We start from the raw sequence: 268,097 nt of genomic DNA on the forward strand, positions 1-268,097 counted from the left end.
TTACAATAAGTAGTAAGACTTTTCAAATCGCAATTTGCTCATCGCATTGTTTCAAATTGCGATTTCGATTTGAAATCGATTAATCGTTCCGCCCGAGCTATCGTCGCTTAACGGCGTCTCCTCCAATCGCGACTCGCACCCCCCCCCCCCCCCCCATGGCTGCCTGCTCATCGTTGACCTTGCACGCACCGATTGCAGTCATCCCGTGCCATTGGCGAACACTCGCGCAAAGGAGGAACACCTGATTGATGATGATCAATGATTTACACAAAGGGGGGGGCCGTCCATAAATGACGTCACGCGATTTTGGACGATTTTTGACCCCCCCCCCCCGCAGTCACACGGCGTCACAAAAAGTCAGACCCCCCCCTAAAATATGACGTCACAAAGCTCTGCCCCCCCAAAAAAAAACATATTTCCATAAAAAATAAAACATGCTTCAAATCGCTTTAAACTATTGTCATTGTGGTGCGTATTTAATGTGGCGCTGCACTCTGATGTTGTAGGAGAAAACATTTATTAAAAAAGTCTATTTAATTAAGTAGAACGCGTTGTCTATATTTATTTAAAGTTGCGCATTTTGATGTGCCGTCACATATCTCAAACCCCACCCCTCGTCACACATGTCTGACCCCCCCCGCCTCGGTGCGTGACGTCATTTATGGACAGCCCCAAGACAAAGATCCACCCCTCCCCAGTATAGCCGAAACAAGCTGTTAGGGCGAGCGCTGTTGGCGAGCTTCTATTGAGGCCGCAACGGTGAAACGGGCGGAGGGGTGGGTGGCCAGCACCACGCCCGACCGCCTTTGTCTCCCCAGTGGCGATGTTTACTACACACCGCTACACCAGGCACTCATTCGAGGCAGGGGTCGACCTTAGGGGAGGCCCAGTACGAGTTCGGATGTTCGCCGTGAGCGGGAATCCAACTCGGGTCACCGGGTTCCTAGCGCAGCGTAGCGCTAACCAACGACAATACCGCTCCCACAAAGACAAAGATCCCCCGTATAGCCTGAAACAGACTGTAGGGGCAAGTGCTGTTAGCGAGCACCTATGAAGGCCGGAACGGTACACGAGGGGGTGGGTGGCCAACACCACGCCCGACCGCCTTTGTCTTCCCAGTGGCAATTTTTACACACCTCACCAGGTACTAATTTGAGGCTGAGTCGACCTAGGGGAGGCCCAGGACCGGTTCAGATAATCGTCACTGGGTGTTGACCGTGAGCGTGAATCGAACCCGGGTCGCCAGGTTCGCAGTGCAGCGCGCTAACCGCTACACACACAGACACACACACAGACACGCGCACACGCAGACACACACACACAGACACACACACACACGCAGACACACACAGACACACACACACGCAGACACACACAGACACACACGCGCGCACGTGCGCATCACAATTGCACCCTTATTCATATTCTTAGGTTTTTTCGGTTAAGTCACGTAAGTAAAACATCAAAATAAAAATAAAATAAAAATCACAACGTTTCGGAGGCAACACAAGTCTCCGTCATCAGGTGGGACCGTCACAGCCGAATTAGCTGCATCAAGTGAAGCAATGATTCAAGATGTAATCCCTTATAAGCAAGTTGAAGGGAGGTGGAGAGGGGGGGTTGGAGAGCTTATCAGACTGTGGTAGCCAATGAATGGAAACGTATCGGGGGGGAGGAGGAGCGGTGATCAAAGACTGCACGCAGTGCTCAACACAATGAATGGAAACGTATCGGGATGGAGGAGGAGCGGCGATCAAAGACTGCACGCAGTGCTCAACACAATGAGTGGAAACGTGTCGGGACGGAGGGTGAGCGGCGATCAAAGACTGCACGCAGCGCTCAGCACAATGAATGGAGACGTGTCGGGACGGAGGGTGAGCGGTGATCAAAGACAACACGCAGTGCTCAACACAATGAATGGAAACGTGTCGGGGCGGAGGGTGAGCGGTGATCAAAGACTGCACGTGGGGATGTTAACACTCGGTGAAGTAAATTAATTAAAATAGTGCCTGTCAGATAGGATGGTCCAAAAAAGTGTAATTAAGTCTTTTTTGCGTGGTTAATAACATCTTTCCAATGATTACTGAGTTTGTACCCATCATCACGGTTGAAATTATGTCTGTGTTTGTATATTTGTATGGCTTCGTGTACAAACCTTTGATGGTAGCCAGGAGGTTTGCAGAGAACCTTGGTCTCGGAGAAGACAATTTCATGAGAGCCCGCCGAGTTGTAGCAATGATCGGCAACGGCCGAAGAATCAGTTCTGCCGTGTTTCAGATCTGACTTGTGCTCGCGGACACGATCAGCCACATGACGTTTTGTTTCACCAATGTAGCAATCACCACAAATGCAACTCAATTTGTAGACTCCAGGATACTGTAAGTCAGGAACGACATCCTTCACAGATGGAATCAGATCACGGATTTTATGCACTGTACTGAATCGGACTTGGATCTTATGTTTGTTTAGAATTTTGGAGATCTTTTTGGTCACGCCTGCTATGTATGGTAACGTGATAGTTTTGGTCGGAGTTTCATGTGGCTGTTTCTTCTGTGTGGTGGGAGAAACCGCTTGGCGGATAGTACGGTCAGAGTATCCGTTCATCCTGAGGGCCCGATGTACATGTCTCAATTCACCGGTCAGGTGGTGTTGGTCAGAAATGCCATGGGCTCTGTGGTATAGCGTTTTGATGAGAGAATTCTTTTGAGATGGGTGGTGGTGGGAATCCGGTTTCAAGTAGGAATCTGTGTGGGTGGCTTTCCTGTAGACAGAATGTCCCAAGGATCCGTCAGGTCTCCTCTCAAACAGAATATCCAAAAATGGTAGGTTGCCGTCTTTCTCTACTTCCATAGTGAATCTGATGGATGGGTGTCTAGAATTGATGTGGTCTAAGAAGTGGTTCAGTGCTGGGAGGCCATGTGGCCAGATGACGAAAGTGTCATCAACATACCTCTTCCAAAATGAAGGACGCAGGGTGGATGTCTGGATGGCGTCTGATTCAAACTTTTCCATGAACATGTTGGCTATAACTGGTGACAAGGGGGAGCCCATAGGGGTACCCTCATTCTGTTTATAGAAGGTGCCATTCCAGGTAAAATAGGTGTTGGTGAGGCAATGCCTCACCAGCGCAGGTACATCAGAATTCAATCCATGTTGGACTAAGTCCTCAATTATTGTTAGGGTGTCCGGTACTGGGACTTTGGTAAACAAAGATACTACATCAAAGCTGACGAGGATGTCATCCAGAGATAGTACCATGTCCTTAACCATAGAGACTAATTGTGTTGAGTTGAGTACTGCCGAAGAGGTCTTGCCTGTGAAGGGGAGCAGAGTATCTGATAGAAAACGGGCTAGTTTGTACGTAGGAGAGTTTATAGTCGACACGATGGGTCGTAGCGGGGTGCCTTCCTTATGCATTTTGGGAAGACCATAGAGTCTGGGAGGTCTTGCCGCCGATGGTTTTAGAGAGGGACGTTTGCTTGGTTCGATTAGGGAAGTCGAACTCGTGATGATACTGTTGGTTTTCGTCGTTAGGCTTTTAGTAGGATCGTTTTTAGTTTTGGAGTAACTCCCATCATTAAGAAGGTCCAGGATTTTGTTGTTGTATGAGTCTTTATCCATGATGACCGTGGCATTGCCCTTGTCTGCCGAGAGGATGACTATATCATCTCTCTTTTTTAGGTCCGCGAGTTCGGAGCGTTCGTTTTTGCTGATGTTACTAGTGGGTTTCTTAGCATTCTTAAGAATAGTAGCTATTTCAGCTCTTGCTACATCTGCATGGATGTGTCCTATGCCTCTGAGGGCTACATCAATCTGAGAAATCATATCTTCTACTGGTATGTATTTAGGGGTGACGGCGAAATTTAGTCCTTTGGACAGTACCGTTTTTAGATTGTCAGAAATTGGGATGTTACTCTGATTAATCACGGTCTTGTTAACATCCAGCTTTGCGATGTGTGGCTCTGGTTTCTTCATAGATAGGAGGTTGAATTTAGAAATCAGGTTAGCTTTGCATTTGGCTGACATTGAGTCAGCAGAAGCAGAAGTCATGTTATCGACGTGGTTCCAGTCGGAAGGTGACATTTTTTGTGTTAACATTAAATGTGTTTGTAGGAGAGTCTTGTCTAAATTATCGAGTTCAGATCGGAGTAACCTTATTCTCTCCGAGACAAGTGATAGGCTTGCTTTAAGTAAGATCTGTTTGGAGTTCGATGAGGACACAGCAGCGGATGTGAGTGTGAAAGCGATGGGTATTACCTTGTTGTCTCGGCATCTCTTGAGGAAGGCCAGCGTCTCGAGGAGCTGTGACTTCTTGTCTCGTTGTCTGTTAAAAACTCTAACAGATAGGTGGAATTCCTCCCCGTAGAGGGCATTAATTCTAGATTTGAAGCTTTCGTGACTGCAAAGATTCATATTCTTAGGTTTTTTTCGGTTAAGTCACGTAAGTAAAACATCAAAATAAAAATAAAAAAAAAATAAAAATCACGACGTTTCGGAGGCAACACAAGTTTTACTTACGTGACTTAACCGAAAAAACCTAAGAATATGAATCTTTGCAGTCACAAAAGCTTCAAATCTAGAATTAATTGCACCCTTCCCATCACGGTTGGCCTCGGCTGATGGGCGCAAAGTAGGGCTGAACGATTAATAGATTTTTAGCGCGTCTTTAATTATTTCACTTAACAATTGTTCTATTTTTGATTGTTCTATTTCAATTAAAACATTTTAATAAATACATTGGAAGCAATTCATATATTTTAAGTTATCATCCTTGCATTAGAATATATAGAGCAGTTCATATTTTGATGGTATCATGTGCTAATGCTCCATCACATGTTTTAAAATCTATTACACAGTGCATATTGAACTGAAGCGTGACTTTAAAAAATGTAATAGCAATATCTGTCAGAAAAATCGCAATTAGATATTTTCCCAAAATCGTTCAGCCCGAGCGCAAAGCAGCCGAATTTGGCAAGAAACATCCGTCATCATGATTATAATTTACCACTGTTGCTGAGCGCATGCCAAAGACTCCCAAAAAACGCCAAGCGGCCAGCAACAAATAGTACAATTAAACTTGTTTTAATTACGCAAAATTATATGAACATAGAGACGTTGGGGGGGGGAGGGGGGTAACTCTAAAATCGCGCTGCGGGAAGCATAGGCGAGCTTACACTTGAATTGATTGGAAATGAATGGGTGTAACGTGTGAATTATGTTTGGGGCGAACCCACTATTCTACGCGCCGTTGCTAGTTTTATCTGAAAAGATGCCTGTGTGATGGTTTGCTACGTTGCATTTTCATCCACAGTTGTACACAATCTCAGCACCGTCTACGTATATGTTCTATCCACTGCCGCATCTCTTCTCTCGCTGTCTTATGATGCCAGAGTCCTTCTCTTGCACGGTGAGCGAAATCTCATCGCTCCATCTCCGCAGTGGTCGTCGCCTCGTGCGTTGTTCGTCGCCAGTCTTACTCACTGAGCTCGCTTCTCTTACAGCTGTGTGCTCCGACCAAGCTCGCATATTCTGCTTAACGGTCAATACGATCGTGACTGCAGGGATCCATACTCTTTGGTTCTTTCTGTAAAGTCACGTAAGTATAAAATCAATAAAATCACGACGTTTCGATTGCAACACACGCAATCATCATCAGGTGGGAAAACCACAGCAAGAAAATGTTTTATAACCTATCACGGCATCTCTCTCCCACTTCGGCAAAAACAATTTATTGCTGTGGGCTTCCCACCCGATGATGACTGCGTGTGTTGCAATCGAAAGTCGTGATTTAATATATTTTATTATTAATTTAATACGATGTCTAATTTGCGTTTACTTCCTGCCTCTCGGTGTGATTCCCAGCTTGCATCTCACCACGCATACCCCGCGCACTTTTCATCGTTCGTTCCAATTTTTTCGTCACCGTCCATGATTGCGTCACGAAGGCCGAAGCCCGAAGCAACATTCATGTGTGCTGATTCTCATGTTTGTATTCGTAGTAGTAATGTTTTCATTATCAATTTCAGCTTTCCAAAAGCAATCGATGGAAGCAATTTGATCAGTTTTGTCCCAATCCGCCTTCAATAATTGCCCAAGGTAAACATATTCTGCTGCGTTTCCAGTCCATCCAACAATTATTTTCGCTTGTTTGGCAAATGTGTTGTGCGTGACAATTGCTTACATTTACATTTCTTTTGACAAGTTCTGCAATCATTTGCTGCAGTTAACTTCCATCGATTCTGATCGTGACTTCGTCGTTTGGAAATCTCAAATGGTTCGCGTTGTCCCCATTTATATATGTGCCGTTAAATTTCGATTTAAAGCTTTCGTGACTGCAGGGATTCATCTTCTTGGTTCTTTCGGTAAAGTCACGTAGAAGGGAAATAATAAAATAATAAAAATAAAACATAATTAAATAATTCTCACGACGTTTCGGCCACAACGCAAGCAGCCGTCCTCAGGTGAAGACCAGGTCTGTCGGGGAGACAGCGTCTTCACCTGAGGACGGCTGCTTGCGTTGTGGCCGAAACGTCGTGAGAATTATTTTATTATGTTGTATTGTTATTTTATTATTTCCCTTCTACGTGACTTTACCGAAAAAACCAAGAATATGTGCCGTTGTTATATTTTTTCATTCAATCCAGTTGTATCGAAAACTATCTTCTAACGTTGCTCACCCACCCACATTGCACATAGAGCACGTGATAAAGTGCTTCATAGCTCTTCGGATTCCTCTACTCGAAATAAAGATGCTGATATCTTCTGGCGTGACTGCTCTTCTCATTTCGTTGCTTCCTTACAGCAGGCTCAGTTCGACCGTCGTAGTTGTGTATATATATCTATCAATGTTTTAATTATTTCGACATTTTTTATGAACGCCTTGGATTGTGAGAGCTTGGATGAACGCATCCGTGGTCACCGAATCAAATGCATTTCCGTAGTCTATGAAAGCCATGCACGATGGCATTTCGTAATGGCATTTGATCATCGGCAGAGTTTTACTTCGATGTTTGGGGGGGGGGAGGCAGGGGTCGCTTTGTCCTCTGCATTAGGAATCGCGGATGCATATCATTAATTTATTTTAAATCTTAATTGTAAACTACTGAAAATAAATTAATACATGTGCCCAGTTGCTCACCGCAAACTCCGCCCATGTATTTGATCATTCTCGGATATGATTGATTCTATGTACATATATGATTATTGGTATAACACTCCTTTTATAAATCCGGCCTTCTAATGTAATAGGTTTGTATTAAATATATTAGTATTACTTTTCCAATGCTCTAGAATAATTTATAAATGTGAGATTGGAGGCTAATCATTCGGTAAGCCTTCAAATCAGTCCGCTTCCATTTTAAATATCGCAATGATCTAGACAAATTCGCCATGAAGATATATACATTCGTAATTCACGTGAACACCAATCCAATAAAGACAAATATATGTATGAGTGCGTGACAAGTTCAAATATAAAAAAAAACTAACCCATGCCTTCCAGTAGAGAGATATTAAACGATTCCGTGTGTCAGTGCGCGATGTTCAGTGTTGACAATAAACCACACAAACAAAACCGCATGTTGTAGTCGCGTCCAGAAACAACTACGGCGAGCTTGAGATTCTTGGCGAGATACGTGCAGCTTTGAAATTCGGGGGGAGGGGGGCGGGGAGGAGGAGATCATGGGAACGCAGTGAAAACACGAGAAGGATCGCGGCTGTCATCTGTGGGATTACCGTAAGCTTCTCTTGCCATCCTGCTGCACTCGCCCCTCGAAGAACGGACGAATTTCAGTGGCGTCAAATGCAGTTTTTGCACTCCGTTAAACCCAGCGGTCGGCGGAACGGAAGGCTGCTCCCGTGAGCGGACAATTCTCGTGTCGCCGTGGCTCAGTGCGCTTTGCAATGTCTATAGCGTGCATATCGCTAGCTCCTGCTGCGTTGAATCTTTGCGAAACCTCCCTCCCTTACGACGACTACTGCCACGGGAACCCGGTCCAGTGGCTCAGCGGTTGAGCGAGCCGCTCGCAATAATGGAAGCTGCAAGGTCACATCCTCGTTGGAGAGGTTAACTCGGCTCATCATCTCTCCGGGGTCGGTAAAGTAAGTACCACGATGTGGGGAATTCAACACCAGGCTGGCCTAAAGATAGACTCGCACCCACCATACGAACGTGGAATTTTCATCACTGGCTCAGTGCTGGAGACGGGAGACGAGTGAGCGATGACTCATTTGATAAGTAAATCACTTTTGACTTCACTCCAGATTATCTTACACTTCCAAAAAACGCATTTAAGCATTCGGTTTAATTGTAAAAATAGGTGGTCATAGTAGTAGTACCAGCCTTTATTCAGGAAATAATTGCTGAGTTTCACAATGCGTTTGCAGGAGAACAATGGGATGTTTGACTTCAATCCACGACGAATCAGCGTCCGCTTTAATTGCGGTTAGAACCTGACTCACCCGAAGAACATCCACCACGTTTAAAACAAAACGCACAACAAAAGAGAGCTCCGCACAGATGGATTCAACTCACCGAGCGTGTTTGGAGGCGTCAACGGAATCCAACTCGAGTCGCCGGAGTTGGATTTTGTTTCTTCCTCCGAGCGGCCACAGCGGTGACGTTAACCCCGACGACTGCATCGCAAACCATTCTCGCCCCGAGTGGCGACGTGCCAGCAATTCGTTTCGGTTCAGCAAATGTGCAAAAGCGTAAAATGAGCCTGTTTGTAGTTTAGTTTTTTTTAACATTTTTTTCGCGATTACGATCCTCCAAAAAAGATGGTAGCGGGATAGGCCCGTACGCAACATGGAAAGGAAGGTGCAGTCCCTTACGATCGCTTGCTCGCACAACCGCTGAAAGCAGCAGCCTCCTCCACAGCAGCGGTTCTTCATCACGACTGCAGCCTTGCAACTCTTTGATTCTCAATCGTTACGGAAAAAAATGTTCATGTTAATAAATACGTGGCTTCAATGAAACAATGTAGTTCTACTTACGTACTCGTGCTTAATTTTTTAAAACAATCTGGCCGTGCCTCGCACCCCCAGGTTAAGAAGAACCACTGGCGTAGAGGGCATTCGACATCGTCTTCCACGTTGAGCAAGCGTCTTTGAAGAAGTGGGAGTACCCACGATTCACCCCAGCACACGCACAATGCCAACTGCGGTGTACATCCGCTCCGCGTAAAATGCCGCCCGATGAAGACCGCTTGTGTTGCGATCGAAACACCGTGGGTTTTTTTGCTTTTATTATTTTCAATGTATTTTTATTTTTAAAAAAAAATTATGTTATTATTTTTCTATCTACGTGACTTTACCGAAGGAACCAAGAATATGCATGAAACGTGCTAATTTTTTTCAACTGCCGCACTGGAGAATCAAACCAGCGACTCTCTTAATTTGTAAGTTTTGCATGGTAACCAATGCGCCCCGCGACAGCATCGGCAGCACTGCAGGCGAATGGGCAAATTGACTCTTCCTCGCGCAGAGATGGGGAGGCATCATTGCCTGGAAATACACACGGAGGAGATTTTTGTTTTTTTTTTCCGCCGCAAGAAATAACGGGCAAACAGCCACCAAAATTTTCACACGGCTTTATTTCTGGTTTATGATACACAGACTTGTCCCATAACACCGATTGCACCACATTCATTTGAAAACAGAGGCTGCATTGGAACAACAATAAAATGTGCACTTTACACTTTTTTTTTTATTTTACATTATACGATATAAGCAATTGCAAAAAAAAACATGAACGTAGTGTCTTTTCTTTTGCACCGAGATAACACGTAAATTTTTCTAGTTCCCATTTAAATTATTCATATAGAAGAATCTGATTCTGTACAGGTTTCATCTCTCCTGCCGTGGCTACAATACCGAACTTACTCACCGCGCCTTATACATTAAGACCTGGCCTTTCGCTAGGTTCCGTACTCAGCTCGTTGACTTTGCGCTAAAGTACACGCTCGTGCAGAGTGCCGCTACCAAATGCGACTCACTCGTCCTCGTCGCTTTGAAACGCCTCGACCAATCCCTGCACCGAGTTGATTAAACCAGAGAGGCTGCAGATGAAGCCGACGGCGAAGATGGACACGTCGAAGAAGACCTGGTGCCACTTGAGCTGTCGCCACATGAGGCGCAGGTGGAAGAGGCAGGGCAGCAGGAACGAGAGCGAGGCGCCCGTGAGGCTCCCAGTGAGGCCCATGAGCAGAGCGAAATGGGGGATGTAGATGGCCATGAGCAGCGTGCTGACCACCAGCAAGCACCGCAGGCCGAGGCTCCAGCTCTTGAGTCGACCCTCGATCGCGTAGCAACTTGGGAAGAGCACTTCCCTCGTGTCGGCGAAGAACGACTTCTCGAAGACCTCGACGGCGGCGAAGAAGGGCAACGGGTAGGAGAGGAGAGCCTTGGCGACCAGGAATATGTTGACCACGGCCCTGAAGGTGGCCGGAAGGTTGTCCGTGATCACCTCCTGGGTCGTGTCGGCCCACGTGAGGAAGGCGAGCAGGGCGAACATGGACTTGAGAACGCACGCCACCACGTGCGTCCAGTTCATCATGCAGTGAAACTCCTCTCGCTTCTTCATGTTGCCCTCGAGCGACGGCAGGAAAATCTGCGACGTGTAGCTGAACACGATGATGCCGATGGACACCGGGAACGTCTTGACGTCGATGTAGAACTTGACCTTGTCCCAGGCCCAGTACCTGGCCCTGGTGAGGCAGTAGCCGATGACGAGGAAGTTGATGACGAAGTGCGTGAGCGAGCACAGGAGGCTGAACCTGGAGACGGCCTTGAGGTTGCGCAAGAAGGCGCACGGCAGCAGAACGACGGTGGAGATCACCGACCAGGAGCGCTGCGAGATGGGCACGTTCGGGAAGCTGTTGTACATGAGGTTGCCGCTCACCACCACGTAGAGGACGCACGTCATGAGGAGTTCGATGAGCTGAGCCGCGTTCACCACGACGCCGCCGAGACGCGGGAAGCGCGGGGAGCAGCACGCGTTGGCGATGTCCACGTAGGACGAGCGCACTCGCACCAGCTGCCCGTCCTCGTCCTCCTCGTACAGGCACGCGATGAGGATCTTCCCCGTGTAGCAGCACACCACGGCGGCGAACGTCATGAGGAAGAGGCCCAAGTAGCCCCCGTGCAGGATGGCGTACGGCAGGCCGAGCACGAACATGCCCTGGAGATGCGCACGCGTGAAGCATGATTACAGGGCCGTGCGCGTGTGTGCGTGTGTGCGCTTTGTTGTAATGATAATGCAGACGGTGGATGGGTGGGCGAATTCAAAGCTGACACTCGAGCCAAATGGTAAGGGTGCTTTTATTTCTGCTCATAAGCGTCCCCTCTCCCATTCACTTGTCGCTCAGTGAAGTCAACATTCAATTAACTCGCCCACGCCTGATTTAAGTGAGCGCTGCCCACGCTTGATTCACTGATAATAGGGTTCGACTCGTGTGAATGAGTGGAGCTCTATTATCCACTCTCCTGTAGACGAAATTCACATTTGTGCGTTTGCTGAACGAGTTTCACGATTCGTTTTAATATGAGACTCATCAATTTCACAGTGTATATGTTAACACATGCGCTGCAATTCGTCATCATGTTCCTAATATTACTCATCGAATTGCACATTGATCGTTTACATTTAAATGTACGACTAATGGAAACACGCCATGGTACAACAACGCGATATCTTTACATATCACATGCGTACAACTGGGCTGCATATATTTTATCGTGACGATATTTGCACTATTATATAAACAAGATTGGGCGTTTAAGTACGAAGAATGTGATTTTTTAAAAACATGTACATTTAAATAAAACGGAATGCGAAAATGTAAGTTGGCTCTTTGGCGTAAGAATATACATCTATATATATACACAGTATCTGCTAATGCGATGCGCATTCTCTAAAACACACGTAATGCGCATAAATCTTCTCTTAATTGAAAATAAAGGGGTCATTCAAAGGATGATAATGATGCCTCGTCGATTGATTCTATTCGTTAATAAATAAGGCGAAGGGGCGGCCGGAGAAGGTGCGCTGAAGAGATAAGCGTTATCAGGGGAGCGCACCGACCACCAGGGGAGTGCTCCAACCACCCCCCACCACCCCCGCCAGCTCCCCCAGAGGGCACGGTCCCCCCCCCCCATCTTTCAATTAATTTAGGGCACAAAAGAAGGAACCTCTCGAGGTTACAAGCGCCTCCTCTATATCAATAGCTCCTGGACTCGACACCCGAAGCGCACGGCGTCTCCGCGTGCGTTTTTCGTCTCTCGCGAGCAAGGATTAAACATAAGTGGCACGAGTTGATATATATATAATATAAATACACATAATGGTAGGATGCATGGCATTATTGTTGGCGTAAAAAAAACATGTATTGCTGCTAGATTTGAAGCTTTCGTGACTGCAAGGATTCATATTCTTAGGTTTTTTTGGTAAAGTCACGTAGGTAAAAAATTTAAATTTTACCGAAAAAACCTAAGAATATGTATTGCTGTGTGGGTTACGATCGGATTGCTTAAGGCACACTGAGTTTGTGCAAGAGACGTAGGCAGCGCTATTCGCTTTCCATTTGTTCTTTGTGCTCAGCGATGATAATTAATCACCGTGACTCATTCCGTTTCCTCTTAATGGACCGAGGCTATTTAGATTATTGTTAGTAAGTCATTATGCGGAGATGCTCGATGTACGTCGTCAATTAAACGGTCCGGGCGCCGCCTGCTGTGCAGGAGGGATCGCGGGTTCTAATCCCGACCCTGACGATGCCTGCGCATTTGGAGTTCGCAAGTTCTCTCTGTGGTCGCGTGGATTTTACTCCGGGTCCTCCGGGTTTGCCCCACACATTTAGAAATATGCCTTCAGATAATTGCGTTACTATAAATCCCCGCATATGATGATAAGCCACTTCGTTGTGCTATCCGTGTGGGCAGGTCGCCTCTGAAACGAGAGATAATAGCGGTGGATTTTGCCTGGTGAAAAATGTGACAGTTACGTTTCGATGCATGAAGTGTAAAATGGGAGCTACATTTCAAAACGGTATGACTTGGGGAACGTGCGTCAATATATTTGGAAGGCTTTTTTTTATTAGCTAAAGAGTAGAAGGCTACTGCGCCAGTAAGGGAAGGAAAAATATCGTGAAGGAAATGCGAATTAAAATCAATTTGCAGAGAACAGAGAGAGAGAGTTCAGTTCGAGATTAATAATAATAGGTCGGGTTCGACTCTTAGAGAGGAAGAACGTTTGGGCAAAGTCACGTAGAAGGGAAATAATAAAATAATAAATATAAAACACAATAAAATTATTCTCACGACGTTTCGGCCACAACGCAAGCAGCCGTCCTCAGGTGAAGACCAGGTCTGTCGGGGAGACAGACCGAAACGTCGTGAGAATTATTTTATTATGTTTTATTTTTATTATTTTATTATTTCCCTTCTACGTGACTTTACCGAAAGAACCAAGAAGATGAATCCCTGCAGTCACGAAAGCTTTAAATCGAAATTTAACGTTTGGGCACTGCGGAGAATACGAATTTCAGACAATGAGAGCAGCTTGCAGAGAAGTGGTGACTTCCCATCGACTGAAGCTTCGCTGGGAATGTTGACGGAATGCCTCAGTTACTGCCCACACAATTCCTTAATCCGCGTCTAATTTTGAGCACAACAACCTCTAAGATTCTTCTGAAACCAGACCGTCCTTTTGCAGATTGCAAGCCTCCCGAGAAAGAGGCGTGCCCATTTCTGCCTCTCTTTCTTTCAATCATCAATTCTGGCTCCACGTTTGTGTAATGCGTTTAATGACTAATACTCGCTTTGCGAGCCATGCCAATTGTGTGCGAGTTTTCTCAGTGCTCGTCAGTGTAATAAAAAGCTACGTCCCACCATAAGTCAGTCAAGCTCTCTGTGCCCTCTCTCTGCTCTGAAGAAGTACCATTGCCTAAAACGTTAGGCTAATATAGGTAATCTCACCATTCGAAAAATATAATTTCTAATTAATCTAGGATGACAACAATAATAACAACGCCCTTTTATCCGATAAAAAATAAGACACCGAGTATCGTGACAATCATCGTCACGATTGCCCCGCAATTTGTATCGTTCGGCCAGTTGCATTCGTGAGTGATTTTTGCACCCATCTGGACCTCGCGCTAACCCCCCCACCCCACCTCCCCTCCCCACATCGTGCATCGGTGCCCACCTGGATGGCATTGGTGACGTTCCACCCGGCGTCCCACGATGTGATCTGTGGCTTCCCGTCCTCGGTGTAGCCGAATTCTCCGCAGCCTCCCCCATCGCCACCGCCGCCGCCGCCGCCGCTGTTGCGTTTCACCGGGCGCCCTCCCTGCTGGTACAGCTCGCCCTCTCCAGCGTCACCGCCCGCAGCCGCCTCGCAGCCACCCTCGCCGGCGTCACCCTCGCCGCTGGGACCGGCACCGTCTCCCTTGAGGGTGTCCATCTCCATGAGCCCGTGGCGGTGGTCGTAGTCGAGCACGTCGCACTGGGCGAAGCTCACCCCTTCCTCGTCTGTGGTCGCCTGGAACCCGGCGCGCGCGAAGAGGCCACTGACTTTGGACGTCGACTTCGCCTTCACCTCCGAGGCAACGCCCGACAGCTTGTTCCTGAGCGTGGCCATGGTGTGCGGCGAGGATTTTCAACTTGGACGGGCCTCGGATGAATCGTCTACGGGCTGGCGGTGGAAATTTGTTTTTGGGTTGGCTCCGCTACAGCTGAGCGGCGTGCGATTTGGAAGAGCTGGGCTGCTGCGCTCTGCCCATGCAGGTTGTTATGGCGTGGGGCGTGTGCGTGTGTGTGTGGATTTTGCAGAAACGCAACAAAAACGCGCGTATGAGAGCAACTGTCGCTATGCGTAAATCGTTCGCGTAGAACTATAGGACGGGGCATGCAATCGAGAAATTAGATCTGGCACTCTCTCCTCTCTCTCTCTCCCGTTGTCCCCGCTTTCCGAGTGCCGAGCGCGCGCACGGAGAGCGCTTGGCTCCGCGCAGCAGCAGAATGGGTGGAGGGGGGGGGGAGTCGCTCAACTTTCCGTTATTGGCGGCAGTCTCCTGCCCATGCTCTCGTCACGCACGAGCATTGCGCAGGAAGAGGTGCGAGTTGGATAGAGCGGGGGGTGCGTGGGGTAGAGGGACGGGGTGGGGGGGGGCGCTAGAAGAGGGATGGAGTGGAGGGAGGGGTTGGTGGTGGTGGTGGTGATGATGGGTGTTCAGAAGTGGGCGTGTGACGTATCGTTTGCGCGCAAAATGCGAGCCATTGCCGTGGTTTTATTTATCTCTCTCTCTCTCTCTCTCTTCCCCTCCCGTCTTTACTTCATTTTCGCAAATTGATTGATTGCACCATTTCACGGCTCATCAGAGCGACGTGCTGTGATTCGCAATCGGAGCCCATCATGCCCCTGTCGAGAACGACTCTGCGCCCGGGGGACGCAGAGTGAACGCGTGCTGCGGACGGGCACACAAACGCACACACACGCACACGCACACACACGCGTGCACACACGCACACACGCACACACGCACACGCGCGCACACACACGCGCGCACACACACGCACACACACGCACACACACGCGTGCACACACGCACACACGCACACGCGCGCACACACACGCGCGCACGCACACACGCGCACACACGCGCGCACACACACGCGCGCACACACACGCGTGCACACACGCACACGCACGATGGCTCGTACAAAAGGCCCCATATCCAGGTTACGGGGAGAAGTGCTTCAATATAGGTGCAGTTGGTGACATCATTATGGCTTTCATTTGCGCGTAATTCGCTCATTGTATTTGCAGCTGCGCTCCAATTTCCCCCCGATACCCGCAGTTTAAATTCCATAACAGTTCAATTTGTGAAATGCGTAAAATTGGTCCACTTCAGAAAAATGCCTTGTGGACTCTGATACTATTATTATGATAAGTATACGCTTTTCTATAATTTCATTTAAAATTGCATGATTTGAAATTCTAAACTAGGCGAATGTATAATCCATAGAAACTTCACGATGTATACGGGGGTTTCATGTACAGAATGTGCAAAACAACAATATTTCTTCGAGTTATTGTGCAATTTTAATGTTCACTTTTACGATTTATCAAAGCGATCCGTATCTCTATGAATCGCCTCCAGTGCTGTTGCTGCTGGCCGCAATAAAGTTGTTTAAAAGTCAAACCCGTTTAACAAATAAACGCTGTCTTGGGCATTTTTTTCAATATCCAGTACGGTATATATGATCGTACTATATTAATATGATCGTATATAACCTGCCTTTCTAGGCAAACTTAACGTGGAATTGTTCTTATTGTTCTTATTGTTGTGTATGCGTGACACCAACAGAAACGCGCAATGTAAACGCGTTGTATTGTTATGTTTGTTGTTGCTGTGTGTGACATCAACAGAAACCCGCAATGGAAACGCGTTGTATTGTCATCGTATAACGTAGCAGCTCTGGTCGGTGGGGCGCGGGCATCACCGAGACTCCCACCGAGACACCCACCGAGAGTCCCACCGAGACACCCACCGAGACTCCCACCGAGACTCCCACCGAGACTCCCACCGAGACACCCACCGAAGACTCCCACCGAGACACCCACCGAGACTCCCACCGAGACTCCCACCGAGACTCCCACCGAGACACCCACCGAGACTCCCACCGAGACTCCCACCGAGACACCCACCGAGACTCCCACCGAGACTCCCACCGAGACACCCACCGAGACACCCACCGAGACTCCCACCGAAACTCCCACCAAAGACTCCCACCGAGACTCCCACCGAGACTCCCACCGAGACACCCACCGAAACTCCCACCGAGACTCCCACCGAGACTCCCACCGAGACACCCACCGAAACTCCCACCGAGACTCCCACCGAGACTCCCACCGAGACTCCCACCGAAACTCCCACCAAAGACTCCCACCGAGACTCCCACCGAGACTCCCACCGAGACTCCCACCGAAACTCCCACCGAGACTCCCACCGAGACACTCACCGAGACACCCACCGAAGACTCCCATCGAGACACCCACCAAAGACTCCCACCGAGACACCCACCGAGACACCCACCGAGACACCCACCGAGACTCCCACCGAGACTCCCACGAGAACTCCCACCGAAGACTCCCACCGAGACTCCCACCGAGACTCCCACCGAGACTCCCACCGAGACTCCCACCGAGACTCCCACCGAGACCCCCACCGAGACTCCCACCGAGACTCCCACCGAGACTCCCACCGAGACTCCCACCGAGACTCCCACCGAGACTCCCACCGAGACTCCCACCGAGACTCCCACCGAGACCTCCCACCGAGACTCCCACCGAGACTCCCACCGAGACACCCACCGAGACTCCCACCGAGACACCCACCGAGACTCCCACCGAGACACCCACCGAGACTCCCACCGAGACACCCACCGAGACTCCCACCGAGACTCCCACGAGACTCCCACCGAGACTCCACCGAGACACCCACCGAGACTCCCACCGAGACTCCCCCCGAGACTCCCACCGAGACACCACCGAGACTCCCACCGAGACTCCCACCGAAGACTCCCACCGAGACTCCACCGAGACCCCCACCGAGACTCCCACCAAGACTCCCACCGAGACTCCCACCGAGACTCCCACCGAGACCCCACCGAGAGTCCCACCGAGACTCCCACCGAAACTCCCACCAAAGACTCCCACCGAGACTCCCACCGAGACTCCCACCGAGACAACCTACCGAGACATCCCACCGAGACTCCCACCGAGACACCACCGAGACACCCACCGAAGACTCCCATCGAGACACCCACCAAAGACTCCCACCGAGACACCCACCGAGACACCCACCGAGACACCCACCGAGACTCCCACCGAGACTCCCACCGAGACTCCCACCGAAAATTCCCACCGAGACTCCCACCGAGACTCCCACCGAGACTCCCACCGAGACTCCCACCGAGACACCCACCGAGACTCCCACCGAAGACTCCCACCGAGACTCCCACCGAGACACCCACCGAGACTCCCACCGAAGACTCCCACCGAGACTCCCACCGAGACTCCCACCGAGACTCCCACCGAGACTCCCACCGAGACACCCACCGAGACTCCCACCGAGACTCCCACCGAGACTCCCACCGAGACTCCCACCGAGACACCCACCGAGACTCCCACCGAGACTCCCACCGAGACTCCCACCGAGACTCCCACCGAAAATTCCCACCGAGACTCCCACCGAGACTCCCACCGAGACTCCCACCGAGACTCCCACCGAGACACCCACCGAGACTCCCACCGAGACTCCCACCGAGACTCCCACCGAGACTCCCACCGAGACTCCCACCGAGACTCCACCGAGACACCCACCGAGACTCCCACCGAGACTCCCACCGAGACACCCACCGAGACTCCCACCGAGACTCCCACCGAGACTCCCACCGAGACTCCCACCGAGACACCCACCGAGACTCCCACCGAAGACTCCCACCGAGACTCCCACCGAGACACCCACCGAGACTCCCACCAAAGACTCCCACCGAGACTCCCACCGAGACTCCCACCGAGACACCCACCGAGAGTCCCACCGAGACACCCACCGAGACTCCCACCGAGACTCCCACCGAGACTCCCACCGAGACACCCACCGAGACTCCCACCGAGACACCCACCGAGACACCCACCGAGACTCCCACCGAGACTCCCACCGAGACTCCCTTTTGTTTGCTGTTGCGCCTTGAGTGGGCCTCGCTCGCTCCACGCCTGAAAGCGCCGACTCGCCCTGCGCGTTCTGCGTCACAAGGAGCCACTCAACTCGAATCCATTCATACCCTACTCCTGCGTGGAGGCGAGCGCTCTCCCATTGAGGTAACCATTACTTCCAACCCACCACTTTGCCGTTACTATAGCAGCGATCGTAGCTTTTAATGAGAATTGATAGGAAAAAAAACGATAGCGGGTGAAATGCAAAACAAAAAAATAACCCACTTGTTTCCCATTGGTGGTTCTATTGTTCGTTGATTCATTTCATTCTTATATATATATTCGACCACAATAATGAGTGCCAATACTATTTATTCATATACATTGTGTGCTTTATATATATATGATGTGGTCCTGAGCAAGTGATAAAATGTATATAAATTCATAGCACTGTGGTGAATTTCCAAGTGCAGAGATATTTTTGGTTTGGTTGCGAATTGTTTATTCAATCCAACGAATTGAGAATATTTGAAATTGTGCCTGAAGTGTAATGCGTAACGGGATAGTATACACTGACATTCACATTTGTCTAAATCGTTTTGATAATTCACGATATTTTATTTGTGATATTTTGCGCTTAAATTTATTGTTGTGCAATTATTATTATTATTTGTCTGTTTTAGTGTTTTTGTAACCCGACGTCTCTCTTTAAAAAGACACCACGTGTATCACCTGCATGTTGAAAATAAACCAGGCAACCCAGCCAAATCTATACGTATTTTGACTCAACGTGCATTTTGAATGCATGTTAAGTCAAACTTCAAACAAATACATATTATTATTTAATTCATAACGCCTTTGTTAAACAAATATTAAAATTCACCCATTTTCAAGCCACGAATTCGTATACAGTTTTATCTTACATGTTCAACGCCGTGTTTTCTCGTGCAACTTCAATTGTTGAATTTCAATTGTGTCTCCAATAAGTAGCGACTGTCCAGAGACCACTCAGGATATCGCCGCTGTCAGCATTTGGTGGCGGTGATTTGTTAATTAATCGCGTATTGCAAGTGACGCGTCGAGTCACGCTCCGCTCCCGTGTTCCTCATCTCCTTTTCGCTGCAACGCAACGGACCCTGATTGTGGCTCGTATTCGGCGAGCACCACACGCTACTGCCAAAAACCTCCGGTTGTGCGTCTGGCATTGAGATGGAAAGAGTGCATTGTGCAAGTGACTAATTAACCCTCGATCCTCGTGGTTTGGGCACAGAACGAATACAACTCGAGGTGTGATGCATCACGGCGCTGCACTCCGCTTTTCCCGATGCGATTATCTGACTCGACCACCTCAGTGCAAATGCATAGTTGGTGCTTTACAGCAATGGTTCTCAACGTTTACTGCAGCCTTGCACCCCTTTGGTTCGCAATCGTAAAAAAAGAATTCCTAATGCTAATACATACATAGGCGTGATGAAACAAAGTAGTTGTGCTTACGTGCCCGTGCTTAATTTGTGTTTCGATGATTTACCTTCTAAAAGAATTGGCCATGTCTCGCACCCCTAGAAAGGGCATCTCGCACCCCCAGAACTACACCAACATCAGCCGCACGCGCTGGGATCCATTGTAAAAAGGGCGCCATATAAAAAAAAAACTAAATAATGATTACTATCATTATTTAACACGTAGAATTTCGCGACCAATATTATTCATAATAAACGTTTTTGGGTGAGATCGCGTTATTTATAAATGCGTCGTAACCCTCCACCACCCTGCTGAATGCATTCAGCAGCTTTCTTCCTCTTTCCTCCTGATGACGATCGCTTGTGTTGCGATCGAAACGTCGCAGTTTTTTTGTTATTTTCTTTGAACCTATCGACGTGGCTTTCTCGAAAGACCCAAGGATATGAATTCCTGCAGTCACAAAAGCTTTAAGTCAAGATTCACTATCATTATTATCATCACCGTTATCATCACCATCATCCACTTGATACAGATTTTTTTGCTGTGACAGTTTCACCTGAAGACGGAAGCTTGTGTTGCCTCCGAAACGTCGTGATTTTATTGTTTTAATTAATTTTAATTTCATTTTTTACCTACGTGACTTTACCGAAAGAACTAAGAGTATGAATCCTTGCAGTCACGAAAGCTTAAAATCTAGAATTAATACCCTCTATGGGGAGGAATTTCACCTCTCTGTTAGAATTTTTAACAGACAACGAGACAAGAAATCCACTTGATACAGATTTTTTGCTGTGACAGTTTCACCTGAAGACGGAAGCTTGTGTTGCCTCCGAAACGTCGTGATTTTATTGTTTTAATTAATTTTAATTTCATTTTTTTACCTACGTGACTTTACCGAAAGAACTAAGAGTATGAATCCTTGCAGTCACGAACGCTTCAAATCTAGAATCATCATCATCATCAAGAAGAAGAACAATTTGAGATGTAATTGAGAAACGAACGCGGAGAAGGCAATGGATTTGTCATTAAGGCGCCCGCGAGCAGCGCCGTGCGTAGCGGGCACGCGGCTCCCACCCCCCAACCACCCCAGAGGGCCCCGTCAGTGAGGCTTAACGTGCGCTCACCTATTGTGTTCATTTGTCTGAGCATTCGCGAAACTCGTGCGCGAAACCTTTATTAAAGGGACAAACGCAGCGATCCGTGCTCTTGGTTTTCACGCGTGATCGTCGCGCATCGGAATCGTCGATAAGCGTGCGTCGTGTGCGGTGATGAGGGGGGGTCATTGCCCGAAACGTCGCCTTTTATAAGTTTGCTCTTTAAAGGCAGTGCTGCTGATTAATGTGTTGAGATTTTTTATTTATTTTTGTAATACACTGTGACCCATACGTTTTCGTATTCGAAATAATAAACGCAGTTCCCCCCCGACTAAAATAAACGTGCGTTCGATTGCCCTGCGATGGTCGTCGTGATGTGGGTTGTACATCCCGGAATTAACGGGACACGAGGTGTACTGCAGGCTATACAGTCGACACGATACGACGGTTATAATGGCCTACAATATAACGCGTCTCAAGCAAATCAAGGCCATGTACATGCACTGTTCAGTTACGCTCTCTGTCGCAAATCTATGTATTTAAGGCGTTCCTCACAGAGGATAATTTTTGTCGCCAACAACGTTGCCAACTTTTAAATCCTCATTATGGTTCTAGATTTGAAGCTTTCGTGACTGCAAGGATTCATACTCTTAGTTCTTTCGGTAAAGTCACGTAGGTAAAAAAATGAAATAAAAATTAATACAAATAAAAATCACGACGTTTCGGAGGCAACACAAGTCTCCGTCATCAGGTGGGACCGTCACAGCCAGATTTGCTGCATCACGTGACTTTACCGAAAGAACTAAGAGTATGAATCCTTCTTCTTGGTTCTTTCGGTAAAGTCACGTAGAAGGGAAGTAATAAAATAATAAAAATAAAACATAATAAAATATTTTATTATGTTTATTTTTTGTCGCCAACAACGTTGCCAACTTTTAAATCCTCATTATGGTTCTAGATTTGAAGCTTTCGTGACTGCAAGGATTCATACTCTTAGTTCTTTCGGTAAAGTCACGTAGGTAAAAAAATGAAATAAAAATTAATACAAATAAAAATCACGACGTTTCGGATAAAACATAATAAAATATTTTATTATGTTTTATTTTTATTATTTTATTACTTCCCTTCTACGTGACTTTACCGAAAGAACCAAGAAGATGGATCCCTGCAGTCACGAAAGCTTTAAATCGAAAAGTATGAATCCTCATTATGGCTTGCCGTCGCATTAATATGCATCACGTCGCTTTGGGGCGGTGACTCAGTGGCCTGCGAGCCGTGCTGCGTAATCCCGACATCTGAGTTGGATTTAGGGTGCACGGCTAACGTCAGTGGCGAAATACACCTCAAGCCGTCCTCGCCCCCCTCCTCCCTTCACCGACCCGCACTGACCGGCGTGGTGAAGTATGGTCAAACAGCTCCATGAGCGGCACGTCGTGGATAGGCATCCGTCCAGGAGTGGACTTGCCAGGGGGCTGCGATGCGTTTTAACGCAGCGACTGCATTCCTGCATTGGCGTCGTTTTTTTTTTTAAAGCGCGGTCCTTTGCGTAAATTTCCCGTTCATTTTACTACAGCGCCTCCAGCCCTCGTAAACATGTACGCACGCTGCTTTTAATAATAATAATAACAACAACAAATAATCGTAGGTGGCCCATAACCTGTCAATATATATGAGAGATTATTAAAAAGAAAGTCGACTTCTTTCGTACGCACACGATACGACCTCGATGCAAAAATGTTCACCGAAGATAGTGTTCGTGACCTTGTTTAAAGGTGGGGGGGGGGGGCATACATCAACTCGCAGGCAGGGGAGGGCACTGCACAGCCAATGTCAGACACATTTTAAACACCGCGCGTGCATTCTGCTCTGGCTCTGGGTCCCCTGTGTACACGCAGAATGACTGCGCAGCCCGTGACTGAATTGTGCTACACATTGCAGGATCAGAATATGTATTTATACTGGAAGAATCCGATGAGATATGAAGCTCTATCTAGCTCCACAACGCTACGGTGGTGGTGGGGGAGAGGAGTGGGGGGATAGTGGTGGTGGTGGTGGTGGGGGAGAGGAGTGGGGGGATGGTGGTGGTGGTGGTGGTGGGGGAGAGGAGTGGGGGGATAGTGGTGGTGGTGGGGGAGAGGAGTGGGGGGATGGTGGTGGTGGTGGTGGGGGAGAGGAGTGGGGTGATAGTGGTGGTGGTGGTGGGGGAGAGAAGTGGGGGGATGGTGGTGGTGGTGGGGGAGAGGAGTAGGGGGTGGTGTTGGTGGTGGTGGTGGTGGGGGAGAGGAGTGGGGGGATGGTGGTGGTGGTGGTGGTGGAGGAGAGGAGTGGGGTGATAGTGGTGGTGGTGGAGGAGAGGAGTGGGGTGATAGTGGTGGTGGTGGTGGGGGAGAGAAGTGGGGGGATGGTGGTGGTGGTGGGGGAGAGGAGTAGGGGGTGGTGTTGGTGGTGGTGGTGGTGGGGGAGAGGAGTGGGGGGATGGTGGTGGTGGTGGTGGGAGGAGTGGGAGGATGGTGGTGGTGGTGGGGGAGAAGAGTGGGGGGATGGTGGTGGTGTTGGTGGGGGAGAGGAGTGTGGGGATGGTGGTGGTGGTGGGGAAGAAGAGTGGGGGATGGTGGTGATGGTGGTGGTGGGGATGAGTGGGGGGATGGTGGTGATGTGGAGAGGAGTGGGGGGATGGTGGTGGTGGGGGGGGAGAGGAGTGGGGGGATGGTGGTGGTGGTGGTGGTGGTGGTGGAGGAGAGTAGTGGGGTGATAGTGGTGGTGGGGTTGGTGGGGAAGAGGAGTGGGGGGATAGTGGTGGTGGGGGGGCGAGAGGAGTGGGGTATTAGTGGTGGTGGGGGGGGGAGAGGAATGGGGGGATGGTGGTGGTGGTGGTGGGGGAGAGAAGTGGGGGGATGGTGGTGGTGGTGGGGGAGAGGAGTGGGGGGATGGTGGTGGTGGTGGGGGAGAGGAGTGGGGGGATGGTGGTGATGGTGGTGGTGGGGATGAGTGGGGGGATGGTGGTGGTGGGGAGAGGAGTGGGGGGATGGTGGTGGTGGTGGGGAAGAAGAGTGGGGGGATGGTGGTGATGGTGGTGGTGGGGATGAGTGGGGGGATGGTGGTGATGTGGAGAGGAGTGGGGGGATGGTGGTGGTGGGGGGGGAGAGGAGTGGGGGGATGGTGGTGGTGGTGGTGGTGGTGGAGGAGAGTAGTGGGGTGATAGTGGTGGTGGGGTTGGTGGGGAAGAGGAGTGGGGGGATAGTGGTGGTGGGGGGGCGAGAGGAGTGGGGTATTAGTGGTGGTGGGGGGGGAGAGGAATGGGGGGATGGTGGTGGTGGTGGTGGGGGAGAGAAGTGGGGGGATGGTGGTGGTGGTGGGGGAGAGGAGTGGGGGGATGGTGGTGGTGGTGGGGGAGAGGAGTGGGGGGATGGTGGTGATGGTGGTGGTGGGGATGAGTGGGGGGATGGTGGTGGTGGGGAGAGGAGTGGGGGGATGGTGGTGGTGGTGGGGAAGAAGAGTGGGGGGATGGTGGTGATGGTGGTGGTGGGGATGAGTGGGGGGATGGTGGTGGTGGGGAGAGGAGTGGGGGGATGGTGGTGGTGGTGGGGAAGAAGAGTGGGGGGATGGTGGTGATGGTGGTGGTGGGGATGAGTGGGGGGATGGTGGTGGTGGGGAGAGGAGTGGGGGGATGGTGGTGGTGGTGGGGGGAGGAGTGGGAGGATGGTGGTGGTGGTGGGGGAGAGGAGTGGGGGGATGGTGGTGGTGGTGGGGGAGAAGAGTGGGGGGATAGTGGTGGTGGGGGGGGGAGGAGTGGGGGGATGGTGGTGGGGGAGAGGAGTGGGGGGATGGTGGTGATGGTGGTGTTGGGGAAGAGGAGTGGGGGGGTGGTGATGGTGGTGAGGAAGAGGAGTGGGGGGATGGTGGTGGTGGTAGGAGAGAGGAGTGGGGGGATGGTGGTGGTGGTGGTGACGGGAAGACGTCGTACCCGGCTTTGATGTGCAATCACCGCCGCCCCCCGCGTGTCCGCTAGAATCTGACGACGGCAGAGATAGTGAGAGAGAGAGTGAGAGAGAGTGAGTGAGATAGAGAGTGAATGAGAGAGTGAGTGAGAGAGAGAGTGAGAGAAAGCGAGAGAGATTGCGAGCAGCGAACGACGGATTCGGCGTGAGCAGCCCGCGCTGTGCAAAGAGGCCACGCGTCGACTCGGTCTTAAATGAGTACCTAGTGCGATGTGTAAATATCGCCACTTGGGAGACAAAGGCGGCCGGGCGTGGGGCTGGTCACCCACCCCCTCGTGCGCTGTGCCGGCCTTCATCAGCGCTCGTGTAACAGCACTTGCCCCAACAATCTGTTAAGGCTACACGGGGGATCTTTGTGTGTGTGTATGTATATATTGGCCGATGAAGTGCTTTTACTTTCGCTTGGAATTGCTTATATTGTCCCTTACTTTTGGATTGGCAGAACATTTTTAAGGGCTGTGAGATGCTAATTACGACGAAAAATACGCCTATATTATTTAAAGTTTCATTCATTGTTGAGTGCCGTAAGCGATACACCTCGCTAATTCAGGGGTAGGGTGCCCCGGTATATCCCACGTGCTCACAAAATCCCGTAATTTGCATCCGCTCCAATAGCAGTTCTGCGATGCTATTGAAATATAAATATCGAATATCCGAACGTAAAATGCGATACGAAAAAAGGTAATCAGACTCAAGCCATCAAAACCACACGCCGATGCTGAAATGCACAACGCAATGCTGCAGTGGTTATACTGTTAAGGGCAGCGCTAAACCGGGACTGTCTGGTCCTTGACATGCTTGGAGACGCAGCAGCGAACGAATGAAAAATAACCAAGAATATGAATAAGCGAACGAATCATCATCGCCATTCGCAATGTTTACTTTTTGAGCTTCGGAGAGCAATACTTTATTTTTGTATTCCTGCAAAACGGTAGGGGGTCATCCCTTATGATAAGGCGGAACACGGCATGTATATCCGGCAATGTTACATCCACGCTGGAGTGGCAGCATCCAGTGAATGGCTTTTGAAGAGGCCGCGGTTCACAATCGCACGTTGACATTTATTTTCAGAGACTGGAAACCGTTTAAAAACATTAATTTATTGTCAAACCTTCGGTAAAGTAATTTTAAAAAACATCACCGAAAAGCGGCCCATTCTTAACTTTACATCAATGATTGAACGTCCAAGAACAGTCGTCCGTATACGAGTGTACCTGTATACAATTTACGCGTGTACCGTTGTGTTTTTTTTGCCGTTGTTAAATCACGTAGATAGTGTTTGCTGTGATTAATCGTCGGTAGCTCGTATGAACATCGCGTGGGCAACTCGCGAAGGCAACCGCACGCGGACATCTGCCGTGTCGTGGAGCGACCGTTCCCATTTGCAACGACTTGCAGTCGAGCCCGTGGCGAGCTCGAAAGCATTTGAAGCCGAATGTCGAATCGACGCCGTACGCCTGCCGCAAACCACGCCACAGCAAACCGTGCATTGATCTACAACAGCGCAGCAGCAGCAGCAGATTAAGGTGGCCATTGTATTACTTTTATTAATTTTAATAAAAAAAAATTACCTACGTGACTTTACCGAAAAAACCTAAGAACATGTATAGATATTCCCCACAACGACCTCCTATGTTTACATTCATTGCGAGGTGCTATACCCCGATAAAGCAGCGTGGCGACTGCGACAAATTTGCCGTCAATGCGTCCCGAGCTCGTTAGATCTCGGCAGCGAAGCGGTGCCGTGAGTCTAACTCAGGACTTGGATGGATGCCCGCAATGGCTTGCCAAGTGTTGTGTGCGCTGGGCTCTTGCGAGGTTGTTAGGAGGTGGGAAGTGGTCAGGTCGTCACCCTTCTCACGCGCGGCGAGTTGCTTCCCACACGAAGCCGAACGCTCGTGAATGGAATTGGCCAAATGTTTCAATGTAGGACCCTGCAGGCTTCCCTGTGCAAGCAATTCTACGTTGTTATTATTCTATGTTTTATTCATTAAAGCACAAGTGTTCATTTCACACGCGCTCTTTATGGAACCCCTACAAGGTAAGTAAAGGAATATTCATAGCCCACATGCTTAAACACAACACATTTAACATAAATCGAGTGCGTGTGACAGATGGTTTAAAATTAAAGATCGCCGTGTAAAAATAGCGTTTATATTGGAAAAGTCAATAGGCCATCACCACAATTCCATCCACCTACACCTCGCCATCGCTTCGCCTCCTCCTGCTAGACGTGTACGTGTTACGACGCGTCGATTGCAACGTGCAAATAAACTCCCGTTGTTCTCGTCAACGTCCTCAATGAGTCCGTCGCTGGTGCGTAAATGCCCTCGTCTCAATAGCCCGTCGTAGATAGCTGCGAGATGCTCTTTGACTGCAGCTGTCTCAGCTTGCGCCACCCTTCCAGGCAATCGAAGAGGGCAAGAAGCCCTTTGTCCACCACCGCGGGTAAGGGGTCCGCCAGCGGGTTGTTCCGAATGTGAAGCCCTCTGTCGACTGGGTGGTTGGCGATCCTGGGCAGGCGGACCAGTTGATCCAGGTCTACGGGGACAGTCCGGATCTGGTTGTAGTCCACGTTGAGTGTCTCCAGACGGGTTATCTCGCAGATGGAGGCGGGCAGGGCCTCGAGTCTGTTCCTCTCGGCGCTCAAAGTCTCCAGCCTTTGCAGCTCCCGAACGCTGTCCGGAAGGCTCGCGATGTCGTTTGAAGACACATCGAGGAACGTCAACGCTTTCATGTAGACGACGCAGCGGGGGACACGAGCGAGGGCGTTCACGCTCAGGTTCAGCTTGCGCAACCTCCTGAGCGCCACCAGCTCGTCTGGCAGGGATCTCAGCGAGTTGCTGGAAAGGCTGAGCACCTCAAGACTCTGGCACTTTGCGAGCTCGCGCGGCACCTCCACGAGGCGATTCCTGTTCGCGAACAGCGCCTTGAGCTTCCTCAGCATGCCGATCTCGGCGGGGAAGGCGATCAGATTGTTTCCGTCGAGCCCCAATACCACGAGGTTCTCCAGGCGGCCCGTGGCAGACGGCATCGTCGTCAGTCGGTTGCGCCAGAGGCCGAGTTTTTGCACTTCCCTGAGCTCGAAGAGAGAGGACGGCAACTCCGTGAGGTCCAGCCCCTCCAGGCTGAGAGAGACGAGCCGGTGGACGTATTTGAGCTCCTTTCGTAGGGCCCTTGCGGATAAAGCCGGAGACTTGCCACGCGAATAGCTCAATCCCATTCTCAGCACCGACGCGACGTTTGTCCTACAGATGGCACTTTGCAAGTCCCTGCGAGCGTCAATGGCTTTCACGGATACCTTTGGCAACGTCTCTTCATCGTCCTGGTACGCGTCTTTCTTTCTTTCTCACCTGCTGCCTATGCAATACAAAGCGGTGGGACGATAGGTTAGCGCAATAGGACGTAACTTGTACAACAACACGAACGACTGGTGAAGTAATTTCCGCTGCGCGCGGTTTTCGCGGTTGTTGCTGCACGTTGTCCGACGTTTCGCTCCACGTGCCTCTTCAGGAGCTGAATTAGAGGAGAAGCTCCCAGCGCGTGGAAAGAAACGCCGTGACATCATTCGGAACGACACGCGGCACGACCAGAACCAACCACAAATCTATCTTAGACTCGTCACTTTGGAAGCTTCCAAATGTTGTGTAACTGCACCGTACGCACATGCCACTCGGTTACCGTCACACACGGCGATGTGGAAGCGCGCTCGACGGCGTGGACCGACCGCGGCAGTCAGGGGCAGCAGCAGCAGCGTTCCCGCCGCCTCCTAAACCTTCACGCAAACGCGGCGCCTTCGTGGACCGCTCCCTCTGCACGCGGCTCCTTTTGTTTGTTTGTTTTGTGTTGCGCGCCGAATTGCCGCGGCCGCATTCGCGCGTCGCAGGCCGGTCACGGCCGCATCGCCGTCGCCCCTCGAAGTGCGAACGGAGGCAAAATGCGCGGCGCGGCTGGCCGGAACGCGACCTTCTTAATTCGCGGAAAAAATGCGCGGCCTTAACGTCCGCGGGGGACATTTGGCGACGGCTGTCTCACGATATCCCGGGGGAGAGGTTGAAACAAACAACAAAAAAACATAACCGCCGACCCCCCCCCCCCCCCACTGGCATAGACGCATCACGCCAAGTGGTCGTCGCGGTTTTGCGAAGCTGGCGCTCTTAGAGACGATTACCGTCGAACTTGATCAGCGCTTTCTTGGTTCTTTCGGTAAAGTCACGTAGAATGGAAATAATAAAATAAAACATAATGAAATAAAATATTACATAATAATAAAATAATATAATAATAAAATTATAACATTTTATTATATAATATAATTATATTATATAATAAAATAACAGCATAATTCTCACTATTATTTATTATTTTATTATTTCCATTCTACGTGACTTTACCGAAAGAACCAAGAAGATGAATCCCTGCAGTCACGAAAGCTTTAAATCGAAATTTTATCAGCGCTCGCGCGTGCTTTTGTTCTCTAGGCGTGACTCCAGCTGACTCGGCTGTGGTGATGAGTGTTATTGGGGTAGAGGTGTGTTACTCGAGGTGCTGAAACGGTGCCTCGGGAACTCCACAAGGCTTCTCCTTCTTACTCGTGTGGAAAACTGCAATTGCAATGCGCGCGTCAGACAACGGTCAAAGCACGCAGCTGTTGCGCCGAGTTGTGAAAGGGTTGGCGGGCGGGGTGCTGATGTGTGCTTTAAATAGAGCAGAGAGAGAACAGGGCATGAGGCACCACTGGGTACACGAGGCACCGGGGGATAAGGTTGACACATCGTCGCAGCATGATCCGCATGCTTTGGAATAAGTGCACCGATGTTGGAGGATACACTTGACACGGATGCGAATTCTGAAGCGGCATAAGTGCAGGCGATCGTGACTGACTGATGTCAACAACGGTGATGTTCGTGAAAAGACTAGCGATTATTAAATTCGACGCAACTGTAATGAGCATGCTTGGTTCTTTCGGTAAAGTCACGTAGATAGAAAAAAATAATTGAAAAAAAATTTCAATTAAAAATAAATTATATTAAAAAGTAAAATAAACCACGACGTTTGATTGCAACACAAGCGGAACTTTTTAAATTTTATTTTTATTTTCTATCTACCAAGAATATGAATTCCCGCAGTCACGAACGTTTTAAGTCAACTATAACGAGGTCTACGATTTCTTTACTGGTTAAACATCGAAAATGATGCGATCAATTATGGTACCGCGTGAACAATTCGCCACGGATGTTAATTGGTTTCATTTCCAGGCCAGGGTCATATCAACATTCTACATGGATTTTTTTAAAGCCATGTAGGATTTTCCAGACGTTGTAGGACTTGGGGCTATAAAGTAGCCAGGAGATGGCAGTGCTGAGTGTTACACCTTTGGGTTCCTCCGCACACGAAGCCAACCCCTCATTAACGAATTCACTCATCAATGCAGGACCCTCCTGAGAACGTGCCTTGAGACTCAATGCGGGTTCCCTGAGTAGCACGAATGTATAAAAATAACCATGCGCTGATGCCCATTGCAAGTGAACCAGGTAAAACAAACAAAATGTAAACACATTAACAGACGTGCTTCTAACGCCGTCCATTTGCGATGTGTTACATTAAACAGGTGAGGCGTTAAGCGCAGAACCGGCCCTAGACCTTTGGGGGCCCTAAGCAAAATTGGGTTGGAGGCCCCTTTGATGTATGATTTTTTTCACCCACTAGCTAGCAGTGACTCTAGGGGGCCCTCTGCTGGCCACGGGGCCCTTTGCAATTGCAAGGGTCGCTTAGTGGCTGGGCCGGCTCTGGTTAAGCGTATAGAAAATACCTTTATATTCGTGCAATAGAACACTGATATAAATACGGCAAATCCTTGCTTAACGCGTGTTTACACAACGCGTTTTCGCCTGAACGCAGTTCTTCCATTCGGGAACAATTTTCGCACAACGCAGAACGTGCCCGTTATAACACAGAACGCGCACGTTATAACGCAGAACACGCCCGTTATAACACAAAACACGCCCGTTATAAAACAGAACACGCCCGTTATAACGCAGAACATGTTCGTTATAACGCAGAACACGTCCGTTATAACACAGAACGCGCCCGTTATAACGCAGAACACGCCCGTTATAACACAGAACACGCCCGTTATAACACAGAACACGCCCGTTATAACGCAGAACGCGCCCATTATAACACAGAACGCGCCCGTTATAACGCAGAACGCGCCCGTTATAACGTGGTATCTGATCTGTTGGCGACGAGCTACTCTCTTGAGCGGTGCGGCTGAGCGGTGTAATACAGTGCGCGTATGTTCGCGAACGCAGGCGTTCCTCTTTCAGTCTCCCTATGCGATTCCAACAATGTTCGTATAAGAAGAGCAGGACGGAGTTCTTTTGGTAAGCTGAACTTGATTATGCAAGACAATCACATATCAAAGGACCTGCAGAACATTACCGACTATAACACGTGGATCAGAAACGTTGACAAAGATAACGCAAACTGGGCCAAAAGCTGACAAGTGTGAGAATCCGCGTGGATAGATGCATGCTCAGATTGCAATGAGAGACAGGATGATACAAATACGGATCAGGAACGAACACAAAATATTGCATGCTCAGTTAGCTTCGGTAGGACAATGCCCTGGAAACGATGATGCCCCATGGACGAGACTGGTGAAGGAATGACAGCCAAAGGAGGAAAAGAAAGTGCTCGAGAGGATAACCTCAATTTCCCTGTACGTTGAACGTCTGTTGACATGTGAAGGGGCTGGAAATTCACATTTACTGAAAACAATTTGGTCGCGGTCGATCTGATATTGGTTTTCTTTTCGCGTTATAATCATTAACAGGTGCTCGCTCCATGGACACAAATCACATGCACACGCAGCACAGACAACTATCTCCATATATATAAAAGGCAACGTTGTGATTGTGTGTCTGTTTAAAATGTTTAGCGTAAAGTCACGTAGAAGGGAAATAATAAAATAATAAAAATAAAACATTTTATTACGTTTTATTTTTTGTTATTGTATTATTTCCCTTCTACGTAATTTTACCGAAAAAAACCAAGAAGATGAATCCCTGCAGTCACGAAAGCTTTAATTCGAAAAATGTTTAGCGTACTTCCCGATATGCAACAAACTTGAAATCTGCCATGTGGGTACTTTCCAGACTGTACACATGCAAAAATTATTAAAATACACCTATTTGGGGGTTGGGGAGCTCAATAATGCATTTATTTTTTGCACGGCAATTGAGCTGTGGCGTCAAATCTGTCACGTGACCCGCGCACGTGGAAGCGTAACGCATTGTAGTGTCGTGGTTAGCGCGCTGCGCTACGAACCCGGCGACCCGAGTTCGTTTCCCGCTCACGGCCACCACCGGTAACGATTATTTCAACCGGTCCTGGGCCTCCCCTAGGTCAACTCAGCCTCAAACGAGTAACTGGTGTGCTGGCCACCCACCCCTCGTCTTCCATATAGCCTACACAGCTTATTGGGGAAAGGGCTGTTAGCGATTACTTACGAAGGCCAGAATGGCGTACACAAAGTATAAGTGGAAATGTTTACACACCGCACCGTGCGCTCAATTTAAAAGCCGAGTTGACCTGGGGGAGGCTCAGAAGCGATTCAAATATGTGCCACTATTGTTGCTCGTGAGCGGATAGCCGGGCGCAAACCGCTGCGCCACCGCTCTCTACCCACCGTACGCACACACAGCCCACACGGTTTAACACGGAGGCTTTCGCCGACCAAATATCATCCATAATAGAGGTGAATGTTGTGGCTTGGCTCTCCAACACACCGGTTAGTGCTGTACTAGTGACGAATTGGCCACGTGTTGTTTTACGTGACAACCCTTACTAAGTTGGCCGTGTCGGGTGGTGGCGGGTATTAACGACACATTTATTTATTTACGCGATCTAACCCCACTCCCCCCCCCTCTATTATGGACAACGCACACGCGCGACAGACGCGCACCACGCATTTATTGATCTCGCGCCCAACGCCTGTGACGGGCGTGTGAAAGAGAGGGTCTGGGGGTGGTCACGATCGCTCAAGGGGGTCCACGGGGGTATTTAGGTGGTGGGGGGGTAGGGAGGAGGTCCTCTGGGACCACCACGGCGTGCCGCCTGAGCGCATCGCTGACCGCAAGAGAGCGCTCGCTGCTGCTGCTGCTGCTCGCTGCTGCTGAACCCCCCCCCCCCCCACCGCGTCTCTCCTTGAGCCGGGAACGCGCCTCTCGGGCGCAGAGTGGAGCCGGCGTGCGTCATGGTCACACGCACACCGCGCGGTGAAGAGAGGCTCGGAGCGAAGCGGACGACTGACCGACTCCCTCCCTCCCTAGATTTGAAGCTTTCGTGACTTGCGAGGATTCATATTCGTAGGTTTTTTCGGTAAAGTCACGTAGGTAAAAAAAAAATAATAAAAGTGAAATTAAAAATAAAAATCACGACGTTTCGGAGTGAGCTGTGTATCACTTGATACAGCTGTCGTGCTGTGACTGTTTCCACCTGAAGACGGAAGCTTGTGTTGCCTCCGAAACGTCGTGATTTTTATTTTTTATTTAACTTTTATTAATTTTAAATTTTTACCTACGTGACTTTACCGAAAAAAACTAAGAATACGACTCCCTCCCCTCACCCCACCGCGGCGATTCCACCGGTGGTTCACGAGCAAAATTAAATAACAGATTCTTTGGAAGATGCGGATACCCAATGCACAAGTGGGGTGGGGGAGGGGAGGGGATCAAACATTACCCTCCTGCGTGCGACTGTGGGCTACGGACACCAAACGCCATGGACCACAGAACTTTGCACGGCCCCATGTATACATTTATAAAGGGCGGTGGGTGGGTGAGTTGGTGAGTTGGTGAGTGGGTGGGTGGGTGAGTGAGTGAGTGGGTGAGTGAGTGAGTGAGTGGGTGGGTCGGTGGGTGGGTGAGTAGGTGGGTGAGTGGGTGGGTGGGTGAGTGGGTGGGTGGGTGAGTAGGTGGGTGAGTTGGTGAGTTGGTGAGTGAGTGGGTGGGTGAGTGAGTGAGTGGGTGAGTGAGTGGGTGAGTGGGTGAGTGAGTGAGTGAGTGGGTGAGTGAGTGGGTGGGTGGGTGAGTGAGTGGGTGAGTAAGTGAGTGAGTGGGTGAGTGAGTGGGTAGGTGAGTGGGTGGATGGGTGAGTGAGTGAGTGGGTGAGTGAGTAAGTGGGTGAGTGAGTGGGTGGATGGGTGGGTGGATGAGTGGGTGGATGGGTGAGTGGGTGGATGGGTGAGTGGGAGGATAGGTGAGTGGATGGGTGAGCGGGTGGGTGAGTTGGTAGGTGAGTTGGTGGATGAGTTGGTGGGTGAGTTGGTTGAGTGAGTGGGCGGGTGTAACGGCAATTCACCAACTATCAGATACAGCAATGGAATTATTAAATCACGTAGAACTGGATCTGTAATTGTTGCACAGCATTCACCATGCGAACTCATCATCACAGATTATGTTGTTGTTGTCTTGTGTGTACTGCCACGGCTCTGCTGTGTGTCTCGATTGCTCTACAGCATAATCCATCTTTGTACTGTGCCTCGCTGTCTCGATCCGTCTTGTTTGCAATGTGGGTATTGCACATTTCGGTTTGCATATTGCCTTGTTCGTGTCGTCTCATTTATATTGAAGGAGTATAGTGACACGTAGAGTATCGTATCTGTACGGCACTTTCTTCTGTGGTGTTTGTACTGTGTGTTTAAGATCGGTTTTGTTTGTAACGTGTGTCACTTCTGCGCTGTCTGTCCCCGTGAATGTCCTCGCCTGTGCTGTCTCACCCCCTGCTGTCTCTCCCTCGTGTCATGCCTCTGGGTTGTGCTCACCACTGCGCCACAATCACCCCTACCATCAATCGCAGCCGTGTGTTTATTAGATATTTTGTATTCAAATTCGTAACACGCGCCCTAAGTGCAAAAACAAAGGTCACGACCACTTCCGAGTTGAGATGATTCCCGAGAGAAGGAGCCGTGGTTCGTCGCAGCGCGAGTGGCTCCACCAGGTTTGAGTCTGTGCACCTGCGGCGTCAGGACCCATACGTCACTGTCGTGGAGGAAAGAGGTGGGGGTTGTTGGAGGAGGTGGGGGTTGTTGTAGGAGGTGGGGTTGTTGTAGGAGGTGGGGGTTGTTGTAGGAGGTGGGGGTTGTAGGAGGTGGGGGTTGTTGGAGGAGGTGGGGGTTGTAGGAGGTGGGGGTTGTTGGAGGAGGTGGGGGTTGTAGGAGGTGGGGGTTGTTGTAGGAGGTGGGGGTTGTAGGAGGTGGGGGTTGTTGGAGGAGGTGGGGGTTGTAGGAGGTGGGGGTTGTAGGAGGTGGGGGTTGTTGGAGGAGGTGGGGGTTGTAGGAGGGGGTGCGGGTTGGAGGTGGAGGTTGAAGTAGGTGAGGGGTGTTGAAGGAGTCGAGGTTGTAGGAGGTGGGAGTTCAAGGAGGTGGGGGTTGTAGGAGGTGGGGGTTGTAGGAGGTGGGGGTTGTAGGAGGTGGGGGTTGGAGGAGGTGGGGGTTGTAGGAGGTGGGGGTTGTAGGAGGTGGGGGTTGTAGGAGGTGGGGGTTGGAGGAGGTGGGGGTTGTAGGAGGTGGGGGTTGTAGGAGGTGGGGGTTGTAGGAGGTGGGGGTTGTAGGAGGTGGGGGTTGTAGGAGGTGGGGGTTGTAGGAGGTGGGGGTTGTAGGAGGTGGGGGTTGTAAGAGGTGGGGGTTGTAGGAGGTGGGGGTTGTAGGAGGTGGGGGTTGTAGGAGGTGGGGGTTGTTGGAGGTGGAGGTTGAAGTAGGTGAGGGGTGTTGAAGGAGTCGAGGTTGTGGGAGGGGGTGGGGGTTGGAGGAGGAGGAGGTAGGGGTCGGAGGAGGAGGTGGGGGTCGTAGGAGATGGGGGTCAGAGGAGGTGGAGGAGGTGGGGGTAAGAGGAGGAGGTGGGGGTATGAGGAGGACGAGGTGGGGGTAGGAGGACGAGGTGGGGGTCGGATGAGGAGGTGGGAGTCGGAGGAGGAGCAGGAGGTGATGGGGGTTGGATAAGGTGGGTTAAAAACAGTAGGACTGATGCTACCCTGTAATTTCGGAGTTTGTAGTGAAATAAAAGGTTTGAAGGAAGTAACGCTTTGGTAAACGCCGACTCTCTCAACACACCGGTGTAGTTTCAAACGCCAACGGCATCAAGTGCAGCAGGGCTACTTGTTGAGAGATGTGTTGTAAATCACGATTCATATCGATGATTGCGATTATGCACATGTACGGGGGGTGAGTGAGCGAGGAGCGGTGGCGCAGTGCTACACAGCGCCGGTGGATCAATCGAGTTCGACACCTTGGCCCAAGGGCTCCTATCAGCGGCGACTAATATCTGAACCAAACCTGGGCACGCCGCTCCATTCAACCAACCCGCAACTGACCAGCGGGGTGAAGTATAGTCAAACAAGCACGTGGGAAAGGAGGGGGGGAGGCTGTCATCAGTAGCGGACCGCCAAACGGGCCGCTCACGTCCACGTGTTTGTGTATTGTGCCCAACGTCAAATCCACCGATTTGTCTCTCGTGCGAGACCAACATCGCACCACCCACAACCACCACCACCACCAACCCCACCACCTTTTGTTGTTGTTTGCCATGCACCCTGTGCCCAACGCCAATGGTCAATCCGCGCTGCGGGCGATGTGACGGATGACGGAGTCGCTGGAGGGTGGGAGGGAGTGGAGGGCAAAGGAGGAGGAGAAGAAGGGGGTGGATGGGGGAGGTGGATGGGTGGGTGGGTGAGCGTTTGAAGCGGGGTTTTCGTGCGCTGTGATCCCATTCATTGCGCATTTACTCGCCGCGCCTAGGATGGCGATGATGGTGCTGCGGCTGTTGCTGCTGCTGCTGCTGTGGGCAACACTTGTTGCGTTTTCGGCGAACGCTCAAGCACAGCAGAAAGGTAAGGGCATCCCGCAAGCGTTACACTTGCTCTGCAGCCTCCACCGCCACCACCATAGACAGCAGGCCCTTTCCAGACGTGACGGCCCTACGAAGACAATTTCGGCAGTAGGAGCGCGGCGTTGCTCGCTGATAAAGGCGCTGCCGAGTTTTGTTCGAGCCTTTGCTTTGTTGTCTTTTGAGTCTTTTTTGTTGCTGAAACTAATCGGACACGGTTGTATTTTTACGATAGACGCCACTTTTATGATCGTTTATGACATTGCTATGGTTGAAATTGTGTATAACTACTGATTAGATAGCCGTGTAATCTTGACTTAAAGCTTTCGTGACTGCAGGGATTCATATTCTTGGGTCTTTTGGTAAAGTCAAGTAGATAGGTAGATAGGTTCTTTGAACGTAGATTGTTTTTTTGAACCTATCTACGTGACTTTACCGACTGTACCGAAAGACCCAAGAATATGAACCGTGTACTCGTATTAAAAAAAAATCATGTTTTGTACGATTGTGAAGGAAACTCATTGGACGTGAAGCAAATAAAGTATCGGCTTCTATTTGACAGTCACGACAGAGAGAGGAGCGATATCTGTAACTTTTCTCAGTATATTTTTACAGACGGGTACCAGAAGCCGTTTGTCTTCCCCGTGAGTGGAGCGGCAGGAGTCTTCAAATGTTTATTTTCATTCTCTAATGCTCGCGTTACCGAATGATGTACGATCTGTTTGTTTTAACACCGCACCTCTCTGTACCTGTGAAATGTTTTGGTTTCAGAGGGGAGGGAAATGGGGGTTTTCAGGTATTCGCAGGAGCGCTCCAAATAGACACTTGCTTTAGCTCCCTCGTTTAACCAGCCGCTGCATTTAAAAAAGAAAAGATCGATGGGGAGGAGGAACGGACAGAGCCGGAATATTTCTGGGCTCAAGTTCTTATATTGTTATACGGGCACAATATGATCCTCTGTATTCCCGCAACGGGGCCCCGTACCGGAGTTTAAGTCGCAAACGCGGGGGCACGTTTTGTTGAATCCTCTTAGATGCGTGGTTTGTTTTTTGAAGAGAGTTCTGGTCGATTTCAAAACAACACGCTCCTACCGCGTGTGTCTAATTTTAACCCCTACGCTTTAAGAAGAAACAAAAAAGACTTATCACATCTTTCTTAACGAGACATCCTGTCTCCCCCCCACACACACCACCAACCCTCCCCCACCCATCCCTTCACCAACACGCAATGCTTAGCGTGGTGAAGTTAAGTCAAACACCCCGTTACCGGTAGGCTGTGGTGTGGGCAGCCTTCCTTCATCGATGGATTGGGAACAAGTGGGATTTGGAATATTTAAGTAAGAATTACTTGATGTAGCGGATACCATACGCAATACGTGACATATATTAACGTTTCCAAGATAACATCGTGGCTTTAAAAAAATGTAGTTTTGGTTATCGACACTTTTTGAAATGCACTTTTATGTTACATGGAGCGAGGAGCCCTTCTCTGTTCCTCTGTTAACTTTGGACAAAAGATTCCTCCATCCCCACCCACACCCCCATCCCCACCCACACCCCCATCCCCACCCACACCCCCATCCCCACCCACACCCTCCCCCTCTACAACCCCCACTACCCAGTCAACCAGTACCCACTGTGCCCCCCCCCCCACCACCCCCAAACCGTGGGAAGGCCCCTCCTCTCCCGCCTCCTAATCTCTCTTCTTCTCTAAAGCTACTGAAGGAAACCCTTGGCCCCCGGGGGGCAAACGAGTTTCGTCATTTACATTAACATTTCACCCTATACATACAAAACTTAGAGGCGGCAGCAAGTGGGATGCCTGTAATGAAATCAAATAGTCATTCATGACGGTGAAGCAATACGAGTAGCCTGCATTTTGTGACTTTCATTGGCGTGCGAGAAATGTACGGACTACTTTAAAAAAGTTACGTTTTGTTGATTCTTTTTTTGCTTCGTACTCACCGAAGGGATGCTGATGTGGTGAAATAGTTGGCTCACTGGACCGGCAGTTTAAACAACGGGAACAAGTTTTTCTTACATCCCCTCTGGCCTTCCCCCTCTATTCCCAGCAGTAAACACGAGTAGACCACCTTCAATCGGCTGGTCGCGTCTGGTGGGGTAAAGGGTGGATATCTCCCACGTCGTATGATCGTCGAAGAGGAGGCAAATACACAGGGGCGGATTGAGATTGTGTAGGCCCCTGGGTTACAGTTACTGTGAGGCCCCCAGTAATCTTCTTGGTTCTTTCGGTAAAGTCACGTAGAATGGAAATAATAAAATAATAAAAATAAAACATAATAAAATATTTATTTTAAAAAGGAAAACAAAGTTTAATAAAAATTTATTTTTTACAAGGCTAACAATAAATAAAATTCAGCATTCACAAACGAAATGACTTTTCACTTCATCTCTGGAGGGCTTCCAGCTGGCGGAGGCCCCTGGGCTTGCAGCCCCTAAAGCCCCCCACGCCTTAACCCGGCCCTGCCAATACCCTGTAGAGGGGCGCTTCAGTGCTCCCTCTAGTGGAGGATATTCTCCCGGCAGCGTGAAGTGCCAGGGTATGGGCCAGGGTTTGTGCTTGGTGTAATAGCGCGCACAGGCACTCCTAAAACAACGCGTTCAGTTTCGATTTAAAGCTTTCGTGACTGCAGGGATTCATCTTCTTGGTTCTTTCGGTAAAGTCACGTAAAATTAAAATAATAAAATAATACAAATGAAACAATAAATCTCACGACGTTTCGGCCACAACGCAAGCAGCCGTCCTCAGGTGGAGAACAGGTCTGTCGAGAATTCAGAGTATGACCTGTTCTCAGACCTGAGGACGGCTGCTTGCGTTGTGGCCGAAACGTCGTGAGATTTATTGTTTTATTTTAATTATTTTATTATTTCCATTCTACGTGACTTTACCGAAAACACCAAGAAGATGAACGCGTTCAGTGTTTACAGACCCGGCGAGTGAGCTTGCGAGGAGCATGGGGTGAGAATGTCCTTTTGTTAGGTTCTTGGAAAGCGTTGCTGTGTACATTGTTCTGTGAAACTGGTGGTGAATGTTGATGTTGTTGTTTTCTGGTATTTCATAAAATGCAGTGATTTGTCATTGCGATTGGGGTACGTGGCAAAACGTTTGTAGGAAGATGGTACCCAACGTATTAATTTCGCATTATAAATTACCGGTGGCATAAGTGTGGTGATTACGGCAATCACAAGCGGTTGTACGAGTCACGTTTGTTTGAGCATACTTCACCACGAAGAACGCTCAGAAGAGATTGTGGGTTTGGCCCAGGACTGGTTAAGATTGCTCTCACTACTGCCGTTACCCATAGATGAAAATCAAACTCAGGTTACCATTGCACTAACCAATGCACCACCGCTGCTTCCACACTTTTTGAAACCGACTAAGCTGACATTGAACATAGAGTGGTACTGCTTTTGCTTACGATGCTTTGAGTTTTGCTATCGGCAATTTTGAACATCGTAAACAAAGGCGGTCGAACCATTGTCTCTTTGATGTCAAAAGCCTCTCAGGAGATTAACGTGCGAGCCAGCGCGCCCGTAAATTAAAGTTCATATTTGAGAAGGTGAATTTCTGTGGTTGGAAAAAAAGACAGTTGTGTCCCATTTGGATCTCACCGTTTGCCTCTGCAGCTGTATTTATTGCATTTCATTTTGGCTGTCAAGGGGTATTAAAATGCTTTAACTGCATTACAGTTTATGCACAAACTCCACGCGTCCCTTGCCGTTATTGGTTTTACGGGCACAGGTAGTGACGCCAAACGGGCAATAAAAAATGCTCGCTTTTCCCACACCACCTGACCACACCCTCTGCTTCCCCAAAAGCCATGCAATTATCGAGCGGGTGTTAAGATAAAGTGTCATTGGCTGGTACAAAGGGGAGCCTAATGGATTTTCTTTGAAGTGGCTTTTTTGCCCCGTAACAGCAATGTTTGTAAAGCAAACGTCCCACAAACAAATGCATGCAACAGCTGCTAAATTAACACGCTGATAATGAAACGGCAGTGTTCAGTGTCGCCCAACACTGATTTCCTCTTGACGGTCAAGTGAAGTGTCTCGTGAAAATGCAACGAGACGGCGGATTAAAACTTTGGACAACATTTGGCCGTTTGGAGAGGCGTCACATCGGTTGGCCTACTCCGCTATGGACATTGTGACTGGAGTTCGATCGACTCACGTCTTCGGGGCTAACGTCATTCGGTGAGGCATACGTGGGGGGGGGGGATGCCCTTCATCAACCTGCACTCACCAGCATTGTGAAGTGTGGTCGACAGACGTGGTGAAGGGGAAGCCGTCATCCAGTGCGGATTGACAACGGGCAGCACATAAAATTATAAAAGTTTCAATTGTGCCGTGATAATGGTGGAGAGAAAACAAATAGTAACAAAAAACGTTGACATGTCCTATTGGCATGTCCAATAAGGCTAAGTATGATATATATATCCTAAAGAGTAGTATGTCACTGCAAGCAAATCATAGTTAAAGTTTCTTTTGGCAGGGTGCTGCATGTTTTGTAATAGCGTGTAGTGCGCGATGCACGGCGCAGATAGAGGCCACCCCCCCCCCCCCCCACATCGATGCTCCCACCACCGATGGAGAGAGCAGATTGAGTGTCGGCTTGAGATGCAAGGTGGCCAATCTTCGGCACGATAAGATTTCGGCGGATTTATGTATTTATTTATTTATTTGACGACGCCTCGCCTACCTCTGTCGACGAGCGCGTGGTACAGAGCAAAAGCGTGTTTCGAGCGTCGCATCACGTGGTGGCAGCGTTGGCGATTTCTGTTCAGCTGTGGTGACAGAGGTGGTGGTTACCGTGGAGGTTGAGGCAAGGTGGCTAGCATTGCCCTCATTGGCAGTCCGAGGAGTGAAATCGAATTTAGTCTAAAAATGTAACTCCCCCACCCACCCCCATTGTTAAGGGAATGTAAAGAGACGTTTTGGTTTAATTTCAACGGCAAAACGCAAAATGTGTCATTTTAGCACACTTCTCTCGCTGTTTCAAAACAAACAACTTTCGAGTGATACTCAAAAGGTAACGCGCTCTTGTTTACGCCGCTCACGACACGAACGGCCTGGCTCATTATTTGGAGGAATGCCGCAGCCGATTAAAGCAGATAACGGAGGCATGGAATCTGTGGCAGGGATTCAAACACGCCTCCTCTTTGCGTGTGGTAATTATAATCGTCGTAAATTTAAAGCTTTCGTGACTGCAGGGATTCATCTGTCTCCCCGACAGACCTGGTCTTCACCTGGGGACGGCTGCTTGCGTTGTGGCCGAAACGCCGTGAGAATTATTTTATTATGTTTTATTTTTATTATTTTATTATTTCCCTTCTACGTGACTTTACCGAAAGAACCAAGAAGATATAATCGTCGTGTTCTTTGGGTCTTTCGGTGAAGTCACGTATATGGGTTCAGATTAATAAAAATAAAATAAAAAACAACTACGACGTTTCGATCACAACACAAGCGATCGTCATCAGGAGGAAGAAAAAACAACAACTTGAAAACGCGCACAAATATCCCGAAACGGGACGAGGCGTTGTTCGATTGTGAACCCTTCTCACCCCCCCCCCGCACCTTCGATTAAAAGCCCGGTTGGCTACGTACGGTGCGAAAGAAGTTCAGCATACGTAACTCACAACACAAAGTGACGTCGCATTCACAGTGAGCCGCCCATCGACTTCAACGCCTCCACAAACAAGTCACGTCCTCGTGTCTACTTCACGTGGGTGGCATCGTCTCAGTACCACCCCAGCGAGTATCGTCAGCCTCCCCCCCCACCCGCCATCTCCCCAACCCCCAACCAACGTGACATCATTTACCAACGCCCCCCCCCCCTCGACCCGACTTGTTGAATAGCGGCATGGGCCCCATGTGTGGCAGCGTTTTCGCGTTGTGCCCGTGAGCTTTTCCCGTGTGAAAAGATTCAATAACACTTGTCAACAACAAAAAAACATTTTTTTCTGGCCTGGACTTTTGCAGCTGTTCTAGACTAATTTCAGGGTGCTGATTCTAAATCTGATCTCAGATTTGCTCTATCACATAATTTTTATGCTATCGGCATACCCCATTTTCATTGATTTTACCCGAAATTAACTCTGTCACTTATGATGCAAGTTGTTGCGAGTCAGTGACTGCTTTAGTGTTAAAATATGGTGCTGTATGTTTAGGATAGTGTGTTTATAATATCATTTTATGTAGATATCCGCATTTATTTAATATTTTCTTCTGCAGTTTTTATTGAAAATGCAATATTTGATATCTCAAAAACCTGATGTGATAGACAAAAACTGATGCTAGATTTGGAATCAGCACCCCAAAATTACATTGAAACCCGTTGGAATACCTTGTGCCAGAAAAAGTGTGGTAACCAGTGTTATCGACGTTAAAAATACCTTCGGTTGTCTGAAACATTGGCTCTAACTTATTCGGTTTTGAAAAGCTCAATCATGGTAATAGTCAGGGGTGGGATGGGGAGAGAGGGTTCCAGCATTTAAGGGCAGATAGGAGCATCTTTAAGAGCAGGGTACATCTGGAAATGCATTAACCATTGCAGGATGTGTCTCAAGTCCGTGTTGGTTGCAGACTTTAGTAATCTACAATAAACCATAAGCTTCTTGTTGAAGAAAAAAATCCGTGGTCACATGGGTTTGGAATGTGCATAAAACATTCTCACACACACACACAGACGCGCACTTATCTAATGTAGCGCAGCTACAAAGTTTAAAGTAAACGTACACGCGCATGAATAGACATCAGAGTTTATTTAGACTACGGAATAATTTTTATATCTATTCTCAGTTATCCAGTTATAAAAGTTGTGCTTTGGTATGGTTCACAAAGCCGATATATTGTACCATTTCGATAAATTATTTCCTTACAAGCTAACGGATCGCTTTAATTTTTCTCATTTTAATATAATTTGACATGAGCTGCTACGTTCATTGGTCCGCTGTGTCAACTCCAACGTGCTGTATTCCCACAGTGTGAACGGCACTCGCTGTTTTTTTTAATCCTTTATATTAAGTTCACTTGCTTGCTTGCTTGCGCGCTTACGACCGTGCAAATCTTTCGGTCGTTTTTTAATCCACTTCCCGTGATCCAATCCAGCTGACATTTTGCACACAGACTCGTTGTGCGTGACAATTTATTTTCGTGAAAAAAATTGCCAAAATTTTACACTTTTTAGGATTTTTTTTTTATATTTAATTTCCAATTGCTTAATGGTGGCAGGCAATCATCTGACCCATAGGTGGCAGCCATCTCAAGCCAGAGGACGAGAGGACTCTAGCCGCCACGCATATGAAGGATTTAGAGTGAAAAACTTTGTTTTTACGGGTTTACTTGTTTTGTGTGTTACCTGTGCGGCGCTGTGGCCAACTTCGATGGAAACTTCCCATAACCCGAGCGAGATCCTGTCTTTGTCACTGTCATTATCCTTGTGGTACCCCTCCCCCCAATCCCGTCTCTCTCTACACGACCCCTTCTATCCATGACAGTTCAATGGATATTGGCCAGCGGTGTCTTATTTTGTGATTCAATATTTATTTGGTAACCCAGGCGTGGTGAGCACCGCTGCGGCGAAAATGCAGAGGTCACATCGCCTTCAAATGTGCGAGTTGTTTCTGTAGGGTCGTTAAATGCTAATCAACTCTGTATTGATACTAACGGATAGGAAACCTACCGTAAGAATGTGGACAATTTAAAATAGACTTCGTATAACACAACGATGCGCTTGCTTCCAAGCCTGGCACATTGCCAAGCAATTGACATTGATGCATTTAAACTCTCTGTCCCATCGTGCCCACCTTTGTTTTTGTAATACGCGGCCAACAAACGATGGCACCACTTAGACGTATTATGACAAGCATATGATGGTATATACACTGCGTTTATGCTGGTCGCATATACGGTACAGTAGATCCACTTGCAGTTCTACTCTGTGAGATTTCTGCAGATACGTACAGAGACAAGGGTCCGCCGATTTCCTTCACCAGACCGTTGGGGCAATTGCTTTCAGCGAGCACCCAACCACAAGTTCTGCAAGATATGGGCACTGACAGGCAACTGCTGAAGACCATCATTAGCAGGAAGTGTTACTACCTCGGCCACATTGCCCGAAACGACCACAAATAGCAGCTATTAAAGCAAATTCTGGAAGGAAAATCGACGGGAAAAAACGACCAGGACGGCCAAAAACGACATGGCTCAGTAACATCAAAACATGGCTACAATTAACAACAGCACAAACTCTACACGCCGTGCTAGACCGGGACCAATATCATCGTGAAGTCGCACACGCCGTTAGGCAGCACTAAAGAAGAGAAGAGCACCCATCAAGGCCCACGGGGCCCACGGGATGGGTGTGGCTGCCGTTATCACCGTCCCTTACTTTCGTCGCAGGATTGATTATAATGCAATCGTTTGCTGCAAAAAATGTGGAATTTTAAGACGGCCGACACTTTTTGTTACACCAACTTTACACGTGTGCTGACCTTTGTCAACGCACCGCTGGACGAATGGCTCCCCCCAACACCCCGTGTCAGTCGTGTTGGTTATTTAGACCACAATTCGCCACCCCCAGTCAACGTGGGTTGGCAAAATCGGTGGCCATGATCAGTTTGGATACCGCTTGCCACTGATGTTAGAGCCATGGCCAGGAATCAAACTCGCCTTGTCTTGTGTTCCTCGGGCAGTGTTCCAAACACTGCACCCACCGCTCCTCTCACAACTCATTACACGTGAGCATTAACAGTGAAGTGCAACGGCATGCACTGTTGATCGCTCGTTCATTGCTGCGATGATATCACTGTAACCGGCGTGCTCTCGGCAAACGCTCACTGGAAGAAAGTCCATCGCGGGAATAGTGTTTCACGCGGTACCTTGCGTATCGCGTGTCCCGCCTGCTGTCAAGCATGTCAAATCGGTTAGTGTCACTTTTCATCTCAACGCAAACACCCCCCCTCCCCCCCCCCCAACTAACGACCCCAGCCTCGCAATCCGCCCTCTACACAACTGATCTTGGAATCTTGTTTTTTTCGTCCCCCCACCCCGTATTGTTATGAAACGACGATCTTCAGTAATATGCTAGGGAGCGAAACGCCGACGTTGAGCTCTGCTGGCCCTGACAAGAGGGCCTTCGTGAGAGAGAGAGGTGCTGTCGTTTGGACGTTCCTCCTCCATTGGAGGGCTGCAGACTGCAGTTCGATGCCTTACGGTCCGTAGTTTGGTTCGCACAGCGGCCTTCATCACACGACTGTGGTTCGTCTTGAATTCCCCCATTCGCGCAGGAGATGCGCGCGTAGGCCTGTAGATTCTCTGATGCAGTCGGTGGGTGATAACAGTGTCTTCGAAGAAGAGAGGCAAAGCCGGCGATATTTCTGTTAACTATTGCTCTGCAACCGCATGCATAATGCACATGCATATGTAGTACTAATCACATTCCTGCATTTCCCATAACTATGCTAAATTCCTCTTGATATGCAAATTCCTTTGTCAAGGCGCCCAGCTTATATATATGCTCCAAGCTCGTGTGCTGTTTCATTCAGACTCTGTCGCCTCGACGGACCTGGTCTTCACCTGAGGACGGCTGCTTGCGTTGTGGCCGAAACGTCGTGAGAATAATTTTATTATGTTTTATTTTTATTATTTTATTACTTCCCTTCTACGTGACTTTACCGAAAGAACCAAGAAGATATTGCTCTGCCATAAACTTCAACTTGGCCGAAAATAGGATTTAGCGGTATGGCATGTCCGTGTCATCATAGACGTACACGGATGGCCTTGTTGATTTTGAGACTGATGGAAGCTGATGTTAACTTCTCTGTTGTCGACACGCCCCTGCAAGGCGGCACACACATTTACTCTGTTACATACAGACTAGGCTCGTAGCCATTCACCTACCTGGTCATTTGATTATTTTTGTGTTATTTTTTGCGGTCACGATTTGACTCAAGAGTTTTTGTGTCTAACGTTATGATGAATGCAGAAGCCTCTAATGGCCGTTTGAGCAATGAGCAGCATTTGCATAGAACGTTACATTTTGTTATACAGAATAACTGCTGTGGAGAGGAATGCGTGACATTATGTGAATTTATGCAAGTCAAAACACAAGTTCTATTTATAGCGCTACAAGTCTACAAGTGACCCAGAAAGTTGGTGTACCTCGTAGGAACAGCAACAGTACTAGTTAGACTCCTATATTATTCATCATACCAACGGTTATGAAACATGAGAATACGTTTTACCCTTTCCAAACGTATTTGTTTGCATGTTCACCACAAGTACTCTGTGTGGTTAATGCAGACTTGATTCCTTGCAAAAGGCATCTATTTAGGGTTTGAACATCTTAACACCTCCTGTTTTCTGGTTCTATCGGAAAAGTCACGTAGATATAAAAAGCCACAACAGCAGATCATTTTTCACCTGAAGACGGACGCTTGTGTTGCGACCGAAACGTCGTGTTTTCTTTTATTATTATTTTCTACCCACGTGACTTTACCGAAAGAACCAGATTATGGATTCCTGCAGTCACGAAAGCTTCAGATCAAGACCTCCTGTTTTTATTACCAGAAAGGGTAAACCCGATTCTAATTTTTCATAATTCGATACTGCCAAAAATGTCTCCCGTGATGTAACAGCAGAAGTGCATTTGTTCGCAAAATCTCGTCAATTGTCAGTGTATTCAGTCGGGTGTGTGCATACCAACATCGCGAGCTTTTGAACAGGAGAGCCTGGAGTATTTCTATAATAATGGTGCTTAATGGTTCAGAACGAATGGTCGCGCGTTCGGAGCGGCTGGTGATAGACCCCCCTCCCGGTGGCCTTTAGCTGAAGGTGGCGAGGGCAGGATTAGGGAGAGGACCGCACGCTGTGCCATGTGTACGAAAACGTAACCGAGAAAATGATGTTAAATTTCGATTTAAAGCTTTCGTGACTGCAGGGATTCATCTTCTTGGTTCTTTCGGTAAAGTCACGTAGAATGGAAATAATAAAATAATAAGAATAAAACATAATAAAATAATTCTCACGACGTTTCGGCCACAACGCAAGCAGCCGTCCTCAGGTGAAGAATAGGTCTGTCTTCTCGACAGACCTATTCTTCTCGACAGACCTATTCTTCACCTGAGGACGGCTGCTTGCGTTGTGGCCGAAACGTCGTGAGAATGATTTTATTATGTTATATTTTTATTATTTTATTATTTCCATTCTACGTGACTTTACCGAAAGAACCAAGAAGAAACATGATGTTACTTTATAGCAAGTGAACTTCAGGCAATAATCTCCGAGGAGGAAAAAAAACCACACCGACTGGTCCAAATCTTGTATTCAGAAGTCACGTAACAATCGCTTCTGTTTACTGAAAATAAGGGAAGCATTTATGGACACTAAGCATTTGTTTGACCATTGCAATGCTGTATTTACAGGAGTTCACAAAACATTTGTTAATGATTATCCTTGAGTTATTGGTGCTGATGTTTGCGCAGTCATTTTGACTTTGCAATCTTCCTCGGCGATCTCTGGCTCGAACTTTTTTAACGTTGCAAGTTATTGTCCAGCAAGACACAACCATCCCAAAGACAACAGGACGTGCAGCATATATATTTCACAGAGCATTAGCAGAAGCTGAAATGCAATATTATGAATTCTAGATTTGAAGCTTTTGTGACTGCAATGATTCATATTCTTAGGTTTTTCGGTAAAGTCACGTAGATAAAAAATTAAAATTATAAAAGTAAAATAAAATGAAATAAAAATCACGACGTTTCGGAGGCAACACGGTTCCACCTGAAGACGGAAGCTTGTGTTGCCTCCGAAACGTCGTGATTTTTATTTTATTTTTATTTTACTTTTATAATTTAAAATTTTTACCTACTTGACTTCACCGAAAAAACCTAAGAATATGCAATATTATGAATTGAACAAAATGTGGCATGGGTGTCCAAACAAGTGTGCTCTGTCCTTTACAGTACCTGCTTGTTTCAGAATGCCCACAACATTGTCTTCTTTGCAAATGAATGAAGATGACCAAGCTGATTCAACGTGCGTGTGTCTTTTTAATGCCATCGCCTGTATTTAACGAGGCTTTCGTGGCATCGCGACGAATCGGCTTGACTGCCACGCGATGCGCACTTGGCTGTGTAGCAAGTATTGGGTGGGAAGTGTTATCCACAAGTGTTTTGAATTAGAAGCCACTTGCAAGGGGCCTCGAAAGCCCTTCTGTGATATCTCCTTCCACTAACGCGGGATGATGCACATGCTCTGAGAGCTATAGGTGTCATGACATGACACAATCGTGATAACATTAGTAAAAAGAAAAAAAAACATCATTTAAAGAGGTTTCACGGTAATTGTACCGGGGCCTTAAGAATCCTCATACCGCTTCCTCGGAGAAATCCAGGCACGACCCCCTTCAGCTGATACAGTCTGGGTTGAAACAGCTGCACACCATAATTTTTACGATCGTTCTAAATTGGACTCAAATCGTGGAAAAATGCACTCGGCCTACCTATGTATGTGTTAGTCTAAACACTTACGTGTCCAGACACTTGCAACACAGTCGGGTAATTTAACAAAAATAACTGGGCCTAAATATATCCTAATAAATATTTATGTAATATGCATTTCCAGACTAACAAACAATGACATTGTTTAATTTTATGATTCAAAGAATATAACTTTTTGGTTTCTCCGTATGAAAGTGTGGGGGGGGGGGGGTGCGTTGTGGTTTGTAGGCTGGATTGATTCCACATGTACCATTTTCGGTTTTTGAAGAAATTGCAGCAGTCAAGACATTTACGACATTTTTTTTTAAAGCCTGCAGACACTGAGCGAGCGATGGCTTGTTCTACTGTGACTGTTAGCTAGGGACCACACTCTTGTGGCCTATCTAGATACAGAGGTACTGGTTGTGTGGGTTGGCACAAGCGCTACTGCTTAACCGTTTTTTGGCTCGAATGCCATTAGGAATTACATTGTCCCCATTATTATTAAATCTGATCTTTGCAAGACCGATGGCTGCTTGTGCTTTTTCATGTCAAAATTCTCAACCTTTTCTTTTTAAAGAAAGAGTCATTTTGTGATTCTTTTTTTCGTGGTCGCCTTTATTTTTCAGTCCCTCTGTGGTTGCGTGGGGCTCGTGAGCGATGCCAGGGCACACAACTGTAATTTATTGGAGATGAGGACTGCTGTTCACGATATTTGTTGGGTAACAGCTAATGCAATACCTTAATGGGATTACGTGAAATGTGTAGTGTTTGATTTCACTGCAGCGCACCACTCTACCTGTAAACATTCCTTGCAGTTCTCTTTCAGACCAATTTTGCTGACTGGTCAGATATTCTTCGCTTGCAATGCCCAACCAGCTGAGTAAGTAACAAAAAGTGGTGATTCATATAATGAGAAACCACACAAGGAGAGCTAAGATACTTGAGGTTTGCCGGTTGTTCAATTATGTCTGGCTGTGCTCACGGGAAAAAGTTGCATCCGTCTGATTGTTGTCTGGCAAACCAACCTTTTTCCTGTTACTGGGAACATAGACATTGCTTCACGCAGAACCAGACATGCCCCATGAATCAACGATGGTCTCAGAAGCCCAGGTTAACTGATAGTCCTCTGGACATTGATGTGCTGGATAAAATGGGCTAACATGGATCTCAAAGTAATCAGGAAGTTTCATCGTGGAGAAAGTTAAATAACAAATTAATAACACCTGTGTGGAGAGACATACGGGGAGGAGGCATTATCTATAGTTTGCTCGGAGCATTCTCCACAACGACTCTTGATGATTATTTCGAGTTATTTTTTGTGTTAAACTAGGACCCATTTTTTTTACAGAAAGGATCCTTGCCAATAAACGTTATGGACCTTCACCAGGATTGGTTCAACCATGCCTCGCTCTACTGCTATGGATATCGAAACAAGTCCTTTGTTTTCCTAGGTTTTTTTCGGTAAAGTCACGTACGGTAAAAAATAGCTTCAAATCTAGAAGTCCTTTGTTTGTTGTTTTGAACCAATGTTGCTGGTAAGATGCACTCTGATTAGCACGGTTGATTACATACGGTGCAAAAGAAGTTCAACATGTATACATACTCACAGAGGGATGTGTGGCCAATGCGTTGTGTTAAAACATATACTTTATTTTTTGTGAAGAGACAGTGAAAGGTTTATTAACATAGATTCAGTGGTTACAATACATTATCAAGATTGCATCAAATATGTATTGTATCTACATGGTGTTATATTCCAGTATAACCACAGTGTGTGCAGCATTTTACAGTAGCCACTCAAATCCATCATCATCACATTCCAGAGCCTTTATTCTTAGCAGAATAAAGAACTGACCTAAAAAAATAGTACACAGATCTAAAGTTCACGGCTTTGATCATTTGTCCAACTGTCACGTTTAGCCACAAAATAAATAGAGATGTCTGTTGACTTGGCACGCACCGGAGTACACAGCCACAAAGCGCACACAAGGCACATATGTGCCTTGCAACCTTCATTTGAATATCAGCATTGTGAACTGTGACACCCATGCCTCCCTTCCCCCAGCCCGTTCATCTTCATGGCTGGCCACTGTGGGGGGAGGGAGGTCAGCAGGATGGTTTGAGAATGTGAATTGCTAACGTCTCTGGTTTTCAGAAAACGATAGAACCTTAGCTGCAGCACAGAAGACGAATAACTACATAGCCCTAGCAGTGAAACACGCATTACATGCATTTGTCACGTGTGCCAAAGAGCAACTCTGCACACGCTCCAAATGTGACCCACGTTATGGGGCAGTGTCGTTTATTGAGTGGAGTAAGTTAGGTTTCGTGCCGAGGGGCACATTTGACTGAGACACGTAGAACATTTATTAAAATAGGGAACGGGTGCAGCATTGTGTTCTAAAAATAAACACTTGTTGCTATTTACATGAAGGTATATATTGTAAATTTGTTGCACTTAATTGGTTGATTTAATTTAGCAAATGCATAGTATGAAAACAAATGAGGAGAACAATACATGTCGTCATCATCACCCACCATCAGTTCTCTATTTTAACCAGGTGTGAACAGATTAAGACCATACATATACCGTATATATTTTTTTAGGAAGGCCTGCCTAGGTCACAAAGAAATAACAATCCACATGCAAATTAACCTACATCAGTTAAGAATTGTTCGACAGTCAGCAACATCCAACATAGTACATTTAACAGCAATTATTACGAAAAAAACTGTGAAAGTAAAAAAAAGACGGAGCTTAACTTCTAACGAGAATCATTTCAGCAGTGCTTTATGGGTAATGGTCCAACTAGACGCTGCTTTGAGTGATCGGGCCTCATCAGGCAGACCCACCGGGTGCTGATCAAGACCTCAGGAATGTTAAAAATGCTTACACAGCAGCCCGTTTGTGATTCCTGGTGGCTGCAGTGCAGCTGTACCGTATTGATGAGCTCAAAGGGGAGGAACAACACACACGTCTGCGGTGTGTTCTGCCAGCAATGACATGAGCAAAGCAATTGAAGGCTTGATTTGAAGCTTTCGTGACTGCAGGAATCCATACTCTTTGGTTCTTTCGGTAAAGTCACGTGACTTTGCCGAAAGAACCAAAGGGTAATTGAAGGCTTGCAGCTATGCTGTAGAGCCAAAAGTTTTGTAAAGATTTGCACAGTGACTTTTGCATATATTGTATCTTATAGATCAGTCAGGTATGTGGATTTCCTGAGAAAAATGCCACCACAAATTTACGAGCGCTATGATATATTTACATTTGTGGTTTCTTGTGTTGACATGATGGGTGCAGAATACTGCGTTGACGCACATCTGGATGTACGTTTGCCAGATTTCCCAGAAAAACTTGGGAAATCATGAATTAATTTAACAAGTTTTTTTTTTGGAACCCTTACACATTGAAATACCATGTTATATATCCGTTCAGAGTTCAGTAACAAAAAAAACGTATTTTTCCCCCGTTAGATTTTTCCACGTGATACAAACATTTTATTTAAAGGGTTGATACGTTGTTTTTAAGAGTTTTGTAAAATTAATCTGAGTTGAGGTCAGAATATGCTTGCCTCCTCTGGGGGTACACAACCTGGGACACCATGCATGAGCGCAGACCAGATATATCACTTGTCGTTACCATCGGACGTGGCATAGCTTGAGTGGTTCCAATGTCTGTATGTGGACAATACCAGTGCATTATCTGGAAACCATTTTAAATGAGCGTTGAAGTTATTTCGCATCGTACGTAGCCAACCGTGCTAATCGGAGGTGCGGGGGGAAGGACAACAAGCTAAACACCAAAAGCAGTTATTGAGAAATGAGTTTTCAAGCCATAAAAATACTCCATACAAGGCTTCTTCCAAACATGGCTAAAACCAAAGTGTTGCTACTTTAGGTGGTAACAATTTCTGATTTGGCCCGTGGGACTAACATATAATGGGAATAAGAATAATCCCACAATACTGGAAGAGGGGTGAATTGCAAGTGTTTAATTTTGAGTGGAGTAGTATTATTATTACTGAACTTGACAAAAATAACCCAGGCCTTTTAATGTCCTGACAAGACTTGCAGATTAGCCAGGAGAGCAGCCTATTCATATTCTTAGGTTTTTTTCAGTAAAGTCATGTAGGTAAAAAAATAAAATTAATAAAAGTAAAATAAAAATAAAGTAAAAATCACGACGTTTCGGAGGCAACACAAGCTTCCGAAACGTCGTGATTTTTATTTTATTTTTATTTTACTTTTATTAATTAAAATGTTTTACCTACGTGACTTTACCGAAAAAAACCTAAGAATATGAATCCTTGCAGTCACGAAAGCTTCAGATCTAGAAGGAGAGCAGCCTTCTCGACAAGAGAACAATCCTGGGGAAACCGGTGCAGGGGGCACACATACATGTGGGCATAGACACGTACGTGGAATCCCAGTGCGCACTGGTTATTTGATGGGCTGCATTGTGGCTTGTGCTCGCAGAGCTGGTGATCCGTTGAAGATAAAATGTGTGCAGAGAAAACACGTGTCCCCTGGTCTTCAGGCAAACGTTGCCATGAACTGTTCAGCAAAAAAAAAACACAGGCCCCGTTTTTTTTTTATAAGAACGACTTTCAACTGCGTACAGGTTCAGGCTTGATGTTTTCAAGATCCAGTATTAAGTCCCTGAACTGCCTGACAGACACAGGAGACAGTAGGTATTGACATCTACCTATTTGCGGTCTGAATGGGCACATGCGTTGCTTTTGATAGTGGCAATAATAACCAGGCAGTGAAGTGCGCTATTATTCCACTGATCTTATCATTGGAAATATGAGGCTTTGCTGATTTTTGCAACACTCGGTGTGAGCTGTAACTTTCGCAGTTTTCACTTCGGCACACGCTCGTATCATGCTTGGCGCAGGAGCAATTCACTTTGAACCCTCCGACATGAGTTCGATTCCTGGCTAACACGAGTGGCAAACCATTTTGGACCTCCCCCCCCGCCTTTTCAACAACCAGCACGACCATCATGGTGAAATATAGCCAAGCACAATCCCCTTGCAATTATGTGTCAGTCATGGTTGGGATTGCTTGAAGGCTTCATCCAATGGTGGATTGACAAAAGACTGAGTTGTAATTATTATTTATATTGTTAGAGAAAGCATGTGTGGGCACAGTGATATAATGGTATTTTTATATTACATATTGTGTCCCTCTAACAAATATATCAAATGATATAGGGAACTTGATTTTTTTTACATGATATTTATTTTGCTTGCATTCGTCTTCAGCACAACTTTTGCAACCTTCTCTGTTCAGTAGTTTCAGCCTTCTTTGTTCAGTTCCTCTAACATTTCCTGTCTTTCACTCCCAATGGATGTTGCAGTGAATCGTCAGCAAATTTGAGAGTGATTTTTTTTTTCTGTCTATATATTGCTATGTCCTTTGTTTCTCCAATCCAAATTTCAGACAACAGTTTCTAATGTTCCTGTGAATAACTGGCGTCTAACTCCCATGAAAATATATATGTTGGGACTGCCTTCATTTTATCTCGGTGTAACCGTTGCATTGTTGTAAATGGTTTGTATTATTCATCATCATATTCAAGTTTTATTATGACGTCTGTTTGCCATGACTTGTATAAGGACATCAATTTCCACTGAGTTGAATGCCATTTCGTAGTCTATTAGGGCAATTACCACCGTGCTTTTTTTGCATTCCACTAAACTGATACACACACACACATACGAGTGAACATACACGTGTCTATGTAAATGCACGCACGTGTTTCTGTACACGAGTGTGTGCATGTGCGCGCGTGTGTTTATGTACGTGTAGTGGAACACCACAAAAAAAGCACGGTTGGCTATGCACAGTGCAGAATAAGTTCTACATACATTCACACAATACGGCGAGGCAAAATTGGATTTTTAATTTGTTGGTCATTAGTGACAGCTAAGGGTGGAGATGCACCGGAGAAAACATCGACAGCAGAGATGGATCGAGGAGCTCGGCTCACATACACAGGTGCTAGGTAGGTGAGTTGTTGTTGTTGTCGTTGTTGCATCGCACCGGCGTTAGAGATGGCTGCAGCTTAGGGAGGCCTTCATCCAGCAGTGGATTGATCATGACGGGTGATGATGGTTTGGGTGTATCTAACCATTATATTGTGTGTTCTGCTCGTGGTCGGCATGGATTTTTCTCTGGGTCCTCCAGTTTTTCCCTCCACATTTATAAACATGCGTTTAGGAGTATTTGACCGATATACATTTCCACATTGATAAGCCACTTTGTTGATCTATCATTTGTGGCCAGGTCGCTTCTAAAAAAAATATACATAGCTCAGTGGACCTTATATCGTAAAAAATGTAAAAAAAAAATTTTTAAATATGCCATCAGGTAAATATTTGACCAAATGACTTTTTTTGAGTTGTCTATAGGAGGTAGCAAGTAAATTTTTTTAAGCGTTTTAAGTTGTGGCCTGTTGTATGTGGGACATGAGCTAGCCATGAGTACAAAAGCCAGTCTCCATGGTAACCACACCGCCACTGCAAAAACCTACATTCATCTATTCACCGGTCCCTACATGAGCTATAAATGGACTTCATCAACCGTAAATCCTTGGAGGAAGCTTTCTGCATGGGCCTTATTTTGTGAAAGTTTGTTTTTGTTAAAGTTCTCTCTTCATTTATTTAATTTTTCAAAGCAAAAACAACTCAATGTCGTCTTCAGTGTGCAGCATTATCCTGCCCTCTGCTTATGAACACAGCAAGGTATCATTCCGTCCACGCTGCCGAGTATAAATGTCAACATGTGAATGATTGTATGGCAGCGGTCATGCATGCCATAGCCAGGATCAGTGATTTCCGGCAGAGTGGGTCATAGTTTTAGAGGTGATGTGTTTTTGTGGTTTTTGAGTGTGTATGTATGAGTGTGGGTAGCGGTTGTCCAACGGTTATCGCGCTGCGCTACTAACCTGGTGGCCCAAGTTCGATTCCCGATCATGGTCAACACCAGTGACGATAATCTTTTTCATTTTGTGTTTACTTTGTCCTTCCCGCGCACGTCTGATAAACACGGTTGACTACGTACGGTGCGAAAGAAGTTCCACATGCATACATTTTCTGAAACGGTCCTGGGCCTCCCCTTGGTCGACTCGGCCTCAAATGAGTACTTGATGTGCTGTGTAAACATCGCCACTCTGGATACAAAGGCGGCCAGGTGTGGTTTTAGTAACCCACCCCCTCGTGTACCATGCCAACTTTCATCGGCGCTGCTTGCTAAGAGCACTTGCTCCCAACGTCTGTTGAGGCTACATCGGGGGGTGTTTGTGTAAGTGTGTGTGTGTGAGGACCGCGTGGGTCTTTGAGTGTAGGGGTTAATACATGTGTAACCATAGGATGGGAATTTGAGACGCTGAGGACCACAGGGAATTGACCATTACCAAATTACTGCATGCAGCTGGCCTCGTTTTAGCTTCAATTAAGTTACCCGTTCTGCATCTGGAAGCTGAGGATTGGAGAACAGGTGCAATACCTGGGGATGAGCACAACATCGCAACTTTCTACCACATTATTCTTAAAAATCAACGGCCATATAAACCGAATATATCTATAAGAAGCTGGGGCGCAACTGAACAGTTACCTCTGATCATCATTAAGAGCCTTAATACTGCATACATGATTGCAGATCATCATTTTTCTTTTAGAATTATTGGTACGAACCACAATTCCCATCCACAGCGGTTTAATCTCGCTGGGGCGAGGGTGGGGGAAGGTGGATAATTGTTGCTGATGGTTTTAGAAGTCACATGCCCGTGCACTCTTTAGTGCCATTCCAAGCAGGAGTATAAAGCATGAGCTGCTACCCTTTCATTATCCGAGCCACTGGGTCGTGACGGAATGAGCAGAGAAACTGTACAGGTGCTTGCCTTGCCTGTGATGTCTGAAGCTCCATTGAGGCGGCACACTTTAGGTCGGATGTGAAATGGGCTTAAGTGTGTACGAAAGCTCCGCAGATTTGTACTTTGGATTGAAATCGGTTTCCATTCAGGCTTGTGAACTTCTTTTTGTTAGACGTGTCAGTCGAGGCCTCTCTCTCGGTGGCCGATCGCGTTAATTCCAAAATGAGTTTTGTTTTAAATCACGGCAATGTTTGAGTCTGTTACACCACGCAACTGAGTCTATTACTCCCCATTGGTTCAGAGAGGTCTGAGATGTGAACCGGTATGGTGTGTAAGGGATGAACCTCACTCATTCCATGAAGTGTTAAATACTCTCTTATAGGTAAATGTGTCCGTTCCGCTGAGCAAATGAATGGTATTTTTTTCAACAAATTTGTGTCTCGATATATTTCGGTGATCTATGTGGGCTTTAGAAGACATTTCTATAATTCACCATATACACAATGCATACATTCAACAACAAAAACACACTAATTCAAATACCATTCTGCATTGATCACGCTTTTCAGTGCAGGTTCATGAAAAAAGGGGGGGGGGGTACAGGTGTAGCTCTCGGCACTGATGTTACCCGTGGCTAGGAATCAAGCAGCGATTGGCCAGTTCATAGTGCACTCCTCAAACTACCGTCTAGACGTCGTACAACACAATGAAATCGGTCGACCTAAAAATATTGTTTAAGAGAGTTTTTACATGCTAGTAATGTTTGCAGAACGTTCCCTTGAATGCACCATGAAAATAAGTAAATGTTGCCGTTCATTGCTCGACAAGCTACAGCTGAAAAATATCGGAAGTCCCTAGAACACGGTTTGCAGAAGGAAAGCCCATCTGATAGCAGCCGTGCCGCAGGACAAGTAGCTTATTGGTCACAGGATGATGATCTGAGAGAATGGGTGAGGATTAGGGCCGTCAATTTGCATCGGGGCAACTTGCCAAAGCAGGTGCGTTCCAGGCAGCCGGGGTTTATAGCTTGAAGAGTCTGGAATGTATCCCCCTCCTCTTTGAAAATGCTAATGATTGCACCCCGCCTCAATCCTCCACCGCACAGGTGTCTGATAAAAGAACGGTGGAACACTCGAAGTAATTGCTGATAATCGGCCTCGTACGAGTGCCATATTCAAACGGATTTTTGATATCCAGAAGCGGAATTACAATGGAAAATAAATGTATCCATTCTTCAGAGCTGGGAGAGGTATGTCGACTAGGATTTACATTGCCCTGAAAGGGGAAGTCATATTCGAGATGACTGTATTGACTTAGGATGTCCAGTAAAGTGCGTTATGTTTTAACAGGCCACTGCGCGAAGTTGGCCTCGTTCAACAATGTTCGGTTGCAATGGGATTCAACGGAATACACTCGTCCGGGTCGCGTGACAGGGAGGATGCATCTTCTTGGTTCTTTCGGTAAAGTCACGTAGAAGGGAAGTAATAAATAATAAAAATAAAACATAATAAAACAATTCTCACGACGTTTCGGCCACAACGCAAGCTGTCACCTCGACAGACCTGGTTTTCACCTGAGGACGGCTGCTTGCGTTGTGGCCGAAACGTCGTGAGAATTGTTTTATTATGTTTTATTTTTATTATTTTATTACTTCCCTTCTACGTGACTTTACCGAAAGAACCAAGAATATGAATCCCTGCAGTCACGAAAGCCTTAAAAAGGGAGGATGCATTTAAATATTTACGGTTTCCAGCAGACCAATCGGCAGAGTTAACGGTGACGAGGGACTGTTTTGGAGGTGGTGCACAAGCACTCGCGCAGATGCAATCGTCGTCAGCACCAGCTTGTAACAAAGACGTGTAACTAAATGCCCGTACGTGTTTGTGGTAGTCAATGTTTTTTAATTCAATATGCTCGTACAGTACAGCACTTAAATCCTAGCCATCGCAGCTCTCTCTCTCTCTTTGTTTAAGCGGGTAACCATAAATGCTGTTGCTGAAATAACACAATAACAAAGCAGGCAAACAAAACAAAAGCTGTTGGTTAAATCATGCAGGCAAGTCTTTCACGATGTGCACTGCACCGTTGTGGTAGCTATTGTGTGACGGATTATTTGGCTCCTGAAAAGATCCAGGAATAAAGGAGCTGCATATTGAAATGACGACAGAAGCTTGTGCTGCTATAGTGGCTGTGTATTTCCAATAATTCTGTTGCGATGAGCATGCGTGTTCGAACCTAAGCATGCTCATTGCAACAGCATGCTTAGGTCGGAGAGATCTTTACTGGTGAAGATGATGGCTCCAAGCATTAATGCTGCTCTTTGGCTGGTTTGAATTGACGGAGAAAGAGAATCGTAAACATGATTTACGATTTGCTTTTGTACGCGGACGGAGTATAAAATGTGTGGTCTTGGGTGTCAGCCATAGCCAAGGACTAAGTTGTCATTATTGTTTGGTGGAGAGTAATGATTCTATCAGCTGATGTAAACAACCATTCCACTGCAAAGCACAATCACAGTCAATCAGAGTTGATATGCTACCAATTATCGCATGTGTTTAATTCATATTATTGGTTCTTTCGGTAAAATCACGTTGAAGGGAAATGATAAAATAAATAAAACAACATATTTTTTATTGACTTTACCGAAAGAACCAATAATATGAATCCCTGCAGACAGGAAAGCTTTAAATCGAAAAGTGTTTAATTCAATTTTGCTCAATCTCGTTCATGCATTCGGTTCGCTGTTGAAAACGGATCCGGTTTTTTATCTCGGCACACGAGCGGACCGGGTCTTGGAAGTGGCATTTGCATTTCGTTTTTATTTAATGCTCGTCAAGCAAGTGTTTTGGACACATCTCCGAATGCTTTTACAGATGATCCTTCTCGCTCACGCGAGCGGAGAGGTGTGCGCACGTGCGATACGAGTTCTGGCAGACGCATGTTGCTAGCCCTGGTGTTTTATCACTGTAACGTTGCCGTCAAAACACAACGCTGGTTGTGGCTGTTCCCACACCAGCTCTTAACAACATCTGATAAATTGCAGTTTTTTTTTGGCTTCTATCTCCTCTTCTTTTAAATGACACCAAGAGTGCATAAACAGAATGGCCCCGTCTCTATTTGCCACACGGTTGGATTTATTTATAAACCACCGGGAAAAAATAGATATAGTGAGGCACAGACACTTGAGCAGAATGCATTGTTCTAAGTTACAACATGTTAATGTGCAGCCTTGCAATCGTGCCACTGCTGCCACGAGGGTATAATTTGGCCTACTCTTCCAGGCTGGCCAAACGTCTCGGGAGATGTGTGAGTACCTACACTTTACCCCGCCGCACGCGACACATCAATTGACTGTCAGTGGGATGCGTCAATCGATGCTGCTGGTCAGACAGAGTCGGGGAGGTTGGTATGGAGATTAAAAATGTTGCCCGACTGCAACGCCAGGAAAATGATCTCGTGACCTCTGGATTTGCAAGTCCTGCGTGGATACCGTCACACCATTCTACATCGTACAAAAACAAAGCATGCTCGTCGACAACAACGGCCCTTCATAGCACGCAAAACGAGACGTTAGAGAGAGTTAACAAGGGTTGGAGACTCCAATTAACACACCATTGTACAGCATGGTATGTTTTTTTCTGATAGCTTAATAGACATTCTCATTTTAACGGTATTAATGTACTTATATTTGACATTATATGGCGCAATTGCCACAATTAGTTTACTTGGTTGAACCTGGCTCGCTCCACACCATCTCCTGAGACAAGATCGCAATGCAATCTTCCTTTCCCCGCGAGAAGAAACAACGTAGTGAAAGCACAACTTTGTCTCGAGCACACTTGCCTGCGTCATAACGGGATGCGAACCTCAATTGGCACCAATTCACCGCGCTCATCATGCACGGGCACAACACAGAAAAGCACAACAAAATGGCAATTCAAAGATAACCCTATAGCACACAAGGAATACTATTGGTCTATTCATTGTATGTTTAGATACGCGTGGTTTTAATCATCTGTGGTTAATCAACGTCCAAGGAAAGCCCCGCACCCCCCCTCCCCTTCATATGGAGTCACCAAGCCCTCCCCAATGCTCTCAGCTGCCTCTGGGAACGAAAATAAAGGCCCTTGCTTCCATGTGTTTGGAGTGCAAACATCTCCGTGTGCTCAGCTGGGCCATTTGGATGTGAGTGATTGCATATGAGACAGTGCTGTGGGGTGAGACCTGAGATTTTAAAAGGATAAAGAGGTCCTTTAATGATAATGCCTCAAAACCAAAGGGAGCACGCGTTGCAGAGGATGAACCTGGCGATATGGTATTCGTGCAGTTGCAGTCACTGTTGGAATTTTATTTATTTACAAGGAAAAAATGTTTGAAGCAAATCTTTGGTTTTGACTGAGGACATGTTCCAATAGGAGGTAAATATTGAAAAGTTGTATATGACAACAGGTTTATGAAGGTGAACTGCAGTATTGATGCTACTGGAATGTGCACTTCGTAGTTTAGTTGGAGTGCTCTTGCCGATAACATCTGGGAAACCAGCAGCACTTCATAATTAAGTTTTTTTGGGTTAGATCGCATAAATATAAATGTGTCTAGGAACCCACCACCACCCTACACAGCCAGCTAATAAGGTGTGTCATGTAAACAAAACGTGCTACTTCAGGCCGCCGGTGTGTGGAGAGTAAATTTACAATTTGAGTACGATGTTTCACAATGCTGACTGCTGATGAAACCGGTCCACAGTTTTCCCGCTTCGACAAATGCTGATGGATATAATTTTTTTCGAGAAAGCCATTCGATGGAATACATCAAGATGTTATTTCTACGTGGAGACACAGAACTGAGTTGTGTTATATGCCTTTGCAGCTTTATGATCGCACACAAGCGTGCATTTTTTTTTCAGTGTCCAGCGACTGCCCTATGCACTTTTGTACCCCTGTGAAAAAAAATCTGCAAACACACCCCCCTGTGTTACGTGTTGTGTTATGTAATCCCCATCAAAAAGTTGGGTAGCCAGTTCCAAACACTTCAGTGCGTGTCAAAGATCCAGGTCGAGTTGTAGTCCTGGAATATTTCTCACTGCTCTGTAATGTTCCGGGCTTAAAAAAAAAACCGAAACAAACATTTCGCATTTAAAGCTTTCGTGACTGCAGGGATTTATCTTCTTGGTTCTTTCGGTATAGTCACGTAGAAGAGAAGTAATAAAATAATAAAAATTAAACATAATAAAATAATTCTCACGACGTTTCGGCCACAACGCAAGCAGCCGTCCTCAGGTGAAGACCAGGTCTGTCGGGGAGACAGCGTCGTCACCTGAGGACGGCTGCTTGCGTTGTGGCCGAAACGTCGTGAGAATTATTTTATTATGTTTTATTTTTATTATTTTATTACTTCCCTTCTACGTGACTTTACCGAAAGAACCAAGAAGAAAAACATTTCGCAATTGTAAAAAAAAACAAGTCATGAAGGTGGCGTTCAAGACGGTTTTATCTCCAGACATAATGCCTGGTTAATAACTTATTCTGACCAAGACACCCTCTTGTTTTACCATCTTTATATTTTACAGCATTGTCTTGAAACGTATGATTGGGGGAGAACATTTTCTATGAAAAAAAAACAGCAAAACACAATCTTTCATTCAATGCACAGACAAAAACAACAACACCCAGTGGGGGTATCCACAAGAATAAAAAAAGGAGATTAAATCGGTAACCAGCATTGCCGCTTTTGCCGGCACGAAACAGTGTGCCTCTGATGTTGGGGGAGCGTGGAGTCAACACAAGTTGGGCCCATCGCCAAACAAGATCGTGTCTCCCCCCCCACACACACAATCACTCGTGCTCGGCACGTCGTGTTACACAGACAGGAGGCCCACGCTGCGTGCTCGCTGCGTCCCTCTTTGATGATGCTGGCGTGTTTGGGAAAGCCCCCCAGGGCTCTCAGCTTTCATCTCACCTCTATCACTTTGCGCCACCAAAGTTTAATTTAGCGTCAAGTGTTGTGCCTAGTTTCTTGTTTTTTGCTGTGAAGTATGACTGCGCACGCGTGCTCTCTCTATGCATATTTTTTATTTGTATGTCGGTCTCTAAAGTAAGATTATAAATTGTTGGAATAGTGGGCTGTGTTTTAACGCTAAAACGATGGCCATTGCGTGAACAATGTCGTGTTTTAAACTTGCTACTTGTTGTGTACTATGCATAGTACACACAAGTTACGTCAAAAAGAGGTTTTTTTTACGCGATCTAACTAAAAAAAAACTCTCATGGATGATATTGGCCGCAACAGCCTACGTGTTGAACTCACAAGGTACAATTTCAGCGTTGTCTTTTTGTTGTCATAAATGCCGGCACTCGGCTTAAATGTGTTGGTGGGTCGTTATGGATTTAACCGCTGGATTTCCAAATATAGGCGAGCCTGGCCTGCGTGTAATTGGGTGGCAATTGCATTTGTGCACATGGCAGCGCTGGCTCACTCGGCACGTGTCATTCACTTGCATCTGGGAGCTTGTCAGGTTACCTAATCATGATTCTTATCCTCCTCTCAAAAAATTGTCTTCACTTTGTTCTTTGTCCGCGTTCCATTCCATCCCAGACACTGACTGCGCTTCCATTTTGAAATGAGACCCAACGGAATGGCTACGCTTGCTATAGACTTATCTTCTCCCTACCGCAGAAGCTCAAAGCAGAAGAGAATTTCTCTCGTAATGGGCTGGTCAGCTGGCAATTCAAACTTGTTTTGTGCACTGGTCAGACTGACGGCCATTCTCTGGCTTTTATTCGCAGTGTTTGCCAATGCTGACTGAATGTGACTTGGCGGCTCTGTGTGTAAATTACAGGCCCCTGCTGCCTAGCGACCGGTTCAATGAATAGGGAAGAAGACTTTATCTCAGGAATCCAGAAGACTTGTTGAGAAGGAATAGTGATGGGGCAACGGGATTTAACTTCAGTGGTGAGCATCTTTTCGAGGTAGCAATTTGCCGTACATTAGCAAAGTGGGTTTTGTGCAGACTTAATTATAGCCTGGGGCTGATGAAGACACATTTTAGAAGTGTGTGTTATCGTATTTAATTTATTATTTTATCTTTATACGTGACTTTACCGAAAGAACCAAAGAGTAATTCCTGCAGTCACGAAAGCTCCAAATTAAGATTGTTATCGCAAACACAATCCTGGTGGCGGTTGATGAAGGTTGTTGGATAAGCACAAATATATTCAAGTGTCTGTTTAAAAAAAAAACTAATTTGATCTTATTGACGAGTCACAAAAGGTCAATGAAAAACTTGTTATGGAGTTAATATTCATAATGACAATATTCAGCCTTGGATTAAGGCCATACCACACGATGTCAATCATGGGGGTTGTTTGATGATATTTATTCACGTTGGTCAGTGCGGGTTGATGAGAGGGGTGGGTGGGGATGTGGGTAGTTGGGGGGGGAGCGTGGGTGGGGGAAGTAGAGGGGAATTTCCCCAGAATAGTTCAAATACGACCCACCTATGGTGTTTGCCGTGGTCTGGAATTGAACTCGGATCACTGGCATTATAGTGCAATGTGTCAACTACGTTTCTGCTTCTCAATCCCTGCAATATGAAGACCTTTTGAATCAATGGCATGTGCCAATATGATTTTTCAGGCATTATACATTATCACGATGACATAATGGCACATTAAGATGGTAGGTCTTCATCTGATCATTTGAACGTACTGCTCTTACGCCAGATCCGTCGGTGTGAAGGCAATGGCAAAACGCACACCGACACACTGCCCCTATTCGCCACCACCCTCTCTTCCCTAGCCCGACAAGGACAGCATGCGTACGCACGGGCACACACACACACACACGAGCACACGCAAAGAGAGCGGGCATCACCACTTCATAACGGAGTGTGTATCAAGTATAGGTTGACGCTTGGACCCATGCCCCATCTGATTGCCAAGCAGCACACAGAGGCTGTGCAGTTCTCTCCATCACTGGAGACTTATGGCCCGTAATTAAGTTCTTGGCAGCTGAGAATTAGGAATTCGAAGATCCTCTGATTTTTTGTGCGTGTGTGTTTGGATGAAACACAATGCTTTAAATTGTGGATTTCCATTGTTCTTTCTTTCATGTTATTTTTTGCAGGATTATGAGCACACTTTGTTGGTTAAGACAGAGTTGGCTATAATATAGTGTACTATGGATTGTTTTCTGTTCAATGGACAAACAATACGGACACAGTACTGTGTATTGAAAGCGCAATATGAGCACGTGACTTTGTCTCAATAACCTCATTTGAATGAATCATGCGACCTGCACAATTCTTTTATTCACGGCGCATTCCACAAACTGCTCCGCTACATTATCATTTTCATTATGCTACCACCCAAGTATTTGGCCTTTGCGATGATAACATTGTTCCGCATCTATTTTCCGAACAAAGTAATGCACTCCTATAACATTTACAGTGGCGAGCATTGTACACAACGTGTAAAGTGCCACCGACTCAAAGGCTCGTGTACAAGAGTTACGATGGATGCTGCCCGTGGTGTAACGGGTAACTCGCTGGACTGGCAATTCACGTGCCGACGATTATATCTCTTGGCAGAGCCATTGAAACAATGGGCAAGTTTATGATATCCCCCCACTACTGCTTGTCCAGCCAGCAGTAGGAATGTGTATGCCGCAGTCGATCAGTAGGTTGGTTACGGTGGGTATTCCCACCCTGACCAACTTGCAGTCGTAGGCCAAAGGCCCTCTTCTCGAGAGCTCCCCCGAGTCTCCGGGAGGCCCTTCTGCCAACAGCGTCTAGAGCAAGCAGTTTCAGGGCTGCACCTTTAGCTTTTACAGAGAAGTGAAGCTGTCTAAGTTTTGGTTCATGTGTAGTACTTATTTTCCATGTGTTTGTCACGCGGTACAAAGGTTACGCCAGATTCGTCTCTGCTGGAGGCTAATTTTAAATTGCTCCCTTGCTGGTCTTAGAACCCTCCTTGAGGTATTAAAAAGATAGATGTAGTATTTAAGAATCGCGCGTCTCCTATTACAAACTAAGCATACATGAATTAATCCTGGGAACATTTATTGAGGGGTTGTTTTTACGGATCTAATAATACGTCTCTTCCTGATGTAATTACTTATTTAAATTCATGGTCACAATATAATTCCAATTTTTTTTTACTAGAAGTTCACGTGAAACTGTTATATACAACATTTATATATATATAAGATTCAACAAGGAATAGTCTTAGACCTGCACGTATAATTTAACTTAAAATCGATAACGATCAGTGTTTTTATACGTCCTTATTTTACCCCGATTTTCTATATTTTTGCAACTCACAGTACTTGTAATTATGAGTGATCTGCGCCCCCATTTTTGGCTTTAGCATCACATTCCATGGCAGGTGAATTACTAAAGTGTGCTGATGGTGGGGGATGATATATTCTGAATGGGTTTAGCAAAGTAGAAATGTAAGCAGATCCTGTCATTTGACTACCCTATGAGTGAAAATAACCTCCAGGTTATAATAATTATTGACTCAAATGTTTTTATTCTATTGTTGAAATGTTGTCCGTTATAATTAAAGGCGTGACTGTACTATTTTTGTTTAGCCAATATGGCGATTATATCATTCAAGGAACATTACACTAAGTACTTTCCACGTTAAAATATTTTTTATTACATTTTTACGCATCAAAACTCTTCCCATTCACAGAAACTTGCCAACAATCATCCACATCTCCGTCAAACACTGATCTTAAAACTTAAATAAATTGGTGTGCATGCTTATATGCGTTGAAAATGTACCGGTCGGATTAACTCTTCCAAGACTGGAATACTAAATAATGTGTATGCAATAGAGATGTCATATACGAGTTTAAGAAAAACTTTACAAGCTAAAAACCTTCGTGGGGTATTTTTTTAGGTCCTCGTTTTTCAGTGCCAAAAAGTATAATATTGCTTTTGCTAGGTATGTGTGTAATCACGTTTAAGGAGCTTTATCCATCGCCACTGAAACACGGGAGCATTAACTTTGTGGCGAACGCAGTCATGCACATTCGTTTCATGGTACGGTTGTATCGTACTTACTACAAACTCCCTCACTTAAGCCTGCACAAGTAAAAAGAACCCCCGTCTAGCCTTTGCAGGCTCTTGGAGCAAGTGCTGTCAGTGAGCACCGATCAAGGCTGGGCATGGCAGACGGGGGGCACACGAGGGGGTGGGAGGCCAACACCATGCCCGGCCACCTTTATCTCCCCAGCGCTGACGTTTCCACATCAAGGAGAGGCCCTGGACCGATTAAAATAGTCGCCACTGTTTTTGGTCGTGGATGGGAATCGAACTCAGGTGGGCCGGGTTCTTATGTAATGCTCGCAAACAAAGACAAAGATCCCCCATATAGCCTTAACAGACTGTAGGGGCAAGTGCTGTTAACGAGCACCGTATGAAGGCCGCAATGGTACACGAGGGGGTGGGTGGCCAGCACCACGCCCGACCGCCTTTGTCTCCCTAGTGGTGATGTTTACACACCGCACCAGGTACTCATTTGAGGCTGAGTCGACCTAGGGGAGGCCTAGGACCGGTTCAGATAATCGTCACTGGGTGTTGGACGTGAGCGGGAATCGAACTCGGGTGGCCGGGTTCATAGCGCAGCGTAGCGCTAACCGCTACACCACCGCTCCCCATAATGCTCGCAAACACACACACACATGCAATCGTCTTAAATCCATCACCTCGTTCTGGCAAATGCAAGAGTTAACTTGCTGCTGAATACCTCCGTGGCTTAAGCAAAGTAGCTTGTCGCCAGGGTATAGCTTTCCCAAATGGATTTCTTTCACAGCAAAGAAGAAGAAGAGAGAGAGAGAGAGAAAAAACAGAGACCAAGAAACGCCACTGGCCAAAGTCCATTCAACTCCAGCCCGTGTTGGCTGGGAAATACCTCGGGTAACAGATTAGGGTTCGGTCTTGTGATCATGCGAGGTTCATTTGAACGCAGTGGAAGTGTTGGTTTTGGGGCGAGCGTTTACGCCGTAGCGCACGTTTCACGTTCGATCCTCCAGCGGGCTGTTGGTGCAACGGGAAGGTGTGTGGGTGGGGTGTGTTTAGTCACGCGCGGCCCCTTCACGAACTAACACTTCGCCAGCAGTCCAGCACTCTCTGCACACATTGCCGATTGTTACGGGCCACAAAGAAAGGCTGCCCCCACCCCCCACCCCCCGATCTCGTAAAAAACGTCAACCGAGGGGGGATTCTACCAAAAAAAATGATACCGTCACTTTGTGGACGGGGGGTAAGAATGTTTGCCGGTGCTTTCAAAGCGCTGGCAGCCTTTTCGTGCATTTCGTCGGTGCAATGTTTGTGGAAAGGTGCTAATGCAATCAAGTCACAATGCGCACGCTGCTGCTGCTGCTCCTGTGAACATTAGCAATAGTTTGTGTTCTCTGACAGCGTGCAATGATTCCAGGTAAAGCAGTGTTTGCTGGTTCCAAAGTAGAATTGTTATTTGTTTGTTTTTCAGTGGGTTTCCGTACTTCCCTTTAACACGTAAACAAGAGCAGTCGCCTCCGTGCTCGCGTGTGTAGGGGGGGGGAGCGGTGGTGCAGTAGTTAGCGCACTGCTCAACGAAAGCCGCTCGCGGCCAATATGAGGTGACAATTCTATTATCTGATCCGGTCTCGGGTCTCCCCGAGGTCGACTCGGCCTCAGAAAAATACCCGGCGTGACAACATCACAAGACAAAGGCGGCCGGGCGTGGTGCTGTCCACCCACCCCCTCGTGTGCCATGCTGGCCTTCATAGGTGCTCACTAACAGCACTTTTCCCAAAAAGTCTGTGGGGGTGGACTATTTGCTGTCCATCCAGGTGTGCATAGCTCTTACGTACTGTGCGTGCTACGGTCGGTAAATATGCATGCAGGCGCATTTGCAATGTGTACGTGTACCAGGGGTGCAGTGTTTCCGAACTGTGGCGGGTCGAGTGCTTAATGCATTCGAATTGAATTGATGCTACGTGATCAGCAGGGTGGCAGCGCCATGTTCACGCTTGCGCCTCGCAGCGAGGAGGGCCCTATTCTGCCCCTGATGCGCACGGGTCTCCTCCGAGTTCTCCACTTTCCTCACATCGCTAAGACAACTCGCAATGAAACTGGTGATTGACCAATCATCCTGGCAGAATGTTGCTGGAAAAAAGAGGCTTTTCTGGGCATAGAAGTGGAACGAGAAGCATGCGTGTTCAGTGCAGCCCTGTACGCTTGCGAGGGACTTTGACATTAAAAAAATTAACCCGTAAAAACAAAGTTTTTCACTACAAATCCTTTATATGCGTGTTCAATGGGCCACAACCCAGCCCACATTGGTCTTTGCAACGGGCGGCTAGAGTCCTCTCGTCCTCTGGCTTGAGATGGCTGCCACCTATGGGTCAGATGATTGCCTGTCTCCATTAAGCAATTGGTAATTAAATAAAAAAAATACCTAAAAAGTGGAAAATTTTGGAAAAAAAATTTCACGAAAAGAAATTGTCACGCACAACGAGTCTGTGTGCAAAATGTCAGCTCGATTGGATCACGGGAAGTGGGTTAAAAAACGACCGAAAGATTTGCACGGTCGTAAGCAAGCAAGCAAGCGCGCAAGTGAACTTAATATAAAGGATTTTAAAACTGAAAGAGATAAGCTATTGGCACTCGAGATGTATTGCTACAGAAGGATACTGCATCTAAGTCGCACCCAAAGAGTGATCGACGTTAAAGTAAGAAAGAGGTTTCACCTGCTGGGAGCAGTGATGAGAAATTAACTGGCACCATTTGGACCCACATGTAGGATGAACAAGAGCAGGGAAATTAAAAGTGCGTCCTGAAAAATGGAAGGAGCAGGGAAAGAGAGGAATGACCTCACAGTGAATGTCTTGGCGACAGAAAAGATTGGTGCCAATCTGCTTGAGCATAGGTGGAGAGCAGGTCTTCTCGACAGACCTGCTCTCCACCTGAGGACGGCTGCTTGCGTTGTGGCCGAAACGTCGTTAGAATTATTTTATTATTTCCATTCTACGTGCCTTTACCGAAAGAACCAAGAAGAAGATGAGGATGATGATATTACATAAATAACACTGCAGTATATGTGATGGATGTATGTGCATGCATGTGCATTTTAAGTACATGCAATATCCAATATGAATCCTTACGTAGTTTTTTTTCCATCCCAACCTCCTGGGTAAATACATGCTAAATCGTGCGTATTGATTTCACTAGACACTCAACAGTGAAGTGTGCACTCACAAGTAGCTCAAGCATAGCTAACAATTGTCAATGCAAACTGCCTATTTTCTGGTATATATTAAAAATACGTCAATGATGAAACGTCCACATGTGACTAACTTACAAATGGTTTCATGAACTTCATGTACTTGGTAACATGTGCCAATGTGTGACTGTTTATCTTATTGCTGTTTTACTATAGGCCCATTGATGTACGATCATGCTATTACGTTGTGTGTGGTTAAAAATGTCATCAGCATGACATGGAAAGCATTCGTTGTGGATGTTCTGTTTTGAGTACGTGGTATCATCTATTTTCCGTTGAACAATTTAATTCGTTGAATAGTTAATTATCTTAAACGTTATATAGTGAGGAATAACGTTAATCTTGGCAAATTATTCCATTGAGCTTATATTTCCCTGTTTAGGTGAGATTTGCCATTTCGTTGATTCTGATCTGTGAGTAAGAATGTATGAAGGGATCACTTGACATGTGTGGACGTCCCAATGATGGCCCCATACACAGCCGCAGCTGGGTACAGCGTGGGAACAAGTCCCTGGGGGACCTAATGAATTGCTCACTCATTGTGCCTGACCTTTGAACCTGGAAGGCACCGAGGGACATCATGAATTCGCTGAGAATCGTTTCTCGACTTCTGCAACTGATGCATGGCACCTCCCATTGGCACCTCCCATTGGCTAACCGCGCCAATTGGAGGTGCGGGGGAAGGACGACAAACTAAACACAAAAATGAATTCTAAACAAATGAGTTTTCAATCGAGACTGAAATGTGCATAGCTCCAGAGGCTTCCTCATATCGGAAGGAAGAACGTTCCAGACAGCCACAGAAGCGTATCTGAAAGTTAACGATTCGCTAATTCTTTTTCCGATGGCGAGCCACAAGCCACTGATATTGGTACTCCTGTTTGTTCCTTTCGCATTACGTTATTTATTTTTAGATTAGCTACACGGAGTACAATGAAACGATACGGAAACAATCTGCATTCCTACTTTTTGCAAATGTTAAAATTGCTCGACGCACCTCGCTCCGCAGCAACTCCTAAATTCCACGGTGGCTAATATTCTAACATATGCACCACACCGCACTTGCAAAGAAAGGTGCAAATTGCGTTAATTGTTGTGTGTACGTCATGAATGGCAAGTCTAATTAAATCTCTTTTAATCTCAAATATTATTACATTGTGCTCAGCTACCATTGTTCCATCAATTCCTGGGATCTGGCCTCGTACCCTAACATGTTCCTCGTAATGCTCTGCCAAATATAGACCTCTTCCAATTATTCATCTTTTTAAGAATTGAAGTGAATATCGTACTGAAGTCGAACTTGTATTTATCTTTGTTGCTTTGTCTCTCTTTCTCCACGTTCCCATCTGGCCGTGCGTGCTCTCAGGCCTCTTCCCAGCCATCCTGAACTTGGCCTCCAACGCCAAGATCCATGCCAATGCCACGTGTGGTGAGAACAGCGCCGAGATCTTTTGCAAGCTGGTGGAGCACGTGCCAGGCCGGCCCAACCGCAACTCCCAGTGCCGCGTCTGCAACTTAAACAGCCACATCCCTGACGGTGGGTCCACCAATTGCTCATCGTTAAACACACCAGTCGTGCACGTATGTTGCGTGCATATATGGTGTGCGACGTCCTGTATCTCACGTATACGCCCTGACCAATTGCAGCTTACACCCGGTGGGGTAAAACTGTTATTTTCTATAGATGTTCACTTAGTTTTGCATGTCTTTTATATACAGATTTACGACATACCGGATCCATTTAAATGTAATCTGCTATTGTTTAGTTGTTTTAGTTTATTGTAATCAACATCAGTTTGAAACAGGTAGCCAGGAGATGGTACTACAGAAAATAAGGCTTGAATATGTCTGTGGAGTTTGGAGTGTTACCCCTGGTATATGTGGGTTTTCTCTGGGTTTACTCCCACATGGCAAATAGAGTTTTAGGGTGTAGAGGTTATTTTGATTTGTTAGCTTGGGTATCTTGCAAGGGAGATCAATGGTTCCCCTTGAGAGCAAGAGGCACCAGCAAAGTTCAGCACAGGCACAAGTAAGCTGTTTACTTTAACGATATAAACACACGCACGTAAAAAAGAGGCACCAGAAAAGTTCAGCTCTGCATCTTGGTCTCGTAGGGGAATAAAGAGGGAGAGTGAAGGGACCGAACTAAGCTGTAGATGGGCAGCAGGGGGATTACAGAAGCATCGAGCAGCAACGCCAAACCTCCCAATACAAGACTCGAGATGGATCTCGGCTTTACTGGGAATATACAAAAAGAGATATGTAATTTCATGTTATTACCAGGGCAAAAAATTGCATACGTTATCATGCTCATGCGACCAAAAATTATATTTCATCATAAATTGATCTCAGCCCATGGTGAATTGTATATATAAGTGCCGCTTTAAGTCATATACAGCATGACATGTAAAAAGGGACATTGCCTTCCTCTTCTGTGAAAAGAACAAAGCAGAGCCAGAGAATGCCATGTCCATTGATGTCCCGAACTACACACGTAGTGTTTAACCCTTGCTGCATGGCGCACAGACAGGAACCGCCGCGCTGCATTGTGGTCACAGTTTGTTTCGCGTGTTTTTCTGACCGCAGAGCGCCACCCCATTACAAACGCTAATGACGGCACCAACGGCTGGTGGCAGAGCCCGAGCATACAGAACGGCAGGAAGTTTCACTGGGTCACCATCACGCTCGACCTACAGCAGGTGAGACATCGAGCATTACTGGCACACAGGTGTGGTTTTTTTTCGTTCTTTTCTTCTCTTCTTCCTCCCGATGTGATGTTCGGCTCGTGCTGCTTGTTGTTCGGCGTTGTGTCCGTTCACACGTGGAGCGAGACGCCGGGCGCTGTGCCGGACTTGCCGTGGCACTCCCCAAAACGCAACTGGAGAGAGTTGTGCGAGCACCATGGGTCGGAGCCAGATTACAGTTTGCCAGGCAGTTAGAGGCAGCCAATGAGTGTTGTTGAACTTTTTCATCTGATGTTTAGAATCGGAGTAACAGCATTCAGTGAAACTACTGAGACATATTACCAAATTGGCCATGCACGTGTTTCATGGATTGATTGATTGAATGTATTTGTTTACGTGGGTGAGAAATATTCATCCTTAAGCTATTTTACAAGAATGACTTGTGGAGGACTTTGCTTTGAAGCGCAGCGGAGTTGAGCCTGGTATTGGTACTTGCATTGGCGACTGCCTGTGAACACCAAGTGTTGAAGGTTTGGGCTGTGAGAGGTGGCTCTGAAATGTCAGAAACAGAAATGGATTCTTGAAACTCTCTGCACGTAGCTTTAAGTGGTATCATCTTGCAATGATTGATTTTTTTTTATCCGGGCACCTGCCCAACACTCGTTAATAGAAATGGCCAAGCCTTTGCAAAGGGCAACTCACCTGCGCCAAGTAAATTATATGATTATTGTAAACAAATGGATATATTACTTTTCTCATTTTCCCAGCCTATGTGCAGTATTGTGGTTACCTATTAAATGATTCAGCTCTCGTTTGTTTTACGTATTTGGCCAAGGTATTACTCACAACAATCCTGGTCGCAATTCCACACGGGATGAGTGAAGGGGGACCATCTTAAGATTGTTCTAGGCCATCAGGGACTGGAGCTTCATCTTTAGATATTAATTGCAATTCTTTAGGTTTTGACCGAGTGAACCGTGTGGCTTTTAGAAGATTAATGCAGAGATTGACTTTTCTCCAATGTCACACTTAATGAGAGTCACGCGCGTGCTTTAGCTACCATGAATCCATTAAAGTTCACTTTATTTGTATAATTCACCTTCAGTTTTTTTTTCTTTCCTAAGCAGTATGTGAGCAATAACTGCATACCAAGCTTCACTCCTCCTCCCTCCCCCACTACCATACAATCTCACCGATCAGGGAGTTATCCACCGGCGTAGCGAAGAACTACGGGCCAGTTTCGCATAGATGCAGGAATCATGTGATATTTAGAGGCGATGATAGCACGCAGCATTCCTGCTGTTGTAGATAAAGAATTTCTAACATGGTGGAAACAAATCGGCCAGCAAGTTAGGAGCCACGGGGCTTCACGGATAGGCGGCTCACATTTTTTTTTCTGATACACTTATTTACTCGGGAAGGTCTCGCTGAGTCACGTGACTTTTTGTTCAGGTGTATCCCGCCAAGCGTTGCAGCAGCTATTATTGCGAGCAAGTTATTTGAGGGAAATTGATCAAATTCACCAAAATGCGGACCACGATGCTGGCACACAATTGTTGCACGTATTTTGTTCATGGTTAACTAGCAAGCCACACATTTTGGATGTTGCTGCCCATCCATCTCTCTCCCAGTTATCCAGCCAGCAAAAATGTACGCTGATATAAAGCCCTGTCTCTCTCCACCTGCATCTTGCCTTTTCTGTACTGTATATCACAATTTATCTCGATTTATCGTTTATTCGTTGTATCCGGTACTCAATTCCTCTGCCCCCCTCTCCTCTCTCCACTCCCCCCCATCTATGTCCGTTTCCACCTCTCACCTCTCACCCTCCATCACCCGCCCTCTCCCTTTCCCAGCTCAATCTCTCTTGCCTCCCCCTAATCCTCCCTCCCACTGATTATTAGTATCGCTTTCCCTCTGCTCTCCTCTTTCCATGTTGCTCTCTCTCTCTTTCCTCTCCATTGCAAGCCCTTTGTCTCCCCGTCCCTCTCCTCCTCCTATCTTCCTCACTCCTCCATTTTCCCACCCACGGCGCTCCCTCCGTTGTTTCCGTTTAGTATGGTAGTACGATCGTTTGAGAGTGATAGGTGACAGCAGAATAGAGCGTGCCGCACATTTGTGTGGGATACGCATCCGGGGTGGAGCACGACACACACGAACCCGGCTCGACGCTACGGGATGCGGGTGACATCATCGCGCACGCAACACTTTGAAGCGCGGCACCCAGCCAGACAGGAATCCACCCAGGTCATCCAGCCTGAAAACCTCCTCCTCTTTCTCCCTTCACCCTTCTCCCTTCTCACTTCTCCCTTCACCCTTCTCCCTTCTCACTTCTCCCTTCTCCTTCTGGATTTGATCCGCGCGAACCTTTGGCACGAGCGCGCTAGCGGGCTCGGCCACGTGACGACGACCGGCATTTTGACGTCCGTTACGGACCAATTCCAGTCGGGGTCCCTGGTTCCCGGCACGATCGCCGGCGGGTTGGTGACCGAGCGCCCATCGTTAATCCCCGGGGCTGATTGCAGCAGACGCAGCCTCCAGCCCTCGTGATGGAGCTGTCGACGCTCGTTAGCGTGACGGCCACATGCGCGCGCGGCCATGCGCCCAGGCTCGGGCCGACGAGCAACGCGGGAGTCGTATGATCAGCGTCTCGCGACGGGGACTGTTCCTCACACACGCTCTTTGTTTGTCTACGCTTTTTTTTTATAATCAAGGAATTAACATAGTAAAGGTTGAAATAGTGTTCATACTCTTAGTTCTTTCGGTAAAGTCACGTAGGAAAGAAATTAAATTAATAAAAATAAAACAATAAAAATCACGACGTTTTATTTTTATTAATTTCATTTTTTACCTACGTGACTTTACCGAAAGAACTAAGAGTATAAATCCTTGCAGTCACGAAAGCTTCAAATCTAGAATTGAAATAGTGTGTTGCTTTATAATTTCTCTAGGCCTTTGCGGAGATATACCTTACATATTACTGCATTGTCCATGTATTCTTAGGTAATGAAGTAGTTGATTGAAGGAGATTGAGCAATATTTTTCTTTGTTCCAATTCCAGAGGTACGTTAATCTTTTTCAATTGTCTATTTGGCAAACTGTTATTGTTTCGTATTGGTTTACAATCAAAGAGGATGCTGCCACAGCAGTGCAACGGGTTGCGCACTGGACATGCAATCCAGAGCGTCGCCGGTTCGATTCGACCTCCCGGCGCGGCAGTTTAAACAATGAGCGACTTTAGTAAAGCCTCTGTCCGACTCGGAATTATAAATGGGTGCATCACAGCTAATCGATCGGCAGGTCGTATGCAGTGGGGTCAAGTGTGCACGCGCCCACCTCTTCCAAGACGTTTGACCGGCTTGGAAAAGTAGACAAACATTCCTTCGAGAGCTCCTAGGGGAAGTCCTTCTGCCAGCAAGTAATTGCCGGGCTGCACCTTTACCTTTTAAAATAAAGCACTGTTCTTCACGCAGTTTAAGAAGGGGGGGGGGGGCACTTTCGCCAATTAGACATCGGTGTGAAGCCCCCCACACATTTGAAACAATTTGGCTTGGTGTTTTCACACTTTGTGTATTGTGGGGGGGCCGCGCGTCAGAGGCCGCACTAAAGGCCACCGGGTGGACGCTAGTGGCACGCGGGCCTTGCGATGAAGGAACACTGCAAGGAAAGGCCGAGCTACGTACGGTAGTTCCGAGTGTGATAGAAAAACTAAAATATTCAGTAAATTGTGAAACAAGAGTCGGTTGTGGTTTGTTCATTAGCACTGCAGGAAAACCAAAATGTTGTGCTCTACTTTTCCCATGATAAAGGAGGAACGGTGACCACACACACACACGCACCCCACACACACGCATACGCACCCCACACACACACATGCGCAAATCACACACGCACACCACACACACACCCCACACACACGCACCCCACACACACACATGCGCAACACACACGCACACCACACACACACACCACACACACCACACACCACGCACACCACACACACACACACCACACCCCACGCACACCACACACACACGCACACCACACACACACGCACACCACACACACACGCATCCCACACACACACGCACACCACACACGCACACCACACACACACACACGCACCCCACACACACACACGTACACCACACACGCACCTCCACACACACGCACACCACACACGCACACCACACATACACATGCGCACACCACACCTGTGAACGGCTGAAAAGGAAACATATCAAAGACCTTGAAGGCCCACACCCCCCACATTGACTTTAAACGGGTTAGCAAAACGATGTAGTTTTTGAGAGCATTAAAAAAACATCAAACCTTCATTGTGTAACCGTGTGACCTGATGCTGCACTTGACTGAAGGGAAATTTAGGCTGTCATGATGGTAGGGGCTGAGTGCACAGCCCTTTGTTCCATAGGGTGATTGTGACAGTGGTTCCTAAACATAGTTTTTTTTTAAAAAGCTTTTTGGTACTTATAGCATGAGAATGTCTTCGTAAACATTGGGGCTTTGTTGTAAGTGATTGTAGATCGTGTGGCACCTTCACTATCAGCAGCAGCAGCAATGCGGTATCTTTGTTGCAAAGAAATTAAATCAAAACTTGGAAATATTAAATAATACTGGACTCATTATTGTGATTCCGCCCCCCCCCCCTGACTAGAGATACATTTTTTCATGAGCATTCGCATTTCATCGATTTAAAATTAATATTACATTTTAAGTACAGGACTATTATTACCTGAAATATCAGCGGGTATATATTCGTTGACTCTTAAGGGCAATGTGATTGATGAATGAGTTGATTTTATTGTCAATTATCATTTTAATGTGCGTGTATCACGGCCAACACAGTATCACACGTTATACTTTTTTTATTTTAAACATCATATTTTATATCCTAGAACAGGAACGAAAAGGTGGACGGAGTGATCTAACCCAAGGCCGTAATGATAATATATTTTTGGGGACACACATCCCCCCCAATCTATATTATAATCTCTGCCACTTTTCAAATATGCTCAAAATGTCCCCCCCCCAAATATATTGCTATAAAATAGATTTCTGTTTATATGATTGTGGTTATGGTTGTACTTTATTAATCCCTAATCTCTGCAATTACACACAATGAAACAAGAAAAGGTAAAACAAGAAAAAAACAGAGCAATGTAATACAATACACTATTAGACATTATTATTAAAAAGAAATAAAAAGTCCATCTCATGTGTTAGTGATTTTTTTAAATATTTTAGGCAGGAAATTGCAGGAAATTCGTTTTCAAATTTAGATTTTTTTTTTTCTGGGGGTGAAGATTTGGTCCACCCCCAATGTTGACTGCATGGCTGCGGCCTTGATCTAACCGCAGAAAACAACACGAACGAAGATTTCTGTTTATATGATTGTGGTTATGGTTGTACTTTATTAATCCCTAATCTCTGCAATTACACACAATGAAACAAGAAAAGGTAAAAAAAAGAAAAAAACAGAGCAATGTAATACAATACACTATTAGACATTATTGTAAAAAAGATATAAAAAGTCCATCCTATATGTTAGTTAATTTTTTCAATATTTTAGGCAGGAAATTCGTTTTCAAATTTAGATTTTTTTTCTGGGGCTGAAGATTTGCCCCCCCCCCCCCCCCCTCCAATGTTGACTGCATGGCTACGGCCTTAATCTAACCGCAGAAAACAACACGAACGCCGCACGCGGCGTCCGATTCCCCGTTCTTTAGCGCCGCAAAGCCTCGCGCCAATCGCGCGCCCGGCGAGAACGAGAACAGACGCCGCCGGTGTCGCCACTGCGCAGAGCTTCGGCCAATCGAGTCGCTGCAGCACAGTGCACCCTGGCAAGCTCGCGCACCTCGACCGCCTGCAATCCGTCTTCTTGACGGTGCTTTTTAATTTGCCGTCCGCCCTCTCCAGTCTCGCAGCGGCTGGCGACCGAGACCGCGGATGCATTGTGATGATCCTGCATCCTTACGACACGGCAATAAAAGGCCACTTATATTTCCCCCACATAACCCCCCCACTCCTCCTCCTCCTCCTGGAGTCCATTACCGCATTTCCAATCTCTATCGTCTATCGTAAAGCCTCTCCCACACAACGCACGTCTGCACCCAGACATCGATGCCTCTTCTCATCCCCTCCAAGTCATTGACGCCCACCCCCTCGCCTCCATTCCCATCCCACGGACAGCCCCCCCAACCTCCGTCATTATAAAATCACCACCTATCCGGGCACAGCAGCTGCGATGGTGCTGCGAAACGAGTGAGATGGCAGATCGGTGGGCGTAATGAAGCGTGAAATGGAGTTAATTTGTGCTTGCTGAGCAGCAGCGGCGCGGGGGGGTTACGTGACGTGCACGTGGTCCCATCGGCAAAGTGGTGGCAGCGGTGGCAGCGGATGTTGACGAGGGCACAACAAGAAGGGATGAGTGTGGGATGCGCATTCGATGGGTGGATATTATTTTAAAAAAAGAAAAGCCGGAAAAAAATAACAACGAAAATTTCGATTTAAAGCTTTCGTGACTGCAGGGATTCATCTTTATTGGTTCTTTCGGTAAAGTCACGTAGAAGGGAAAATAATAAAATGAAAAAAATAAAAATTATTTTCAATTTTTATTATATTTAAATTATTTTATTATTTTCCCTTCTACGTGACATTACCGAAAGAACCAAGAAGATTAACAACTAAAATGTGAATGTCTCTCGCAAAAGATTTCAAAATCGGCGAAGGGTCCATCACGCTCGCCTCCTTAGGCAGTGTGACTCTGCTTCGGCTTTTAAATTCATGCGCGCAGGTCCGCGCGGGGGGGTTTTATTTGCTGAAAGGGGGAGGACAAGCAAAACACCCAAATTAGGTATTAAAAATAGAAAGTGAATGGTCCTCAGGCCCTCAGCGGATGGGTGCACATAATTGAATCGCTCACCCATGAAATGAAGCAATAGAGCTTCAGGAGCAGGCTGTCACCATTGCTGATGTCTCCCACCACCGCCCCCCCCAATGATTCCATTGTGCGTGTGTGTGTGTTTATGGCCCCAGCTAATGCCATTGGAAAGTCCGTATGGCAAACTTGTCCCGTGCCTTCCCATAGGTCGACTCGGCCTTAAATGAGTGCATGATGCAGTGTACGATCATCATAATAATGAGCAATAATGCAATTTATAAAGAGCACAATTTTCGTGAATGAACAATTCTGGGGGTGCTGGCTAAACTATCGTTTTGTGCCCTGTACTGGCCTCAATAAGTCCTCGTGAACGGCGACTTGCCACTGATATATATATATAAAAAGCTGTATGGGGGGTCTTTGGTTTTGTGTATGTGCACATTGTGATTCGTGAATTAACCATATTCGATTTGGGTGGTTTCCATGTTTAAATCTTTATACACGAGTCTTGCATTTGTGTGTATCCACGTTACGTGTGTGCGTGAGTGGCCATTCAATGCATTGGTAGTCCCAACAGTCCAAGTGGTAGTCTTGGTAGTACCAGTGGTAGTTCCCAGTTCTGCGAGTAGTAGTCCTGGTGGTCCTACTCAACGAGTAGTCCGCTGATCTGGTAATCCAACTCAAAAATCATGAGTATCACCCAGCTCTGGTGTATATACAGAATACGATCAGAATCTTTATTGAAACTGGAGGAATCCGATGGGTTATGAAGCTGTTTTCCACAGATGTCCTGTATATACGCGTGCATGCATACTTCTCCATATGCCTCAAAATGGCACTGCAGTTAATGGTGGAGGAACTGTAACCGTCGTTGCCCTCCTATTAACGTCTCAGCTCGTTCTATGGCGTGCAAGACCTGCCTCCGTTCGAGCATTGATTTGTATTGTACATACAGTGGATGTTTCAGAAAATGTGTGGCAGTAGTTATTGTGGCAGTAGCAGGCGCCAAGATGGCGAGGTGTTAACTACCTCGCCTGGTATACAGGAGATTGTGTGTTCTATCCCGTCCCTGATGCCTGCGTATTTGGAGTTTGCGTCCGGTTTTTCCCTCCACATTTAGAATCAACATACGTTTAGAGTATATCCACGTGATACGCCACTTCATTGGGCTATTCTGAAAAAGGGCTAAAAACAAGTTTTGCGTGGGCCTTACCTGGTCAAATAAAACTAGCTTAGTTTTTGTTAAGTATGCATGGCTAGGAGATGGGGGAAAATGAAATTAAAATTAATAAAAAATAAAAACAATAAAATCACGACGTTTCGGAGGCAACACAAGCTTCCGTCTTCAGGTGAAACTGTCAAAGCAAAACATCTGTATCACGATACTGTGACAGTTTCACCTGAAGACGGAAGCTTGTGTCGTGATTTTATTGTTTTTATTTTTTATTAATTTAAATTTCATTTTTTACCTACGTGACTTTACCGAAAGAACTAAGAGTATGAATCCTTGCAGTCACGAAAGCTTCAAATCTAGAATTAGGAGATGGGAACTTTGAGTGTCGCGTCACGCTCTGGAATGTTCTGGGGGTTTTCTCTGGCCACTCCCGTTTCCTCCCACATGGAATTGTCCAAACATCCAAATGCAGGATCCTCCTGAAAACAGAGTCTTCAGACTTTGTCAAGCTGTCCGATGTCAGTAATTGGCACTGTACACATTGCTCCAAATCAAAAAGGCTCTGCGAAATTTACGCCTACAGCTTGAAATCTCCACGCGCGCGAATCATTTCGGCACCTTTTTTGACGTTTGTGTGTCACGTCTATCGTTTGCATCGGTGGCTTTAGCCCTCGCTTTCACCCCCCCACCTCCCCCTTGGCGATTTTAGTTTGTTGGCTATCGGTGTTGAAGCTTGAGACGACACATGGAGCTTTCGCTCGGCTCTGCTCCACCCAGTGGCTCTCTTCCTCAGCCACGCACGAAGAGGGGGGAGGCAATGCCTCTAGGCGATGCATTTCGCGAGCGGTCGGCAAACATCACTCCCCACGGGGCTCTTGCGATTGTCGTGCTGCGATTAGCTCGTTTATGGGCGATGCAATAAAACAAACCACACAGCGCAAGTGTCGGTATCCCCATGCCGGCTCGCGGTGGTAAAATGGAAATGGGCCGAAGTGAAATATCAGATCGGAGTGAAGCTTCCTGGGAATTTCCAATTGTTCTCCTTTGTTTGGGCGTGCGAAGGAAACAATGGGTCGGCTCAGCTGTTGTGAGGCTCATCGGGATCGTGAACACGCGTTTAGTTCTAGAAGAGGGGGAGGGGGAAGGGCGGGGTGTCTTCAGAAAAACATGTTCCTGTAAGAAAACAATATAAGCAAGTTACAAGATCGCCTTGCCAGCACGAATATTTGCTTGTCCATCCATCGTACTACTTGGCAAAGAGATGATGAACTCTTCTTGGTTCTTTCGGTAAAGTCACGTAGAATGGAAATAATAAAATAATAAAAATAAAACATAATAAAATAATTCTCACGACGTTTCGGCCACAACGCAAGCAGCCGTCCTCAGGTGAAGAACACGTCTTCTCGACAGACATGTTCTTCACCTGAAGACGGCTGCTTACGTTGTGGCCGAAACGTCGTGAGAATTATTTTATTATTTTTATTATTTTATTACTTCCCTTCTACGTGACTTTACCGAAAGAACCAAGAAGATGAATCCCTGCAGTCACGAAAGCTTTAAATCGAAAGATTATGAACTGTTTGAGAGGATTAGGCTGAGCAGATATCGCAAAACGGTGTTTTCAAACCGCCGTGGGACCTGGGGGAAGACTGACGGATCACGGAGGGCCACCCTGGACGGGAGATGTGTTTTTGTTTCGCGCCGCCCCCTTTAGAAATGCGCTCGTGAAATTCTTGCCGCACAAAAGCGTGGACTGAGTGGACTGAGGGTTTTGTAGCTGTGTGCTTCGTATCCCTTCTTCTTCTTTTCCTTATCCGCGGAACACACGTTTGCCTCGAAAGCTTGTTTTTTCTTCCGTGGCTCTGTTAAGGAAATTAATTGTTCCGGTCGATAGTGCTTTGTGGTCACTCGACCATGCTTTGCACTCTAAGTTGACCCCCACCCTAACCAGGTTTGAACGTAATCAAAACTTTGGAGACCCAAACCACCACGGCGGCCTCTTTTATTTGTCATCAAAAGGTCATCGTATTCATTTTAGAAGCGATCAACGTGGGCGGAATTTGTGTCCCTTGGGTGTGACCAGCGGGAACAACTGACGACCCTGCTAATTAACGGAAGTTGTGAGCTTCAAAGGGAATCGCTGGCCATTCTCTCGTGATACGAGGATCTCGAGGGTGGGATTGATTAATGGGTGGGAAATTGCAAAAGAGAGGGTATTTTAAGATGGGTTTACGGGGGGTGGATGTTGTTTGAGACAGGTACATCCACACGGGTATTGTGCCATCGACAGACCCCCACCTAACTCATCCCCACCAGCATATTCCTTCCTCAGAGGACCAGTCGAAACCAGTCCGAACACAGGGATGTGAATTGTTGTGAGGTCGTTAAGTTTGATGGGAGAGATATACTTGCTTTCTTGTTCCTTTTGAATCGCTACTCTCTGCCCCCCGCCCCCGCCCCTCCATTATCTGCAGCCCCTCCCTGTGCCCTCCAGGTTTCCTGTGGGAGCTTGTTTGCTTGGTAAATAAGGGCATGGACAAACACAGCGAGAGCCACTCTGGGGACTTATCCCATTAGTCCTCCAGAAATGCCGAGGACTTCCCGGATACATTTTCACATCCGATTGAGCAGGAAGTCTTCCCGGTTTTTTTTTTTTGGGGGGGGGGGGGGTCTTCCTTTTCGGCCGCGACTGGATTAGGAGGGATTGTATCTCGCAATGGGGGATGTTGCAACTGTGAGTGACACCTTCTAAATTTGTTTTTTTCTTTCTGGAAGATTTGCTGGTTTATCCAGGATGTTTCTGTATCAAGTGGGCGATACAGTAATTTTGCTGTGACGGTGCCACCTGAAGACGGAAGCTTGTGTTGCCTCCGAAACGTCGTGATTTAATACATTTTTTATACATTTTTACCTACGTGACTTTACCGAGTATGGACCCTTGCAGTCACGAAAACTTAAAATCTAGAATAAATGAGTGAAAGCAATGTAATGAGAATATGAAGAGGGAAAAGTAATGGCGGCGGTTAGTTGTTTAATTCCCACTGTATTTGAAATGTATGAATGCTTCCCTCTTATCCACATGATGCATTTGACACTTTTTAGTACAGCATTTTGAGATGCAGTTGCAATTTAGATGCACTCTACATCCACATTGTATTGTACGCAATTTTCATAAAATACTCTTTACCTCTTTATAATGTTGGTACATGGTCATAACATCACGATCAACGTTCATTAACGACAAGGTGTAAGGAACGTTTGCTATTGGTGTTGTGTGCGACCAAAAAATAGAACCTGGGTCACCAGCATCATTACGCAGCGCACGTCACATACGCCCTGGTTTATCCGGGATGTTTCTGTTGCGCGTCGTCGCTTTAAGATGTTCTCTGTTCATATTTTGTTTGTTGCGGTTGCACCCGACTCAAGAGCCGCATGGCTATATCAAATAAAGGAAATTTGAAAACTTGAAACAAAACAACCACAACCGGCATACTCCACCAAGTACAGTGATGTCACCGCACGGGACATGGGGTGCCACAGCGGCGAGATGTCAACTCCCTCGCCTGGTATGCAGGAGGTCGTGGGTTCGATCCCGACCCTGACGCCTACTGATTATTTGGAGTTTGCGTGTCCTACCCAGAGTGGCGTACATTTTTCTCTGGGTCCTCCGGTTTTTCCCTCCACGTAAAAAAAAATGCGCGTTCAGAGTATTTGGCTACAATACATTTCCACGTGAGATGCCATTTCGTTGAGCTATCATTTGTGGCCAGGTCACTCATATAGCTCAGTGTGTCTTAAATGGTAAAATAAAAATACATAGTTTAGTAGATTAGTTTCACTTGTGCCAATCTAGGTGCACATTTAGGCCACGTGAATTGCTGAAGGCTTGCTGGCAAGAGTTCACGGGGCAGAGACTCAGGTGTTTTAGAATTACTCACAGAGATGACTGTCAGAATCACCACCTGTCCGTCCTTCTTGCTATGCCAACTTACTAATTGTTGTGGGCAGCATATGGTCGAGGGGGGCAGCTGCCCATTGCCAAGTATATATTGGGCATCTGTGAAAAGAGCTTTGTAGCTTATGGGATTCCTCCAGTATAAATACAGATTCTGATTCTGTTTCAGGAGCTTCTTCCACGACCATCCTCCAGAGGCTGATCTTGGCACTGCACGCAAATAGACTTGCCCCCACTGATCACTCTCACTCACACAGGCTCACACTAATAAAAAAAAAGGTACATTTAGTGTTCACACTAATCATAGTGCACGTAGGCACGTATAGTCTGGTAGTAGGAGTCAATGTTGCTATTTGGTGTAACCAAATGAAGTAAATTGTGAGTTATTTTTCAAATTTGACAAATGCAGACTGGCAAATGTGTCCTATTCTTTGAAACATATCATCACGGGACCTTTAACGTCTGCCGTGCAGCAGGTCGCGCGTATTTTACGGGCTTATACACCCGCAGTATTAACCGGAGTGGCCGCCGGTCTCGAACCGACAAACCACTGCAACCAACGGCCAAAAAGCTCCACCGCCCGGCCGCGTCGCCGCCCGCTCCTCACCGCGACAGTGGCCGTGCCCAGGTGTTCCAGGTGGCGTACGTGATCGTGAAGGCGGCCAACTCCCCACGGCCCGGGAACTGGATCCTGGAGCGCTCTCTGGACGGCGCCACTTACCGTCCATGGCAGTACTACTCCGTGAGCGACAGCGAGTGCCTGACCCGCTACGGCATCACGCCCACCGTCGGCAACCCCGTGTACCGGCGGGACGACGAGGTCATCTGCACGTCCTACTACTCCAGGCTGGTGCCCCTTGAGAATGGCGAGGTGAGGTGCGCCCCACTGACCCCCACTGAACCCCACCGACCCCACCATCCCCCACCGACCCCACCGACCGCACTGACCCCCACTGACCCCCTCGACCCCACCGACCCCACCGACCCTCACCGACCCCCACCGACCGCACTGACCCCCACTGACCCCCTCGACCCCACCGACCCCCTCGACCCCCACCGACCCCCACTGACCCCCACCGACCGCACTGACCCCCACTGACCCCCTCGACCCCACCGACCCCCTCGACCCCCACCGACCCCCACTGACCCCCACTGACCGCACTGACCCCCACTGACCCCCTCGACCCCACCGACCCCCTCGACCCCCACCGACCCCCACTGACCCCCACCGACCGCACTGAACCCCACTGACCCCCTCGACCCCACCGACCCCACCGAACCCCACTGACCCCCTCGACCCCCTCGACCCCACCGACCCCCACTAACCCCCTCGACTCCACCGAACCCCACCGACCCCACCGACCGAGCGGTTGGTCGTCGATTCGGCGCTTGGAAACTGTGCCCGGTTTGAACATTGTTGGTACTTGGTAAATGCCATCGTGCTTTTCTGTTGCTATTCTTCGTAGTGGTATTATTAATGTTGCATACTAAGCATGTCATCTTGCATTTTTACATATAAAGTTGTTAATTTACTCATTCTTAAATTGTTTTCCAAATTGGTTGGTTATGTATACCCCGCCCTTCTACAACGTCTTCACTTATCCAATAATATAGATTTGCTTACTCTGCTAGTTTTAACGTTTTGCTTAATTCACGGAAACTTGTGTAAAGACTGACAGACTGATATATAACAGCTGGTTAACACTTCCACAGGTTTCACAAAATTACTGACGAGTGGGTCATGGAGTGGAATGGGAATTGGGAGACCTAAGAGATTTATTGAGCATCTGTTAAACATTTCGGCGAAAGCCACAGACGTGAAAGAGTCTATTAATCGTTTTAATTTTTTTTTTATCTGGCTCGGGGTAAGTTAAATGCGCTGAGCTTAATGCAAAAGGTTAGAGGCTGAGATTCATGAGTTCAGATATTTAGAATGTTTCAGGAAACGCACACGAATTTAAGAGCTGAATCGGCTTTGGTGAAGGTGCAATGAAGGTCAAATTGTTGGAATAGCTAATGGTTAAATCTTACAAATATTTGCAACAAAAATTCCTCTATCATTGAAATATACCACGCTGTGGAGCAAAAGGTTAGATATTTACTCGCTTCCTGTGACCGTTCATCAGGATTGCAGTATAACATTTCTGATCGATTTAAGTGTGCGGATGGGTGATTAAGAATCATAGGTTTAAAACATCGAGGGGTTTGCAGACAGGTTTGGGCTCGGAGAACACTTGCAAGGCAACGGTGGTGGTGGTAATGGGATATGGGAGAGCGGCAAGTAAAATAAGATTAATGAAAACCAAGACGATAATAAAACACGGTAACTTAAAATCCGTCAAGCGTTATTAAAATTGATTACTTTGGATCGAATCTCATTTCACAGGGGTGCATTTTAAAGCGCACCTTCCGAAAGCTTAATGCATCCCTTTATTTGAAGCGAGAACAATGTCTGGCGCTGTTTTATGGTCTTAGAAAAGCAAAGAAGAAAACAGAGGGCCATTCTCTATCCACTGTTGGCGAAAGTGTTCCCATTTTGGCAGCATCGACTCTGAACCTGCATAGTCATCAACCAACTGATTCCTGCAAGTCGTTGTGTCGAGGTGTGTGTAGATATATGTAATCACGTTGCACGATGTATGTACGATAGTGCAGTACAATGTCATATATACGACTACGCTGGGGACTGAGGTATAGGGGGATATGTGAAATGGTGAGATTTGTGAATATCTATACGACACGAGAGTTACACCACCATGCACAAATGGGTCACTCGCCAAAATAAAGCACAGACTGTTTTAAACGTTGGGGAAAGCTTTCATGTACTGTGGAAGTGAGAAAGATGCATGCAAGGTTTTAAGAATGCATTTACTGCGTGCGATAAAAGATCGGATTCGGCAATATCTGCGGAAAATGCCCATTGCACCATGCACGAACGCTGCGCTGGGCGCAGGTGGTTCATTGGCCAGGGTGGATTTGTGACGGTCCGATATGGAACGCTGCACCGCGCACACCGGTCGAATCCCATCGGCTGAATGCGCGTGGAAATGATGACAGATCCACACGTCGCTGATTAACGGGCGGCCGAGCTCGGACGACCCCTCGCCGAAGCTGCTGGACTTCACGTCCGCGCGCTACATCCGCCTGCGGCTCCAGCGGATCCGCACGCTCAACGCCGACCTCATGACCCTGAGCCACCGCGACCCACGGGAGGTCGACCCCATTGTGACGCGACGGGTGAGCGGATGCCACCACGGCACAGAACACGCGCTCGCCGCTTACTCCAGCTTCAATCCTCTGCCTTTTGTGTCGATCCGCTGTTTGATGACGCCTTTCCCCACGGTGTGGCGGTCATGGGCGGGGGAGGTGCTTTGTTTGACCATCCTTCACCACGCTAGTCACTGTTGGTTTTGTAGATAGGGTGGGGGAGGGGACAGGACTGTTTGAGGTAATGCTCGCCAGGAATCAAACTCGGGCAGCCGGGTTCATAGCACAGTCTGCTTACTAACTGCGCCACCGCTCAACGGGAGGATCACTCACTCTTTGATTAACATCGACTCACATGCGCTTAGCAGATAAGGTACAGATTCTGAGGATCAGGGTTAACGGTTCGTCATCGTAAACGGTTGCGAACATCCACTGCTGGACGAAGGCCTCCCCATGTTGTTGCCACCACTTCGTAATTTCATTGCCATAATCCATCTCGCTAAGTGGCTACATTTCATCGTTCCTTCTCCACCGTGATGGGGCACGTTCCCTCCTTTGGCTGCTATTCCGTTACCAGGCTTGTTCATTGGCCATCCCCCCTCCTGGCGATGTGTCCCCTGCCCCCAAGCCCATTTATTTCTGTTGTAACAGTCAACACGCAATCTCTATAATCGCACCTTTGATTGGCATGGTTGGCTACATACGAAGAAGTTCAGTATACATTGTGATTGTTTTCCAGATTCACGTGTTCCTTTTTCTGTCCATTTCAATCCCAGCATGCATCTCTTTCCATCGTTTTTGGCATACTTTCCAGTTTTGATCCGGTTTCATCAGTGTCCATAGTTCCAATCCATGAGTCCTAGAAGGCCATTTGCACTGATTGGACAAATCCTCGTGATGCACATTAGTTTGGTTTTCTTATCAAATCAATGTTTACAAACACTAAAATGTACTCTCACTTGCCTCTTTATTTCATTATTTTAATCAAGTCCACATTAACTTGAGAATAGGTTTTGCCCCTTTTTTCTGCCAATAAAACAGGTGTTGAGATGTTAAAACACCAAACCGAAACCTTTTATAAGGAATCATGTCTGCATTAACCACAATACTTGTGGTCAGAATGCAAACAAAAAACATACTCCAATTTAACTTTTTATATGTATTAACTTCTGAACATATTTTATTTTTTTGATCAATAGAGGATGTCAATAGAGGTATCATCCATGATTAAATAATTGTTATTCTACTGCAGTTTAAACTGCATGCTGGAAATTCTGGTACCATTCTTTATATACTGAAGATGTGTGCCAAAAACATGCAAAGGTTGAGCGATCTTCAGCAGCACAGACCAGGAGCATTTAAAATGTTGTTGACTACTTGAAGACTCCCAGATGATGAGATGTTAACTACCTCGCCTGGTATGCAGGAAGTCGTGGGTTCAATCCCAACCCTGACGCCTGTATATTTGAAGTTTGTGTGTTCTCCCTGTGGTCACGTGGAATTGTCTCCGGGTCCTATGGGTTTTCCCTCCACATTTAGAATCAACGTGTGCTTTAGAGTATTTGGCGGCTATAAATTTCCACGTGATAAGCCACTTCGTTGAGCTCTCATTTGTGACCAGGTCCTTTCTATCTAAAAGAAAGAGCTATATAGCTCAGTGGGCCCTACCTGATAAAATAAAATAAAAAACTTTAAACTGTTTTGTTTCTCCCTCTGTCAAATATCAATACAATGTGTATCTCCAATACGACAGCAGACACGGGGGGAGGTTTAGACTAAGGGAGGACAACTCTTCACGGGGAATGGAACCCAGGAACTTCTGTCTGTGAGGAACATGTGTTGCCAACCTGTAGCCCACCGTGAGTGTACGTTCAACGTGCTGCAGTAACGTAATGAGCGTGGGGGCAGGGGGTGCCTTGCCCTTCCACCCCCCCCCCCCCCCCCATGGCAAAAGCTACGAGTTTGGGCCCCCTGGTCAACCACCATGAGATATCTATTCAACAACAGTGTAAAAGAACAAACTGATTTTTATACTCTTTGGTTCTTTCGGTAAAGTCACGTAGGTATACAATAAAATAAATCACGACGTTTCGGGCGCAACACAAGCGTCCGTCATCAGGTGGGAAAGCACTTATTTTATTTTACACCTACGTGACTTTACCAAAATAACCAAAGGATATGGATTCCTGCAGTCACGAAAGCTTCAAATCAAGATTAAACTGATTTCTGCGAAGACAGAGCGCCCCTGCATTTCAGACGCTGTCTTTCCGACAGCCCTGTTCTTCACCTGAGTCTGTCTTTCCGACAGACCTGTTCTTCACCTGAGTCTGTCTTTCCGACAGCCCTGTTCTTCACCTGAGGACGGCTGCTTGCGTTGTGGCCGAAACGTCGTGATAATTTTATTTTATTATGTTTTATTTTTATTATTTGAGTATTTCTCTTCTACGTGACTTTACCGAAAGAACCAAGAAGATGAGCCCCTGCAGCGTTAAATGTTCGATACCGCGAGCGCAATGATGGCAGGAGAAGGCACGAAATGTAAACATAATAGGCTCGGTGTGACCGTGCGTGACGAGTCAAACACTGGTGCCCCCACCTCACTGTTTGCCGCACTCCCCGACCTCATAATGAAGTCATGCCACTGATGCGCCTCTTGTTTGTGTCTTCTTCCCGCTGACAGTACTACTATTCCATAAAGGACATCTCCGTTGGGGGGATGTGCATCTGCTCTGGGCACGCCAGCACCTGTCCTTGGAACGAGGACACACAGGTCTCGCTTGAAGCAAACACAGATGACATCATAGCGTAGGGGAGTAGGCGCAAAATCGTTCGGTCAGCGGCCAGGTGCAGTCACAAAACAGCCCTTCTATCGGATAGGGTTACCATTGTGCTGTGCGCCCCCGTGTGATTGTTTACTAAGCCATTTCCACGGGGTGTCACTGGGACCCTTTAATCAATTGCACTTCGTTCACAATTGCCCAAACAATTGCCATGCACGTGGTAGGTGGCAATAATCCCTTCAAGTGGTTTTTTTTTTCGATTGCTGAGCGGCTTGCTGGCACAGGATGAGGCATGTTTGCTCAAATTTACGGGCTGGGGTAAGATTGCCTGCTGGCCTGCTCTCTTAATGATAATTGCAGCTTTTAGAACTAGCAGGTGCTAGACGATGTTTTGGCTTCCAGAGCATTGTGTCTGCAATAGCAGGTGCCATTTCATGCTTTATTCTAATGCAAAATAGACGCGTGTACACCCCAGACATTTTTTTCAACCTCACAAGGCATGTAATTTGAAGATAACTTTTGTGTAAAGGAAACATGTTATTATCGCGTGTGCGCTTCTCGCAGACTCGGTTGAACACACTTAATGTCTGGTCGGACAGTAATCACCACCTACCACTTTAAATGTCACAGAGGACATGTGACTGGTCCTGGATAATCATATTGTTTTAACTGCCTTCAGTGTAATCTGCATATTCTGATCATTATTGTGTTGTTGTCACGTACCGAGATAAGGTTTAACTTTAACAGGACACAGTTTTGTCTGCTTATCTACGTTGTTCTTTATATTCTCCACAACGACACTATTTTTAGTTACGTTTTACAAAATGCCGAAATAGGACCCACATCTCAGAGAGGGCTCTTGCCTGTGACATCTGGCAGGTCACCAGCATTGCTTCAATGAATACTGACTGCTGATGAGTCGATGTTTGATAACACTGGTCAACAAAAACAAAAAAAAATTTCTGGCCTGGACTTTTGCAGCTGTTTTAGACTAATTTAAGGGTGCTGATTCCAAATCTGGTCTCAGATTTGCTCTATCACGTCTCATTTTCATGCTATCGGCATACCCCATTTTCATTGATTTTACCAGAAATTAACTCTGTCACTTATGATTGCAAGTTGTTGCGAGTCAGTGACTGCTTTAGTGTTAAAATATGGTGCTGTATTTTTAGGATAGTGTGTTTAGAATATCATTTTATGTAGATATCCACATTTATTTAATATTTTCTGTTACAGTTTTTATTGAAAATACAATATTTGATATCTCAAAAACCTGATATGATAGACAAAAACTGATGCCAGATTTGGAATCAGCACCCCAAAATTACCTTAAAACCGTTGGAATACCTTGCGCCAGAAAAAGTGTGTTGACCAGTGTTATTGGTTTTTTACCCTTTTATCTGGCAACAAAACTTACACCTTTTTTTACACAAAAAAGGTGTCAGTTTTTTTTTACAAAAAAGGTGTCAGTTTTGTTGCCAGATAAAAGGGTAAAAAACCAATTATCATATTTTGCTACTGGCAAAGGAGGTTCCAATGGCGAGTCTCTGTTTGTCAAAATTCGTCCAGAGTTTGCACTCAACGAATGCTGGTGAAATTAATGATCACAGAAGAGCTCGATACAAGAATCGAGGCATTGTTACTCGGCTAATATATTTGTGTAACTTGTGATGAAAACTGTTATTGATTTGCAGTTATAGTATACAGAACCACTGCTTTCAATGTGGCTTTACTACCCTATAGCCCAAATTAGTGATTGTAGAGCAATCACACTCTTCATGGTCTGATATTTGCATTTTGAATATAAGGACAATATACAAATCAACTGTGAGTCGTCAATAAAATTAGAGTCTTAGGCACACAATGCACACATTGACTCGTGTGTAACATTTTATTACACTTCATGAAAATGGCATGCAAGTGATATCGCATTATTAAATAGAGGCTCTTGGAGTAAACCAAATAAGTTGTAAAAAATCAAATAAAATACAAACGACTTTGGAAAGTAACCGCGAGACTATTAATAATCTAAAGTCGTAACGAATCACGAATCTTGAAAAAAAAAATTGAATCGCCGAGGAGCCATAAACCGTCATTACGCGCCTGCTGGCAGACGGCGGCGGTCTGAATTGTTCGTTCGTGCAATGCGTCTATCTGTGTGTCCGTAACTCTGCACAGAAAATGGAGTGTCAGTGCGAGCACAACACGTGTGGGGAGAACTGCCAGCGCTGCTGCCCCGGCTACAACCAGCGGCGCTGGAGGCCCGGCACCATCAACAATGGCAACACCTGCGAAAGTGCGTCCCCCGTGTATCCCTGTGTCCCCGCGTGGTCCTTGTGTCTGTGTGACCCCCTCGTGTTCTTGTGGCCCCCTCGTCCCCGTGGCCAGTGATAGACTGGGACTAAAAATCGGCCCAGGCATTTGTAAACACACCGGCCCCCAAATTCGGGCTATGGACAATTTTGCATTTATTTAAATGGCCTGCGACGTGACATTCACGTGATTTTTGCTGCGTGCTATCTCATTGGCTCATTTGGGCTGGGTCCAAAAAAATTATTGGGACAGTGAGGAAAAATATTTGGAGCTGCCAGATATAGGACTTAATGCCAACTGAGAGCGTAATATCTGGAGCTGCCAGATATAGGACTTAATGCCAACTGAGAGCGTAAATAAGCAATGAAGCGTACACATTAGAGGTAATGAAGAAAAATTGACTTCGATCATAATGGCAATTTCCCCACACAGACCGGCCCACCATCTCTCGAAATGGACCGGCATTTGCTCCGACTGCCCTATGGCCAGTCCATGTCCGTATCCCCTGCTCACGATCGCATTCGGCCGGAGCCACACAGGGCAATCAAACTTCGTGGCCCAAGCTATATAGCCACCCATGTGCAGAGCCTTCCCCTCATGTCCCATGTTGTACCTGGTATGGCCTATCATCTTCTTGGTTCTTTCAGTAAAGTCACGTAGAAGGGAAATAATAAAAGAATAAAAATAAAACATAATAAAATAATTCTCACGACGTTTCGGCCACAACGCAAGCAGCCGTCCTCAGGTGAAGAACAGGTCTGTTGGAAAGACTGTTCTTCAACTGAGGACGGCTGCTTGCGTTGTGGCCGAAACGTCGTGAGAATTATTTTATTGTGTTTTATTTTTATTATTTTATTATTTCCCTTCTACGTGACTTTACCGAAAGAACCAAGAAGATGAATCCCTGCAGTCACGAAAGCTTTAAATCGAAAAATGGTATGGCCTAGATATAAGCGATATGTCGACACGACCAATAGATCTGCCTTGTCTCTTGAGTCCAAGGGAGAAGGTTGGTAGCCATGCTGGGAAGGTGCACTTTAAAAAAGAAAATCTCAATATTTGTTGAAATGTACAAACTTAACAACAGCTGTTAAACTAACCACTGAACGTGTATATTCGAGTTATAATATAGCAGCTATACATTCTCGCCTGCAACCCTCTTCTTGGAAGCGCGTGATTACTGCAGTTATTACAACCACGGGAGTAATCGGGGTGACCGCTAGATTCGAACCGTGCAACAAGCGGTGAACGCGCCACCGCTAGGGCCCGTGTCATCGCTCAGAGGTGGACGGAGGTGGTGGGGGAAGGAGGGGGGGGGTTGGTTTATGAACCCTGCCCATTGTTTTATTTGCCACGCCACAAAATCAAACCGCCGATCTCTGGAGCGCAAGTCCAGTGTGGTAACCATGGCAAAGGAGGTTGTATAATGGTGATAAAATTACTGTCCAAAACCAATTTACTTCGCGATGAATTGTGTTGGTCATGAGGAGTTCTTCTTTGACCATATTTCACCGGGCTAGCTGCTGGTGAAGGGGCAAACCGGAACTCGTTCAGATATCCTTCGCCAGTGATTTTATCAGTGACCGGAAACATTTCATGCGATGTCGCCAGCATTGCTGGATGCAGTGCCCCAGACGATACAGTGGTCAGTGCCGGATGAAGCTAAGTGCGGGGTCTGTAGCACGTGTTATCAAGGGGCCCTAAATAAATAAAAAAACACGTAATTATTAAAACACACGTGTTTTTTTACTTGTATAGTAAAGTAATTGTATTTTTTTATTTTCTATACAGCCGGATAATACGACAAATCGCGAACCTGAAACACCCAGTCGTTCATAAAAGTTGAAGGCAGCATAGTACTATAATAATATAGCAAGTGCAGAATCACTGGAACGGAATTGATAGCTTGAAAGCATTTTGCGCGGGGCCCTTGAAAGTGCGGGGCCCGTAGTTTGCGTAGCTACTTTTGCGACAAGGATAATTCGGCACTGACAGTGGTTGCATTCGTTCATTGAAATTTAATTTCTCCATCAGTCTGCTGCAAATTATATGCTGCAAATTATATGCTGCCAACAAAATATCCACAATCTATTTACGCGAGTCTTCTGCTAAGCAATGAAATACTTTTCGGGGGGGAGGGGGAAGAGGATGTCGGGGTTGTTAACCGATTGTGTGAAAATTCGGGCTCCTGTGACTAAAGTTTGAGATCCACTGGCTTAACGGAGACAATGGCCTTTCTCTTGTTTCCGTGCTTTCCGAGTGTCGTCATGTGCACACTCTCCGGGATTTATCTCGACGAGCTCGTGACCACCCCTAAGCCCACTTCAGGTGTCGCTTCCACAGCCGGCAGGAACCGCGTTGGTTGAGGTAGTGGCTCGCTCCTGGCGGTAGAGAGAGAGAGAGCGCCAGCATCCCCATCGCCGCCCTGGTAGGCGAAACTGATCCCAGAACCAGGCCCCCCTGGCTCATCACCTGATCCGTGATGCACACTTTTAGGGCTGGGCGATTAGTCTCGATGTCACGGGGTGCTACATAACAGCGAAACGCTCGCCCGCTCGCTCGCTCCGGCGCGTCGCACATCTCGCCCGGTAGTTATCCAGTCCCCAGGCGAAGCATGGAAGTACATTAATGATTGTGTAGAGAAGTTCCCACGGACACACTCGGAGACAGAGGTAAGTTAAGGTCTTTCGCCAGGGTTTATTAAAGCTGTTACAATAACACACCAGGGTACACAACTCCCAGGGGCTAGGGGTCCTACTCTGACTCCGGGTCCCAGCCGGCTAGCTCCGGTCTCTCTCTCTCGTGTCGGATCGTGGACTCTGCCGACTCCACCGAGCGGAGAGAGAAGCACCTCTACAGCTACCACCGGCTTCTCCCCAGACTCCCTATTCGATCCCTCTCTCTACCCCTGGTTCCCTCTTCACCCTGCTTACTCTACCCGTTCCCACAGTGACCCGCTTACGTCACGGGGTCTCCCTTAAGTACCCTAGGAGACGTGACGTCATCGCACTGAACGGCACACCTGACGTCACGTTCCCATTTTACTCCTATACATTTGTAATGTGAAGGGCAACAATGATTACCCAATGTTGGGCACTTAGGAGACCAGTGCTGCTGGGAAGCTGCATTCACTGTATGCGCCTAATGATGGCGAGGGAACAAAACAAAGCAATGACGTCCTCGGCCATTGCATGGCAGTAAATCCATTCACTTGACCATCTCACCTGCGTCAAGGAAAGCCTGAGGCAGAACCAGTAGTGCCTGAAAACTGGAGTCACGAACTGCTTCCCCGCCGTGTGTTCGGTTTAATCTTCGTGAAGTTAGAACTTTACGACTTTAGCGGCACAAGTAAGCAATTGTAGGGCTGTACCTATTTACTAGGGCTGAACGATTTGGGGAAAATATCTAATTGCAATTTTTCTGACAGATATTGCGATTGCGATTTGATTTGCGATTACATTTGTTTAAGTCACGCTTCAGTTCAACATTCACTGTGTAATAGATTTAAAACATGTGATGGAGCATTACAACGTGATACCATCAAAATATGAACTGCTCTATATATTCTAATGCAAGGATGATATCCTAAAACATACGAATTGCTTCCAACATGTCTTTATTAAAATGTTTAAATTGAAATAGAACAATCGAACGTAGAACAATTGTTAAGTAAAATAAATAAAGTAATCAGATTACAAAAATAAAACAATTCCAATGGGAAAGCAACAGGACTTTTCAACTCGCAAAAAAGCCGCAGCCTTTGTGCGACTTCCTCATCGCATTGTTTCAATATTGCGATTTCGACTTGAAATCGATGAATCGTTCAGCACGAGGCGTACCGCCACCGAGTAACCAACCACTGTGTTGACAGAGTGCAACTGCCACGGCAAGGCTGAAGACTGCTACTACGACGCAGAGGTTGACCGCGCCAACCGAAGCCTCAGCATCCACGGCCGCTTCTCCGGCGGCGGCGTCTGCATCAACTGCAGCGCCAACACGGCCGGCACCAACTGCGAGACTTGCCGCGACGGCTTCTACCGGCCCACGGGGGTACGCGGGTTACAAAGACAAAAGATCCCCCCGTATAGCCTTAACAGACTGCCGGGGCAAGTGCTGTTAGCGAGCGCCTATGAAGGCCGGCACGGCACACGACGTGGTGGGTGGCCAACACCACGCCCGGCCGCCTTTGTCTCCCCGGTGGCGGTGCTTGCACACACCGCACCAGGTACTCATTTGAGGCTGAGTCGACCTAGGGGAGGCCCAGGATCGGTTCAGATAATCGTCACTGATGTTGGCCGTGAGCACACACGCACACACGCGCGTATACACGCGTCACGGAAAACAGTCACATGCGGTGTTGTTCGTTCACGACCCCGGCCATGTGGATCAGCGGTAGAGTGAGCGGCTCGCACGTCGGAGTGGGGGTTGTGAGTTCACATCCCGCTTGGGGGGGTTGACTCGGGTCAATCGTCCTTTTCCTCGAGTCGATAATCGAGGGCCACTTTTGCGGGGGAAGTTAACCGTAGTTTTGCTCTGTGGATATACATGCCCCCATCATAGGAATGTGGAATTTACACCAGAGCTGTCACCGGATGATGAGCACCGCCTCGATGCTCATTTGAGCACGAGCTCAGTTTGACTTCAGTATTGTTAAGAAACATTATTTATCCGCGTGTCGTCTGTCCGTCACAACTTACTCGAGTTTTTGTTGTTATGCAGAGGTGAGTGAGCGCTCATTCTAATTGGAAGAAACCAGGGACCTTTGCTATGTATAACAGATGGCCTTTAATAGACACGAAAAAAAAGTTAATGAAAACTTTTCACTGCTAATCTTACCCAGGTTTTAAGTGTAACAATGCTTCAGAGCACTCATGCAATGTGATTTGATAATAGTTTAGAAAAATTATTCACACCGACTGTAGGATTAGCTGGCACTACGTTGCAAATACGAAGTGTATTGATTGTAAACATCCCTGTGTTTTAGCATGGCTGACTATACACGGGTTCTCTCTACATTTTAAGTTAAATCTACGTTTATTATGTCCATCCCCTAAGGCAGTAATGCCGGAGAGCTGGGTTTTAAACTCTCCTGGCTTCTAACCTTTGCCCTCAAGCCTTTAACCTCGAAACCCAAAGCCTTACCCCCCCCCCCCCCGTACTCTAATCCTTGCTCCACATGCACTCCTTCCTCGGCCTCTAATCCGAAGCCACAGTAACTATAAATAACCAATGACTTACCTCCATGAAGATAGAATTAGCAGCCATTATATTTTAGATGCAGTGTCTAAAAACGAGAGAAGTAATTCATCGTAGTGTATAAAAACAACAATTTTTTAGAGCTCTTTGTCAATCTAGCTGCTGGAAGAAGGCCTCATTATGCACTGTGCCCACTCAAGGTCGCTTTGTGAGCATACTTCACCATGCTGGTCTGTGATAGGGTGGTGAAGAGTGGGTAATGGGTTGGATATTGCTTGCCACTCACTTTAGGCATGGCCCAACTGTGCTACCGCTTCAGCCATGAACTTAATTCGTATTGGTATATTATTAAGTAGAATATTCAGTTCAACAACCATGTTTGACCGAGCCGTCAACCGATGTTAATCTTAAATGTGCGCTCCATGCTATGACTGCATTAAGGTCACTCGGCATCTACATTGTGACCCGCAGGTCAGTGTGGGCCTGGCGTCAGTTAATGCTGCTTTTGTCTGTGTGTGTGTGTCCAGGTGTTGCCAGACGACCCATACCCCTGCCGCTTGTGCCAGTGTGATCCGCAAGGGTCTCTCAGCCAAGTGTGCATTAAAGATGAAAAGCATGCCGATCCCGAGAGAGGTGGAAGAGAATTTAACAATTAAAAAAACATCACACACACACATACACTCACATGAACCGTTATACAGTGACCAACACACAGACATTTGGAAACACTTCATATATACAGTTTTAACTCGCTTCATGCGGTAGATGTGTTCCAAAAAATATAGTACGAAAGATTAAATTAACGAAACGGCTGTCTGCCGAGTAGCGCACACAGTACCGCACAACGTTGTCCCACGTCTGACCGCATAGCCGCGTATGAGCGAATTCAAACCGCATATCGCGAATTGTGGGTAGAAATAGGTGAGTAACATATGTGCGGAATGGCACAAAGCGAAGCCGCGTAGAGCGAGGGAAACCTGAACTTATCTTGAGGGTCTGTCTGAAGTTACTGACCTGGCTATCACACTGGAATGACCAATGAAGCTAGAGATCTATTAATTTATGTCGCATGAGAAGCCTTCATTTCAGAATTTCTATCAGAATCAGAATCTTTATTTAGACTGGAGGAGTCTAGTCTTCGCTGTCGTGTCACTCAACAAGCGCGATATCCGGTGAAGGTGAAGGCGCCTGACTTCCAATGTTTGTTGTGAGCGTGGCATTTGCAATATTGCACTCATTGCCTTAATTGAATTAAATAATAATTTTAAAACAATCCACGCAAATGCTCAGCAGCACGTTGATATAACTTCATTAGATAATGACCCTGATTGTGCTGGTAATGTCTGTGACCACACCATCCTGCATGCGCTTGATCTCATCAGATATCAGAAACTAAGCAGTGTTGACCCTGGTTGGTACTTGCATGGAAGACCGCCAGGGAATACCAGGATTGGTAAAAACTGTTGGAACTATGAAACCACTTATTTTATTTTACCAGTTAAGGCCCACAGAGCTATACAGCTCTTTTTAAATCCTTTATATTAAGTTCACTTGCTTGCTTGCTTGCACGCTTACGACCGTGCAAATCTTTCGGTCGTTTTTTAACCCACTTCCCGTGATCCAATCCAGCTGACATTTTGCACACAGACTCGTTGTGCGTGACAATTTATTTTCGTGAAAATTTTTTTCAAAAATGTTCCACTTTTTAGGAAAAAAAAAATTTCATATTTAATTTAAAATACCAATGTGATAAAAATGAAACTCTTATTCAAGATAAACAGAAATGAATAATAAAATAAAACCGATGCCACGCATATAAAGGATTTATAGTGAAAAACTTTGTTTTTACGTGTTAATTTTTTTCAGAAGTAACCTAGCCACAAATGATAGCTCGGTGAAGTGGGTTGTTTTTAAAATTTATTGCAGCCAAATACACGGGGAGAGAAAACATGCAAACTCCAAATATACAGCAGGCGTCAGGGTCGCAATCGAACCCACGACCTCCTGTATACCACGCGAGGTAGTTAACATCTCGCCACTATGGCACCCCTTGTAGGCTTGGGCTCTGAGCTGGCCAGGAGAAACATGACAGAAAATGATTTTGAATCTTTGTGAAGTGTTTCTTCTTGGTATACGTGGGGGTTATTTATTTATTTTAACAAATACGATTTTCCTTTCACATGCCACATTCATTGGTGTAATTGGCCAAATACCCTAATACAGGAAAAACATTTTTTAAATAGTCTTGATTTTGCGGTGATTTTTTCCCGGGTGAACACATGATATTATGATTACTTTCATGCCGTATTCGTATCATACCGTATGTTGACCTTCTTTCAGTCTGTACGTAGCCAACCGTGCTGGGAGGGGGGGGAGGACAGCAAGCTAAACACAAGCATTAGCAATGATGCTCAATTGCCAAGCAAGTGTAGAATAAATGCCTTTTTCCTTTTCTCTTTCCCCACCCACACTTGTGCCTCACCTCCCCCCCCCCCTCCCCCCCACGTTAGACCTGTCACCTGGGCAGTGTCTCTGCAGGCCTGGCTTTGCCGGCAAGCGCTGTGAGCGGTGTGCCTTTGCCTATCGCGGATACCCCAACTGCGAGCCCTGCCTCTGCAGCATGGCAGGAAGCACGAATGATGACCCCTGCAGCGAGCCCTGTGTGTGCAAGGTGAGATGATCGTGGATCACAGCCGATGGATGGGATGGAGGCAGAAGCCAACGTCATTCCACGGGCAGAGGTCATCGGTGCCGGTATCAAATGAACTTCATTGGGGGAGGGGGGGGGGGGGGGAAGGCACATAGCAAACATCACCCTCCTACTCGTCGACTGTTATAAATTCGTAAGTCTCTGCTGCATGTACCTTGTCCCACAAAGGGGCAGCTGCCACTGGGGGTGTCCCCTGAACTAGAGTAGCAGTAGCTTATTGGAGATGACATTGCGATATAATGTTTTTTGAGTTGCTGGTGCAATTAAGTGCTCTGTAGATGCAACTCCTTATCTTGGACATACCGAAGATGTCCTATCTAGTTGTATATGTCATGTATATCTAGGAGTGTGTTTTAAGCTGAAGTAAAGGGTCAACCAGCTATCATTGGATGGGCTCCAGCTTCAACATGGAATTCTTTGAGACCCTCTAAAACCCCCCAGTGACAATTGGCAATTTCATGCTTTTCTTGGACGTTTGCTGCTATTCACAAAGTAAACATTCAGGAACGCGTGTGCGTCTCCTGTGTGTGTGTGTGTTTTAACAGCAGGAGTGTAGCGGTTAGCGTGCTGCACTACAAACCCGGCGACCCGAATTTGATTCTCGATCTCATGGCCAATGCCGGTGACGATTATCCGAACCGTTTCTGGGCCCCCCCGAGGTCGGCTTCGCCTTAAATGGTGCGATGTATAAACATCGCCACTTGGTAGACAAAGGCGGCCGGGCATGGCACTGGCCACCCACACCCTCGTGTGCCATGCCGGCCTTCATAGGCGCTCGCTAACAGCACTTGACCCAACAGTCTGTTACGGTTATATTAGCGGTAGTCTTTGTTTTTTATATTCTTAGGTTTTTTCGGTAAAGTCACGTAGGTAAAAAATTAAAATTTTAATTTAATAAAAGTAAAATAAAAATAAAATAAAAATCACGACGTTTCGGAGGCAACACAAGCTTCCGTCTTCAGGTGGAACCGTCACAGCACGATTGCTGTTTCAAGTAACTTGCCTCTGAAACGTCGTGATTTTTATTTTATTTTTATTTTACTTTTATTAATTTGAATTTGAATTTTTTCCTACGTGACTTTACCAAAAAAACCTAAGAATATGAATCCTTGCAGTCACGAAAACTTCAAATCTAGGAGTCTTTGTTATTTGTTTTAACAGCTTTGTTACTTGAATATCCAGCCGGAAACTACGATAATTGTTACGTCATTTCTGGATCAAGCCTCAACTCTCATTGGAATGGTCAAAATGCGCTCACCAGTCGGTTTCGTCGCTGGCCCGTCCCAGGAGCATGTGGAGGGTGAGCACTGCGACCGCTGCAGGGCCGGCTTCTACGACCTGCGGCCAAGAAACCCGCGCGGCTGCTCCGCGTGCTTCTGCTTCGGCCTCTCCAGCTCGTGCCAGAGCCTGCCATGGGGCATCACTCGGGTAAGCACTCGCTCGAGTACGCTGCGATGCAAAGGTGATGATCATAACGGTGGCAACTTCTCCAGCACGAAAACATGGCAGGCCGCCACTACGAGGGCACTGGGTTTGTTTCAATGGATACTCTTAGGGGTGCATTGCACATGGTAGGAGATGTGGCATTCCTATTTAATGTCGGCATTTAGCATCGTTGTTTCTGAAGAGGTCCCTGTGATAAAATTGCCCTGAATGCGCCTGATGCCATCGGATCTCAGAAACGAAGCGGAATTTACCTGGTTAGAAGTTTGGGTGGGCTAGGTGTTGCAGCTGCAGGTCTGTGTGGTAGCCCCGATATGGCAATGCTGAGTGTCACTCCCTTTCGATTTAAAGCTTTCGTGACTGCAGGGATTCATCTTCTTGGTTCTTTCGGTAAAGTCACGTAGAAGGGAAATAATAAAATAATAAAAATAAAACATAATAAAATACAATTCTCACGACGTTTCGGCCACAACGCAAGCAGCCGTCCTCAGGTGAAGAACAGGTCTGTCAGAAAGACAGCGTCTGACGCGTCCACTCGAGCAGTCTGTCGGAAAGACAGCGTCTGACGCGTCTTCCCGACAGACCTGTTCTTCACCTGAGGACGGCTGCTTGCATTGTGGCCGAAACGTCGTGAGAATAATTTTATTATGTTTTATTATTTTGTTACTTCCCTTTTACGTGACTTTACCGAAAGAACCAAGAAGATGTCACTCCCTTGTTGTGTAGGTTCCTGTAAGGGCACTCGTGAATGGTATTGGCCAAACATTCCAGGGTAAAGATCCTCCTGCAAAAGACCCTTGAGACTCGGCTAAGTTTTTCTGCGTAAATAATCGGCATTATCATTGTCATTGGATACTCGCACTTTACCCCACCACAAGGTACTTGCCAATTGACCCACAGCAGTACATCACAATTCCTGAAAGGTCGATAGAGTTTACGGTAAGATAAAGAAACTGTCACTGTTTTAATTACATCGACTGGCAATTCACACCGTGAACCATTGCACATCTTTACGCTTTTAGCCTCGCCACTCGAGCAGCTGTAATTATATTGAGGTCCGCCGAGACGTACAGATCTTAAGAGCGAGCCGAGATGATAACACTTCACGGCAGCTTGTCGGACGGGAAGAAGGTCAATAGCTGTCCCCCACCAAAACAAAGGCTACGCCACAATTCTCTCTCTGTATGGGAAGCACGTCACATGGGACACCATGGTCAGATTCCTCCTCTCCCTCCCTCCCTCCCGACCACTGTGACTACTGGCCACGTGTGCAGGTGGTGGACATGCGCGGCTGGCGCGTCACAGACCGGCAGGGACTGCGCAAGGTGAAAACCTTCCTGGAGGTGGACCAGGTCGCCGTCAGGAACGCGGACGTGCGCCGCACACTGCCGGCATTGTACTACTGGCTGGCCCCCGCTTCCTACCTGGGCAACAAGGTACCGCGGTGTTTGCAGACCCCCCCCACCCACCACCTCCCCCCAACCCCCACCTCTCGCCCCCCCCCACCCACCACCTCCCCCCTACCCCCACCTCTCGCCCCCCCCCCACCCACCACCTTCCCCCTACCCCCACCTCTTGCCCCTCCTCCCGCCCCCCGAATACGCCCCTCCCGTTCCTGTCTGCTGCACCGTGCATTGCGCAGTTCGTTGCAAAGACAAAGGTCCCCCATCGATGTTCTTTGGTTCTTTCGGTAAAGTCACGTAGATGGAAAATAAAAATAAATAAAAAATATTATTTTTTATAATCGCCTGATGACGACCGTGTTGCGATCGAAACGTCGTGAGTTTTTGGTTTCTTATGAATTATTTATTATTATTATTTTATTATTTTCCATCTACGTGACTTTGCCGAAAGAACCAAAGAATATGAATTCCTGCAGTCACGAAAGTTGTAAGTCAAAATTGAATCCCCCATCTCGCCTTGAACTGAGTGTTAAAGCAAGCTGTTAGCGAGCACCTAATGAAGGCAAACACGGCGCACAAGAGGGTGTGGGAGGGAGCCATCGTCACTCACTTCCCAGTGCCACACCAGATAGAGTGCTCGTTAAAAGTTGTATTCAGCTATGTTTTCAACTTTCGGAATAATTCATCTAAACCATTCAACATTCATTTAAAGGGTCCTGTGCATGATTAAGAAATTACAACAACAAACACAGCATAAGCATGCACCTAACGCTTCAAATTAATATTGGTCCTCGGTCAAAAGGTTGATTTAGCCTGTCTGGGCCAATATTAATGTGAAGGGTTTCATGAATGATCACGTTTTGGGTTTTCGTTTCCTATCTTAATTACCCATGCATCTAAACCCTTACTGCTAACATTGGCACCAACGTCCCGAATCAACCTCCGTACTGCCGTGCAGCTCTGGGCTCGCTCTGTACACGGCACTCCGCGTGGGCGAGTGTCCACATGGCGCCTTTGTCCAACACCTCGGCCCGGCACGGATCATTAGTCTGCGGCGGTGGCATTTTGGTTTTCGTTATCACGTAGCGCAAGTGCTGTCTGCGGCTCGGTCATTTTTATTCCCTTCCCCTGCAGCGTTATCTCTCGCGTCCTCGCTCTCGCTCCGTCGCTCGTCACCTCCCTCCTCCCCCACCCCGCTTGGTTTCCCATTCGCCGCACGTTGTCTCGAGTGCGCTAATAAATTAACCCTCGACTTTACTGCTTTTGGAGAAGAACATCGCCTTGTCGCGCGCGTCCCGCCGCGGAATGAATTCCGTCGCGCTTTCGTACGGCGCCGTGAGCAGCGCGAGCGTTGACGGCACGAGAAATTCGGCCTGTGACAAGGCGTGCTCTCTCTAATGCCGCAGAGCAGCTGTGGAGGTAAAAAAAAATACAAAAGAAATCGTACAAAGTCGCCATTGTTTGGCTCGATTTGAATGTCTGTCCAGGTAGTCACAGTCAACAGGGTTAAGAATGACAGTCCGGTAATGGAGTGTCATTGTAATGGTATAGGCTCATCGAATAGCTCATTACAAGGCAAAATAAAAAATGAACCATATTACATTTTATATACAATCAAATCCATATATGTTTAGGTATTCCAACTTTGTTACTATATATTTGTAGAAATGCATAGTTTTGGCTTCACAGAGCCGCACCCTATTTAGAATCGCTCTCGGTACCCGATGGAAATCGCACAAACTTGCCACATTTGATCATTGGCCAAACCTCATGAAGGAAATATCCACATCAAGACATGCGGCGGCTCTGTGGCAGGTAACATGGGAACAATGGCGGCGTGGACAAAGATACAAAGACAAAGATCCCCCAGTATAGCCTTCAAAGACTGTTGGGGCAAGTGCTGTTAGCGAGCACCTATGAAGGCCGGAAGGGCACACGAGGGGGTGGGTGGCCAGCACCACGCCCGGCCGCCTTTGTCTCCCTTGTGGCGATGTTTTTCGACACATCTCACCAGGTACTCAATTGAGGCCGAGTCGACCTATGGGAAGCCCAGGATCGGTTCAGATAATTGCGACTGACGTTGGCTGTGTGAGCGGGAATCAAACTGGGGTCGCCGGGTTCGTAGCGCAATGCTCCATACGCGCAAAGATACAGCCCCTTGTCATTCACCCGATTTTGACCTGACTCATTTCACCATTATGTGCACTTCACGGACACTCGTTTATTTTCCTCGTCTATTTGCTCCTTACTGTCGTATTATATCCCCCCTCCCCCACTTTTTTCCCCCATGGTTCTCAACCATCCCTTGGTGAGCTCTCCAGCTCTTAAATTTCGATTTAAAGCTTTCGTGACTGCAGGGATTCATCTTCTTGGTTCTTTCGGTAAAGTCACGTAGAAGGGAAGTAATAAAATAATAAAAATAAGCTCTTATTCACATTTTTCTTCATCGCGACCGGCAGCTTCAGGGAAATGTGCCCCACTCGCACTTTTCCCTTCCCATTGCTGTCCTCCGCCGGTCCTGTTTACGTTTGTTTGAACGATTTTTTTTAATGTTCCCATTTTTAAATGCTGAATGCAAAAGGTCCAAAACATGTACAGTCTCACGGTCAATACCGTCATCGTATAAACGATAGACATTGGAGTAACCATTTTGCTAATCCACTGGAGCTGCACACTTTTAAATCTGGATTAAAACCTCCTTTCTTTTACAACTGCCCTTTGTGTTTTAGTTTGTTGTCCTTCCCCCGCACCTCCGATTTTAGCATGGTCGACTACGTACGGTGCGAAAAGAAGTTCAACATACTCACTGCGCCTGTTCATTGTTTTAGAATGCGAGACTTTGCGACCTAAACAATAGCCACCTTCTTCAGGTGAAGGCCGTCCTTGACGCTCTGTGTCTCTGTCACGTGCGCACCAGCTGACAGCGTACGCTGGCCACCTGCGCTACAGCGTGTCCTACGACATCCCGGTGGACAGCACGGACTCGGAAATGATCTCGGACGTGGACGTCATCATCGAGGTGAGATCACCCTTGGGATTTGTTGTGCTTCTTTCGGCAAACCTCAAATGTCAACGAGCACAGTGTTTCGTCGTAGGCACGTAAAGGGTTTCATTTTCATTGCGATTGTAATGACTGTGCTGGTTAGAATTGTCAGGATTGATGGTCACGTTTCGGGATCGCTTAAACTAATTTGATTTTTATAAATGAATGTATTCTTAAATGCGCAGTTTCAGGAAGCTATCATAAACCTTCCAATTTTGAATTGATTAATTAATGCATCGTTACATGCCTTTATTTTTTGTTATTTATTTGTGCGATTTGTAAATCTTACATTTTATTGAGATCAACGAGTTCAACTTGTCGACATTTAATGGTGTCTCCTGAGATTTTCTGCCAATTTTCCTTGCTGTTTGTATAGTCTTGGCTTTAGCTTAAGCCACCAGCAAGCCTCGTGGTATAATGCGAAGCGAGGTGCTTTTAACTATTCTTAGGTTTTTTCAGTAAAGTCACGTAGGTAAAACATCAAAATTAATAAAATAAAACAAAAATCACGACGTTTCGGAGGCAACACAAGTCTCCGTCATCAGGTGGGACCGTCACAGCCAGATTAGCTGCATCAAGTGAGGCTTTTAACTTTCTAACGCCCCTCAAGGTAACACGGATTAGGTCTGTCCCTGTGGATGGCCGAGCATAATTAAACGCCATTGTCGACGTCCATCCCATTGTTTGCTGTCGCCTTTCACAGTTCTCCGCTATCCCCTTATTTCACTCTGGGGCGCCGCGGTGGCGAGATGTTAACTCCCTCTCCTGGTATGCAAGAGGTCGGGGGTTCGAACCCGATGCTGACACCCTGTACATTTGGGAGTTTGCCTGTTCTCCACGTGGTCGCGTGGATTTTTCTCTGGATTCTCCAGTTTTTTCCCTCCACATTTTGAATCGACGTCAGGCGTTTTAGAGTATTCTTCTGCTATATGTTTCCACGCGATAAGCCATTTCGTTGAGCTATCGTCTGTGATAACCAGGTCGCTTCTGAAAAATAAACTATATAGCTCAGTGGGCCCTTGCCTGGTAAAGTAAAAAAATAAGTTTCTAGTTTTAGTTGAGTTTCTCTCTCTATTTCTGCTCTTTTTGCTTCTGCCTGTGCAGGGCAATGGCCAAGCCCTCAGCTCGGGTTCGCTGGGTTTGATGCTGCAGCCATTCGAAGAGCAGACCCTGTCCCTCCGCCTGCTGCCAGAGAACTTTTTTGATTTCCGCTCCAATGCTCCCGCGTCACGCGACGCCCTCATGACGGTGCTGGCCAACGTGACTCGCCTACAAATCCGTGCCAGCTACAGCTCGGTTAAGCAGGCTGTGTACCGGTGAGTCAGCCACGTGCCTGGCATTTAAACGTGACACGCGGATTAGATTTGTACGGGCAATACGCACGTATTACGTCTGACGGCGGAGCGGTGGTGTAGAACTTTGAGTTTTTAAAATTTGTTCCATGGATGATCCCGTTTATTAACTTGCCCAGCTATTTTACAAAATGCTCATTATAATTTCTGAGCAATGTTCATGGACTAATTATGAAACTAAGCTGTAGTAGATACAGAATGAAATGTGCTTTAAGAACATGCTTTTGCAGAGTTAAGAGCAACCTAAGAGCTAAGGCTAATTCTCTAATCTGAATAATTTTTAGCCATTTAATACAATCAATTGGCCAATGTACTAAATAAAATACTATTCTTGGAAAAACAGTTGCATTTATTCATGAAGGCACTGTAGTTCATTTGGCAGCTGTATGGGCAGTATACGCCAATATACATTGCATTGAAGCAGTGAAGACCTGCAAATGTAGTTTAAATTCAACCCGCACATTCAATTTCGCCCCTCCTTGGACTGAGCGGTGGTTTTAGAGGCTATGCGCCGCTACGATCTGCATTTAAAACCTAGCAAAAGTGGCCGGAATGTTCTCGTTCTTACTCCGCAGCCGTGCATGAGCCGCCTCTGCCCTTGATCCCTTTGCAGGCTGAGCGCCGTGTCTCTGGACGTGGCCTCGCCGGATGCGGCGGTGGGGAGTCCCGCGGCACTCGACGTTGAGCAGTGCCATTGCCCCCACGGCTATGCTGGGACATCCTGCGAGGTGCTTTTTAAATCCTTTATATTAAGTTAGCTTGCGTGCTTGCGTGCTTGCTTGCTTGCTTACGACCGTGCAAATCTTTCGGTCGTTTTTTAACCCACTTCCCGTGATCCAATCGAGCTGACATTTTCCACACAGACTCGTTGTGCGTGACAATTAATGTTTGTGAATTTTTTTTTCCAAAATGTTACACTTTTTAGGACAAAAAATTATATTTAATTACCAATTGCTTAATGGTGCAATGCAATCATCTGACCCATAAGTGGCAGCCATCTCAAGCCAGAGGACGAGAGGACTCTAGCCGCCACGCATATAAAGGATTTATAGTGAAAAACTTTGTTTTTACGGGTTATACTTGTTTATTCTTTTCTTATCTCGGCCCCTCCATTCTCCTAGCTCGTACCATGTGCTCCGATGCCCCCTCCTCCGTTCTCCTGGCTCGTGCCATGTGCTCCGATGCCCCCTCCTCCGTTCTCCTGGCTTTTCCTTCGTCTTCCGATCCCCCTCTGTTCTCCTGGGTTCTGATGTCTCCCCCCCACCCTCCGGTCTCCTGGCCCGCGTGTTCCCGCGGTTGCAGTCGTGCATGCGGGGACACCGGCGCGTGGACGGGACCCTGCACGGTGGGCGGTGCGAGCCCTGCCGTTGCCACGGACACGCCGACGACTGCGATGACCTCAGCGGCGACTGCATGGTGAGGGCACCGCCGCACGGAGCGAGGAGCAAAGCCACCGCCAGGGTCTCGTGGATGATGTCCAGATGGCCCGCGGCTGAGGGACGCACGCAACATGTTTGAGGCCCACCTTGGTCAAAGTTAAACATTCAAAAGTCATTGCAATTCGACTGTGGTTTCCCATTTTAAACCGTGTGTTTCTTCTCTCAGTACTTTTTTTTGCCGAGTACTACTGCCGGCATATTCGGCTCCTGAATGACTTGTGGACATCTTGGAGCCTTGAACGTTTAGCTTGTTGTCATTCCACCCCGCACCTCCGATGAACATGGTTTTGGCTACGCTACGGTGCGAAAGATGTTCGACATATTTATACAAAGGTGGCCGTAGTACCACGAGGCAAATTTGAAAAAATAAATACTCGTCATGCAGCTTAACCAGGAAAACCACGTTTGATGTATGGCCGCCCATACCCGCTGTATCAAAAGTCAACTCCGCTTAGCTTCCGAGATATAACGAGACCTGGCACATTCCAGGTGATTTGGTAAAAGGCGGCCTTGTACTTTATAGTTCCGAAATTAAACTTTATCTGGGTGTCGACCAGAACACCTCAAATGCTAATCAGAAGGATGACGTGTTGCTCATAATGGTGCTGTTAAATATCTGGTTATCGTATCCACTTAGTACACTTCAAATATTACACGTAACAAAATGTTGGCTGGAACTGCTCTAGCTCATGGTCAAGCTGGCTGTAGTCTTAACTCTGGCCACTACTGCCTTCTGCAGGCCACAAACAAACATGACAGATAGCGGAGCACCGGATTGCGTTTGCTGCTCTCTGGCTATGTTTGGATGTACACATGTATGTGTGCTGAAATATACTGTACCCTTCTTACATTTTATTATTTTAGATTTCATTAAGGGTGTCGTTTATCATCAAATGCAGATTTTTTTTTGGGTCGCAATTTTCAAAATGAATGAATCTAGCTGTTCACATGTCAATTGCAAAAAGTAAAAAAAAATGCTTTAAAGGCTATAAATAAAAACCATGATTGTTTAGTTATTTTGTACATTTTCATTTACTTTGTATCCTAATTCGAATCATTCGCAGTCCATCAATACAATATATTGAACATCCAACTGTAAAATATCCGCCCTGACCAATGAGCAGTTGCAGTGCGTGATGGTGCAACCGTTATTATCAACGTTTGTTCACACATCCCAGCGAGTCGGATGCGTGCCATCGTGGTTTGCTGCTGAGCAATGGTTCGGCACGAATGCTGGGAAGAGTTTGGTAGTTCCCTCTCTTCGTGCCCACAGCTGCCTCTGAGCGGCTGCCGCCACAACACCATGGGGCCGCACTGCGAGCACTGTCGCCCGGGCTTCTACGGCAACGCCACGCGCGGCACGGCAGACGACTGCCTCCCGTGCACGTGCCCCCTGTCCATCGCCTCCAATAAGTACGGCCTCACCGCTTCTCCCTCTGCTCCCTCTCCTCCCTCTTTCCCTCCCTCCCTCTCTCCCACCCTACCCCTCCAGTCCACTCCTCTCCCCCAGCTCCCCCTTCTTCCTCCCTCCCCTCCCCTCCCTCCTTTCCTTCCTCCCTCCCCTCCCTCCCCTCTTTCACTGCCCTCCATCCCCTCCTTCCCTGCCCTCCCTCTCTTTGTTTTACGATCAGAGGAAACAAGAAGATGCTCGGTGTAGTCAGCACTTTGATTCGTTCATCATTTCGTTTTTTTTTGCAATGCTTTGCTTTCCTCTCTCCCTCCCCAGCCCCTCCCTCCCTCCCCATCTTCTCCCTCCCCTCCCCATCCCCTCCATCCCTCCCTCCCCTCCCCTCCATCCACCCCTTCCTCTTCCATACACACCTCTGAATACCAATCGCAATACACCGAAATGTGAAGCGGCTGACCGACCCAGCGTTGCCGTGTTCGCTCACAAAGGGACGCCTGTTATTACAAACGCCAACGCAAAGCGTAATGGAATAAAACGGCGTTTCATTCTTTATTTCTGGGTTTGTGAAAGAGCTTAGTGCGTACAATTCGCTCTGCCATCACCTTCAGAATTGTCTCGAGTGCCCTGTTCAACTGTATGGTCCTCGGCCCACTCAGGCCATGCCTTAGAGGAAAGTGATAACATATACTCCTATCTCTAAATGTGACGAAGGTTCGTTTTTAAAGATTGTTTTTGTTAGGGAGGATGTAGAGTTATGTAACAACATGAACAGAAAAATATATACGTCCGCGTTAACATTAATCGAGGATGTAAGTTCCTATTCCATTGTACAAATGTAAGATTCCCATTTTCTGCAAATTGACCAATAATTCCCAGTTTAAACCCACGAATGTAAATTACAACTAAAACATAAAAGTGAGCGAGCTCGAGAGTAACTTGACAATTCTGCAGGTAACTCATCATCTGCTTTGTAACGAACATTTTCAAATCTGTTCATCATCAGTAAAAACCTGTATTGTGGATTATAAGTAACGTTGAACAAACTACTGTATTTGAAACGTGTTCTTCCTGTTTGATTCAGTTTCAGCCCGACCTGCCACCAGGATCCACGCGGGGTGCTGACCTGTGACCAGTGTTCACCAGGATACATTGGCCTCCGCTGTGAGAGGTGAATCCTTGAGATCTTTTGGCAATGGTTTATTTTATCGGCCTATATGTGTTTTTATGGGCAGCACAGACACAAATAACCAGGCTACGCATCTGCCAAATGACCGGCACGTTCACGCATAATTATAGCGATCCCCAGCTGTGATATAGAGCGGGAGATCTACAGGACAGAGGGAGAGAAAGAGGGATACACTGGACTATTTTTTATTTTACCAGGTAAGGCAAACTGCGCTGTATAGCTCGTTTTCAGAACCGACCTGGCCAGAAATGTCAGCTCAATGAGGTGGCTTATCGCGTGGAAATTTCTAGTAGACATACTCTAAACTCATGTTGATTCTAAATGTGGAGGGAAACACCGCAGCGGGCCCTGAGAAATATCCACGCGACCACGGGAAAAACACGCAAACTCCAAATATACAGCAGGCATCAGAGTCGCGATCGAACCCACGACCTCCTGCATACTAGGCGAGGGAGATACAATCTCGAGGAGAGAGAGAGGAAAAGGAAGGCAGAAAGGAATTAAAGCATGGCAGGCATACATTATGCAATACGGAGGGCGGGAGGGTACGATCTAAAGTGAATCAATGAATAGCAGACCCAAGTATTCTTGAAAGCCATGATTAATCCTGAAACAGAGGCCCCTAGCTGTCCAAGGGTGGATATATCTTACGAAAAATGAACCAGTGTTTAAGTGTGGGTAACTTCCATCGCTTCAAGTGCTTTGTGTGATGTTTTAGTATTTCACCATGACATTTGCATGATTTTTAGAACGCTGCATTGAAGCTCAAAAACTGTTTTTGAAGTGAACGCTAAAGGGGGTTTCACAACAGCTGTTGCAGTGCAAGGGGGGATATATTTTTTTTCCCGAGCAAACTCACATTTCTTCAGCTCGGTGAACCGAAAGCCCTGTGGCTCATTGCCCCGAACACGATGGTGCGGACACACGAGCAGTGTCCTCATCCTAGCGTTGCACAACAACCTTGTTAAAAAAAACATTTTACTCGTGTTTGCCAGCGTCATTAACTGAACGAGCTGGGCCTACTAATAGGGGTTTTCACCTTTTTTATGGCAACAAAACTGACACCTTTTACAAGGGATCATGCTTACATTAACCACAATACTTGCAGTCAAATGCCAACAAAAAACAATACTCTGATAATTTATGCATTGTCTTTGAAACTGATTGGCTGCAAGTATTGTGGTTAATGTAAGCATGATCCCTTGCAAAAGGTGTCAGTTTTGTTGCCAGAAAAAAGGGGGAAAACCCTGTTAGCATATTTTGGTACTGGCAAAAGAGGTCCCATGATGGAGCTGGGCCTATTTTACGAGTGCCGGAAAAAGGGGCCTCACTCCAACGGCTCCGTGGACACCGCAGGGATTGTTTGTGTCCCCTGCGCTGCCCACTGGCAGGCTGTCAGGGGGGGGAGGGTGGGAATGGCAGCAGCGTGACGCTCGCAACCCGTGGCGTTGAGAGAGCGGCATATGGGCATGGCGCCCAGGGGCCAGTTTCCGCTCTTTTTCCCGCGAAGCTGACGGCCGCCGTAATTGTCCGCTGGCCGTGTGATCCGGGTCTGGCAGCGCTTGCCGGGGTCCGTAAGGCCAGCGGCTCGTGAAAATCGCTTGGCCAGCAACAAAATTGTAACCTGAAGGTTTTTTTTTTTTAAGAACAAAACTTAATTACTGCCAACAGATACATTGAGTAACTTGGGTATGGAGGGTGGAGGGGGGGAAAGTACTGTATGTCTAAAAATGTTAACTTATTTGAACAACAAACTTTTAAATCCGCTAGAGGTTCACGCCTCTATCAAACGCTCAAAATTGAAGGTCCTTCTTGGCCTGTTTGGCCACAATTCATTTTTTTGCAACCTGGACGGAAATCTGGAGTACCCACAGATACAATGGGGTAATACTCAAAACACCACACGGATAGTTAAGCAACCTACTTGTCCTGTGCCCCCCCCCACCCCACAACCGCCTTCAAACTAAACGGGAATAATTGAATCTGACACCGTGCCGTGGAAGCACAGGGACCCCCAAAGCACGGGGGGACCCTTGGTGGCGGTCGCCCCGATTCGCCGTACCCCGAGGGATGGCTCCGTCGTCGATCTGTTACAAGTTTCAACTTTATTTTTTGCTCGCCGCATTGCCCATCGGTATCGATGAGCCTGATGCCGCCGCCGCGGCGGCTGCTGCTGTGCTGTCGTCGCTGCTGCCATCCTTTAACGGGGTGGTGGTGTGGGGGGGGTTGCCAGGTGCGCGGACGATTTCTTCGGCGAGCCGGGCTCCCCGGGCGGCTCGTGCCGCCGCTGCGAGTGCAACGGCAACGAGGAGGCGCGGGGAGGTGGCCGCGTGTGCGACGCGCTCACCGGCCAGTGCCTCCGCTGCCGCGAGCGCACCGCCGGCTTCCACTGCGAGCACTGCGCCCACGGATTCTACGGGGACGCCACCGGCACGGGCGGCTGCCAGCGTAAGGGAGGAGTCGAGGCAGGGTTGTGGATGGTACAGCCAGAGCGGCCACCCACACCCGCCCTACGTTACCCCCATAACTAAATTTTTACTTAAAACTTTCGTGACTGCAGGGATTCATATTCTTGGTTCTTTTGGTACAGTCACTTAGATTAAAAAAAACATTTCTTATGATTTCAATTAATTCCTTCTTTTTCATATTTAATTTTTAATTTTAATATTTTATTTTTATTTTCTGTCTACGTGACTTTACCAAAAGAACCAAGACTATAACATAACTAATAGAAGCTTCTTGTCAGCAAGTGAGGACCCAACATTTACCATGTTACATTACATCAAAAAGTTTTTTTAATATCATTTAGCAATGTTATTTCTTGCATGCATTTATGTTTTTAGTACATATCAAACAATTAACTTAATTTATTTGCATACTGTATTTACACAAACACACATGCATGCCATAACCTTTACATTTTCCATATTTTGAAATGGTTGACAAAAATAATCGTCCTCAACTCGAGCGCTGCTTTATGAAATCCGTTCAAAATCGGACGTGGAACGACGCTGAAACTCTTGCGGTTGTGTGGTGCGTGCGACAGCTTGCCAGTGTCACCCCGAAGGAGCCACCTCCCCTCAGTGCGACCGCATCAACGGGCAGTGTCCGTGCCGCCCCAACGTGGTCGGCCGAACGTGCGAGCAGTGCGCGGTGAGAGCTGCGCTTTCGTGTACTCGGCTCTCTTCGCTCATTGGCTCAAGGGGAACGTGCAAGGGGTGGCCGGGAAACTGAGATCCTGGTTCATTTGAATCCAGGCAGACGCCTCTAATTAAACACGATTCTCAATACCTCGTGAATTCATGGTCTCAACCCGGTCACCAAAGACTGCAGGAAGAATTGCATTCAATTTAAGTTTTCTCACATTACCACAATTCCACCTTCGAGAATTTAAATATTGGTCAGTGGGGTGGAAAAGTGCTGCCGCTATTGCTTTTGCCAAATATCACCTAGAAGGGATTTTGGAGGGAGCTCTGTGATATCTGCCCCCGCAGGCCATTGTCTTTCGTGAAGGTTTACACTTCATTGGGAGATCGAAATGGATTTTTTTTAAATGAATGGAAATGATGAGCAATGCTTGATTGACAAGTGCCTTGTACATGTGATAACTTTCCTACTGCACTCATCTTGCTGTGTTTCTCTGGTTTCTCTTGCCACTGCCTTTACCGCCATCTTATGTATCTCCCTGCGCTGCTAGGATCAGTCCCGTGCTGCAAACACCAGCAAGTTTTTTATTTAACGACGAATGTCATTTTTTTATTTAAAGCTTTCGTGACTGCAGGGATTCATCTTCTTGGTTCTTTCGGTAAAGTCACGTAGAAGGGAAATAATACAATAATAAAAATTAAACATAATAAAATAATTCTCACGACGTTTCGGCCACAACGCAAGCAGCCGGCTGCTTATTTTTATTATTTTATTACTTCCCTTCTACGTGACTTTACCGAAAGAACCAAGAAGAAGAAAATGTTATTTTTGTTGTGTCTTTAACCGTTGAAACACGTTTCTGATTCAACGCACTGCAACATTTATGACATCTGTGACCCGATGATATCTGAACCATGGAGGATATTTTAACTAGTCTTGGGCACACACTCTCCCTTTTATCAATCCTCATTGGCTACAAAAGTGAAGTATGGTCAAACAACCTCCTTGACCGTCATAGCATGGGGGGAAGCCTATACTGAGTGGTGGGTTAACAAAAGGGCTGTAATAAATGTAAATTGAGACTTTTCTAAAATTGGGAAATTGATTCATTTTGCAATAAAACTACTTTTTTATATATATAACTATGTTTTTTCAATGTACATCAAGTAGTTAAAATGTACAGTGACTCATGTGCAGAAGGTGAAGGTTAACGCCCCTTGCATTACTGTCAAGATGTATACTATCCTGAAACCATATTTCTAGTAATTCAAATGTTCACATGAAATATGTTGGCAAGCATGCACCAAGTATATTTGGTAACATTTTTGGAAATAAATGTACCTTATTGGTAAAGCAATCGTGGCTTTATAGTTGCACATGTAAAATGTAAAAACAACTAATTGAACACGTTAATGTTAATTGGCTCACGAATCTGTAGCCAGTTGCATGAATCATCTTTTATAGATATTTTTTTCCCTTTAGTTCGCCCACCATAGATTCATACATTGACATTTTTTTCACAAAACATAGTTTATGCAACCAAACACCGACCTCTAGTTTCCAAAGGCCCCCAGCCTGTAACGATGTGGTTTCTTGCCTGAGCCCAATAGGACCCGCCTACACGCACAGGCGTGCTTACCGCTTCTCAACAAAACTCTTTATCTTTACTGACCAGTAATCCCTCGCATGTACACATAAATCGTCATTTGCCCCGCGGGTTTTCGTCGCCGCTTTCAGATCGGTTTCTACGGCCTGAGCTCTGGTGCCGGTTGCTCCCCGTGCCCCTGCCACCCGGTGGGCACGGCAGGCGTCGCCTGCTCTGCCGACGGGAGGTGCCACTGTTGGCCGGGCGTGGAGGGGAGGTCCTGCGACCGCTGCACCTCTGGCCACTATGGATTCAAGGAGGGCGGCTGCACACGTGCGTAGAAGAAGATGCAGGGGGGGCGACGATGTCACTCTCAACTGGGCCTCGTAATCTTTCCATTGGAGGCCTGGGGCAGAATGCCATGTGGTGGAGGTGGGGGGGGGGGCTTATTTGTATGTATGTATGTATGTAGAACTTCTTTTGCACCGTACATAGCCAACCGTGCTAATTGGAGGAGTGGGGGAAGGGCGACAAACTAAACACAAAAAGCAGTTCTAAAGAAATTCGTTTTCAAATCCACTTTATTGATAAAATAACATAAAAAACAAAGGTGCATATGTGGAGGGAGGGAATGTTTTGTTTGCAGCCCAGGGCAAATTGCCCCCTTTTTCCCTCTGCCCTCCGGGAGGCCCTGCCCGAGAGCATCATGCCCTTGCAACAAGGAAACATTGCGACATTACTTGACAGGAGACGATGGCAAGCACCGTCTATTCATTAAGTAGTCATATTTGACTGCCAGATTAGTCAAGCAAGTGACGTTTTTCCATTGGTAATCGTATAATTGACTCTTTCCAAATGTCTAATTAGCCAAGCTGTGTAATTTAGCCCAACCGATAATCAATCCATCAAATTGCTAAAATTAGATGGGTGTTTGTGTGCGGTGGTGACCTGTGTCTGGCAGCGTGCAACTGTTCGCACACCAACCACCATTGCGACCAGGAGACGGGACGCTGCCTGTGCCCCCCAAACACTGAGGGCACGCGGTGCCACCGCTGCATCGACGACCACTGGGGTCTGAACCCGCACGCCGGGTGTCGCGTACGTGAACCAAGCACCTTGCACACGGCGCGCCGCTGCCACCGCTATAGGCCATATCGACATAACGCTGCCTCTTTGGCACACGATGACAAACTCTGTATTTTGCAAGCATTGCATCATTTACAGCATGTGTATTGATTTTTGCCAATGATATTTTTTGTATGCAGCTTTGACTGAAATATAGGGCCCAATTTACACGCAAGAAAATGTTGATCTTCACAAAATTTTTTCTGAAAAATCTTGCCAATTTCTTGATTATCAATAGTGTAGAAAATTACATCGGTGGTGTGCGGTGTATTTTAGCCATATTTTATAGATGTTGATACTGGCCCAGAGAGTTTGGAAGAAGGTAATGTACAGTGTTTAACAATTATACAACCGACTTTTTGATTTATTAAAGTGTCCAAAAATATATATGATCTCAAAATTGCGTAATAGAAAATTCTATCATATTGGGAATTGGGTAACGATTGGGAAGTGAGTAATGTCCTGCATGGTTGCAGCAGTGCAACATAAAACACAGGGTGCTGTGGACAATTTATAATACCACATACAAGCTCGAGTTTTCTACCTGGCTATAAAAACGTTGTGTGACTTTGCTCCACGATTTCACACCCTTTCTCGCGACGTAAAACAAATAACGGGTTGCACGTCCTTGTTTCATTTCCCACTGCCCAACAGGCGTGCAACTGTAGCGCAGCGCATTCCCACGGGGCACGGTGCGACGAAGCGAGCGGGCAGTGCTCCTGCCTCGAGGGGTACGGGGGCCGCACGTGCGGGGAGTGCGCGCAGGGCCGCTGGGGGTACCCAGCGTGCCGGCCCTGCGAGTGCCACCCGGAGGGCACGCGCGACAACACGTGCCCCGTGCCGCCGACCGGCTCGCGGTGCGGCTGCGACGAGCGCACTGGCCAGTGCGCTTGCAAGGTGGGCACCTGGGGCGAGCGAGGGGAGGACTCTTTGAAGATAGATTTGAAGCTTTTTTCGGACTGCAAGGATTCATACTGTTGGGTTTTTTCGGTAAAGTCACGTAGGTAAAAAATTAAATTCAAAGTTAATAAAAGGTAATAACGAAAATAAAATAAAATAATAATTCACGACGTTTCGGAGGCAACACAAGTCTCCGTCATCAGGTGGGACCGTCATAGCTAACTTGATGCAGTAATTTTAGCTGTGATGGTCCCACCTGATGACGGAGACTTGTGTTGCCTCCGAAACGTCGTGATTTATTATTTTATTTTATTTCCATTATTACTTTTATTAACTTTGAATTTAATTTTTTACCTACATGACTTTACCGAAAAAACCTAACAGTATACTCTTTGAAGAGTTCCTCTTGTCCTTCGCCAGGGTTGAATTGTCCCTCACCACCATGGCCCGTGACGGTGTCGAGCTTTCGCAGCGTTTTGCCGCTTGTCGCATGGGTTTGCGTGTATGACGTCGATTTTCCTGAAATGTACGTGAAGGTAATTGATGGGGTGAGGGCAATTTCGCGTGGCATCTGCGTGTTCGTAGGCAAGGCAATTATTTAATTGGTCTCGGTTTAATGGCGTTTGCGTTGAACACAAATTTATGTCTTGATTCAGAAAAAGTCGTGGCGGGGCTTATGTTGAGTGAACTGCAGCTGAAGAACATATTATGTCCTCTTTATTTGCACCAGAAATACAGCAGAGCACAACAATACCGAAATAGTTTTTTTTAAATACGATTTCACAGTCACGTCGTAAAGCGTGATACCGTATCGTCCTGTGTCGTATCGTGAAAAATGATTCCGCGGTAGCGCTGATTGATATCGCCAACCTTGCCGACCGGCAGGAGAACGTCGGTGGGACGAGGTGCGACGCGTGCCTGCCTGGCACGTTTGGGCTGAACCGGGAGGACCCGCGCGGCTGCACAGCCTGCTTCTGTTTCGGCGTCTCCAGCGTATGCCGTGAGCTCCAGGGCTTTGTCAGAATGCAGGTGAGGTCTGCCGGTCCCACGAGTTGCCACTCCGACAGTTTGCCCTCTTTTTGCCATGTATTGGATTTGGTGGACAAGTTGCTTTGCTTATACGGACCACCAAATTTAGTGTCCTCGTAGTTTACATTTCATAGTCGGGACCGTTTTTATTTTATGATTTTTCTCTCAAAACATGTTGTGATTTGAAATGCGGCCCTCCGAAAATGCATTACTCTCGATGTGATTGCACTGGCAGGAAGAGCGTCGAGTTCAAGATGTCATTATCGTGCAATTGGTGTGGTGCACTCTGGGCCATTTCATTGGTTGCACTTCACAAATATGCCCATGAATAAATCATGAGCCATGGACTCTCTGTTTACATACTCGACTGACCCGATGTACAATGAGCCATCAACATCTTTTGAGACCAGATTATATATTCATTTACGAATAAAAACATTTTAAAAAGCATTTTAGTATAGCATTATTTTTATATTCAATTTAAAAGTGTTGCTGTGTTCAGTGGTCAGCTATTTGTTTCATACAAGTAGTCTATTTAAATGGGGCCTCCGTCTATTCACAAAAAACAATGTATTTTTTAAATTGGTTCAACCCCTTCTCTCGGCCCTGAAACACTCTTTTTGAACATTTCACTTTCACTGCATTCACTTTATGACCCAATTCTCCTTTAAAAAAAAACATGTTAATGAACTCCCACCATTGCTTTGGCTACCTAACAGGGCTGGAATGATTTACCCTCCATACCGATTCACTGAATTGTCGTGATTCCGGGAATGCAATTTAAATCAAGATTCTGGTCCTTTTGAATTTATAGTGAGCGATAGTGCCTCTAGTGGCTGCAGGGGTGATGTAAAGTCAAAACAACACATTCTTATGCGTTTCATTCAATGCATGCATCATGAAGGTATCACTCAATGTTATTCGTGCTTCGGTCCACAGCTGCTCCCTGCTTGCACACATATACATGGCGATCCATTTATAGACACCCCATTGTTTCTTATGACCTTCTTGCACTCAACAGTTGACTTATCTATCGATTTGCTCCATATCTTACAGGGAAGAGTGTTAGCCGATTTAAATAAGTGAATTACGATCGGTGGGATACATTTAGAGGCTTTGAAATAAAATAAAATATCATCTCTATCGAGACGATGCAATGTCTGCCGATGTTTTGGCGCAGTACCTCTACCTGGACCACGCTGTGTGTTAAGTTTACTCTTCAGTGACTCCATTCACTTGCGCCAACCTGCCAAATCTAATCCACGTATTGGAATGGTCTCCGTAAGTCCTGACCATGTCCGTCCAATGATCGCCAGGCTGCGGCTGCTTGGAACCCTCTTTTCGATTTAAAGTTTTCGTGACTGCAGGGATTCATCTTCTTTGTTCTTTCGGTAAAGTCACGTAGAATGGAAATAATAAAATAATAAAAATATAACATACTAAAATAATTCTCACGACGTTTCGGCCACAACGCAAGTAGCCGTCCTCAGGTGGAGAACAGGTCTGTCTCCTCGACAAGAAGATGGAACCCTCTTGTTTCCGATATTAGGAAGCCACTGAAGCTTTGCACTTTTAAATCCCGATTGAAAACTAATTTTCCTTAGAAATGAGTTTTCTGCTAAGTTTATCCTTTTCCCGCACCTCCGATTTAGCATGTTTGGCTATGTGGGGTGCGCAAGAGGTTCAACATGCGTGCATACATACAAGTCCGGTGATCAAGGGGGAAGACCTAAGAGCAGTTGGTCGAGTACTGTTAGGGCAGATCTTGGAGCCCGCTTGTCAACTACGCAGCGGCTGCGTGGGATCTAACGGAGGGTAACAAAAAGTGTTGGCGATGAGGTGTGGTGTTGGCATCGGCGGCTTTGGCCAGGGGTGGTGACATTCTGGTCTTGAATTGCCAATGCCGCCGCCTCTCCTAGGTCTTCATGGTGGAGGGACAGCGGTCCATGCCGGTCGTCAACCAGGTTGGGCAGAGAGAGACCGTGTCTGGCGTGCGCTACCAACACCCAGAGATGATCCTGCATGCCGGGGAGGTGCTGAGGACGCTGCACCACGAGCCATTCTATTGGAAACTGCCCTCGCAATTCACTGGGCCCAAGGTGAGTTTGACGATTGCCGCGTGCCCACTGCACGTTGTTGCAGGCTCAACGTTGAGCTGTCCGTGTGAATGTGCATCTAAAATGACCGAAGCAACAGCAAAAAAAGAATACTAAACGTTACATTCGATTCTGCGCTTGATTTTGGACAATATTTCAGCTCTGAGAATTAAGCATCTGCTTGCGCGTCATGCAGCGCACATTTCTCTCGCGTGCAGACCGGGTGGGAAAGTGCTACACTGTGTGGACCAGAGGTCGCCACTTGAAGGGCTGTCAGAGATAGCCCTCTGATATCCCCTTCCATGGGCTCTTCTCTAACACAACACGAAGGAGTCGCACCGCTCTGCGAGAGACCTGAATGGATCCTTCACGACATGATACCTAGAAGCTTGATCGGGAGAGAATTGTTGATTTTTGGGTTTTTTTTTTACATCTCTTGTCCATTTATTTGCAAGTAAGATCGTGGCCTACTTGGTGAAGGGAGCCTGTAAAAGCGTTAAGAAGTTAACGCTACCAGATTGTGCTCGACGGAAAGAACCATGGTGGTGGTGGCAATCTCTCCTGCCCCGCAGCTCACGGCTTACGGGGGCAAGCTGCGCTACACGGTGTACTTCGAGGCCGAAGATGGGAGCGGCCGTTCAGACCGAGAGCCACAGGTGCTGCTCCGTGGCGGGCGCAACAAGGAGCTTCTGATCTATCGCGACATGGCGCCACCGCGCCCTGGACAACGTACGCAGCACCAGATGGACATGACGGAGGTAACCGCGTGCGCTCTGTGTTCGCCCACGAAAAATTTGGCAAGTGGTTGTTGTGTTTCTTTCTAGATTTGAAGCTTTCGTGACTGCAAGGATTCATATTCTTAGGTGTTTTTCGGTAAAGTCACGTAGGTAAAAAATTAAAATTAATAAAAGTAAAATAAAAAGAAAATAATAATCACGACGTTTCGGAGGCAACACAAGCTTCCGTCTTCAGGTGGAACCGTCACAGCACGATAGCTGTATCAAGTGAGAGAAATTCCAAGAACACAGTATTTGTATATATACTGGTTGAGGGTGGGAGGAGCCAAGGTAGGCCCTGAATATTATTTTTGTGAGGTTCGGTGCGGCTGAAGTACGCTGTCATGAAATGAGTCTTTGTTGTGTAGAATAGTTGATTGAGCCTATTATTATGTAGAGGTGGTGCGGCTTAACTCGCTGTCAGGAAATGAGTCTTTGTTGTGTAGAATGTTTTTTTGTTGTTGCTATGCTCGGTTCGAGTAGTAGACATTAAGGGGTCGAATGAATCTTCGATTAATTTATTATTTCACAATCGGCCGTATTATGGAGCTGAGTTCAGACATGATCCCGTACTTGGCGATGCAACACAAAGACGTGAGGAAACGGGATTAGGGGAACATGGAGAACCAGGTGGATAGAGGCAGCAGAATCAGGTGTAGAACAAAAAGTATTGAGATTGAGCGCAGTCGTAATCCTGCCTCAAAGAACAAGAACCATAGCAGAATTATGTTCGCTCCCGTCCACGGTCATAAGCTGACGGAAGGTGGTGAAATGCTGACGACCTTGCCTGCTGTACGGGAGGTCGTGGGTTCGATCCCGACGCTAACGCCTGTATATTTGCAGTTTGCGTGCTCTCCCCGTGGTTGCGTGGATTTTTCTCCGGGCCCTCCGGTTTTTCCCTCCACATTTGAAATCATGCGTTTAGAAGTATCTGACTGCTATAGATTTTTACATGATAAGCCAATTCATTGAGCTGTGGTTTGTGGCCAGGTCGCTTCTGAAAATAGCTACATAGCTCAGTGGGCCTTGCAAGGTAAAAGAAAAAAATGTCCATAGTTTATGAAGATGATCATGATCAAGCTCATCGTACATGTAGTGAATCACGTGTGTAAGAGTAATGATTGTATGATCCATGCGTGCTGCATGCAATGGGTTAATGTAAACTCTGCAGCCACGAGCGGTACGACTAAGCTTCACGGAAATGTTTTTTGTAATATAATTGAAACAACTCATGAAATTTCCAGGGCAATTTATTGTTCAACCCCCTATTGGGGGGTTCACCAACATGATAGTGACATGTGTGTGACAGCTATCACCTCGTAGAGGGGGTGGCTCTTGATGAATGTACCTGCAGTGTTCTACATCATGCTGTTATCTTGATGAATGTACCTGCAGTGTTCTACATCATGCTGTTCTTCTCCACAAAATGGAGGATAGAACAAATTACGGCTTCACTTAAACACGTTTGCATCATTACCTCCCTTTGTGACTGTCCCCACACAGTCGGTCCCATTGTTTTGTACTGCGTCTTGATATAAAGTGGCATTCGGATAATTTCTTAATCAAAATTCTGATTGTAGTCGTATTTTGTAGCTGACGACAAATTCCTAGTTCTCAAAGAACTGTTCATAAACTGCAACCCACTGCATCTGCATTTTTTTTTCGTCTCACAAAAGCTCCGAACGCAGGCGATGCCAAGAATTACAACCATACAAAACATCAAATCCTTTTCAGCGAATACCAAAGCTCCGATGTCATCCGCCGAACTTGCCACACCAACTTGCGTCATCAAAGCCCAAATGGCCTGGGCCACCTTCAAGTCAACCCGCCACTGGAGCTTGAAGTGGAAATCGTAGCGGTGCGCCGCGTTAGATGCACGTCGGCACAAACGGCAGCATTGTTCCCCAGCATCGTGAGGGCCACGCTCACCAAGTGACCCCCTGCACCCCCCCCCCTCTCCACCCCCTGCTCTGTACGACCGCCAGCACGAGTGGCGTTACTTCAACTCCGTCCTCGATCAGCCCGTGAGCCGCGCCGACTTCATGTCCATCCTCGGCGGCATTGGGGACATCTTCATCAAGGCCTCCTATGGCAGCCGCATGACCGAAAGCAGGTGACTTTGATCGACGTGGACACCACCGCCACCATGTGCGTTGGCGTAGCCGCGACATCGTTTTACGCATCGCGACACAGTGTCGCTTGATCGTGGATCTCATGTCGTGCGATGCACACTGCGGTATCGCCACTTCTCGGCGACCCTGTCGCACACGTGGCAACCGTGGGAAGTCAACGTGTCTGAATTGACGTTACAATCACGGCAATTAAGTGCCGTGCATCTTGCTACATTGGCTTGGGCAAGGGACATCCTTACAATGCCTTAGCAGCCATTAAAAAAAGTTGAGAATAGATCAGCAGACACAGTACGTCTCCTCTTCATACATCTGTCTCTACGTAAAAAAATAAAAGTATTTGTTCCACACAATCCATCTGCCACACGGCCTTTTGGGAGTAGATAATTTGTGCATCAGCTGCTATTTGCAACTAGTGCAATAATATTATTTGGTTCTTTCGGTAAAGTCACGTAAGCGGTCGTCATCGTCATCATAAGTGGTCGTCATCTCTCCACCTGATGACGACCGCTTGTGTGTTGCGATGAAAACGTCGCGAGTTTTTAGTTTTTTTATAATTTTGTATTATTTTTGCTTCATTATTTCTATCTACGTGACTTTACCGAAAGAACCAAAGAGTATGGATTCCTGCAGTCACGAGAGCTTTAAATCAAGATTAATATTTCCTGCAGTCACGAAAGTTTTAAGCCAAAATTTAGTGCAATAATGTGCATCTTTCAGTCTTTGGTGGCTCTCCAGCACCACTCAGTGGGTTATCTCAGAACTCCGCTTGTTTAAAAGTTTACTAATGCATGTTAAACTCCATTCGCACCGTACGTAGCCATCCGTGCAAATCCACTGCACCCCTGTTGCAGGGTAGCTGGCATAGCCAGAAATTATGCCCACCCAGCTGTCATTGTTTAGGTGAAAGATTGCCTTTGCATATTTCTCATCATCAACAATCCATGGGCAGATAGCCCGTAGATGTCCCCTGTACATATCGTCATTTGTTTCCACTTTCCACTGTCTCGTGCCAAAATTCTCAAGTAGGTGGACCTCCTTGTGGCACCAATCTCTTTTGTCGCCAAACCATTCTCTGTTAGGTCTGATATATCTACACACACACACATATCTGGATAACCTAGGAGTGTGTGCGAGCTCTGTTGAAGCGCTGTGCTCTGACCGCTTGGGCCGCAGAATCTCGGAGGTGTCGCTAGAAGTGGCGGCCAGGGGGAATGGGTCGAGCCACCTGCAGCCAGCGTGTCAGGTGGAGCAGTGCGAGTGCCCTGCCGGCTACAGCGGCCTCTCCTGTCAGGTCCTGCCCCCCCCCCCCCCCCCCCCGACGCGCGCACACCGCCACTGCCAAATACGCACCCCCAAAACTCGCCCATTGTACACACGCACGGCGCGACACGCCCACAGTCAATTCCTTCAACATAAATTTCGATTTAAAGCTTTCGTGACTGCAGGGATTCATCTTCTTGGTTCTTTCAGTAAAGTCACGTAGAAGAGAAATAATTAAATAATACAAATAAAACATCATACAATAAATTCTCACGACGTTTCGGCCACAACAAAAGCAGCCGTTCTTTACCGAAAGAACCAAGAAAATCCTTCAACATACACCGTTAAAACGCACCTTCCATACACGCCAACGATACACCACCGCAACAGACGCCCACGTCATATACGGCAATAGACACCGACAGTACACACCAATAATTATAATATAAGCTCTTAATAGAGGTTTTTGGGTTTGATCGCGTAAATATATAATGTGTCGTTAAAACCCGCCACCACCCGACACTGAATACTGAGCACAAACTGAGTAATTTGTAAATATTGTGGCTTGGCTCTCCAACACATCAGTGTGCTGTACTAGTGACGAATTGGCCACGTTGTGTTTACGTAACAACCCTTACTACTTGGCTGTGCCGGGTGGTGGCGGGTTTTAACGACACATTTATATATTTACGCGATCTAACCCAAAAACCTCTTATGGATGATATTGGTCACGAAAGCCGACTACGTGTTAAACTGAATATACGCCCTCAACGAGTACCCTCAACATACACCTCTGTACCTTAAACACACACTCTCACAACTCAACGCTCAGCACACACACCCTCACCACCACCCCCTCACCACACACGCTCACCACACATACTCATCGCACCCTCACCCCACACACCCTCAACGACTCCACTTTGCCGGTCTCTAAACAGGGATACACAGACACAAGAGTTCCAATGCAAATTCTGTTTAAATTGTTTGACAGATGAATGAATGTACTGTACTTTTAGAATCCCAAAGGGTGACTAATGCATCCCACAATTGGTGTGGAATCTATTCGTCGAACTTTGCTTGAAGCGCTCTGAAAGAAAAAAAAATGTTCTGACCAATGTGTGTTTATTTAATTGGATAATGCCATATTGAATAAATTCAATATGATACACGGAAACATGACTGCTACTTTGCGCTTAATTAAAAAACGGTTGCTTTCACACTTTTTTTTCTCAGGAATGTGCACGAGGGTTCTTCCGAGATGTTTCAGCCAGACACGCTCCTGGACAGCCGAGACTCGCACTCGGCCCTTGCATTCCATGCCACTGCAACAACCACAGTGCATCATGCGACCCCGAGTCTGGACGGTGTCAGGTAAATTGTTTTTGTTTTGCTTCAATGAGACGCGCATACACTACCTTTCCGCTCTCCCACCGGTCCACACTTTAACTCGGAGTTGCCATTTTGTGAAGTTTGCACACTCAAAGCGGCGTGCTACTCATGGTGTTGCGGTTATCAAGCCAGATTTGCAATTACAAACAATGGTGCAAGTTTCTTAAATGCCACTCAGCGGTCTACATGGGTACGCCACAGTCGATCAACAGGTCACATGGTATAGGTCACGTGTGGTGTGGTATAGTGTTGAGTACTCCCACCTCTTCCAAAATGCCTGGCGCAGCGTGGAAGAGGAGGCCAAATTATTTGTATACAGGAGGCCGTGGGTGAGATCCCGACCGTGACACCTGTATATTTGGAGTTTGCACATTCACCCTGTGGTCGCATAGATTTTTATCCGGGTCCTTTGGTTTTTCCCTCCACATTTAGAATCAAAATGCGTTTAGGGTATTTGTTTGCTATAAATGTCCACATGATGAGCCGTTTTGTTGAGCAATCATGTTGTGTGGCCAGGTCGCTTCTGAAAAAGAGCTACCTAGTAAAATAAAATAAAAAAAATATTTAATCTTGATTTGAAGCTTTCGTGACTGGAGGAATCCATACTCTTTGGTTCTTTCGGTAAAGTCACGTAGGTATAAAATAGAATAGATCACGACGTTTCGGGCGCAACACAAGCGTCCGTCATCCAGTGGACGCTTGTGTTGCGCCCGAAACGTCGTGACTTTACCGAAAGAACCAAAGAGTATTTAATAGTTTACTTACCAGGCGGCCTCTCTGGGAAGCCTCCCTCGAGCAGAGCACCTTCCTCCCGAAGTGGCATGAGCCAGACATTGCATGGCTGCACTTTTACCTTGGCGTTGCGGGACGGCTGTGCACATTTGTCACTCGGTGCTCGTGGTCTTACGACTTGACTGCAAGCGGCTCGCACAAGAATGCCGGCGCACGCTGTTCGAGTGCCACGCACGGTCGCAGTGTTTGTCACGACGGATGTGTGCCACCTTGACGAATGCGTGTCACCAGGGTTGTCGGCACAACACGACGGGACATCACTGCGACCACTGTGCCCCAGGGTATTATGGGAGGGTCAAAGGTCGCCACGACGACTGCACCGCATGCGCCTGCCCGAAAAGTAACCCAAACAAGTAAGGCCTCTTTTCCCACCACTCCTTCAAAGCCTTGGCCAGAGACGCAGGGAGAGGTGGGGGGTGGTGGTACAGTGCAGACTGTAAAAATATACAATGCTATTACTGAGGCTCTTTGAAAACATAAGCCTGGGTTTTGAGAAACAATTCTCAGCGCAGTGACTGTGTGATGGTCGTTGTGTTCTTCCGGCTGTCAAACTTGCAATCATGTACTATTCACAGGAGGGTCATACATATTTCATCGCAGCAACACACCACCAAACTGTCCCCATTTTCCACATTCACCACATGCTATTGTACACGAAAACAACACATTGAAGGGAAGTTAAGGGGCTGCTTAACTCTCTACTGACCCATATTTCTAGTTGCCGACTGTTGATTCCCTCCCTCTGTTCAAGTCCAAGCTCAAGGCTGGTCTTGTTTCCTCTCCCCACGACTCGCTCACTCTGTCTCTCTATACAGTGTCTCCGTTCGCACTTTTTACTCTATTGTCATCGCCCTTCCCTCCCTGTCCTCTGTAGCATTCTACTCCTGACTCCCTCTTATCTTATTTGATGAAAAATATTATGTTCACATTATCTTTACGTGCTGTCAAAATCCACTTGTAATTCAGCTTACAATCATTTTCACACAGCCCTGTGTCACTGAAAGACATTCCTTAAATGTCGATATTCACTGTTACTGCATATGCATTTGTATTGTTAGTGTATGGCACAAACACCACATTTCTGACTCGCAGCATATTGAGTTAATGGAACATATGTGAACATCTATGGAAAAAAATGACAGTTAAACCGTGTACAAATAATTTACTGCACAAACGGCTTTAAACACGGGAAAATGCTTTAAATGAGAAGTTAATGAATGCACAGATACTTAGAACACATTGTCGTGTGCGGAAAGTTAGTATTTGTGAAACATAATGGGCTTGGGTGGTCAATTGGTCAGGGCGGACACGTGTCGGTCGGTCGGATACGCGATGTTGTACTGCACTGTGGGGGCCGAAAGCGAGGGAACGCCGATGGGTTTCTTCTCATCATTCATCGTCGCCGTGTCGCAGCTTCAGCCCGACGTGCACCCAGGTTGGAGTGGACGACTTCCGCTGTGACGCCTGCCGCACCGGCTACACTGGGCAGTACTGCGAGCGGTAAGAACGTTGACTCGTCACCCGGCGTCGTGTGCTTCGTGTCGCTTTTGCGATCGGCGACGCATTGCTGGATTTGTCGAGGGAACCACCGACTGTTAATTCGCGATTGAATGACCGGTGGGCACGGTCCGCGATTTTTCCATTCGTGGCGCTCTTGAAAAGTTTTTAGGATCCAGAAAATAAATTCGGTGTAAAACACAGTGTCGATGTAGACACACGGGTTTTTATTTTCTACTTCAGCGCCAAATTGCTTGATTTAGAAACAGGACATGGCACCAACTTGCCACCTTATTTCCCAGTAAACGCACCCACAGGCACGGAAGCACAGGGAAGGTGCCAGTGCGCGCGCAATGCTTTGACCGACTTGGGCCACCAACAGATTTCCTCTCTTACTTGGTTCTTTCGGTAAAGTCACGTAGAAGGGAAATAATAAAATGATAAAAATAAAACATAATAAAATACAATATGTTGAATTTTTATTATTTTATAATTTCCCTTCTACGTGACTTGACCGAAAGAACCAAGAAGATGAATCCCTGCAGTCACGAAAGCTTTAAATCGAGATTTCCTCTCATTCGCCGTTGTCCCCCCCCCCCACCCCTCCTTGTTCCAGGTGCTCTCCCGGTTACTACGGCAACCCGTCGTTGCCTGGCGAGCCCTGCCGGTCCTGCGGTTGCCACGGCGACGGGTCCCTGGGTGGCGAGTGCCATCACGCGACGGGGCAGTGCGCGTGCCTGCCGGGGGTGATGGGCCGTGCGTGCGACCAGTGCCAGCCCAGACACGTGCTCGTCAACAGGAACTGCCTGTGTACGGTCCTCACCACCAGGGGGCAGCACAACGTGGGACCTTTCTTGGCTTGGCAGTATCAAAATATCACGATAGGTTTTACCCCTTTTCTGGCAATTATAAAAAAAAGTGTTAAGATGTTAAAACACCAAATGGGATCCTTTTTTTTCAAGGAATCCCTTTTTTCAAGGAATCAAAGAAAGCTGTCTCTGGTGTGGACCAATCAGTTTCTTTCTTGGCAGTATCAAAATATCACGATAGGTTTTTACCCCTTTCTGGCAATTATAAAAAGGTGTTAAGATGTTAAAACACCAAACGGGATCCTTTTTTTTCGAGGAATCCCTTTTTCAAGGAATCAAAGAAAGCTGTCTCTGGTGTGGACCAATCAGTTTCTTTCTTGGCAGTATCAAAATATCACGATAGGTTTTTACCCCTTTCTGGCAATTATAAAAAGGTGTTAAGATGTTAAAACACCAAACGGGATCCTTTTTTTTCGAGGAATCCCTTTTTTCAAGGAATCAAAGAAAGCTGTCTCTGGTGTGGACCAATCAGTTTCTTTCTTGGCAGTATCAAAATATCACGATAGGTTTTTACCCCTTTCTGGCAATTATAAAAAGGTGTTAAGATGTTAAAACACCAAACGGGATCCTTTTTTTTCGAGGAATCCCTTTTTTCAAGGAATCAAAGAAAGCTGTCTCTGGTGTGGACCAATCAGTTTCTTTCTTGGCAGTATCAAAATATCACGATAGGTTTTTACCCCTTTCTGGCAATTATAAAAAGGTGTTAAGATGTTAAAACACCAAACGGGATCCTTTTTTTTCGAGGAATCCCTTTTTTCAAGGAATCAAAGAAAGCTGTCTCTGGTGTGGACCAATCAGTTTCTTTCTTGGCAGTATCAAAATATCACGATAGGTTTTTACCCCTTTTTGGCAATTATAAAAAAGGTGTTAAGATGTTAAAACGCCAAACGGCATCCCTTTTTTTTCAAGGAATCCCTTTTTTCAAGGTATCAATGAAAGCTGTCTCTGGTGTGGACCAATCAGTTTCTTTCTTGGCAGTATCAAAATATCACGATAGGTTTTACCCCTTTCTGGCAATTATTAAAAGGTGTTAAGATGTTAAAACACCAAACGGGATCCTTTTTTTCGAGGAATCCCTTTTTTTAAGGAATCAAAGAAAGCTGCCTCTGGTGTGGACCAATCAGTTTTAAAGACAATGCATATATTACACTATGTAACACAATTTTTGTTCCTAGGTAGTAAGTGTTATTTTGTAATATACTGGACTTTGAACACCGCTACCAAGGACAGTATAACGAGAACATGATGGGAGACTACATTTTGGGGCTGATTCGTGAAAGTGATTTACAGTATAATCGTAAATCTCGAAAAACTACTCACTTCTAAATTTTGTGGTCATTTTTGTATTACTTGAATATAAATACATGTTAATTTTGATTCATGTTGTTTTTTTCTGACTTTATGTGAACGAAAAGACACAATCGCCGGTTTTCTCATTGAAAATAGGTAAATTTCAAAATATCACTGTCCTGGTCACAAAAGCAAAGTTTGTGGGGAATAATACCCATTTTCTGTACTTTTGAGGCATAAACAATTGGTAAATAACACTTACTACACAGGAACAAAAAAAATGTTACACAGTGTGATCAGAGCATGTTTTTTTTTGCATGTTCACCACAAGTACGTGTGGTTAATGCAGACAGGATCCGTTGAAAAATGGCTTCTGTTTGGTGTTTTAACACCTTTTCTTTTGCCAGAAAGGGGCAGCACTTTGGCTCCTGAACACCACGGCCAGTGTTAATTGTTTTTTTACCCGTCTATATGGCAACAGATATTTGCCAGGTAGAAGGGTAAAAAACCAATTATATTTTTTACTGGCAAATGAGGTTCCAATGGTGTAAACCACGGCCAGTGTTAATTCAGTCGGCATTTTATTTACGGTTATTTTAGTTCTCGTCCTAGTTTGATTGACGACCACCTGTTGAGTTTGAGTTGAGCCAGAGAGTGTGTGGATTTCATTTGGATGCTCTCTTAGTCGAGTCGACTGAAGTAGTCAAACACTTAGTCTGCCTTGAGTCGGTGAACTTGATGTCATTTCAGCCAATCGGTAAACTCTGTAAATTTGTATATAATTATATATGAGGCCAATTGCTATTTTTGGTTTTCCTGAGTACACTGCGGTCTTAAATACCATAACTAAGTTATCTTAATCGGCATCTTTATTGAGGCTCGCTAATTTAGTCTCATAGTTAGTGATGCATGTGGTGAGCAGTCAAAGCTATCGTCATGCTGCATGATTTTCATGCACCCCCATAGTCATCGTTGATGAAAATAAGAACTTTTGTAAATTCATATTTTCGTCACTAATTTCAGGAACAAAATTAACCCTGTTAACCCTGCACTTACAACTAGAGCCATCGGTGGTAAATCTTTCAGCGATGGATGCCTTATTATTCACGACGCAATGTTAAAATACCTATTCAATTCCAACTCCCAGCTCTTGGCTTATAAGTTTAAATATTAATCTGCAGTCTGAACAAAACTCATTTTGTATTTCTATGGTGGATTGAGTTATAAATTAATAAAGACGAGTCTGCCTCTGCATCAATTTAAAAACTAATTTTCGTTCAATCAACGTATGGGCCCTTGTGGATCCTACTGGGCCTATATCTTGAAACATTTTGATTTATTTGGCGTCGTGAAGCACATATCCACGTATATTTATTAACTTGTAGTTCGAACAGCTCTGCCTGTTACTCAGCAGTGGGACTGTTGACTTCTTTAATGAGTTAAAAATCCAAGTACATTCACGATGGACCATCTGGCACCCATCACACGGGCATGTTTTAAATTGCTGGGAAGCATGCCCTGGCTTGAATACTGCTGGATTTGCTTTTGATTTATTTTATTATTCATGCAGCCTCGAATATTTTGTTTTTCTACCTACGTGACTTTACCAAAAGAACCAAAGAGTTTAGAATCTAACCTATAAAACATGCAGGTGTGGGGTTACAAAGTCGCACGCAATTTCTTCAAATGCCTTTGCAAATGGTATAATGCCTTATTCTTAGATTTTTTCGGTAAAGTCACGTAGGTAAAAATTTTAAATTAATAAAAGTAAAAAAAAAATCACGACGTTTCGGAAGCAACACAAGCCTCCGTCTTCAGGTGGAACCGTCACAGCCACGACAGCTGTATCAAGTAAATGAGAGATCACAAGAAATACCACCCCGTATATATAATGGTTGAGGGAGGAAGGGCCAGGAACGGCACACTTTTTGTTAATATGGTAAGGTGAGGCTTAAGACTAAGAATAGACTGCATAACAAAAGACTGAGCCTTTGTTATGGAGAGGTGCAGTTTGTAACTAACACCTAGCATACATAACAAAAGTGTGAAAAAAGAAAGCAAGTAAAAACAAGTAAAAACTAAAACTGGTAAAACAACAAACTGGCTGTCTATCAATAACCTGTAATAGTTGTACTTTTATTAATAAAAAAAATTTTACCTACGTGACTTTACCGAAAAAACCTAAGAATATGAATCCTTGCAGTCACGAAAGCTTCAAATCTAGAAGTATAATGCCGTGTTTGTAATTTGCGTCGCATTAATTTTGTACATTTGTGTTGCGCGAGTCACTGCTTCTGCATCGCCAACCTTCTCCCTCCAGCCTGTAATGACGACTGCACGGGCTTGCTTCTCAACGACCTGGATGTGCTTGCTGTGAGCGTGATGCATGTCAACCTCACCGGCCTCATCCCTGCTCCGTACTCACGACTCGAAGAGTTCGCGAACATGACCCGAACGCTTGGGGCAAGTGTGGTCGTGATATGTGGTGCCGCTAAATGTACCTCACTTATCCAGTTCACTCTGTTCTGGCAAAGCATCAATATTGCTTGCAACGTTTGAAAGTTTTCAAATGTCTTTTTTTTGTTTGTTATATATGAACGGATGCCATATGGTATAATTAACAATTTATACATCTACTTGCAGGATCAGCTTAAATCACAGAAGCCACCGTCCCAGATGACAGATGCTGCTACTCGGGGAGTGGCTGATGTTATCGGAGAAATCGATGCCTTTGATAGCCGGGTGAGTTTGCTGATGGCGTTTGACCTGTTGGCCGTAAATTTGACTTTTATACATTATTTACCATTAATCTCCAGCAGGCCACTTGGCAAAACCACTTGCAAAGCCCACTCAAAATGTACACTATTATATATACGCTTAATACTGCTCACAGATTGCTCACGTATATCGAGCATTTTTTTTTTCAATATGTAGGATTGGGTGAATAATTATATTACATTTTTTGTGAAAATTAATTACAGTGGCAAGTGATCAAACCTTAAAGCGTTTGCATGTTTCAGATGTTTCAAAATAATGATGTGACATACAGAGGTGAATTTGTCTTTATAGCTATACCTGTACATTGGTTGTATAGATACCCGTGAATGATTGATTGGCTTTAAAGCAGGTAAAAGTTTGTTGAGAATGGGCAGGTGCTTTGAATCGCCCCTGCCATTCTCTCCCCACCCATACCAAATAGGTGTCCCAGATTTGAAGCTTTCGTGACTGCAGGAATCCATACTCTTTAGTTCTTTCGGTAAAGTCACGTAGTTATAAATACAATAAAATAAAACAAATCACGACGTTTCGATCGCAACACAATTTTACTTATAACTACGTGACTTTACCGAAAGAACCAAAGAGTAAGTCAATTGGCAGGTGTGTGGTGGGGTCAAGTGTGGGTTCTTCTACCTCATCCAAGATGTCTGGCCTGCTTCACGGAGGAGGCCAAAATACCATTTAGAGGCGGCTCCCCAGAGCTCTTTATAGCCGAGGCCGTACTGGCAGCAGTAGCGTGAGCAAACAGTAGCAGGGCTGCAACTTTGCCATATCTGCACAGGAGCAAATATCATCGCTCCAGCGATATATATCTAAATTTCGGGGATAAACAAAGCCCCCCTCCCCCCACTGAATCAATGCGCTTGTTCTGCAGGCCACACGGGTGCTGGAGGAGGCGCGTGCGACCGAGCAGCAGCTGCGTGAGACGCAGGAGCGCGCTGGGGCGCTGCTGGCGAGCGTACGCAGCGCCTTGAACGCCGCTCTGGGTAACGCGCAGACGCACACACACACACGCATATATGCACGCAAACACGCAGGCATACCAGGGTCAGCCCACTGCCCGACATCCTACCAGCCTTGTATGCATGTACGTTGGACTTCTTTCACACCGTATGTAGCCGACCATGCTAATCGGAGGTGCGGGGAAAGGACAACAAACTGAACACAAAAATCAGTTCTAAAGAAATCAATTTAACACGTAGGCTTTCGTGACCAATATTCTTCATAACATAGGTTTTTGGGTCAGATCTCGTTATCTATAAATGTGTCGCAACCCTCCACCACCCGACACGGCCAAACAGCAAAAAATGTGTCACGTTTTTCAAGGACAAAATAATTAACTTCTTTAGTGTGCTGAAGAGAGAATCAACAGCACTTGAAAATTTGAGTACGACGTTTCACTGATAATTACAATCAGCTTCATCGGGCAAGAATGGTGAAGCTCACCTGTTGCTCCCGGTCTTAAATAAAGCAGCATCAGGGTGACGTCATCATTTAATTCAATTCAATCTGGTGCAGTGATTCGAGGCATAGAGGGGGAGGGTATTGTAATTATATAGATTGGTAATCATTCAATTGGTATTCATTGGTTTTTTTTGTTCCCTCTAAAGAAATCAGTTTTCAATCTAGATTTAAAAGTAGCTTCCTAATATCGGAAGCAAGAGCGTTCTAGACGGCCACAGAAGCACATTTCAAAAGGGCGCGATGCAGTGACCGTCTTTGTTCGATGGCACAGTAGCAACCGCATCTCCTTAGCAGTGGCAGTGCAGGACATTGGCGATCGCGGCAAAAGCTTCGAACCCCAAGCAGCTCAAGGAGCCCCAAATTCATGAAAAAATAAATGAGATGGACCTGATGTCGGCAAACATTCAGATCCTCAAGAAAGACGTTATAAAAGCAAATTCATCTGCAGATCTTTTCTCTTACATGACTACATTTCAGTCTCTTTTTCTCCATTGAAAACTAATTTCGTGTTTAGTTTGTTGTCCTTCCCCTGCACCTCCGATTAGCACGATTGGCTACGTACGGTGCGAAAGAAGTTCAACACACACACACATTCCTTTCCACCCAAAACCATAAATGGGTACCACAGGGAGTCAATCGGCAGGTCGCTCGTGGTGTGGGTAAAGTTCCTTGCATATTCACTTCTTACAAGACGCCTGGCCAACATGCAAAGAGTAGACCAAATACCCTCGGCTCCTACTATTTGGGGGCCTTTTAGCCAGCGGTGGCCGTGCTCAAACAATTGCAGGGCTGCTACGTCACCTCCATCGCCGGTGCTTTTTTCATTTCCACACATTCCTACCGCAGAGCTGGTGGGGAACGCGAGCCGTCTGCGCGAGCTGGCGGTGGGCGGCGAGGATGGCGGCGGCGGCACGGTGCCGCGGGCGCTCGCCGACATGGAGCGGCTCGTCGCTGAGATCCGCGCCGTCAGCCTGTCCCGGCAGCGCGACGTAGCCAACAAGGAGCTCGGGTCAGCAGGACGGACATTCCCCCCCCACCGCAACCCACCTGCCCCCAACTGCTATGCATAAGACAAAGATCCCCCGTATAGCCTTGACAGACTGTTGGGGCAAGTGGTGTTAGCGAGCACCTACGAAGGCCGGCACGGCACACACGAGGGGGTGGGTGGCCAGCACCACGCCCGGCCGCCTTTGTCTCCCCAGTGACGAAGTTTTTACACATTGCACCGGGTACTCGATTGAGGCTGCGTCGAACTAGGGGAGGCTCAGGACCGATTCAGATAATCGTCACTGGTGTTGGCCGTCAGCGGGTTCATAGCACGGCGTGCTAACCGCTACACTACCACTCCCCCATTAATGCACGCCCTTATGCATGGACACATAAGGACGTGCATTAATTGGGCGTTTACGTGCAATGCGACATCTCTGTGCGCGATTCTTGCTTTCCCAGCATTGTGTTTACGGACCGCGGTCTCAATGGCGGAGCCAGGATTTTCAGGTGGGGGGGGCAACCCCTCCAGCAATGAAAAATAATAGGAGTTGTTAGTAAGTGAGGAGTTGTCCCTTGCTTTTTATTCGACACGTGTGCGACGATGGCACAGCCATCGATCGAGGGTCGAATTCGAACCGTGTGTGTGATCGGCATCGCGCTCGCTGAAGGTGAGTGCCTTCAGGGAAGTCGTGTACTGGATACGCAACTGCGCACAATTCTGAGTCACTTATAACTACTTTGCCGTCACTTACTGCCAATTATGGACTCAGGCTATTGTCCTATCATCTCATAGAGTCCCTGGCACTTAATAATATGCTACACAGTGGCAAGTGGGGGTCACAAAATGCCGATTTATTACTAATAAACCCCAATGATCCGATCGAAATTAGGGATTTCGATCGGATCATTGGGGGGGCACGTGCCACCCCAACCCCCCCACTGTCTCCGCCAGTGGCGGTTTTGAGCTCCCCGTGCCAAACATCTCCTTCACTGCTTTCCGACTGGCAAGTACGTGCCGTTTCCGTTTGGTCCAATGTCTTCTGCCTTTCTCCCTAATATGCTCGTCTCTGCCTCTGCCCACCCCTCTGCCACGTGTGGCTCTTCCCCGCCGTGTGTTTACATCTCGGTTCAAATACGAGGGCCGTTCCCACGTGGCTCACTTCATCACTTCATTGGATGTGTTTGATCCATGTCCAACATTTTTTTTTCGATTGTTGCGGGATACGTTTATAAACAAGGTTCTGTATTTTTTCGCGTGAATATAGAATAAAATTATGCTTTGGAACAATAGTTTCCAACAGGCTGATAGACCCAAATAGTTTATGCATCTGCAGTCCTGTGGTAAAATGCCATGATTATCGGATATCTCGGCTAGATAATGTGACTCTCTTTCAGTAATCTCTCTGCTCGGAGGACAATATTACTAAATTCATGAAAAATCTGAGCAAATATTTGTGCCATTTCAGCTGTCATATTGCAGTGGATCATTGTCGAGTCACGATAGCGCATTCTGCAGCACTTAGCATTGGCAAAAAAAAGTAGATGTTTATAGCTGGCATAATTAAATAACATCTGTGCAAAACACCAACATGTACAGCCCTCCGGTGTGTTTGTTGAGTTTCACAGCGTGTTGTTTTTGCGCGCCGTTCAACATTCTGCGCTGTGGGCTGGTAGCTTCTTCAGGAACTGACCGTCAATTCATTGCCTGAAGAAGCTCCCAACATGCGGAGCGAAACATTGTACATCGTGCAGAATATCACATCACACGGCACAACCTGCAATAGCATTGGAGGTCGAGACGGCACAACCGTGAGAAATTTCGCGTTGACTTTTTTTCTGGTTTTGATGGTGTTCTTCGCGCAGGAAATCCAGAGAGCTGCTAGACAAGGTGAAGCAGGCCTTTGAGCAGCCTCGCCAGGCAAACGAGGGCTTGGCCCAGGACGTGTCGGACCTGCTGTGGGAAGTCTTCAACCGCCTGTCGGACCTGCAGAGGATCCTGAACGAGGCCAAGGAAGCCACCGCCATGGCCAATGAGCTCAACCAGAGCAACAACAAAAGCCTGGTCGAGCTAAAGGTGATCCACCTACCTATGTGTCAATCTCAACAGTGTCCGGTTTAGCAAGCTTGTAATACATGCCATCTGTATTGCCACAGTAATTGAGCATGTGAAGATGCATTGATTCGTCAATTACAATGTATTATTATGGTCACGATACATCATTGAGTCATGCCTGCATTCATATCTAATTTTAATTTGGTATAAATTGTAAGTGACGTTTGGTGGTGGTGGTGTTGTGCGGAGAGCTGTAGTATAGCGGTTAGCACGCTGCACTATGAACCTGGTACCCGCTCATGGCCAACACCCAGTGGCAATTTTCTAAACCAGTCCTGGGCCTCCCCTAGGTCGACTAAGTCTCAAATGAGTACCTGGTGCAGTGTGTAAACATCTCCAGAAGGGATACAAAGGTGATCGGGCATCGTGCTGGCCACCCACTCCCTCGTGTGCCGTCCCGGCCTTTATAGGTGATCGCTAACAGCACCTGCCTCAACAGTCTGCTAATGCTATACGGGAGATCTTCATCTTTTATAGTGGCTAGTGCGTTGCGCTTGAACCCACCTACCTGAGTTTAATTTCTGCCCATGACTATCGCATCAGTTGGGAGTGATATCAGCACTGGTCCTTTCTCTCCACCCCCCCTTCACCACACCTGCACTGACCATTATGGTTATGTACAGTCAAAAAGCCCCATGAGTTATATAGTACAGGGATTCCTTCATCATTTGGTGGACTAAGTGGCTGGATGTTAGTCATGTCTTTGTGTATGTTATATGTAATTGATTTATTAGATTTCTGCAGCCACTAGTTGCCCTACATTCACCACAATCTCAACAAGAAGAAAACATTATTGAAGCAATTTGTTTACAATTCACTAAATCATGACCAGGGTGAATAGTCGTGTGCCCAAAAGTTCTGAACACGTTTTTTTGTACATGATACACGCCTAACTAATACCATGATTATTCTCTCTGCAGGACAAAAGTGCAACGCTTGAAACAAATTTGAATTCGACCAAGGAGATGATTTCCCAGGGGGAGAAGATCCTCGGCAATGTCAAGCAAGCAATTCATGAAATTGATAAGCTGCTTAAGGTAAAATTTTGTTAAAATTACGCCCATTGCACTGCAATTTGAATCCATAAAACACCTACGTACGACCGCATATCAAGGTTCTATTAGCAAGGAAATATAAACACATTATGAGAATGTCAGGAAGATCTGGCATGTTTGCTATACTATGCTTTTTTTAAATCTTGAATTTCATTCCAACATTTGCAATATGATTGTGGACCATGTATAACCGTTCGTACCTTGTATATTTGGGTGCTGCTATGGTGCAAAGGCTGGCGCACATAGGTGGTCTGTTCAACCGGCTCACGTGGCAGCTCAAACAGTGGCACAAGTTTCATAACCCCCCCCTGCCATTCCGCTGTACACCCAGCAGTGTAAATGGGCACACTGCAGTTTTTTTTATTTTGCTGGAGCAGTCTACACCTGATGACGGTTGCTTGTGTTGCTTCCGAAACGTCGTGATTTAATTTGTTAGTTTTCATTTTAATTTATTTTATACGTTTTACCTACGTGACTTTCCCGAAAAAAACAAAGAGTATGGATCCTTGCAGTCACGAAAACTTCAAATCTAGAATTAACACTGCAGTTTGTCGATCCAGCAGCACGTACGTATGTTGAACTTCTTTCGCACCGTACGTAGCCAACCGTGCTCATCGGAGGTGCCGAGGAAGTAAAACAACCAAAAAACAAAAAGCAGGTCTCAAGAAATTAAATGTCAATTCTAGATGTAATAGTTCACAGCTCCAGTGGCTTCCTAATATCGGAAGGAAGAGCGTTCCAGACGGCCGCAAAAGCGCGTCTGAAAGTGCGCGATGCAGTGACCGTCTTTGTTCGATGGCCAGCCAAAAGCCGCTGCGAGGATGACCGGGGTTTGCGTGATGGTTTGTGCTCCTTGATGAGATCAGCAAGGTATCGTGGTTTATTCGTGGCAAGCACTCTGTGTGTACTGAAGGTCATGTGTGGTGTTGGTAATTCCATCTTGTTCCAATTATTCATGGCCAGTGTGGAAGAGTAGACCAAATACCATAGAGAGAGGCTATTCAAGTTCCCCCGTCCACCATCAGTGGCCTAAGAAAGTAGTTTAAAGGCTGCACTTTTAACATTTACAGTGTTTTTATTTCGTTATACGTCTAGCATTTCCTGTAGAACTATGGAACATACTTTAACTTTAAATTTCGATTTAAAGCTTTTGTGACTGCAGGGATTCATATTCTTGGTTCTTTCGGTAAAGTCACGGAGAAGGGAAATAATATAATAATAAAATAAAACATAACTAAATAAAATTCTCACGATGTTTAGGACGCTGTCTTTCCGACAGCTCTGTTTCTTCACCTGAGGACGGCTTCTTGCGTTGTGGCCGAAAAGTCGTGAAATTTTTTTTTCCTTCTACGTGACTTTACCGAAAGAACCAAGAATATACATACTTTAACTGTTGTGTACATCATACTTTATATTGTATATATTTCCTGCGTGACATATTTGTTGAAACGTTGGGGCAAAAATGAGGCCTTCCCTTGATTTTCCAGGTGGCTCCCATTATGAAGATGTAATACTGTACAGCAATTGCGATTTGTCCGGAAACTAGAAAATTATTATTAAGTGAACTGTTTCAGCTGTCTTTGATGTGAGCTCCTATTATTTAGAGTATATTTTGTTTCGCAAAAACATGTTACTGACAACTGTTGTATATGTATACATTTCATTACGAGTTACTCTCACCACAATCTGTCAGTTTATCAATCAAATTAATCACAATATGCTCATAACACACACATTTATTTACATGCATTTGAACAGTTATTGCCAAATTGGGAAGATATTGGAACTCGAAAACACCCATGGACTTCAACAGTATGAGATCATGCGTCTCGCCCTTTGAATTACTCGTCTCCACACATTAACATACAAAGACAAAATGAAGATCCCCGTATAACCTTAACACACTGTTGGAGCAAGTGCTGTTAGCGAGCACCTATGTGTGTTTAACATACACACATGTACTCGCGCACACACACACATGTCGTCATCACTATTTATCAGCCACTGCTGGATGAGGGCCTCCCCAAGCCATCACCAGCTTTAAAGCTTTCGTGACTGCAGAGATTCATCTTCTTGGTTCTTTCGGTAAAGTCACGTAGAAGGGAAGTAATAAAATAATAAGAATGATGAAGACCAAGGTCTGTCTCCCCGACAGACCTGGTCTTCACCTGAGGACGGCTGCTTGCGTTGTGGCCGAAACGTCGTGAGAATTATTTTATTATGTTTTATTTTTTATTATTTTATTATTTCCCTTCTACGTGACTTTACCGAAAGAACCAAGAAGAACCATCACCAGCTGAGTTTTGCAACATAATCTAGCACCTGCAGATGAGTTGATGTCTTCACTCAATTTTTTTTATCAGATATCCTCTGTTCTCTCCATTGGTCTTCTCTCCTTTAGTTGCCACATCCATCATTACCCTCAAAGACTAGCTACCATCCCTTCGCAAAAATTGTTCTACTTAAGCTCACTTACGTTTTTTTTGTATCAGTCCATACGATGCCTCTAACTCGTGCATATTATTTAATCCACGTGTTCCTCATTCTCTCTCTCAATCTATTTCCAAGCACGCATCTCACCCGCACACATATACACAAATGCACATGTATGTATAATGCATTGATATCATGCATAATATTTATATTGCATATTAAACACAAAAAAGACGAAGATCCCCTCTATGGTCTTAACAGACTGTTGGGACAAGTGATGTTAACGAGCACCTATCAAGGCCGGCACGGCTCGTGAGGGGATGGGTGACCAGCACCGTGCCTAGCTACCTTTGTCTCCCAAGTGGCGATGTTTACACACAGCTCCATATACTCTTTTGAGGCTGAGTCTACCTAGAGGGGAGGCCCAGGACCAGTTAAAATATATCCCACTTGTTAGCGGCCGTGGGCTGGAATCGAACCGGGATTGCCGGGTTCGTAGCGCAGTGCGGGTAAAAACATTACTCCACCACTCAAACACGCACACTCGCACGCACGCTGACATTACCCACATTCTGTGTAGAGATAGAACGCCTTTTGGCGTCATCTGGTCCAACACCAATGGAGACTAGGCTCTAAGAAAATCTGTCTCGGGTATGGACCAATCAACTTCAATGACAGTGCATATCATTATCATTATCAAAGTTGTTTCTTTTTGTTTGCATTTTGACTGCTTGTGTTGTGGTTATTGCAAACATGACCCCTTGCATAAAGGTGTCAGTTTTTGTACCAGATGAAAGGGTAAAAACCTACTACTACTAGAGATAGAACTGTTAACGCGCACGCGGTGCATTTCGCACGCCTTCCTGACGCAGCAAGCGGAGCTCGACCAGGAGCGTCTGGACACAGCGGCGCCCAAACTGCGGGACCGCGTGGACGCGACGGTGATGGCGCTGCGCGAGAAGGGGCTCATCGAGCTCGTGTTCCGCGCCGAGAATCACTCGGCCGCCATGCAGGCACTGGCCGCACAGCTTTCCCGGTGAGCCGGGTCACGTGGCCTGCGTTGCTAGGCCTCACCCGCCTTTCGTGGTAGTTAGCGGCTTTTTTGTTTGCTGTCGTCGTAGCCGCGAGACAATATAACGTATTCTTAGGTTTTTTCGGTAAAGTCACGTAGGTAAAAAATTTAAGTTAATAAAAGTAAAAGCCATGTACACGTTTTTTTAATTTTTACCGAAAAAACCTACAAATATGAATCCTTGCAGTCACGAAAGCTTCAAATCTAGAAACAATATAACGTAAATTAATGTCCCGGTCTACGTCGGGGATGGCTTCCTGAAAAGTTGCGACGACGATTATCGAAACGAGGTCCAATCGAAGAGATTTGCAAGGTAAGGTGGAGGCAAAGGCCGAGGCAACGGATAACGAAACAGGGTCGTGGTGTGAATAAAGTGACGATGTATTTGTGAGAAACGATGTAAAAAAAGGGGGAGACGTAAATCGGGGTAGTTGCGCGCCCGCGCCGTGCGGCTTAGAGAATGAAAGATGTCGAACAATTGCTTCTGAGAGCTATTCAAGTGAACCTTATGGCGGTACCCTGCATAATGTCCGCGATGCAGTCATTTTTAGTCTGTTGATGGTCGGCTATGCGGCAATCGACTCATCTCGACGAGCTGTACACGATGTACTACTGTGCGTACGAGCGTTCAGGGTTTCAGCGCAATCGTCGTCGCTGCGTTTCGACAGCGCGGAGTGTGGCACTTATTTCAGATCGATTTGTACCCCCAGTCGCGGAGTCAAGTACACCCCTGGAAAAAATAGTGTCCCAGAAATAAACATTGAATTTGCCTCGGCCATAAAGATCAAGTGACCTTTGTTATAGACACACCGGGGTGGGTGGGTGGGGGGGGAGGTGGCACTTTCTCACATGTTGTGAGACGTGTACATGGCTGGCTGTAAGAGCTGCAGGTCACAGCAACGACTGGCGAGCATCAGTGGGCATAACCATTGGCCATAATGGAGGTGTGTTCTGGATTAGATCGCGTAAATATAAATGTGGTGTTAAAATCCGCCGCCACCCGACACAGCCAATTTCGTAGGGCCCATCGCGTAAACAGAACGTGCCAATTAGTTTTGAGCTCAGCACACCGGTGTGTTGGAGAGTAAACCCACAACATTTAGAATGTCTAGTACGACGTTTCGCTGATAAGTACAACCAGCTTCACCAAGCGACAGCCAGAATTGCGGAGAAATCCTCCTGTTACGGTCTTAAATAAAAGGGTAGGTGTGATGACGTCACTTGTGGGCCAGTCAGGGTGCGAAGACCAGAGGGAGGCGGGTGGGGGGGCGGGGTAATGTAGTTGTATACATTACAATGGATATATTTTAATGGTTGAATTATACACAGTTATCTTCTTGTTTCTTTCGGTAAAGTCACGTAGAAGGAAAGTAATAAAATAATAAAAATAAAACATAATTATTTTATTACTTCCCTTCTACGTGACTTTACCGAAAGAACCAAGAAGATGAATCCCTGCAGTCACGATAGTTTTAAATCGAAATTTATACACAGTTAATCAACATACGTCATTTATGCACATTAATAACCATTTACGTTTCCACTTCACTGGTTTGTGGCTATGAGCGGTGGAACAGCGGTCGGCACATTGCTGCTATGAGCTCAGCCTTTTGAGTAACATTCACCGCTACGGCTGACATCGGTGGCGTGTGATATCTAAACAGGTTCTGGCTCCCAGTTCAGGCAGGCGGTTGAGCTCTACCTCCAGTTTCCTAATTGGCATGTTACGTAAGCAGTGCATTGATTAATCAATGGGAAAGCAGAGCCACATTTAACGAAATGCACCGGTTGGGTGCTCGCTCGGCTGTTGCCCACCTCTTTCACCCCCGTAGGGGCTGCGTGCTTTTTGCTTCGGCTGCGAGACGCCAAGTGGGAGGAGGTCACTGGGCACCCACCCTAACAGGGACCACCCACATTTTGCCACTTCGCCCGTCGTTTTTTTCAACAAGTGTCCAATTATACTCAACGGTCATCGTTCATTCCGAAAAAGAACACGCTCTGGTCATGTCTGACTCCCCCCACCACCCCCGGCATTTGAAGATGTGAAGTGTGGATGGGCGATAACTGTGGCGGCTCTGTAACTCGCGAAAATGTGGTGCACCTGGCCCATGCTAAGCCTTTGCTTTCATCTACCGCCATCGCACTTATTGCAAATTGTGTGACAACCCATTCGCAGAGAAAAAGCTCCGGATAATGCTAGCCATCTCACTTTGGTACTTATTTTGCCAAGATCATTTTGTGTCGTTTTCTCAAAAGTTGCGCACCCTGTAATAACAGAGTTTCGAGTTATTTTAAAGCATTGTAAATTATAATACAGCTTTCATTAGCAATTTTCTGTTGGGATACATTTCTAATACGCGGAGCATCGTTAAAAGGTTGGCACAAATATAATTTTCTGTCTGGTCCTGTGATTCAGGTCCACTGCAGGCTACTCATCCTATAATGAATTGTACTGAGGCTGGGGGGGGGCGTGGAAGAGTAGCCTGATTCCGGAGGACACCTGAAATTACTGTCGAAATTCTAACATTGAAATCCATTCGTGATGGAAACTTTGGTTTTCACATAATACCACCACAAAGTAAAACGTACATACAAATGTATACCTACAGGTTTCCCTCGCTTTATGCAGCTTCGGTTCGTGAGACGTTGCAAATTTTTCTACCCAAAATTCACTCTGCGGAGTGAATTCACTCACACGTGGCTACGCGGTCGGACGTGAGACAAAGTTGTTCGTGTACTGCGTGTGTACTGTGTGTGTACTGTGTGTGTGTGTACTGTGTGTGTACTTTGTGTGTACTGTGTGTACTGTGTGTGTGTACTGCGTGTGTACTGTGTGTGTACTGTGTGTGTGTACTGTGTGTGTACTGCGTGTGTGTACTGCGTGTGTACTGTGTGTGTGTACTGTGTGTGTACTTTGTGTGTACTGTGTGTGTGTACTGTGTGTGTACTGCGTGTGTACTGTGTGTGTGTACTGTGTGTGTACTATGTGTGTACTGTGTGTACTGCGTGTGTGTACTGTGTGTGTACTCTGTGTGTGTACTGTGTGTGTACTGTGTGTACTGTGTGTGTACTGCGTGTGTGTACTGTGTGTGTACTGTGTGTGTATTGTGTGTGTGTACTGTGTGTGTACTGTGTGTGTACTGTGTGTGCACTGTGTGTGTACTGTGTGTGTACTGTGTGTGTGTACTTGTGTGTGTACTGTGTGTGCACTGTGTGTGTGTACTGTGTGTGTACTGTGTGTGTGTACTGTGTGTGCACTGTGTGTGTACTATGTGTGTGTGCTGTGTGTGTACTGTGTGTGTGTACTGTGTGTGTAGTGTGCTATGTGTGTACTGTGTGTGTACTGTGTGTGTGTACTGTGTGTGTGTACTGTGTGTGTACTGTGCGTGTGTACTGTGTGTGTACTATGTGTGTGTACTGCGTGTGTACTGTGTGTGTGTACTATGTGTGTGTACTGTGTGTGTGTACTGTGTGTGTAGTGTGCTGTGTGTGTGTAGTGTGTTGTGTGTGTACTGTGTGTGTACTATGTGTGTGTACTGTGTATGTACTGTGTGTGTGTGCTGTGTGTACTGTGTGTGTACTTTGTGTGTACTGTGTGTGTAGTGTGCTGTGTGTGTACTGTGTGTGTACTGTGTGTGTGTATGTACTGTGTGTGTACTGTGTGCGCTACTCGGAAGGCAGCTGTCTCGTGCGGTTTCGCTTTGTGCGCCCGTTTTTTTGGAACGCATCTACCGCATACGGCGAGGGGAAATCTGTGTATATATAAAAAACGCTAACTTCAATTTGAATAAATAGCGCCACCGAATTTTAGAGTGCGCTGCATTTATTTGGGGCAATTCCAAAGCAATGTGTTTACAGCCTGTGGTTTCCAATCTCAGCACATACTCCCGAGCTTATGGTGATCTCCCGACACTAGAAAGAGCTCATATATATTCCTATTTTCTCCGTGCACTCCCCTTTTTTTTATTTCTTCGCAGCATTCTTGATGAGACAAAGAACCAGACGTTTGATGCGACGGCTGCTCTGAATGCGTACGGGGCGATCGTTCAGGCGGTGGCGGACGCGGAGGAAACTGCTCAACAGGCCGACACTGTGGCCAGCGAGGCGCTTGCTCAGGTGCGGTCATGTCGCAACTCGTCAAACACCCCGTGATTACGGCCGGAGCGGTGTCAGATCGCTCCCGCCGCTCGTTTCTCGCCGCATCTTGCAACGCGGTACGAATGCAATTTTAAAACGTGCGTGCGTTATTGACAGAGGCGGGGTGAGGCCCTTTTCCGACGGTCGTGTTTTGTTCGTTGGTCAGGCCGTGGGTCCCTCTGGCTCCCTGGAGCAGGCTGGGAGGGCGTCCCTGCAGCTGAGCAGTGAGCTGCTCCGAGAGACGAAGGAGCTCAATGACAAGGCCACCGGTAAACCTGCACGTGCTGGACACTCCTGCCCATTGGATGGTTCGTGTTTATTACGTGCTAAAACGCTCAGCCACTAAATTGCAGTGACTTGCTTCACGTAGTTTTTCAAGTTTGTGCTTAAGAATAATAGGTTTCATTTGTTAAAATGTTAGCTTCAACACGGTGATATGCATGTCACCAGCCGTGTAAATGTGTGCACCGCAAGTTAGTTGATCGGCAGGTCGTGTGTGTTGGGCTAATGTGGGGATATTCCCACGTCTTCCAGGACACCTGGCCAGCGTGTAATAGTAGGCCAAATTACCTCTTGAGTTTCTCTCCAGAGTTTCCTTCTAAAGAGGCTGCATCTTCACCTTAAAAGTAATATGCATGTAACAGCGATGTCATCAGTGGTGTAATCGCACTACCGGTCAAGTAGCGCCGTGCTTAGGGCGTGAAGCTCGTAGTTGAAAGGCTGATAATCCAAATGGCGGTTGGATGTTCACGTGCCGCTCCCTCTGTCCGATCGATAAAATGAGAGAAACTTTGTGGAAAGAGAAAACTGGCTGCACTTGGGAATAACTTTACCCCTGCTATACAAATATGGAATTTCCATCACGGGCTAAGGTCTATTTAAAAAAAAGAGATTACCAAATCCCAACCGTCATTTCATCAGGGGCACTGCGTTGCAGAGGTCGCAATCGGGTACCCGATACCCGTACCCCTACCCGATACCCGGCTACCCGTACCCGGCCGGGTACGGGTAGCCATTTGCGACCCTGGTGCGGCCGGGTACGGGTACGGGTAGGCCGTGAGTCACTGGTGAGTACCCGTTTGTCACTCATTTCGGGTAGGGTACCGTTACAGGTAGGGAACGGGTACCCGTACCCGGCCGGGTACGGGTACGGGTACCCCCGGCCGGGTACGGGTACGGGTACCCATTTGCGACCCTAGTGCAGACGGGTACGGGTAAGGAATCAAAACCCGTTTGCGACCTCTGCTGTGTTGATTGCATTCGATGCTGTGATTTTAATCCTCCATTGCCTCTTCTGCGTGTTGTCGTCTGGGCCACCGGTTTAGGCTTTTCTGACCGCCTGGCGGCCATTAAAATGCAGGTGACAAACGGCGAGGACAAGACCAAGGCTCTGGCGCGGCAGCTGGCCTCAGCCCTGGCATCTCTGGCCTCGCTGCCTAATGGTGCGTTTTTCACCAAGACGCGCGTACCCAACACGAACGTGCCCCGTGCCATCTCTTACTACTGCTGTTACTGCTGCGTGAGTGCTCGTCGTTGTGCTCTACAGCTCTCTGGTCTCGCCCTGTCTAGATTATTGAATAGCACCTTTTTCCGAGGCGCTCTACGACGATTACAAAATTGTACACGAGATGAAAGTGGTTGAGATAGAGTGGGGTTGTTGTTGAGAGTGGTGGTGTAGTCATGGTGACAGGTAGGAGAACTGGCAGGAGGGGTTGGGGTAGTGATAGGGGTTTGGGTAGTGATAGGGGTGGGGGTAGGGGTGTCGGGGTCGGGGTGTAGGGGTGGGTGTAGGGGTGGGGGTAGGGGTGTACGGCTGGTCGTAACTGTGGGGCAGGGAGAAGAGAGGAGTACAAGCAGGTTTTGGTCTTAATTAGAGTGAGTAAAGGTGATGTCATCAACACCTGTACATCAGCTAATTCACATTTCTGGCTATCGCTTGATGAAGCTGCTTGTTAATCACCAGCGAAACGTCGTACTCGAATTGTAAACGTCGTGGGTTTACTCCTCCACACACCGGTGTGCTGAACTGGTAACAGATCGCCACGTTTTGTTTACGTGACAAACCTTACTAATTGGCTGTTTCGGGTGGTGGCGGGTTCAACGACACATTCATATATTTACACTGTCAGACTTAAAGCCATCACTTGTGCAATATCCAATCGCCTATCTAGAAGCAATCAGGTCATTCAGAATCAACGTGGGAGCTACAAATGGATCGTCCAGTACACCGCGTAAAAACAAGTGGAGGTGCAAAACGGAGTTCTTATACTGCATTGTGCAAAAGTATATATATATATACAGTGTGTATATGTATTCACAGTTCTAGATATTATGTCCCTTAGACACAAGCCGCGCCATGGAGGAGGTGATGGAGGCTGCCAAGGGCGTGAGCGAGGTGGCTTCGGGGGTTCTGGAGGAGACAATGGACCTCAACAAGAAGATCATGAACGTGTCGGAACACCTTGACAAGGCGGCGGAGAACGAGCGCTCGGCCAACGCTTTCATCGACGACTCGGCGAAGAACAGTACGGACCGCCCACCAAATGACCCCGAAGGGATCTTAAAATATGTAAACTGCGTATGTAATTTCCAATTGCGATGCAAAGAAGACGCAAACAACTCAGGAGGGGAGCGTGTGCGCACAATTGTCCGGCTCGCCAGTTGTGAACCAAAGGGAGCAGGAGAGCGAGAGAGAGGAGGAGACAAATTGGGAAAATGTAAACGGGGGAGAAGAGAGCGAGAAAAAGGATGGACCGGAAGGGATAGAGTAACAATAGAGCGGTCGGATGAGGAACTTTCTTTAGTAATTAAATCGTTGGCATTCAGAAAAAAACGATTTATATCGCGTGTTATCCGACGTTTCATGCTAGGGGCAGTTAGCAGTAGTTGCTGACCCGTGCCCGCTAACTGGACATCTGTAACCCGTTGTATTCTTCCCGTCTAAATAGAGATTCCGTTTCTGAGCAGCCGGCAACTTTATATAACCGAGGGACATTTCGATTTAAAGCTTTCGTGACTGCAGGGATTCATCTTCTTGGTTCTTTCGGTAAAGTCACGTAGAAGGGAAATAATAAAATAATTAAAATTAAAACATAATAAAATTTCGATTTAAAGCTTTCGTGACTGCAGGGATTCATCTTCTTGGTTCTTTCGGTAAAGTCACGTAGAATGTAAATAATAAAATAATAAAAATAGAACATAATAAAATAATTCTCACGACGTTTCGGCCACAACGCAAGCAGCCGTCCTCTGTCTTTCCGACAGACCTGTTCTTCACCTGAGGACGGCTGCTTGCGTTGTGGCCGAAACGTCGTGAGAATTATTCTATTATGTATATTTTTATTATTTTATTATTTCCATTCTACGTGACTTTACCGAAAGAACCAAGAAGATGAACCGAGGGACACTTCCACCGACACGTGGGGCGAAGCGTGGGACATCGTGGCAAACGGTGCGTGGCACCGCCCACGGGCACACGAGGGGCGAAGAGCCGACGATCGTTTCGCCTTCCTCCTCCGCGTTTCGCCGCAGTTGCCGAGGCGAGCGACAAGCTGCGGGACGTGGAGCAGCGGGCGGCGCGCCTCTCCAAGCGCATGGAGCCCTTCGGAGCGCTGCAGGACAACCTCGGGCGGAACATCTCCGTCATCAAGGAGCTCATCAACCAGGCCCGCAAGCAGGCGGCCTCTGTGAGCATCTTGACATGCGGCGCCCCCCCCCCCCCCCCCCCTCCGGGGAAGGGCGCACGAGGCCGTGATTGGCTTGTTAACTTCTTCTCCGTAGACCCTTGGTGGTTTGGGCCAGAGGTCGCAAACGGGTTTTGATTCCGTACCCGTACCCGGCCGTACCAGGGTCACAAATGGGTACCCGGCCAGGTACGGGTATCCGTTCCCTACCCTTACCCGTACCCTACCCCAAATGAGTGATAGACGGTTACTCACCAGTGACTCACGGCCTACCCGTACCCGTACCCGGCCGGGGGAACGGGTAGCCGGGTATCGGGTAGGGTACGGGTATCGAATACCCGATTGCGACCTCTGGTTTGGGCTGTTGGGACGTGAATGAAAGTTTCCTTCACCGATATCCCCTCACGGTGAGCTCTCCGTTTCTCCGAGTTTGTCACTGCGTCGTTAGAACTGTTTCCGTCTCGCCCGGTGTTTGGCATTAAAATGTTCCTATTCATATCTGGAGATATAGGACGGAGTTCCGCTTAGGACAGCGCATGTATTTTCTTTCACCAACATTGTCGCGTAATTAGTTTGCGCAATTTTTTTTCTGATGTTAGGAAGCTTCTGGAGCTGTGCACTTTCAAATCTAGTTTGAAAATGTGTTTCTTAAGAACTGCTTTCTGTGTTTTAGTTTTTTTGTCCTGTTCTCCGCACCTCCGATTAGTTGGCTATGTCCGGTGTGAAATAAGTTCTACGTACATGTTTGACATCCAGTCTACCTTATTGTTTTCATTACTTACATCGTCCCTGTAACTCAGTGTTGAATGACTCTCCTCTCATGTGATCACAGATCAAGGTCTCCGTGCAGTCCAGCACGGGCGACTGCGTGCGGACGTACCGCCCTGAGATCCCACACGGGAAGCTCACGTACAACTCCATGGTGCTACACGTGAAGACCTCGGAGCCAGACAACCTGCTCTTCTACCTGGGAGGCTCCCAGAACGTGTGTAACAAAGACAAAGATCCCCCAGTATAGCCCTTAGCAGACTCTTGGGGCAAGTTCTGTTGGCGAGCACCGAAATGAAGGCCCCGGCACACGAGGGGGTGGGTGGCCAGCAGAACGCCCGGCCGCCAGTGTCTTCCGGGTGGCGATGTTTTTAAACGTCACACTAGTGACTCTAGTAGTAGGTTTTTACCCTTTAAACTGGTACAAAACTGACATCTTTATACAATTTCGATTTAAAGCTTTCGTGACTGCAGGGATTCATCTTCTTGGTTCTTTCGGTAAAGTCACGTAGAAGGGAAGTAATAAAATAATAAAAATAAAACATAATAAAACAATTCTCACGACGTTTCGGCCACAACGCAAGCAGCCGTCCTCAGGTGAAAACCAGGTCCGTCGAGGCGACAGAGTCTGAATGAAACAGCACACGGGCTTGGAGCATATATATATAAGCTGGGCGCATTGACAAAGGAATTTGCATATCAATAGGAATTTAGCATATTTATGGGAAATGCAGGAATGTGATTAGTACTGCATATGCATGTGCATTATGCAGGATTAACAGCATCAAAGGGAGCTGCAGTTACTGCTGCTGCAGCAGTTGCTGCTGCTGCTGCAGTTTCTGCTGCTGCTGCAGTTGCTGCTGCTGCTGCAGTTGCTGCTGCTGCTGCACTTGCTGCTGCTGCTGCACTTGCAGCAGCAGCAGCAACTGCAGCAGCAGCAGAAACTGCAGCAGCAGCAGCAACTGCTGCAGCAGCAGTAACTGCAGCTCCCTTTGATGCTGTTAATCCTGCATAATGCACATGCATATGCAGTACTAATCACATTCCTGCATTTCCCATAAATATGCTAAATTCCTATTGATATGCAAATTCCTTTGTCAATGCGCCCAGCTTATATATATATGCTCCAAGCCCGTGTGCTGTTTCATTCAGACTCTGTCGCCTCGACGGACCTGGTTTTCACCTGAGGACGGCTGCTTGCGTTGTGGCCGAAACGTCGTGAGAATTGTTTTATTATGTTTTATTTTTATTATTTTATTACTTCCCTTCTACGTGACTTTACCGAAAGAACCAAGAAGATCTTTATACAAGGCATCATGTTTGCAATAACCGCAACACAAGCAGTCAAAATGCAAACAAAAAGAAACAACTCTGATAATGGTAATGATATGCACTGTCCTTGAAGTTGATAGGTCCACACCCGAGACAGCTTTCCTTAGAGCCTAGTCTCCATTGGTGTTGGACCAGATGACGCCAAAAGGCGTACAACTCAAAAACAGCGCACTATCAGAGTATTGAGAGCTCGGGGTAAGCTTTACACTATGATACCTCCTTTACTAGTGACTCTGTTGAGGCCGAGTTCACCTCGGAAAGGCCCAGGACCAGTTTTTTTATTTTATTGTCGCTGGTGTTGGCCATAATCGGGAATCGAACTCGTGTCGCCTTGTTCGTAGCGCAGCGCTGCTTAACCGCTGCACCACCACTCGTACACGCACATATTGGTACTTGGCCATACTTCACCACACTGGTCAGTGCGGGTTGGTGAAAGCGGAGACCATAACATGCGGGAGACCCCCATTCCCCCCCCCACCCTTCCCCCTTCTTTCCTCCGCTCCCTCTGCTCCCTTAATTTCTACTTCCCTCACCTTCCCTTCCCATGTAAAAATGCAGATTCCCTGCTCTGTCGGTGGGGCAGTGAGGCCTAATCTCCCCCCCTTCCTCCTAACTCGGGAGCACAGCGTTTGGGACTCAAGTCCACGGAGTTTCTGTACTCCCTTCCCCCCCCCCCCTCTGTACCGGGCTCCTCTTGAAATATAATTAAAACGTGCAAAAAACAGATGCGGGAGAACGGACATGTGCCGCAGAGTAAAACAAACAAAAAACTTCTTGCTTCTTTCGGTAAAGTCACGTAGAAGGGAAATAATAAAATAATAGAAATAAACCAATAAAATAAATTTAATTTTTTTTATTTTATTATGTTTTTTTTCTATAACTTTTTCTTTCGGTAAAGTCACGTAGAAGGGAAATAATAAAATAATAGAAATAAAACATAATAAAATAATTTTTTATTTTTTCATTTTATTATGTTTCATTTCTATTACTTTATTATTTCCCTTCTGCGTGACTTTACCGAAAGAACCAAGAAGATGAATCCCTGCGGTCACGAAAGCTTTAAATCGAAAAAAAACGCTAAAACGTTAAAGACGCTCGGCAAAGCAGCCTAAGGTGGCAAACCGAGCGCGGGAGGTGGGAGCCGCCGAACCGATTGCCGCCCCCTCCTTGTCGCCGGGCAGCCGGACTACATGGCGGTGGAGATGCGGCGAGGCCGGGTGAGCCTCGTGTGGGACGTTGGCTCGGGGCCCGGACGAGTCGAGTACACGGACCTGGCCATCAACGACGGCAACTGGTATCGCATCGAGGCGACCAGGTATGTGACCTGCGTCAGGGAAAGCCTCATGCGCGCGCGCGCTAGAGAGATGTTACACCTCGTGATTATAAGATCGGTTGCTGCATCAGCCTCGCAGAGTCGTTGTTGCTCGTTCCCGTGCACCTTGATTTACCATGCACGTCGGTTCATCCTGAAGGTGCTTGTGCAGTGTCATGCCATGTGTGTATATATAATAAGTGATCATTCACAGCCTCTTGCCAGTCCACTGCTCTATGAAGCCGACGCAACACCCTGTCCGTCATGGGGGGGGTTTGTTTGACCATACTTCACCACTCTGGTCAACGTCGGGGTGGTGAAGGGGGGTCCCAGCACTCGTTCATATGGCACTCACGCACGGATGTCACCTAATGGTTAGGGAATCCAATTCATGTTGGCTGATTAATCGAGCAGTGCGAAGATTACTACACCACCGCTCCTCCCTGCTGTACATCAACATTTCCCTATTTAGCCTTGCACACATGGAGTGCATATTTGGTTTGGTGTCTGCAACACATTACTGAGCAAGCAATTTGGTATTCAGGCAAAGCGTGCTCTATGCCCGAGCACAAGGAAGTAAAAAAAAAAATATGAAAAATACATAGCAATGTCTCCCAGTCACGTGATGATCCCACCGCAGCGATTCCTCAGCGCACATGCTGTTATTTCAGCTACCACTTATCTTATCTGAAAGGAATTTAAATAGCGCCTTAACCAAGGCACTTTACAAACAATTTACAACGGTACAATATATTAATCTAATGGTGGAGATGAGGTGAAATTAATTCGATGAGAGGAAGCAATGGGCAAACCTGTGATGTGGAAATTCGGTGAAATCGAAATTGATGACAGTAAATGTGTTGAACTTCTTTTGCACCGTACATAGCCAACCTTGCTAACTTGAGGTGCGGGGGAAAGGACAATAAACTAAACACAACAAAAACTCTTCTAAAGAAATGAGTGTTCAATCTACATGATTTAAAAGTGCACAGTTCCAGTGGCTTCCTAAAATCAGAAGGGAGAAACGTGCCAGATGATGGCCACCACAGGACCCCATCTGAAAGCGCACGACGCAGTGAAACTTTCACCAGCGGCGGTCTGTATCTGTCCACGCTTTGCAATGCCAGGGCCGACGGCGCGTGGTTTATACATTGGGCTCCATGCGTTCCCAGGTCCCTGAGGGTCGGCGCTCTCTCCATTCGGGCCTTCAAGGGCGACCGAGGCGGAGTGAGCCAGCTGCCCAGCAGCGGGACGTCACCCGAGGGAAATTCGGCCTTCGACGTGGACGAGACCACTCTGCTCTTCATCGGAGGCCTCACTGGAGGGGTCAAGGTGCGGGCGAGACGCGCCTCCTGTGGTCCATCTTGTAAAGCCACTGAACGTTGAGCCGCACCTGCGTCTGGCAGTGTGCTTTATTGCCCCCATTCCGCGTGTTGAGGCGAATATTATAATAATAGGGTTTTCCCCTTTTTCTGGCAACAAAGTGAAACTTTTTACGAGGAAACATGTTTACCTTTAGATTTGAAGCTTTCGTGACTGCAAGGATTCATACTCTTAGGTTTTTTCGGTAAAGTCACGTAGGTAAAAAATACAATTAAATTTAAAAAAAAAAAAATCACGACGTGTCGGAGGCAACACAAGCTTCCGTCTTCAGGTGGAACCGTCACAGCACGATTGCTGTATCAAGTAATTGCTATATCAAGTAATCGTGCTGTGACGGTTTCAGCTGAAGACGGAAAGCTTGTGTTACCTCCGAAACGTCGTGATTTTTTATTTTTATTTTACTTTTATTACTTTTATTTTTTACCTACGTGACTTTACCGAAAAAACTAAGAGTATGTTCACCTTTACCACAATACCTGCAGTCAGAATGCAAACAAAAAACACACTCTGATAACGTATGCATTGTCCTTGAAATTGATTGGTCCACACCAGAGACAGCTTTCCTTAGAGCCTCGTCTCTATCGTGGTTAATGTAAACATGTTTCCTTGTAAAAAGGTTTTGTTCCCGAAAAAAACCTATTATTATATTTTGGTATTGGCAAAGGAGGCCTCATGATGAGGCAAATATTGTCGGCGAGCGGCTCTCAAATCCCTCATGAAAAAAAAATGACGGGGCGGTGTGGCCAGCACCATGTCTGGCCACATTTGTCTCCACAGACGTTGATATTTTGTTACGCACCTCACCAGGTGGTAATTTTAAGGCTGAGGCCACTTAGGGGATGCCCAGCACCGCTTATGATATCACTTACCGCTGGCGTTTGCCGTGTCTGGAAATTGAATCTAGGTCACCGGGTTCATGCCGCACCACGCGAACCACTCCGCATCTGCTCCCCGCACTTCGCACCGACAAATGCACAAAAAAAGACAAAGATCCCCCGTAAAGGCTTGACAGGCTGTTGGGGCAAGTGCTGTTATTGAGCAACTATGAAGGCCTGAGCGCCACGCGAGGGGTGGGTGTCCAGCACCACTCCCGGCTGCCTTCGTCTCCCTTATGGCGATGTTTTTACACACCACACCAGGTAGTCAATTGAGGCTGACCTGACCTAGGAGAGGCCCAAGACCGGTTCAGATAATCATCACTGGTTTTGGCCATGAGCAGGAATTTAATTTGGATCACTGGGTTCGGAGCAAGTGCACACACACAGACAACCACACAGACACATACAACCAAGATGACACTGTAATGATGCTGATACAGTTGTTTCCCCTGCTGCCAGAAGGCCGATTCGGTGAAGGCCACCTCATTCAAGGGCTGCATGGGAGAGGCATTCCTGGATGGCCGCTCGGTCGGCTTGTGGAACTTCCGTGAGATGGAAGGAACTTGTGGTGGCTGTGAGATCAGGTAAGGCTGCCAACGTTCAACAATGAGGGTCGGAGTGTCAGCCAATGAATGGAGTGCGTCTGAGAGACCTTCCACGGCGGAGATGGAATAAAAATGATTACGTTGTAGGATCATGAGGGGTGACAGTGGCTAAGAGAGGTCGTCATCCCGCAGTGAATTGACCATGGCTGATGATTGATGTGACAATTGATGATCGTATTGGCATTCACAGCGTGAGATGTATCTACATTTCGATTTAAAGCTTTCGTGACTGCAGGGATTCATCTTCTTGGTTCTTTCGGTAAAGGCACGTAGAAGGGAAATAATAAAATAATAAAAATAAAACATAATAAAATAAATCTTATGACGTTTCGGCCACAACGCAAGCAGCCGTCCTCAGGTGAAGAACAGGTCTGTCGAGGAGACAGAGTCTGTCTTCACTTGAGTCTGTCTCCTCGACAGACCTGTTCTCCACCTGAAGACGGCTGCTTGCGTTGTGGCCGAAACGTCGTGAGAATTATTTTATTATGTTTTATTTTTATTATTTTATTATTTCCCTTCTACATGACTTTACCGAAAGAACCAAGAAGATGTATCTACATTGTCATTATTGACACGAAACGCATTGCCCCCCGCCGCCACGCTTCACCCATGTAGTTGTCATCATCAACCCAGTCATGGCCATGCTCCCGTCTTATGGTCATGCTTCCCGACTCATGCTGCCTTTGTATCGCAGTCCCCAGGCAGCCGAAACAGAGGTCTCCACACAGTTTGACGGCGAGGGCTTCGTGCCGGTGGACCGGCCAATCCGCTGGAACTCCGAAGTCTCCATCATCACCTTCAAGTTCCGCACCTTCTCCCCCAACGCTCTGCTCATGTACTTGGCCACCGCTGACAAGGCAAGCCGCTGTCCACCATTTGGGGGACCGCTCCCACACACATATTGCCCTCCCTGGATTAATGATGGGCAGCTGATGAGGGTTGAGGGATGGGGCAGATGAATGAAATGTTTGCATCGTTATAAATGACGTGCGTTAGTTGTCACTTTTACACGTGTTAGAAATAGCATTGTGATGTGGTGCGGTAGTCACAAATATGTTTTTGGCTTTATTCTTCATAATCGTTGTTAAGTTACGTGAATGCCCAAATCACCCGTGTTCAATGTTAATGCCATCTCCAGTATCATAATTACCGTTGATTTTCTATGAACAACTCCCGAGAAATTTGTAATTGCTTACAAGTGAGCCTGTTTTAAATTGTAACGCAATTGTCAGTTGAATGCGTAGCAGCAGGCTTTCGCGACCAATATCATCCATAACAGAGGTTTCTTTTTTTGGTTAGATCGCGTAAAAATATAAATGTGTCGTTAAAACCCACCACCACCCGACACAGCCAACTAGTAAGGGTTGTCATGTAAACAGAATGTGCCAATTTGTCACTAGTACAGCACACCGGTGTGTTGGAGAGCCAAGCTACAACATATACAATCTGAGTACAGTGATGTTTTGCCAGTAATTACAACCAGCCTCATCAGGCGACAGCCAGATTTGTGGAGAAGTCCACCTGTTTCGTTCCTTATATAAAGGCGTGTATGTGGTGACCACGCTTCTGCACTCTTGCGCATATTTCTGTAAGGTGATGAGCTGTGACGTAACGCGTGTGAATTAAAAAAAATACTAAAATAATAAACGTTGCTCTCCTGGCACTGCTGTGTGCCACAGAAGGACTTCTTGTCCATCGAGCTGGTGAACGGGCAGGTGCGCGTGTGGTACGACCTGGGCAGTGGACCAGGGAACGTGACCAGCGACAACAAGCACAACGACGGCAACTGGAGGAGCCTCAAGTTCTCGCGCAGCAAACAGATGGGTGCGACCGCGGGTGGCGCTCGCCAAACACGCCCGTCGCTCACGTCTGCGCATCCCGCGTTTTTTGGAAACGCCGATGCGTTTCAAAGAATCGGCGCGCACAAAGCGAAACCGGACGAGGAGACCGCTGCCTGCCGAGTAGCGCACGCACAGTACATCCAGTACACGCTCAACGACGTTGTCCCGCGTCCGAACGCATAGCCGCGCTTTGAGCAAATTCAAACCTCGATTGAAAGCTTTCGTGACTGCAGGGATTCATCTTCTTGGTTCTTTCGGTAAAGTCACGTAGAAGGGAAGTAATAAAATAATAAAATTAAACATAATAAAATAATTCTCATGACGTTTCGGCTACAACGCAAGCAGCCGTCTTCACGTGAAGAATGGCAGTGTTTCATTCTTCAGCTGAAGACGGCTGCTTGCGTTGTAGCCGAAACGTCGTGAGAATTATTTTATTATGTTATATTTTGATTATTTTATTACTTCCCTTCTACTTGACTTTACCGAAAGAACCAAGAAGACGAATTCAAACCGCATAGCGGAGATCATTTTGGGTAGAAATGGGTCGCGCAAAACGAACCCACGTAAAGCGAGGGAAAAAACCTGCATTTTGTGAAATGTGGTGACACGATACTGCCCTTGGCTTTTTGCGGTTGTGCCGTTCCAAACGAAGCTGCCAGCACGTGGAGCGAAAGGTCAGATATCGTGCCGTACAATGCGCGGTACAAACCTGAAAACACATTGGAGAGCTAAACATGATGACTTTATGATAATTGGTTTTTTACCCTTCTATCTGGCAACAAAACTGACACCTTTTTGCAAGGAGTCATGTTTGCATAGACCGCAATACCTGCAGTCATAATACAAACAAAAGAACATAACTCTGATAATGTGCACTGTCCTTGAAGTTGATTGGTCCACACCCGAGACAGCTTTCCTTCGAGCCTAGTCTCATATGGGTTGGACCAGATGACGCCAAAAGGCGCACAACTCAAGGACAATGCACCATCAGAGTATGAGAGCTCGGGGCAAGCATCTGTTGCCAGATAGAAGGGTAAAAAACCCATTATCATATTTTTACTGGCAAATGAGGTCCCCATAGTGATGATGACTTTATGATTCAAAAAGTCGCTATTCAATAACAAATTAATTACTTTATATTGTAGACCAATGTCGCGGCTGCTCGTGTGACGTTAACCCATTGTGTACAACATTAAAAGAAGAAGGAGAAAACACCAATTCTCAAGTACGCAATTTGATGCATGTTTTGCGGGCTTCAGCATCGATATTTCTCCAATCAATTTTGCTCCATATTTCTCTATTAATCAATGCATCGCCAAACCTCTATTATTGGCTCTGGAATTGTGCCAGCACATTTAGTGGTCCATTGATGGATCCTGGAGGTTAGGGGCGGAATAAGCGTATACACATATACATGATTGCCATGCCTTGTGATTTTGTGTTATTTCCTGTTAGTCGGCTAATGCATGTATGTTGAACTTCTTTCGCATCGTATCTAGCCAACTGTGATAATCGCAGGTGTGGGGGAAGAACACTTAGGGGATGTCCAGAACCGGTTATGATATCACTGCTGATGTTTTCCATATCTGGGAATCGTACCAAGGTCACTGGGTTCATGCTGCACTGCGCGAACAACTCCACATCTGCTCCCCACACTTCCCACCCACAAACGCACACCAAGATCCCCCAGTATAGCCTCAACAGACTGTTGGGACGAGTGCCGTTAATGGAGCACCTAATGAAGGCCGGAACGGCTTCAGCTTTGCTGCCAATTGGAAGCTCCGGCGTAGCGTGTGGGTTGGGTCGATGCTCGTGTCGTCTCCTGCCTGCAAGCGTCACGGCGCGAAAGGCCTCTTCTTTGACCACTTGTTGTTTGGTGGGTGCGTGTGTCGAACAGGCACGCTGATCGTTGAGGACGAAGCTCGCAACGTGGTGAACAAGAAGAGCAGGTCGCAGGGCGCTTCGGGAGGTCTCAATCTCTCCTCCATGGATCTCATTTACTTTGGCGGGCTCCCCGAAGGGGTTCTACCCAGGTATGTAAGCAAGGTCCCCCTGTGGCATTAATAGGGCTGTCAAATTTCGGGCCCCGTAATTTCCTTCACAGCGATGGGAGATTGGCAGTGGTGAGCTATTTTTTGCAGCCGCGAACAATACTTTCGGGACACGACTATGCCTCCAAGGTCTTTATATATATTTTAAAAAATTCCATCTTTAGCCTATTTAGCATACCAGGCTTTGTGCCTGCTCTTTATTTTAAAGGTGCACGGGGAGATAAATTTGAGTAGTGACATACATGAAAGGGAAGTGGGAACGTTTATCGCGTGAAAAAATGTCATTGGCAAAGCGAGGGGGGGGATAAAAGGTTTGGCCAATGGGTTTTTAAATGTGTTGCATATATTAAATTTCGATTTAAAGCTTTCGTGACTGCAGGGATTAATCTTCTTGGTTCTTTCGGTAAAGTCACGTAGAAGGGAAGTAATAAAATAATAAAAATATATTACTATATTATATTATTTTATTATGTTTTATTTTTATTATTTTATTACTTCCCTTCTACGTGACTTTACCGAAAGAACCAAGAAGATGCATATATTAAGTTGCAAAAAGCTGCTGTTGCGGCTGCTGCTGCTGCTGCGGCTGCTGCTCCTGCTGCTGCTGCACGGATTTCTCACTGCGACTGACCGCTGCTGTGCTCACAGGGGCGAGGTGAAGAGCCGAACGTTCACCGGATGCATAAAGGGTGTGGAGATCTCACGCAGCTACTTCAACCTGCTCACCTTTAAGAACTCCATTGGGGTTAAAAAGGGCTGCTCACTCGAGGTGACGGAGCCGTCTCTTCACACGTGCATGTTGTGTTGTCTTTTTTTGCTTTTGCGCATTGAGGGAGGGCCCCGTGGCTTACACGGAGAGCTCGTGCCGACAACGTCTGGCCATCCGAAAAGGCCGACTCTGCTGACGCCACCACCTGAGTTTTTCTCGCTTCAACAAAATGCTGCTTCATAATATTGGTCCGGAAAGCCAGTGGGGCTGATGGACTATACATGTTGAACAAGGAGTTCAACATGTGTAGTTGTTGCACGTGCGATCCTCTCGAAATTGCTAATGCGTTGAGAAGAATTTCATGCAATTGTCATTTAGAGTAAACATGATGATTTTTCAAGTTTCTACAGTACCTACAAATATAGAGCATAACTTTGATTTTTAAAAAAATCACATTTAGCATGACTTCACTGCACTGTCCCCGTCATGAGATAAAAAAAAGTCTGTTAAAAAAAACCTCACACATGATGCAGTATGCATCATCTTCCTTTAGAAATTCAACATGTGGAAGATGATAACCACATATCCCACTTGAGGTCCCTTCCAGTGACATCTTCTTATCCACCTTAGGCGGCAGCATTTTCCCACCAAACCCTGCTTTAGAGACGTCAGTCTGCCATGGGGCAGACGAGCCCACATTGTTAATGAAAGAAAATGGAATTGAGCCGAAAAATCAAGTGCAAATTCCAATTTCAATGTCGAGGCGTAGTTTTTTTGCGCGAGGCAATTTGATGACTGGATTGAGATCATAGTTGGGCTATACAAATGTTTAAATTATCGATTACTCTCCCGACTATCAGTTCGATGATTGGACTAATCGGATAAGAAAATATTTTGGGGGTGGAAGTCTCGCCACTGTTCCCACGTGTGACGCTGGACGGGAGGTTTCGATTCCCTTATCTCCCGCCATGTGGCTTGTACGAGGGACCACCGTTTTTAAACGGAGCCCCCCCGAGTAACTGACCACAAAAACAAGAAGTATTTGATTTGGCAATTTGTCAATTGCAACTGACTTAGTCGACTAATCATCCCGGCACTAATCGACGTCACGAAGTCGCCACCCAATTTAGTCACATGACCCAGGATCCCCGTGCCCGCTGACTCTTGAGCCACCTCCAGTCTTATTGTCCATGCTGCTGCTCGCAAAGATGACGACGACGGTGCCAACACTGACGGCTGCTTCTCTGTCACCTGTGTGCAGCACGTTCACATGGTGAGCATAGAGTCGCCCGGGTTCGTGGAGCTGCCGGCAACCACCGCGTCTCTTCCGCCCTCATCCGAGATCTCCTTCTCCTTCTCCTCGACTAACGCTTCGGGTCTTCTGCTTCACGCAGCCGGGGAGCAGTCGCCGAGAGTCGTCCGCAAGCGGAGGCAGAGCGGCGTGGTGAGTCACCCCCCCTCCCCCCCCGTGTCCCTGCGCGTGCTCCGCCCCCTGTCGTCGTGGGCCTGACTTGTCGACAAATATACAGATCCTTGCGGGGATGCTTCCGCACATCGAGCGAATTCAAACTGCGTGGCAGAGAGGAATTCTGTGGTGCGATGGCAAGCAAGCTGGATTTGCAATCGAGAGGTCGTTGGTTCGATTCGACGTCAGGGCTTCGCGACCACGTGTGAGTGAGCACAACCGGAATGACGTCAACTTCGGAGCAGGGAGCAATGAAGTGAGCCTGTGTGCCGGAGCCACGTGAATTGTGTGGCACCGTGAGACTATAAACAGATGGCAACAACAGCGGGGAATAAGATGGCTGATACACCATTGGAACCTCATTTGGCAGTAAAAAATATGATAATTGTTTTTTTACCCTTCTATCTGGCAACAAAACTGACACCTTTTTTTACAAGGAGTCATGTTTGCATAGACCACAATACCTGCAGTCATAATGCAAACAAAACACATAACTCTGATAATGTGCACTGTCCTTGAAGTTGATTTGTCCACACCCGAGACAGCTTTCCTTAGAGCCTAGTCTCACATGGGTTTGACCAGATGACGCCAAAAGGCGCACATTATCAGAGTTATGTTTTTTGCTTGCATTATGGCTGCAGGTATTGTGGTCTATGCAAACATGACTCCTTGTAAAAAAAGGTGTCAGTTTTGTTGCCAGATAGAAGGGTAAAAAAACAATTATCAAGATGGCTGATGTTGACGACGGTTTTCATTTAAATATGTCCATGCATCAGCTTCCACTGCCCATGCCCTGCACACACTCTTTAACAGAAACGCGCAGTCTGCCCGCGTTCAGTTGCTCACTGTGTGCATATCCACGGATAACCACAAGAGGACAGTGTTGGCAGAGAAGCCGGCTAAGTGCGTCTATTCTTTGGGTCTTTCGGTAAAGTCACTTATGAATTCCTGCAGTCACGAAAGTCAAGAAATAAAAATAAAATAAACAAAAAACTACGACGTTTCGATCACAACGCAAGCGATCGTCATCAGGAGGAAAGAGGGGGGGAAAGCCACTGAATGCACACTGTTTTATACTTATCTACGTGACTTTACCGAAAGACCCAAAGAATATGAATTTCTGCAGTCACGAAAGCTTTAAGTCGAGATTTAAGTGCGTCTATCTTCTTGGTTCTTTCGGTAAAGTCACGTAGAATGGAAATAATAAAATAATAAAAATAAAACATAAAATAATTCTCACGACGTTTCCGCCACAATTATGTTTTATTTTTATTATGCTATTATTTCCATTCTATGTGACTTTACCGAGAATATGAAATTTAAATCGAAATCTAAGTGCGTCTAGTTTTGTGATATTTACACAACAGACCTTTCTGACCCCCCGCCCCCCTCCCCCCACTGCGTTTGCAGCCTTACTACGCCGTGTACCTCCTCGACGGGAACCTGGAGGTGCTGTTCAGCACCGGCGATGCCACGCGCAAGATCGTCAAGAAGTCAACGGGCGGTTCCTACAGCGATGGCAGGGAGCACGCGGTGGTTGTCAGCAGGCGGCAGCGGTGAGTGGTACCGGCGCGTGGGACCGGTCGATCGATCGTGGATGAGACGACCGAGTTCAAACTCTTTTTGCGTGACTGTGCAGCAGCGTGGGTAAAGTGATGGATACAAGCGCAACTCTGTACTGTCTCCACATGTAGATGAACGTATTTCTCTCCTAGTTTTTTTGTTCTTTTTCTTATGCCTTTGTAAGTATCCAAGATCACACCTGGGGGCTCCGATAGTTCCATCTGTTTACTGTGGATGTGTTTATCCCGTGTATCCTGATTCTGTTTGTCTCTGTGTTTTTTTTTTACCGTAATGTAGGGTCATTGCCCTGTTGGCTTTTCAGACCAGCAAGCAAACTCCGAACCGGTTTCAATCTTCTGGGGTCTCATCAGCAGACTCAAGCTTGTTAATCAAATGTTGCCGGCTTTAACCGATGCCATTGGCAAGAGCACTCGATCTAAACTATGGGGATGCGTTCACCACAAAGGCAATATTCTATACAAAACTCATTATGCGTTTCCAGGACACCATTGAGTAAAAGCACAGAACACCGTGCTGTTTCCACGTGCAAATAAAAACATTACGATGCGAGTAGCCGTAGTAACATCAAGCGTCAAACGTTGGAAGACGCAGCGTCGGACAGAGAAGTAAAGTGGTGAGACAACTGCAAGCGGATTTTACTGAAGGAAACGGTTATGCCCCGACAGCCCAAACGGACGAGGAGGATTGTAACAGTAGAGGGCAATTGGGAGCAGTGATGCTGCCCAATGCCCGAGGAGCAGAAAGAGAGATCGCCCAGGAAAGGGCAGCATGGAGAAGGTTGGCAAGGCGTAGCAGAGACCCCCACATGAGTGGGACAAACGCGTGGAAGAAGAAGAAGAAGATTGGGCAGCAAGGATGCAGCGGTTCAGCGATTCCCATAGATTGTTGTGCTGGCGATACACGCAGTCATTTGTGTGTCTACAAAGCAGTGCTTTATAATTGATGTAGAGGTTTTGTGCAAGTGTTATGGTTATGCTGATAGAAAACAAACAACTGGAAACAAGCAAAACAAATATGCGAGGATAGATGATGCTTTAGACAGACAGAACATATGAAAAAAATAAGATTATTTGTGTTTTCCTTGAATCCTAACCCCATATCAATGGGTTTACTATGTATGCACAGGTTATGCAACTTACGTGCCAATATTACCTTGACACTCATTAAACAATGACTCAGAACAAACCGGACGTAATTCATGAGATAGAAAATCCAAACCCAGGCGTTATGAAACGGAGTAAAATTGTAATTTATTAGATCTCCGTGAGTTGAAGCATGAGGCCCACATTATTACAACTCATTGAGCTGCTGAGGTGAATCGCTCAATGCCAAAGTGGTATGAGAACCGTTTATTCATTTTAGAACATGTAGCAACACGCAGTTGTCATTCACAATCGTCGGCGTGCCAATACCCAGCCAGAACAAAAACCAACAATTGCCAAAGCTCTGTCATCCTATACTGCGATATTTGGCCAACTCCTACTGCACCCAGATTAATAATAATCTGGGTGTAGTAGGGTGACAATCAATCCCGTGTAGGGACGTAAATGAATCCACTTGCTGTACTGCCATACCTCGGCAAGCCAGGAGATGTCGACCTCTGTGCCCACGGGAATTCCGTGAATTTGCGTGATCCGCCAACCCTCATCATGGGACAAACCTGGAAGCTTGAGCATGGCTGCACCCCACTCACTCCAGTGGAGGCAGTGTTCTTTCGCAGGCAGGCAGCGCTCCGTTTGTTTGTGCAGGCGTTATTGGGTAATGGAAACCGCCTCTAGGTTTTCCACAGGGAATAGGTAAAGGCAAGGGGGAGGGGGAGACTGGGGGTGCGCAAAGGGGTGCACCATTATTTTGCAAAACTCAACGCCGATGCAGTTACATGCCGCAAAGGGCTAGCTTTGCCTGTATTTCTTTTACAGTCTAAGAGTATATATATTAATAATATGGCTTGCGCATAATCATCGTAATTAGGATAATGTTAGAGGGCTGGCTGGGGAAACACTAGCCATAATTTTTTTGTTGTAACTTTCCAAATGTCCCGCGAGTATAATTGCCTCCATTTCCAGCTAATGCTCTCTCAATACCCACCGTAATGCGCTGCATTACGCAACCGAGAGTCGGGTTAAGGTTTTATGGAGTGCGGTGCAGTTGAATAACTGCGAGCCCATCCTCCCCATGGGTAATCAATTTGCACACCCGCAAACACACAAGTGTGCACGCACGCACGCAAGCAGGGGACATGAGCACGCACCGGCTAACCCGAATGTGTTCCGCGTGGGCAGGGTGGTGCGCATGTCGGTGGACGACAGCCCGTCCCGGGACGCAAATCTGGGCAGCGACGGAGAGATCACGGTGGCCAGGTTGTTCGTGGGAGGGACGTCGGCCGGATACAGCCCTCCCAGCAGTGTCCCAGTGCACACATACACGGGCTGTGTGCAGAACATCATCGTCAATGGAGTGTGAGCAACCACCCCGGGACACTCGGCCATGGGCGGGTGGTAGCTTTCACTAAAGCGGGTCATCCATTTCACGTGTTGTACAATTCCTATAATGTTTTGCTTTTGTTTAAAAGCCATGCCCGTGGTGTATAATGGTTAGCATGCTGGACTTGCAATCCAGAGGTCACCGGTTCAATCTCCCAGCAAAGGGGGTGAAACATCGGTATTGTTTTTTAATGCCCCCACCCAGCAACGCATGGGTCCACCCATCAAGCACAGTTAGTTGATCGGCAGGTCACATTGGTGGGGTAAAGTGTGGGTACTCCAACCCCTTCCAAGACGTTTCGCCAGCGTGGAAGATGAGGCCAAATGCCCTCTGATGAGGCTCTCTCTAAGAGCTCCCGCTCATAGGTGGAGGCCCTTCTTGCTGAAGTGGTGTGCGTAAATAATTGAAAAAGCTGCGCGTTTTTAATCCAAATGGCCGCAGTAAACGATATTTGGCTCCTGATGGATTTTAATGATGGGTTTCTTATGTTCACGTTGGTTTTTATTGTCAAGGGTGGGCAATACGCGTAACGTTTAATGTGCACTGTGTTTACGTTCAATCGCCTTGGCATCCATTGTGGTGTGGTTATTCGGAAATACCACTTGCAGTTTACATTATGATTACATTATTTTTCTTCTGAACGTACACTTTTTTGGGGGGCAGTGGTGGGGGGGGGGGCAGTGGGGGGTGGGGGAGGGGTTGCTCATTTACCCTTTAAAAGCTCGAAAAAGTAACACCGCAAATAATCTGACAAACGGCCCGAACGTGCATTGTTATGCATCGCTGTAACAGTGCAGACCTTTCCTGAGAACGTGATTAACTGCGGAGGCGTGGAGCACGAGAAAGGGTTGGTTGGGGGGGGGTGGGGGAGATAAGGTAGGAGTGATGTAGCCTCGTTGCATGGCTACTTAAGCTCCCCGGGGAGGAAAGGCCACGATACTTTTTCTCCCGGTCCAAATGTGCCGCAGCTGCTCGCGACAGCACACAGCCGTGGCCACAGCAGCAGCAGCAGCGGCAGCAGCAGCGGCGCGATCATCGCAGCTCCCGTTTCCTCCCCCCCCCCCTCCCCCCATCTTGGGCGTCATGCAGGCTGCAAGACTTTGCCCACTCTCTAAACTTCGACAACGTGGACATCGGGCGGTGTCGGACATCGGAGCCGCAGTGGAGGGCGACGATGCAGCCCACGGGGAGGAAGGCCGGGGGGGGCTCCGGGCGGGCGGTAGTGGTCCCTGCGCTGAACAGGCCCCAGCCCGGCAGAGGCTTACCCACTCCTCCTCCTCATGCTGCTCCAAACAAGCCCGCCAGCACCACAGCTCAAGTACGCCGAAATCAGTCCATTGGTCGTGCACGCGCCATGCATTCGAAAAGTTTGTCCTGGAGGCCACAAAACAGCCGAGCGCGCTGCGACAAACGGCACTTCAAAATGCGTGAAAGATGAGGATCCGATTGTTTCTTTAAGTCGACGTGGCTATCGGAACTTGGCAAAAAGAGGGAAATTCACAGTCGAGAAGTGTGAGCAACGAGGCAGAAAATAATAGTTTCTGCTTGCAGTGTGGTGGTTGAACAGAGTGTGAATGAGACACCGACAGGGTTTCTGCAGCCCTAGTTGAGCTGTGAGCCACCTCCTGCAGCTACAGGGATGACAAAAATATAGGCAATTGTCTCATTGGAAGCACGCAGACAATGACTGTTGGAAGGTCATGTGACAATTAAGTTCAATCGTTGAGCTCAACAAACAACTCTTGCATGGCGTGAACAGCTTCAAAGATCACACTGAGCTTCGCAGTATTTTTATATGTGCTAATTCCCAAAGTAAAACTCTGAAGTGTTCTAATAAAGCGAAATTAATGGCTGATTACCATGTAAGCAAAGTTAAAAGAAACACTGTTGTTGTTTTATCTTTAATGTGCCCTCATGTAGGCAATTACTAAGTGGAACGTGTTTGTGTTTAGAAATTGAAGTTTATTTGTGCAGCCCTTGGAGCATGCTCCCACTCACTGTGCACGGCATGTGTCTTCAGACTTTGCGTTTCCATTGCCTTGTTATTAAAGTACGACTTAAAATGTTACAAAATTAGTCCTCATTGTGGTTTATATATTAGTCACAACCAAGTTAAATACGTACATCTTCTGAGCACATTAAATCTGCACGAGCCAGCTAGAATATATTATTCTGCTATTTGTGGTATGGGAATGAACAATTAGCATTTCATTATAGTGATGCGTGGAAGTAACATTTTAATTAAAATTACCATCCAAAAAACCAAGCTTTGTTTTGCAACGTTTCATGTTTAATATGAACACTAATTAGAAAGCTAATAACCAAAAATACTTTAACATAAATGCTGATGCAATATGCAATAAATCAAGCACTCCACTGCATCAATAGCATTCGAGAGATAAGTACTATTATGTAAATAGAGTGGAGTGGTAATGCATTAGTGAGCTACACTATGAATATATGAATCCACCTAATCTGAGTTTGCTTCCCAGCCACAGCTAACATCGGTGGCAAATGATATCTGAATTGATAAAGGGCCCCCCTCCCTTCACCAAACCACACTGACCAGTGTGGTGAAGTGCTGCATAGCCCGACATCTCCATGACCGACACAGAATGTGGTTTTCAGCCAGTAATTCATTGAAAAACGGCTGGAAATTATGACTATTATTTTACTGTGAAATAACAAATGAATTTCAAAAATTATACTTTCCATGTGCTATGACGAAGGGTCATTGCGCAAAGAATCGCCTATGCTATATGTTTTTCCCATGTAAGAGGCAGTGTAATTTATGAATGTGAGGTTTTTTGGTTTATTTTGGCTGTGTATCAACACTGCCAATGCAGAATCACCAAATAATGAATTTACTTATTAAACATTGCAATGTGGGATCCAAGTACAGCATCGGAATTGATGAAGGTGTCGCGAGACCCGGCGAGGCTTTTCTGGGTTAATCAGGGTCATTTCTATCGACGCATGGGCGTCTCTTCCAGATGCCGGTGCGGTGCGCTGTCGAAGCTGCGGCTTCTCTCGAAGCCAACAGTCTGCAATTCGGCCTGAAGAAGGACAGCCATGCCGTTCTGACCTTCGACAGGGACACGGTGAAACGCAGGTCAGCCCCTTTGTCTCCGCACAACAGCCCTGTGTGTACAATGGGGTTGTGCTGTTGGTGCACTGCAAAGCCCGAAATCATTACATTCGTGTAACAGCAATTTTTCCTGCCACCTTTAAAAAAACTAAAGTAGCCTTCACAGAAAACCTGCACAACTTTTCTTCGCAGACCATCGAATTTAACGTCGTATTACGATTTTCTTGCACCCACCAGATCATTCTCGGAAATGAGTTGTGACAACGTGCACGCTGATGATTTGCGCATTTTAGTTTTTTGTACAAATGTAGTCTCTCCCTTCCACCGATAGTGGAGGCTGCCGTGGGAAAGGCTTGCTCTGTTTGGGGTGCGCGACGGCGTGTGTGTAGGCTCGCGCTGCAGCTGAGCGTGCGGACACTGGCGAGCGATGGGCTGGTGCTCTACATGGGGAGTGCGAACAACCTCGCAGCGTTGCAGCTGATTGGTGGACGCCCGCAGTTCACCTTTGACTTGGGCAAAGGGGTCATTAAGGTCACGGCGGCACAACTAATCAACGACGGAACTTGGCATACGGTCAGTGCTGCAATAATCTTTTTTCGCGTGTTTTTTTTTGTTAACACACACTTGTAAAATTACCACCGCATTTAGCGTAAAAGAGAAAAATGCACTCATTAATTTCCTTCAGCGAGCGAGTGGTGTGCACCCATTTCAAGTGTTTTGTTTAAATGTTATGAGGGCTTGAGAAGGCACATTGCAAGAGTCTTATATTCTGTTTGAGCTTCAATAATGGAGGTTATTGATCCGTGTGGCTTAGCGTGTAATGTATAAACTGATCGTAGATTATTTTGAAAAAGTAAATAAATTCCCTTTTATCATTTATACAGAAATTTCCACTCAAAAATATATCCTCCCCACAAGATTAATCTTGAAAATGGGATCATTGCATTTTCTCAAAAGTGCTTTAAGGGGATTATTTTTTAAAAAGAAATAAAACTGTTGGTGTGTATGTATATATACACACACAAGTAACTGAGTAATCCTGGACATGTGAGAGAGTCTACGGAGATGGAAAAACATCTTCAAGGGAGCTCTGGGTTGCAAATATCACACTGGACACGTGTGAATAAACAGTAAATAAATGTAGATTGAAAACTCACTTTTTTAGAACTGCTTCTGACGTTCAGTTTGTTGTCCTTCACTCCGCACCTCCAATTAGCACGGTTGGCTACGTACGGTGTGAAATACGTTCAAAATACACATATACATACAAACAAATAAAACTCGCACGTAGGTTTGGAATATCAATCTAAACGGAGACACGGCGGAGCGTGGGCCACGGGTGCAGGTGCCTCCAGCCGCACGATCGATAGCTACACAGGCCACTGACGACGATGATCACGAACGAGGCGATTTTCTGAACCGTGACTCTGCTCTTGCCTGTGTGCCTGTGTGTGCGTGCTTGTTGGTGGTGGAGCGGTGGCGCAGTGGTTAGCGCACTGTGCTACTAACCAGGCGACCCGAGTTATATTCCCACTCATGGTCAACACCAGTGATGGTTAGCTGAACTTGGCTCAGCCTCAAATGAGTACCTGGTGTGATGTGCAAACATTGCCGTGAGGGGGACAAAGGCGGCCGGGCATGGTGCTGGCCACCCACCCCCTCGCGTGCCATGCCGGCCTTAATAGGCGCTCGCTGAACAGCACTTGCCCCGACACTCTGCTGAGGCTACACGGGGCGACCTTTGTCTTTGTGCGTGCAGTTGAGGGTCGAGCGCGGAAAGCGCAAGGTGGATCTGAGTGTGGACACCCGGCAGCGCGCCACCACCAAGCTGCCCAGCGTTAGCTCCAGCCTGGATGTGGAGAAGAGGCTTTACCTGGGCGGGGCCCCTGCTGGCGCACCCGGCATCAAGCGACTGGGCAACGTACGTTTGGCCTTCGGCGCGGGATTGAAGCAGACGTGGTGGTGGGCAGTGAAGCTCGCGGCTTGAAAAGGAAGGAGCCTTCTTCTTTGGCAGGCCATGCGCACGTGCTCCGTGATCAAAACTCCAAAGAGCAAAAGGAATATCCCTTTCAGTACTTTGTCGCATGTGTAAAATTTTACCCGTTGAATATCGCACATTTTGAACAAAGCAAAACAATGTCCTCTAGACCAAAATGTGGGAGATGCACAATCGATACATGTATCATGAGTGCAAGAATATATTGGAATAAATTCGTTATTACATATCTACTTATCACGCAAGTCCAAATCCTGGATTGGGTTGACTCGGCACATTTTATCGACCGCGGATGAATGATGAGTACCATTTTGTGGAAAAGTCAACGGTGGTTGACCTCTAGAGAGACCCCCACCGCAAGGAACAGGAATTTCCACCACTTGCCGAGGAATGTAAACAGCAGATGACCACCACCTTAGTTCTTCATTTAAGCAAGAAATAACTTCTGAGCATAAGAATTTAAATCGATGCATCGACGCATTTTCACATGCCCAAAAAATGTACGAATGACACTCTTTGCACGAACGTTTGTATTGTCTATCAGGTCACACACAGCTTGGCTGGATGCATCAGAGACTTCTCACTCAACGGTGCCAAGCACAGCCTCAGTCCAGCTACGTTTTCGCTGAACCATGTGGAGGGCTGCTATCAAAACGTGGAGCCTGGGTTTTACTTTCAGGGAACGGGATATGCCATGCTAGGTACGTTCGCCGGTGTAAACATTGGCAATGGCGCGTGCGTTTTTCCCTTTCCTTGTGGACCTGTGACATGCTTGCGTGCTGTTGCAGCAGGCAACACAGCTCCCATAAATAAGTCTTCAGTTTAAAATGCTCTAATTTTGGGGGCAAATGAACTCTGTGCGTCTGCCTGTACAAGGATGTGTGTACAGGTGATTCTGTAATAGCCATGGAAATAGCATGAAGAGGGGGGGAAAATAAATCGAAATTTCGTTTAATCTATGAACAGCCGTGTCGTCGATTCGAGATGCATTGCAAGGCTGCCTGTCCAGTGAGAGTGTTGTGGAATGTGTGAGACGAGAGTGGGTCAGTGGGGGAAGAGAGCGGGGCACTCTGCAGTGCGCTAGGTGTGGGGAAAGTGGAGTGAGGAGTGTGGGTAACTCGTGGGGATTAAGTGAAGTTGTTTTTGCAAGTACAGGAGCTGAGACGGCAGTGAGTGAAGTGCTAAGCAGGGGAGGGGCTTGAGCAGCAACGAAGGTATAGGTGCAGCCCTGCAATTGCTTGATCAATCCACTCCTGGCGGAAGGGCCTTAACTAGTGGGGGGGAGCTCTTGAGAGCTTCGCTACAGGGTATTTTTGGCCTACTCTTCCACGCTGGCCAGATATCTTAGAAGGGGCGGGAGTTACCCGCACTTTACGTGACCGACTAATCGATGATTACCGTTGTGTAACCATTACACCGCGGCAGCGTTCGCTGAATAGCGGAGCGTGGGTGAAATAACCAAACCGTGTTGGGTGGGGGTGAAACTACTCCAGAGAGTTTGGGATATTTAATAAAATTTCTAAGTAAAAAAAAAGGTAATTCCATGGAGCTATGCAACAAGAGACAAATATTCTAGATTTGAAGCTTTCGTGACTGCAAGGATTCATATTCTTAGATTTTTTCGGTAAAGTCACGTAGGTAAAAAAATTTAAATTAATAAAAGTAAAATAGAAATAAAATAAAAATCACGACGTTTCGGAGGCAACTCAAGCTTCCGTCTTCAGGTGGAACCGTCACAGCACGATAGCTGTATCTTAATTTTAATTTTTTACCTACGTGACTTTTACCGAAAAAACCTAAGAATAAGAGACAAATAGAACACAAGTATGTCACACAAGTATGCAACAATGAGTGCTAACCTTCGTTTTTGCGCACAGCGGCGGGAGGGTACCGCGTGGGCACGGACCTGGAGATTTCGCTGGAGTTCCGGACGACCCAGCTGGATGGGGTGCTCCTGGCCATCAGTAGCCCACGCATGGATGCCGTCGGCATCGAGCTGGTCGCTGGAAAGGTGAAACCACTTTCTTCCCTGCATTTGCGCGCTCTTCTCGTGTTTCCTTCCTTTTTTATCATTTCGGCGACCCAGGTGACTCTTGCAAATGAGACAATCCCGGTCTCTTTTGAGCTCTCGCCTGGTTAAACAAAATAAATAACGACACACAATTCTCCCGCCCTACATCAACCCTTCGGCATCTGTGCTGAACACCACGGCAGAAGTTGCAGATGATCAATCCTGCCTGTGAGAACTGCCAGGCAATTATTCGCAGAGGTTGTAAACGATGATAAATGCCAATAGGCGGCATTGTCCAAGTGAGACGTGGTTTTCCTAATAGCGTTATCGTTCAGAGGCATGCCATTTAGCGGGTCCTACTTGGGGTGACAAAGCACGTGAAGAATGAGTTTCTTCGCAGCAACAACAAAAAAAGTCGTCCTGACCTAACGACGGACTTACAATTCATCTCTGTTTTACCAATCCTTGAAATAAATGTACCGACAAAAATAATTTCAAGCTTTGACCATCAGCCATTTGTTCATTTACTCCTGAAATAAAGGCATTCCCTGGCCATTTGGTCATTGGGGTTGTTTGACCATACTTCACCATGCTGGTCACTGTGTGTTGGTGGAGGAGGAGGGGGGGTGCACAGGACTAGTGCAGCGATCACCCACAACTGATGTGAGCCATAGCCAGCAGTTGAACTTAGGTCACCAGGTTCATTACACAGGGGGGCAGTGGTGCAATATTCAAGTGCACTGCACTAGCGCACACTGCTATTACTTCTGTAATACATATGGGTGCGTGCATACTTTTATGCTTCTAAATGTTTCGTCTGCCTCTTGGTAGCCGTCACTTTGCAATGAAAAGTGACGGCTTAATTCTCATGAGAGAACAAGTTCTGTCTGTTTCATGCATTGTTTACCACCGCTGTCAGATGTGCACAACTGAGAGTAGAGAGTTCACTCAGTCTAGCATTCACTCACTGCCACAATAGATGTGTTTTACTTATTATTAATATTCGATTCAACCGTATTAGGGCTCTGCACCCACTTGTCTGCTGGCCTAGCTTGATAGGAGGTACGACAGCTTGGATGTTTGCAGTCACGATAATAGAATGTTTTATATTTGATGGATTAACAGTAATGTTAATCCATCAAAATACCCAAAATAATTCATTTAACAGCGCACTGCACGATGAATTTAATGGCCAAAATTAAATTCCCAGTCACATCGATGATGAGTTATATTTGAACCAATCCCGAAATTTCTCCACCGATTTTCCATCCTGCATTGCACAACGTGGTGAAGTATGGTTAAACAACTCCTATGGCCGCCATGGTGTGACGAAGCCTTCATCTGCAGTGGAGCGACAAAGCAGGCTTGAAATTATGATCATTAATACGTAACAGACAAGCATTGTTCTCATGTCCAGACGCGGATTACACTTGTTGAGCTATCATAAGAAAGAATGCGTACATGGGACAAGCATTGGCAGGGGAGGTGCTGGAGGATTTTCACGAGTGTATGCTCTTTTGTTTGTTGACGTATTATTACTGTATATGCAGTGCATTTAATGTGTACACGTGTATATAAACATCACGTAAATAACGGCAGTATGCAGCACATATGCTTTCTTTTGAAATTATTAAACATATCATTTGCAGCCAAACCACTTTTTAGAGTCGAGAAAAATAATTAACAATCCAGTCCAAATTTAATTAGCTCTAAGTCACCGCTGTGTGTGATCAGCCCTGTGGCCTTGTGATGAATGTGCCAGGCTTAGTTCAGTGGATTGGATGTTAGGATTGTGGGGGTGGGGTTGGTGGTTGTTGGTTGTGCTGGCGATGTGGGGTGTGGAGGGCTTCTATTTCAATGCCTGGCATTTATCCAGGCACTTTAAATAATTATCTGCCAAGCATCCGTCCAAATTGGGCCGGCCACCTGCTCTGGCCACTGCCTTGGCAGAATAAGCTTAAACGCTCCAGGCTTTGTTGCTGTTTGGAGAAAAAAAGCGTCGAATGAAGTTAATGTTTTCTCGTGCATCATTTTTTGATAAAGGACACGTAAGATAATTACACGAGGAATGCCTGCCACCTCGTTCGCACACAGTCACACGAGGCGCACATCTGAAATGTGCATTTTGATGATCCTGTCCTCCAGGTGCTATTCCACGCAGACAACGGAGCTGGCCGCTTCTCAGCCGAGCTCTCCCCGCTGGCATCAGCGGAGGCAGGGTCCGGTGGCACCGGTGCCGGCCACTTGTGCGATGGCCACTGGCACCGTTTGGAGGCCAGCAAGCTCAAGAACCGCCTGGTGCTGAAGGTTGATGGAGCCGCAACAGAGGCCGCCAGTCCACACCAATCCAACTCGGCCGACACGAATGACCCCGTCTACGTTGGCGGCTTCCGAGGTACGTGACTCGGAGGGGGGGTGGCACAGGTGGTCCACCGCCATGGGCCCAGATTTTTTTGTTTGTTTTGAGTTTTCTGTTTTCTCTTTTAATAGTTAATGGATCACAGGTGTTGTTATTTCAACTGAGTGCGCACGTTATTTGAAAAAAAATGTTCTGCTTCCACGATAACTACCTGGAAAATACAACGACCTGCAATGTTTAAACGTTTGACAGTTTGTATTGGCTGCTGTGCCTTTTGAATGCCTGACCCCAGGTCAATAGAACCATGAGTGAACGATTTTGTATGGAAGGCAACATTTGCACTCACTGCATGCCACCCACACATCGTAAATGGAAATTAATCTGTAAAGTTTCAGCCCTGAAATGTCTTGCTCATGCCACTGCTGAGACAGCCTCCTCTAGAAAACTGAAGATAGAACCCACTACATTCTAATTTATGCATCCGCACATCCTCGCCTGTGATTCTACACTGTTGCAAAAGCATTGATTGCATACATTTAACGTCAAATGACAGCATACTTTACATGAATTTCGATTGTAAGCTTTCGTGACTGCAGGGATTCATCTTCTTGGTTCTTTCGGTAAAGTCACATAGAATGGAAATAATAAAATAATAAAAATAAAACATTATAAAATCATTCTCACGACGTTTCGGCCACAACGCAAGCAGCCGTCCTCAGGTGAAGAACAGGTCTGTCAGAAAGACAGCATCTGAATGAACACCACCAGGCTTGGCAGCGTATATTTAAACGTCGTGAGAATTATTTTATTATGTTTTATTTTTATTATTTTGTTATACCCATTCTACGTGACTTTACCGAAAGAACCAAGAAGAACATACTTTACATGTTCCGTGTAAACATTTCCAGTTTGTTTGGTTTACTTACATGTGCCTTGATATCTTGTCTAATGCAGAGGGAGTGAAGCAGCATGCACTTACCACCCAAGTGCCTTTCCGGGGCTGCATTCGCAATCTTCGCTTCATGAAGAGCCACCAAATCCAGCCGCAAATTCACCTGGGAGAAGCCTCGGACATGATGGGCGTTCTGCCTCATTCCTGTCCGGCTCAAAGCTAGGCAAGTGGACTGGCTGTGGGGCATGTATGCTAGCCCAGCTATGTGTTTTTTTTTTTTTAACAATCCATTTTATTTAAAAAGAAGTTCAAAATTAAGCTTGATGGTGGTTGTTTCTGGGAAAACTCGTCGAGAAAATGGATTGGATCTATTTTATAACGCCTGAAAAACCAACCGTTTCCTAAATTATCTCACTCAATTTTGATTTTGCTCTTAATTGACACCCACCTCTAATGCATCATGTAGCATAGAATAAAATAAGTTTTGGTGCTCTAAAACAATCCCATAATAAACAAAATAACGTTTTAATTGTTTTATACAAAGAGGGTGCATTTACCCTGCTTACGGGTGATGTATTTACAATTGTACTGGAATATTATGGAATTCTTTTTTCATAGGACAAGAGGTTATTTTTGTTTTGCAATGCAGTAGCATTAATTAATACACATGCACAGTAATGTAGACCCTCACAGCTCGCATAGTTATAGAAAATAATCATCTCCTCGGCCTCATTTGCTCAGCAGCAGTGAAATCTGACAGCCATTCCATACTGCCTCTTGTGTTCTTTTAACCTTTTAATAATACATTGTAAAAAAAAAACATGACAGTATTCACACGTGTGCACAGAACACTGTAGCATCCCCAGAATGCACTGACACTTGTTTTACAGCACCTGCAGCCTCCTATAGCAATTTGCTGTTACACTGCTCGTGGTATTTATTGGTCAACCTTCTTATCAGTATTGGCTGAATTTCACATTCAGACCTGGCGCCTCCAATTGAAATGGTACCATAGTATCCTGCAGCAAAGGCGCGACCTCAATTCAGTGCTCAAAGATTATGTATCTGGATGGAATATGTCATCTGGAGGTGTTACAAGTCTCATCTTTTACATTTCGGGTAGAACAACTTAATCCCACCATACTCAAGCTGCCAATTGGCAGACTATATTACACTGTTATTTTAAGTCAGATAGAGGTTCCTGCACAATGATGTATTGTTTTGGAAATGGACGGTCCAGTGTTCTACGATCACAGAAGCTGCCCCATAGTAGCGCCATAGCTATTATTATTATGAAGTGATGCAGCTAACAGTATCACATGCAATGCCATGGCATTTGCGCTAAAGTTTCTAAACGGTTGTAATGGTACATTATGCAACATTGGAATCAAATTAACTTGTTATAAAATAGGCAATCCTGTAAAAAATATTTAATACATTTAAATAATTAAACCAATTGGAATACAAATATTTTCACCAAAACTCGTGTTCAAATTGCACGTTGCATCTATCGTGTGACCAATTCCAATGTTGTGTTTGGCAGTACGGCTGCCAGCAGTCACAATTTTTTTTTATCAAACTGGAGGCGAAGATGCAGCCCTGCAATCGCTGAAGCTTTCAATTTCAGTTTCATTCATTTATTTGGTATAGCCCTGTGAGCCATTCGGCTCTTGAAGCTACTGCTGATGAAAAGGCCCGTGCTAGGGGGAGCTCTAGAGCCCCTCCTCCAGGGTATTTGGCCTACTCTTCCACACCGACCAGACATCTGGGAAGAGATGGGAGTGCCCACATACTTTAACCCACCTCACAAGATCTGCCGGTCGACTATCTGTAGCGACAACATTGTTGCATTGTTTGTGAACATTGTGAGATGAACGATCAAAATAAGAATACATCACGGATGAACAGCGATTGACAATTTAATGTTTCGTACTTTATCTTCGCGCACACATTAACAAGTGTATGGTGTCTTCTTTTAATACAATGTATAGATGCGTCCATACGTCTTACTATTTTATTGGCTCTGAAACAGGTGACAAATTAGGAAATGTTTGCAAAAAGACAACACCTTGTGTGGATATACGATCACAGCACAATATCTAAGACTTGTGGGTGGACAATACAATAATGGGACATTCAACAGGCCGGTCTGCACGTGGTGTGTATGGTGCTCATATATTGATTTGGTCCATGTGGAGAAGTCTAAACCTACAATGCATATCCTTCACGTGCAAGTTTTGTGTGGGAAGTTTAAACTCTGCACACGTGTGCCATTTTTTATGTTGAGCCAATTTTTTTGAACATATATTCGAGCTACGAGCCATACTGATGGTTTTTTTCAGTGGTTTTAAATTGCCACATTTAAATTGTGCATTACAACTCGAATGTTTTAATGTTATGAGAAAGGTGCTATTTCTTAACTAGTTTTAACAGTGCTTTTAACGTGCAAAATAATCACGACTTGAACGCAATATTCTGTGAAGCCTTCATTTTTAGGTTCATTGTTAAACAGTGTTTTACAAACAAAATGGAACTGTTACACGTCATATCTCCTGTGTGTGTGTGCGTTATGGGGTTTGTTTTTTTACTTTTAGTTACCAAGTTTCATATTTAGTCAATAAACACCATCTTGTCACGAATTCAACGCACAAATGATTTTGTTATGCGCAGACCCGTTGCATATGGCGTATATGCCTTCACCTTTTCACATTACACTTTTATTTTTTATTTTTTTATTTTTTACAAAATGTTCCCCAAATAAAAGATGACTACACACCTACACTCTAAAATGGTTACGTGTTTAAAATAGCTTAACTTACTGCACTGAGACGCGTATCATATAAACTACTGTTACACAACTATTATGCTTTTTCTTTTTCAAAACTGACAAAAGCCAACAACACATTGTCATCTTCTTGGTTCTTTCGGTAAAGTCACGTAGAAGGGAAGTAATAAAATAATAAAACATCATAAAATAATTCTCACGACGTTTCGGCTACAACGCAAGCAGCCGTCTTCAGGTGAAGAATGAGGCTGCTTGCGTTGTAGCCGAAACGTCGTGAGAATTATTTTATTTTATTATGTTTTATTATTTTATTACTTCCCTTCTACGTGACTTTACCGAAAGAACCAAGAAGATGAATCCCTGCAGTCACGAAAGCTTTAAATCGAAACACATTGTCAGTTAGTGGTTGTGTTGCAGCATATACCATCATAATGTAACTCCACTTGCCTGTTCCTGTTGAACCAGACCTCTTGTAATGGTAGTGCACTCTTCAAATTGAAGCCAGCTCCTGGTGGTATTTTTCCAAGAACATTAGCATGGGTCTTAATGCAATGCCCTTGGCACACATAAGACCAAGTCATTCGTTACTATGCGCGGGGGGGGGGAGGCGATGCAGTGCTTGGCACACTGCGCTAAGAACACAAAAAGCAGAGTTCAATTCCCAGCCCTGGCCACCATCAGTGCTGAGCGATATCTGAGCCGATACCCTCCGCCCCCTCTCCCGACCTCCAAAACCCCCTACTACCAATACCGTGGGGGGGCGGGAACTTTCATCCAGCAGTGGACTGCTAAATGAAGTTTTTCCACGCACAGCTGTGCACAACTGCAGAGGAGCACTTATGATCGGCGTATGGATGCGATGTGTTTTTTCCTTCACATGTCGAGTGCTTAATTCCCATCGTATTTCAAGAAAAGGTAGCGTTTGCATGACCGCACCACCTCCCACAATGATTAACGGAACACGATTGCATTGGTACTGAGTGTCAACCCAAACAGCGTTAACTGGCAGTGGTTATCTTCAATAGATTTCCTTTTTTATCAGTTACTTCCACAGCAAAGTCTTTAAAAAATAATCATACTGGTTTGGTACAATACTTAGATGCATATAAAAGAAATCCTTTGGCAAGACATGCACTTCGTAATACGCTCATTGTACTTCTACGCGAGTACAATTCAAAACAGGAAATGTCCATTGTCTTTGTGTATCCTTGATAGCTTGGATATCCGTCTTAGTGTATGTACAGAAGTGGTATCACTGCTCATGATTTGTTTTCGGTTGCATCCTTTGGAGCATTTCTCTTCCGGCCATGTGTAGGGTTGGCACTCCCCATTCGTTCAAAACATCTTTCTTCCAAGTCCCAGTACCTGCAAGCCTTGAAGTGCACTATCCTTATATTTTATATGCAGTCATTTACTTCCAAAACATTCTGCTTGTTCCAACACATGATGAGGTGAAGTGTAACTCCTTCAAACGTGGAACCTGTCAGTGCTGTGCAGGTTCAAATGCTTTGTCACAGAGCAAATGAAATCAACAAATTTAGAGTTAAACTACATTTAAATAATAGTGATTGTCGTAGTAACTTGTAGTGTTCTTCCCTTGCAGTGCTTAAAAAAAAACATTTAAAAAATGCATAAATCACCGTTGATCTTTGTCAATGCTGTTGAAAAACGTACAACTTTACCCCAGCACTTAGCAAAAAACAGGAACATGTTCACGAGTGTCTGTATTTTTTTACTATATACACATCGCGGGCCAATGTTTGCTTCAGCACGGCAAGTTGTGCGTAGCAGCGCCTGCGCCCTCCGTGACCCTCCCCGTGCCTCCTGAGCGATCGCCTGAGGCGCGAGGCCCCCATGAGCAGTCCAAGATAAACGAGCGGCCGCCTGGTCAACAGACGGCATTTGGCGCGGCGGGCAGCCCCCGCGGCTTGATGACCCACTCGGCATGCGGGTTCACACGGTACAGCGCCAGCATGCAGGTCTGGTTGTCCAAACGGCGCTCGCCTGCGTGGCCAGCACAGTTGGAAATGATGACACCGATGGGGAAACGAGGGGGGGGGGGTGGAGAGGATGCCTTTTACTGTAGATCCCACACAGGCTCTGTTGCAGACAGCCCCACGCTTCGCAATTCATTTGAGCACGCACATCAAAACAAACTCTTGCTCTTGACTTGGCGAGTAAAGGTGCAGCCCTGCATTTTCTTTCTCACGCCACCGCTAGCGAAATGGCCTCGGCGAGAGAGAGACCTTAGGGGTCCCCCCTCCAGACGGTATTTGGGCTGCTCTTCCACGCCGGCCAGACGTCAATAGAAGAGATTGGAGCACCCACACTTTTCCCCACCACAGGCAACCTGGCGATCGACTGGTGTACGCATTTATACTGCCCGGTGGACAGGTGAGCGTGCGTCAAGAAACGTGCTCATTATTATCAACTGCAACGCAGGGAGACCAAATTGGCGACCTCCATATCGCAAACCCAATTGTGCTAACCATTACAACACAACAGCGTCGTTGCTATGACTAATTAAGAGTGCAGTTTACGTGTAATGTGAATTATGTGTACATGTTGTGAATGTACACTTCAGTATACATTCTATTATGAGCTTATCTAGTAAACGCATGATATCAAATATGCACGGCATCCATAAAGGTATCCTTAAATAATAAAGAGTTTCAGTGAAACAGCAATTTGAATCGCACAATGTTTCTTATATGCTACATACAAAAAAATAAAACGCGTGCCAAAGAATTGAAAAGTGTGCATGAACAAATCTGGCTGTCACCTGATGTAGCTAGTTGTAATTACTGGCAAAACGTCGTACTCAGGTTGTAAATGTTGTGGCTTGGCTCGCCAACACACCGGTGTGCTAGTGACAAATTGGCATGTGCTGTTTACGTGACAACCCTTTTTCAACGACACATATATTTACGCGATCTAACCCAAAAACCTCTTATGGATGATATTGGTCGCGAAAGCCTACTACGTGTTAAACGTCAAAATCATCTTCTTGGTTCTTTCGGTAAAGTCACGTATAATGGAAATAATTAAATAAAAAAATTCTCACGACGTTTCGGCCACTACGCAAGTAGCCGTCCTTGCGTTGTGGCCGAAACGTCGTGAGAATTTTTATTTTTTATTTCCATTCTACGTGATTTTACCGAAATAACCAAGAAGATGAATCCCTGCAGTCACGAAAGCTCTAAATCGTCAAAATCATGTTACGTCATGGAGGGTGCGATGAGGTTCACCTATGTTTCCACCAACTTCGTACAGACGATGCTCTTCTATGTCCGACTCTTGCCGGGCTCCATTACTGGCACCGTGGGACACGGACACAGACACACACGCCATTATCATTGGTTTATCGCGGGGGGGGGGGAAACCACAAGGTCAGATAAGTTCTTGAAGACTCATTTCGTGAATTATCCTCATTGTGGGAATAGATGAAGTTCAGTTCCTTCTAACAGAAATGTTGTGCTCATATAAATCGATAAAATGGTTGTGAATTTACAATTGGTTTGGAATCTAAACTAAAAAAACATAATTATGATTTATCAATGCGCTAAACAATGTTGTTTTCTGTATAATTGTCGCAGAATACTGCCTACCTTTACGTCTAATAAATAGAGCAGAAAATAGTCCATAATAGAGGTTTTTGGGTTAGATCGCGTAAATATATAAATGTGTCATTAAAACCCAGCACCACCCGACACAGCCAACTAGTAAGGGTTGTCACGTAAACAGAACGTGGCCAATTCGTCACTAGTACAGCACTAACCTGGTGTGTTGGAGAGCCAAGCCACAACATTTACAAACCGAGTACGACACATTTATACATTTACGCGATCTAACCCAAAAACGTCAATTATGGATGATATTGGTCGCGAAAGCCTCCCACGTGTTCAACAGAAAATAGTCTGTTCAGAGTTTGACCAGACAATCGAGCCCGTAATCAAAACTCTTGGCCACCAAGCCTACGTCGTTTGAATTTGCACGGGGAAAAAAAACACGGTAGTTAAAAAAAAAACTGTTTAAGATTTCGCTTCACTTGTACTTAAAATGTAAACTTTGTATAAGTACGTGTTCATCCTTGCGCATGTGTATGGACATGTCGTGAACATATTCAATATTTAAAGAGTCAGCCCACTGTCCACACTCATGCCTGTTGGGCTTTTGAGGTCTAATGGATTCGGCCACATTATAGGTGATTTGGTCACAGTAGGTAGATTTAAGTACATACGTATGCATGTCTCCTGGCCAAACGCAATTTTAGCGGAGCCAGGAGACTGAACCCATGCCTTTGGGGTTCCTCCAGAAACGGCAAAAAGCCACTGCGAGTGGCCACGTGGAACGCGTGTGCCTGCGTAAATGCATACGAGACAAAATAGTTCTCAACTCCCACGCAGCTGACCCCACTGTTTGGCTGTGGTCGCACCTGGCATGTGACAGGTTGCTTTGGAAGCGTTCCACTATGTCACCCGCAGTAATCTGCTCGGTCAGTTGTATCGCCATGGAGACCTTGAGCAACCGCGGTGCCTGAACGCGGATGATGCCCTCGGGCACCTCCGAGTGGATTGTCTGCCGGTGACGATACAAAAGGAGAGACACACACACACGCGAAAAAGGTGAGCGCCGTGCTGTAAACTTAACGAGACCCATTACCTTACCATCGTGGCCGTTTGGTGAGATTTTGTTTTTTCTTTCTGAACACGTTATTATCGTTCTGAGATTACAATGTTAACAACGTGAAAGTGATAATTGTTTTTTACCCTTCTATCTGGCAACAAAACTGACATAGACCACAATACCTGTAGCCATAATGCAAACAAAAAACGTAACTCTGATAATGTATGTAGTGCGCCTTTTGGCGTCATCTGGTCCAACCCATGTGAGACTAGGCTCTAAGGAAAGCTGTCTCGGGTGTGGACCAATCAACTTCAAGGACAGTGCACACATTATCAGAGTCATGTTTTTGTTTGCATTATGGCTGCAGGTATTGTGGTCTATGCAAACATGACTCTTTGTAAAAAAAGGTGTCAGTTTTGTTGCCAGATAGAAGGGTAAAAAACTAATTATCATATTTTTTTACTGGCAAATGAGGTTCCAATGGTGTAAAAGTAAGTGGCTTGTTGTGTTCGCTTCCACGACGTGAATTCTGTTTCCCACATTTGACTTGGAAGATGGAGACACGACAGTATATATGTATGCCGCTCCATCAACACCCCCCAACAGCAAACAACTTGCGCTCGACAACTCAACACTGACGACAACCCAGTGGAGATGAAGATTGGCAGAAGTATGTATGTTGAGCATCTTTCGCACCGTACGTATCCAACCGTGCTAATCAGGTGTGGGGGGAAGGACAACAAACTAAACACAAAAAGCAGTTCTAAAGAAATTCGTTTTCAATCTAGATTTAAAAGTTCATAGCTCCAGTGGCTTCCTAATATCGGAAGGAAGAGCGTTCCAGACGGCCGCAGAAGCGCATCTGAAAGCGCGCGACGCAAGTGACCGTCTTTGTTCGATGGCCAGCCAAAAGCTGCTGCTGCGAGAATGACCGGAGTTCACGTGATGGTTTACACTCCTCAACGACATCAGCAAGGCAGCGTGGCTCATTCGTGACAAGCGCTTTGCGTGCAATGAGCGCAGCCTTAGAATGTTGTCGTTTGGCAACCGGAAGCCAATGTACCTAGGCGAAGCACTGGACGTACACGGTCGGATCTTCTTACCTCTCGAGGTTGACGGTCTTGTGGCTGCCTCTCCTTTTCACTGCTCCCCTTCTTCAGCAGCTTCCTCATGCTCTTCTCCCGCACCGGCTTTCGTTTCTGGGCTTCGTACACATCGCGAATTTGCCGCAACAGGAACGCAGGCACCTGGCGGGCACGGGTGAGAAGATCGTCGACGCCACGGTCAGTGAAAACTTTCATAAGTAGGGGGGGTGGACATCGTTAGTTAATGGCATCGGCCTTTTATGCCTACCCACTCACTGTCCGCATCCTCATCGACATCTTTACGTGTTTTGCCTTCACTGTTCTCTCTGCTTCCATCACTGCTACGACATTATACACCCACCTCTGTCTCGCTGATCTTGCCGTTTCCCTCCTTTGCAGCTTATTTGACATTTTTTTCATCCCTTTACCAAACAACTGATGGATGAAGGCCTCCCTACACTTGACCTTATTGCACCGCGCCGATCAGTGCACATTGGTTAAGGTGTTGCTTAAGTCAGCTTCAAATATTAATCACCAGTTAACTGATCAGGAATCTAACTCGGGTCACCAGGCTCATAGAAAAAAAAATCTAAATCAACTGCGCAAACCATTTATTTTACTCGAGTGGCTCAGGATATGCGCACCGCCCCTGCGCTCATTTGAGCAGGAAATTACTTTTTTGGAGAATTGTGAGATATTCATCTCCCCCCCCCACTCACCCCACCCGACGATATGACCACCGGTGCCTGTTTGTAACTCAGAATAATAATAATAGTACAATTTGTAACGCGCGCAAATTTGCAGACGTAGTGGCCGCAACTCAGAGGCGCGGAGCCAAGCTCAGAGTCGCTCAAAAGCATGATTGTAGAGGTGAGTTAGTAAGTCTCTCTTGAAGGAGGCGATTGAGGTGATGCAGCGAATGTGCAGAGGGATATCATTCCAGACTGTTGGGGCTGCCACCGAGAAGCGGCGCGTAGACATGACCATCCTAGATCTTGGTATCGAGAGGAGGTCGTGAGTCGCGCTGCGTAGGCATCTGCCGTGTGCTGAGCTGCAAGTTGTCAATAGTGAAGAAAGAAGGTGGCCAGCAGCCGAACTCACGGTCCACAGCAGGTCCTGGTGCTTGATGAGGAGCCTCGTGACGCCCACGATGCCGGCGCCGGCCTGCATCACGTGCCGCTGGTCCGAGGGCTGCCCCCCTCTCTGATGCCCCCGCGGCAGGAACAGATTTGGTGCCATCACCATGGCCACGTTGCGCAGGCTCATTCGGTTTTCTCGCTCGTTCTCGCACACTCGCCTCAGGAACTCCAGAAGGGCCTGAAATGGCACACGAGACGGGCGGCGCTCTCAGATTGGTAAAGATGTTTTTTTTTGTTTGTTTTAAGGTAAATGTGCAGCCCTGAAAAGGCTTGCTCGTAACGCTAGAGGGAGCTCTGGAGAGGGCCTTTAGAGACGGTGTTCTTCAATGCAAGACCCGCGGGCCACTGGCGGACCCTGTTGGCCTCTAGTGCGGTCCCCCGACAATACACAACACGTGAAAACACCCCCCGCCCTCCCCCATCATAGTGCTATCAAACCCCGACGGTTTCAAATGTGTGGTGGCTCCTCACACGGATATCTTAACGGCAAAAGTGGGCCCCCCTACTCTGAAAATTAGTGAAGCACTTCTGCACGAGAGTCCTCTATGCTGGTCAGACGTCGTATACTCCTGGATGGTCCAAGGCAGGAGGATCTAAGAAACTTGCCCATTTGTTTGCACTGCTGGATAACTCCAGTGTCCAGTGTGCTAACCAGTGCATCGCAGCAGCATCCACGTCGATGAATGAATTATCTTTATTCTTTAAATTCATACAGGAATGCCTCGACGGGTCTCGGGAAAACTTTTCTCAAGATGTTGCTTAGACCTCCCCCACCGCGCACCCCGTTTCCCCTTCCGATGCTCCCCCTGCTTGCAGTCCCTACTGCGTGAGTGGGGAAGCGAGAGCCCAACCTTCTCTCCCTTCTAGATTTGAAGCTTTCGTGACTGCATTTTTATTGTTTTATTTTTATTAATTTTTATTTCATGTTTTACCTACGTGACTTTACCGAAAGAACTAAGAGTATACTTCTCTCTCTTCCCAGAACCCAGAAGCACCGAGTTCCGAATTCGGTCGATGGAATTTCTGTACTCCCCCCCCCCCTCGCCCGCTCCCTTGTTACGGTTTGTACCTTTTACCGGGCTCAGATAAAAAAAAAATTTAAGGATATTGCTTAGACATTTTATCTGATTTTTTTTTTTAAATACGATTACACTGATGAGGAAACTAAAGTACACTGAGAAACTCCACGCATATACACACTAGGTGCCACAAAAGGTACGTTCACTCAAAATATCTCTGATTCCACAACTCGAAGAATCCTGGCCTTCCCCCCTCTGTGACGGCCAGTGAGGTTATAACGAGCTGGAGCGATGTTATCGTTGGGTTCGACTGTTCAAATATACGTCGCGAAAAACATTGTCTTTAAAATGATGTAATAAAATGTTTTATTTTTTCAGAAACTGAAACATTTTCGATAAAAGTCTGAGCAGCGTGAGCTTTGTCATTGGCACTTCAGCTGTTCCTTACGAAAACAAGCCCAGCATATGCGACTGCTCTGCAGAGTTCCTGCTATTGTGTTACAAGCAGCTTTGTTTTAAATCCCCGCTTGCAAGCTCTGTGCTAAGGCCTCCTGTGCCTGCGTTTTATCATCGACACATTAACGGTAATGCATGTTCTTGGGTTTAAATACCCTCGAGAAAATGTCTTTTAATGCTCCACCTTGGTGCCATTTACTGTAGGCAAGGTGTCCAAACCTTTTGCATCGAGGACTGGATTGACACACGCGCAGAGACCCATGGGCCACGGACAGACAATACAAACGCACATGGGACGGACGTGGGATGTGTTCAAAAGAGCGACGTGAGAAACGTAGGCGATTTTTTTCATGTGATGAGAGGAGAAATGAGACTGGGAAGGCAGAGAAGATTAATAGAAATAGAAGCACCTGAGTACGACACTTAAGCCGGCAACTGCTTGCAGTCCTCAGGTGTGCGTCCCCCACCACCGATCTTCCCCACACACTCCCCCCAAAAAATGTCATGATCGCAGAGCCGACACACATCCCTTTATGGTTCACTTATTTATCTCGCGCAGTTTTTCGTGAAATAATTCACTTCATGAAGAGGATTTCAATGCTGTCGCGGGCCGTTTTTTTATTGCAAATTCGAGTGACACTTGGGTTCGGGGGGGGGGGCCGAATTCACCGAGAAGTTTGGCGGGAGCCACATTTGGCCTGCGGAGGGCTGTAGTTTAGACAGGCCCTGCTTGCAGACCGTATTTGTTCCTTCACAGCGTTCAGAGTGCTTGTTATGCTTAAGACATGAAGCGCGCGACTTTGTTTAGAAAAGTGTACAATTACCGTGGCTTGGAAAGTCGACCCCCGCAAAATATCTTAAAGCGTGCCGTGAGGAGGCTTTGAGGATGTTTTTGATACATGTAAAGGAAGGTTAATTGTGCTGGCTACCGTGTGGCATGGTGGTTTTCCTTGCGAGAGATAGTGCAGTCGGGAATTCTCTTTCCTTCCGGCCGATACTAGAGTTTAAAATAATTGGGCACCCATTTTTCCACTCGCCCCACAATTGCAACGCGGGTGGTCTCCGTGTCACACATTTCAAGTCATCCTGCATCAGTCTGCTATAACTTGCATTCCATTTCTTCAATTATCAAAATGTATAAAGTTAAACGGTGTAGCCCCGCAATTGCTTGCTAACCCACCACAAATCCCCGCTAAGGGGAGCTATAGAGAGCCCCTCTCGAGGGCATTTGTCATACTTTTTCCACACTGGTCAGATGCCTTTGACGAGGTGCCCACATTGTACCCCACCACGCACAACCTGCCGATGGCCTCATTGTGATGCACCCATTCACATTGCTAAGTGGAAATACACAAATGGGGGGGGAGGATTTAAGCCGTATATGTCCATTGTCCGGCAATAACATTTGAACAAATAGATGGCTGTTAAATATTTTGGATTGGCACAACTGCAATGTACATTGCGGGAAGGCCTCGACTTCGCCAGACATGTGAACGTCAATCCGGCGGACGAAACAGCCGAGGAGTTCCCCAGTAACTGTGGCTACCAAGTGTTGCTAATAAGCCTTCACATAAAATAATTTTTCTTTTTTTGGAAACAGGTTAAGCTGCTTTGCCTTGAGCGTATCGCGGTTTGCGTCTGGCAGTAGCAACACCAACAGGTTCAGAGCTTGGAGTTGATGTTTGAGCAGCGTAATGCCTGTTGGTGGTGGGGGGGGATGAGAGAAGAGAGGGAGTGGGAGCTTTGTTACATTCGCTGAAAATCAACGGTGGCATTCTTGGTAAAGCAAGCCGCCAGTCTCAAAGAATCGCACACATCTATGTTAAACATATGTATGGCAATAAAATCAATAATAATTTTCAGCGCTTTGTTAACCCACTGCAGGATGAAGACCTCCCACCCTGTGCCATGTCGGGTCATGTGGGAGGTTTTGACCATACTTCATCTTCTTTGGCAGTTTGGGTGGGTTAGTGAAGGGGAGTGGTGGTGCAGCGGTTAACGTACTGCTCTTTGACCCGGTGACCTGAGTTTTCTCCCCGGCTATGACTTGTATGTGTGTATGTTGATCTTCTTTGGCACCGTACGTTAGCCAACCATGATAATCGGAGGTGTGGGGGTGGGACAACAAACTAAAATGTGAACTGGTCCCAGGCCATCCCATCACCAACCGACACTGTCCGTGATGAAGTATGGTCATATAACCCCACGACTGACACTCTAGTGGGGAGGCCTCGATAAAACAGTGGGTTGATAAACGGCTATAGCAATGTGCACACCGTTTTGAAAGTTAAATGTACGTAAAAACAAAAAAATGTAATTCCACAAATACCTCAAACTATGATATAACAATTTAAAATGCACGTATCGAAATAGAAGCTTAAATTTCCGACGACAAATATTCGCGTAACATTTATTTTAACACTTGCATCCATTCAAAGGATTTAAAATGCTGATGTATGAATGTATATTGAAGTTCTTTCACACTGTACGTAGCCAACCGCACAAATTGGAGGTGCGGGGGGGGGACAATAAACTAAAACGATGACCAATTCCACACCATGCAGGAAAGCAATGTGGTGTTTTCTGAAGAATAATTATCACTGTAACAATTTCGCAACCAACTTCCTACAGCCTTGCGAACCACCGAGAGCCCCGCGACCACGGGGTCGCGAACCACACGGCCTTATAGAATACACTCATCCACTTAAAATAAATATTTCGTTCAGTCGGGTAATGCTTGTGTGTGTGTGCTGGCAGCGGTAGTGGCGGTGAGTGCACTGCGCTATGAACCCGGCAACCCGAGTTCAATTCCCGCCGACGGCGGGAATTGAACTCGGTGAAAATTATCCGAACCGGTTCTGGGCCTTTCCTAGGTCGACTCAGCCTCAAATTAGTCCACTATGGAGACAAAGGCGGGCCGGGCGTGGTTCTGGCCACCAACCCCCATGTGTTGTGCCGGCCTTCATAGGTGCTACTCGCTAACAGCACTTGCCCCAACAGTCTGTTACGGGCTGTCTTTGTCCTCTGTGTGTGTGTGTGTGGGCACGGTGTGCGTGCATCGGACAGGGCAGTGCGGCTCACTCTGCACGCAGGCGAAGGCCGGCTGGTGCTGCTCGGTGAGGAGGGGCGAGGGCAGCTCTCGCACGTACAGCTTGAGCAGGGCGGCCGCGTCATGGGGCCGCAGAGACCCCCAGTCGAGCCGCCCGCTCTCCGGGCTCCACTCCTCGAGCTCGCGCCGCAGCTCCTGTCCCACCCAGCACGGACACGGCACAAGCAAGCAGCGGTCGAGCGATCCATCTCTTTCAACTACACGCAGCACCTACATTTCGATTTAAAGCTTTCGTGACTGCAGGGATTCATCTTCTTGGTTCTTTCGGTAAAGTCACGTAGAAGGAAAATAAGAAAATAATAACGCACAACGCAAGCAGCCGTCCTCACCTGAGGACGGCTGCTTGCGTTGTGGCCGAAACGTCGTGAGAATTATTTTATTTCACCTGAGGACGGCTGCTTGCGTTGTGGCCGAAACGTCAGGTGAGGACGGCTGCTTGCGTTATGGCCGAAACGTCGTGAGAATTATTTTATTTTATTATGTTTTATTTTTATTATTTTCCTTCTACGTGACTTTACCGAAAGAACCAAGAAGATGAGCACCTACATTATTAACCCTTTGTCCCGTTCAGAGACGTCTGCAAAGTCGCGTGGTGGGTCCCGTTCACCGCCGAATCTTGGAAAGCGCAAGCGGTTCAGCACATTTTTTTTTATAGAGGCATTATTTCGAGAGACGACGTACTCACCGCAGAGAACCATAGCGACACAACCACACTCTATGATAGCTGGTGCTAAACTGTACAACAAACCCTCCCGCATGGCCTTGTGGGTGCCTCAGTACCGATAAAGTTATTTTATTTTATTTTATATTCTTTGGGTGTTTCGGTAAAGTCACGTAGATAGGTTCAAAGAAAATAACAAACCTATTTACGTGACTTTACCGAAAGACCCAAAGAATATGAATTCCTGCAGTCACGAAAGCTTTAAGTCACGATTTATTTCATTTGAGTTTTTCTTCCGGAACGGACTCCGAATAAAAACCGATGATGTACACGTACATCATCGGAATGGGAGTGGGTTAAGTCATCGCCTAACGCGTTTTCACGCAACGCGTTTTTGCGCTATAACGCCGTTCTTCTATATGGCAACACTTTTCGTACGAGGCCGAACGCACCCGTTGTTATAACGCCGTTTTTTTAGTGGTCGACTCTGAACGACTTTCTTGAGCCAAGTGCTCTGAACCCTGAACACCCCCCATCAAGCCACTGTGACGAAACATAAACCTTGCAGCTGAAGACCTAAATACTGGTAATATCATTACACAAACATCAGCGTTCTGTGGGAGTCAAAAAGGTTAGGATTTCCCCACTGCACAAGCACGGCGCATCGCTCTTCTCCATGTGACTCGGAGGCAGTCGTGGATATCCTACACTGTTACGGCAGAGGCCTCTATGGGAGTAATGCTCCTACTGTTGTGGAGTGACTCATGCAGCCAGCTGTGGCTGCAGAGTTTGGTAGTACATGTTGTTTACGTCGTTGATTGTGAAAATTCGGTCACAGTTCCTATGACCTGCACTGTTTCATTGCTTTTATGGCTTTATTTTGGTGATTTTCGATACGTTTTTTGGTTTGGCCATGTTTGTTTGTTGTAGTACAGAGTTAGACTGATGGCCTTAATCTAAGTTGTCTTGTGGTTGTTGTTGTTTTACTTGCATCCCACTGGGATTTTTGCACATTTTTGTGTACGGTGCTTTTTCTGCAATATTTTACTTCTTTTCTTGGATTTTCTGTTTGCACTCAGTCACATATTCACTTTAAGATGTTTTTTGTTCATGTTTGTTTGATTGTTGCAGTTGCACCCGATTCAAGAGCCGAATGGCTCACAGGGCTATACCTAATAAATGAACTTGAACTTTAATTAATGTTGTTATTTTTATATATACTTATTAAATTAATCGTCTTGGTTCTTTCGGTAAAGTCACGTAGAAGGGAAGTAATAAAAGAATAAAAATATTATTTTATTTTTATTATTTTATTTTTATTATTTTATTACTTCCCTTCTACGTGACTTTACCGAAAGAACCAAGAAGATGAATCCCTGCAGTCACGAAAGCTTTAAATCGAAACTTATTAAATTATTGAGCACTTTAAATAGTCACAAAAAAGGAAGTCTAAATATATTTCAAAACACCGATGTCAAATATTAATATGCCAGTGAGATAGCAACGGATAAACCAACATATGCAAAAATCAATGATGTGAAAATGATCCGTCAGAGGGCCCAGTTTCACAACGTCGTAAAAACAGAGCCACGTGAGCAAAATGTCTCATTAGAGGCCTCCAACAGGTGAACTTGGTAACCTATAGGGATGGAGGACCAAAGTTTCAGCTCCTTCTTGATATTTAATGGTTGTGCTGTACAGGTCTCCGATAGGTTTTCCAATTGTACTGCGTGATGCTCGACATGATGTCGGACATTTCCCTCCACGTGCTGGAAGTTTGTTCAGGAACTGACCACATATACGCAAGTGAGTGATGAGCTTGTATGCATAAGTGATGAATATATATTCTTGGTTCTTTCGGTAAAGTCACGTAGCTAGAAAAATAATAATAATAAAAATAAAGTGAATAAAATAATTTTCTATCTACGCGACTTTACCAAAAGAACCAAGAATATGAATTCCTGCAGTCACGAAAGTTTAAAGTAAAAATGTATAAGTGATGAAGTTAATAAGTCACATCAGCTGACCTACATCAAACAACATCGGCAGCAGGCAGCAACCCTGTATAATCGAGAGAGAAAGTAAGCTGCTCCATTCTATTTAAACTAACTCAACTCTTTGTATTTTATCTCGACGTAAAGCTTTCATGACTGCAGGAATTCATATTCTACGACGTTTCGATCACACCACATCAGGTGATGGATGACCGTTTCGATCGCAACATAAGCTTGTGTTGCGATCGAACCGTCGTAGTTTTTTGTCATTTTTTTTAACCTCCCTATGTGACTTTACCGAAAGACCCAAATTATATTTGTATTTACCAGGTAAGGCCCACTGAGCCATATAGATATTTTTCAGAAGCGACCTGGCCACAAATGGTAGCTCAACGAAGTGGCTTATCACGTGGACATTTATAGCAGCAAAAACTCCAAACGCATGTTTATAAACGTGGTGGAAAAAAAACGAGAGGACCTGGAGAAAAGTCCACACGACCACGGAGAGAACACGCAAACTCCAAATATACAGGTGTCAGGGTCGGAATCGAACCCACGACGTCCTGTATACCAGGCGAGGTAGCTAACATCTCGCCACTGTGGTGCCCCATGTCGTTCTGGATGACGCTGCCAGCACGCGGAGCGAAACGTCGGGCCTCGTGCCGGACAACATGCGGTACAACCTGAAAGCACATCGCAGAGAGGCTCAGCTCAGCTCAGCTTGGTTGCTTCCATATAACTCGAGAACAGTTTCACCTCTGAGTTACTGCACTCCACGCCAGTCAGGACCCTGTATCTCTTCGGCCTCGTTGTTTGGTGCAAAATGAGTTCCAAGCATGAAATAAATGACGCAAACAAGGCTCTCTATATTCTTTCGTGCCCTGCATTTACACTGAAACATGTATCATAACTGCTGATACGTATAACTACCGTGGGTGCATTCCCATTGCGCGAGATAGTGGTCATAGCAACCAGTAATGCAGGGAAGAGGTGTTTTACGGCATGGATTAGGAAGCAGCGGGTACCTGTGAATCTGCTTGAAGTAGCAATCCTAGGGGCTGAAGAATAACATTCAGCTTGTGTGTTTTGTTGCAGAAATCTCCCATCTTTCCAAATCCTCACTCGTCCGAGCACAATTGTAAAAGTCATTGGTAAACCTTGGCGTCGTGGACAGGCAAAAAGGCGATTCCCAAAAATATGACATCCTTACCCCCGAGAGACGGGTGCTATGGAAGGTGTTAGATTGAGTAATATGTGAAGGGCAGGAGGTAAAGAGACATGCTGGAATTTTCCAAGGGGCTAAAGCAGCTTTCATCAGAGTGCAGTAATGTTGAGAGAGGTACTCTAAAATGATCTGACCTTGACGAAAGAAGGTGTACTGCACAGAGGACAATTCAATCCCACAGACCACTACAATGCCCCACGGGTCAAATTTTCAAATGAATACATTACCATTCAGCCACCTACATTTTCTTTTTAAATCCCATATGAATTATGAGTTCCTATCACCGTGTAGAAATAGCAAATTCAGATTAAGATCTAACTAGACATTTGAAACTTCATTCCTGAAATACCTGGCCACAAACATATTCCAAAAGTATAGTTTATCTGGCTGTTGCCTGATGAAGCTAGTTGTAATTACTGGTGAAACGTCGTACTCACATTGTAAATGTTGTGGCTTTGCTCTCCAACACACCGGTGTGCTGTACTAGCGACGAATTGGCCACGTTCTGTTTACGTGACAAACATTACTCATTGGCCATGTCGGGTGGCGGCGGGTTAAACGACACATATATTTACGCGATCTAATCCAAAAAAAACTGTATTATGGAGTGCACTTAATATTGCTGGCGTGGTGCACACACTGGAACTTTGATTTGAAGGTCGCCAGTTTGATTTGATCTCCCAGCTCAGACAGCATGGAACCATAGGCCAAATACCAAAAGCGATCTTCTTGGTTCTTTCGGTAAAGTCACGTAGAATGTAAATAATAAAATAATAATAATAAAACATAATAACATAATTCTCACGACGTTTCGGCCACAACGCAAGCAGCCAGTCTGTCGGGGCGATGCTGTCATTGTACGTGACTTTACCGAAAGAACCAAGAAGATGAATCCTTGCAGTCACGAAAGCTTTACATCGATACCAACAGCGATTTGAGGAGGTTATTGCAGCGCCGCCACTTTTAACCCCTATCTTTTTACAATTCATTTTAACCGATGTTTTCGTTCATAGTTTAAACTGCACGTCAGTGGCTGGCTTTCGGAACGAATTTAATCCTGCAGAGTTCCTCACCGTTGAATTGACGTTTGAGAGTGATTTTTTGTTGTTGTTGGTATCTTCAAAGGGCTTCTCCTGCCAAACATGTGACGCCAATGGTAGATGCATAATCCATCGTGCTTGGTGTGTGTTCAACTTAAGTCAAAGGCAAAGCAGAGGGCAATGGTATTCACATTCTCACAAGGGTGTCGCCAGTGCATGTGATGGGTGCATAGATGCTGTGCTTACAGTGTGCAAGAACACTGCTAAAGGATGTTTGGGTAAATGTTCCGACGGAGGAATGTGACTCTTGGGCTAATGTTTACACGCCGAGATGATGCTATCACCAGAACCAATTGCATACATAACTGCACATAGTGTGCGTTACCTGCTTGTCAATGGAAATGTTAATGGATTCATTTTGGTGGCTTTGTTGTCGTTGCTGCTGCTGCTACACGCAAATGATACATAGGTTATTATTGGATGAAGTGCAAATTAAATACGGTGGGATATATAAAAAAATGCAACCCTGTAATATGTAGACTGTGATTACTCACCAAGATTTCATTATGACATGGCATATTCAAAACATCGCCGTGCACAGATGAGCAAGGGCGAGTGCTTATCTCCTTTGGCAGACATGAGTTGGTCACGCAGATCCTCCTCTACTCGTTTTGCATTTACATAACACTTCTCCACGCTTGTCAAATTTGGGGAGAGGAGCGTTGGCCCGGACCGATTCGGGTATTCTTGTTATGTTAGCCGTGACCGGGAATTGAACTCGGATGACTAGGTTCATAGCGTGTTGTGTGTCACCACTGTACCATAGCTCCCCCGTGGTATATCCTATGCACATAAAGTAGCTAAGGTTAATAACAGTGACGCATCATCGGAACCTCATTTTCCGGTAAAAAATATTATAATTGTTTTTTTTACCCTTCTATCTGGCAACAAAACTGACACCTTTTTTACAAGGAGTCATGTTTGCATAGACCACAATACCTGCAGTCATAATGCAAACAAAAAACATAACTCTGATAATGTATGCACTGTCCTTGAAGTTGATTGGTCCACACCTGAGACAGCTTTTCTTAGAGCCTAGTCTCACATGGGTTGGACCAGATGACGCCAAAAGGCACAGAGACTAGGCTCTAAGGAAAGCTGTTTCGGGTGTGGACCAATCAACTTCAATGACAGTGCATACATTATCAGAGTTGTGTTTTTTGTTTGCATTATGACTGCAGGTATCGTGGTCTATGCAAACATGACTCCTTGTAAAAAAGGTGTCAGTTTTGTTGCCAGATAGAAGGGTAAAAAAACAATTATGAACAGTGATGCATGTATAAGACTTATGCAGCACATGCAAACGTATACAGTACGTTTGCATGTGCTGCATATCTACACAAGTGCGTGCGCACACACAATGCACACACGTTCATGAGTGGCAAAGCGAAACGGAACTCAACACAGAATCCTTGTTTTGTCAGCAGTTCCCTTGCACTGTGGCATGCGAGCATATGGTTATTGGGATGATTCATTCGTCACAGTTAATGCCGGACAGTAGGCAAGCGGAACAGCGGAACGCACCAAGTGTTTGTCACTCACTGCAATTCTGTTGGCTGGGAGTCATTTTCCCTGCTCCCGAAAGTGGCACGTGCATCGAAGCGGCATGTGTCCTGGGTCACTCACTACCTCTGAGCGCTGGACTCGTGAAAAGTCTTGCGCTCCGCCTCTGTCGTGGACAATGCTGATGTTTTGATTGCAGTCACATTTTTAAATTAACTGCTGTGCACCGATTCATCGTTACTTTTTTTTTCGACGTTGCTATTGGGTGATGTCTTTTTTACATATATTCACAATTGTTGCCAATGTGTGTATGAGAGATGCAGCGCTGCACAATAAGAGTGAGCAAATGTAAAAAATATATATTAATGCCCCCGTACGAGGGGGGTGCAACGATGGCAATGTAGTAATTAATTCGCACAATCACAAATCATGCTGTGAATCATACGTGGAAGAGAATCTATAATTTCAACTCGTATATATACGTTCTATGCAGTTAGTTCACGTAACGCCTGCAGCCACTAGAGGCACAACATTCACCACAATAACAACTTTGTACGTGTAATCTTGTTTTTGATTTATCGATCAAACCGTGACCCCCCCACCCCCCCAAAAATCGTGACAATTCCCTTGCATCACAAGGGCGGCAGACCATTACGGGTATCGTGTGCTCCGGTTCAGCAAATGAATCGCCACAAATGTTCAAGATGCTCAGAAAAAAAATCAGTCTCCGCAAGTCTGAGCTGCCAAATTAATGAAACCCTCCTTGTTGCCTGGCAGCCAGGCTGCATGGCGGTCCAGGATAAATAAAAATTATGATTCTGGCTGGGTGAACCTGGCGTGGGACGTTGACCACAAAATGAATCTTTTCTAGCATCAAAAACGCGAGCTCAAACTGTAACAATTGATACAAATTGCAAGACGAGTGGACCATTACAGACTTGCACCGTACGTAGCCAACCGTGCTAATCGGAGGTGTGCGAAAACCTGCCCTTGCCCGCACTGGTGTGGCACAAGCCAGCACCGAAGACAAACTCTTGAATCACGCAGTTCATGCGAGCGAGGAGAGTCTATGGCACCAGCCCACATTCGTTATTTCCATGCCTCTGGCGTTTACAACACTCGGGATAAACATGCTGATTGTATGGCCGTGCTTCAGTTTGACTTTTCATAACAGTAGGATTTCTCACACACTGTAATCACCATACCAGCAACTGGACTGAGCAAGAGTAGCAATGGCATAGAAGCAAACGGGTAATCACCAACATGCCATCCTGCACCACCAGACAGATGCAATGTGTCAAATGCTAGCGGCAGTTTGTAACTGACCAGATGAAAGAGCACAGCAGCTGCAGTTCCATTTGTTCCATTCAATGTTGCTGCCAATGAAGCTCCATTCGACATTTCAACGAGCACAATGAACTGTACTGCACTGGTTCTTGAACTCGCCTGTGTTGCTCAAGGCCTACCAAGTCGAACCTGATCATCACCATGTGCTTGGCAACCCAGGGTCCAAATTTTCCAAATTCTATATTTGCCCACAAAATTACTCAATTGGCGATTACAGTCAAAAGGCAAAAAAAGCTAACACGCGATTCTTACCTTCTGCGAATGACAATTCAGAGGCAATAACTAAATAAATAAACCAACATCGGCCCATCTCATCTCGAGTTTTTTTTTCCCGTTGCATGCAAGCACATTGTGTGATGTCATTGCCTATAAACCAGAGCATGTCTCAGCGACGAGATTGTCCAATTTGCCTTCACTTTTATAAATCTCCGTTTCCAAGCGACAGCGAGATTTTTCAGCCACATTAAATCAAAATTGCGTTTCACGTGAATTTCAAGAGCGGGCCCCTTCACAAGTGTGCCTTTTTGTATCAATATTTCACAAATGTGTGAATGTTTTAATGGCACACGTTACACTTTCTAATTCTGGCGAAGCAACGTTAGATTATAATCCTTAAGATAAATTACGTTTAAATTCACATGGAAAACAGCAAAGTGGAATTAAAAGTTTATGCAAAACCATGAGCGAATTTTGCTGTGGGGGGGCAACGCCCCAACCAAACTGGACACCTTTATTAAGTTATTTTCAGTAGCTTACAATTAAGATAAAAAAAAATAGATACATTAATTCTATGCACCCGCGATTCCTAATGCGAAGGGCAAAGCGAACCCATGCCCTCCTCAAAATGTCAAACTCCGCCTATGTGTAAAACCAAACGTTAAAAGATAACTAACAATCCTGTATGGTAAAATATAATAAAAATAAAAATATACGTAGGACGGAAGTTTACAGCTTACTGTCAATTCACTGCTGGATGAAGGCCTCTCCAATGCTGTGCCAGTTAGGGGGGGGGGTTGTTTCACCATACTTCACCAAGCCGGTCAGTGTTGGTTAAGGGTATAAACTTAGATGCTTTAATAAATGGGGAGCTTCTCATTTACCCTGGGCCTTGAAACATTTAAGAAGGGTCTTGCAATGGGATTCATACTCTTAGTTATTTCGGTAAAGTCACGTAGGTAAAAAATGAAATACAAATTTTTTATTAATTTTTATTTCATTTTTTACCTACGTGACTTTACCGAAAGAACTAAGAGTATGAATCCTTGCAGTCACGAAAGCTTCAAATCTAGAATTGCAATGGGATGTTTGGCCAATTTCATGAATGAGTGTTTTGCCACGTGTAATGCCAAGTTTAAGTGAGTTTGTTTGCGTGTTGCGTGGACGATCCCGTTCAGCCAGTTTCTCGGCTATTTTACAAAGGGAGATTGCCGTGGTGCGTGAGCTCAGCGGCAATACCATAAACACAGTCAACATTTTTAATCTTCTTGGTTCTTTCGGTAAAGTCACGTAGAAGGAAAATAATAAAATAATAAAAATAAAACATTATCAAATAATTCTCAAGACGTTTCGGCCACAACGCAAGCAGCAGGCAGAGTCTGAAGTGCAGAGTCTGAAGTGCCTTCTCGACAGACCTGTTCTCCACCTGAAGACGGCTGCTTGCGTTGTGGCCGAAACGTCGTGAGAATTATTTTATTATGTTTAATTTTTATTATTTTATTATTTTCCTTCTACAAAAGAACCAAGAAGATAAATCCCTGCAGTCACGAAAGCTTTAAATCGGAACATTTTTAATATTGCATAGAACGCGTACGGACAGGGTCCTTTAGGAACGTTGCACAACTTGCCGTGTGCACGTGAAACCAAAATAGCCAGAGAAAACCCACGCATGCATCCAGAAACATTTCACTCTGTGCGGACAGATTCATGAATCCATTTCTGCGGCACCCCCTCCCCCAACCCCAATCCTAAATCAATTGGTTATGACCTGGAGTCACCCATCCAAGTATCAAGTACAGACCAGACTCACCCCCGTTTAAGCAGGGTTCAACATTGCTTTGACATCCAAGCTCGTGTTGGTGGATCACACAGCGATGGTGCCTGCATTGGCGATCCACTTGCAGGAAAATTGTGATTTGTGTATAAGGCACCTGATTATTGCCCTGGGTAAAATGTGGGTGTTTTTTTTCTTTCCAGATATTCCTGTTTCCTCCCAATGTGCAAATCTACACTGTAAGGAATTGGCTAAACATCACGAAGCAGGAAGACAAAGCCTGGCAACACTCTCCTGGGTAAACAGTATGCGCATATATATATAAATATATATACCAGGCATGCTAAGGCTACGTATTCTACGTAATCCGTGTGAATATCGCATTGTCTCTTGGAGATATTCCAAGTTTTGCGTCCATCCTTGTGTGCTTCTTTGAGCGAGTTTTCACATTTTCAACGTGAATATTAACAGCTGGGAAATTAGCATATCCATTGAAATGTTTTCTCATTCAATCAAAATTTCATTTTCTTTTGGGGGTTTTTCGTTACAGTTTAGTCGTTTTATATATATATACTGTATTGATATCAACTTCCAAAAATGATCTTGTGACGTTCTGGCTATAACGAATTTTAAATGTGTATTTTCCATTAGACAGCGTGCCTAATTGGCTCATGTCAAAAGGGCACAAAGTGAAAGCTGCTCATCATTCATCCTGCAGAACACATCTACGGTGCAGAGTAAACCGCTGTCAAGAAGTCTTGTGATGTTACCCTCCCCCTCCATCACAATAAAAGCTTTCACTGCATCATATCATTATATAGCGTGGCCCATGTGTGAATGTACGCCTCCCAATAAATCTGTGCACCTAACTGCACCACGGCACGCGCTTTATGGTTTCCATCACCGACATATTAATAATATTTTCCCCATCTTTCAGTTGTACATAGATTTTTTGTTATCCTAAGTTATACCCAGCACTAAATCTGTGTTGTTCTAGTCAGAAAAAGAGGACGCTAATTGTTATTTTTTATTGGCAAATGAGGTTCCAATGGAGGATGCCAATTATTTTGACCTCACCCACATCGATTTTTTTACTGTAATGAAAGTAATTGGTAGGAGGTTTCATATTATGTTCAAGTTATTAGAAACAAAAAGTGGGGGGGAAAAACAGAGCGACCTTTCATATACGGCTACTGGAAATTATCGAGCCTGAAAGGGATGAGTGGTTTCACTGTAATGGATGGAGCATGCCTTTGGTGCTTTGGCCTGTGCTAATTTTCCTATAGCGATTGGTATAATTGTAAACAAATAGTGTCTTAGAAAACGGAGCCATGAGCATTAGCAAATTAAGGTTCCCCATGCGTTTCCGTCCCGAGCCTGACCCCCAATGCCAGGATATGCTTTTTGAATACATGCCAAAGTGTGTGCATGTGCGTCTGAGTACGTGCATGCGCGTGTGTGTGCACACGCAGAGCCCGCGTGTGTTTTTTTCCAATGATTACATTCCTTTAAAAGCATCTGATCTCATTGCTGACCCTCTTCGCTGGGCCACTGGGCTGTGTGGAGAGCCCACCAGTGGCACAGGTCTGGATCTTAAATCACTGACACGGCGCTCCCACCCACGAGTGTCATATACCGGAACATTAACAAGGCGAGGGAGGACTCTGCTAATTCATTCACCTGCTGCCCTCTGAAATTGGATTCTGTCGCTTGGTCTCGCACGGCTGGAGTTCGTTATACGTATTGTCGTGCCCGCTTTTCCCCGCCTGCGAAGCTTTGCGGCGAGCGCTTTCGCCAATCCCTGACAGCCCAAATCCTGTAGCTGTTCGTGGATTAAACACCAGACAGAACGATTGGTGCGGTCATATGGCTTCGTCAGTGCCCATTACTCAATACAAAGCCCTTTGGCTGGTGTGTTGCAGTAAAACACACGAAAACAATAAAGTCAAAGTGATTTCCTGTTACAATGAACATTGAGGCATTGCTCATTTTCTATTTACAACCCTGAGACAGCAGTAGAAATTCCACATGCCAATGGCATGGATGAGTTTGTCCATAGGTTAACCACTGTTTATTTCCCTGCAACGTTGTATCTATTTTATCAACACACGAGGAATGATGGGCTGAGTCAATGCCCAACCAACTCTGCCACTGGGTCACTTGGCTGGATTAGGAATGACTCCACACAATTATCAATAAAACCGCCTTATAATTACAAGGTATATAAAAGGTGACATTTTGGCCAATAACCCTTCTTCACATGACATATATGGGCCAAAGAAGTCAAATCAGATAATTTTCCCTTTTTGTTTGAAAAAGTGGCGTCTTTTGAAATAAATGTGGAAACGTGTTTTGGAAAGATAAATGCACAAAAAATTGTATCCTAACTCAGGATGATAAAAAAATGCATAAATCCTTTATTTATTATCAATTGAACATATTTGGTCAAAATAAGCTACTCGTGACAGATTCCATCAAGTTACTAAATGTTATCATTTGAGTTGCTACTCTAAAATAATCACGTAAACCAGAATACACTATTGCAGCAGTTGCAATAAGAGCAAAACATTTTGGAAATATTGAAAATTACTCAACTTATTCAAATACTAAGGAGGCAATTTTGACTGGGGAAGAAAAGTAGCCAAAGGCGGAGCCCTGCAATTACTGGCTCACGCCACCGTTGGCAGAAGGACACTCGCTAAAGCGAGGTCGAGAGAGCACCCTTATGAAGGGTATTTGATCGACTGTTCCACGCTGACCAGATATTTTGGAAGAGGTGACAGTGCCCACAATTTACTCCACAGCAGGTGGCCTGCTGATTTGACTTGCCTGACTGTGGCATTACCCATTTATACTGCTGCTGGCTGGGCATAGGCAGGAGAATTGAAGAAACTTGACCGCGGGCTGCAACTGCTCAGCCAGCGGATCAAATCGAATCGGCAACCTCCTGATTGCGAGACCATTGTGCTAAACGTTGCATTTTTACAGAATGTCCCCTTACCTTAATGCGAGCCGCTGAACCAGGGACCCTCAGTATTCCTTCAGCATTCAGACTTGTTTCTTCCAAGTGGCACAGAAGCTGTACAATATAATCGCAATAATAAAATATTACTCATGTTGCCAGAAGAACAAGAACATTACTATAAACATTGTTCGTACAACATAATTTACACTGTTAAAAGCGCCACTTGTATAAATGTAAAACTACACAAAGACAAAGATAAACTACACACACACAGCGAGGCATGCACTCTTAGTCAGGGGGGTGGAGGAAGGGGGGGGGGGGGTCTGTGTTTAAAATTTCCAGATGGCGGACACCCGCGGAGCCTGCAGACATTGACAAAAAAAAACGTAGACTTGAGGAGCACGGTGGGGTGGGTAATGGGGAAAGGGAGTGGGGTAAGGGGGACTCTTGTACAACCACCACCTTACCTCACTCTTTTGTATTGCATTTCACACAATGGGCCTCGTGCGACGATAAAAGCGCCTCAAGCACAAGTATGTACACCCGTGACCTGCCCTTATGAATAAATACTATGCTTGGGGTTTTTGTTTTGCTGCTGCATGCACATTACAGTATTGGTTCCTATAGGAATTGAGGAATTTTAAATTCCACTATGGTTACATAGCACGCCTGCAGGTTCGGTGCAGTATTTTGTTTCCATGACTTATGGGATAATTAAAAAGAATGTCTGAATTGATGTAATGCCCCATCCAGTTTTGTTTTAGTTTGGCACCGCAAAGAGCACACCGTTGATACATGCTTTGCTTTTATTGAGTAAGTTATCATCGATAATGTTTAGCTATTTTAAAACACGACTAGATTCCAACCAGCTACTTAAAGGAAACAAGTGGATAAGCCATGCACAAAAGAAAAATCATCCCAATCCAAACTTTACAAGATCTGCCAAATGCGCCGTAATGATCTCATGACGAGTCTTATTAATGATGTACAGGATTCTAGGTTAGTGTGGGAGTTTCCATGATCCTGGCGAGACTCTCTCTGTGTTCTAGGTATTTATTTCCCACCTTTCCCTCCCGATTCACGTGCGATTTATATTTCCCCTCATCAGCTGAATGTAAACAATTAACCCGTAAAAACAAAGTTTTTCACTATAAATCCTTTATATGCGTGGCGGCTAGAGTCCTCTCGTCCTCTGGCTTGAGATGGCTGCCACCTATGGGTCAGATGATTGCCTGGCACCATTAAGCAATTGGTAATTAAATATAAAAAAAAATTCCTAAAAAGTGTAAAATTTTGGAACAAAAAATTTCACGACAATACATTGTCACGCACAACGAGTCTGTGTGCAAAATGTCAGCTCGATTGGATCACGGGAAGTGGGTTAAAAAAACGACCGAAAGATTTGCACGGTCGTAAGCGTGCAAGCAAGCAAGCAAGTGAACTTAATATAAAGGATTTAAAAAGTGGGGTGCACCAGACTGCGGCAGCAGTGGTAGGAGTGGGTGCAATTCACTCACTTTTGAAATTAAACAAATTATTTGGTGATAGTGCATTGGCAGCGGTGCACAAATAACAAAACAAATACACTCAACACGTCCGTTAATGACAATGCCTTAGAAGGAAAAATATGTAATGGGTGAAATTTTTTGCCAATGGCTCTTCTTCTGAGCACATCAGAATCTGCATTTATGATGTCCAGTAGTCACCGACGTTCAGTAGCATAGAGCGGCCAGAGACGGAGAAGAGTTGAGAATAATTACATGTTTTAAATGTTTCCAGATAAAGTGTTTTCTTTTTAATTGGCAATATGAATAATTACCTATTTGTATCGTTTTAAAGAGCTAGGCTGACCTTGTGGAGAAAGATGGGTACTCTCGTGCCGGGGAACTTCCTCTGGTCCTGCTCCAGAACCACGGGAAGGGGTACTCCAAAGAGACCGTTTTCTAGAAGAAAAGACATCGCAAAAAAAAACGTCACATTTACACACAAGGCGGTCCTCCGTCTTGTTTTGTGAAATCACTGTTGGGCCCCAAATAAAACGAATTTAATTACCACAATAAACCATATTGTGTACCAGTTCGGTATTCCCAGTTTGGTCTTGTTAAGTTGATCGCTGCCAACAGCAAGTCGACAGGGCATATTGGTTTCATGTAAATTGTATTTATTTGAACAAATTGTCACACGCCAAATTTAATCAAAATGTTTATGGCACTGTACGCTTTTCGTGTTGTCAGCTGCCAAGATGAATACAATTAAGTTTGAAGGCAATCTTTACCCCTTCAAATGTAGACACATTCCCTCTTCACAGTCTCGACAATTCAGTATTTACTTTGACCAGGCTTTCTATCCAGAAATGTTGGTCATGTTTATCCTGTGCCCATCTGACCTTTAACCTTTGTCCTGATGGCCTTGGATCGCTTGAGGTCAATGGTGAGTGCATCGAGGAGGGCCGTGAGCTCGATGAGAGCCAGGAAGCGAATCTTTTTCATATCTTGAGCCGAGAGGTCATCCAGCCGCGTCGTTCCGAGGCACGGATGCTGAGAGCACGGCGCTCCTGCCTGACTCCCCAACCCCCCCCCCCCCCCCACAACAACAGAAAAATAGACAGTTCCACAGACTCAAACATGGCCCAACTCGCCAGAAACAGTGGGCTGTACCACTTGAAACAGGAAGCAGGCTGTGAACTCCACAAAACTGGATTCTTCACCAAAGTGATAGTAAAGTCGGTATGCAGAGGTGAGCTTCCAAATTCATAATGCCTGCAAGCTGTAGCTGGCACACATCCCACATTACCATGATTAGATTGTAGCCACCACCAAAGCTCTTCTGGATTCATATTTTTTTGGGATCTGCTGGTTAAAGTGTTTTTTTGTCAATGTAATGGAAGACACATGCTTGTGTGTGAGTGAGACAGAGAGCAGTACATCGGAAGTGTGCGAGCCAGTGTTATTTGCCACGCAATGCTGAAATGCGTGTTCTGTGAGACATGGAACGGAATTTTAACCGCAACCCCCTGCAGCCTTCAAAGCCGGTGCCATATGTTTCACTGATGTGAGATTAATAGTGTCACCTACACATCCACATCTCGTTCATTAGAACCTTCATTACTCAATCCCCAAACACGAGTGATACATGTAAATGAAATTTTAAAAAAAGATAGTTTGAAATCATTGTAATTAAATAATGTTTTAGGTAAATGCTTTAAATGTCAGAATGTATTTTTTTAATAGGTTTTTTTATTTCTATGTCTTCAACAATGCAGTAATATGTACACAAATAACCAGGATACAAATTACAAACGATGACACAACAAGAGGCGAGTTACAATGGACACAGCGCGCATCTGACTCGACAAGAGACTGAACAATCGAATCGACAATGGCAAATGTCTGCGGTGTCCTTGTTTCGTGCAAAGTACCGAGTGTTGCCGGCCACTTACGGATGTGGCGTTTCCCTCTTCTGCGCTGGTTGACGACTGACAGCCGCTGGCGGCCTGGTCAGAATACGGCACATCTGATTGGAGGTCAGCGACCTCGGCTGCTTCCTGAGCCGACAGAGTGCACGGCTCCGAGGAGAGGTCACCATCTGGGACGGGTCATTAGAGAACATCTCTGCAGGCTCAAGCCGATCTACAGCGTTGTATAATTCAAATCCGACACCATGTCTGTAAACGTTGAGAAAACCCATCGCAACAGGAAAATCCGTGCAGGCTGGAAACAATTTGCTTGAGTGCGAGTCATTAGCATGCACTCTAACAATAACCAGGTCATATAAGAGATGAAGGGGCAGCCCTGCAATTACTTCCTCACACGACTGCTGGCAGAAGGGCATCTTATAGAAGGATTCATCTAGACGGTATTTGGCCTACTCTTCTATGTTGGCAAATTCCCCGTAATTCCGATACCCACTAACCTCCCTCCCCATACCCCAACCTTATTCACCATACCACGTTTAGCTACCCTCATTGTACCACTCATAAGCCTTGTAAAGCGCCTTGAATCAAGGCGCTATATGAACATAAGATCTTGGCAGAGGAGGGAGTACTCACAATTTACCCCACTACACACAACCTGCCGATTGGGTATATAATATAAATCCTCTTCTTGGTTCTTTCGGTAAAGTCACGTAGAAGGGAAATAATAAAATTAAATTTTTTTAACATAATTAAATAATTCTCACGACGTTTCGGCCACAACGTAAGCAGCCATCCTCAGGTGAAGAACAGGTCTGTCAACAGGTCTGTCGGAAAGACGCTGTCTTTCCGACAGACCTGTTCTTCACCTGAGAATGGTTGCTTGCATTGTGGCCGAAACGTCGTAAGAAATATTTTATTATTTTTATTCTTTTATTATTTCCCTTCTACGTGACTGTACCGAAAGAACCAAGAAGACGAATCCCTGCAGTCACGAAAGCTTTAAATCGAAATATAAATCCTGCTCACATACATTCCACGCAATAGAATAAAATCCCTTTGTCAATCCGCTGCTGGATGAAGGCCTCTCAAAGTCACGTCAGTCATGGGTTTACTTTGACCATACTTCACCATGCAGGTCAGTGTGGCTCGGTGGAGGATGGGCCTAGGACTGGTCCAAGGTATCACCTTACACTGATGTTAGGGGTGACCGGAAATTTAACTCAATTTGCTAGGTTTCATCGTACCCATTGCACCAATGCTGCCTCCAGTATCCTAACTAGGCCGTATTAAATCCTTTAAGTAATCTCAAGTTAAGAGTCAAATCAGAGTGATTCCCTGCTCAAATGAAAATTGAGGCAGTGCTCATCTTCTATTTATATCCCTGAGCCATTGGTGGCAATTTCACAAATCTATGGCAGGGCCGGGTCTATCCATTGGGCAACCACTGTTGACTTGCCCACAAAGTGGTACTAATTGTATCGACCCTGGGGGGATGATGGGATGAGTCAACCCCCAACCAAGATTTTTATTGCGAGGCGTTAGCAACTGCTGCTGAGCCATCTAAACATAGGAGATGAGCTGCGTCCCAATGCTCATTTGAGCAAGAAATCACCAAAAAATGTTTTACTTGATATATATTTCTAATGTGATTGTAGGACCGCATTGCGGGAGAGTCAAGAACATCAGTGAGTAGAGTTGTGAGTAGAGTTGCAAGACCCACTTCAATGTTCAAAGAACCCTTCTCTGTATTTTAAATGCTACCCAAACAGCCTTCTGGGTGAAGTAATAATTTACATTTCGTGTAGATTACTCATCTGTGTGAGTGATAGCTGCCCCTACACAAATATTGACATGTGCGGTATGATTAGAGCCACAAAGGCTGTTAAAAAGGTCATATAGCAAAGCCATTAGTTGGTTGACCTTAGACCTTCGAACCAAAGATATGTTTGTGTGAGAATGCATGGAGTTAACCGATTTTTATATTACACCAACAGGTGTATGTAACCGTTATTATCACATTGTCAAGACAACCGACTAACTACTCCGTTTCCACTATAACTAACCTTTCCTTCCCAGGGACTGAATGTTTACTAATTAACCAAGAAAAATTACCCATATAAAACTCCACTGAAATATTCATGAGCTCCAATATTTTTCTACCCAAATTGAATAAATGGTGCAATTTGTTAAACACAGAGGAACCTACATTTTGACTTTAAACTTTCGTGACTGCAAGAATTCATATTCTTGGTTCTTTTGGTAGAGTCAGCTAGATAGAAAATAATAAGAATACAATTAAATTAAATTAATAAAAATGTAAATACATTGAAAATAATAAAAGCGAAAAACCCAGGACGTTTCGATCGCAACACAAGCAGTCTTCATCCGGCCGAGAGAAAAGAGGGGGCAAACCCTCCAAATGCCACTGCTTATAAGGGCTTTCAAAGTGAGCAAAGCTGTGCGGCGTGGTTTTTTGCTTTCATTAATGTAAATTTTATTTTTTTATTTGTATTTATTTAATTTTGTTATTTGTATTTTATATCCAAGCGACTTTACCGAACTTGACGTCAAAACGTACTTTCTTCTCACTTGCCGTTTTTGGTAGCTTGCAACCTGGAGATATGTATATGTGGAATAATTAATTGCCTTCTGCTGAAATAGTGTAATGTTGTGGAGCGAGTTACTTTGTTTCTCTGTGGTCTTGCTGTCTGCTGTAGGAGTACTGTTTGCCGATGGCTGCTCTGTTGACTGGTTGCCCTCGGGTGGCCGAGAAGTTCCATTGTCAAGGCTCTGCTGTTGGGGATCACGCAGGGAGAAGGGTCATCGCGGGAAGGTCATGCGAGTTTAGAGGAAGTGCTGCGTAACATAACACACTTGAAATGACCTGCAAGTGACTGAGGGCAATGGTCGCCACATACTGGCAAACTCGTGCGCGTTTTCAGGCCAGGGTCTGGGCTACCTTGCGCCCACAGGGACAATGTTTTAGACAAATGTTTTGGACAAATGTTTTGGACAAATGTTTTGGACGAAGTGTGATGCTCTCTGAGATGTCCCGGTGTAGAGGACACTACAGTATATGAAAAGCAAAACATTTGTTATTGTCCATGAGAATGTTTTCAACAGCAATATTTCTATACACTCTAAGTACTGTATGTGAGCAGAGGATGACGATGTCATTATTTTGGTTAAAAAGGCTCAATGGGTCTCAAGACTCTTCCCAAAAAGCATTCTGACTCGGGATGTTTGGCCAATACATGTTTTCGGCAAGTACATTGGCAGTGCTGCAGTGCACCTACCAATGCACTTACTGGAGGTGGAAGACAATGAAAGGCAGCTTGAGAGTTGTGTGCGATGCCTGTGATATACACAAGCTTAATCTACTGCCAATCCACGTGCCGATAGATGGCTTTAAATTATTGCATTCATAAAAACGTGCAATTCGTATCATAATTGGGTGTTTACTCCTCATGCAAATTATAAACCAATGGTACATTTAGGACAATGGCATGAACAAAACAAACTGTACAATCAAGGTAGAGAGCAACAAAGGAACAACACAAACAAGCCGATGAAAACGATACTATAATCTAGTTCCGAATCCTATCGCGACAATTCATCGAACTACTGTGAGGGGGAGTCGATAGATCACGACGCATCTACAGATGCCACCGAAGCAAGCAAGCTCCACTGCTTGCTCACTGGCGGTCAGTCGCATCTCTGTCACCATGATTACGAACTTCACACCATGGTTACGAACGTCTCTCCTCGTATTCCTCCAACCACGCGGAGGAACTCAATCTGCCAAACCGACTGCGCTCAAGCACCACACTTTGGCTCAAACCACTTTCCTCCTTTTCCACTTATTTTCTCACACTGCTCAACTTGGTAATAACCCTCCCAAGTTCTCACAGCCTTCCTCTATTCAAACAATACATTTAACCCACAACTATCAACGCCTTTCAATAGCGCCGCTTTGGGCAGCCACTGCTACAAATGAACCGGCCGTGGTGGTGCTGATGATGGGGGGGGGGAGCCACCTCACCTCGGCACAAGCGCTCGCCGGGAAGACGTCTCGCACGTCGCGTGCCGAGGGCCGGTGCCGGCGCCGCCGCACGGTCTGCGTGTACGTGTCGAGGCGGCGCGCCACGGCCGCCGCCTGCGCCCGCGTGAGCGTGGAGTAGAGCGTGCGCCCGTCCGCGTCGCCACCCTCGTTCGCGCACGGCGCTGGTGAGGAAGGCGACGGTGTGGACTGGCCGCTCGTTCGGCAGCTCGGGGCCGGGCTGCCCGAGACTTCGGAGACCAGGACGGTGAGACCCGCGGCGTGGAGCCACTCGGCTTCCAGCTCGCCCTCTACAGTGGGGGGGGAGGGGGGGGAGAGGCGCGCAAAGCGATGTTAACACTGAGACCTCCTTTAGCAGTGGCAAAATATAGTAATAGGTTTTTACCCTTTCAACTGGTACAAAAACTGACACCTTTATACAAGGCATCATGTTTGCAATAACCACAACACAAGCAGTCAAAATGCAAACAAAAAGAAACAACTCTGATGATGATAATGATATGCACTGTCCTTGAAGTTGATTGGTCCACACCCGAGACATCTTTTCTTAGAGCCTAGTCTCGGGTGTGGACCAATCAACTTCAAGGACAGTGCATATCATTATCATCATCAGAGTTGTTTCTTTTTGTTTGCATTTTGACTGCTTGTGTTGTGGTTATTGCAAACAAGATGCCTTGTATAAAGGTGTCAGTTTTTGTACCAGTTGAAAGGGTAAAAACCTATTACTAAAAGCGGCGTTAGTTGAGTGAGCTCCGTTTGGTTTGAGTCAATGTCATGGGCCTAGTCCAAGTTGATGGCGAGCCGTACGATTTAACTTGAGTCTTAGGTCTGTGGATGTCATTTGGTCGCTGAAGCAGTCGAACACTTAGTCTGCTCATAGTTGTTAATCGTTGTCCCGTAGTTGCAATATTGTGATTGGCGACAATGTCGGTTATTTTAGATGCAAACGTATATGTATTGTCCCATAAAAAAATATCTTAGTCCATTTCTTTTACATCCGCACAACAGATGTCAAGATTAATGATACAATGGTAATTCAAAAAATTCCCATAATAAAAAAAAACACTTTCAATTCGTTCTTATAATCATAAGCAGAAGCATAACTAACCTTCTGGCGTCCTCACGATGACAATGGCCTCCTGGTTCTGACACCCCTCAATGTGTTCCACCTCCCTCCAGAAGTCCTCCATGGTAGAATCCTCAGAGTTTGACCCACGGGTGACCCTGGTTGCACGTGCCTGACTGGCCGACCGGGCCATTTTAGGCGAGGAGGAGGAGGACGAGGAGGAAGAGACGACTGGTGGGTGGCCTGCCTCATTTGTCCTGCTGGAAGATCTAGGGGAAGCCTCGGTTGGGGTAGGCGGTGTGTCCGGCAGGGAGGGTGATGTTTGCAGAGATCCCAGAGAGTTCTGCCGTGAAGAATCCTCTGGTGGTCTAACATCTGCCTTGCTCTTCTTCCTGGGTGAGTAGCACAGTTGCAGTGTTAATGTAGCCAGCCTCTTTTTTATTTGCCACAGTCTTAGTCTCATCGACAGCAAACTGTGGAATGTTAGCTAGTTCTAAATATGTGGATCTCATTTAGTCACTCTGTGTCAAGTTGAACAAAGCAGATTTGAAGTTTTCGTGACTGCAAGGATCCATATTCTTTGGTTCTTTTGGTAAAGTCACGTAGATGACGGAAGCTTGTGTTGCCTCCGAAACGTCGTGATTTAATTGAGTTATTTTCATTTTATTATTATTATTATTTTTCATCTACGTGACTTTACCGCAAGAACCAAAGAGTATAGTTTGAATAAAGCAGTCAAAAGTTTAGCACACGTTGAGCTATTAAATCTTGTGTGAGAGGTGCACAATTCACTCCCCCACAGTATATTCAGGTCAGCTGATTAGGGAAATTAGTAATTATTTTATATGAACCTTCATTCAGACTACAGTGGTTAAATTCATCTCAGTCATCATCAGTTACGCGTTGGTGATTGGTACGCTGTTGTCGCCAATGTCACGCTTGATAATTTTCTTCCACTCATAAATATTGTAAAATAAAGTACAATTCATTGGTGAATTTTTTTTGTCGGTCTTGGTAATTAACACAGCTCTCTATTGAAAAACTCTCTCATTGTCTCAATGTATTGTATCATGAAGTAAAAGCAACCAAGCACTGCCATTTCTTTCGTTTTATCATCTAATTTCATCCAGATGTGCCTGGGTGAAGATTTGTAACAAAGAAAAAACAAAAGGCGAGTTATTTATTAGTTTACATTACATCTTAACAAAATACACAGCTCCAAACAGCCACCATCATGAGCGCTCCCTTTTCACGAAAAAATACATTTCTATTTGTGTTGGCGTTTTCAAAAGCAGATACCCGAGTCAAATGTGAGTAACGCTCAAATTATAAAAGACGGTTCAAAAGGACAATTAACGTAGTAAAAAAAAGGGCAACTCGTGATTGTGGAATGCACGGTCGTATAAAATCATAAGACTGGTAGAAACCTCCTAGTTACACCAGCCCACAGGGGATTATTGTGTCCGTCGTGCTGGGTGGGGCTGGGTATGGACGGAGGGGAGGGGCTGGGTGGGGAGGGTGGGAAGGGGCTGGGTGGGGAGGGTGGGGCTGGGTGGGGGGTGGGATGGATGGGGCTGGGTGGGGAGGGGCTGGTCACCTCGTGGTGCCCTTATAAAACTCAACGTTTAACCTACTCACGCCGGCTTGTGCCCGCCCTCACAGTCGAGCATATTTGCAGAATACACCACGCCGCCGTTGACCCTGGCCATTGACCGAGCAACCCAACGTTCCTACCAGCTCCCTCCGCAGGAATGTGTTTACCACTGCTTTTACTTTGACGTCAGTTGGTCTTTGTAACAAGCCATTTAGCGGCACGGCCATCAAGCACGATCTAATGGAAGAACGCACCGTTATGATGCAGACAATGATTTACGATTGTGTGAACATTCTTCCGTCGGTTGCACTCTCGAGGCAAAGTGGATCGTGAAGACACGCAGACAAATCCGAGACATATCCGGACACCCCTTAACGTTGATACTCGACGCAGTTGGGAGTTCGACTATATGGCAACGGGCTAATTAGAAACAGGTCATCTCAACTACATTGGACCTCTTTTTTGCAGCATTGCACTCATGCTTTGTCATTGCAATATTGTTTTTTATGATATATATTGTATTGAAACATTGCAAAATTGGTCATTCGATTATCTAGTGGTTTCAATATCGCATAATTAGGATATTTAGTGGATGATGCAGCGATTGGTGCAATGCACCGTGAGCCGGGGCGACTTGAATTTAGATTCCCAGCTATGCTGTGACATCGGTAGGGGGGGGGGGGACTAAAAGAGGACACGATACGTTCCATTCATTGGCTACCACATTCTGATAAGCTCCCCCCTCCTCTCCTCCCCCTTAACTTGTATTTAAGAGCTTGCATCTTGAATCCCTGCCTCACTTGATGCAGCAAATCTGGCTGTGACGGTCCCACCTGATGACGGAGACTTGTGTTGCTTCCGAAACGTCTTGATTTATAATTATTTATTATTATTTTATTTTATATAAATTTTTATTTTATTTTTTACCTACGTGACTTTACCGAAAGAACTAAGAGTATGAATCCTTGCAGTCACGAAAGCTTCAAATCTAGAATGTGGCATCGGTGTTGAGTGACATCGAACCAGTCACGGGGTACCTCCTTCACAACTCCACACCGAGATGTGGAACTCTGCCGAAGGCTGTCAGGGGGAGCCCAGTTGAATTGAAACTTCGAAGTGACGCCTAAAACCATTCCTATTCAAGCTTAGACCCTTCTCACCTATCCCCCGCATTGCCATTGATGTGAACCACTTTGGGATCTCATGATAAAGCCAACATTTTTATTGTTATTATCACTGACCCATATTTGTTTTTTTTGGGAAGAGACCACATTGCAATTTTACGTCAAACATTCTTCTCATTAACTCTTTACCACGCTGCCTAACTGAAAAACAAATATGGATCGTTGCATTGGCAACAAAAAACCTATGTTATAGGTTCATAATCATTTCTTATTGCAACCATGCCTCCAATGCAGTCCATCTCAATGCACCTTGATTGGCGTGGTGTAGAGAGGCCTTCACCAAGCTGGGGGTCGACAAAAGGCTGTACGATTAGCACGGTTGCCTACGTACAGTGTGAAAGAAGTTCAACATACATTCACATGCTGTACTGCATTTCGGATGTGACCTACTTTACATATTATGTAAATACTGGAGTGTGGAATGGGCGGCACAGTGGTTGTTATCACACTGCGCTATGAACCTAATCATGTGACAAAACTGCTCAATGTAGATGGCGAGGAATCATCATCCCCAGTGAGGAGCTCGCGTCTGGCTCCAATTCCAAATGGCTCACATGGTGGAGCCTAAACAGACAGAGTGGGTTTCAGCAGATGCAACTCTCTCATGAAATCATGGGGCTTCTGTGCAACCAAACAATGTGGTTGTCAGGAGACTCAAACCGTGGATCATCTCCTGAGATGACCTGCAGCACCACAGTGCACTCCTCAAGATTCGGTAATGCCAACACCATGAGCGGTGGTCTGTGCAGAATATTGAGAAAAGACCAGAAAGGTTGGACAGGAGACACAGCAATGAAGAAGACTATTCTTTGGGTCTTTCGGTAAAGTCACGTAGATAGAAAAAATTAGAAAAATATCATGACGTTTCGATCGCAACGCAAGCAATCGTCACCTGATGACCCAAAGAATATGAATTCCTGTAGTCATGAAAGCTTTAAGTCAAGATGAAAAAGAAGCGAATACGATTCCCAGCCGGAGCTCTAACATCATTGGGCAAGTTATATTTTAAATGGTCCGGTGCACCAACTCGTACTTGCTCAGCACGGCGAAGTGTCGCCAAACAATCCGGCATGGCCAGCACAGCAGGAATGGCCTTTATCCAACCGTCAATTGACAAAAGGCAGTAAAATTGTGTAGCTCATTATTAAGCGACATGCAGTTTATAGGGATTAAATTTATGCTTAATGATTCATTTTAACTTTTACGCCGTTGACTGTTTTGTTAAAGCATGCCTAGCAAACAGAGTCGTGCTTGAACTTAAAATACTGTATCCATACAAACAAATATGAAATATTCATTGCAAAGCATCGTTTACACATTATGCAGGCACTTGGTGGCAGATATTGCTGAGCCAATGGGGAGGAGCAGAGGCTCAGTGGTTGATGCAATGCGCTGCAACCCCGACAACATGAGTTTGATTCCTGGAGAGTGATATTAAAACCGGTTATCGATACTGCCGATGTTACCGATCCAAACTGAGCAGCGTGCCCAAATATGCCCCCCTCGGTTACGCGGCATAGAGGGCTGCATCTAATATTGAATTGGCCAAGGAATATTAATTATTTTAATTGAATTTCCTGCTTATACTTCAACCGTGCTTTGAAATACTGTACCCGCAGGAAAACTCCATGTAATAATACAGGATTGGTGGCAACATCCATTCGATTGTACTCCACGGGATACGTTTAGACAAGTGAACGGTGTGCTTTGTGAATGTTTATACATCCTCAAGTGGTAATCTAGCAATGCCCTAAGACGGTGCAGTGATAAAAGGCTTACCCTTCACTCTAGCATTCTATTGCACGTTTGGACGTGAAGTTCTCCTCACTCTGTGAACAAAACAAACGGGTAAACAAAACAAAAGTCGCTCCCACCGCTTTTGCCTTCGGGTGGGATTTAATGTATCCAATGTGGGGCATGAGAATTCACCCATGTGCCCCATTTTTATGGCAATAGAGTTCAAAAGCCCTAGCCTTTGCTTTACATGGCTGTGAGCTTTACAGAACCCCGGCAGTTTGACATCAATGGCATGATGCATGCTTTAGTCTCGGCTAGGATTTCCAGCTTTAGCACATAAAGTGAAGCAATAAACTTAGTATGGCTTGCTTGCAGCCCACCATCTCTCCCCCCCCCACACACACCACCCCCCCAAAGCTCCCCGCCCCCGGCCCCCCTACCCAATTTGTGGTGCTTTCTCACAGCGAAGCAGTCTTTGTGGGTCACGATGCACTCTCCCCTGCATGTTTTTCTGCTTAGCTCTGTGCGGTATAAATCAGGGTGTAATTATTATTTTGTTCTTACTTTCACAAAAAGGGTCGGCCATTTTTGTTTTGTGCTGGTGAGCCTGAATGAGAACAAAGCAAAGTTGTCTTTTTCAGAATTTTGAGTTTACCTGTTGAGAATGTAATTGCAAAGTCGGATGCTCGCAGCTTTGTGCAATGTATTATTACTGCATGGGTCACATGCGTTTGTTATTAAAATATACTCTTGTTTTAGCTTTTAAAAAAAAATGGTCGACAAAACTGTGAAATCCATAAGATCTGGGATCTTACTTAGGAATGGCTTGGAACAATTAGGCAAACCTGTTCGCCAATCTTTCGTGCACGTAGCTAATTGAAGATGGAGTGCTGGATAGGCTACTAATGGCCGTTGTGTTTATAGAGGAAGTTATTTGGGTTTCAAATGCAACATTATCATGCCGCTGACCAAGCAATTTCCTTTTAGAAATCCGTCCCAAGTAATGTCTCCCTGTTTCACCCCAAGTTGCCCACAAGGGCAACTTGTGGGCAACTCGAACACAGCTCTGCTGTCGATCCTGCCACACGTGCTCATTTTACTACTGCATTATTTAACTCACTCTGTTGTATCCACAACTCTGTCTGTTGTCGTATCCTCAAATCTTGTAACTCAATTTTAACCCACCTCGCAATGTCGTATCGACTGTCAACTTGGTATACGTATGTCATACTGATGACGATACTATATTCTATCATTAAAAATAAAAATGTATATTTTAAGCAATCTTTTTTACATCTTATGTTTCGGCTTGAGTCTAATTGTCCACGCTCAACTCACGTTGGCTGTAAATCACCACGGCCCCTTACGTTATGGCAAGCTTCGGGGCCACTTTCTGGAGTTCTGCCATTACTCGTACGGTACATTTCATTAAACGTGTTTTTAACGAAGTATTTTTAAATATTACTTAATTCTACTGCACTATCCAGACGGCTTCAGTTTGAACACATCTCTGCAGGCAATGTGAATTGTGAGCTATCAATACTAGCGCCCCTTAATGTGTAGTTGTTATCAGGATGCGCATTACTCTACCGTACATATTTTGGGCTGTCACTATTTAATATTAACACTTTGAAAACCGCAGGCGGTGACCCAATAATCTGCCGAGAATTCTCTCGAAAAACAAAACTCGCGCTTTGTACAGCGGAACGTTGGCTCAAAGAAGTTTGAGTGAAAGTCCGTACACTGTATTAATGTTACGTGCAGTCGTGGGAAGTCTTAAGCTACCACTTACGAGCTTTATTGGTCAGATATTTGATGACTGGCACTTATAAATATATCTTTGTGAACGTGATCATCTTGTTGGGTGGTGGATAGTTTTCGACAAGAACGTTGGCATAAAATCGCAGTACTACGTGGCCTAACCCAAAAATAAATATGGATCATAGTAGTGGCTGTAAAAAAACCTACGGTTTTAAGTTAGAATATCATAAAGTATGCATTCCCTAGCCATGTGGTTAGCAATGCTGTACACGATGAATTGAGCGTTTTCTCCACCACAATTCATGCTCACGGTAACCAGGCAACACTAATTCGTTTGTTTATGTAAATTGCAAGAAAAAGGGGGAAAAAAAATCACGTTTTTTCATATAAACAGCTCCGTGTATACAGAAATTCACATTTTGCCCTGTTTGGTTGGGACAGTGGCCCGCACTCAACTGGGACAATACGATTAATGGGCTCTCCCCACGCGCCAACGTTACATTGAATAACAACGCAAAAGTTATGGATATTTGAAAGCCCCGGCTAATGGGGAGAAGTGTAATGAGGGCCGTGTGGCTCGCTGAGAGGCACAACGTGGAGGCCTCTGTACACAATGGAGTGGGGGGGCTGACACAGACGTTCCGTATTGACAGGGCACAGTGGTAAGCGGTACAGAAAGAGCAGAGGCTATGCCGGGGGGACGCGGACATGGGCCCAGTTTGACTTAAGAAGCAGTGGCCGAGGGAATGTGTGGGGCAGGGGGGGGTATAAAACAATAGCGCTCTGTCTGACTGCGAATCAGTTAACGCCTCTTGGAAATAAGCAAGAAAACGTCTGCCTGTGCCAAACTCACGAATTCAACTGTGTCCACAGCGGCTGAGGAGTCCAGCTTTATGCTTCAATCCCAGCGGATGGTAGGGCGAGAATTCTAGACGTTCCGTCAAAACGTAAAAGTATATTCCAGGTCAGAATTGTATAAGCAGCATGCTTTCTTAAGGGCAAACCCCTGTGGCCTTTAAAGAGTTTATGTTGGTTAAAATATAGTGATGGCTTCTTGGCAGACATGGCCAGAATCCAAAGAGAAGGAAAAACAAAACGGCAAGTGATGAAGCCTAACAGTTTGGATTTGTGCAATGACAGCCAGCCTATTCGAAGAACAATATACAGTCAGTCAGTCGAGCAAATCTCACAATTTTATCTTCACAAATTAAGCGTGCGCACGAGCTTTCCAGCAGTGTTGTTTATTTGCTAAGTGTTTGTGGGCATGCTAATCAGTCGCAACTCCGTAAGTCATTGTATTATATTGCGGTGGTGAGTGTTTTTCATCATCTCAAATCGCCATTGCTTATTACGTTTGCACTGTAAACCATTTGTACAAATATGTACACAATTAGCAAATTTTAAAAAACGTCCCACTAAAACAACTGCACTACACAGGGCACTTCTGAAACCGTGGCATGCTGTCAAAAATAACGGTGACGTATAGCTTTAAAAAAAAAATCCTATGATCGACACGGCTAGGAGGACGCCTTCATCCAGCAGTGGTTTGACAAAGGGCTATAAATTACTTTACGATTATTAATTACACCTAACGCCACAAGCAATGAACAAAACTGAATATCTGCCCGAGTTGTTGCTGGGATCGTTTAATTCCGAGTGAATTGGAGCAGCCTCGAGCTCCAACATCTGCTGCAAAAGCCCTATGACAGCCAGCGGCAATAGCCACAGCCTCAGTAAAGTAATGTTGACTACATTTCTATTTAAAGCTTTCGTGACTGCAGGGATTCATCTTCTTGGTTCTTTCGGTAAAGTCACGTAGAAGGGAAATAATAAAATAATAAAAATAAAACATAATAAAATAATTCTCACGACGTTTCGGCTACAACGCAAGCAGCCGTCCTCAGGTGAAGAATGAGACACCACCAAGCTTGGAGCGTATATTTAAGCTTGATGGTGTCTCATTCTTCACCTGAGGACGGCTGCTTGCGTTGTAGCCGAAACGTCGTGAGAATTATTTTATTATGTTTTATTTTTATTATTTTATTATTTCCCTTCTACGTGACTTTACCGAAAGAACCAAGAAGATAATGTTGACTAGTCTGACCGTCAGAGACCTGTAATTAAACCTCTTTTGCTTTGTCTATTTTTTTATACGGATCTAGACTACCCCATCCATCCACCCACCCACCCCTGCTTAGTGGAGCCCACTGAATGCTCTTAACTAATTAATGTCGGCAACTGACGCTCTACGTGCGTGCCCAGCCAGACTTGAGAATTCTGCACTGTACACCATCGGATTTCTTTTTTGCGTGGCCTCTTTAGCTCCAGCCTTCTATAGCAGACATTACACATTTTTTTTTCAGTTTTTCAGTTTCATTATATTACACATGTAGGCAACGTGCGTGTGTTTTTTTTTTTCAAAGAGGGTATATGTGTACGCCACCAAATTGCCACACAATGTCCCATGGTCAGAAGCCGGGCAGAGTTGAGGCTGGTTATTTACCTGCTCGTATGTAATCGGATGAATGACCGCTGGGCGTTGTATGCGTGGGGGCTGTTAGGTGGCCAGGATATGCCCACGGTAGGTGTCACGACGGCCCTTTAAATTGTCGGGCTTTCTCCAGGTACTCACATAACCAATCATTAACACAATTTACCAAACATCTCCTCCCCCCGCCCCGATAATGAGTCGTGAGACTCAAGGATAAGCTTTCTTGGCTAAACAATCATCATTATCATTCCGGCGTTATGAACACAACGTAACGCAAGTTGCCTCTGAGAAGTGTGCCTGGTTTCTTTGGTAAAACCGCACGCGTTTCTGTAGCTCCGCTTTTGTCTACATGCCACGCATTCTCGACTGTGCTGCTATACGCGCAGCAGCTGCGGCGTCGTGACAACACTGGTGAGTTATCTCACTGTTTGTGTGTCAAAGCTGGAAAACTCTGCCCGAGCAAAAAGCCATGTGCTGTGTCATAGATGTCACATTGCCCCTGCTCTGTCAGGCTTATTGCCGTCTAAGCTGATTAAAGGCTGTCCAAGCTTTGTTTGTCGTGATAGAGATCAGAGGGAAAGATAGTGGACTTTTTCTGTAGACAAAATGTAACGCTTGGAGATAATGCGTCCAAAGTAATGGACTCATATGGTTGTGGGTTATTTACTTATTCAGTTTTCAATTCGTTCATTCATGTGTTCGTATTTTTTTTAGGCAATATGTTTGTTTAAGAATAAGTTTCTAAATTGCGTACGCTCGAATGAAAACTGTCCGTCTTGTTTTAAATGTGTATGGGGCACTGTGCGGGTGATTGTGATGAGAATTTACTCTGGAATTATACTTTTGGAAGCAGTGTTTGTCCAAGTGTACGATTGCTGAAGCACAAACACAATTCTGATGTAGACCAGATTTTAGAGCGTGGGTCAACATAAGGATGAACTGAGTGTGAAATTAACTCAATTGTTAGCGATCCCACGCACGTAATGAAGAGCCGATGGGGGCATTTTAGGGCCTTTCACAGTTTACGACGAGCAATTCTTTACTTTTTCTTTGCCACTTTTATTGAGCTCTTGTTTGAAAGTCCGCTGGGGGTTTTCGCAATATCCAACTAAAAAAAGAGCATCATAACAATATAGAACTTATACTGTACATGCAGCTTTCAGTGGCAGAGAAAGCAGCTCATTTTCACATTGCTCTGAGTTCAAATCTTGGTTGGGAGGTTGACTCAGCCTGTCACCCATCCCTCTGAGATAAATCAAATGAGATGCAATTTGTGGTAATTCCTATGCATATACTTGCCCCCGCCTCCCTATAGGAATGTGGAATTTCCACCTCTGGCTCTGGGCTGTAAACAGGAGGTGAACGCCGGCTCAATGCTTATTTGAGCAGGAAATCATCTTGATTTTTTGCGAGTTAAAATAAAATGAATTGCACAAAATAATGAAGGTGCAGTGTTTGCCACGAAAACGATGTTTTTACATGCGTTCCTTGGTTTCTGTGCATATCAATGTCCTGTACTCAATCCGAATGGTACTGGGACAATGCATCTCAACTCCACATGGGTACGGCATGTTATATTCCGCTAAGCAATCGAATGAACACAGTTAATAGGAATGCATCTTGAGGCAATAGAAAAGTCACTTTCAGCTCAATCCTGTGTCAAAAAGTTACGACTAACATTTAGTCGATCACCATCGTTTTGCATCTCATTTTATAAACACTCGATGGAAATATGACTGCACATTGTTGATTGAATTTGAATTGTTACCAGACAATAAACAAATGTTTTCGTCAAACATTTTCTTCAATCATTTATATTTTTTTGCCAATACGTGGGAGAGCAGCTATTTTTTTTGTTTGTATTTAAACGGAACGGACCCTCTGTTAATGCATGAAACCTGGACCGCATCCCACACTCGTCCATATGTTCCATGTTACAACCCTAACAAGTGAGCCACACAAAGACACCACACTGAATAGACCATTAAAAACATAAAACGCACAGAGACGCGCACACAAGCGCACATTTACAGCTACATTAGCAACCACATCAGGATCAGAATATGTATTTATACTGGAGGAGGAATCCGATGAGCGATAAAGCTCTTTTTTACAGATGTCCAGTAGGGGCGGGTCAGAACGTTACAAACAACAACGAATAAAAAAAACGATAGGTGTGCAAGTATAGGAAAGGTAAACAAATTGATACCTGGCTTTTAAATGCCAGTTACACTCCAAATGTGACACTTGGAGGAAGGGGGAGGGGAGACGGACCAAAACAAACGAACCAACAAAAAAAGTCAGAATGAAAAAAAGTTACAAACCTGTACAGACGAACAGGCATTCTTGCAACTGGGAAGTAACACGCTCCGGCTGTTGTTGTCGCTGTAACGCCGTTCCCTTCTTGTTCGTAAGGACACAGAGAGAGAGAGAGAGCCCGGCTACAAGAGCGCTTCCACAGGATGCACCATTTCCAGCAGTGCCTCGCACGGCCGAGAGAGAGAGGGAGAAGCCCCCATCCACCACCCTGGGGGAAAGAGGCAAGGGACACACCCCCACCCCCTTCTGTAATCTCTCAGAAGTGGACTCCTCTTGGATAAATCCTCACCGCTCCCTGCAAGTCACCCGCTCGGCACCCTCAACTGACGGAACCGAGCGGCTCTTTGAGAGCGAACGAGGAAGCCCAACGTTGCACCGCAGGCGACGCAACAGAGAGCCTCGTGAAGAGAACGAATGGTGGGGGGGGGGGAAACGCCAATCAGTGGGCTGTGTGTGGATTTGGAGAGAGAGGAGGGGGTAAGGAAGAGGGAGGGAATGTAAAGCGAAGGGGGGTTGGACTGTGGAACTGTGGTGGTGGTGGGAGTGGTGGTGGAAAGGAGTTGGCTGCCGGCAGTTGTTGCGATTTTGGGGAAGCAGAGTTGGCATTGAAGGAAACACAACGCAAGGAATGGGAGGGGGGGAGTCCACGTATCGGGAATGAACGCGAGAAAAATTCAGCAGAGATCTGCTCTCTTAACTGCTTTCCTGTGCTTTGGTACCACACGCCAGACCACCAGCCATGGCTATTGTAAATTGTAATTCGTGTTGTTTTTTTGGAACTGATGTCTGCCTTAGCGGTGCTTTGCAGACGATGTACAAGTGAGAGGAAAAAAACATCATAAAGACGAAACAGGGTTTCACACAGACTCAGGACCGTAGTCAGTTCTGGGTGGCCACGACTCTGACATTTTTAGTATTATTTTTGATCAATTAAAAAGTCAATTGTTTTCGTTTTAGTTCTGTACAGTTGCTGTTTATCATTCCTCGACGTGTGTATGCCTGTTTTTGGTTTATGCCAAGCTTTCTGTAGGATATTATTTCTGAGTTCACTGTAATACAGGATGTCGGTTACAGTAGTAGTAAAAGTTTTGCACCAATGAGCCATTTTATTATTTCGCTCAAAAGTAAAAAAAAAACGTTACCAATACGGGCAATGGAATAATAAAGGAACAGACTCGTCGCTTGCACCTCTGCAAGGTTACCCATGCATTTAAAGACAAATAAACAAGACCCCTGGGCTCTCCCACCCAGCCCCTGCCTCCCGTCCATCAGACTCCTCCTCTGCCCACCCCATCTCACTCTGTCCAGGCCCCCTCCATCCATCTCAGGCTCCCTCCCCCCACCTCTACAACAACCCCCCACCCACCTCACTCTCTTGGGTAACGTTTCCCCTGCCCCATATTGTTTCTCTTAGGAGCCCTCAAAGCTAGGCATGACCTCATTGCCTGGGCCTTTTCTGCCTCACGCAAAATGACATCACTTGACCAAACCGTCCCCTTCTGCCAGTTACCCTCCACTGTGCCCTCTGGCCACTTGGTCACGCAGGCAAAGACGTCTAGGTTTGCTTTAGGGTGCTCACGTAAGAGAGAGAGAGAGAGCCCAAGGTTTTCTTTAACTTTTTTCTTTATAAACCCATCTGTCTGCGTTTTTTCACCCGTGCTAATGAACTGGCCGTTTGTGAAATGTTTTCGCGTGTGCTATGTGCTGTATAGCACAAACGAAAACGAGGGGGTTTAAACCATGATTATTACTTTCAATTTAAAATGGTTTCAGTTGTATGTATAAATGTGCATGCATAGGTGTAGGACGTGTGTTTTTCTAAAGAAGCGTTCTTGTTTAATGTGCTCCTTGCATTATTTATTAAACATGGAAGAGAGCACGGAAAACAACAGTAATGTAGTCGTGAACATCATCTATAGTCTTTACATAGTTATACTGAGTAACAATTTCGTAAAAATAACAAGTTTAGCAAGAACTTATGCTCCAAACAAATATACGTGCATTCTGACGCCAGCCTTATGCCATTATGTTCATGTTTATTTCTAGACAAAGACATCTGTAGGGGTACTGCATAATTTATTCAATGAACCAGTATCCTGGATACTCTGGCGAGAGACCTCTTCCCAGTGAGTTTAAAAAATTACCACAGCCCTCTAAGGAATACTGAGGTTAAAAAGGTGGCATGTTGGTTTGCTGCAACCTTTGACCTTCAATGGCCACTGCCTAGAATGACCAAAAAAATTCTAGATTTGAAGCTTTCGTGACTGCAAGGATTCATGCTCTTAGATTTTTTCGGTAAAGTCACGTAGGTAAAAAATAAAATAAAAAAATATTAAAAGTTATAATATAAATAAAATAAAATATTTATTTTATTCTTTTATTTGTATTATTTGATACAATAAAATATTCTTTTATTTTATTTCTATTTTTATTTTTATTAATTTTAAATTTTTACCTATGTGACTTTACCGAAAAAACCTAAGAGTATGACCAAAAAAAGGTTTTTGTGAATGTCTAATACATCACGCGTAACAATGAATATTATATTTATATTACCTTTAAGTTGTAACTGGCAAGGTTGCCGCGATGCATTTCAGGGTGATGCGTGCGCACTACTTTAGGAACGGCTCTGTAGTTTCGGCACAAGTGTGTGACGGGGTCATAAGCCAGAACCTTCGAGGGTTCAAGTCCCATTGCAGACCAGGGGCAAAGAATAAACAATCATACGCACTGCCGGCAAGCACGCTGCTGTGCAGCTGGCATAATAGACGAGGTACAGTCGTCACTCACTGCGATCAACATTCCCGCAGGACTGGGGTGTGCACTTTATTTGGTCGGGTACAAATTGCACTTCTTTGAAGATGCCGCCTTATTTACTTATGTATATGATGAAAAGAAAACATCTTATGGGAAGGCGAGCTTTTTATTCAGAGCAACTTCGACGTATTAACTTCAAAATCACCAGACAGCCCTCGTACAATTCTGGCTTGTAGTCTTTGAAACCGCAGAGTCAACACAGCAACTTTTGCCTGAAAGTTGGACCTAAAATAGCAGTTGTGTAATTAAGATGGGGAGTTCTAACTTTGGGCAACATTCCAACGAACAGAAAATAAACTGTTGACTGCCTGAATTGTGCTGTTGCCACAATGTATAGTCATTTTGTAGCCAACGAAAGAGAATTAATATATTGAAAATTATTACTTGTTGTGGTATTGACATTATTTATTTTGTCTAAATTAAGTTCATACATTTCTATTTGCGCATAAGTCATGTATATACATATCTCCCTTATTTCTACAAAGACCCCACTCATGATTAAGGTTTTTGGGTTAGATCGAGTAAGGATAAATGTGTCGTAACCCTCCACCAACTGACACAACAAATTAGTAAGGGATTTGTCACACAACCAATTAGTAAGGGATTTGTCACGTAATTACCAGCGAAACGTCGCACTCAAATTGTAAATGTTGTGGATTTACTCTCCAGCACGCCGGTGGGCTGAACTAGTAACTATTTGGCGTTTTGTTTACGTGTACAAGTCCCTTACTAATTGGCTGTGTCGGGTGGTGGAGGGTTACGACACATTTATACTTACGCGATCTTACACAAAAACTTTTAATATGAATAATATTGGTCGCCTACGTGTTAAAAAGCCCCCACTCGTTTCCCCAACCAACACTGGTGAGGTATGATCAAACAATGACCTACACAGTGCAGGGAGGCTTTCATCCTGCAGTGGATTGATAAAGTGCCGCATGTTTTTATTATTCCAGCCAAATTGCATCGAGCCAAGTAGCTCAGCGGTAGAGCCAGCAGCTCACAATTGGACTAAACCAAACCATCAATCCATTATGGTCGATAACATTAGTACCATTTTGTGGGGGAAGTCCTGAGCCAGTGATAGATTATCATCACTGGCTCAGGGCTCACAGCGGATGAGCTCTGCCTCAATGCTAATTTGAGCAAGAAATCAGTTTGACATAAAAACAAAAATCATGTAAAATTTTCAAACGGTTGGCTTTAAACTGTGTACGTTCATTTTGAATGTATCTGGTAGCCCACACGTCTTTTGGACGTTACCATCTGTCCCTTCCCCCTTCCAGCCAGCCAGCGAGAATAAACATTTTTTTCTAATAATAGTATGAAAGGCTGACAAAACTATAACGCGGAATGCTTCCCTCTCTCTCATAAATACTCTTCTAAAAACATTGCTATGTATTGCTATAAGCGCATCAATTCCTCGCGAGTGAATGTGGATTGTGCTTTACTAAGTGTGATGTATTTTTTTTTTACAAAATACTTAACTGTAAACAAAGCCTTATGTTGACCAAGTATTTAATGTTGAAGACCCGTTTTGTGTCACAATACCGCAATTCACTTTAACAAATAGTTAAGCTAAGAGTTGCATATATTATACAAGCGGTATTAAATTACTTTTCAGATAATTTTTTTACCAAAATATAGCAACTTTCAATGAAATGTAAATATATCTCTCTTTTATTTTTTAAACCAACAATGAAACAGCGTCATGGGTAGAAAGACATCGGGCAACGGAAATGTTTTAAACACCACTTCCCACAACCCTCCATCTGACTGCACGCACATACCTCTCTCCCCAATTGAACACTTGCCTGTTGTATTATGTTGAGACTGCACTGGCATCACGTATGGCCATGATACATAACAGTAAGTACAAGCGACACCAAGGCAGATATGCCAAATAAAAAGGTGATCGTTCATTTATTTATAGTAATTAGATTCGATGTGTTTACACTACACAGCAGCGTAGCCTATCAAATGAATTATCCAGACAAACATCATCAATCATTCAATCCAAAATGTATAATGCGCCATATTCATCCAAAAGCTGAGATTTTTTGTATAATGGATAAGAAAAAGGTACGTAGGTAAAAATAAAAAATAAAAATTATATAAATAATAATAGAAATCTAATAATTAATAAAATACCAATTTTTTTTTATTTAAAAAATTTTTCTTATTTATATTAAATACAATAATCATTGTATTTTTATTATTATTTCGATTATTTGTATTATTTATTTTTACCTACGTGACTTTACCGAAAAAACCTAAGAGTATGAATCCTTGCAGTTACGAAAGCTTCAAATCTGTAAGAAAAAGGTAATCTGGGACTTTGCAGTGAGGACTGCCTTGACATGTGGCAATGCATCTTGAGAGTCTTGAAGATCAGAGGATGTCGACTGTACAGGTACATCCATACCATCAGCTACAGTGGCAGAGAAGATTGTTTTTAAATGCGTTCCCCTGACCAATCCTCGTGAGTGGACGTTTTGTGAAACAACCCATCTGGCCCACATACTCTATTCCCTAACAGCTCTGGATCCAGAAGCCATGGCGTCAGCTGGGATGGTGGAAGAGGCAGAGTTGCTGGCAATCGCCAGGCATGAACAGAACACCTGCATTTGCTACGTGCAACACGTGGCTTTATTTTCACAGAAAATCTAACTTGAAATTGACTTCATCCACATAAACTCCAGAATGAAAAGGACATATCTTATTTCAGAAAATGTAATGCTGTGATGGGAGTGATCAGAGGTTGGTGACTTCACCATTGCCAAAGAGAAGACAAAGATATTTTCGGGGGGAAAAAGTCACGTAATGGAAAAAAAGTATAGTTCATCAAGTGGGAGAATTTAGGCTGCAGGATCACATTAAATTAAATATGAATACTGTGTAATTAATCGAATACAATTTATAATGGAATGTGCAGTAATTGTAAAGTTTGAAAAAGGCAAATGGATGTGTTTCACCTGAAACCAAAATATAAAGAGAGATATTTAAAATGATGAAAATGGGAAGCAAAATCTAGAACACGAATTATGTAAAACGGTTAAGAAAATAATAACAGCCATCAGAGAACATAACATAGAAGTGACTGAAGATGTCATAAATAAGAGCATAAAAGCAGCAGAAAGAGGAACATTTATTTTTAAATCAAAATTAGTAGTACTTAAAGAGCGATATGAAACCGTAACACGTGACAGAGAAACAATCATGCGACTAGAGAATTAATAAAAACCTCGAAGACGAATCTCTGGAACAAAAGTACAGGGAGCCCTTTCCAAACACGAATTCACCAACCGCGAGTTTTGAGTATACGCGGATTTAGGGGCCGTCCATAAATGACGTCACGCGATTTTGGACGATTTTTGACCCCCCCCCCCCTCGTTACACGGCGTCACAAACAGTCAGACCCCCCCTAAAAAAAAAGTGCTTCAAATCACTTTAAACTATTGTCATTGTAGTGTGTATTTAATGTGGCGCTGCACTCTGATGTTGTAGGAGAAAACATTTATTTAAAAGTCTATTTAATTAAGTAGAACGTGTTTATATTTAAAGTTACGCATTTTGATGTGACGTCACATTTCTCACCCCCCCCCCCCTCCTCGTCACACATCGTCACAAATGTCTGACCCCCCCCCCCTCCCAGGTGTGTGACGTCATTTATGGACGGCCCCTAAGTAGAACGTGTTGTCTATATTTATTTAAAGTTGCGCATTTTGATGTGACGTCACATTTCTCAACCACCCCCCCTCGTCACACATCGTCACAAATATCTGACCCCCCCCCCCCCCTAGGTGCGTGACGTCATTTATGGACGTCCCCTTACCTCTGTGTACCTCTTTTCCAACCGCAAGCATCTCGGTTTGAGCGATTCGCGAGTCCCGGCCGAGTCGCGAAATCAAAATGGCCGCTCCAGCGTGGCATCCGCCACGAGTTAACTCGCAGACTCACGCGAGACGCGGGGAGGCACCTCTGGGTCTATATTCTTAGGTTTTTTTCGGTAAAGTCACTTAGGTAAAAAATTAAAATTAAAATTAATAAAAGTAAAATAAAATAAAATTTTAAATAAAAATCACGACGTTTCGGAGGCAACACAAGCAAAACAATTTATTTTATTTTACTTTAATTAATTTTAATTTTTTACCTACGTGACTTTACCGACAAACCTAAGAATATGAATCCTTGCAGTCACGAAAGCTTCAAATCTAGAACCTCTGGGTCTAGTTCCACGTTGCTACCTCCGCCCTATAGCCGATAAGCCTGCTGAAGCCTCAAGCCACTTTCGGATACGGACCCAGACGACCCCAAAGAGTGTGGAGATGGAGGAGGAAGAGGGTCCAGCAGTGGCGGCTCCTGCAAAATCTCTCAGGGGGGGGCAAATGTCTGGATGATTGATAAGGATAAGGTCCACCCATGCAATGGATAAATTAACAGCTTAAGCATGTAAAGGCAACTTCACTTCTTTAATATTAATGAAAAATAAAGTGACTCTTACAATACATTTTGTTTGTTTCTATACTCACGATTAATACAATCCACTCAAGTTTCTTTTATTAAAGATTCCACTAGGTGGCGACAAATTATATTGTTGGGTGAAACGTGCTTACGTATGATGACGTAAGCACGTTAGTGCGAGCCCTCCCGGAAGTCATAGAGAATGCATTGCAGCGCCCCCCCGTTCGAAAAAAAACATCTGTGAATGTAAGTCTATGGGGCCACTCGGGGCGATTCTCAGCCGGAGGGAAATCGCCCAAAAAGAGGCGGTACTCCACAGAACGTGACATGATGCTGATTGGACTATATCCAGAGGCTGCAGTGACGGCTAGCGTGACTCTGTGGTTGAATGACATTGGTGGTGCGTCGCCCAATCGCCCTAATGAAGAAACCGCCCCTGGGGTCCAGAGGACACCTCTTCCAGAGGGCTCCTCTTCCCAATAACAATACACCTCCCTACCTATTCAATGTACTGTACTTGTTTAATTAAACATGTCTTAAATGTCACTGAAATTATCTTTTTGTATTGTGCTGCTTATCATTGGCTAAGTTTATTGAATGTACAAAAAAATATTTACATGGGATTTCATAGGTTCACTTTTGACCTCGGTGTCCACCGAAACCCCTATTTTCCTCACTCTTCCTAACCCAACCGGCGATATTTTCAGGGACCTAACCCTCGTGGTTAGCAAGGGATTACCGTATTTCGTAACCGAAAAAGACAAAATTATATCTCAGATGAGCGTCAGTGATGTTCTCGACATTGCAATTGAAAAGGTAAATATTGTCCATATGGATTGCATGTAGAAATCATACAGAAGTAGGTCCAGGTACTGACACCAAAATTAGTAATTGCATTTTTTGTGTAAAAAAAATAATAATTGTGGAATAATTTGCCAATCGGTTATTCAAAATTTCTAGGCCTACAAGCTATGTGAGCAAAATGGACTGAGAAAATATTTTGTCACATACAAACATCCAGATTATATAAATATATTACCGCCAACTCTCACGATTCATGCTTTTGTATTTATTATGTAAAGGATTTTTTTTGCAGTGTAAATTGATGCTTTCATGCAAGCTGCCATATAAATTAGAGATGAGCATGGAATTCCAATAAAAATTTTCATTTGGATATTGGGACATTGAATACCCACTTGTATTTTCATTTCATCTGAACCATTTTTTTTCCCTTTGCGTTTATTTATAAAGCTGCTACATTGCGGTTACAAAAAGATAACACCCAAATGCAAATCACACAAGGAGTCAGACAAGGAAATCTGCTTTCGCCGAGGTTATTCACGACAACATTATAACATAATTAAGAGAAATGGACATGGTTATAAATATAAGTAGGATGATTCGTGTCAAATGTTTGAGAATCGTTTTAATAGCCAATTAAATACATTTTCAGTGAAAGATTGAAGAACGTCGTGCAGAAAACCGCAAGTTGGACTCAAGATGACCTCGGTCAAGCCCAGTAATGAATAAGTTGTGCAAAAAAAAAGATTAATTGTTGGTAGATTAACATGGCTCATTACCACTGCAGAATATGTATACGGAGGGTAATTATTGAAGGTGGATCAGGATCAAAATAAATTCAATGAAGATGTGATCGACAGCATAAAGGAGTATTTTTGGATAGCTAAACTTGATCATAAAAAGTGGCATAACTGACGAAGTGTATTCAATAAACACACACTGCCAATTATACCATATGGTCAAGACAGTTGGTCACTCGCAATAAAAATAGAACAAAAGTTGGAAAACACATTCCTGCGGAGGGAGTTGGTAGGAACGTTGGGTTGCTCGGTCAATTGAAAGGGTCAATGGCGGCGTGGTGTATTCCACAAATATGGCCGACTATGAGGGCGGGCACAAGCCGGCGTGAGTAGGTTAAACGTGAGTTTTATAAGGGCACCACGGGGTGACCCAGCCCCTCCCTACCCAGCCCTACCCCTCCCATCCCCCACCCAGCCCCACCCTCCCCACCCAGCCCCTCCTCACCCAGCCCCTCTCCACCCTCCCCACCCAGCCCCTCCCCACCCTCCCCACCCTCACCTCACCACCCAGCCCCTCCCTGTACGACGAACGGACACAATAATCCCCTGTGGGCTGGTGTAACCAGGAGGTTCCTACCAGTAAAAAAAACGTGTTGATGCTTGTAGAGATGCATGCACACACACTTTGAGAAAGAGGATTGTATCAGGGAAACAAAAACTAAATCAGCAAAATCATATCGACCATTCCGGTAAGTCAACGGCCTTGGGCAGGACACGGGGCGTGAAGAGATGGTGATGGATATGAATAGTGACAGAATGGCAGGCAAATGAGAAAATGTACTTGAGAGGGTTGGCCACTGTGGAGATGGAATGATGAGATCAGTTCGTGCAAAGGAATGGAATACATAGATGTAGCATCGCCTGACTCTAAGGGATGGCAACGACGTGGGCGGGGATTAATCCAGCAATTAGTTGAACATAACCAATAATGCAAGATTGTGGTACAGCATTGTTTGGAAAAAAATTTTACAGGATATATTGGATCTCATTGTATTTTTTTCCCTGTAAAGATAGAACAATAATGAATAAACCAAGACTATATCAGACTCACGCAGAACCCCGAGTGTGGCAAGTGCTTTTCAGAATTGACAAATTTAAATAGTGTGGCTAATATAAAATGCAGCATGTATTTGATAATATAAATAAGTACGATTTTTTACTTTGTTTTCAAATTACTATCATTTCCACAGAACCATCATCGTGTCTCTGCACAATATCGTCACGACAGTGATATTCTGATATAATGCAAGATGCATCAAAAGCCCACACAGTCAAGGCTTATTAAACATCAAAGCATGTACATGTTTATTTTCCTACAGAAGGTTCAAAGGCGTCTGAATTAAAACATTTAGCTATTTTGCACGAACAGTGCTTCACATTTTCTTCATTATTTGAAGAGCACTGGTTACTAAACACTACAAATCAAAATGCTGAGCACTTCTAAAGCACGTAGGAATTGAAATTGATGAGTTTGATCAAAAGCATCCTTAATTACGTTCAACTTCAAAGGAATTAATAAGAATAGCAATTGTAATAAAGCAAACAATTACCGACCTACTTGTATTTAATATGCTATTGTTCTGACTCAGACCTAAAACATGAGAGTATTATTTAAAAGACAATTGCTATTAATCTGAAGGTTGTTAAATGATATACAGGATTTGAATTGACTAAATTAAGTCATTCCTTTTGGCCAGAACTGCTCATCTTATAGATCAGTATGTACTAACACCCGTACATCACAAAACAGATGGGCTTTGACGACCAATATTATGATTACATTTATTTTTGGTTCGATCACCGTAGAGGTATAATGCCACATTTTAAGAACCCAGATTCAAGAGGCGCTTTCACGCGAGAGCTGAGCGTTTGTTAACACCTGGCGATGCAGTTTGTAATCTCCAGTGACATGTCACGCAACATTGTCAACATTTTGCTTTTCAACATTCTGGCTTTGCTGATGAACCAAATCAATTGGCACATTTGCCCGCGTGACAACTTGATTTGATTGGCTCTCTCAGCTGGGTGAGGGTTATAGTTTAAAACCATTGACATAACGACACAATCTAACCCAAAATAAATTAATCATGAATCATGTGACTAATACATGCATGCTGAACCGTACATAGCCACACGTGCTAATCGGAGATGCGGGGGAAGGACAACAAACTAAATGCAAAAAGCACTCATCTCAGGCATTTTACTACATTACTACATTCAAGAGTGTCATAGCTAATCGGAGCCGTGGTACAAGTGGCTTGTGTCTTGCGCTCTGAATCCGGCGACCCGAGTTTGATTTTCGGCCACCGTGGCTAGCACCAGTGGCGAATAATATCTGAAAGTCTCCAACTATAGGGCCTCTCCCTCTTCCTCAACAACCCACACCAGCCAGCGTGGTGAAGTATGCCCAAACAATCACCACGGCCTACAAGGCAGGGTGAGGCCTTCATCACCGAGCAATGAATTGACACTGACACAGGGCAGTAAACAAAGGGCGATTACATATCCTGTCAATATTTTGTCATCACATTTCCATCTAAATTTGCATTGGCACGATTATCACGGTATCAGCAACACGAGTGATGGCATGATAGCCAAGGCAAAGAATGAAAAAAGGATGACAAAGGATAAAATAGGGAATGAAATATGTCACATACAGGAAATCGTGGAATTGTAGCTGCTCAAAAAAGTGAAAGCGTCTCTTATACAGCAGTTGAATGAGAATAATTGACCGTGGCGAAGATGTGATTGTCTTTCTCTTGATTCGTTTCCATACTCGAAAGGCAATAAACTGTAAGCTTAACCCTGCGGTACCTGCTGATAATAAATGACAGCGCATTGCGGTGACGTGATTGAGCTAAGAGAACAACAAAGCAGAAGCAAACTAACTAATGCGAGTAAACATGCCACAAAATTGCAGGGTTTAACTTAATCAATGTCGACTGAAAAGGGCCATCCAGATTTTGCCAAAGTGCTCACAGTGGCAGATGAGTCCAGTATCAACGCGGGGTTATTTTTTTGTTAACGTAGTTCAGCTGAAATCTATCAGCCCAATCCATGGTAGGGTACTCTCAAAAATCCAGGACAGCTCATTTTGCTTCTTATCATTGGCTTTGCGCTGAAACCCGAATCAAATATTCCGGTAAATGGCTGGTAATGTATTTAAACAACACTTACTCGGCTGTATGAACACATTAGAGATACTGTCTATCTACACCAATGGGTCGTGCATTCACCACTGTGGACTGACGTCCACATCTCTAGAAACGCAATTGACAGCATGTGCCTTAAAATGCTATTTGTATAATTACGCCAATAAAATGGGCACTAAAAAGCTGAGTTTTATACATCAAGCTGGACTGTTAATATACACCCAGTGTATTACTCATGTAATGTGAAATTTTATTGAGGAACTGTAGGTTGTTTTGGTGTGGTCTGGGACTGTTCTTGCTGTTGTTTTTCTGCCTTGCCCATGCTTGGAAATTGGTGTACTTATGCAATTTGAACTTATATACTCGATCTATTCTACGTATTTCCTTCTAGTGATTTGCTTACATTCCCATTCCTGTACACTGCTATCGTTTTTTTAAATTGTTTTGTTGTAACTTTTAATCATATTTCTCAGTACAGTGATCCATGGCAAATGTTTTGAGTTAATAAAATGCTGTTGATGATGGCATCTCTAGTAGCCAGATGATAATCAGAACGGCAATCGCCACAAGCTAAGCCTGTTTACGTGTGTTGCATTAGCCCTAATAACACGGTGTTCTGTTTACAGCGCGCTTTGCAACTGTGAGCACCCGGCTCATCATCTAGCAAGCTGAACTGAAAATAGAACTACCCTGTAAAATATTTTTGTCCACATTTGTTTTTAAGCTAAGCCGATTTACGATAGTCACGGCTGCTTAACGAACGTGCGTGCTGATGGCGCGTCCAGCCGAGTAGACATTTGCCTTCACTGTTGTGTATAAATGTGCATGGCAATGTTCATTGCAATATTTTGCCTTTTTGGGGATGTTTCCGTGGCGCAATTGTTGGTGGTAAAGTGAATGTGCCGATGCAGAGGCAGATGATTCACTTGAAATGTGTACACCACCCAGTAGTATAAACAGGTAAAGCTCAGCTCGCGAATTGACAAGTCGTATATAGTGGGGGTTACGTGTGGATACTCTTACCTCTTCCTTGACATCTGGCCAGCAAAGAAGATTGGACCAAATGCCCTCTAAGATGAAACCTTCCTGCCAGCAGTGGTGTCAACACGCAGTTGCATGTGACTTCAAGCTTTCGTGACTGCAGGAATTCATATTCTTTGGGTATTTCGGTAAAGAATACGCAGTTGCACACTTCTTGATTTTGTGTACATGAACACGATTCAAAACTTACTGTGTGTGTGTGCAATATGAATTACATTCACGTGTTTATTTTGCTTTCATCTAAATGTTTAGGGGTGGTTTTTGCCACCAAAAGCTGACCGTTCGCATATTCAACTCTACGCCACTGCACGGATAGCTACAACTTCGGGGGTCAACAGTCCGCACTGTTTTTCAAACTAGCCACTGCCACTCGCCACAATTATGCAAGAGTGATAATATGTTTTCCCCATTTTTTTCTGGCAACAAAACAGGCGTTAAGTTGTTAAAACACCAAACTGAGACCTTTTACACGGAATTCTGACCACAAGCATTGTGCTTAATGCAGACATGATTCCTCGTAAAAAAAGGTTTCAGATTAGTGTTTTAACATCGTAACACCTGTTTTGTAGCCAGAAAAAAGTGGGAAAAACCTATTATCATATGTTGGTACTGGCAAAGGAGTTCCCATGATGTAGGCAAGGAGTGTTTATTATTTTAACGTTCCAGTATCGTTGGGGGAGGCGGACCGGTGTCATCTCGCCTGTCCGGTCCGTTGTATCAGCCGGCGTGGGTGGGGATTGAATGTGAGGATAGGTCAGAGTGACCAGCGGCTGTGGCTGGGATCACCGATATCACCGTTGGTATCCGTAAAGAAAGCATGCACCACATTTCCGTTCCCAGGAACGAGAATACCTCTCACGTGGCCCTCCCATTTATTTTTGTCACACATCGCACAAAACAACGTTCGCTTCTCATGAAAGACGTTGGCTTGCCTCCACACGGGTTCCAATAAGAGACTTGTGTTAGGCTGGTGTGTGTGTGTGCGTGTGTTTTATTTTACTTTGGGAAGGAAACGATGAGTACAAACAAGCATTTAACACCCCCAATTAATGGGAAAACATTTAGATTTCAAATGTTTACGTAAAGAAAAGCAAGAACAGTTGGAAGAAAAAAAAACATACTGTACTGTGTATATGGTACTGCTAATCGAGTAAGATTAGTAACAGGTTAGTTGAGGCATCATCGTGACAGGAAATAACTGCAGACAATTTGCATTGGGAAATACGGCCCTCTGTTGATACGTAAATGAACTGCAGAACATTGACAACAAAACGAATGCGGAGGACACGCAACAGGAATTCTGATTAGCTGTGTTATTAAGTGTAACGCAGACCTTTGCTGGCGTGGGGTTATTACACAGCGTTGAGGGTAAGCAACCCGCCTCCTATTGTGTTGCAAATCTACGACCGTTTGTTTCTTTTATAGCAGAAATCAGCCAGGATACTATCCACCTTCACTTAATGATCGAACTCCGATGCCACAAATCCAAGGCTGAATTTCAGCCAGAGCTGCCCAGAGCAGAGTTCCGGAGAATATTTCTGTTGCACCCAGTAGTTTTGGCTACTCATCAATACATGCCACCTCCTGGTCTACCAGCGTCCAGTGAGAAAATAATCTCTGGAAACACATCTGCCGAGGACGACTGAACTGTAGGCGCTGCCATCTGACCTCAACGGCTCGCACGCTTCCATTAGGGGGCTGGCGCCCATAGGAAAAGCGGTTCGGTTGTGAATTTCCACTGCACTTCAAACCCGTGGCGTGTCACGTGGGGCTGTAGAGCAACTTCCCAGCCGGAACACCCTAAACAAACATGCTCATTAATTACGTCACCTCACTTGATTTATTTGTGTTAGATATTTTACATCTGTTTATCCAGGATAGCCTCACAGAGTGTCGATTCTTTTTTTCAGGAGGGTCCTGCTAAGTTTTTGCGAGTAAGGGCAACAATCGCTATGCCTTTCCCCAATCAAGTGATTCGCGTGTATTTTTTTCTCTCCAAATTTGGGCCACGACATGGCCTACATAGGTCACTCTCTTTTTTTTTGTTAAGCGGTTTTTTAAAATTCCACTGTGAAGCAGACAACATGTGCATTATCTTATTGGTTCTTTCGGTAAAGTCACGTAGAAGGGAAATAATAAAATAATAATAAAACATAATAAAATACAATTCTCACGACGTTTCGGCCACAACGCAAGCAGCCGTCCTCAGGTGAAGAACAGGTCTGTCGGAAAGACAGTGTCTGAATTTATTATGTTTTATTGTTATTATTTTATTATTTCCCTTCTACGTGACTTTACCGAAAGAACCAAGAAGATGAATCCCTGCAGTCAAGAAAGCTTTAAATCGAAACATGTGCAGTATATTTATGGTTAATTCGTCCACAGTATTAACCAGGGTGGCCGCCGGGCTTGAACCGTGAACTTCTTACAACAAACGACAAGCGCGCTACCACTGGGCCGTGCCACCGCCCCAGTGCCATGACCACTGTATTATGAAAGGCATATCACATACCAGATTGTCGATTTGCATTGCAAGCTGCAAGTAAACAAAGTGACCCATCCAATTCTAGACATTACAGAAGTGCTTAGCAACCAGATAATAATAGTTAATGGTACTATCATTGAGTGGCATCGTGGAGCACTTAAAACATTGATCGAGACTATGTGTAATTGGCATCTTCTTCTTCTTCTTACTTCCATTGTGTGTTATGACATACGACACATGCTTGATTATTGGCACTGCAGAAAACCAATACAACAGGGGGGTCCTGCTGAGATTGTATTGTTGGGGGGGGGGGGGGGAGTTTTCATCAATACCAGTTGCCGAAAAATGTAAAGTGTATCTGTAATGTGGCGTTAAACATCCAGCTGGGAAAGAAAAAAGGTCACAATTGAAGACCCTGAACACAATGTACCCTTTGAGACATGGCACAGAAAGTCCTCTTTCCAAAACATCTTCACAATGTTACCATTACCTGAACATCAACAGTGATGTGACCAACCAGTCATTTCCTGATATCAACGCATTTTGCCACTCAAAAGCATTGCCTGGGGGAAAACACCTTTGGAAAAAGGCAAAATTATTTATCCAAACCAATTTTTTTTATTTTCGACCAATCTTGTGTTCAGCTTAAAACCAAAAGATAAGAATGAGATACGCTATGTTTACCACATCTCCCCACATTGAGATGGTCCCATCTGTTCTTATTATATAAAAGAGAGAAATTAACGTCTCTACTCTTGCACTGCCATTTTCAACGAGCACTTTCATCTTATTTTGAAATACACGTTTTTTTTGTTTATTTGCACTGATGTTGCCAGGGTGCAAACAAAAGAGCCGAATCATGTTCTCTCGAACAAGATACGTTGCTGATGCCAGCTCCCGGTCCTTGACACAGCACGAGTATGTGATTAGTCCTTGAATGTAACTATTGCCTCAATCCCAGTCTCCGTATAAGCCAAACAAATATGTACAATTTTAGACGTTTTAGCTGCACAGTATGCTAACGGTGTAGGACGGCTCAGTGAACAAAACATCGAAACTGCGTTAACGCTCATCGTACGGTTCCTGCAGATCCTAAGGGCCTGTACTGACAGCGACAGCATGGAATAGGGCACCCCAAATTCCCAATGAAATAGGTCCGTCTTGATCGCGATATCCAAGTCATCGCCTCTTAACATCGTTGGAACCAGGACTTTAGCCACAGCGATGGTCAGAATACTGCACTGACGTTACAAACTCAGGGTGCACACCGAGCCCCCTGCATTACTTCCTCACTCCCGCTGCTGTCAGAGGGGTCCTCGCTGCAGGGAGCTCTTAAAAGCCTCTCTCGCACTGGCGTATGAGAGGAAGACTTCAACTACAAATGTACAACATTTTTGCGAGAGAAGCTGATGCGTAGTTGACTGTGCACAACTGACTCTCGAAATCCCTATCGTTTACATCAATGACCTTAAATGTACAAATAAGCTATTACATACATGAAAAGTGTCTTATGTTGGTTCTTTCGGTAAAGTCACGTAGAAGGGAAATAATAAAATAATACAAATATAATAATTCTCACGACTTTTTCGGCCACAACGCAAGCAGCCGTCCTCTTCACCTGAGGACGGCTGCTTGCGTTGTGGCCGAAAAGTCGTGAGAATAATTGTATTTTTATTATTTTATTATTTCCCTTCTACGTGACTTTACCGAAAGAACCAAGAAGATGAATCCCTGCAGTCACGAAAGCTTTAAATCGAAATTTAGTGTCTCATCGCTTTATCTAATCACTCTATCTGTCATCACTTTAGCTCATCGCTGTATCTCATCCTCTTCTCTCTCTATATCTGTCTGCAGTCCTGTCGAGTCCAGATGCAATTCACGGAAAGCCAAGATCACGGATAGCAAGTCCGTGAATTGCGAGAGAATTCGGAATACGTTTTGTTTTGCTTGGATGCACTCAGCTCTAAAAGCAAGAAGTGGAGGTTTGATGCGGAGTAGCTATTACTTCACTTGTCGTCCTGCCTGCTGGCGAGTTAGTGATGCTTCTTGGTTCTTTCGGTAAAATCACGTAGAAGGGAAATAATAAAAATAAAACATAATAAAATAATGCTCACATTATTTTACTAATAAAAATAAAACATCGTAAAATAATTCTCACATTATTTTATTATGTTTTATTTGTATTATTTTATTACTTCCATTCTACGTGACTTTAGCGAAAGAACCAAGAAGATGGATCGCTGCAGTCACGAAAGCTTTAAATCGAGAGTTAGTGATGCTTTTGAAAAGCTTGCTGATGCGCAGGCCTGAGATATCAACATTGCAACAATGACATGTGAAACAGATTGCTCTCTTCGGTCCGCAACAAAAGGCTCTGTAAATGATGTGTTTGCAATTTAACACGTGGCAAGCTTTCGCGACCAATATTATTCATAATATAGGTTTCAGGGTCAGATCGCGTTATTTATAAATGTTTCGTAACCCTCCACCACCCGACACGACCAAACAGTAAAAAATGCGTCACGTTTTTCAAAGGACAAAATAATTCACTTCTTTAGCCCACCGGTGTGTTGAAAAGAGAATCAACAGCATTTTAAAATTTGAGTACGACGTTTCGCTGGTAATTACAATCAGCTTCATTCAATTGAATACCAATGAATACCAATTGAATGATTACCAATCTATATTATTACAATACCCTCCCCCTCTTTGCCTCGAATCACTGCACCAGATTGAATTAAATGATGACGTCACCCTGCTGCTGCTCTAATTACCAGCGAAACGTCGTACTACTCAAATTTGTAAATGCTGTTGATTCTCTCTTCAACACACCGGTGGGCTAAAGAAGTGAATTATTTTGTCCTTTGGAAAACGTGACACATTTTTTACTGTTTGGCCGTGTCGGGTGGTGGAGGGTTACGACACATTTATAAATAACGAGATCTGACCCAAAAACCTATATTATGGATGTGTTTGCAATACTGAAATTGCAATGCGCAAGACATTGGCAACTGTCAAACAGAAGCCCATGTTTACGAGTTATGTAGCCTCTACATGCAACCAGATCCCAAGATACTGGACAGAATTAGTGGCCTTATTTACCTGAGCACAGCTATTCTACTCGTACCTTAGTAGTGCATATCTAAATTCCTTTCTGTCCATCTTTGAAAGCGAACGCGTTTTCATCAGACGTAATTTTGCTGAAATCGCATTTCACATATTTTCTTAAATAATGTATCAATCGCTGCACTACATGACACTTTGACTCATTTACGAGACACCAGACCGGGTCAGTCGGCAACCAAAATAACAAGAAGATCCATTTATTTTATTTTTCGAATTCGGTAAAAACTAAAAGAAAAAGCGATGTTTCAACGATGCCACAAAGCAGTCCCTTAAAGCGCCGCACGCCACTCCAGGGCCGCGATGTTTACCAACCCCCGCGCCAGGCGTAAGAGGATGCTTGCTCGTGGTGTAGCTACTAACGGCACTGGACTTGCAATCCAGCGGCAGTCGAAAACTATGGGCACGGTTCCTCAACTCCCTCACCTTTTGTCCACCCGGCGGTCTCAATTGGGCAACGCGGCAGATCGTCGATGGGGATGGTCGTGTGTGGCGAGCTAAAGTGGTGTGAGTCTTCCCACCACCGACGTGATGTCTTGCCGGCGTAGAAGCGTAGCCCAAGCGCGTTCTAGAAGGGGCCCTCGAGAGCTCCCTCTAGTGGAGACGTTTCCACCAGCAGAGGCGTGGATAGGTAATTGCAGGGCTGCACCTTAACCCTTTGCCTGATTTTATAAACATGCGTGGTTTTTGGTATTTGATCACGAGGATGCTTTGGTAATTGTTGTATAATACATTAAATAATAACAAGGTATAGTTTTACAAAGTTTTATTTCCTTTGGCAGTTATTACAGTAGCATATATGACACCTCAATATACAAAATATATCAGCTTGTTAATTGAGTTTATTCCAAAGTCCAGGTATGCTTTTATATTACAGGCTGTTATATTTTATGTGACCTGTTGCAGGATGATTAATAGGTGATATGGTTTTTATTAAAATACAACTTCCACTCCTTCTACATAGGCCCCTACGGCAAAAGTTGCAGATATATTTTATCTATGCAATTCACATTTATTAGGAAAAAAATCACGCCTTGTCAATCCACTGCTGGATAAAGGCTTTCCTGTTCCTATGCCACGCTTTGTTCATAAGGAAAGGTAAAGAGGGAACAACCGCCCTTTGGGCGTCATCTGTTCGAAGATCATATGAGACTAGACTCTAAGAAAAGCTGTCTCTAGTGTGGACCAATCAGTTTCAAAGACAATGCATAAATTATCAGAGTTTTGTTTTTTGTTTGCATTTGACTGCAAGTATTGTGGTTAATGTTAACATGATTCCTTGCAAAAGGTGTCAGTTTTGTTGCCTGAAAAAAGGAGGAAACCCCTATTGGTATATTTTGGTACTGGCAACGGAGGCCTCATGATGTAGAAGCCGCCCTCTTGCTTGTGACATGCCACTGCTGTTAGATGGTCCTCCACTAAAGGACATTTATTTGGCCCGCCATTTCATACCGGCCAGACATCTTGGAAGAGGTGGGAGCCCCCCACGCGTTACCCCACCACATCGACGAACAGTGGTGGTGAACACATTCATACTGCTGGGTGGGACAGAGGTGGGGGAGGCGGGTGATTTATGAAGCTTTCCCATTGCTTCGACTGACACGCCGGGATATAAACCCAAACCGGTGGCTTCAGGATTGCCAGCGTGCTCGTCCTGACAAGGCGACAGCTCCCCCCCCCCTCCCCCCCCCCCCCATTTTTTTTATTTCTTTCTATTTCTATATTTGGAGAATTAAACGAGTGAGAGATATTTTGCAAGAGCCAAGGTTTTATGGTGGGATTTTAAGCCAGCACACTCGTTTTGGCAGCTGTGCTTATTGAAGATCAGCAAGGGATCTGTAATGTCCACAACGTAGGAAGGAGCTGAAGCTCTTGAGCGGACAGATTCTGCAAGTCCATTTCATGGAACATTACAGCCAGCACTCTGCAGCAGAGTTTCACATGTTGTGGTTTCTTTAGCAAAGCATGTTGTTGGCCTGCTTGATGTTGGAGCTGTTTAGAGCGTGCACCCAAAGGTCTCTGTGTTGAAGCTGTGTTCGATTGCTCTGTTTTCATTTCGTCTGTAGAGAGCATCTGGATCCATTATGCTGCAGAGATATTGAGACAAAACCTTCAGAGTGATAGGAACAATCCGTTTTATGAGAAGAGCACACACTGAGGCCAAAAGGGAAAAATGCTAATTCCTCAAAACGAATGTTTTTGTTTAATAAACAAAGACAGCTTACAAACATTGATGCCACAACATATCGTATCTGATTAAGTATTATTTCATTATATGTAATTCCATAGTGTTAAGCTGAGATATTTAGCAGCCTTCATAAATATACTGCATTTGAAATGCACTGCCCTGTTAATATTTCTCCACGCTAGCAGCATTTACAATCACGCATACACAGTTAAATTGGTGCTGCCGTACACTTTTTAAATTAGGAAAATTTAAATGTTTATTCACAAAAAACACCACAATATCTTTGTGAGGGAGATTAAAGAGAACACAACGATTGCCGTTGAAAGGATATTTTAGCAGCACATAGATTATTTTTTTTCCCCTCACTGAGCGTTTGAGTCCGTAGCATATCATAAGGCATGCTCAGCACACCAATTTCTGTTTCAAATATGACAGGAAAATCATAGCTGACACATGACTTGAATACATTGCTGTTTTTCAGAATGTGTGCGCAATGTGGAATCCAAAAGTGAAGTAATGAACTTTTGATATAATCTTGTCAATTACTGCTTTCACCTTTTGTTTAATCTGCTTTGACCTGATCGCCTTTCTTTGCATTTCACTTTGATTAAATCGTAAAAAGCATAACACTTAACAACTGCCATTCACTTTAATCGGAAGATTACGGAGTAGAAATCCTAGTCGAAGGTTAGTTCAACTCATTATCTCTCAAAGGTTGGTTGTCCTGTGGATCAACTCGACTCTGTCAAAGCAACGTGGAATTTCCCCCTCTGGCTCAGCGTTGTAAACGGCAAGTTGAGCGCTGCCTCCAATGCTCAGTGCTCATTTGAGCTGGAAATCACTTTGCCTTTTGATGTTTTAGGTACCCCATTTTACGTGCAGACGCTCCCAATTATACAACAAAGAATTATTTTGATTCAGTTTTTTTTTTCAAAATAAAAAATATATAAATCTACAGACATATTGGTAAATAATATTACACATCACAAAGTGGCCGATGTAATACGATGTGGCTTTTGGAAATCAAACACACGGTGACGTTGCTGAGCAGTATTCTCTAGCCGCTTGTTGTCGCAGATGTTTGTGGCTCTAACAACCCGTCCACCCTGGTTAATACTGCGGGTGTTTTAACCAAAAATAATATTACACGTCACGAAGTGGCCGATGTAATACGATGTGGCTTTTGGAAATCAAACACACGGTGACGTTGCTGAGCAGTATCCCCTAGCCACTTGTTGTCGCAGATGTTTGTGGCTCTAACAACCCGTCCACCCTGGTTAATACTGCGGGTGTTTTAACCAAAAATAATATTACACATCACGAAGTGGCCAATGTAATACGATGTGGCTTTTGGAAATAAAACACACGGTGACGTTGCAGAGCGGTATCTTGTTAGCCGCTTGTTGTCGAAGATGTTTGCGGTTCTAACCCCGCGGCCACCCTGGTTAATGCTGCGAGTGTGTTCACCACAAATGCACGCTGCCTGCTTCACAGTCGACACTGAAGATCCCGTGACGATATTTGACAATGCGTGCATGCATCACAGTCCGGATTGCGCACGTTTTCAAATATGCCCGCAAGTTACTTAATTGAGTGAAGCCATACAATCGAGTGCAACAACGCTCCGTACTCACAGACTATGCCTGTCTGTGAACACACAGCACCTTCGTTATAAATGTGAGCTGTATAATTGTGCAAATACAAAATGTACTAAAATAGTATTCTATAACTCTGATAGTCTATTTAAGCATAATGCTGTGGAACTGCCAAAAAACAATTAGTAATCCCAACATGAAATAAGTGAGTTTAACACGTAGGCTAAAGCAGTGAACTATTTGTCTTTTGTCAACGTGACACTTTTTTACTGATTGGCCGTGTCGGGTGGTGGAGGGTTACCACACATTTATAAATAACGCGATCTAAACCCAAAAACGTTGATTATGAATGAAATAAGTGTGACATGGGACAATGTAATATGATAACAATTTGTTTAGAAGAATTGTTTTCTGGACTTTGGTGCTTAGATTTACAATCAATCATTGCCTCCTGCAAAACTAATGTCCACTTTCAGGTCGGTGCTGAGTCATCTTGTGCCACACAGGGACAGCTGTCATTGGGGTGCCCCTTCGATGGTTGAGATGAGATGTGATATGAGGCACTTTGAGTTGCAGAATTAGTATTAGTATTCTTACTGTGTATATCAGATCGAACTCTCCGTAGCATCACAGGAATAGTCATAAAACTGTTAAGGGCAAAGACAACTTTTTGGCTGAGTAAGCTGTAGGGCCACAATGGAGGATTACTTGAGAAAATTGGAACTGCAGCTAGGAATACATTGGCTGATGATCTCAAAGGTAGTTTCCACATTGTCAAGATCAGCCCATGGCCAACCACAACAATCCTCGATGATGAAATTTTTTTTTGAGGCACAAAAACGGCCGATGGTTCCAAGTTATTTGGAGATTTAATTTGCGCGGTCCTCTGTGCGGTTTGAAATGTCTGAATTGGCCTTTCGGCCGAAGGAAATTGTTGTGGTTAGATGAAACCCAGGGTGATATTGGCTCAGTGCGATGGAAGGAAAAGCCACAATGTGCATGACGCCGGGAAAGGATTATGACTTCCACTGTACGTGGAAAACTGTACAGAGCAACATAGGGCCTGTGACAGTTTAGGGAGTACTATGGTGATAAGAACCTCATTATAGTTTGATTTAAATCTTTCGTGACTGCAAGGATTCATATTCTTGTTTTTTTCGGTCAAGTCACGTGGAAGCGAAATAATAAAATAATAAAAATGTAAAACAATACAATTCTCACGACGTTTCGACTGCAACACAAGCAATCATCTTCAGGTGTGAAATCGACAGCAATAATTATTTTTTTGCTGTGGATTTCACACCTGATGGCGATTGCTTGTGTTGCAGTCGAAACGTCGTGATAATTTTATTGTTTTATATATTTTTTCTTTTATTTCCCTTTTACGTGCCTTAACCTAATTTAAAAATTTCGTTCCTATCGACGGGCCTATTATAGCATTGTTGATAATTGTACTTCTTACTTGGTTTATTTTTTTTGGCTGAAAATCATGGGTGCTAGCAAAGTGATGCATATCAAAAATAATCTCACACTTTGATCTCTTTAAAGATAGAATTTTAAAGCTCTCAAGTAACATTCATACAACCTGCAAGATGCGCCTCACAGAATTCAATTCGATTGTGAAATTTAAACTGGAATGTGCACAAGCACTCCGTGCACGAGGAGTGTGGAGATGCAATAAAAGATGTTCTGTGTTCATATTTTGTTTGTTGCGGTTGCACCCGACTTAAGAGCCGCATGGCTCACAGGGCTATACCTAATAAATTAACTTGAAATGAACTTGAACTAATATCTTGCACTTCTCTCAGCCTCCTCGTTTCCATTGCATACTTTACAAAAACAGTTATCTTCACTGTCCACGGGCATAATCTTTGCAGCCATCGAATGTCACTTTCTTATACAATGAGCGAGTGATGTGCAGATTTTTGTTTAATATATATAAATAAAGTCATGGATATGTCTTATACCGAGGAAAGGGTTCGTTTCCAAACAAAACAAACTTCATTATTGCAATAAGCAAACAGGACACCACAGACAAAAACATATCAGGAACATGGAAAAACAATGTTGTCAAGCTGTTGGTACAATCTACTATTTAGAGTTCCATTTATAGAATATTGTCCTTGAGTTGTTGTCGTCAAAGTTAACCAAACTGCTGTTGTTGTCACCAAGTTTGAACAAATAGCATTGTCCTGATTGAATTATGAAATGCGTCTTGGCCATGAATCATATAGTATGACAAGACGAATTAATGGACAGCGTTAATCTACAGTTTCATTCTCTGTCATGTGTCATGGTTCAATCATTCTCCCTAGGAGAAGACATTTGTGAAGAGCAAATGATCAACCTCCTTTTTTCCGCCTGCGATCACGTCTTGAATCGTGTTTGTCATTAGTGACCTCTGATTTATCTTCTCCTTCTACAGAGATTCATTTGTATATATTTCTTAATCCCCCCCCCTCCCCCCACTTCGCGCAAGAAGAGTGCACAAGTGTTGTCATCACATCTACGCCTCGATTTAAGAAACGAAACAGGAGGACTTCTCCACAAATCTGGCTGTCGCCTGATGAAGCTGGTTGTAATTACCGGCGAAAAGCCGTACTCAGGTTGTAAATGGTGTGACTTGGCTCTCCAACACACCGGGGTGCTGTACTATTATACTACACTACACTATACACTACTACACTATACACTACTACACTATACACTAGTGCTGTACTAGTGACGAATTGGCACGTTCTGTTTACGTGACAAGCATTACTAGTTAGCTGTGTCGGGTGGTGGTGGGTTTAACGACACATTTTTATATTTACACGATCTAAAACAAACAAAAAAAACTCTTATGGAAGAGTTTTGTGCATTCACTATTCGTCCACGCTTCTCTGTCTGTTTGTATTTTTCTCCATTATCTAGATCTTTACGGCAAAAAAAAAATGCTCATGGCCCAGGATTAAGACCGACTTTCAGATGAAGAAGACGAAGTTCTGGATGTCACGCTTGAAGATGCCAACTCTGCCCTTCGCAATAAAGTAAAAGGGAACGCTCCTGGACCAGGTGGTATTACTGTTGACGCCGTCAACAAAAGCAGAGCCAGTTGCTGAAACAGATTTATTGGACTTGTTGACTAAATATTTACAGAGAAATTATATTTACCGCAATCATAGAATGATGCCTAAATCAGTGTTCACATTGTTCAAAGGGTGGTAAACTGACTTGAGGGACTACAGCCCCATTAGTTCATTGGGAACAGATAAATTAGAGGCCAACCAACCACGGCAGGGAGCAGAGTTTAGGAAAGGTTTCTCTACCATCGATTCTTAATCAGATTCTTGAAATTACTAATTAAGTTAAATTACTGTTGCACTTAGCTTTTGCATTCGATTCGATAGAAATGGATGCAGTCATCCAAACTCTCACAAACTGAGGCCTAAATAAAACATATTTAGAAGTGATCGAATATATATTTTAAGAGAGTAACAGCCACACTAAGATTACATGAAGAAAGTACGAAAGCAGGTTGGATTGGTTTTGTAAAGCTGAGCTTGATAATGAAAATGAACGGACAAATGTGTCTAAAGAAGAAGGTTATTCATAAACGTGGACTTCCTATGACATACGGTTGAGAAACACGGTCATTGTTGCTCAATATAGGACAACAACTGGAAAATGTGCAAACAATCATGGAGAGAGATGTACGTTTGGAATTACATTGAGATACGGAAAGACGCGACCCACGGATTGGAGAATGTACGCATGTTAATGACAGCATCCAAACTGTTTCGAAAGTGAGCGGGCTTGGACAGGACACTTCAACAGACAAGGGATGATGGACAATGGCCAAGGACAAGCACAGAATATCAACCAAGGAATGGAATGCGTCCGAGAGTTAAGTGTCGAACGAGGCAATTCAATCAGTTTGTGTGCATTGTTGCATTTCAAGATATTGAGAAGTGATGGCTAATTGGGGAAGCCTTCATCCAGCAGTAGATTAACCGTGGATGATGATGTACAGCGATACCTTATTATATTTACCAAGTGAAAATTGGATGCATTCATGACGGACATTGTTTTATGTATGTACAACAAGGAGTGTTTTGTTTGCAAAACTTCGTTTAGTAAACAAATCTTCCAGTCCATTATCAAATTTTATAGTGTAAAATGTTGTTCAATTTTCTCTTTCAAATATAGTGATGGTAAAATAACAGCTAAATGCTTGGATGCTAGCAATTGACCAATGCAATTCCACATCATTTATATATTCTGTGACCATCCAAAGTATTCAGAGGAGGATTTCTGTGATGGTAATGCATTTAACAACTTATGAATACCTATTTTCACAAGCTGTACATTTTTAATTCAAATATGGTAACCCAGTCAGTGGCATAACCCTGATAATTGTGTCGTTTTCTAAGCACATTTATTTATCCTTCGCTTCATCACACAGATTACTGTTAATTATTATGACAGAGCGTGCGCTGAGTGCGAAGCCAAGCCACTCATTACAAATCAATAAATCGTCGTGGTTCAACTTGAGATTTGTGAATCGAAAACTTTCTGAATCAAAAACAAAAGTCCACGTGAGATTTTGCTGAAGAAAATTGTGCGCGTCGTTTTCACATGCACGATGGTAATAGCCACCCACGTTTTAAGATGCAGCTGATGGAACTAATTGCGAGGGTAATGTGCTCATGCAATTAGCATACGCTACATAAGGAGGTCCAAAAATCTCATTATATGTTTTGCTTTATCTTCTTGGTTCTTTCGGTAAAGTCACGTAGAAGGGAAATAATAAAATAATAAAAATAATAAATATTTAGTAAAGTCACGTAGAAGGGAAATAATAAAATAGTAAAAAATACAAACTAATATATGACTATTTATTTTTAATAATAAAAAAAACTAATATTTTTTTAGAATTTATAATTTTTATAATTTTATTTTCCTTCTACGTGACTTTACCGAAAGATTTTTTTTTCGATTTAAAGCTTTCGTGACTGCAGGGATTCATCTTCTTGGTTCTTTCGGTAAAGTCACAAAATAACAAAGAAGATGCATTCCTCCAGTCACGAAAGCTTTAATTCGGAAAAAAAAATTGCTTTACTTTAAACAAAAAAATTATCACATGCACTGTATATAGTGCGTGTGTAACCAGAGCTGGTGGAATTGTATTTGGCACTTGCAACGAGTGGTTTGATGAATAATATGTTTTTACTCTTTGTGATAAACGCGTGCTTTTGTGGGTAAACCACACGAAGTATCTAAGAGCATTTTATAAAACAAAAAAGAGAGGAATTCACCAATAATGATGAGTTGCAAATTATAGTAAAAAATACGTCAGAAGTGTTTACCGTGAATTAAAGTAAAACGCATACAGCACCGCAATGACTACGAATATATTTTTTTTAGGTGAAACTCCGTGCATTTTTTCTCCGAAGTGAACGTGAATTCCATTTTGAAATAAATAAGAACAACTCTAAGCTCAGATTGGGCAATTTTCTATGGCGTTTTTTTTTTTCGTTTTATTTTTGCACCTTGAAAACATCACATTGCAACGGCAAAAAACCGCAGTCCCGACCACGACTTGTGTGTTTTCTCCCCATGCTGTGTCCCTTATAACACTGGCCCAAACCTTTTTGGCACCAGGGACCGGTTTCGTAGAAAACAATTTTTTCACGGACCGGGGGGGGGGGGGGGGGGTTCATCATTGGGTCTTTCCTCCTTTTCAAAGAAGCTCTCCAGCGACGTTTGCTTTTTACTCATTCTGGCTACTAGGGGTTAGAGCTTGTGGGTTTACCAAAACTGTGGCTGAGACAAGCGCGCAGTGAGGGAAAGCGGCGCGGATGGAAGTGGTGAATATAATAATGGGCGGGTCACGTGCAGACTCGCCGCTCTCACCTCGTGCTGCTGTGCGGCCCGGTTCCTAACAGGCCACGGGACCGTTATCGGTCCGCGGCCCGGGGGTTGGGGACCCCTGCCTTATAAGATTTAGAAATCAGACATATTTGCGTACAGGTTTAGTTCAAAAGGTAAATTATTATTAAAATATGTGAAAATTGAATGCCTTACAAAAATAGAACAAAAGTAGTCAACGCATCAACCGTGACACGCTTTAGCAAGAGTGATTTTGAATACTCATACTCTTAGGTTTTGTCGGTAAAGTCACGTAGGTAAAAATAAATAATAAATAATAATAAAAATATAAAACATTATAGAAATAAAATAATAAATCACGACGTTTCGGAGGCAACGCAAGCTTCCGTCTTTAGGTGGAACCGTCACAGCACGATTGCCGTATCAAGTAAAGAGAGAAGTCCCAAGAGACCCGACCTTATAAATATACTGGTTAAGGGGGGGGAGGAGCCAGGATGGGCTACGGGAGATGAGTTGTTGTGAGATAAATTTCGATTTAAAGCTTTCGTGACTGCAGGGATTCATCTTCTTGGTACTTTCGGTAAAGTCACGTAGAATGGAAATAATAAAATAATAAAAATAAAACATAATCATTATTATGAGAAATTTTTTATTATCTTTTATTTCTATTATTTTATTATTTCCATTCTATATGACTTTACCGAAAGAACCAAGAAGATGTTGTGAGATAGTTAGTACGGCTGCTGCTTGTTGGGACTGAGCCGTTGTCATGTAGATGGCAGAAGCAGATAAGCAAGTCAGGACCAAGCAGCCCCTTGCCATGCTGCTGGGTGGGTAAAAGGCAGGCAACCAGCGTGTGAAAAAAGAAGCTAAACATGATTAAACAAAACTGGCTGTCTGTAAACTGTACGGTAACTACAGAATAGTACCTGTCAAATAAGATGGTCCAAATATGTGTAGTTAAATCTTTTTTGCATGGTTAATTAAATCTTTCCAATGATTACTCAGTTTGTACCCATCGTCACGGTTGAAGTTATGTCTGTGTTTGTATATCTGGATGGCTTCGTGTACAAACCTTTGATGGTAGCCAGAAGGTTTGCAGAGGACCTTGGTCTCGGAAAAGACAATCTCATGAGAATCTAATTTTGCGATGGTATGTTGGAAATTGAAGTTGGAATACAAACAAGGGAAATGCATGTCGCTGGCGAGGACGGTGCAAGATGCATTAAGGGAGACAAAGTATGATTATGGATTTGGAAAAGTGCACTTTTTCCTCTCTTTGGAAATAAAAGTGTTGAAGGTAAATCGCGTGACAAATCGCATCGTTTTTCTGCAACGAAATCAAGTGCCATGCCCCCGAGAAAAGCCTCACATCGAAAATAAAAATACGCATCGCCCTTGCATTTTGCCAATGTTTGTCTATCAAATGCAGTCCTAAAACTACTCTTTGTTTGCACACCAAATAATATTTAATGACATCAAGCACGGTGTAATTTGTTGCTATTTGAAGATAATATCGCAAGATTGCATTCTGGCTTAACTGGCTTTTTAAATCAATGGACCAAGAATATTTCCAATTTTAAGTCCTTTCTGATTATTCTTCCGTTTGTGATTGTAACAATGAATGGTTGTTTGGTAGCATGTGATAATGTCCGTTACCAAACAGCCACTCACTGTTATTGCCTTGCCCAAATCTGAAAGTTTACATTTTCCAGATTGATGTTGATATATACATTACACCAGAAATTCAGATATATCACGTGACTTAGCAATCACATGACCAAACCTATTTAGCTCAACAACGACAAAGAATTCTGCTTTTATGAGTAAAGACAAAACATGCACCGAGGAAAACCCACAACTTTATTGCTCGAGGAACAGCACGAGCCATGCAAATGATGTATTAGTTCATGAATGAAAGTAAATTCTTACACCCAGTAGTAATATGCTAATCGCATGCTACTAAATGCTAATTTGACTCGGGGAGCAGACACGACTATAAAACAAGAGCCGATGCCAGAGAAAGTGCGCAGGTTTTCACGGTTGTTCTGTATGGCCTCCATATCTATTGTTTTCGGGTGGTGTTGTTTCGAATGAAGTCTGACGTTTCGCTTCACGTGCTGAAATATGGACGGAGCTGCTCAATTCGGCCGCCGCAGCTGCTCAGCGACTGAAGAAGAAGAAGCAAAACGTTGGAATTCACGCCGAGCACACGGTACAACCGTAAAGCGCGTCGGCGAGCTAATGCGGGAGGCAGTAAAAATAAATAGACTTCAAATAATTGCTTCGTGAATCAAATACACATCCCAAATAACTTTGAATACAAGATCCGACCACGTCCGTCCAATGCTCGCCGCGCTGCATTGGCTTCTGGTTGCCAAACGCATATATTTTAAGGTCGCACTCATTACAGACAAAGTGCTTGCCACAAATGAACCAAAAAACCATTACGTGAACTCCGGTAATTCGAGTAGCGGTTTTGGCTAGCCATCGCCTGCTTTCAGATGCATTTCTGCGGCCGTCTGGAACGCTCTTCCTTCTGATATTAGAAGCCACTGGAGCTATGCGCTTTTAAATATAGATTAAAAAAATAATTTATTTCGAACTGCTTTTTGCGTTTAGTTTGCTGTCCATCCCCCGCACCTCCGATTTGCATGGTTTGCTACGTACGGTGCGAAATGAGTTCAACATATCTCCATCATTAGACCTCCTTTGCCAGTACCAAAATATAATAATAGGGTTTTCCCCTTTTTTTCTGGCAACAAAACTGAAACCTTTTACAAGGATTCATGTCTGCATTTAGCACAATGCATATATTATCATAGTATGTTTTTGTTTGCATTTTGACTGCAAGTATTGTGGTTAATGCAGACATGAATCCTTGTAAAAAGTTTTGAGTTTTGTTGCCAGAAAAAAAAGGGGAACAACATTATTATTATATTTTGGTACTGGCAAAGGTGGTCTAATGATGTAGATGCTCACCATGAGCCCTCATTACTTTGATAGTGCGTTGTCTTTGAGCTCTACGCCTTTTGGTGTCCTCTGGTCGTGCACCAATTGGGTCGAGGCTCAAAAGAAAGCCGTCCCTTGGTGTGGACCAATCAGTTTCAAGGACAATGCATTATATATTATCAAAGTATGTTTTTGTTTGCATTTTGACTGAAAGTATTGTGGTTAATGCAGACATGAATCCTCGTAAAAAGGTTTCAGTTTTGTTGCCAGAAAAAAAAGTGGGAAACCCCTATTATTAAGTTCAACATCTTCTTGGTTCTTTCGGTAAAGCCACGTAGAAGGGAAGTAATCAAATAATAAAAATAAAACATAATAATTACAATAAAACATATTATTTTATTATGTTTAATTTTTATTATTTTATTACTTCCCTTCTACGTGACTTTACCGAAAGAACCAAGAAGATGAATCCCTGCAGTCACGAAAGCTTTAAATCGAAATTTAAGTTCAACATGTTATAGTCTGCTCGTCTTACCGAGCCAGAAGACAGCCACTTCATCAGCAGCACGGAAGAGAAACCACCATTGAGTCCGGTCGGAGGGGACTTGTGGAAAGTGTGTGGCACGGACCTGTCGCTGTAGCACTTCCACAGATATGGTTGTGATCACGTTGGTCCCCAGGTGTAGGAGGTTGGCTGCACACGGACCCTGATTAAACATGAAAATGCATTCATTTACTGCGACGAGGGGGATGGTTTGGCGATGTCCTGCACACCCACACAACACTACCTTCCCTGAAAACGTCTACACTCGCGTCTGTGTGAAGGAAATTTATACAGCAGATGAACACATTCACTGGTGTCAATTCAACAAATCAACGCTTACTGTGAACCAACTAACAAAAAATGGCATTGTGCTTGTGTGTTTTTGCATGCATTCCGAATTTTAGGACTATCAATAAATGTATTGATTGGGGCAATTGTATTTCGAGTTTCTTCCGCAGACATTAGTGCAATGCAACTGCACATTGAAGATATGCTTCACGCGTTTATGCATTCAATGCATATATATATTCTATTTGACTTAAAGCGTTTGTGACTACGACGTTTCAATCGCAACACAAGCGATCGCTTGTGTTGCGATCGAAAGGTCGTAGATTTTGGTTGCTTTCTTTGAACCTATCTACGTGACTTTCCCATATCTATTTGTTATGTTATTTAGTCTGCTTACTTTATTAATCCTTAAGCATGGGGCATTGCTGTTAATTTGAAAATGATAATTATATGCTTTGCAATTGAAGGTTATGCTTGGCCATTGTATATTGACAGCGAACGGGTATTTTCTGATTTTAGAAAACGGCTCTTACGCTGGCGAATGGCATCATTGTTTTAAATATGCATTCCTATGTATTACTAGATACCAATTCATTTTCATGGATTTTACAGGAAAAACTAAACTGAAAAACACTGCAATGGTTTCATCTGGTAATGCGTTTACACGCCTGCTATTTATTAAAAATGTGACGAGATTGCTAAGATATTGGCCTCCAACTGGGTTTTTGTATGTTTAGCTTGCAAGTGAAAGCGACGGTCTTCTTGAATATTCACAACAACACAGTGTCTAACGCCTGCTGACACTGTAAAGGCCATTATCAAACATCATCACCATCTCATTGAACCTCTTATGCACCAGCCAAGATCAATATTTAATTAAATACTGCTATTTTTTTCTTATTCACCGGGAATTTCCTTTTGCGGACAGCATCAACATAACCTTGATTTTAGCTTCCTAATTTATTTGATCTTGGTTAATGATTTAAATTAATGTATTATTTTAATGGCTGATCTAATTATTTGGTTCAAAATGATACAATTAAATATGATACCAAGAGCAGATCTGAGAATTTTAGAAACATTTAATTGTATATGTTGTCCTCAAGAACATATTGGCTAAATCAGTGCATATTACCTGACGTGACGAATGGATCAGATACGTGAACACTCACAAATATGGAACAAAAGTTAAAATATATTCTTGGTTATTTCGGTAAAGTCACGTAGATAGAAAACAAAAAAAGATATAATAAATTTTAATTTAAAAAATTAAATAATAAAAATACGTTTCAAATAATAAAAGCCAAAAAAATCTAGATTTTTTTTATTTGATTTGATTTTGATCTTTTTATTTTTGTTTTCTATCTACGTGACTTTACCGAAATAACCAAAAATATGAATTCCTGCAGTCTCAAAAGTTTTAAATGAAAAGTTGAAAAGTACACAACAAAGCATAGAGAGACGCGTGTTGATAATTACACTGAGCTTAAAGAACATATGCAAATCATAGACATCATGTCGATGAAATCGTGACTTAAAGTTGTCATGACTGCAGGAATTCATATTCTTTGGGTCTTTCTTTTTCACGGTCTTTATTTTCACCTGAAGACGATTGCTCATGTTGCGATAGAAACGTCGTGATTTTGATTTTATTAGTTTTTCTATCTACGTGGCTTTACCGAAAGACCCAAAGAATATCATGTCGATTGCTAATAAAAGCAGACTTTGGACAACTCGCTGGAAGGCATGATGCCCAAGGGACAGGCATGCTGATGAAATGATAGCCCAAGGAGGAAACACACCTGAGATGATGCTCCACCGGGGAGATGAAGCGATGGTTTCAGTCAAGGCCGTAGCCTTGGAGTCAACATTGGGGGGGGACCAAATCTTCCAGGGTGTCTGGGGGTCCCAACCCAGGAAAAAAATCTCAATTTGAAAACTAATTTCCTGCCTAAAATATTTTTAAAAATAACTAACACATGGGATGGACTTTTTTATTTATTTTTGAAAATGTCTAATAGTGTATTGTATTACATTGCTCTGTTTTAACTATTTACAATTTCTTGTTTCATTGCATGTAATGGCAGAGATTAGGGATTAATCAAGTACAACCATAACAACAATCATATAAACATAAATCTATCCATTGATTTATATGAAGACAAGTCCAAATATTGTGACCAAGGTTGAGCAAATTGTTTTTATTTTATTTACATAGCATAGCAATTCTATTTTTCATAACAATATATTGGGGGGGGGGTGGGGCATTTTGAGCATATTTGAATATTGGGGGGATGTCCCCCCTCTCAAAATATGTTATAATTACGGCTTTGGGTTCAGTTAATGTGCGAGAGCAAGAGAGATCATGGCATCGTGTCATTATGTGAGTATGGCAACAACGTAAGCAGGCCTTCATCCAGCAGAGGATAGAACATAGCTTATCATGTATTATCTTGTCTTTTCTTTGTTTTTATGTGTCACGAAATGTAAGCACTCCTCCCGTGCGGATTCAATTAGCCTACGCGTCCGAGATGAAAGCACTACCCTTCCCCTCATTTCCAATTCCACAAACGCAATCTTTCTTAACTGTTTCTTCCTAGGTGGCTTATCTGTGCAGCTCATTGTTAAGATAACGCAATTATACTCTAAGAATTCGAGTGAAACTAAAGAAGTGGTAATTTCAAATTACTATCTGGTGTCTTGTTCATGTATATGCGATATATTACTACGACGGCAACTGAATAAACGTCGAAATGCTATTTTCACATATAGGCTCTTTTTTTTATCATAACCCCATATTGGAATATATTTGATAATGTCAATTTTATGAAAAAAACGTACGTATGAATAGATTTGTGTTGATCTATATGACTTTTCCTTACTACAATATTTCTACTTAAATATGCGTTTTTAAACACATGACTGGATTTTTTTTTTAAATATGCAAAAAAATCAGATAACAGAGTGAATATATTCGTCGAAAAAAATTATTCTGCAGAATTTCTGAGGGGCAGGCATGAAAAGCGAAGTCTGCTTTAAACACGAAATAGAACTCATTTTCATGCAAAAATATGAACCATGTGCCTTACAACTACGCATACACGCCTGCACAAAAACGGCACCTTTTAGCTCTGCCTATAAGTACATTTAATGCAGTGGCATTAAAACATATCGCTTCTCGCCAGTGTTAGCATCTTTGAAATAATGTCTCCCCCACCTCCCCTCCTCTCTCTCTCTTTATCTTTAATTATTCACTCGCCGACCAAACCACTCCGTTGCGAGCTCATTCTCGGCGACCGCTTCGAGTGGCGTCTCAGCAAAAGTTGCGAGCGAGCGAGAGATTTTCGCGGGTGTCGCGTGCTACAGCTGCCGCTACCGCTTTACACCATCTCGTCGGCATTCATGACAAAAGGCAGCGCTTTGGCTCAGCCCGAGAGCGGATTGGTCGCACGAGCTCCCCTTCCGACACGGCGGGCTGCTGCAACACGCGAACCCGCGTTGAGCCCGCCGCTGGCTTGCATTGCCTTGCTTTGCCTATAGCCTCGACATCGTCACACCCCTCCCCTCCCGTGCAGTTTCAGTTTAAATTATCAGCGACCGCAGCCCCGGCGGTCTTAGATGTCCAAGTCTCTCTTTCTGTGTTGATGGGCGCCGTTTTGTGGGTCACGCAATTCCGAGGTTTTTTTTTTTGAGTGAAAGAAATAAGTCATTACCGCACTTTAAGATTATTATTATTTTAGCTGACGATCTTGTTGAGTCGCGTTGCGTTCGAGGAAAACATTTTTGAATCGGGGAGGAAAATAAAAACGTTGCTAGAAAATCCCCGTCGCTTTTGGAGTGAAGCCTGAAATGCGAATTCGTTGTTAAAAAGTGAAACCGGCAACAGCCCATCAGCGACACGGCCGCAGAGCAAACGAAAAAGGGGCCACTCCACCACCCCGCTGCTAAATTGCGGGGCACAACTATACGCGGGCAAAGCTTGCGTTGTGTTCTATTTGTTTAACGATTACTATCACAATCAGCGTCGAGGAGAGAGGCGTCCAAGTCAGCGATTATGAACTATTCAGTGCACGCAGCAGCAGCAGGGCTGCGTCCGACCGCGACAGTATCCGCGCACAGCAGCAGCAGCAGCGGCGGCATCGTCGTCAACGACAGCGCGCACGACAACTCGAGCGGCCAACAGAGCCTCGAGATCAGCACGAGCCTGGGCTCCAAGGCGTTCATCACGGCGCTCTACGTAGCCCTGTTCGTCGTGGGCACGGTGGGCAACGCGGTCACCCTCTACGTGGTGCTGCGCAAGCGGAGCGCACGGCACCTGCAGCACGGCACGGCGCACTACCACCTCGTCAGCATGGCAGCGTCCGACCTGCTCACGCTCATGCTCGCCTTGCCCGTGGAGCTCTACAACTTCATCTGGGTGCACGAGCAGTGGGCGTTCGGCGACCTGGGCTGCCGCGGCTACCACTACCTGCGCGACAGCTGCACCTACGCAACGGTGCTCAACATCACGAGCCTGAGCGTGGAGCGCTACCTGGCCGTGTGCCACCCGCTGCGCGCAATGACCGTGGCGTCACCGAGGAGGACGCGTCGGCTCGTGGCCGCGGTGTGGGTCACCTCGTTCCTGCTGGCGCTGCCCATGGCACTGGTGATGGGTCAGCAGGTGTTCGTGGAGAGGAGGAGGCACGGGTTTGTCGACGAGCACGTGGCTGTCATCCACGTGTGCACCAACGTCATCTCCATCGACACCCTTAAGGTGGTCATACAGGTGAGGTGGAACACGCCAGCGTCGGTTTGGGCTTGAGACTTTGAAGGGCGCGAAAAGAACGCGAAAGGAACTTGACGGCGAAGTGATGAGCGCGACGGAGCTGGGGAGAGGGGGAAACGCGCGGTGGTTTATCAAGGAAATGCGCGACTCGTAGGACAAGACGCGATTTTGATTTCATTGAGTTCACCTTTATTTTGTTTGACCAGGCGAGAACTCTAGGGAGCAGGATAGCCTCATTTGCAAGTTACTTGGGACACTGGTCTGCCAGTAGAGGGAGGAGAGGGGTGGGTGAGTGATAATTAATTGTTGCTCTGAATAGTCCCAAATAAGTAATTGGCGGTGGAATTTTCGAACTTAACAAAATTAGGGCCCTGACGTCGGCACAGAAACAAAGGTATTGAGTTCTCGTGCTAATGACGTCGGCACAGAAACAAAGGTATTGAGTTCTCGTGCTAATGACGTCGGCACAGAAACAAAGGTATTGAGTTCTCGTGCTAATGACGCCGGCACAGAAACAAAGGTATTGAGTTCTCGTGCTAATGACGTCGGCACAGAAACAAAGGTATTGAGTTCTCGTGCTAATGACGCCGGCACAGAAACAAAGGTATTGAGTTCTCGTGCTAATGACGTCGGCACAGAAACAAAGGTATTGAGTTCTCGTGCTAATGACGCCGGCACAGAAACAAAGGTATTGAGTTCTCGTGCTAATGACGTCGGCACAGAAACAAAGGTATTGAGTTCTCGTGCTAATGACGCCGGCACAGAAACAAAGGTATTGAGTTCTCGTGCTAATGACGCCGGCACAGAAACAAAGGTATTGAGTTCTCGTGCTAATGACGTCGGCACAGAAACAAAGGTATTGAGTTCTCGTGCTAATGACGCCGGCACAGAAACAAAGGTATTGAGTTCTCGTGCTAATGACGTCGGCACAGAAACAAAGGTATTGAGTTCTCGTGCTAATGACGTCGGCACAGAAACAAAGGTATTGAGTTCTCGTGCTAATGACGTCGGCACAGAAGCAAAGGTATTGAGTTCTCGTGCTAATGACGTCGGCACAGAAACAAAGGTATTGAGTTCTCGTGCTAATGACGTCGGCACAGAAACAAAGGTATTGAGTTCTCGTGCTAATGACGTCGGCACAGAAACAAAGGTATTGAGTTCTCGTGCTAATGACGTCGGCACAGAAACAAAGGTATTGAGTTCTCGTGCTAATGACGTCGGCACAGAAACAAAGGTATTGAGTTCTCGTGCTAATGACGTCGGCACAGAAACAAAGGTATTGAGTTCTCGTGCTAATGACGTCGGCACAGAAACAAAGGTATTGAGTTCTCGTGCTAATGACGTCGGCACAGAAACAAAGGTATTGAGTTCTCGTGCTAATGACGTCGGCACAGAAACAAAGGTATTGAGTTCTCGTGCTAATGACGTCGGCACAGAAACAAAGGTATTGAGTTCTCGTGCTAATGACGTCGGCACAGAAACAAAGGTATTGAGTTCTCGTGCTAATGACGTCGGCACAGAAACAAAGGTATTGAGTTCTCGTGCTAATGACGTCGGCACAGAAACAAAGGTATTGAGTTCTCGTGCTAATGACGTCGGCACAGAAACAAAGGTATTGAGTTCTCGTGCTAATGACGTCGGCACAGAAACAAAGGTATTGAGTTCTCGTGCTAATGACGTCGGCACAGAAACAAAGGTATTGAGTTCTCGTGCTAATGACGTCGGCACAGAAACAAAGGTATTGAGTTCTCGTGCTAATGACGTCGGCACAGAAACAAAGGTATTGAGTTCTCGTGCTAATGACGTCGGCACAGAAACAAAGGTATTGAGTTCTCGTGCTAATGACGTCGGCACAGAAACAAAGGTATTGAGTTCTCGTGCTAATGACGTCGGCACAGAAACAAAGGTATTGAGTTCTCGTGCTAATGACGTCGGCACAGAAACAAAGGTATTGAGTTCTCGTGCTAATGACGTCGGCACAGAAACAAAGGTATTGAGTTCTCGTGCTAATGACGTCGGCACAGAAACAAAGGTATTGAGTTCTCGTGCTAATGACGTCGGCACAGAAACAAAGGTATTGAGTTCTCGTGCTAATGACGTCGGCACAGAAACAAAGGTATTGAGTTCTCGTGCTAATGACGTCGGCACAGAAACAAAGGTATTGAGTTCTCGTGCTAATGACGTCGGCACAGAAACAAAGGTATTGAGTTCTCGTGCTAATGACGTCGGCACAGAAACAAAGGTATTGAGTTCTCGTGCTAATGACGTCGGCACAGAAACAAAGGTATTGAGTTCTCGTGCTAATGACGTCGGCACAGAAACAAAGGTATTGAGTTCTCGTGCTAATGACGTCGGCACAGAAACAAAGGTATTGAGTTCTCGTGCTAATGACGTCGGCACAGAAACAAAGGTATTGAGTTCTCGTGCTAATGACGTCGGCACAGAAACAAAGGTATTGAGTTCTCGTGCTAATGACGTCGGCACAGAAACAAAGGTATTGAGTTCTCGTGCTAATGACGTCGGCACAGAAACAAAGGTATTGAGTTCTCGTGCTAATGACGTCGGCACAGAAACAAAGGTATTGAGTTCTCGTGCTAATGACGTCGGCACAGAAACAAAGGTATTGAGTTCTCGTGCTAATGACGTCGGCACAGAAACAAAGGTATTGAGTTCTCGTGCTAATGACGTCGGCACAGAAACAAAGGTATTGAGTTCTCGTGCTAATGACGTCGGCACAGAAACAAAGGTATTGAGTTCTCGTGCTAATGACGTCGGCACAGAAACAAAGGTATTGAGTTCTCGTGCTAATGACGTCGGCACAGAAACAAAGGTATTGAGTTCTCGTGCTAATGACGTCGGCACAGAAACAAGGTATTGAGTTCTCGTGCTAATGACGTCGGCACAGAAACAAAGGTATTGAGTTCTCGTGCTAATGACGTCGGCACAGAAACAAAGGTATTGAGTTCTCGTGCTAATGACGTCGGCACAGAAACAAAGGTATTGAGTTCTCGTGCTAATGACGTCGGCACAGAAACAAAGGTATTGAGTTCTCGTGCTAATGACGTCGGCACAGAAACAAAGGTATTGAGTTCTCGTGCTAATGACGTCGGCACAGAAACAAAGGTATTGAGTTCTCGTGCTAATGACGTCGGCACAGAAACAAAGGTATTGAGTTCTCGTGCTAATGACGTCGGCACAGAAACAAAGGTATTGAGTTCTCGTGCTAATGACGTCGGCACAGAAACAAAGGTATTGAGTTCTCGTGCTAATGACGTCGGCACAGAAGCAAAGGTATTGAGTTCTCGTGCTAATGACGTCGGCACAGAAACAAAGGTATTGAGTTCTCGTGCTAATGACGTCGGCACAGAAGCAAAGGTATTGAGTTCTCGTGCTAATGACGTCGGGGATGTTAAACGTCCACTGTAAAGCAGACGGCGCGAAAATGTATTACTATTTTTGTAAGTTGTTACATCCGCAGTAATGATCGGGGCGTCCGATGCATTCGAACCGTGAACATCTGGAATAAGGGGCGAACGCGTAAACCGCTCGGCCACATCGTCGTCCAACAGCAATAGCCTTGGTTAATCCACTGCTGGATGATGAAAGCCCCAGTCTGCGACGCAACAAAAATAATAATTTCCACCATGCAGCTGCACACGAGCTGATCTTCACTGCCCCCGTGGCTGCCACTCCGGTCATTATCCCGTGACCACGAGTCGTTATTTCTTCCGATCGTGCCCTGCCCAAGTCCACTTTATTTTCTTCGCAATTTATATGACGCCATTGGCCCGCGCGTATTTTCGCAAATCATCTGATCGCCTGTCTGTCTGTCTCCAAGCAGTGCATCTCTCAAATGCTTCTTTGCGCACTTCTCAGTTTTGATTTAAAGACACGCACGTGCATAATGTTGATGTACATAGAGCGTCTAAATGCAACCGTATCTCAGGGCCAGACACAAAATAGTGGGGCGTGCACATCACGGGGACAAATAGACATACAGTACTTTATTTGTTTGTTTCGGGAAGAGACAGACGTAGGCACGGGATAAGATGAGAGCCTTGGCTTGGACTTAAACGTGCGCAAGGGAGTCGAGAGCACGGATGGATCTGGGATCGGGAAGGGGATTTTAACCCATACCCGGAGGGAAGCGGGCAGGGGGTGTTCGTGAGATGAGAGGGGAGAGAGCGTGGGCATAGAGTAGAGTGAAATTGGAGGCGAGATAGGAGGGTGCTTGGTGGGGAAGTGGAGTGATGTGAGAGGGGAGAGACGGGAGAAAGCAAAGGGAGGGGATCGGGGGGTTGTTAGAGAGAGATGAGATGGGAGAGATAGGAAAAAGCGTGGGGGTGAGCAGAGTGCAATGAGAGTGGAGATGGAGGCGGTTGCGATCGCGTGCAGGATCTTTAAGACGATGAGTGCGATGTTCAAAATAGCCAGGGAGTTGGATTGGGAGCTGGTGGAGATTTTGAGGTACAGTATTCGGGTGATGTGGTCTCGTTTACGCGATGCGGGTGTGGAGTCTGGCAACGGTATTTTAATGGATTTGGGAATTTGGAGAGAATGTATAAACCAAGAAACATTTGGTGAAACAAACCATAACCTGGTTTTCACCTGATTTAAAATAAAGGGTTTTCAAGGAACTGTAGACCTACCCATTATTTGTACTATCTTTCTTTTTTCAACCTTTAGCTTTGGTAACGTTGCACTTTGCATGCACGAGTCTGTGTGCGTTTGTGAATCTATGCGTGTCATTACATTGTGGGGAGCTGTAGTATAGTAGCTAACGGACAGCGCTACGAACTGGGTTTCAACTCCCAGTCACAGCGAACATCTGTGGCAAATATCTCAACCGATCCTGGGCCGAAGGTCGACTCAGCCTAAAATGAGTAACTGGTGCGGTGTGTAAATATTAGGACTGGGGAGACAAAGGCCACTCACCGCCTCGTGTGCCGTGCTGGCCTTCATATGTGCTCTATTAACAGCACTTGCCCCAACAGCGTGGTAAATGATATACGGGAGATCCTTTGTATTTATATTCTGTAAGCTACATCACCCACGCATGAGTTGCGTGTAATAATAATAATACCCCTGAATGCGGCACGATATTAAACGAGATTACAATCGGGGGAAACTTTAACGAATGAAGACTGCCCTATCTTTCCTCCAGTGTGTCACTCAGTGTCTACGATATACACA

General features: G+C 45.4%; 5 protein-coding genes across 12 annotated transcripts in view; 2 read left to right on the forward strand and 3 right to left on the reverse strand.

The window, feature by feature from the left end:
* Positions 1-9,575: 9,575 nt before the first annotated feature.
* On the reverse strand, positions 9,576-15,126 carry SLC32A1 (solute carrier family 32 member 1). Its single transcript, XM_061554269.1, has 2 exons — positions 14,204-15,126; positions 9,576-11,179 (listed from the first exon to the last, which is right to left on the reverse strand). The coding sequence occupies exons 1-2, from the start codon at positions 14,636-14,638 to the stop codon at positions 9,992-9,994; spliced, it is 1,623 nt and encodes a 540-aa protein (XP_061410253.1). The 5' UTR covers positions 14,639-15,126; the 3' UTR covers positions 9,576-9,991.
* An 11,386-nt stretch (positions 15,127-26,512) lies between these two features.
* On the reverse strand, positions 26,513-29,433 carry LOC133344056 (leucine-rich repeat-containing protein 30-like). The gene is made up of 2 exons (XM_061554003.1): positions 28,938-29,433; positions 26,513-28,631 (listed from the first exon to the last, which is right to left on the reverse strand). Exon 2 carries the CDS (start codon positions 28,492-28,494, stop codon positions 27,607-27,609), a length of 888 nt encoding a protein of 295 aa, XP_061409987.1. The 5' UTR covers positions 28,495-28,631; positions 28,938-29,433; the 3' UTR covers positions 26,513-27,606.
* Positions 29,434-37,044: 7,611 nt separating this feature from the next.
* Positions 37,045-182,026, forward strand: LOC133344219 (laminin subunit alpha-1-like). Of its 2 annotated transcripts, none has more exons than XM_061554270.1 (63): positions 37,045-37,163; positions 72,187-72,357; positions 73,407-73,519; positions 86,163-86,405; positions 88,592-88,771; positions 91,422-91,511; positions 93,700-93,817; positions 97,706-97,884; positions 99,558-99,663; positions 101,541-101,701; positions 103,028-103,168; positions 104,458-104,619; positions 107,504-107,605; positions 108,734-108,945; positions 109,595-109,709; positions 110,284-110,397; positions 111,694-111,833; positions 112,910-112,996; positions 115,248-115,462; positions 116,061-116,167; positions 117,899-118,079; positions 118,708-118,844; positions 119,526-119,768; positions 120,657-120,800; positions 122,720-122,899; positions 123,469-123,654; positions 125,658-125,785; positions 126,978-127,095; positions 128,301-128,438; positions 129,480-129,601; positions 130,662-130,748; positions 131,362-131,555; positions 135,225-135,367; positions 135,548-135,646; positions 136,557-136,668; positions 137,993-138,155; positions 140,000-140,210; positions 141,170-141,286; positions 144,610-144,773; positions 148,787-148,925; positions 149,113-149,215; positions 150,272-150,388; positions 151,289-151,471; positions 152,478-152,632; positions 153,462-153,614; positions 155,911-156,044; positions 157,214-157,373; positions 158,762-158,886; positions 159,602-159,764; positions 160,587-160,731; positions 162,646-162,781; positions 163,448-163,568; positions 164,770-164,952; positions 166,384-166,529; positions 168,840-169,016; positions 170,131-170,359; positions 172,035-172,153; positions 172,519-172,702; positions 173,889-174,050; positions 174,670-174,826; positions 176,003-176,136; positions 178,282-178,531; positions 179,450-182,026. In XM_061554270.1, the coding sequence occupies exons 1-63, from the start codon at positions 37,073-37,075 to the stop codon at positions 179,608-179,610; spliced, it is 9,450 nt and encodes a 3,149-aa protein (XP_061410254.1). In that variant the 5' UTR covers positions 37,045-37,072; the 3' UTR covers positions 179,611-182,026. The 2 variants fall into 2 exon arrangements, with proteins under 2 accessions (XP_061410254.1, XP_061410255.1); XM_061554271.1 differs by having other exon boundaries at positions 158,765-158,886.
* A 468-nt stretch (positions 182,027-182,494) lies between these two features.
* LOC133344220 (rho GTPase-activating protein 18-like) lies at positions 182,495-226,424 on the reverse strand. Of its 7 annotated transcripts, XM_061554275.1 has the most exons (18): positions 226,024-226,424; positions 222,062-222,136; positions 219,490-219,539; positions 217,960-217,994; positions 214,975-215,324; positions 213,849-214,156; positions 212,491-212,599; positions 209,810-209,976; positions 208,778-208,949; positions 208,243-208,334; positions 206,428-206,505; positions 193,579-193,741; positions 192,113-192,195; positions 188,985-189,200; positions 187,902-188,045; positions 186,608-186,750; positions 185,421-185,485; positions 182,495-184,176 (listed from the first exon to the last, which is right to left on the reverse strand). In XM_061554275.1, the coding sequence occupies exons 5-18, from the start codon at positions 215,123-215,125 to the stop codon at positions 184,061-184,063; spliced, it is 2,007 nt and encodes a 668-aa protein (XP_061410259.1). In that variant the 5' UTR covers positions 215,126-215,324; positions 217,960-217,994; positions 219,490-219,539; positions 222,062-222,136; positions 226,024-226,424; the 3' UTR covers positions 182,495-184,060. The 7 variants fall into 7 exon arrangements, with proteins under 7 accessions (XP_061410259.1, XP_061410260.1, XP_061410261.1 ...); XM_061554276.1 differs by lacking the exon at positions 222,062-222,136; XM_061554277.1 differs by lacking the exons at positions 217,960-217,994; positions 222,062-222,136.
* A 35,334-nt stretch (positions 226,425-261,758) lies between these two features.
* NTSR1 (neurotensin receptor 1) overlaps positions 261,759-268,097 on the forward strand; it is a 22,698-nt gene continuing 16,359 nt past the window's right edge. The window contains exon 1 of the mRNA XM_061553989.1: positions 261,759-262,904. Within this exon, the coding sequence (XP_061409973.1) occupies positions 262,194-262,904 (711 nt within the window). The 5' untranslated portion in view covers positions 261,759-262,193. The remainder of the gene's footprint in view (positions 262,905-268,097) is intronic.

This window comes from Lethenteron reissneri, chromosome 19 (assembly GCF_015708825.2).
Source record: "Lethenteron reissneri isolate LAM-NWPU_2019-01 chromosome 19, ASM1570882v1, whole genome shotgun sequence".
NCBI classification, from domain to species: domain Eukaryota; kingdom Metazoa; phylum Chordata; class Hyperoartia; order Petromyzontiformes; family Petromyzontidae; genus Lethenteron; species Lethenteron reissneri.

Bases quoted from the DNA above. Each gene is read 5' to 3' on its own strand.
- SLC32A1 (XM_061554269.1), bottom strand. From the start codon at position 14,638: ATGGCCACGCTCAGGAACAAGCTGTCGGGCGTTGCCTCGGAGGTGAAG. The intron at 11,180-14,203 runs GTGGGCACCGAT...GCGCATCTCCAG, and splicing joins ACGTCACCAATGCCATCCAG to GGCATGTTCGTGCTCGGCCT.
- LOC133344056 (XM_061554003.1), bottom strand. From the start codon at position 28,494: ATGGGATTGAGCTATTCGCGTGGCAAGTCTCCGGCTTTATCCGCAAGG.
- LOC133344219 (XM_061554270.1), top strand. From the start codon at position 37,073: ATGGCGATGATGGTGCTGCGGCTGTTGCTGCTGCTGCTGCTGTGGGCA. The intron at 116,168-117,898 runs GTGAGAGCTGCG...CGCCGCTTTCAG, and splicing joins GAACGTGCGAGCAGTGCGCG to ATCGGTTTCTACGGCCTGAG. The intron at 123,655-125,657 runs GTAACCGCGTGC...TACGACCGCCAG, and splicing joins ACCAGATGGACATGACGGAG to CACGAGTGGCGTTACTTCAA.
- LOC133344220 (XM_061554272.1), bottom strand. From the start codon at position 226,043: ATGCCTGTTCGTCTGTACAG. The intron at 209,977-212,490 runs GTAACTCGCTCC...GACCCGTCCCAG, and splicing joins CAAGACCACAGAGAAACAAA to ATGGTGACCTCTCCTCGGAG. The intron at 185,486-186,607 runs GTGCGACCACAG...CCACGGTGCCAG, and splicing joins AGCAACCTGTCACATGCCAG to TAATGGAGCCCGGCAAGAGT.